At 41.8% G+C, this 243,685-nt stretch overlaps 7 protein-coding genes, 1 long non-coding RNA gene and 1 other non-coding gene across 26 annotated transcripts; 5 read left to right on the top strand and 4 right to left on the bottom strand.

Moving 5' to 3' along the window:
• Positions 1 to 45,900: 45,900 nt before the first annotated feature.
• On the top strand, positions 45,901 to 49,478 carry LOC142062056 (uncharacterized). Its single transcript, XR_012662360.1, has 3 exons — positions 45,901 to 45,979; positions 46,057 to 46,778; positions 46,916 to 49,478. It is a non-coding gene; the product is annotated as an uncharacterized LOC142062056 (long non-coding RNA).
• A 2,845-nt stretch (positions 49,479 to 52,323) lies between these two features.
• Positions 52,324 to 54,107, top strand: ANKRD9 (ankyrin repeat domain 9). Of its 2 annotated transcripts, XM_075103963.1 has the most exons (3): positions 52,324 to 52,457; positions 52,861 to 53,094; positions 53,188 to 54,107. In XM_075103963.1, the coding sequence occupies exons 2-3, from the start codon at positions 52,930 to 52,932 to the stop codon at positions 53,806 to 53,808; spliced, it is 786 nt and encodes a 261-aa protein (XP_074960064.1). In that variant the 5' UTR covers positions 52,324 to 52,457; positions 52,861 to 52,929; the 3' UTR covers positions 53,809 to 54,107. The 2 variants fall into 2 exon arrangements, with proteins under 2 accessions (XP_074960064.1, XP_074960063.1); XM_075103962.1 differs by having other exon boundaries at positions 52,861 to 54,107.
• Positions 54,108 to 70,549: 16,442 nt separating this feature from the next.
• On the bottom strand, positions 70,550 to 116,522 carry TECPR2 (tectonin beta-propeller repeat containing 2). 2 transcript variants are annotated; one of them, XM_075103957.1, is made up of 20 exons: positions 116,437 to 116,522; positions 110,893 to 111,177; positions 110,651 to 110,779; positions 110,097 to 110,228; positions 108,931 to 109,088; positions 107,503 to 107,815; positions 106,583 to 106,715; positions 104,769 to 105,233; positions 103,129 to 104,123; positions 101,512 to 101,695; positions 99,400 to 99,573; positions 97,023 to 97,203; positions 95,399 to 95,540; positions 93,841 to 94,081; positions 92,967 to 93,056; positions 91,905 to 92,138; positions 88,104 to 88,252; positions 74,397 to 74,538; positions 73,042 to 73,191; positions 70,550 to 72,785 (listed from the first exon to the last, which is right to left on the bottom strand). In XM_075103957.1, the coding sequence occupies exons 2-20, from the start codon at positions 111,124 to 111,126 to the stop codon at positions 72,628 to 72,630; spliced, it is 4,404 nt and encodes a 1,467-aa protein (XP_074960058.1). In that variant the 5' UTR covers positions 111,127 to 111,177; positions 116,437 to 116,522; the 3' UTR covers positions 70,550 to 72,627. The 2 variants fall into 2 exon arrangements, with proteins under 2 accessions (XP_074960058.1, XP_074960059.1); XM_075103958.1 differs by having other exon boundaries at positions 116,347 to 116,478.
• On the top strand, positions 116,406 to 122,536 carry CINP (cyclin dependent kinase 2 interacting protein). Of its 3 annotated transcripts, XM_075103961.1 has the most exons (6): positions 116,406 to 116,581; positions 116,979 to 116,998; positions 117,592 to 117,760; positions 118,903 to 119,029; positions 120,591 to 120,720; positions 122,212 to 122,536. In XM_075103961.1, exons 1-6 carry the CDS (start codon positions 116,421 to 116,423, stop codon positions 122,406 to 122,408), a joined length of 804 nt encoding a protein of 267 aa, XP_074960062.1. In that variant the 5' UTR covers positions 116,406 to 116,420; the 3' UTR covers positions 122,409 to 122,536. The 3 variants fall into 3 exon arrangements, with proteins under 3 accessions (XP_074960062.1, XP_074960061.1, XP_074960060.1); XM_075103960.1 differs by lacking the exon at positions 116,979 to 116,998 and having other exon boundaries at positions 116,478 to 116,596; XM_075103959.1 differs by lacking the exon at positions 116,406 to 116,581 and having other exon boundaries at positions 116,590 to 117,313.
• A 3,363-nt stretch (positions 122,537 to 125,899) lies between these two features.
• Positions 125,900 to 138,204, bottom strand: ZNF839 (zinc finger protein 839). Of its 3 annotated transcripts, none has more exons than XM_075103942.1 (8): positions 137,517 to 138,204; positions 135,746 to 136,675; positions 133,357 to 133,608; positions 132,529 to 132,621; positions 132,046 to 132,198; positions 130,183 to 130,323; positions 129,055 to 129,193; positions 125,900 to 127,274 (listed from the first exon to the last, which is right to left on the bottom strand). In XM_075103942.1, the coding sequence occupies exons 1-8, from the start codon at positions 138,093 to 138,095 to the stop codon at positions 126,283 to 126,285; spliced, it is 3,279 nt and encodes a 1,092-aa protein (XP_074960043.1). In that variant the 5' UTR covers positions 138,096 to 138,204; the 3' UTR covers positions 125,900 to 126,282. The 3 variants fall into 3 exon arrangements, with proteins under 3 accessions (XP_074960043.1, XP_074960045.1, XP_074960044.1); XM_075103944.1 differs by having other exon boundaries at positions 130,234 to 130,323; XM_075103943.1 differs by having other exon boundaries at positions 135,746 to 136,672.
• Positions 138,205 to 138,680: 476 nt separating this feature from the next.
• TRNAI-AAU (transfer RNA isoleucine (anticodon AAU)) lies at positions 138,681 to 138,754 on the bottom strand. The gene has a single exon. It is a non-coding gene; the product is annotated as a tRNA-Ile (tRNA).
• Positions 138,755 to 139,629: 875 nt separating this feature from the next.
• Positions 139,630 to 163,174, top strand: MOK (MOK protein kinase). Of its 7 annotated transcripts, none has more exons than XM_075103950.1 (12): positions 139,633 to 139,910; positions 144,518 to 144,632; positions 146,461 to 146,550; positions 148,163 to 148,233; positions 151,355 to 151,433; positions 151,946 to 151,994; positions 152,956 to 153,134; positions 155,531 to 155,632; positions 156,063 to 156,236; positions 156,466 to 156,577; positions 157,532 to 157,732; positions 157,819 to 158,132. In XM_075103950.1, exons 1-12 carry the CDS (start codon positions 139,751 to 139,753, stop codon positions 157,906 to 157,908), a joined length of 1,422 nt encoding a protein of 473 aa, XP_074960051.1. In that variant the 5' UTR covers positions 139,633 to 139,750; the 3' UTR covers positions 157,909 to 158,132. The 7 variants fall into 7 exon arrangements, with proteins under 7 accessions (XP_074960053.1, XP_074960051.1, XP_074960052.1 ...); XM_075103949.1 differs by having other exon boundaries at positions 139,634 to 139,910; positions 157,816 to 158,132; XM_075103952.1 differs by lacking the exons at positions 157,532 to 157,732; positions 157,819 to 158,132 and adding an exon at positions 162,685 to 163,174 and having other exon boundaries at positions 139,630 to 139,910.
• Positions 163,175 to 163,696: 522 nt separating this feature from the next.
• On the bottom strand, positions 163,697 to 209,949 carry WDR20 (WD repeat domain 20). Of its 6 annotated transcripts, none has more exons than XR_012662359.1 (5): positions 209,621 to 209,949; positions 181,775 to 181,957; positions 175,333 to 176,610; positions 173,526 to 173,593; positions 163,697 to 163,964 (listed from the first exon to the last, which is right to left on the bottom strand). XR_012662359.1 is itself a non-coding variant. In XM_075103945.1 (4 exons), exons 1-4 carry the CDS (start codon positions 209,882 to 209,884, stop codon positions 163,911 to 163,913), a joined length of 1,779 nt encoding a protein of 592 aa, XP_074960046.1. In that variant the 5' UTR covers positions 209,885 to 209,944; the 3' UTR covers positions 163,697 to 163,910. The 6 variants fall into 6 exon arrangements, 4 of the variants coding, with proteins under 4 accessions (XP_074960046.1, XP_074960048.1, XP_074960049.1 ...); XR_012662358.1 differs by lacking the exon at positions 173,526 to 173,593 and adding an exon at positions 164,966 to 165,122 and having other exon boundaries at positions 209,621 to 209,944; XM_075103945.1 differs by lacking the exon at positions 173,526 to 173,593 and having other exon boundaries at positions 209,621 to 209,944.
• A 21,336-nt stretch (positions 209,950 to 231,285) lies between these two features.
• HSP90AA1 (heat shock protein 90 alpha family class A member 1) lies at positions 231,286 to 239,684 on the top strand. The gene is made up of 11 exons (XM_075103941.1): positions 231,286 to 231,449; positions 232,959 to 233,117; positions 233,215 to 233,581; positions 234,113 to 234,246; positions 234,724 to 235,032; positions 235,730 to 235,895; positions 236,173 to 236,363; positions 236,495 to 236,642; positions 237,772 to 238,040; positions 238,400 to 238,733; positions 238,931 to 239,684. The coding sequence occupies exons 2-11, from the start codon at positions 232,959 to 232,961 to the stop codon at positions 239,038 to 239,040; spliced, it is 2,187 nt and encodes a 728-aa protein (XP_074960042.1). The 5' UTR covers positions 231,286 to 231,449; the 3' UTR covers positions 239,041 to 239,684.
• Positions 239,685 to 243,685: the final 4,001 nt, after the last annotated feature.

The raw sequence follows: 243,685 nt of genomic DNA, 5'->3' as shown, positions 1-243,685 counted from the left end.
CTGTAGTATCAATAGTGATTTAGAAAATTATTATTTCTGTACAGGCTATAATGACTTTGAAGGAACAGTTACAGCCTGTTGTGCAAATGTGAACAATACTCGCTTTTTTAAAATGTGGATTCTTCATACGACAGGAACTAATGGCCCTTTCAGAGCAGTTATGGTCTATCTTGTCAATTTGGTTTCTATTCATGCATGCTAAGTGAATTTTTATAGCCGAACTAGGAGTCCTTAAAAATGGGCCTTATACTGGAAATGCAGATGTGACTTACTGTGAGTTGTGCTAGGAGAGCATCCCTGCCCCTGGGGAGCCAGAGCCAGTAAATCAGAATTCCCTTTCTCCGTGCACATAACATGACTCGCAGGCACTCTTTCATCTGCACTGAGAGGCAGGAAGGAGAGGCAGAATTAGCCCCTCATTACAATAATGTTTCTCACACTTTCTCCAGCTACTCTCTGCAGGCATTAGTAGAGGGGCCCTGGCTGCCAGAAATGCTGAACACCTACATCTCTCCAGTTAAAAGAAATCAGAGAGCAGGGTGCTCAGTAGCTCTGAAAATCAAACCCACAAAGCTTTAAACAAAGGCCTTTGTACTATTAAACAAAAAAAAAAAAAAAAGGCAGACTCACCTTACCTTTATTCTTTGCTGTGAGAGCTTTGTTGTGAAAGAAAATTGTATATTTTCCAGAGTATCTGATTTCTCTTACAGCTTCCCCACTATAAACTGTACTGCATACATACTCACATCAATACATTTACCTGCCTGCTTCACAGCTGGAAAGAAAACGAAGCCATCTCAATCATCTTCACATTCAGCAACAGAGAAAACTGACTCTTTTCCCATTCAGCGCCAATTATAATCTGAAATGTGGATAATCTGATCTCCACTAAATATTCCAATCACTTACATTGTCCAGAGTGGATACACCTCCATACTCGGTGGCAACCTGAGCCTTTCTTAAGACTAGAAAAAGCAAGAGAATAGAGGCTATGCAACCTTATTACTTATTTATTTAAAATGTTGTAGCCGTGCCTCCCTTAATCTCTTGACTCCTTACCCAAAACCTGTGTAATGAGCAACATCACAGGACCTGACCATCAGCAGGCATGACAGCTCCACTGAAATGAATGCATTTCTACTGATTTACAGCAGCTGAGGATCTGGCACAACATATCCAGGGAGTACCTACCTCTCCAGAAAATGAATACACCTCTGACAATGTCTTCCCAAGGTATTTCTCACAGATCCCTTGCCGTAGTGCAGTAGAGGCCATCCCCACTCCAGCTTCCTCCTGTCTCCATTGCTGCACCAAGTGCCTAACCACCTTGTCCTCATCTGAAAAGGCATGGAGCCAAACCTGGCACAAACCGATCAGATATGTACAAAGGAAAATCTTGACAGCATCTGTGAATAGAGTTTAAGAGAAAGGAACAAAATAATACCACATATGTTAACAAATTGAAATGGTAGCTATGGTGACCACGAGCAGACAAAGAACAAACCATTTTGACTGAATTCAGCCAATTTTTTCTGACAACAAACTGCAAGTAAAAAGCAAACTTTTAAAAATCCCTAATGAAATAATTATAAAAAATCTGTTTGGCTTGTTTGCTTTTTAAATTTCAGTTGCAGCTACTACATTAAACCTATTAATAATTGATGTAGTCAAATACTTTCCACCAACTAAAAATGGGGATTTTCTCACTGTAAAAAAAATATTTTTCATTGTTTGCATTTTCAAAAAAGAAAAGGCAAGGAATAGTTATTGTAAAATGACAAGCATTCATAATTCAGAGCATTTTCTTGTGCATGAGAAAGTGTCTGGGTTTTGTAGAATAAAGGTTTGTTTATAAAAGTTGGTTTACTTTCCCTATCCTGATATGAAGCACAGCTATGAAAAATTACTGTCCTGTTTATTGTGTATTACAGTGTCAAACGTCTCAGAGTCTCTTTCCTCCAGTGTGCCTGACATTTTTTTCAGCACTACAGAGACGCTGACGCTTGGTGCTCTCCCATCAAGGGCTGGCCGGTTGTGCCTAGGGGAACTGAGCCGAGTACAACATGAGGACAACAGAGCTGAACTATTGAGGGATGGAAAAGCTGCCTACCAGCTGGAAATACGCAGGCAGGAGATGGGGAGGATTACACCAGTGCCAGCACAGCATAAGGCTGCTCAAAGTGATGCACAGCTGCTTGCTTGCTTGTAAACTCCCACCCCAAGAGGCTTGAAGGGGTCGGAGGAGGCTCCACAGTGAATGTCATGCTGGAGACTCCAGCATGTTGCCTGCTGTGGAGCATCCCAGGCACACCCCAATGGAGACCCTGCCGCCTGCAGCTGCTCAGATTTAGCCTGGAGACTGCTTCTGTACAACCAAAACAAATGATGCTGCCCCTGCACCCCCTCCCACCACGCAGCCACACTCACTGGGTATAGTTCCAGAACCCAATGCCAAATCTTACTTCTAACCTGTAGAAAAGTTGCTGTTATTTCCCTGACTGAGTGCTTAATATTTAACTCTGTGTGTTCAGTACCTTCTGCAGACCGTAAAAGTCATAACAATATAGATTTGCAATATAGCTGTGCTTTTGATGCTCCAGGAGCAGTAACTTCACATTTCTGTAGTGCACGGACACTCTCAGCTCTACTCTCACATTTTCATTTGCTGAAGTTTGTTGTTCTTTAAAGAACAAAAAACAAAAGCAAACTTTTCTAAAAGTGCCCACCATTCAAATGCTGCTCTCTTTATCTGTTTGCTGACTGAGGCTCTGATGTAGCCTTCCGTAAATTGAATTAAGCGTCCGCTATGCCATCGCTGCCTGCGTGATGAGGGGCACTTCACCAACGGCTCTGTTCTTCCGTTCCCCATACACTAAAACCGGACTGGCTTTAAGGCCTTTCACTTCTGCCTAGCATGGCCCTTCCGTGTATTCTCCACCCACTCGCTTTGCTTTCATTCTTGCCAGTGCAAGAATGAAAGGTCCTCTGGAACTTTTCCTTACTCCATGTGGGTACCCCAAGAGTAGAGCTAAGCACAGGTGCTCCCTGTCTTTTTTAAAGGGAAGGCTAGAGCAATAAGCATTCAGTCTCTCACAGACTCACTTGCTCAGTCTGTTTGCTTCAGCTGTAGCTCAAGTGCAGCAAGAGCACATGGAGGGGGGAAGAGGAAAAAAAACAGTACTTTTTCTTTCGGTATTGCGTGGAAACAGTAAAGAAACAGTTATTTTGACTTTATGTACAGTAAACCCTCACTAGATGGCTCCTTACAGCAAGTAAATATAATCTCCACAGAAAGAACTTTGATGTGGCATAATCTGTGAGAATGGAGATAGCGGGATGCTAACTGGGCTTTATCGCTAGCTGAGCATTTTGTGTGGAAAAGCAGTATATAACATGGCTGTGGGTGGGTGAGCAAGTGAGCATTTACACGAATTACGAATGACACTGCTCCATGAGTTGTGAACTGTGAGTCAGATGGGCACGGGCATCTCAGGCACATCAAAAATGCCACTTGCCCTTTTCTGTAGGCTTTTAAGTTAATCCATGTCACATTCAGCTTTCTAATTCAGAAAGCAGAACTGGGCTGTGGTTGGGGGTACCAGCAGTGGAGATCCTGGGGAGAAACAGCTGATCCCAGAAGCCAAGGTGATAGACGGTTTCAGGCTGAAACCCTGAATGTCATGCAATCACTCCTAAAAGAAAGAGGCAACGCTCACTTCTGAAATGCTCCCCCTTACCATCACAAGAAGACGTTATTTATAATGTGTGTATTGGCAGGATGTTCTGGGCAGAAGAACAAAAAGAAATGAGCTGTCATCTGCAGTTAACCTCTCATTCATACATCACTGTGTGCACTCGGTGGTTCAAGGTTATGCAAGTTGATTGTGCCCTCATTAACGAGCAGTGTTAATTGGTGTCTATCCCGCGTTGAGATAAACATGTATATTACGTGTTAAAAGCACTGCAGGCTGTGAAGGAGCTGTACAGTGTACAAATGTATACATAGGGAACTACAGGCAGGGATCACATTGTGAAATGCTAGGTCTGACTTAAATCCACCAGGAATTTCATTCTGGACAGCCCATGGCCCTGCAAGACGGCCTGGCACTGACTCGAGGGCCAGGTGATTTCTGCTGGCAGAGCTCTGCCACCGTCCCTCTGGCTACCCACGCCGGCCCTTGCTGCACCCCTCAGCACTCTGCCTACAGCCCACATTTCTAGGTGGATCAGCAGTGATTTTAGTTTCCCTTATACCACCAGGCTGTAAGCTCTGGCCATCAGCAGCTGGCAGACAATATAACTGTCCAATGTGGCAGGGCAAGCAGACACAGCAGATGTCGTCCATCCCCATATAAACTGCCCCTGCTCAGGAGTCAGTGGAGTTAGGTCAACTCCTGGTGTCCCTGTCAGCTGCCCTAATGGCTTTATCCAGCCTCTTCCCTCTCGCTTTCCCTTCTGCCCACGTGCTGGCGCAGTGCTAACTCGGGATGAGCTCAAGTACACAGATCGATCAGCCTCGCCTCTCCTGGTGAGTGACAGAAAGCAAGGTCTGAAACGGTGGCAAACTTGCACATAGTGAAAAGACCTTTTATTTTTTTCCCAAGAGCTGCTGAAAATCAGCACAGGTAAATAACCTTGAGCCAGGTCATAATCAGCATTGACGCAAATATACAGATTAGAGAATTACAGCAATTACATTAAATAACTTACTGGAAAAATTTCATTATAAATGCTCAAAAGAAGAGAGTCACATGCCTCATAAATGAGCACAAGTCATGCCAGACCAATGCAAGAATTTACTGAAAAAGCAATATTTGATCATGTAATTAATGGAGCTGTTATCTCCCCATAACAACTCAGAGCTTAGAGCATTTAGGCTGTTAAACATTTTCTCTCATGATTTAAAAGAAAATAGCACCGACAGACTTTTCTTTTTTTACTAGCATTCTCTTGAAATGCAGTTGTTTACTTCAGGCCTTGAAGGCCAGATTAAGAGAAGAGATTGTTTCCTTTAAATTATACACACAAATTTTATTGTCGTCACTTCTGCCACTAACAAGCTATTTATTAAACGTCAAAGCTTTCCAATTGCAAGAGTGAAAGGGTCAAACCAGTGAATCCAGAAATAATACTGAGATTTTCTCTCTTTTCATAAAATGTAGTTGCAGCAGGCAGCATTAAAGTGCTTCCAACTTTCACAGCAACCAGGACGAGCAGCTCATGAGTCAACCCAAAGAGGAAGTATGTCATTGCCCAGTCAGTCTTCCAGATACACAAAACCATCGATGTGTCTATGGCATCCAGGGAGGAATTTTTATAATATTGGTTGTAGTCAGCAGTTTACTGCCACAGTCCTGGGTGTGGGCAAGTATCTCGGTGACTGGGACTGTCATTGCCCCCGACACCACTGAGTGTTTCACACCATGGCTCTCATGCTCCTCCTTTTCAGAACAGGAAAGAGACAATATGTCTTTTTTTGATAGCTGCTGGAAAGACCCAACTAAGTCCTCATGGTTTTACCTTGAGTACTAGTGTTCCTCTCCACACTGTCATGCTCACCTCATCAAGGAAAGGGCAGGGCTCTTATCTCAGCTTTCTGGAGCTCTAGCCCTCTGCAAGTGAATGAAAACAAACAGAAAGAAAAAATTAATCAGCTTCATACATTTTTCTCATCTGTGTAAATTATGCATCACACTCATTATAGGAAAAAGGAAGATGCAGATTTGGAAATGAGTTGTGGGTTCCTCTGTCTTTCTTACAATCATGCAAGTGTTACAGCTGTATACACAGGGGACTTTCTTTTTTTCATGCAGCTTTACACCAAGATAAAGGCCTCAGTTGTCCTAGTTAGTGATTAGGCTCAATGTTATGCCTCTGGGAATGGGAAGCATGGGGACTCAGAGGAACAGAAGACTTAATGAGTTCTTTATCTGAAGAAGGGAAAATTTTTCAAAATGTTTTCCAGAGGGCACAGGAGGGATTCAGAGGCTCGTCCCTCTTCAGGACAATGTAGCTCTTCCAGGTGAAAAAATTACAACCCTTGTCTGTTGAGCAACAGCCCCTCACCAAAGGTTTCTTTGCCGTCCAAGCCCACAGCTGAGCTGCAACGCACGTATTCTCTCGCTGGCTAAAATGAAGTAATTTACTTTTTTACTAGATCTTTTTACTAATATGGCTCATACTGGCATGTCTCCCTGCAGGACTCGGGATGCACAGTGGGATCACTCAAAACCAATCTTCAGTTGCACAACAAGCTCTGGGAAGACAAGGAATATGGCCAGTGAATTTGTATATACTCGCCTTGGAGTGGAGCTTGCAAGTGGCCAATGACCCAGGCTTAGGAAGCCCCTGTTTTGGACAGGCTCCTGTAGCCAGGTCTGACCTAAGAACATGGGAGCTCAAAATGGAAACTGCTGCACCATGGGCTGAAGGGCCAAGGGCCCTGCCCAGCAGGAGCAAATGGAAAATATTGATCTCTGGAAATATCTTTGGGTGTTGTGGGGTTTTGGGGTTTTTCTGAGATGTGAATATTTTATGTAATGGAGTAAATAAAAATTAAATCCAACCTCAGAATTGCATACAGAGCAACTGGGCAGCTGGCAGAATATCAATGAGGCTGGTCAGTGGCTCCCACTGTCACCCCGAGACAGAGCCTCATGGTGCTGCTGGGTTTGTGACACCTACCCAGGGAAAACACCTCAGAGGCCATGAACCCCAGAGCCAGCTTGCCCAGTGCTGGAGCCGTGGGCCAGCCACAACTACAAAGCAGCTCACCTAACAGCATCCCCTGCATCCCGGGACACTGCCACCGCTGCTGCTGGGACACAGTACTTCCAGAGCTGAGGCATCTTGTTTGGTAGGGCCACTCGTGGGCATCTATTGAAGAAGACCCTGCTGCCAGCTCTGTCTACACTAGGAGGTAAAGGCATGATGGTAAAAGACACTGGATATCTTATTTTATCCCAGTTCAGATGTCCCTAAATGAGAGAGCTCTGCCAGGTGCTTCCAAGTGCACATAAAAGAGGACAGGCAAAATAATAATGTTGCACAATGCTGAGAATAACAGAAATGGTCACCTACTGTATCCGGGCTACTAAGAAGTTCTTTTGAGTAAATGACACACAGAGCACAAGAAAAATGCACACATCATACATGATAGTGTCTCCTGGGCTGCCTTATACCAAGATGAAAAAATTACCCATGCAAAGCCCACATCATCTATAATCTGCAACACATTTGGACAGAGGGAGGCCAGCCTTAACCCAAACTACCTGCATTTGCCTTTAAAACCAGCATCATCGGGGCTGTGATGTTGTGCCATCCTGCCTGTCCTGGATTCAGTGCTTCTCTCCCAGATTCAGTGTTTCTCTCCACAGTCGCAGCTGAATCACTCTTGCATCAGCAGCATCACCGTGGGTAGTGTTCCCTCTCGGGGCGGGCAAATGGCGAGACCTACAACCCAGTTCCACTCAAGCCGGCAGCAGTGCAGGATCTCTTCCAGGACACTGTGTCAGACTTCTGCAGAGCCTTGTGCAAGTTGGTTTTGTTGTTGTTGTTTTTTTTAATCCTGAATTAAAACTTAAGCTTCAAAGGCATAGATGTAAGGGGGGGGGGTGTCTCTTCATGTGGATACTGTATTTCCTGGAACAGATCCTTTAATTTTGTGGTGAGCCAGAGTTGAAGACATTTGTATTCAAATCCTTATTTAGACTCTAATGCTTTTTAGTATTGGATATAGGGATTTTAGACTGGAAATGGCACTCTTGACTTTACTATCACCCCAAACAGACAATCAAAATTTAAGCCTCTATTTCTTTTCCAGCCTTCTTATGCTGCTCCCAACACTCTCCCAGAAATTGTAATTATTCTGCCACATCTACTCTACTAATAAAATTTATTCTGCTCTGTTTTTTTCCCCCATTTTCTTCTCAAATCTTACGCCTTCAAATAAAATCAAGGTTTTAATTTGTAAAGTGGTTATCAGCAGCTCAGGTTTTACTTAGTTCTTTAAACAGGCTGCAGGGATGCTAGATGGGTAGAAATGTAACATAATAGCATGTACTGTGATGCAACCTCCAAGTACCATTTTGTATAGGATGTCCCATGGTAGCCCTATCCTTTCAGGGTTTTTTATCCTTGCTGATGGTAACAGGAGTTCACCTCACTGTTTGCAATTCTGTCTGAACACAACAGGACTTCGTCACTTCAGTGGGCCCTTGTAGAACAGCCCTCACTTAGGGATCTCTCAGGGCTTTACAAGCTCACATTATGCTGTTGTGTGCTAGCTTTTGGTAGGAAATAGCTACAAACCACAGAGATGTAGATCACTGGGCTCCTACCAAGGCAAGGGCAGAAGGCACCTGCAGGTTCCAGTCCAGGCGCAACACCACATCCCTCTAAAAATGCAACAACTGAAACTTCCTTCAAAGGATCAAATGCATTTGAATTCTCAACTATGGACAAAAGATATGTAGAATATGCACAAAGGATTTGTTTCAAATCAGTTTATTCCCAAATTTGCTCATCTTTTTGTGCTGGTGGCTTTAGGAGCAGCAGCTTTTGTAAGCTATCCAGGAAAGGATTCATTCTCAAGCGTACCTTCTGTGCAAGTGTGCTGTGCACCTCCTCTGCTCTCAAGTGTTCAGGTTTTTTCCCCAAATGTTTGCACCTAAGCTGGGATGTACAGGCAGAGCCTCCCACTAGCAAACACTTAATTCCCAGGCCTGGGGCATGGGAGAGTTTTGTTTCATAGGCTGGCATTGCTCTTGCCCTTGAAAAAAAAGAACAAACTCACATTAAGGATGAGCTGGAAATTTGCTGTACATTCCCTTTGCAGAAAACAGAGACTCCAAAAAATTGGGGAGAGGGAGAAAATCAAATGCCTTTCCCAAAGGCAACAGGCAACAGCCATTTACACGGGTAGGAATTTACATTCCCTCATCTAAAAACAATAGCAAACAGCCCCAAATAAATAAAACAGATAAGCCTGTTCAATGCTTTTAGGTTTGGGGCATACTGCAAAAAAATCGGAATAATTTTTCATATTCTGCAAGTGTGGGTGCACATTGCTTTGGTAGCAGCTTTCCGTGAGCACTCCAGCTAACAAGCTTGCCGCGGAATGATCTTTGAGCAGCGAATTTTAAAACAAGCACTAGAAAATATTCCCCAGAAGACAATTTGGAATAACTAATCATAAAAAACCCGCCACACCAGCTGCCTAATTTAGGACCTCTGATCACCTCTTCAGCAGCTAGAAGTACAACACTTCACCTGCTTGTCCAGTCAGAACAAATGTGTGTAACTCACAGCTAACCACTCGGGAAGTTATCACTCACCAATATCATGTGCTGAAAGTCAGGGTTTGCTTGCAGAAAAGGCTTAAGTGAGAAAGAGCATGTGTGTCAGGGGGTTCCCTTGAGTAAATTATTTACTATGAATTGCTTAGCCAGCCCTAGATTTTAATTGATAATTTTTCCCTTGATGTGCTCCGTAGAAAGGAAATGCTAGCATTAACCAACGCTAATCCACAGCGCAGTTGGGAAGGGGATTATTTTGCCAATGATTACTTCCTTTAAACATGGAATTGTGATCAAAGCAATATCATTCTGATTTTTTCCTCTGTTTTTAGCTTTTTAGTGTGGTTCTTCTTAATAGTAAGTTACGACTATAAGCATGCTGTGAATTTCCAGTATAGCAAAGCTTTAATAATTTGCAGCCATAATTGTTCCTGCTTCAGTCTCCAATTCAATTTAGTGAGGAATCCCATCTCCCAACACAAAGCTTAACTTGACAGTATCTGTGTGAGACAGACTATGAAACTAGCCTGGTATAATGGACTCCATTAGGGATAGGCAAATTATTTTAATCTGTAATCTCTTTTAAATGGGAAAAGGGGTTTTCTAATAAATATTTTTCCTTCAAAAGCTATTAATTTCCTTGGAAAAAAGGGGGATGGTTGTTGTTGCTCACTTTTTCCTTTGCTTTTATAAAAGGTTTGAAAATTATTTTCTGGTTGAATTAGTTCTTTGGTTGAAATAACAAATATTTAAGCCAGGATCAGAAACAGCATCTTTTGATTTTACTGAAGAGTCAAGCCGTGCTAGGAGCTTTCATTTTTTTGCCTGCCCAGCTGTAACACCTTTTGATGCTAAAAGCCAGCCTCCTGGGCTGACACGACAAGCATCACCCATCTCCAGACCTTGGTGACCATTTGTCTGCCTACTGCAGATTTTGTAGCCACAAACCATTTTTTGAGTCAAGCCTTAAAGTAGCGAGCTGTTTGATGCTAGTGCAGAGATCTGGTTTTAAGAAGCAGCCTGCATTGGCACAAGACCCATTAACCCTAACCTGAACTGCATACACGCATAGACTAATAACAGGTTGGTGGAGAGTCTTATTCAAGCCCTGCACATGAGAGTAAATTACTCCCTTGATGAATAAAAGCCATTACTTAGTATTTAGCATCATAGCAAGAAGCCTCTTTGGCCTGTTCCTAACAGAGATGTTACAGTTAATTTAGTGTAAAATTATCACCTGCTGTACAATAAAACAACAAACTGCAGTCAAATAATCTCTTAATAAATGAAAATGTGTAATAAACTGTGTCAGCACCACAGAGACTTGGCAAGGCTGAATACCCTAAAGGTACCAATCCAAACAAATTCACCATACAATATATGGCCTGTGTCATTTCTGGTTCTTATCAGAGATGATTCATCTGGGAATCTTTGGCACAGAGTTTTACCTCTAAAGGCCAGGCAGTTATTACAATGATATAACTTCTGCCACATTAATTAAATATAATGCCTGTAAGCCCCTTTATAGGGGTCTGTAAATTCGTTGTAAACATATGCTGTAGATGGCCATACGTAATCTACAAAATGTAATAAACAGTCAACTTCCTGTCTGTCGCAGAGCAGGGAGAGAGGTCAAACGATCGCCATGCCAAAAAAATCACAGTCACCCGAAGGTAAGCCTAACATTGCTTCTGCCACGCATTAAACATATATATATATATGGGCAGAAACCCAGGTCTCTTTCAGAGAGAAAAAGGCAGAGGGAGCACGAGCACAGGGCGCGTGAGTCGGCTGCAGCACACGGGAGGACGAGTGGCTGCTCTTGCTGCCTGCAGGCCGCCAGCTCCAACCTCACTGTCCGCAGACAATAAAGGCACCCCAAGTCACCACAGTTCAGCACAGTTCTCCTGGCATCTTCTGACTACAGGACAGCAGCAGTTATTTTAGGCATTGCTAAAAATCTGTCTTGCCCTAAATGCTCTCCCTATGAAGAAAAGAGGGGAAGAAGAAAGGAAAACAAAACCAAGCGAATAAAAGCTGGGTAACACTTTTTGCAGGCAGCCAGACCCAGAATTTGCGTAGCTTGCCAGGGGTCCAGGCTGAGCAGAAATAACAGACCTTTGGCTGCATTACATGAGAAAGTTAAGGAGGAGCTTCCCCATCCCTATGCTGCCCTGGGAAGAGGAAGGCAGGCTGCTCAGTGAGCATTAGCAGAAGAGGTGCTGCTTGCTCAGAAGTCTAGCCCACCCTTTTGGAAACCACAAAGGGACCTTCAGGCTCTGCCTTTCTGTGCCCTGACCCCATGCTGGCTGCTTTAGCGAGTGCCAGGAGCTTGGTGCCCCTCAGCCGTGCAGGTGAGAGAATGTTTGCTGGCATGCGGAGCAAGCTGACTTCTCCTGGAGCTCACCCAGGGCACGTCTCCAGAGCCTCTGACTCCTGGCCTCTGTTCTTGGAGAGACCCCAGGGGAGGTCTGCAGCACAGGCCATTCACACTTTCATACCGTACTTGTTCTTGTTTTGTTTTGCATAGTTCACAAGGCAAGAGCAAGGGACAGCCGGTGGCAGCTGAAAACAATGTAGGGTCAGGGCAGGACACAGCAGGATGCAGCTACCTAGCAGAAATCGTAGATAAAAATCACCAGCAGGAGCATCTTTTCCCCCAGAAACACTAGTCAAATTGTGAAAAACTGGAAAATACTTTTGTTTGTGTGCAGTGTCTCCTATATAGGCGTTTCTGATCCCATTCCCACTAACGCAGCAAACTCCATGCCATATAATAGAGTGCAACTAGAATAACGCCTTCACTGGGGAAAAACTGAGAGCTGACTGGAACCCCACGCCAACCCATTGAAGAGCTGCACGTGGTTCAGGCCAACACTGAATTCAGTCCTTTGTGTTAGGCATCCATCCACTAGCCCCTTTATAACGCAGCCCTTGCTGGTACAAACAACCCTGGCCCATCAATATTTCCAACCTCAGGCCAGTACTATGGGCAGCAGGAATGACCCTTCCATTCTACTGGCTCACACCTATCTTCCAAATCATTGCTGGTGTCTTTACACAGGGAATTGTGCACCAAAACTGCTTAGGTCCCCACCTCTATACAGTGCCTTCTGCAGAAGACCTACGGAGAAATTTCTCTGGGGCTTTCAGGATGGGGAAGGAGGCTGTGCTGATGCATAAATTTGGCTGGATGTCTGGAGGCAAAACAGCACTATTCCAGCCCTTACCTCCAGCAGGATGGCCAGCATCTCTTTGTACACCCAAGTTCCTGGCTAGCAGGTTGGCATGACACCAGTGGACACCCATAAGTGGTTTGGGTGCTGTTACAGGGCTGGGAGCAACCGCCACATGGGTTGTGAGTGGGAAAGAAGGCCCAGGAGCCCATGGGGTAACTACATCAATTGCCCTATAGCTTATTTGGGGCACATATCACACGAGGCAGCACCAAAGGTGGAACAAGTCCCTCACATTGCTCATACACCCCTCCCCACTGTTAAACTGCAGGGGCCCTCCAGCGGGTGGCTGTTTTCCAAAGACAGAACCACCCAACCCATGACAAATGCTGGGCCTCCATGAGTAGGCTGGGGGCGTCAATTTATTCATGTCACACCACCATGGTGGCGAAGCACACGTCCAACACAGCTCACCCCTGTAATCTCTCTAAAAGGCTGAAACCAATCATTTAAAAACAGGAAATTAAAATGACAACTGGAGGAGACATCTCCTCCACCCAGCTCCCTCCTTGGGAAACTCCATTCCCATATAAACATCCTCTATCGTTAACCTTTCTGGACAACATCCTCGCCAAGCAATGAGAGCAAAGCCTCTTCTTCAAATTGAGTTAAGATGACCAAAAGATAAATACAGCATTTTTCCTCAATTACATCAAGCATTTCTAGCAGATGGAATTATCAGGACATGCCAGCACCTTCCAATAGCAGGAAGGGGCTACACAGCAGTGGGGCTGGTGGCTCCCGACGTCTGCTCTGCCGAGGGGTCTCAGCTTCACCAGAGGCGGGCAGCCCAGGCCGTCTCGGCTACGTGGGCCGGCTGGCATCCAAGCTGGCCTCAGGGGCAAATTGAAATGTAAAATACTCTGCACTTTAAGTCAACACTGAGGTTTTCCTCTCTTTTAAGAATGCTTCTGATCAAAATGGTAAGAGAGTCACTATTTTGAGCAGTTTAACAGCCGTGGCTCACAGTGCAGCCTGTGTCCTGTCATACTGCCCCATGGCTGTGCGTGCTTGCAAAGCTGACAACAAAAATCAAAATAAGCAGTGCAGTGAAAATATTTTTTTTTCCTTATAAGGCCAGAAACAGTCTATCTATCCATTGTTAGTCATCCAGTCTTTGAGAGGGAACCTACCTGGCCAACAGTTTGAGGCAGGCAGGCTGCTGGCCACTGGTTCTCAGAGCCGGAGCAAAGAAATGGGACTAAGTCACCTCCAGCAGGTTTCACTTGGAGCGATGCTGTCTGAAGGAGTGGAGAAAGGAACTGGAGTGTCAAAGGCTGAACATAATCGTTCAGGCTTTGACTATAAAGTGGATGGGGAAGCATTCTCCCAACACCAAGGTGGCCAAGGGCAGCACTGATGCTGCTGCAGTGAGGCAGCAGGCTCTGCCCCAGCTCCCATGCCAGCGCGGAAGCTGGGACCAGGCAAGTAATTCCTGTAGCTGCTTCATATGTTTTGCAGTGCTGGGTGGTTTTTTTTCTTCAGGTCTCATCTCCCAGATACACATGTGATAACTGAGCATTCCATAAACATCACGCTCCCAGGAAAAGCCAGAGAACAACCCAAGCATAACCTCACAGTTCAAACCCACAATGTGCAGAAAGGGACTTTGAAGTGTGTTTTGGCCTTTACAAATTATTTTCCTTTTAAAGATAGGGCAGGAAGAGTAAAATACACGTTTTACTATGATTCTTGTCTAGAAAACTGGAGAGGTCTTTGGGTGCCCAGGAGGAGACCCTGACACTCTGCGAGTGGCTGTGCTCTTCGCTTGGCTGCACAGATTTGCATAGGGGAGATATCTATAGCTGCCTCTCCTCTGGCAGATGAAAAACGACAAGTCTATTGTCTGTGTCTGACACAAAGTAGAAGCTGCCAATAACAGGATGCTATAGAAAACCTTGGTGCTTCCAAGACAGGCCGAGCCTGACTCAGTCTGATACTTCCAGCCAAGGGCAGGTGGTATGACACTGGGATCCGGCCACTGAGACACTGCACTAATCAAAATGACATCACAGCAGCAAGACTATTGATCCATCTTGCTTTGTGGTCCCCAACTGATGTCTGACAGGAAGCGCTGCCTGTGAACCCATCTACCACAACACAGGAAACAAAAATGTTAAAAGTGAAGCCAACAGACAGAGCTGAGGGGGAGACAGCTGCCCATCGCTGCTCCCTGCTTGCACCCGTGGGCAGAGGAGGTCGGGGACCCACCGGCTCGTCACACTGATCACATGTTCCGTCCTTATGGGCAAGGGCTAATGTACATCCCCACATCCTCCCACCCCTCTGCATCTGCCTGCTGGCTGCTAAAACGGTTAAACTGCCCAACCCAGTATGGTTTCAGTTTATCATATATCACGTACAGCCCTCTTGGTGCTCGCTCTCTCTGATGGTGTTTGCTGTCCTCAAAACATAACCTTATTAAAAAAAAATCTAATTTGGCTGAGGGAGGGAGTTTCATATTTTTTCTGGGGTTTTGGGGTTGAGTTTTTTTCCTTCTGTTTTTCACCAAACAAGGTCACTTTGGCCTCCTATAATTGGAGGGAGAGAAGGGAGGGGATCAGTATGGTCCAGAGTCTTGAACTCCTGTTAAAGGCAGAAAGGGAGGGACTGGAGTTTCCTTATTCCATCCGAGAAGGACCACACTGTCTGTAAGGCCAGTAACTGTATGATTTGACTGTATGTTCTTATTCTATCAATGAAAGGGACAGACCACCATATGCACTTGTGTTCTTGCTGCTGTCACCAGAGTGTCCACAAAATCTTCCCTTCCAAACAAGATCTCCAGCCTCAGCATGTCCCTTTCTTTGTATTGTGAAAGTGGCTATTAATATGAGTAGTATTGCTATTGGCATTTCAGTTTTATGTGAAATTAAATACCTAGTATGGTACTGATCCACAGTATTAAGGTTTTTAATTAAAATTGAATAAAAATAGAAGGAAAGTTTGAAACAAAGTGTGGTTTGAAATTTTTAGAAAAGCAGGAGACTGTTCAGTTTTAATTTTCTTTAGCTTTCAGCCATTTCAATGTCATTGAATTTTTGTGTTGGTTGTTTTTTTTTTTTTGTGGAAGAAACCCAGCCACTCCAGTTATGAGCTGTAAAGCTAAGAAAAATAAACAAGAAAAGTTTCACTTAGCCTTTATCTGTTGCCAAATCAGACTGTTCCCTTTGCCTGAAGCACAGTTATATTACTGCAGAGATGCCCACATAAGAAGGATTTTCTCATAACACTCATGGCCATCGTCATCGCTTATGCCCTCAGGCAGGATTCACTTCACTCGTCCGACCTTGCTTTCTGTTTTGCCCAGTCCTGGATTTTTCCTTCCCCCATCAAAGGCAAAAACCCTGTTTGCAGAGAAGCATACAATCTGCATCAAGGGCAAGCCACAAGGGCAGCAAAACAGCATCACTTTGCTGGGGGCTATCTTCAAAGGAGCGGGGGGACCCCCACCCCTGCCATCCTGCCAGGGAAAAACACTGCCCTGGAGCAATCCTCCCTTGGCTGCCAGAACTCTGCACAGGGTACTGGCATATGTAGGACCACACCATATTCATATCCCCAGCTTCACAACCCACAGTGTGCCTTCCCCCTTTTCAGAAACATCATTGAAGAACAAGTACGGAAGGGTGATGCTGGCAGCCGTTTCGGCGTCACTTCTGATTTACATCACCCCTACAGCTGATTTAGACATTTCTATAAGAATGGCACTCTACTCCAAGTTGCGTTTGGTCCAGCAAGACAGGTGGTGACAAAGAGCAGGATTTGGGCCTGTATTGTGGTGTAATTATTTCAATAATGACTTCTGCTTAACAGATTTTTTTTTTCCTCTTTGCTGAGTGCAAGCCTCACACTGGACCAAAAGTTATCCAAAAGTGCATTAAAATACAAAACTATTTATATTTCACAGAAGGACTCTTTCCATGAGCACCTTTGATAAGCTACATGGGTGGTTCTCATCCTATTTTACCAAAGACCCTGTTACGCTAAGAGAAAAGTGGGATGTGTTTTAAGTGATGTGAAAGCTGTTAAACACTTTCACCAGGTCTGTCAAAATTTCACATACATAAAATGAAGTTGCAAAAAAACCCACACACATTTAAAAAAAAAACCTGTACAATCCAGTTCCCAGGCTACTCAGTGCTGTTTTGCACGCGCCCTACTGTCAGGTATGGGGATAGCCTGTACTATTCAGCCAATAACTTTTTCTTGAATTAAATCTGAGTTTCCTCTGCCTAAGGCAACACACCAGTATTGCTTTACAAACTGGGCAAGAATAGCAATGGAGACCTCTATACATGATACACCCATCGAACCAGAATCATAGAGGGTGGATATTGCAGAAAGAAACCAAGAAGCAGGAAATCTACATGTCCCCCTCTGCCCAACAGCAGAGATGGTCCCACCGCAGCCACGTCCAAAGGTTCACCACTAGCACTGTGGTTTGGGCTTCTCCCTGGTTTGAGTTTCTTTCCCAGCTGCATATTCTGGGTGTCACAGATGCACCCAGGGGCTCAGCATCCCGAGCACTGCACGCCAACACAGCTCAACAGCAGTGGCTCCAAAGGGGATGTGAAAAAGCTTATAATTCATTAATTAAAACTGAGCTCTCACCTGGCACACAGCTAGGAGGTGGAGCAGGGGAGGCTGCTGTGGAGGTTTCTCTTCCTTGGGGTGCAGCTCACGAGGGAGAGCACGCCCCCCACCATGCTGCTTTCTGAGCCCCATGCCTGGCATCCAGGCTGCAGACCCAGGCACAGCTACTGCCCATTCCCAGTGATGCAAAGGAAGACCCTGGGCAGGCCTGGGAATGAAAAACAGCTCCATGCACAAGCCTTGCTCACATGTGCACAGCATGGATATAACCCAACAGCAGTGTAACCAAAAGAGAAATAGCAAAACAGTTGCCCCAGGGTTGCTCTGGAGAGAGAAGGAGAGCTGAACTCACTTTCACCCTGCTTAGCAGGGGAAAAAAAAAGTCTAATTTCGGTCTCTCTGCAATAGTTTCCTTCTGTTCCTTTGCTCTTTTTCCATTCCTTATGGACCTTGGTCCTCCTTTTCTTGCTTTGACTGTCCAGGTTTTCCTCTCGGTGTAACCAAGTGCACAGCTATCCTGAAACCAATTTCTACTCTTCCAGGAGAGTAGAAATATGAAAGCACAGATTGTTCCTCCCTCAGTTCATCTCTCCTCTCTACTTTCCATGGATTTCCATTTCCCCTAACACTAATTTTCTTCTGCTGAAAAAGTCCCTCAAAACAACTAATCCTCCTGCCTTCCCCCTCTGCCTCCCACCTCCCGTTTCCCCATCCATGCTCTTCTTCTGCTTCAGGTTTCTTGCCTTTTGTCTGGTTTCTCTCCACCAGCTGTTCTCTCCATACACACAGCTCTCCCTTCCTTCCCAGCATCTCTTCTCTGTTCACCCTATCATCATTTTTTCCACTCATGCTAATTAGGCCCTCAGCAAACATCTTCTCTGCCTCCCTTCCCCCTCACTCCCTTTCTATGCCTTCCTAACCCCCTGTCCTGGCATTTTCTCTTCCAGGGTTGCCTTTAATACCCTCCCAGGATAAAGAGGCCACCCAGCACCTCCAGAGGTCTGCATGGGCTCAGGCAACCCACAGGAAAACACCCGTGCTCAGAAAGCTGACCCATCCCCAGCCCCATGCTACGCATGTGTCTGCCACCCTGCACAGCTCAGCATCAACAAGGAGCCACCATAATTATGATGACCCCAACTGGGGCTCACCAATTAAGAGAAAGAGGTCAAATCACTACCAGCAGTTCAGCCCACCAACACCAGCTCTGCAAGCACAGCCACGCCAGCCACCTTCCTCCCCCAGCATCCCCAGCTCTGCATGCAAATTCCTGCACCACAGACCCAAATCACAACCATCCGGGGTTGGACACACGTGAACGAATTTCGCCCAAAATGCCGGCTGCTGGGAAGAGCTGCCAAGGCGTGCGTGGCTCTCCCTACAGAGAGGAGCGGAGCTGCATGGGAACATTTCATGTCAGGGCTGCTATTGATGCCACTTACCCTCAAGGACACATGTTACAGCAGCAGCATGACTTATAAACAGCCTTGCTCTGCATCCTGGCAGCAAGTTCCCAACTCTCCAAATAGCTCAGGATGCCGACAAATTGTATGATTCCAATGACAAAACCCCAGTATCTGCGATGCCTCTAGTCAAGAAGGGAGGAGAGGAGAGCTTGTGCCTCCTGAGGAACCCAGCCTGTTGCTGGGAGAAGGGATGGAGGGAGAAGTCAGAGGGTTTTGCTTTGTAATCCTACGTGTACATGTACTTTTGCCAAAGCTGGGCTGAGAAAGTTTCACTTCCCCAAAACACCTTTGAGCTGCTTGTCCCAGGGGTATTTGTCCCAGCACGGGATCCCCAGGCAAATATTTCTGCAACTGTTGGAAAACAAAACACTTGCAAGGAAAACCAGTCCGGCTCAGTATATTTTGTTTCAATGTCACTGTCCTTTTTCCTCCTGATCATCACTGTTTGTACCATCAGAGCAATCAAAGCCCCACTACTGGGCTAGACCCTGACTGTGCCAAACATGGAAAGATGAAGTCTCTGGCACAAGGACAATCATTTAGACAATTAAATCACTTTTAAAAATCATTTGGAACAAGAAAATTTTTTTAAACTTTGAAAACATTGAGACATCACTTATCTGCCATAGCAGGAGTTCTCCAGTCATGTTGCTCATACACACCACCCACCTGAAGATGTGGGAGGTGAACACAGGTAGGTATAGCAAAGCCAGTTTTTGGCCAACGCTGGCTGTAACACCCACACTTTACCTCTTTCCAGGCTGTCCATAAAGCTATAGGGGAGAACAGGTATGTCTCTTACAGGAGGCTACTGAGGAACTGGGGGTTGAGACATGTAAACGCATGGTCAACTCCACCAAAGTGACACCTAAAGCACAGTTTTGCTGGGAATAGCCTCCACAGACCTGCACCTTCAGAAACACATTGCTGCAAGCACCAGGCTGCATGGACGCTCTGGAGGATTTGCCCCAGCTCATCACAGCCCCTCCTCAAACTGTGAGGAGACCACAGGGAGGCCATGGGACCAAGGACTGGAGGAGGGCTCTGCTGAACATATATGAGATCTGTCACAGGGACACTACTGCCCCTCCCCAGCCCTGCAGGGCCTTTCTAGGGACAAAGAGCCACCACAGACACATCTCTGCATTGCAAGTCTCCTTGCTTGGAGGAACACCCACTTGGGATGTGTTTGACCCCACATGAACTTCTCCCTCTTCCCCCTGCCAACTGCAAATGCGTCACTGAGGGACATTGCCAGAGCCCACCCCGGTAAGAAGTCGGGTACTTTTGATTGCGAAATCAATGAAAACTAGGCAGTTTGCGCATGAAACCTTCTCAAAAAAATATTTGTACAGGGATGAAGCTACTCAGATTTCAAATCTAAAGGATTTTATTTTAAATTTTTAAACAGTTTCAGTTGATTTCTTTCTCTCTCCCTTTGATTTAAAAGCTGTGTTAGCAAACACCACAATGCAGCAGCAGTGCTGTAAGCTCCCAGACAGGCTCCTCATTAACCTCACAGCACAGGCAGGCAGATGAATACTTGAGGTCTCCTTTAAATTGCTCTCTGCTTTTTCCTTCACCTCTCACTCCCTCCTCCCCAGGACATGGCTTCCCTTGGGTCTGCTGAACAAACACAGACCATCTTCACCTCCCCAAATATCACGCTTCCATACGCAGCAGGGATAAACCCTCAAGGCTTGGGCTGTGCCCCCTTAGCTGCCACTGGGTTTACAGGGGTTGAGGACCACCCCAGCTCCTCCACAGGTCAGGGCCAGTGGTCCATCCCACAGCAGAACTTTGCCTGGGCTGTGTTATCCGAGCACATCAGCAGTCCCCTGCAGTCTGTGTCCCTGCCCACCTAAAACACTGTTCTTTTGCCGGTATTTGCCAGCTGCAGGGTGGGTCAAGTATGCCTATCTCCAGCCAAGGCTTCATCATCACCCTTGGCAGATGTGAACACCAGCAGGTCACCTACAGTGCAAAGTTGGTCCTGGTCAGGTACAAGCACAGGGAGACTGAATTACCCTGAGCGCTGGGGTTAGCTGGGTGCTACATGCCAGGGCTGCACCAGTTGTGGGGAGATGGGTAATCTCAAACCATGCCACTGGAGCAGCCCTGACGAACACTATCTGATCTTGCATCAAGCCTGCTGATACAGTTCATTTGTCAGAACGTTTTAAGCCCATTTAGACATGCAGCGGGAAGTTGTGCTGTACCAAGGCTCTGCAGCAAGGTGGTTATGATGGCAGCAATCAAGTCTCCAGGAACCGGTATTCGCTGCACCAGCAAACCAAGCTCATGGTTCTCCTCTCATCCAGGTCCTGATGTTAAAGTTGGATAAACCTGCATCATGGCATTAAGCAAAAAGCAGCAGCGCATTTTAACAGTGCATGTTGATAAACAGTAGCAACATCCCCAGCCAGCCACGAAAAGGAGAATTTTAAGGCAGTGACTAGTTTCAGACAGGATTAACAGCACATATTCTGGAGATGATGTACTCGTGTAAGAGGAAGTGATAGGGACAAGAGCAGCAGTGCTTTTCTCTTAACAGCAGTGATTCAGCCAGGAAAGTTAATGAAGTTTTTCTGGAAAACAGAGTAAGATTCGTCCTGAAATTATAAGTCTTAATTCAGAAGAGTTGTTTCTAAATTTTCCACTGGGCATCAGCAGTTTCCTTAGCCACTCTTCCCAGGAAAACCTTTAGAAATGTTGAGGGGGAGGAAGGAGGGATGACAGGAGAAGGCTGTTCAAGGATGCCTGCAAGTTAATAAACAGAAAAATCAGTGTGGAGTGCTGTTCTGTGACAAAAATTTGATCATCTGATTTTCTAAGGATCCCACACTACTTTTTTGCTTTATTGATTTTTAAGAAATTTGTGCATGTTTCCATTTGGGCATATTTCCAGGCAGCTGTAGTGTTAGTTTTACATACCCTCTCCCTGAGCCAAGCTTAAGCTTCCCTCCCACTGTCATGGAAATTGCTCTTGGGGAGATGCAGGCAAGGCACACCTTCCCCTCCCATCCCCATGGCCAGTGCTGGATGAGGGGCTGGCAGCACATTTAGGGCTCTGAGGGCCATAGCTGCCCTGGAGTGGGTGTTGCCCAGGAGGGTCTCAGGGCTGGAAGCTCCAAAGCTCAGGTCAGCAGTGCAAGAACCAGGCATGGAGAGGTGATTTGTCCTGGTGAAACAAGGACAATCCCTTGTGGCTCCCACAACACGAGCCCTGCAATGGAGGTAAACTTTTAAAAGTGTTTGGTTTTTTTGCTGCATCCAAAGAGAAAAATTATTTAATGTGTTTTTCCTGAAGCTTTTAAAACAATTGCTCCCTGCTGTGCTCTGCCAAGTGCTGCCTGAGCCCTGACACTGTTTGGAGTAGAGGAACAGGACAGACACATGCAGTTAGAGTCACCACTGTCGACTTAAAACCAACACAGTCTTCCCTTTCCAACAGCAGGCACTGAACACAAAAGCAGGCCTTCTAAATCAAACTCCTAAAACTCAACAGGCTGCATCTTTGTTCATGAGGGGAACAATGAGGAAGCAGGTTCCCCCCTCTGAGCCCGGACAGAGGGTGAACACCCTGTGCTAGCTTAGTTAAAGCACCTCAGCCTTTCTCCTTGCCTCTCTGTGCTGGTCCACAAAGAAGCTGGACATATTTGTAACCAGTGGGTCCCCACAGATGCACATGCTGCCAACCTCTCATGCTTCTTGACTGTGGGAGCCCACCCAGGCTGCTGTCATGGCCCTGTGGTCCCTGGGGACAGCTCTGTCCCAAGGGCCTGGTGAGGAAGATGAGGACAGATGCCCAAATGCTCCCCAAGTTACACTGTCAGCCCCATGGAGGTACAAATGGGAGAGCAAGGAGTCAAGGCTGGAGGTGGAAATGCACTTGGGGAAAGAATCAGGCTTCCTGTGGTGGGTCTGATTCATTGCATCCCCTCCAGCTCTCCACATGGCTGGTGCAAACCCAGCCTGGACCAGGTTAGAAGGAAAGCCAAAGTTTGCTCCTCATCTATCCCCTTCAGCACCTGCACACCCATCACCTGCCACCAACACACTACACACTGAACCGCCACCAAAGCATCACCCTTTGGGCTGGCTTCCTCTGCCACCCACAGCCTTGGAACAGCCAAGAACCACAGGGCTGTGGGCACTCACCACACCTGCTGCTGCTCACATTCCTCCACTTACCCTTTCCTTATGAGGACTATCCTGCCCAGCACCTCCAATACTAAACACTAGCAGATAACAAAAAATAATGACCCCTGCCACCGGCAGACACCTGCCTTAAAGTTTGTTTTGTGCAGGGAGGGAAACGTGTTTTCAGGGGCTTTTTATGCCTTTGTGAGTTTCTACCACAAAAAGAAAAGGGGATTCAAGTGCCCGATTTCCACAATCGGCAGTAAAATGTTACATACCTACAAAGCTGAACTTGAGATTATGAAGTCAGACTAAGCTGAAATTTAGTAATTTTGCCTTAGTTTAAGAGGTTGCATTTTCAGTGGAACCTTAATTACTTCTTCCAGCTGCAGATCTTAAAAAGCCTGTCTGTCAAAAGCTCACAGGTTGGGATGAAATGGAAATTTCTGCCTAGCCAAGTTTGGAGCAGATGAAGTTAAAGAAAAATAAACCACAGAAGAAAAACAAAATGACATAATGTACTGAACTGGAATCAATTTTGCTTTCTTGCCAGCCTTCTGGAAGGAGTCACCAAGTCCCACACACCTGTGCCCAAGGTGTTGGGCAGGAGGAAAGGAGAGCTACTACAGTGTTAACACAGTGAAGAGTCTACCAAAAGTTGAAGAAAACCTAGAATAACTAAAGTAAGTCAAACTTCATTAGTTAACTTCTCAGTACAGCTGCATTTTATCATCTCCCAAGGTCAGTTTTCCTGTGAGAGAACGTCAAAGTCAGCAATTCACAATTTTTTTATTGATGTGCCACCTTGCAGCGGGTTCACATTAAATTTAATGGGTGCAATTTCCAGCAGGGCAGGCAGCTGTTGTGATGTATCGCCTGCCCCATGGGGCGCCCTTAGACTTGGCTGTGGCTAACCCAGGAACCAGCCTGGGGCAGAGCCAGGGCCACCCTGGGGTCGAGAGGTGTTTGGACATTAAGAGCTGTGGAGGGGGCAGGGTCACACAGGCCCCCTGGCACTGCTCACCCTGCACCACAGCCGTCCCTGGGGACAGCAGTCGGCCCAGCATGGACAGCCCATGGCAGGGGCTTTGACAGAACAGCCAAAGCCAAGAGTCGCTGTTGAAGCATTAGAGTCTACTGCTGAAGCATATCCCCCTGCAATTTGTATGGAGAGTTGGTCTTAAACCCCAAAACCACATTTGGAGCAGATCAAGACTCCCTCAGGTCATCTTCCTCCTCACTTTTTCCTACAGACAAGGGAAGCAGCTGGGATATGAAGCATTTGGGACAGCCCTGGAAGTTGTTTCAACCTGGAAGAAGAGGACCTTCTGCAGACAAAGGAGAATGGGAGTGATCAGCTTGCAGCCAACAAGCCATATTTGAAGGCATGTGCAGTGTAGCTATAAAGTGCACAGCTGCTGGCCAGCTGCCACAGCCACTTACCAAGTCTACCCTCGCTGCTGGCAAAGCCCAGAGCTTTTCTTTGACAAAGGCAGCCCATCATCCCCACCTCTCCACCCAGACAGCACTGTGCACCTCCAGTCCCCCACTCCACAGTTGGGCTGGTCACCTGGTTGGAGCATCCCCCTGCCTCCATCCCTGTCTGGGCCCATTCCTGCAGGTTTTGTTGTGGCTGATGATGTGTAACAGAGCACAGATCATCAACTAACTTCCATGCCCTTAAAAAGCAAAAAGAAAAAATTAAAAAGCACAATGAACCTCAGTTTTCACAGCTTTCTGGGCCTCCAGCAGAAGCCACACTGCATCACATGTGTTCTCAGAATCGAGTGGAGTGATGTTATAACAAACCTTACCCACACAGACCAGGAAAAGAAACTGACCCTCTCTTTTATATTCAATATATTGAGTAAAATACAATCCCCAGACCCTATGAAAACAAAGTGCCCCCTGCACCAACCTCCTCCCCAACCTGGGGGAGAAGAGAACAGACAACTTGTGACAGGCACTGTCACCCCCCATCACACTGGACAGTGCTCAAAGCACAGAACAATCATCCTTGACATCTCCAGAGAAGAGAAAGATGTGTCCAGAGCAGGCTCCTCTATTTGCAGCAGGAACACACACTGGTGTATGTCATCCATCCCCCCACCCACACATTTTCTTTGCATTTTCAGAAGTGCTCAGTGTTACTTTGGGCTTCCCTCCCCCCCACCCCTTCGGTGACATTCATTGACTGTCAAAGTTCTTTCCTGTCTGTACCGAACGGCAAGCCTCACACCGGCAAGGTTAGCAGCCGCACAGGAGGTGCTTTTACCCCATCACCAGGTCACACTCAGCAATGAGCGGGGCCCTTTCCGCAGGCCTACACCAGGCCAGGGCCCAAGGTCGCCCATCACCATCACATCCATACGTGCACATCGTGGCATTTCCTCGCCAGCTCGCTCCCCTTCCCATGCCAGATCATATTGCCCTCTAGTGGAGCTGAATTTATAAAAAGCCATCAGCAACAATGGCTGGGAAAATTAAAAAAAAGAAAAAGTAAAAATCCAAACCAAGCTCCTCCCATGCTTGAGGAGTCACACTCTGAAGACAACAAGATCTAACCGGCTGCAACCCCACTGCACCCAGCACTGAGCTTTGGGGAATATTGAATTCCCCCCAGCACAGGGAGCTGCTAGGCATGCAATAAAAAACACCAGAGCCCAGCACCTGCCCCTCCATGCTGCTCAGTCCCATGAAAAATCAAAGCAGGCTTTACAGAGCTGATGAGCACAGCTTACATTCCCTGCACTCTTCTTGGGGTCACTCTGGGCATCACCAGCCACTGGGCTGGGCAGGTTTGCGGGTTGAAGCACACAGATCCCATCTCCTGCCTGGCAGCACCTGGTCAGGATGCAGGACAGATTTCTGCACCCCAGCAGGACAAGGAGGCAGGCACCCACATGCAGAGGACAGCAAAAGTCTTCCCCCCTCTCTTGATCCACCTCAACCAGGAAGGCTCACGCCCTCCCAGTTAGCTGACATCCCTCCATGCAGGAGTTTCAGGTGTCCCTATGACGCCAACACTCAATGAGGCTGGGGCACATGATGTCTATAGCTGCATTTTGGTTTGGTTTCTCCTTCTGTGTCCCTTACAACCATGGCTCAGGTATGAAGTCTCTGCAGGAGAGGTCCTGTCATCAGAGGTATACCCAGCTCTTGCAGGACATGCCCAGAGCAGCACCGGAACCATCCAAGATGGGGCAGGAATGGAAGGGAAAAGGAGATCAGTGCACAGGAGGTGCTTCTTCCTCCAAGCCAGGGTCAGTGGATAACAGCCCAGCTGTCCCTACTGAGAGAAGAGTTACAGAGGAAAACAGCACTGTTTTCTCTGAAATGTTTCTGCTCATACTGCTCTGCCAACAATCAGTGTTTCCATAATTTCTCCTGAGTGCCTGTGCACGCTCACCTTGTTCACAAAGCTAAACAAGCTTTGCTCAGCCAATACATAGGTGCAGGAATATATTATAAGCCATCTGTAGTATGTCTTATAGAGCTAATCCATCTTTTTATTTCAAAGGGGAACAGATGTTGTGCAGGCCACTGGACTGAAGTTCACAACTCTTGCTTAGCACTGCCTTCTGCCAGGCAGCAGGATGCAGCTGATCCTGCAGCCTTTGGGGAGTGTCTACTACCAGACTCTACAGCATGTTTCACATATCCCTCAGACACAGGCCCATTAGGTAGATCCTAATCTTCCCCACTCTTTTTCCAGTTTTACTCCTATCCTATCTCACACATCCACCCAGGGCCTCCCAGTCATCGGCCAACAAACACCCCCTGGGCAATGGCTCATTTCAAGCATCTCCCCGCTTCTGATAGCTCCCTTGCTGTGTTGGGAACTGAATGTCAGTTCCTTTTGCTGCCCAGGACAACTCTTCCTTTTTGGGAATGGCATTGCACCCAGTTGTCAAGAACTGACGGAAAAGTGGCAGCATTTGACCTTCTGGTATCTCATTCACTATTGCTCCTTGATGGACACTGTGCCCCTCTGGGGGCAGCCACGCACGTGGCAAGCCCATCACTGGCACCCAAGAGTCCAGCCTGCTGGACTAGCACATCTGCTCCCACTGAGCAAGGGAAGAGACAGACGCCCTTCTCTTCCTCCAGGAAAGTCCATCCATGAGAGGAAGAGCACCAGCCTCTCCCCAGCAGCGTCCCCTCTCTTCCCGCAGCCCTCTCTCCCAAACTCCTTCACCCGCCCCAGCCCAAAGCTGCTGTGCTCTGCATGCTCCTCCACTCCCCATGGCACAGCCCACTGAAATATTAGTATATTTTTCAACACATGCTAATAATAAAGAATAAATAATCCCTAATCTACTCGGCCATGCTACTAGTTGCAAACGGGGACAGCATTTACCTAAAGATGTCCTGAGACACAGCAGCCTGAGGGCAAGATTTTTAAGATGTCTTGAATAGGCAGAGAAGGAATTTAGTAGACTTATGCTATTTGGGACACTGAATCTAAATTTGGAATCAAGCAGTCGCCTTCCTGTCAGCCCTTAGCCATCCGCTTTCCCAGAAGTCGCTGCCTGTGTTTCCAAGACATTTGGCAACTTGTCTCTCGCTCAAGTCGTGACAAATTAGCTGCTGTAACAGGTCTTCAAATGAAAGGAAAAGGTTATAGAAAGGTAGAATATCCCCTTCAATAAGGTTACAGAGGGCAAAATCATCATCTACCAACCTCACAGATTAAGAGAAAAAATGTTTTTAGTTACAAGTTCATTTTGTTCAAAGAAAAAGTTTCAAACAATTTTTTCATTATGACTAATGACAAATTCAATATACATTCAACTAGTGCCAAGCTAGGCCTTCTAAACCATCAGTAGAGCCTTATTTCATCTGATCATTAGTTACAAAATTAGTTCTTTGGGAATACCATCTCCTCTGAGAATCAGAGAAGTTGAGAGAATTTCCCTCCAGGGAATTGCTCTTTTAATGTTCAGATTCAATTCTCTTCTAAATTTCTGGCACAGTTTGAATATATAGTTGGAGACATTTAGTAGGACATACTTTATCATCAAGCTGAAATTTATATTTTGTCTGGGACCATGAAAGCTGAGCTATTAGAAGTAGAAACATGTTTTCCCTCCCACCTTGCTCTGAGCCTGTTCCCCCTGTCTGGGGCATATCAGACAGGGTACGGTTACAGGTAAGGCTAATTTTGCAATTCACAGGCGCTTTGTAGCACCCCTCCCCATATAAGCACAGCTGCATGGATGCAAAGGTCTGTGCCCCAGAGCCCCACATTACAAGTGCCCTCACGTACATCCTGTTTCCCAGCCAGGATGAAGCAACTCAGCAGTGACCATCCAGCCCAAAGGGCAGAAAGCCACGTCAGAGGAGTCCCTGATGCAACCAGCACCAGGAACCAAGGGTGGTAGGAACAGTACAAAACACCTTTTTACACCTAAAAGCAGACTGGACATGGGAGTGAGGTGTACAACATTGGCAGCTGCTGGAGGAGGGGAAACCTCAACCTCACCCACCGGTGCCAGGGTGCCTGCCGGTGCCCCAGCGAGAGGGAGGATTCCAGTCCCTAGGTCTCTTAATCAGGCATTTAAAATAATAAATCTTATTACACTAAGCATATTACTGTTAAGCCTTCAGCTGTTAATGTTCAGCCACTGTTGTAAGGGCTGGACTCAGAGCCAGTGCAGCAACTGTTGTTCGCATGTGCATCACCAGCACCATGGAAGCACTTACTAGTTATTCTGGGGACTACTGGGAGATGTCCCCCACAGTCAGCTATCTGTAGACATGGCTTTCTCCAGACTCACGCTGCAAACCGTCCTCCCCCCGCTCCCCATGGGACTCAGCTGCTCCTCGGGTCCCAGGTCTGAATGATTTAGATGGGCAGGTTTTCCCATAGCAGGGAGCAGCCTATGCTGAACTCACCATCATTAAGGCATGCAGAACTCTCCAACCCTTGAACATCACAGGCTTTTCTTCTCCATCCTCCAAAACATACACTTGCCTCATTAGCCCTGTTGTGGTTTAACCCCAGCTGGCAACTCACCCTCACACAGCTACTCACTCACTCCCCTCCACAGGGGGAAGGGTAAGAGAATCAGGAGTGTAAAAGTGAGAAAACTCATGGGTTGAGATAAAGACAATTTGAGAAGTAAAGCAAAATCCATGCACAAGAGCAAAGCAAAACAAGGAATCCATTCACAACTTCCCACCAGCAGGCAGGTGTTCAGCTATCTCCAGGAAAACAGGGCTCCATCACATGTAACAGTTACTTGGGAAAACAAATGCCATAACTACAAACATCCCTCCTTCCTTCTTCTTCCCCCAGCTTTATATGCTGATATTCCATCATACAGTATGGAATATCCCTTGGGTCAGTTGGGGTCAGCTGTCCCAGCTGTGTCCCCTCCGAACCCCTTGTGCACCCCCAGCCACTCACTGGTGGGCTGGGGTGAGGAGCAGGAAAGGCCTTGGCTCTGTGTCAGCACTGCTCAGCCATAATGAAAACATCCCTGTATTATCAACACTGTTTCCAGCACAAATCCAAAATATAGCCTCATACTAGCTTCTATGAGGAAAACATTAACTCTATCCCAGACAAAACCAGCACAAGCCCCAGACCAGCTCATTTTCCAAGGCACAGGAAGTACCTGTAGGCACTCTTCAGCCAGCCCCCAGCCCGACCCCCACCACCATAGAAAGCTTAACAAAACAAGCTTCCCTCCAGACCAAATTCCAGGACTGCCACGCTACTGAACATACCAGCAATGAGCAATGCCCCAAGGCAGCACCTCCTCTCCAGGACTCCCAAACTAGACCACCCAGCTTCTAGGTGCCCTCTATAGCCAGCCTCAATAGCTAACAGCAATCACCTGAAGGCCAGTCTGTAGGAGCTGTAGGTTGTTGAGGGTTTTTTTTCTACTTAGCAAAAGCTTTAATCACCCACCTGGTGAGGGGTTTAGCAATCTAGGTGGTTTCTGTGGGTAGCTGAGCATTGATGATGTACAAGGGGTTGAAGGCAAGTGAGCTGTGTTGAGCCTGGGTCTGGGTGTACACCCACCCAGCATCCTGAGGGACCAGGCAGAAACCATGCTGGGTTACACTCACACCATCTATTTTTCTTTGTGTCACAGGCTTTTTTCAAGAGGTTTCAATATTGGTCATCTCCCTATGTACTGTTTATGTAAAAGCAACCTTATCTTGAAACCCTATTTTTGACATTATCAGCTGTGATTCCAGCACTTAAAGATAACACTGGGCTCAAATTGTCTAATGTAAAAATCGTAAGTGATCTTAAAAACAATGAATTTGAGAATGTCTTTTAATTTCTTCATTTTCCTAAGCCTTTCTAGGGCGAAATTATAAGCTAGAAGTTGAGAGCTGGAATAGAATTTAAAATAAAATAAAAGGTAAGGTTTGACTTTAATACCAGGAACAAGGACCTGGGGATCTAAAAGAATCCTTGAATATTTGAAACCAGAACAGTATGACAAGAACCAGCTGTGCTAAAACTATTAATCTCACTGTTTTTACACATGAGGTGGAAATCTATATTTGCAAAGTATTGCATGTGATTTGAGCACCCAACAGGAACTGAAGAAGAAAAATTCAACCCTCAAGATTTGGTTTATTAAATGTAAATAACTGAAAACAGGGTGTCTGCTGATTCATTTGCTTTGTGACAGACCCTGTCATTGTTGTCGCTTACTTGATTTCCATCTCTGTTCATACCTCTCTGTTTCACAAGTGACAGAGAAGACAGCATGCAGGGAGGGGTCCTTGGAAGCTGTTTAGTCACCAGTGCACTTAGATCTGTGACTGAAAACTGCGGAAACACCGCTGACTTCAAGCAAGCACTCAGCATAAGACACAGCTGGCTCCTTGAGCTGCTGGTGGGTAGGAAACAGGCAGGAAAAATGAGATCTGTGTCACAAAAAAAACCCCAGATTTGATTTCACAATACTGCACGCAGGACGCCTCCATCCAGCCCATCTTAAGGAACAGGCTGTTAAGCCCTCATTTGCTACCAAGGCTGTCCTGCACCCGGCTGGCAGAAACCAGGGGGATTTCCCCAATGGCAAAGGATTCCCAAAAATGTTCTCCTAGTACATGCATGCCTTTTTCGCACCTCCAGGAAAGGATGCCTCCTGGACCAAGTCAGGCAGAGGCAGACAAGGGTGGATATAGCCCCTGAGCCTGCTGTCCCCCACCAGGAGCGGCCTCCCTCCAGCCCTGCTGCAGCAGCAGAGGAGGCTGTGCATGGATTGCCCACAATGGGATCTCTCCTGACAAGCTTTTCCCAGGCCATTTGGGACAGCAACATTAACAAAAAAAAGTTGAAGGCCCATTAAGTATGAGTCATGCATCCTGTGACAGCCTTTGCACATGGGGACTAAACTTTAGGAAACACCACCTCCCACTGTTCCCCATGAACCAGTAGCCTCCAAACCAGTGCCACCCAGTTCAGCACAGTGCACGTTCTGCTCTGCAACTTGCACTGGTTCCTTAATGGAGTTTCTTATTCAAAGGGGGGCCCTAAAAGTGCATGGCTGGGCCATGCACTAATCTCACTGATAGTTTGTTTCATACAGACCTAGTCCTGCTGGGGAAAACCAGTGGTAGAATAGGAAGCCTGATGTTTGATAGCCCAGGGGTTTGCAGCCCTGGTTTGAGGTATGCCCTCTCATTTCTGAGATGCTCTCTGAAACATTATCCATGGTTCGTTAATATGACCTGCCCTACAGAGCACAAAACTATTTTATTGGAAAGTCTTTAGCTATTCAAGACAAACTAGGAAATCAAATGGGATGGAATATAACAGCTCCAATGAATATGGCACTCCACTGTGTTATCCCATTTGGAAAGGCTGAACTAAATCCAGCAGTGAGAAAAATCTTGATTTCACTCCTGATTTAGCATTTTAAAGACTAACACAGGATTATGCTATTCAAACATGCTGTTACCAAATCAGTTGACTTAGGGCCTCCTCAGCTCCATCAGCGGTTGGTTCACTACAGCCACATTTTGCTCTTCACTGCAGTGAGCTTTTGGGTGACTCCACATGAGGCCAGGTAGCTGCAGTGTTTTGCAGCAGGGAAGCATAATTTCACCCTCCTACTTCTGCATTTTTGGTGCCAAAACTTCTCTTATCTCCCTGTCTGTGCTCAGGCACGGAGATCTAGCAAGGACATTTCACCACCATTTGTGAAGACCATCTCCAGACAGGATGCTGGTTCTAACACACCAGGGGAGACAAGACCTTCACTTTCCAGTTTCCGTCTCTGCTTTCTTTACATCCTTTCTCTTCTCACCATTCCTCTTTCCAGAAAGTCCCCCAGCAACAAGACCAAATTAATACTTGCAGAGTGTCGCACCAGACTGAAAATGCTGCTGCTCTTTGTCCTAAAATTGTTCTTATGTGAGTGACTAGAATACAGACATCCTAAATTGCAATTTGTTTTACCTTAGCCCAAATGTAGGACTTAAAATTATTAAGAGTTTTAAAAGTGGCCAGAGTATGCCCAGAAGTGCCATCTGCATCTGGAGTTAAGCGTGACCTCTGCAGGGCACAGCTGTGTCCTCTGTTGCTCCAAAGGGTGGCTGTCCTCCCCTGAGCAGGGGGCATGGAGTCAAAGCTCTCACAAGTCTTTTTTGATGCCACTTGCTCTCTTGATCTCTTGGATCCCAGGAAGAGCTGCATTTGTAAGAGATTATGGCTCAGGGTGACATCTGAAGCCGGCAGATCCATGCTGAACTGGCAGGGAGGTGGCAGCTCACCCTGGGTGATTTTCATGTTTCTGGAGGGTGGAGAGGCAGTGCCGGGCGCAGGGACATGGTCCCACCAGCTGCAGAGGGACTGGGGCAGCTCTTGTCTCAGCAGATCTAATTTGTCACCTGCAAATATTTTCTTGATAGACATTATGCTGTATTTGGTCTTACACACACGTGCACGCATGCTCCCATCAGTGGGGTTGCTAATGTCCCTCCTATGCTGTCCCTAGGTTGAACACTTTAATCACCCAACATCTAAAAGACACCACAAAGTGACTTTGGGGGGAAGTGGAAACACCAGTCTCCAGTCTGGTGAGTCCCTACCAACACACCCATGTACCCCAAAACCAGCAGCTCAGGTAGTCCAGAGCCCAAAGAGACTTTGGGGGTTAGAGACAGGACTATGTGACAAAGTGCAGATTCCAAATCAGCCAAGTAACTCACAGCAACCAGATCAAATCCAACATTTGCACTGAACATCTTAGCAGGCCTGTGTACAGCATGACAAAATTTCAGCTCCAGAAGTACTAAATCCAGAGGAAGTTTGTATGCACTCATTTGTATGCACTTATTAACAAATTTTTAACACAAGGTAAAATCTAAGTTAGATCACAAGAAAAAAGAATCACTCATATTGGTTACATTCTTCATAAGCAAAATTACAGCTCAGGCTGGCGCCACGATCTGCTTTTGCTCAGCTCTTTTCCCACAAACAGCATTTTGGGACACAAATGACCCGGTTTAGTGAAGCTGCAGAGAGCCAGCCCATGCCAGGGGCAAATTCCAGGCCTGGCCTAAATGGGTGTAATTCACATTCAAATCAGTTGAAGTTATGCCAGCCTGCTCCAAGCCTGGCCCAGCTCCTGCAGCTTTTCTCCTGAGCTTTGTTCCCAGCCTGTCACTGTAATGAGCACACGCACCCAGGATTTTGGCATACAAGTGAGGCGAGGACCACTCTGGCCATGCCGATCAATCACAAAGCTTTATATTTGACAGAACTGAAATCAGTCACCGATTTACCAGCTCCCAGCCTCATGAGGCCTGTGACGATCAGGAGCATTTGGGGATACATGTTTATGTTCCTAGAAATGAAAACATAGGGAGTTATTAATAGACAAATCTAAAAGCATTCCTGCGACTGTGTGAGGTCTCATCATCTGGCAACACTTCGCTATACCCACTGCTGAGAACGTAATCATGTAGGTTGTCATCATGCACCCACCAGCAGCAGCAGCAGCAGCATGAGCTCAGCCCCACTCTGGGGCCAGCTCAGTCTTCACCAAAGGGGCAGCAATGTTTTAACCTCCCCCAGCAAGGGACTTGCAGAGGGAATGGGTGCCAGAGCCCGGGCAAAGCCAGGACAGGGCTGGATTTTATGCTTACCAGCTCAGCTGTTTCTACCCTCCCTTGGGAGACAGGCTTCTTTTTCCTTTCCTCCCAGACAGATGGAGTGAAAGCCTGGAGCCACCCTCTGGTTTAATGTCAAAGGTACACTTGGGATGAGAAGGGCACCAGTGAAGGATGTTTCTGTTTTCAGGGCAATAGTGAATGAGGATCCAGCACTTAACCTTGCTCTTCTTACCTCGTTATAGGACCTGGCCAGGGCTGGGGAATGGCTGGACCAGCCTCAGCTTCATGCCCAGACCTTGTCAGTATGTGAACCAGGAGGCTGGGAAGCACATCTCACCACCCACATCCAGCAGGGCCAGAGGATCAGGTAGGACTTGGCCACACAGGCCAGGTTTTCAACGCACTGTGCATCACTATTCAGCACAATGAACAGAAATGCAATGTGCTTGTCCATTTGTTTTTGTGTCCACTCCTCTATTCCCCCTCACCATGAGTTTCTTTTGAAACTGCAGGCACAAAAGTCTTTGCTTCCCAGCTCCAAGATAGGTGTTATGCAAATAGGCGAGGCAGTACAAGACAATACCGTCCTTTTCCAATAACCTCTCAGGTCTCTGCTGTTGCTCTGTAAAGGTGGAGGTGTTCGCAGAGAGCAGGCTGGGGTACCTGCTGCTAGAAGGAGAAAGCCTGGAGAGGAAGGTGGTGTAGCCAGCTGATCCCTGGTTTGAGTGCTTGGTTCCTGGGTATGGTATGACAGGGTGCTGAACACCTAGGGGGAAAATATTCTTATTATTTAAAGCCAAATACATAGAATAAATGAACAATTTAATTTTTTTTTTTTTGTCTTAGAAACCTATAAGTTTTCTAGGCATAACTTTTCTGAATATGTTAAAGTACAGGTATTTCCCATCTGCTCTGTTCTCATTCTTTAGAGCGGTCATCTGGCACCCTGTTGTAAAGCTCCATTTCTACCAGGTCATTCTACTATAAAGCTGTTTCAAATAGCTTAAAATTAGTTACAGATTTATAAACTATCACATATTTATGTAAAGAGATGGAATTTTTTAAAATACACATTTAATAAGACACTCAGAATATGAACTGGCTATGTTTGGGGATTTTGTTCATTTTTATGGTGTTTCTACCCATTTATTTTATGGGCCCTGGAGGCTGGAGGCTAAAATTGAGAGCTTATAAGAGGTTATAAAAGAAAAGAACAGACATATTTTTCATTGTCGTCTGAATAGCCAGGTTGAAGAAATGAAAAAAAAAAAAAAACAAACACCCAGCAATGCTTTTTATTCACATCTTAGCCAACAGTTTTCAGCCAAAGGTAGAAATAGGAACACACATGGAGGTCTTAGACTGAGCAGGACTTGCTCAGCCTGAGCTCAGCATCATTTTTCCTCAGTGATGGACTCAGGCAGAGACCTGTATTTTTTTCTCACAGGCTTTTCTCCGGAGCACCTCACCAATGCAGCCCAGTGCCCCACCAACGTGAAAGCAGCCACTTTAACTGAAGCCCAAAGAGTGGAGGGCCATTGCTATCCCCACCTTAGGGGCTGGGTCACACAGAGGAGAGAGGCTGCAAACAGCCATTAATTGCAGGGGTCCAATCGGAAAGCCCCAAGACCTGAGCCATCAGGTATGTAGCACCATGACTCTATGTTCAGAGCATTGCTCCTACTAACATCTGACAAAGCTGTGGGCACCTGGCACTTCCCTAAATCAGATTTTCAGGTCTTCAGCAGGCATCCAGAGAGTGAAGTAAACTCGTTTATGGGCCACCCGCAGTCAAACACTGCTGAAGTCCAGACACAGATTTGCACAAACCAGATCCCCGTGACCAGGATGGACTGAGCACCCAGCGAGCCAAAAGCTCAAACTCTTTCTGTGTGGTCGATTACACATCTCACATGCACCACTCTGGTCCCTGGTTTTACAGCAAATGTCTTGAAAAGAGAGGAAACAGCTGGTGAATAGGTCATTGTGTACCCTCCCGGTTGTACTGCGGCCTCTCTGCTTGTTTGCAGGCACGGTTATCTGTACCACGACGAGCCATTCCCCCAACGCTGCTGGAAACAAAGGGTCACTTTTTGCAGCTGTTTATTCAAAGGACATGGAGAGGGGTGCGGGAAGAGGTGGGGAAACAGCAGTGGTTGGAGATCCCCCCCCAGCAAGGTGCTTCCTCAGGGAGCAGAGGTACCCCCAGGCAAGGAGGGCTTGGGATTCACAGCCACATCCAGGTTCATCTGCCAACTCTGTTCCCCTCACTACCAAGTCTTCTCCCAACTGGGATGACCCATCTTCCTTTATCAGAAAGCCTACTTCTGAACCTGGTGATGAAACTGAAGTTGTGAAAATTGAAGAATTATGAAAATTGAACAATCATGCAAATGAATGAGCACAGTGGGGGCAGAAGGCTCTGGGAATATTTTGTAGGGTAAAGAGCAGGGCTGGGCACTGCAGGTTATGATGGAGACAGGGACAGGCTCCCAGCAGGAGCTGGGGCTGTGCTGAAAAGTCAAGCAGACGTATGCTGCCTCTTTGAAATGTCATACCTTCCAGGTACATATCACACCCTCTGTCTGGAGTTTGGTGGCACAGAGCAGCCCTGGCAGATGTGGCAACGGGGGCACTACCTCCAGGGAATGGTTTTTGGGGAAACACTCCGCGCGGGGACGAGCCATTCCCCAGGACAGGGCTGCCAGCCAGGGTAACCTCTCTGCTCATCTTGTGCTGAGGACTCCAGTCATCATCTCATTTCCAGCTCATCCTGAACGGGTAGACAGTTATTATACTTACTGCACCTCCCAGCCCATAACTCACACATCTATTAGTCAGTGACACTCTACTATATATTTTTTGCCATCACTTGCATTGCTTTAGATGTTGCCAGAGTCCAGCTTAGGGAATGTTTCTCCGATATGTCTTTAGATGTAATTAAAAAAAAGAGTCTTATCAGCTGACTGCCCCAATTAACCTGCAGCAGGGATGGAGACTGAGGAGAGGCTTTGCAAGTGGTTTTTACAGAATTGCAGTAAAAAGCTGTTTCCTCTGACATCCAAGAAGTTTTGCGTGGGAGCATGGCAAGCACAGCCACAATGCCACAGAGAAGGTCACAGGCTCCATCTCCAGGCATGGCTGCTTCGGCAGGGGGTGGGGAGAGGTGGGCACACAGCCTGGCAGTGCTCCCCGCAGCCTGAGCCCGTCCCCCCATGAAAGGCCGGGGGAACAGCCCATTTCCAGGCCCCACCACCAGCCAGCACTGCTCTTTGTGAGCTGCACAGATGCAGCAGGAAGGAGAATATTGGTTGAATCCTGACAGACCTTATGCTAATTCACCAAAAAGCATTTTAGACCATACAGGGACACTTAATCGAGTGGGAGAGACAGCAGTGAGCACGACATTTAATTATGGGAAAGAGAAACGAAGTCTTTTACCCTGCATTTGGCGTTCTCCCAACACACAGAGTTAATTGTTAGGAGGGTATATTAGAAGGCAATGAAGGAGAAGATTGAAAACCCTGATTATGCCAAGGTCCTGAAAATGCTGAATTTATTGAATTTTGCATGAGAAAACACAGGCTGTGCTGCGCTGAGGGCCGTGCCAGCAGCCAGCTAAGAGCTCAGGGGGTCTGCATGCGCATGCTAGAGGGGAACAAAGCACCCCAATCACTTTGTGGCAGGACAAAGCCCCTGCCAACTGCTGGTCAAGCCACACTGCTTCCCTAAAATGGGACAGATCAATATACTGGGGTAGATGCCTCTGAAGCACGGGCAGGCCTTGGTGTAGGTGGTGCACAAGGTGGGCAGACCTTGCTGTGGTAATAAACAAGGCCAGCAGGTTGTTCAGGAGCTCAGTTTTCCTTTGGAAAAAGATCTAACCAAGTAAAGCTGAAAAAGACATTTCAGCTGTGACCTCTGTGTAATACATTCGGCTGCATTTGCCTAAATTTGGCAAGTGTCTGCAGCAACAGCAAGCCCAAACTGCCTCAGGAAGTGCTGGCACAGGTGCCCATGAGAGAACAAGAGCTGCAGGGCTGGATCATGCAAAGGTCCATTGCTCCTGGGTGCACCCAAAGGAGGGGGTACTACAAGAACAGAGAATCGACAAAAATATTTCCCCCAAAAAACCCCATTGCCTCCAGCAATTCTTAGGTGTGTCATTGGGCTGCAGTGTAGCCTTAACATCCCTCATCATGTTTCCTCATGAATTTTCTTAGTTGTCCCTTGTGTTAAAGGAGAAGCCACAGCCGAGCATTCACACGCCATTCTGGGAATCGCACACACACCACCTGAGACTTCAGCTCCGAGGATCGGAGTCCCTTCCTTTGCAGCAGGCAGCTCCATTGAGCCAACAGGTGCCCCTTTTCAACTCCTCGCACAAACACACTCACTCTCAGGTGCTTTTTCTCCCCTCAGGCTTGCTCCTAGGTTTCCCTGAGGGAAAGTCTCAACACAACATTGTCATGGTTTTAGCTGGGATAGAGTTAATTTTCTTCACTCTAGCTGGTATAGTGCTGTGCTTTGAAATTAGCATGGAAAAAAAACCTGTTGAGATAACACACAGATGTTTAGGCTGTTGCTGGGTAGCGCTTGTACTAGTCAAGGACATGTCCAGCCTCCCATGCTCTGCTGGGTGCACAAGAAGCCGGGAGGGGAGGGGGCACAGCTAAGAGAGCGGATTCAAACTGACCAAAGGGATATTCCATATCATGTAACGTCATGCCCAGTATGCTACCTGGGAGGGGCTGGCCGGGGGAGGGAGGAAGCAATCGCGGCTCGGGGACGGGCAGCGTCGGTTGGCAGGTGGTGAGCGGTTGTATCGTTTGTGTTTCCGTGGTTTTTTTCCCTGTTTTCCCTTTCCCTTCCTTTTCCCTTTTATTATATTAACATTATTGTTATTATTATCATAATCATTTATCATTATCATTTTATTGTAATCATTAAACTGTGCTTATCTCAACCCACAAGTTCTTTTGCTCGTCCGATTCTCTTCCCCATCCCACAGGGGTGGGGGGGTGAGTGAGCGGCTGCGTGGTGTTCAGTTGCCAGCTGAGGCTGAACCACGACAAACATATACCAAATTTTTTGAGTGGTACAGCAGTGAAGAACAGCGCAAGCTGGGTGCCTCCAGAGAGGGACCCCAAACAAAGACATCCCTAGGTAATTTATACCCTTACAACCTAAGTACCCCTTCCCTCACACAACAGTTCGGTCCAACAGCATTATTTGGTTCTGGGGTCTTCTTCTTTCTTATTGGATGCCTTGTCTGTCTCCAGACAGGACGTGCCTTTTCTTATCTTAATGGATGCAGCTTCTGTTGATGGTTGTTGCTGCCTTATCTGTCTGGTTCACACGAGGTTTCAGGGCCTTCCTTCATGTAGCTAAGTAAAAATTCAGTATACTGTCAGTGGATGTAGGTGAAAGTTCACAGCTTGCGGCCCAAGGTTTTAACAAGCCTTGCTATGAATGCTATGTATTGGATTCTGTTTGAGCTAGAAAGTGGCTTCTTCTACACCTTGAACCACATAAACGTTTAGCCCCTTTTTTGTTCATGCCTGGTCACAGGTAAGGAGCAAAACTTTGTCTGGAGCTGACCTGTGCATTTAGTCGTTATACCACAATCCGTGGCCTAACACATCTCCCTGGGAAACTCTCCCAGTTGGGTCCACAAAGAAGGAAAGGGCCAATAATTGCCAATTCCTTCACGCCATTAACAACCCTATCTGTGTTTGCTGAAGTTGGTAGAATTGGCTCCGGATTTTAGTGGAGCAAGCTGATTTTTTTTTCTGCCTTTTGGGGTTTTTTTTAGCATGAAAAACCACACTGATAAATGAAATCCAGCTCATGTTATACCTGCAGTAGCTTTAGATGTACTGCAGGGGGTAACCTTTGGCTGCCGATACACTCGCTGCTGCAGCAAAGCAAGTTCGAACAGGCGCCACTAGTCAGCTCCGGCCGAGAGGAAACTCTGGTAGCAGGGCCCTGGTGATTTATACCGTGGTCACAATTTAATTACAGCAAGTTTCTCGTTCTCCTAGTTTTAAATAGCTTAGAAAAAAACATCACTAAAAATAAAATCATTTTTAAAAAAGACAGAAATAATCTGACATTTGGGGTAAGGTAGCTAAAGTTATTATTTTGCTTCTCTCAGATTGTATGATTTTTGTGCCTGACCAGTGTCACTGGAGATACCCAAACTGAACAGCTGGATCCACCTCACAGACACAAAGCCAGGCTGTTGCTGCAGCGGGGGGAAGCCCAGCAGAAAATGTTGTTTTATAGCTCCTAATAAAACCAGAGGGAACCTAAAAGGCTTATGTAGCAGAGCAGCACATTCTTCACACCAGCTGTCAAGGAGGGGTCCCAGTTCAGAGAGCACTTGGCTCACACATTGCTTTGAAGTGAACCCCAGCAGCTTCAATGGGAGTTAAGCTAAACGCCGAGCCAGGTCCCAGGCGGCTGTTCTGGGTGGCCATCAGAGACCACGCATCCCTCAGGGCTGACCAGAGGATGCTGTGCACACCTCCCTGAATGGGGAGCTAGGATACAACAGTGCCACACCGAGCATCTATTCATTGATGGAGATCTCAGGGTGAAATGCTGCTAAGCTGAGAAAAATAAAAAATTGATGGCAGGTCTTCCCCAGCAGCCAAACACAGTCTGGTTTTGGCATTGATTTATCAGGAGTCTGACCCAGCTAGCACTCAGCAGCAAGCGCCAGCCAGGCCGAGTTTACAAGGCTGGTGGCAGGCAGGAGCTCTGCTGCCCATGCCAGCGCAGGACCCGCCGGGCAAAGAGGGGCCAGGGAAGTGCTGGGAAGTGAGACCCAGGAGCTCTGGCTCAGCCCCGCAGCTCTCAGCTCTGCCTGCTTCACGCTTGCAGCCTCAGCCACTCATGATACAGCATTTAGGTAAATAATTAAGTTGGGCTCTTTTTTTTTTAATGAGTCAGGAGCAAATCTCTTAACTAAAACGTCTAATATGCCATTAAAAATTCTCACTGTTTTTATAATACTTGGCCCTGTCTGAGGGATTTTTTTTTCAGTGAAGCAATTTTCCCCTTCAAGCCCTACAAACATTTTCTTCTGAGGAGCTCTTTGAGGAAGGGTCTGGCTGATCATTTGCAAGAGTGCTGTTCCCCAGGGCCATTTCCAGCACTGCTTGGTAATGCTCCAGGAGACCTGCCAGTAATTCACCCCCAAACTGTGCATGCCCTCAGTCACATCAAATTTTCAAGAAACATGTCAGTGTGGAACCATGTGCCAGGCGCCCGATGCCCTGCCTGGGTCAGAAGGAGGAATGTGTGAGCCCACACCTACCAGCAGGTCACACAAGTGGAAATGAAGGTTAGAAAAGTGCCAAAGCCAGACAGCAGTGAAACACGAGCAAGCAGATTCCTTCTTTTGCAAGGATTGATTTGAATCATTTGCCTTTAGTCTGCAGCAACAGCCATGCCTCAGATCCCTGTTGTCCTACCAATGCAAGTATCATCCAAGAAACGCAGGGACACCTCTGGATATAAGGAAGAAGGAAAGGTCTCAAGACAGCATGGGCTCATCAGTGGAAAACAGTGAGACAAACCCAGGCCTCATTGCAAAAGAAAGGGGGAAAACAAACAAACAAGCAAACAAATATTTTTTAGAAATAAAAAAAAAAATTATTAAAAATCTCAGAACAAAGCCACCTCATCTATGACATTTTAAAAATGGAAGTCAAACTGAAGATTGAAAGACTGGCCTGTGCAAGAAGCACATTTTCCTGTTCCCTGTACAACAAGCAGAGGGTGGTTTCAATTCATCAGTGGCTGAGCTGTTGCACAATACAACTTGCTGATGAATGAGTTACTTTAAAAGCAACAGAGCTTTGTTCTCTTGGTGGCTCAGCTTCTCCAGTCTCTCTAAAATGTTTGTTTGTAAGTGGAAAATGACTAACAGACCTTTGCAGTAACGAAGGCAATTGAGACTCCAGCTTTGGGAAGTTACCCACAGTGTCAGGCAGCTGGAGATGGGGAAGCCCCATGAGAGGGGCTGGAAGGCAGCAGAGCAGAGTGGATGCAGCTCCATCCTCACCACTGCAGGTGACCAGAGGTGTTCAGCTCTGGGTGACTGGTTCAGCCCACTGCAGCCCCAACAGCAAGCCTGAATGTTGCATCCCACTGCTCTGAACTTGCCCTAGCTCTCCCCACACCACCATCCTTACATTTCTGCTAAAAAAATCCAGCCCTCAGACACACTTAGTCTTTGAGAGCACAAGCCAAACATCAGAGAACCAGTCACATCTTCCCCAGACAACAAAAACATGGAAGTGGCAGCACCAGGAAGTCTTGCCTTGTCCTTACATCTCCACAGGCTGTCAACTCTGAAACATAATGATGGTGCTAAAACAGCAGCCATCCTTGGCTTGCTTCCAGGGACCACTGCAGTTGGCTTGTGCCACCATCCCACACTCCTTCCACAAAGTCCCAGACCCTTGGAGGGAGCATCCAGCTTACCCCAGATGCTTGCTATAGCATAGACACTGCAGCGTGCCAGAGACTGAAAACCTAGAAGATCACCTCTGATGTATGACAAACTACAACCTGCACAGCACTACTTTGTCTTACTCACCAAGAACAGCCCCGACAGTGGGAAAAACAGACCAGCAGCCTCAGGGAGCCCATGGATGCCAGCAGCAACTTAAGAAAAGCTGCTTTTATTCTGTACAAGCACTCAAAGACCTTGAACTCTTATCAGACACTTCTTATTACCAGGACAACAGAGAAAGTTGCCTGAACCCTGGCCAAAATGTTTTTCTTTCTGCTTCACAGAACACATGAATTGCAAGAGCAGCCTGTCTCCAGGAGTACTTGTGCTACAGAGACAGTGGCAGGATTTCCAGGGTAAACTGATATGAAATCTTATGTTTCTTGTGGTCTAAACCCCATCACAAGTATAAGGGATCGCAAATGCTGACACCATTTAGAAAACCCCAATCCAGCCCAGCCCAACCCAACCCAACAGCATTACCTCTCCCAAGCACAGGCATTACTCCAAGACCTACATTCCTTTGTCACACTACACTGATATATTAGCCCAGACCCACTTTCCTCAGTAGCTTAAACTGAAACACCTTGCTGCAAACTGGGACACAGGCACTTCTTATTCTGTCATTCCTGGTTTGGGGGCAGAATAAAGCAGAGGTGTGAAGAGGGGAGCCTGAGTATTTTGTCTGCTTCCTGCAACGCTTCTTAGCATGAGCTATAAAACTCTGGAAAGTTTCATTATTCGTACCCATTTCTCACCCCTGGAGCTCTAACTCACCATGCATAGTCCTTTCCTCCTGCTTGTGTTACCTGCCTTCCTACTGGATTTAGTAAAAATTCCCATTTTATTGAAGTGAAATTCCCACCCTCATTGTCGGGCGCTTCAGGAGATGCTGCCGTACCCAGCTCCAGGTAAGCTGCCAAATGGCAGAACTCCCAAGAGCTCATCAGACAACCCTCATCTGCAATGTATGATGTTGGTGTGTGCAGGGTATGCAGATGGGCTGCGTGGTTGGCATGGGCACTGGCTCTGCCCAGCCTCTGTGGCACACCATGCTCCACGGCCTCAGCAGCACCAGGCTCTGGGAAAACAACTGAAGGAGCCCAAGACCTTGTCCAGGTGCACTTCACACCTTTCTGCAATAAAAAACCCCATGTGTGCTCCAAACACGCTGTTCACGTCAACAGTGGCTGCTGCTCCAGCTCCACTGCGCACAGACCTGCTGCCAAGATGGAAGGCAATGGTGAGCCTTGTGAGCCCGTCCCATCAAGCAGGGCTACAGGAGAGGTCCAGGGAGCAGAGCCAAGGGGGAGCAGCCCAGCGGGGCCCTCATGCTTGTCCCACACAGCTCAGGCAGCAGCAGGGAGCAAGCTGACCTTTCTGATGTGCTTAGCAGCTGAGCTTGGGTGTTCCTCAGCCTCACTATTTATAACAGCCTCATTATTTATACCAGCCTCACTACACCTGGCTTGTTTTTGTCATGCATCTCATCTCCCCATTACCTTACATCATCTCTTCAGCCCTTTTTTACTTCTGTTTTCTGGGCTGGCAGCATCACAAAATACTGGCAAGACCTTGGAAACATCAGCCCTCCCATTTCCTTAAATTACATGTGCAGGAGCAGAAGGAAATCCTGGCAAGGGGAGCTGCACCCTAATCCCCCAGCCACTTACCAAGACATGAAAAGACATACTAATGGACAAATCTGATCAAGCAGTTACAATAATTTCAGTGGCAAAAACAACACTTCCAAATGGAGAATTGCATAAAAAGATGCTAGTGCCGAATCCTGCAGGTAAAAGGTATTGTCACCCTGATTTTAGGTGCCTTTTCATGCACAAAGTGATTTTATTGCCTCTCTGTAGAGGATAGATACTGAGATAGAAAAAGGAAAAGCAAACTACTGTGAACTTGCTATGGTCTAACCTCCTGGTTATACTTGGATTTGAAAATTTCATTAGAAAATAATTACAGAGAAACCAGAAATATTATGGAGGCCTCATCACCAGACCCAGGAGGTTTTCTTGGCAGCAGAGCGGCTTCAGGCAGCACTAGAAGACTTCTGACTATTTTTTCACAAAGCAAAAGGGAAAGACAGACTCTTTCTAAACACTACATCGCAGCAAAAAGGCTTTTGACTGATAATCCAATATTTCTCAGGAAAAAAACCCAACCAGGTTTCCTATTGGGATGTATGTGACAGATGAATATCTGCCTATTGAGGTGGCAGTTAGAGTTAACTGCTGTAACGCAGCTGCTTCCCACCGAAGGAAGCTCATGACAGAGCTGCCCTCTTTCCTCATCCCTGTTTGTTATTTCAACAGACCTAGCAGCAGCCAAGAGCAGAGAGACCGAACAAATGGGAATAAAAATAGGTCCTCAAAGATATCCAAAGCATTAGCCAATTTTTTTTTTAAATCTTTCTGCTTGGTCATGTATCTATCATGTTTTACGATTCAAATGTCAGAGGGATTTATATAGCAAAACCAGATCAAATACAGCCCTTGGATAAGCATTATTTTGTATGTTCCTGCTTCTGAATAAAAGTAAGGTGGCTGCTTTGCTTTTCTTAGATAGGAGGAGTTTGTCCTGCGATCAGCTACGGGGTCAGAACAGTTCCACTCTGAACAGCAGGGTCTGAACAGCCACACGTACCACCAAAATTAAATATACACTAATCACAGGTGAACTCAAATCATTTAGGCCCGATGGTTGAATAGGTAATTTCTGAGTCACAGAGCCCTGCTCACATCCCAGCTATAAATGCCTTGGGGTGAAGAAAGGACGGTTAGGGTAATGCTCCCTGCAGCAACCTGAGCATCTCCACGGTGATGTTGCTACAGTGGGAAGATTTCTCTCTGCCTTGCTCCAAAGAGGCTCCATCCCCCCAGACCTCATCTAGAGATGGGCATCTACACAGCCCTGAGTCATACAGCCTGCTCCAGAAACCTGGAGGCTCTGAATGTGCAGCTTATGCTATGTACCCACATATCCCCCAACTTTATTCAGAGCCACCTCAGCATCCCCAGCAGTGTCTCCTGGAATTAGGGTGCTGCTGCACCAGCAGACCTGGGGCCCTAAAGCCCAGAGAACCACAAGTTTCCTTCAAGCCAATTATAGCACATTATAAATAGAGGGTCCTGCTTGTTCTGGAACTGGTAAATAGCAAGCGTCAGGTTCTCCTTCCACAAATAGCCCGGGGAGCTGGTAAGGCCAGGTTCACGTCAGCTGGCCTGAGAAGTTCTGGGTTAAAATGATTCTGCTGGGGAGCAAGGAGGTGCCCCCCACCCCAGCCAGAGGCTGGGGTGGACAAGCCTGAGGACTGATCTTCATCAGAGTCAGGCTCTGCTTTAGCATTCTTTATCCTACTTATCTGCAGGAAAATGGAGTGTTCATCCTACGCCTTCCTTGAATCTTTCAAATCATAAAACTTTAATAATCACAGATATACTTTTACACAAAAACAAATGCTTTTGTAATTATTTTAGGCATGTTCATGATAAACAATGAAAAAATCACAACTCATTGGTTTATTACCTATAGCTCTACTCTTAGGGAACCAGTGGGCAACAAATTCCCACTGAAGTGAATCAGGCATCTGACCAGAGCGATTCCCAACAGGTAAAGCATCTCATTCTCTAGCGGTAAAACATCACATCATTTTTCTAACCTTTTAATATTATTGATTTTTTTTTCAGGTGTGGAGAGAGAAATGCCAAGCGCGGTGTCAGCAGGCAGCAGTACACGGCACAACTGCTCTTTCCAAAAGCAGAGCACTGAATGCCAACCGAAGCACCAGTTGGATATTGCATGATAACAGAGACAAGATACACTGTGCATATTTGGGGCAAGGGAGGAGAGGGTTTGACCCCTCGAGCCCTTGGGGTTTGCTCTGCCAAGGCCAGGTTGCTATATCTTTATGATAAGGGTAATCCTGTTAGGCAAACACATCAAACAAGTAGTCATTCCTGATTGCAGACCTTGTCTAGGCAAATCTAACCCCGGGTTAAAAATGTGCTGAGTGCACAGTCCTGTAGCACAGCATACTAGATTTGAGCAAGGGATATGCAGGGGTCTGCTGTTCCCCAGGACCCCAGTGTAGGCAATCCCCAAGGCTCAGGCTAATGCCTGGAAGTGTCTAAAAATTGCAACAGAGTAAGTTCCCTCTCCTTCCCCTTCACTTCTTGTGTAGAAGAGGACAGATGACTCTTATGTCAGGCTGTTTTGCTTCTATATTTACGTCCTGCCTTAGGCTCACAATGTTCAGCTCAGATGCAATCCAGTCTGGTCGTATTAATACATCTGGGATAATATTTTTAACAACCAACATCAAGCTGAAAGCCACAGTCATCCACTGGTGCCAGGAGCTCTCTGACCCGTCTCATCTGCTTGCTTATGAAACACAAAGGCTCCCCAAAAGGTACTTTTTCATCTTTTAAGGGACAAGTAGACTTTTCAGCTTCCCCCTGTAACATACTGGATCAAATTTAATCTCTGCTGCAGCTCTGGGAGTTTCCCTAAGTTTCTGAAAGGATGAATGTAGCTCATTTATTACAGGTGCCAAAATCAAGGCTTAACAAGAGGTGGCCTGTGAACCTAGCCAAAATAAAGAGGACACTGATGATAGCCTGTGACCATCCCTGAGAGCCTGTGAGATACCTACAGCTGAAGGACCATATCACCTTGCTGCCCACCTCACTTCTACCAGACTACTTTTCTCTGTCAAGGAACCAGAATAAAAAATAAGTTTCAAAGCCTTAAAAATTGCGTTATCCCACCAGTGGATACTGACAAACTCAACAGATCCATGATGCCAGCTGAGACATTTATTCAGCCTCCCATCAGCCAGCACTGGTGTCCAGCAGTGGTCAACCCTCACAATACATACTTCCTCAAAAGCCAGTGGAGAGATTTCCTTTACAAAACAAAGTGTTTCTGAGCCTCACTTGGGCTCCCAAGAGTCATTTGGGATGCAGATTTTTGGAAGGGTGTCACATTTGCTCAGCAGCAGCCAGGAAACAAGAGTAACAAGAGAAGGCTTGTCCACTTTGCTGTTTCCAAAGCAGCTTTTCTTTCATGCTGTGGGTCAGGATGGAGCTGACTCTGTAACGCAGCAGAGAAATCAAACCAGCCAGGGTTACAGGCAGCTCAGGCTCGATGTGAAATGATGACTCATATAAAGTCAGGCAAGTAGAGAATGCCTGTAATACAAAAGAAGACTGAGGAGGAAGAAGAGGTGGGTGCTGAGAGAGACAGTGTAGGGGTGAGTGGTGGGAACAGGTTTCAAGGCCACGACTCCTTCCCTGAACACAGTGATGTTGTCTGATGGTTTCAGAAAAGAGCAATGCCCCAACCCAGATCACTGCTGATTCACTGCAGCTTCTTCAGCCGTCCTGTTTCTCAAATGGAACTATTTTCCCACTTCCCAGAAAATCTTCTGTGTCTTTTATCCAAAGTGATTTGAGATTCTGAAATGAAAGGACAGAGTGATTTTTAACAGCCGCTTGCCAGTACGCCCCCTTGAAAAACGGAGAACATCAAAACAGACACACAAAAGGCATGTATGTGATGGGGGTTACAGACTCAGAGGTGTGTACAGGAGGGGGATGCTTTCCTCTCTGCATCTGCTGTGCAACACGCATCCATGGTGAGTTGCCCTCACCACCATGCAGGGAGGACCTGTGCCCTCCTCCTTCTCGGGGAAGGAAAGGACAGTCCCCGGGCAGCCTTCCTTGGCTGCCCTCCCATCCCTGGTCGTGCAGGCAGTCAAGGGCCCTGCTGCCTGCTTCCCAGCTGGGTGCTCTGGAGAGGACAGGAATAAAGGGTAAGCTCCTCAGGTGGGGAACCAGCAGCAGAGGAGGAAACTACAGAATGGTTTCTGGAGAAAATGTTTATCTGAGGCTTCCACGAGGTGTCAGCAACAGCTATTATTCATCAAGCTAAACAGAGGTGCCTGGGACTGCCATCCGTCTCTTCACCTGGCATGTCTTCACAAAAGAATATGTCCTGTCTAGCAACTGCCAGCAGCTCTGCCTTCCAACCTATGTCCCCTGTCTAACAACAGTAGACCAGAGGGGTCCCCATGCAGGGCCAGGACCCCAAGGACCAAACTGATGTATTTGCATATTACCCCTGACCTAAAGAGCTCACCAGCTAAAACAGGATGGCTGAAGTGGCATTACTGCACCCATTCTGTAGATGGGACACTGGGGGCACAGTGAATTAAAGTGGAGGTCAATGATGTACAGGTGGTGGGAGTGGGACATACAGTGTGTATATTCCAGCCCAGTGCCTCTGGAGCAAACCCCTGACTCCCATCACTCATTACTTCTCTCTGAAGATGTTTAATTTTAGCTCAACGGGACATTAGGCATTTCTGTCCAACTTACTGACAAAGACCCCAGAGCCAAAGGCTTAAAGCAAAGCAGGAGCTCTGCTGCTCCAGGCCACCATGGGTCTGGGGCTGTTGTCCAAACTCTGCTGACCTTTGGTCCTGAGCCTGCTTTCGAGAGAGGAGACTGGCAAATATACAGAGTCAAACCCGCTCACAAAATCCTTGCAAGGACTGGAGTAAAACCCAAATTTTTCAGCTCTTTTAAAAGATGAGCAATGCATTATTTGCCCATCCTTTATCTCAGACTTAAAACCAGTGCTAAACATTAACTGTGTTCAACATGCTGATACTGCCTATTTTCATATTGCTTTTAATTACACCCACAATCATGTCCATTAAGTCAATATGATCCTGCCCTCAATTTAATGAAAACCTCAGGAAACAAATTACATCATCTACATGAAGCGGCAGAGGTTTTCCCTTTGTCTCATTATGTGGCTGGGTTTCGGTAGTGTTGAGCAGGTTTTAGTTGGTCACTGACTGGAGAAACCAAAGGATCAACGTCCTGGAGGAGGGTGAATTAAAAAATAGCTCTGAGAGGACACGTCACATTACTCAGACGTGGTTGCACTGACGGAGTAATCTTCATCATGTGCCAAGGAAGCTGTGATAAGCCCTCTCATAGTAGGATCAGTAATAAGATCAGTTACTTAATTCAAAGTGATTAAAACCAGGCCGGACTGCAAACAAACAAGTCATGTCCAAGGGTCTGCATGTAAAATATCTATCATCGCAAAAATAAAACCTTTCTGGGATACTGTGTTTTTTCACTAGTGTTGGCATGCTATAAACACTTCTGGGGGCAATTGCAATACTTTTTCTCCAGTGCAGCCCACAAACAGGCTGCCTTTCCTACAGGCAGGTTCCTGCTTTGACTGTATGTGACTAATACATTTTGCAAACAGGGGCCATCCTTGGGGTTACCCACTGGCTGCAAGGCCGCGAGGACTCAGCACTCTCTGGCCTATTTTTAAGCCAGTGCTGGGGCCCAAAGCACACACCAGTTTTAGCTGGTCCCCCACCTCCACAGGAGAGCTTGGCCTGAGAAAAACAGTCCTGCTTCCACACCAAAGACATTCATTTCCTACGCAAAAGCCAAGTTGGCTTTGCGACTATGCTAATCCCCTGCCTTTGGGCTCTGACACCACTTGGCTTATCCAGGCATGTGTGGAAGATGCGTAGAAAGGGCTGGGCAACCTGGCTTATCACCATGGTGGGCATCCAAATCGATGGCAATGTCCCAGCGACAGCAGGGAAAGGTTTTGGGATTCATGGTCGGGCAGGGCTGTCTCCCGGAGCAGGCGGCACACAGATGCAGTGGGTACCACTGCCGTCAGTGATGGGCAGTGAGGCACAGGCAGGTGAGGCTGTGCTGGACACAAAGGAAGGGCTATAGAATTAGCTATTTTAAACCCATTTCTTTGGATTCTGCGCTTTGGTAAAAATTATCCCGTGCCGGCAGTAATAGGATACGACCAAAAGGCGAGTGCCACAGCAATAGCAGGGAGTGGTGGAAGCGGCTGCCTTTAATGAGTTTTAATCTGGAATTGGACACAAGCGATGAAAGAGGATTTTCTGTGTGGCAGCTAACATCTGAGATGCCGCGAGCTGCGGCAGATCCACAGGGATCCCCAGATGACGAATCGTACTGACAAACGCTGGACGTAATTCTCTCCTGCAAAGCAGCTCAGTGCACTTTACCCTGATTTCTCTTCCCTCGGATGTGGTCACCCAGCGTTTTGGAGCATGACAGAGGTGTGCAGCATCCTGCCTGGCTCACCCACCTGCCTGCACCCCCCCACACGGACCTCCAGGTTTTGGTGTGAGCATTGTGTGGCAGGGAAGAAGTTACAAAGCAAACTGAGCACAGTTTAAGCATTGTTCCCCTGGCTGAATGGCAGTTTAGAAGAGGCATGACAAAGGGAGTGGTTGTTCCTCACTAGCTTCGTTCTCATCGGGGTCAAGGGGAGGGTTGGCAGTGTGCTGCAGCCCCCCTCCCCACCACTCCGGGCAGCCTTGCAGAGAGCGCTGCAAGGAAGTGGGGTATTTCAGCAGACACCTGGCATTCCCCCCGATGTGAACGTATGCGTGTCGTGCTGGGACACGTGGAACGAGTCACCCATTCCAGCAGCACTCAGCAGAAGCTGAGCTCCCACACTGGCCGGAGGAAGGCAGGGGAACCCCGAGGATAGAGAAACCAGAACCATCAGCCGTGAACACAACAGCGACCAGCTTTGCGTGCCTGCAGAGACTGTGATTGCACCCTCCTGACTGAGAGGGCGGTGGCTGCAAGCAGGGGAGATGCTGGGGGCCAAACATGTTATGCAGAAGAAGGAAATGCTCTGAACTCATTTGGAAGGGGTAAGGATGCAGAAGATCCCATGATTTCCTGTCTGTAAGGAGGCCTTATGAGAGAGGAGGTTTCTGTAATGACAGCACCTGCATTCACCATGCTTTACCAGTGCATGGCTGTTACCGACACACACAAATTTTACAGCCAAGGGACTGCAGGTGCCCCGGGGGGAGTCCCTGGTGCAGGGCTGGCTGGCAGTGCCAGGCTCACCCCACACCACAACGACCTCCTCACTCTTCCATAGCCAAAACCTGATGGGTGACTATCAGGCCTGCAGGCAAATGTCACTATCCAAGAGTGGAGCGAGAGCCGCAAGCACATGTGTGCACAGACACGGGAGCCCACAGCCGGCGCTGGCTGAAGGGCAGTGTCACCCTCCGGCCAGAGCCACCCGTGGGGGGCGGGGAGAGGGCCAGCCGGGAACTGGCATGGACCAGGCTAGGACCTGCCAGGGCAGGCAGGGAGGTGTGACACCGCCCACCCGGGCCCCCGTGTGCCCCGGGCACTGCACGTCTGCAGCCTCCTATGCCCAGGAGCCCGGGTGTCCCAAAGCCCCTGTGCACAGGCCTCCCTGTGTCGCAGACGCCGTGCCCCCAAGACGCCATGTATCCAGGTCCCTGTGAGCCCCGGACCCCACAGACTCAGGACCCCATGTCCCCGGGACCCTATGCTCTCTGCACCCCATACCCTCATGCCCCTTGGACAACACGGCCCTGGGACCCCACGCACCCAGGACCCCATACCCCCTGGGTCCCAGGACCCCATGCCCCCAGGACTCCGTGCCCCTGGATCCCAGGGCCCCATGGCCCCACGACCTCTGGATCCCAGGACCCAATGCCCGGGACCCGATGCCCCCATGGCCCCTGGATCCTAGAATCCCAGGACCCCGTGCCCCCAGGGCCCCACGACCCCTGGTTCCCAGGACGCCATGCTCTCCGGATCCCGGGACCGCAGGCCGCCACGCCCCCATGCCCCCGGGACGCGACACCCTCAGGCCCCCACACCCCTGTACTCCCGGGACCCCCTGCCCCCCCGGCTCGCCCGCCCCCCCCCCTCCCCGTCACTCCGAGCCGGCCGCCAAGTTTCTTGGAACTTTGCCTCCCGTGACGCAGGCGATGGTGCAGCGCTCCGTCCTCCGGGCGCAGCCAATGGGCGCCGGGGGGAGCCGGGGCGGCGGCCAATCGGCGGCGGCTGGACAGTTCCCGGGTCCTGACCGACCTTCACCGCCCGGGGCGGGGGGTGGGGATAAAAGGGCCCCGCGGCGCCGCGCCGCGCTCCCGCCCCCCGCCCCTCCGCTGCGGCTGCGGCGGTGCCGGTACGGCGGGCAGCGGCGCGGCGGGGCCGGCGGAGAGGTGAGCGGTCGGCGGGGGCGGCCGTGCGCCGCGGGGCGGAGGGAGGGAGGGAGGGAAGTCCCGTGCACCGGGAGCGGCGTCGGCGGGGGGCGCGTCCCGTGCACCGGGGGGAGGCCGTTCCCGGCTACCGGGATCGCTTGCACTGGGGATAGCCTGTGGCGCCGAGGGGAGGCGGGTCCCGTGCGCCGGCGATACGGGAGTCCCGTGCGCCGGCGATACGGGAGTCCCGTGCGCCGGGGAGGGCGTTCCTGGGCGCTGCGCTCCCTTGCACCGGCGATACGCGCGTCCCGAGCAGCGGGGGGAGGGAGCTGCAGTGCGCCGGGGGATGGGCGTCCGCTGCGCCGCGGGGTGTCCGGGAGGGAGCCCCGGCCGCACGGTACCCAACGCTTTTCTGCTCCCGCAGGCCCGGCTCCGATGCGACCTCTGAGCACCGGGGTGAGAGGCAGCCCCCGGCGGAGCCTGGCCGGCCGCCATGCCCTGGAGCGTCCGGTGGGTCGGCGGCCGCGGCGCCCAGTCCCAGAAGCAGTGCAAGAAATCCTCCTTCGCCTTCTACCAGGCGGTGAGGGACCTGCTGCCGGTCTGGTTCCTGGAGGACATGCGGACCATGGAGGTCTTCCACTGGGAGGACGGGGGCAAGGTGAGCGTGTACTCGCCCTCCGAGGCCCTGCTCTACGCACTGGTGCACGACCACCAGCCCTACGCCCGGCACTTGCTGACTAAGTTCCCCCAGAGCGCCCTGGCCGTACCCAGCCAAAGCTTCAGCTGCTGCCAGTCCTCGGCCCCACACCTGGCCATGGCTGTCCGCTACAACCGCACCCGCGTCCTCTTCCGAATCCTCAAGACCATCCAAGCCTTCCCGCCAAGCGACAGAGCCGGCCACCTGGACCGACAGGGCTGCAGCCGCGTGGAGGGTGGCAAGACAGCCTTGCATGTGGCCTGTGAACTGGTGCGACCCGAGTGCTTGCTCCTGCTGCTCGGGCACGGCGCGTCGCCCTGCTTGCAGGACAGTGCTGGGAATACCCCCCTTGACACCTTGCTGCAGCAGATTTCCCTCGCGCCAGCAGCTAACATGCGTGCCAAGCTCCTCTGCCTTGACTGCCTCTTCTTCTTCATGCCTCGGGACCTCCAGTTCACAATGAAACAGCAGCTGTTGGACAACCGGCAGCGTTGGCAGGACCTCCTGGGGGAGAACCGGTTCCAGTGCCTGCTGGACTTAGCTCCCCCATCACTGTTTGTCGGAGCCATGCGTGTCTTGATCAGGACCATCTCACCTGAGCACTTCCCAGAGGCGCTGGACAATCTACCTCTGCCTCATTTTCTAAAGCCTTTGGACTTGAAACTGGAGAGCTAGAGGGGTGGTAGGAGAGTCTCCTGCTCACCTGACAGACTGTTGCGCTAAAAATGTATCAGTATACGAAGCTGCTAATGCGGCAGCCAAGTATCTGTTTTAATTAGAAAGAACTTTATTTTTTAAAATAATTGTATCTGGCACCTTACAATATATTTTATTTAAAGATCCTTGTGGTGAGGTGAGGTCTGCACTGCATTTTTATAAAAAGATTCTATGGCATGTACAAATGAGGGTATGTGGGAGAATATATTTGTAAATACATCCGAATAAACCAGTGGCAGATGTGATCAAAATACAAACTGAGTGACTGAAAAGCCTGAAGCAGCATGCGCCTTGGAAGAGCGTGTGTGGGGTGGGGGAGTATCTCTTTGCTAGGATTTCCCTGTTACATAAGTGCCGTGGTCCTGGAACAGGATGACTCCTTTTTTACAGCTCTCCTAATACATCTTGGCAGGGATGCAGTTTTTTTTTTTTAAAGGCACAGATGAAAACTTCCTCATTTTGTACACAAAATCAAAGAGAAGCCAGATACTATTAAAACTTCCCTAAATAAGGCTGGCAGGGATGCATAGCTGAAGGAAATATATTTTTAAATATGCATAAATAACAGTTTCCTTGCAAAGTTTCCTCTGCTCCCCTTGGAGAGCCAAGGTGCTTTTTGTCAGGCAGAGGAGAGCTCCGTCCAAAAATGTTCCTCCCCTGGCAGGATCAGACCCTGAAGCCCCTCTGTGTGATTGCTGCAGGGTGAGGAGGGTAGCATGGAGCACGAGGGCCAGCCTCCTTGTGCCTGCCCTCTGCTATGGGTCTTGGTGCCCACTCTGGGTATCAGAGGAGTAGCTTAGATATCCAGCCTTCCCCCAGCTCTCTCTTCTGAAATGCTCCAAGGTCATAGCTGCTTCAGATCAAAAAGCCCTTTGGGGTAATGTCCTGCCTCCAACACTTGTGTTTAAACACATCAAAGTCCTGAGAAAAGGGTACAGCTTCAGTTCATTGCTCTGCAACCTTTTCTCTACCGCATTCTGGGCAGTCAGACTGCTTAATGCCCTGTAAAGCTGGCACTGCCCCTGCCTGCCTTGCAGGGAGCAAGCTGTGCCAGCTCCACCAGCATTGCAATGATAGAAATCTCCTAGGCCACAATGCTGTAGCTCTGCTTCTGTTGTAAGTTGTCAGTAGAACTGTAGGTTTTTGTTTCAGTGCTTAAATGTGTAGCCAGGGAGCTGTTTGCCACTTGAACTCTTTCAGCACTGTTGTTCCTTTTGGGGTCATCAGGGAACTGGTGCACTCAGAGAGAAGAGGCCATGTTCAAGGCACAAATTTCTTTATTCATTAATTAATTTTGGTTAGGGGAAAAAACCACAGAATGAGGCACTATAAGCTGTTCATGCTTCAGCAGAACAGAGTGGTATTTCATCTGAAATAATCTCCATACTGCATGCATGATAAAGATAAACCATACTTCTGAAATTTGAGATACAACAGAAAGAAGATTGCTATTCTCAGACTGACAGCACTGAAAATGTTTCCTAGAAGAGCAAATGCTCATTTTTCCCAAGAAACCAAACTGATATGTGCTCAAACTAATTACCATGGGAAATTTAGGTCCCTTGCTAAAAAGCATAGAACAACTCTATTCTTTTCAGTTACCTTGTTGATAATAAAAATACAGAAATCCAAAGAACTAATCCCTCACTTAGCCACTTCAAAAAAAACTAAAATCTGTGTTGCTAAATTCTTTGAGTACATTTTCCCCATTGCTTCTGTAATAATGGTGTGGAAGCATCTTCCAAAACAGACGAGAAGTAAAGGAGTTGGCTCTAACTTGCTCACGGAGAAGTGTCTTGAGGTGGGGGAAGAGACAGAGCTGGGGTTGAGAGGAAAGGTTTATCAGCCTTGCTGACAAAGGCATAATGAGATTCAGCAGCAGGGAGTTGGTCAGTTGAACTGAGCACTGGAAGGTGCTCCAGCTCCCAAGCTGTGAGGGTAATTACACATTGGAACAACATGACAGGCTGGGCAGGACATCCTACACCTTAAAATGAGCCCATTAACACAACAAGAATTCAAGGCCAAAGCTGCCCCTGTGATTCCATACAGCCCTCCCACCAGCTCTCTGGTAATTCACTGTAGCAAGCAGAAAGGATCCCCTCAATATGTTGTGATGGGTCCAAAGTCAGCTAACGGCTGAGCCCCTCCTGTTATTCTAGGACAGAAGTCAAGCCTATTGCTGAGCCCATGCTGGGATCTCTCTGTTGAAGGTCACTGACAGACCTCGCTATGTGTGGCTCATTGATGTGTCTGAGACACTTAATCTGGCGAGGCTGAGAGGAACTGTGGGCAAACTACACCGGTGACTACACAAATCACTCACCCAACCGGGTCCACACTTATTTTTCAACCATATTAACTGCTCAGAAAGGTGTGGCTGGAGCTTCTCAGCTTCGGGAACAGAAGTCTTTTGTTTATAGCCCAAGCTATAGTGGCATCAGCTTTCCTCAGACTGACTTGCCAGCATGTCTCTGTCCTCTGCCACCTTTGGAGTACAGTGGAGAGCAGGCTCCATAGCCCCTTCAGTTCCCCGTCTCTTGGCAAAGGCTGCCTGCAAAAATGCCAATTGGTGCCAATCGCAACACCACTGACAAGCTTAATAAAGCAAACATGAAGAGTCATCGTGTCCCTGCAGAAAAGGACTGCCAGTGCTAGAGTCAGGGAGCTGGCCACAAAGGTATGGGAAAGAAGATTCACCAAGTCCTAACACCATGAGAGCACAGGAGTGAGGATATATATACTTAACAGCTTCTGGCTTACCTACACAAGGCAAATTACTCATCTGTATGAAATGCTTTCAAAAGGCTCTAAGGCAGTATATAAAGCCAGCATTACTGAAAAGCTTAGTTACAGCCAGGTCCTCTAAAAGGCTGCTTTGCATCATAAAACAGTGATAAAATATAATGAATATTTCCCACATGTTGCTCAAGCACTTTCAAAACAAAATATTCATATACTACTCACCTTTTAGTATAAAGTGGTTTTGTTTGCTGTGACAGGTGAAAAAGGGCTGAAACGCCTTCATTTGGAAAGCAAGGGGAGAGAATGGGATAGTGGGTTACTTTTATTTTTGACTCTTTGCAATTGCCTCCTCTCTGCAGCTCCCTTAAATATTTCAGGAGTTACAAAGTTTGGCCTGTCTAGAATCTGCTGAAGCAGCTGAAGTCTATTGTAGTTTTGAGTAACTCATTTAAAAGATGGATTTGGGATCTTTGACAGGAATCTTTTACCCAAAATATTGAGCAGTTAAAGAATTTAAATTGACATGAACACAAAACTAGGTGATTTAAATAGTCTAAAAAACCCCTTATTATAACATTTGTCTTAGTCTCGCTCTGTGATGTACTGTTCTGCCATAAAAGCTGCATCCTTGTTCTTACCATGGTCACAGCCTGGTATGAGCATTGCCAGAGGTGGGCACCTTAAATTTAGGAGAAGGTACAGGTATTAAGTACACCTGAAAACCGCTCCCTTCATGAATACGCATAGATAGGAATATCAAGCCTAATGTCAGTTTAACACTCGGCACTGCACAAAGAATATCTGCTGCAAATAGGCAAAGGTTTCATCCAGTTTCAGAGGCAGAGGAAGAGGGCTGCTAATGGACATGCTCTTCCATGTGGACAAGTCTTGCAAACTAAACCAAACAGATGGGCATTAAGTAAAGGAGAAAAGGAAGAAGGAAACCATGGAGAGCAAGACCTGCCAGGAGAGGAGGCCTTGGCTATAGGCATGGCTGCAATTACAGGCTGCTTTGAAAATGAAGTTGAACATAGCAAGAACAAAGATCCAGCACAGAGGCATGGAAAGACAGAGACTAGAAACAGGCCAGGGGGCCAAGTTTGTTTCCTAATGCCTGTTTGTCCTATGTCTGGTGTTCAAGTTGTATGGTTTTTGACTTGCAATATAACAAATCTATTGACATCAGCAGATCATTATGCATTGCATCAGCCTGTCTTCAGATCAATATTCCCAACTAGTCAAACAAAGCACCCATGCCATGTGCTTAATATTTAAACAGCACTGTAAATCAGTTCAGCCTTGAGAAAAGGAGGCTCAGAGGGGATCTCATCACCATGTACCAGTACTTAAGGGGTAGCTACAAAGAAGATGGAGACTTTCCTTTTACAAGGAGTCACATGGAGAGGACAACGGGGAATGGACACAAGTTGCTCTTGGGGAGATTCTGATTGGACACCAGAGGAAAAGTCTTCACAGTGAGGACAGTCACCATTGGAATAATCTCCCCAGGGAAGTTGACTCAGGCACGCTGGACACTTTCAATACTCCTCTGGACAGGGTGCTGGGCCATCTTGTCTAGATTGGGCTCTTCCCAGAAAGGTTGGACTAGATGATCCCTGAGGTTCCTTCCAACCTGGGATTCTGTGATTCTGTGAAATCCTTGCAAACCAACTTTTGTAATACCTATGTTAATAACAGTACTTCCATCACTGGTTGGTGTCAGCAGCTGTCTGGGGTTAGATCACCATTAGTTCCAGCCTGGCTTCAGTGATTTCTCCTCCACCTAGAATGAAAAAGAAACTCTGCCTATTACTTGCTCAGACCCCATCAAATTGTCCCCTATTACCATGCACAAGAATCACATCTATGGTGTTGCAAGGCTGGTATTTGCACCGATTTACTCCTGCTCTTTCCACCAAGCAGGTAAACATGCACGCGTAGCACAAGAATGGAAGGAGCAGAACTCTCTTGCAAAACATAACTCATCAGCCATAGCAGAAAACAGAAATCGAGTTTGCAAAAACTTCAGCAGTCCCCCACTGCTGCTAAAAGAAATGGATCCAAGTCCAGCCGGGATAAAAAGGTTCCCCCTACAAGCACTGATGACCTTTTTGCCCAGTGGTTGAGTTGATAAATGGAAAGACCACATAAATCAACAAAGTAAACCTTTAGAAGCCTCAAACGATGCAAAACTCATCATGTTTAGGAACTATCACTGAAGTCAGAAGAGTCTAGTCATCTAGTCTAAACTGTGTGTGACACTGGTCAGCAATTCCCATGTTGGGCCTATCACATCTGATTGATTTGCAGCATCTGTTTTAGGTCCAACCTTATTTTATAGATTTTTAAACAGTGGAGCATCCAGGGCTCTCTGAGGAACTTGTGGCTAAGCCAAGCAAAGGTCCCATCCAGATCACCTCAATCTCTCCTCTGTCCCTAAACCACAAAACATCCCCTGCCATCAACCTTACCTCCTCCTTCTGTATGAAAAATTAGTCACTTCCTAATGCAAATGTGAGAATTGACCAGAATAGATCTGAGTCAGCAAGGTGGGAGGCAGAAACCCACTTCAGAGAAGCAGGGAAGGCAGAAAGGGGCTTTGATCTGTCCCACACTTGGGCTTCAGCTCTGCAAGCAAGGTTTCAGAAGGAGTCTGAGCCACTAAGTCAGGGCCCCAGGCGAGCTCCAGTCACAGCAGCCACTGTAAGGTTACATTCCCTGTACTACCAGTCTAATGGGAAGCACAGCGCAGATCAACCCTTCTCCTTCAGGAAAGCATATTAGGCCCAAAAACTTCAATTCTCAAATTTAGGCCTGATGCAACCCATTCTGAGACATGGTGAGACACCTGCATGCCTGGGATATGAGGGAGAACATGGGCCAGCCTCCCCTTCCCTGCACTCCCCACCTCAGGCAAACACAAGCGCAGGAAGCTCCACAGATCTCAACAGGGAGGAGAGCAAGGCATCAGGGCCAGCCAAGCCCTTCCCTTAGGCTCCTCTGCGGAAAGCAATGGAAGGAGGCCAGGGGAAAAGAGAGGCTTCCAGGAAGAAAGCGCTTGGCTGGATGCCTCAGCCAGGACAAGGAGCAGCTTCCAGCTCCGAGAAGAACAGCATTTTCCCTGCCGCTTGGCTCCCCAGTTCCTGCCCCATTCGCCAGCAGCACCATGGCTCCTCTTGCGCAGGCTCACAGCTTTGAGGGGAAATTGCCTGTCCTCCTACCTTCTCACACACCAGTGATCAGGCAGTGTCCGCAGACCCTGACTCTCTTTTGAAGACTGGGCAGCCCCATCTTCTCTCTCAGCCAGCAAAGCTCCCCAGCCCAAAATTGTCCCTCAGCTCCTTTGTTCCCTCCCCAGTGGTAATTACTGTTTTGATGTAAGGGTGGTTTTTTGGCATCATGGTCTTAATATTCAGGCTTTATTTTATAATCATTAGGGTGGTTCTTTTTAATGGTGCAAGTAAATTATAGTAAACACGTTATACTACATCACATTCATATTTTTAATGCAGTGTCATTTCCCTGACAATGTTTGAGGCAGCATTTTAGAACAACATCTAAAGGGATAAGTAATTTCTAACTCACAGTAAGAGAGAGAATGAAGTCCCTTGAGGAGCTGAGATTTTGAACATCCTTTACTCCAAAATCATCTGCTAGCACTCTCCTGCTCTCTGCCACTCCTGCAATAAGGAAAGCTATTGATGGTTAGTGACTCAACATGACAAGACAGAAGGATGCAAACTCTCAAACTGATTTCAGTCTTTTGTTAATGACACGGACAGACAGGACGATGGCCAAAGGAGGACGGACAAAAGTCTTGGACTAGTAATGGAGGTGACCTGAGTGACTGTTTGTCTACTGCTTCTGCAAGGAGAGGGGCATATTGCTTCTTCCACTTACGACACATTTGTGGCTTGCCCAGCAGGAGGGCTGCTGGGACCCCAGGGACCACAGACCTTAGGGGAACTATTGAAAGAGCCGTAGGGCCACGGCTGTCTCACAAGAGCCATGACAGAGCTCCCAGCGCAGGTGAGGGGAAACACTCACATGCCAGCAGGAAGTGTGGCACTCCCTCAGGTTTGCCTCCTCTGTCAGATGCCAAGGTTTGACTCAGCTTTGCTGCCACCTCATCTTCCCTGCCAGCAGCAGCACCAGAGCTGTGGTTAGACCGAGAATGCCCTGGCAGAAAAATACCTTCCAAGACAGCCCTGAGGTAAGAGCTGCCAGGAGGGCAGACCAGGTGAGTCACTCACTGAGTCACTCATCAGGTAGAATATTTTGAAGGATAAACCCAGGTCATTTCCCTCAAAGTGAAATGCCAGCTGCACAGCTAAGGTAGTGCACGTATCACCCAGGTTGCCTTCACTATGGAGAACTCTGGCTGTGGTGGTGGAGCTCTGTACAATGTGCTGGCCAGGGGTGACCAGTTCACACCCAGCAACATCATCCCAACCTTCCTGATAGGTCAGCAAGCTATCACCCCATCAGCCATGGAACTAAGCTCTAGGTGAAAAACTCAAGATGTATCTCCTCATAACCCTTTGCTCCAGCCAGTCTGATCTCTTGGGAGACTATGGCTTCGCCTGAGCGTCATCACACCAGACTAGGTGTGCAGTGGGAGACATTCCACCCTCCATTCCTTCTCTCAGGAATAAAGCCCTCTCCCCAGCACAGCCTGTCCTGAGACTCTTGTCTGCCACTGGCCCCTTCCAGCACTGCTTACACCCGTGCTCTTAGGGTGCAGGGGAAACACACTACCAGCATGGTGATGGGTGAAAAGCACGGCCAGCATCCAAGCTATCCTTCACTGTTGAAGGGACTTGGTAAGTCCTAGCTCCCCAGTGACATCAGACCCCTGAGGGCGTGAGGAGGCACCTGGAGTTGGGGGGGACAGCACAGCCAGGCAGACAGTGGGGCTGAGAACCACAACACGTGTCATGAATGCTGTGACAAGTTGAGGTCGTAATTCTGTGGTACCACATGGTATCAGCTATGCTTATGTAGGTGCTTATATATGCCTAGCAACGATATGTCTGTGGTACTGATGTGTTGCCCACACAATGAACAGCCAACTCACATCACATCTCCTCCCCTTTCTGGTTTAGAGAGATATAGAGCAGTTAAATCCCAGCTTCTGTGCTGGAGCTTTTTCTCAAGTGGTATCAGCAAATATTCTTATCACCAGAGGTCTCTGGCTCAATATTGCCCTGCAGTGGCCACAGCAGTGGCCTTTAATTCTTCAAGTCTCACAGGCACTCACTCAACACAAGCCACCTAGCAGCATACCTTGTCATGCAATAGTCCATGCTGTACCTGCAAACAGCGTTTTTGCTTGTACCAGCCAGGGAGTCATCAGGCAAATGTTTCTCTCTGCTGCACAGCTAAGCCCACCAGGGCCAAAAAGAGAACCACAACCCTCTGCACTCTGCTCAAACTGCACGACTTTGCTGTGTTCCCATCCTCTTTCCACTTTTGCTGAATGATGGGAGGAGAAAAAAGGGGTGGTGAATTGCCTTGCTGGCCCTGATAATGAGGGAGTAACTTTCCAAGACGGAGCCACGCAGAAGAGGGGAGGAGTAACACAGGGCTTGGCTCTGCCCACCTCCAACTCAAAAGGAAAGGCTCTGCTTAGCAAATGCTGTGCCTTTCAGAGGGTGCTAAGCAGCACTGAGCACTCACTTTGGGAGGTGACAAGTCCCAGCTAGTACTCTGGGTCTGCATCTGTTCACCTTTTCAGCATTTGCAGTTCATGCATGGAGAAGTGGCACTATACTGTACCAAACCAAGGATACAGAGCTGGGAGGGTATTCGGAAGTCTTTTGTTCCAGAATCAAAAGAAGCCTTTCCTGCCTCCTGCTTGGGATTTGATGCTTTAGAAACTGGTTGCTCAGATACCAAACAAATCTTGTGTAGACTCCCTGTTAAAACAACGCACAGAAATTTATGCAACCAAATCCCTGCTTTGGACTGCGACCTTACTGGGCCCTATTCATTAATTAGGCTACACTGAAGCTTTACTCAGATCCAAACCTGACACTGATGCAGCTGACTCTGTAGGAGACATCCTTCCTGATGGGTCACATACCGAACATGCTGTTTTAATGCAATGTTGACCGCAAGTGGCCTTGATGACCTAAGCATTAAATATAGTGTGGCAGAAAGATATGCGTCCTACCTCTCTCTATCAGCAGGTGTCTGTAAAGAAAAAAGCCAGTTTGGCTATCTGAGCCGATGGCTTTTAGCTCAGCTGGCAAAAGGGCTCCATGCACTGTGACAGCAAGCCTTGACTCAGAGCCTATGAAGAACCTGTATTCTTTGTGCTATCAAAACATGAATCTCTAGCTCAATGATCGTGGCATTTTTGCCTGCCTTCCTAGTTCCCCAGCCTCCCCAATGGGAAAACATAATTCTTTATTGGTTTGTCACTCACTTTTCTGTTACTTTAGGATGTACTTGCCCTGACCATCAGGCTACTCTCAAGCCCACACCCTCATTGTAAAGTCCAAGCTTGACACCCTGCTGAACTTCTGGTTAGCGAGGGTCACCCCACTGTGCCCACCTCTGAGCTTTACTCCTTTCTGAGCAGCGTTTGGAAACTGCTGCCGAGCACTCTAAGTCATTCAGCAGCCAACCTTCAACTCCTGTTTCTTGTTTGCCTGCCCTCCTTCTTCATCTGCCTACAGGTAAAGACAAGTTTACTGCTGATCGTCCATCCAGAAAGTGCCGCTACCACAGGAAAACATGGAGAAATACATGAGATGGCTGGCTTTGGTTAAAAATTTCAAGGTTTAAAAAAAAAAAAAAGGGTTGCACCACATAGCTGGGACGTTTTGAAGACAAAGGCTGCTACTAAATGTGAGCATGTGAGCACCCACTTGTGGAGGGATCACCTCTGGGGAGAAAGATTATTGAAACCAGCACCTAGAGCTTGACACTAGTGGATTTACTGTGTAAGTCTAACACTTTTCCTCTTATAAATCTGCCATATTGTTGTAATGTCAAATCATCAGTGGCCAAAGGAATCCTTCATCTTATGCTCTTGACATACTGATTCTGAAAATAAAACCAACTCAACAAACCCCCACTTATGTTACAGCTATTGTAGATGATGTTACATGTATTACTAGACAGGTGGTTGCTTTTGTGCCACCTCTACAATAAAGAGCACTGCTTTTACACAGGCGATCAATAAGCCCTGAATGTTCTCACATATAAACCAAAATAGCTGGAGGACTGATTTGCAGAAATGCTGAGTCTCCACAGCACCAAATGACATCAATGGAAGATGCACATGTTCTGCACCTTCAAAAGCCCCAACTTTCTGTTAATGCCATTCAGCTCTGCAAAACAGAACACAAAAGGACATAAGAGTACTTAAAGAAATGAAAACAAGATGATAGCACCTACATAAAAGAATCATGCAAAGCAACAAAACATTAAATGGCTCTCACAGATGTTTTCATCCCTTTATATCATTACAGGGATTGTTCCCTTTGTCCAGTCTTAAATGCTTCATAGAATGGGACTGCCACCATTTCCTAACAACAGCACAACCTAACAAGCCTTATTTCCTACCATTAAGCCTGATTCTCCTTTCCCCATTCTTCATCCACAGGCCAGAATTATTCTTTGAAGCATCCCCTGAAACCATCATACCACCTCTACTCACCCTAGCAACCAGGGATTAAGGTAGGTGTTCTTTAAAGGCTCTTTGACTTTTATTCCTGTCCTCCTCCCCAAGCCATTATCTCTGCTCAGTTCATTATTAATACTGGTGTTAAACTCAGAACTTTTCTGAAATTCAGGTGCTTCCAGTTCTTTGTAGTAACCTAGATGTGGACACATCACTGCACAAAATGGGATCCACCTGGCTGGAGAGCAGCTCTGTGGAAAAGGCACCTGGGGGTCCTGGTGGACAGAAAGTTCAACATGAGCAAACAGTGTCCTGCTGCACCCAAGAAGGCCAACAGGGTGCTGGGTTGCATCAAAAAGGGCATCACCAGCAGAAAGAAAGAAGTCATCATCCCACTCTACTCAGCGCTTGTCAGGCCTCACCTGGAGTGCTGTGTGCAGTTCTGGTCCCCTCTATACAAAAAGGACGTGGACAGGCTGGAAGGGGTCCAGAGAAGGGCCACAAAGATGATCAAAGGACTGGGAAGCTGCCATATGAGGATAGGCTGGGAGAGCTGGGTTTGTTTAGCCTTGAGAAAAGGAGGCTCAGAGGGGATTTCATCACCATGTACCAGTACTTAAGGGGTAGCTACAAAGAAGATGGAGACTTTCCTTTTACAAGGAGTCACATGGAGAGGACAAGGGGGAATGGACACAAGTTGCTCTTGGGGAGATTCCGATTGGACACCAGAGGAAAAGTCTTCACAGTGAGGACAGTCACCATTGGAATAATCTCCCCAGGGAAGTGGTTGACTCGGCCACGCTGGACACTTTCAATACTCCTCTGGACAGGGTGCTGGGCCATCTTGTCTAGATTGGGCTCTTCCCAGAAAGGTTGGACTAGATGATCCCTGAGGTTCCTTCCAACCTGGGATTCTGTGATTCTGTGACATCAGTATCAGAGGAAGAAGAAACTAAGGTAGACGTGGTGCTTCGGGACATGGCTCAGTGGTGGCCTTGGCAGCATTAGGTTAATGGTTGGACTCAATGATCTTTCCAAACTAAATGATTCTTCTGTGAAGAATATGTACACATCTCTACTGCAGCAGTGTTTCCGGAGCAGTGAGCCCCAAACAATGGTCCATCAGGCACTGGCAAGTGGACCTTATCTGGTTTACAGAAGTGTCCAACTTCTCCAGTGCTTTTTATTAAAAGCTGGATAGAAAAAGCACTGGAAGGTGCACAAGGAAGTTTTAGTGGTGACCCAGGTCAACCCACTCAAGAATTTGGGGAATCACTATTTTAAATTTACTCACTTTGCACAAAGTTGGCACTTGTCGAACTAACAGAGATCAATAATGAAAGATGAGAAACTTGAATGCAGAAAGCAAATAGGATAATGATATGCAGATCATCTGGGTACACAGAGACAGCTCTAATTGTTGGGTCCATTAGACACTGGATTTCAAAAATACGCAGCTCAAGCTGAAAATCACTGTGACCCATTAAGGTCCTCAAGAAATTGTAGAGGGTAGATAGAATTGTGCTACCTCCCACAGCACTAACTTTTTAGATGAAAAACTGCATGAAATTTGGTGAAATTCAGCACGAAGAGAGCACAAAGGAAGTTTCATTTGTAACAATTGATTGAGGATGCAATTTATGTCTGTGTTATGCTGATGTGCTCCACCTTGGCTGACTTCAGGAACTGTAGCAGGGCACCCTAAACCTAAAGCAAGAATCCTTAGACCCAGACCTAAGAAACCACAAGTTTGCCAAGATCTGCAAAAGATTTCTATTATCCAGCACAGAAGCTGGCAACGCTCACAAAGTAAGGAATCACATGTGGGCTATGAGCCTGTCCATGCTGCCCAGAACAAACGTGCTACAGGAAACACTGGAGTCTAGCTCTTAGCAGTGCAGTTCTGCAGGGACAATATTCTTCTTTAGGTCTCTGAGCCTGATAGTAAGAGAGATGCCAGCCTGCTCCTCAAACTGGTTTTGAGAAATACTGGATATATGAATGCGGAACGTAGGGACTGAATGAAGCATGGCCTTTTAAGTCAAAGCTGAGCTCACCTTGCTCGGTATGCTTTGAACTCATCTGGCAAGATACGGCATCTCTTGCCCATTAAAAAAAAAGGAAAAAACCCAACCAACTATCTGTCACCTTCCAACTTGAGAGTCTTCTATTAAAATCAGGTTTAAGAAGTTACCATATTTCAAGCAGCCAGCAATGGTGCAAAACATGCTGCAGAGGTCTGTGGACAAGGTTAAAAGCAATGCAGAAACCTGCTGGCTTTAACTTCAGTTTTAATAAAATACCAAAGCTTAAGTAGAAGGAGCTGCTTCGTTACCTCCCTGGACCTCAAACACTGTCCTAGAGCAATGAGTATTGACAAGATGGGGAGGAAAGAAAGAAGGTGACACACAAAACACCCAGAATTGCCTCTTCGAAGTCCTGTGTTTTCCTCCCAGGAATGCTTGATATGGGCACCATGTGATCATGTAGTTGTGCATGGAAGGAAAGGAGAAAGATCTCTGCACGAAGCAAAGTATGATAAGAAGTCAGCAGGCCTTAAAAGCAACAGGATTCAGCTCTTTGATGTATCTTAGCGCAGACAAACACATATTTCAGATTTTTTGTTGTTGTTTTAAACACACATCCCATGCTGATAGCGGTTTAAGTAAGTGGATAATTAGACCTGAAGCCCGATAGATCAGGAGACGTACCTATGGCACCAATGCTAATATTTAACAAGGTCAGCATTATTATTACAGTAATTATAAACTGAATTAACAGTGCTAAACCTGTTATTTCAAAGTGTTACACTGATCATGTACCACGTTGTCCGTAACTTAAACGGACTGAATTTCACCACAGCACCAAGGAATGAAGCACAGATCTGCTGCTTTGCATGTTCGTTATTCCAAATTTGGAGCGCTAGGTGTGGCTCACCGAGGGAACAGACTATAGCCCATCTGTTGAGGCAGAGAACGGATTTAGCAAGACAAGCGTGGGAGTGAGCAAGTAAAATCTCAGTCATCCTAGCAATTACCCGACTTACTTTGCACTTCCCATGATCAGCAGGCCAGTCTGTCCCCTGTAATAACCAGGGATTGTGGGGTTTCGTGCCGGCAGCTACATTTTCCCTCCCTGCAGCTCAAGCAAATTCATTCTTTTTGTACATGCCCCTGCTGCGTAGCCAGGCACGTGTGCCAGGCTGTCTGCTGAGGCCTTCCCTGGAACTTTCCTCCCAGTCTTATTTTTCCTGGGAGACGTCTAACTAGCCTGATCTTTCACTTGACTCGGGGGAGCTTTGCTAAATTAATCCAGCCCACGGTTAGGCAAAATACAGCAGTGTAACAACTTCAGCAAGGTGTCACCTATTGAGTACTGTTATTTCATGCTTTAACATACATAGCATCTCTGCCACTTCTCCATTCTATATGCAAGACACCTACATGCACTCACAACAGAGAGCACCTCCTGGCAAAGGCTCACTGTACTGACTAGGCTGCAGGTCCACAGCATACACATAAAGCCTGCAGTCAGCCTGTGCAAATTCAGGATGGTAAGAACAGGACGTTAACACAATTCTGTACACATCTTTAGGTATATTTTCTCTGGATATGAAATTCAAGACACAAGTGTTGTAAATTGAAGTCTCCTTCCTTTATCTCTATCTGCTGTAAGTGAATCTCAGCTGAGGCTGAGAAAGGTATATTAAAAAGGAAAAATAAGCCACTGGTTTCTTCTATATTGGACAGAAATAGGGAATAATGTTTGAAAGATTAATTCATAACTACAGCTCAACTCAGAGCTATTCAGTTGTGCATTATTTGGTGCCTCTGTCAGAGAGCCACAGGCTATAAAAATCACTATATTTTAGCCATTTCTGAGGGCCAAGAGAGAAAGGGCATTTGTTAGTTTGAAAGATTTAGGGTTTTTTTTGTATTTTATTATCATTCTATTAGCTTTTAGAGAACAGAAATCAAAGCTTTTTTAATATATATATACACACACACATATATGTATAAAAGTCCACATTCCATAAGAACGAAGTTTCTCAAACAGATCTTTACTTTTTTCTACAGTTTTTTTTTTTTCTCCCCCTCACTAGCATCAAGGACAATTTTAACTTTATGGCTCATATAACAACTTTGATAGACCTATTCAAACAGATTTCCAGTCAGATAAACTCAAAGGCCAAAGGAATCATAATGGTAACTTCACCTGGCTTCCAGTAGGATATCAGCCACAGTATTATCTACATTTCCTGCACTGAACCCAAACCCTCACTTCCTATCTTGATTTCAAGTGATGAGAAATCTGTAGCTATTTGGATTTGTGATAAACCTGGATATCACCATTCAGCAGCCTAGGGAGATAATTTAATTTATCCAGATATTTTAATCTTTATCAGTGGAGCTCCGGCTGTAATAATTCACAAAAGAGAATGACTGCAACTCAGCTTTCACTTTCCAGTAATTAAAATTTAGTCCTCTATATTACAAGTTCTCTTCTGTTCTGCTGATATGAGAACAGTTATTTTTAACTACAATAACTCATTTTCAAACAATCAGGGTGATCTACTTTGTTTGGCAAGGGATACATCAGCTTTCTTTGCTGGCTACTTGCCATCATAATACTATTTCCAACATGCCACTTTCGGGAAGGCTGTAAGAGGAATAAAGCCTGCATCTCACATTTTATAGCTAGAAATCCTCAATCTGGATCTTACCTCTCTACTCCTGATAGTAGGGATGGGATGTGGACAGGGCTGGTTAATGTCAAAACTGAAGACCAGAGACTTTTCACCAAGGTAAGAAGAGATCTCCATATCTTCATATAGGATTTACGCTTTTCTAATAGCTAATTAACAAGGCAAAGCCATAGGCATACGGGCACTTGAACTTCAAGCCTTTTATTCAGAACAGCATTTACTGAAAAGTTGTCGCAAGGTTGTTCCTTGGAATCCATCCAGAACTCCAGCAGAAACAACGAGCAACTCGTTAAAGGGATTTTTAGGAGAGAGCAAAAAGCTAAGCTTTTCTGCCATGCTAGTTTGAAGTCACCCACAAGTGACTTGGAGATATGTGACAGGACTCATCTGTTGAGATGTAGAGGAGCTATGGGGTTCAGACCTCCTGATGTCTGTGTGTGTGTGGAAGAAGGGGAGGTTCTTGTCCATTGCATCAAAGACACTCTGTACAAGTACAAGGAGTTTGGAATAAACGTGACTCTCTATAAATAAAGCTATGTCTAGACAATGACACAAGTTAAGTGTTCCTCATTATCGTTTTCTTAGCAGTAACAGTGTTTGCTGACAACAGTTCTACTACCTTACTGAAGCAATTAATGTATTTTCTTTGATACTTAGTGAAAGATGTTCTTTGTACCATTGAACATGATCCTATTCCTTTTTATTGCTGCAAGACAAAGAAAAAATGAGAGTTACTTATATATCCAAGACAGCTGTTTCACACCAACTCAGAGTCACTTGAGCTTCCTTAAGCGGTGACATAAGGATTACTCCTGCGTAAAAGCAAGGGGCTGGTGCCCTAAGGAGACTACCATTTCCCTGCAGGAGCCAGCAGAAGCAGCTGAACCGGTTTGTCAACATAAAAGCTGTAACAATTAGCAAGGACACTGCCATCTGAATCTGAACGGATTCCTGTGACTGGAAGTGGGTTTAAGTGTCAGAAGCATCATTAATCTTTGCTATGCTTTCTTGTGTGAAGTTACCCAGGTCGCATCTCTGTCAGGAAACAGTTCTCCCCTCTGAGAAGTGAAGCCAAGGTGCTCAGTAAGGCTCAGCTGCAGTTACAGCTGAAGGCCACAAACACAGGAAGTCCTCAGACCAGCTCAGATATCTTAAAACGCAAGGAAAGGCGCAGTTACAGCACAGGGACCAATCAGCCATTTTCTGCTTGAACGTTTTCTAGCTGTGACTGCAGATGCATATTCTTCAATGAAAGCTAAATATTTAACATGTAAGTGCAATTGTGTTTAGCATTTAAGGAAAGAAACTTGTTTACTTCTATTACAGCAAGACCATCTTAATTCGGAGGCAATAGGCTTAATATTCAAATACGAGAAGTGCTTAATTGTCTTTGCTTGGAAGATGACCATTTTGCTGGTTTCATACATCTGTCAAATCAAAAAGATATATGAAATAAACTTCACAATATCCAGGCCCTAACATTGTCATTACCTTAGTGTCTGGGGTAACAGAAGGGGAGAGGTTTCATAAGCATGGCTGTCTTCCTCATCAAGACGATTTCCAGACACAGAGAACTCTCTTGTGAATCATAAAACAGATGAGTCTTACCACAGTAATTTATTTCTTAAAAATCTAGTTTATTGCACTTGTCTCAAAGCACAAACAAAACCAAAAACCTAAATACAGAAATAAAAGTAAAAAACCCATCCTAATGTCATTAAAACTACCCTAAAAAGTAGTCTGGTAAGAGCTCTTGACACCAATTTAATATTAATGACCATAGCAAGGTACAGTATTATACAGTAAACAAACAACTAGCAAGCTGAAGCCATTACTAAGATGACTTTGAAAAATGTAATACAAAGGTGTCATTATTAAATAATGCCATTGTACTTGAGTATCTGGTGCTTGGCAGGGCGCAGAGAAGTACTCATGTCCCTTCTCCAAAGTGATTGATTCAGGAGCCGCCAACAACATACTTTTAAGCTGGATTTCAGTTTCTTTGGGGTCCTCAAGATACCAAGCTATGCTTGCATAAAACAGACTGGGTTACTTCACAAGCTGATTCCGTTACAATCCACTGCCAGTCAGGCTAAAAAAAACTCTGGGGTAATCTCCATATACAGATGAGACAGCAACAAACCAAGCATATCACCTGCAAAAGGGAAACAAATCTGCCCTCACTGTAAGACAAAGATCAGACCGAGAACTGACAGCCAATATCATAAATGCTACTAAAAAAAAGTGACATAACTTGGTTCTCTCTCCACCGATTCACGTTCTCACCTTACACCATGTTAGTTCCAAGTTTAGTGCAGTACACACATGAATTGTTCTGAAAGAGAACAGAGGTTAGAAAGATAACACATCCTTTTCCGTATGTATGAAGTTCTCAAAACAGCAACATCCCCACTTTTCAACTCCTGGCCTCTACTGAAGCTGGCTCTTTTACAGTATTGGTTAGCAGCTGCTTAAAACATTCTGATGATTTAGAAGTATAGAACAAACACAAAATAACTCCTCCGCCTACATACTGAACTTAAGTTCTCTCATCTGTATTGCTTAAAAAAGGTGAGGTATCTTTCAAAGAAGATTTAGAGTTTAAAGAAAAATAAGCTGCAATGATTAACTTAGGTTACTTCCCAGTTCATCACATACCTCTGCTGCAACATCTGTTGAGTATAAGACACTTCAAAATTTAGCTAACATAGCTAAAAATCAGAATATTGTTAAGTATTTTCTCACAATATCACAATTTTTAATGGGATATCGAGGTAATTCTACCAATTACCATTTTTCCTTTTAATATATCTAAGTTTGGTACTCAAAACAATTTGAGTCCAAATGTTAAAGCACTGGCTGGAGGCACAAATACAGAACACAGGAATTATGAAAACTGCCTTGTACATTCCTGCTTTGTAGTACAAACCCAACATGCAACTTCTTCCTATTCCCAAGCGGGACTTACCCCCCAAAAATCTGTCAGATTCCTGATGACTGCGTGAAATGGGCAAAAGTCCCCCTGATATTAGGTGTAATCCAAACTTCTCCTTTGTGAATGAAGCCAAATTATGAACCAAATTTCTAGAAATGGAAGGTTAGTATAGCCTTGCAGTTATTTATATGGAAATGGATCAAACTAAGTTTGTTTCAACACCAATACTGTGTAATCATGATGTTCTGTGATCTCACTAAGAAACTTTGCCATATTTTCTTCCATGCTGCAAGGAAAAATAATTCTAAATACACATACAATAGTCAGAGAACATTCCCATCAGTTTGGAGTTCTAAGTACAAGAAGAAATTGAGAAATGCTTAATGTTTCTGCTGTGGAGAAATATTTAATGCAACAGATTCCTTCTCAAAATAAGTACACGTGTATAAGTCTGCATGCTGTTGTGAAATAGTCACTTTCATTGCTAGTAAGATTAACTTAAGAGTTATATTTCCAAAGGAACTTCTACAGTAGTACAGTATTACAATTGCAGTATGCCACACCTAAAGAGTCTCCCAAGAGATAACAGAACAAACATCAGAACTCACAGCTTGGGGGCTATTTAATAGGTCAGTTTTTCAGTACAAAAGTGCTAATATCACAAGTCCAATATGAGTGGCTTTTAGATCCAACATTCTGTACATACATTACATAAATTCTGTCCTGTTTTTGTCCACTGCTTCACAAGCTTGAGAGACTTCATATCACCTCCCATTCATCTTCAAAATCATCAGAGTGAAGCAGAACAGAAGTGTCATTATTTTTCTGCAAACTATGGGAATGGCTAAAGGTCTTAGTGAGGCGCTGGAGAAGGGATCCTGAAGTACCGATCGCCCACAGTTCATCTAGAGGGGTCACTGCAAAGTATAAATTATCCATCTTGTAATTAAGGTAGCAGGTTCCAATTACAAACTTTAAATAAATAATATTTGGATCTGTTTTCCTAATTGTACCCCAAGAAGGGTATGATACAAGCACCCCTGGTGAAACTCTCACATCAACAAAGCATTTAGAGTATGCAGCTTTCCCTGCATACAATCAGCTTGAGCACCGTCAGGCACAAGTCAAAGCAGGCATCACCATGTTTTGGACTGTCATGCAGAACCAACTTGCCTGTTAAACGTGAGACATTTCCAGGAATCTTCTTCCAGTAGTCTCCTGCTGGATTCTTGTCAGTAATGCCATATCGACGAGCTACATCTCCATTCGGACAGCGTGCCCAAACGGTCCTTGTACTTATAGCCAGCTGACAAGCCTGCAAACCTACAGATAATTGGACACAAAGAGGGAATAATCACAGGCTGTCTTATACTACTCTTGCAGAAAAGTTTATTAAGAAACAACAGCAAGGCTATAACAGTTTTTATATATTCTTATATTAATACTGCAGAAGAACTCTCCATTATAAAAGGCACAAAGAAATACCTAGTTTTCCAGGAGGCTTTCTAAGAAAGGATTGGCAAGAAGACAGTTTATGACTGTATTTCCTTACACTGACTTCAGGGGAGTTGAACAGAGTGGACGCTATTCAAATCTGAGCTTCTGGCCCTGTGTAAGCAGAATATCAGAAAGTAGGCCACTTGCGGCACATGAAGTACTGGTGAAGAAAAAAGCTTTTTAATTGCATACTTCGTACTCACTGCATCTATTGACCATAAGGATATCATGCTGTGGATACATTTTGTTATGTGGCCACAGCCACAAGCAACAACCAATTAGAGGATCTGCTTCAAAACATACTTTTGGAGCCTCTGCTGTATTTTACTATCATAAGGGGAATAATCCAACAGTTACCTCTTTATCTTGTCTAAAAATGTTAAACATTACAGACATCGTGTGGAATTTTTGTTTCTTCCTCTCCATAAGAAAGCAAGTACTCCGCAACTAAGTGCCATGCATTATGCAGTGAAAAAAATCTTTAAAAAGCAGACAGCATCAACACATAGTTATTTAGAAAGAAATAACTAAAATTTTTGTTTATTTACAGGCAAGGCAAAAATGTAATTACCTAATCTAGGATGCTTCCAGCGCTCAGGATTAATAGAAAGCTGTGCAGAATAGCATTAGATAGGAACCCCAGGTTGTATCACAGCTAAATACAAAATTTCCCATAGCAGAGTAGTTTCCTATTGCTTAGGAATACTGACTGCCTTAGTTCTAACTGAACAGTGGCAGCAGCCTGAAATAACACACAACAGAAATTCATTTAGAAAATCAGATTTTTCTTCAGTTAACTACTTAGTGTTTTTAAGTAAAACCAACATCCTCTTTAAAAGATAACCCTTATCAAATACTTCACTGTATTCATATAAATAAGAACACCTGACTGCTGAGAAAAATATTTGACTTAAGCATTGCTATCCAATGTACAAAGCAACAGGGGAAAAAAAAAAAAAAACCAAAAAACAAAAGAAACCAACACTGAGAAAATGGCAGAAAGAACAAGGAACTGATGTATCCATTTTTACCTGGTACATGTTCCCAGTCAGTGCCTACAGGCATTTCATCTGTAATTCCAACTCGTACATGGACATTCCATTTGCTGTCAATTGCCCACAACATCTGATCATTTGGACTGGAATGAATGCTGACCAAGTTGATTCCAACTGGCTACAAAAATTAAGCACAGTATTTAAACTTTGTACTACTGTATCTTTGTACTATTGTATCTTCACAGAAGTGCGCAAGAGAAGTAAAATATTTACCAGATACTAAATTTGATTTGTTACTGCACAAAATTACCAATTTTCCTAGAAGTCAATCCCTTCCTAAATAGAAAAGGAGCATGAATGAATGTCACACAAAGTTACTGATATTCATATTTAGTGTTCAGCATCCAAGTCTAATAATATCAGTGCTGAACCACTGTTATTCCAATCAGGTACAGTTTCAATTGCAAGTGGAAGACCACCGAAATGCACAAAATGCAATATTTTCCTCTTGCCCTCTGGGAAGTTTTCCTAACATAAATAAATCTGCATTTTATTTCTAAACATATACATGCAGTACATTTTTACAGCTGAATGTCCTCTTTGCAATGAAATGGTGATCTCCCTTCTTCCCTGTACTCCATTCTGCAGGAATACAACCTTGGAACTCATTCCAGACTGCTGCAGTACTGGAGCAGCCACACCTGCAGGAGACTACCCACAACACTATCTGCTGGCAAACCCCAGTGAAGCACCCTTCCCATTCTGCTTCCAAGCAAGTCCTTACTCTCTCTGCTTCTGTGAAGATTTGCCTTAACTACTGCTCAGAATCAGTGCTACTGACCACAACATTCTATGGTTGTCAAAGACAGTGATTTTATAGCAAAATACATCAGCCAACAGGTTTAGTAAATGCAAATATCCTGCAAAACATGTACATTAAATAAAACGCAGATAAGAACACACACACAAAAAAGTTTTTCTCTGCATCAGCCTAATAATGGCACCTAAGACAACAGTGAGATGCCGTGAAATACATCATCACCTCACAAAGAAGCACTGCATTTCTTGCTTTAGCCTCACAGGCAGAAGCTGCATTTCCAGTGTGATAAATACAAGAGCAAGCAGCTCTTTGCACGCATGAGACTAGGAATACAGAAGCATAACCTGTGTGTGTATATAACCACACAACCCAGTCCCAGATGGGCCTTCTGTGTATGTTAACAGTTACCTGCTTTGGTTTTTCTTTTAAAATTCTTGATGCTAACATGTGCCTGACCCAGCTATATAACCAAGTTCAACTTGAATCACTGAATCAATCCTGTCTATTCAGGCTGCAAGGCCTCTGACAGAGTATCTTCTCATGTTTGTGCTCTCATTAGGTACTTGCCCTCCCTTTGAAGCTTGAGGCTGGTAGAGGCTTGATGGTCACAGTAAATTCACAATAGCTGCAGTTTGAACACTTACAGTGAGACACTAATTGTCTCAAAGAGTGTTGACTACATAGAATATATAACTGCCTAGCTACTTCAGAATTGGTATTCTGCGGTATTCCAAATAAACTACTGTTATCACAAAAAACCCACAAACACAAAATAATGCAAACAAGCAAAAAACCAAACACCATACCACCACCCCCGAAAACCAAATCCAAAACAAACCAACCAAAAAAAGCCCCTAAAACCACAACAAGAAACATCCAAAAACCCCATGCTCTCTCCCCTCTGATCTTGCTGCCTCTTCACTGGAAGTTATCCTTACTCCTGGCCCTGTTCCTGTTTCTCCCCTCCATTTTCATTTGCTTCTTTCTATGGCTACTTTGGCTCTGACTCCTTCCTACTTCACCCTGTTCACCTCCACTGTTTTGGGTGTGCCTCACTATCGTGCTGCTTCCCGCTTTATCCCATCCCTCTTCGTATTTCTGTTCTTGTAGTCCCATGTTTTCAAGTAAGGGACCTGTGCAATTAATACCTTGTGCAGACTGAATTACTGCATGTAACAGGAGATTTTTGCCTTTTTCTTTGTCTTTTTTTTTTTTTTAAATCCACTTATCTCCTTCTCCCTGCAATGTTGTCCTACCACAGCCACCTCTTTCTCAGATTTAGGACTTTCTGCCACTCTTCCCCAGTCTCCTTCACACCATGTCTCCACTCCACCTCTGCAATACACTTCGTGTTCCAACTACAGCCCCTCACAAACTGTGCCAAACAGCTTGGTGTGACCCTTGCTCCCGAACCGTTGGGATTTGTGCATCTTGCTCTCCACTATTCCACATCAGGATCCCACTCCTCTCTTCCTCTGTCATTTGTCTAGAAAAGAATTCCCTGAGAAAGAACTGCAGGAGTATTTCCACCTAGACGTACTGAGCGCTTACACCTCGTACCTAAGCCTGTGCATCACTACAGATTTATAGGTAGTGGAAGTTAAGAAACGCAGACAAAACACCCCAAAGGAGTAGGATGAAAGGAGCTGCGTGAAGCTCAGCTACATTGCTTCTGATACCACTGCAGGTTCAAGTATAATCTAATCAATTACCTCTACCCTAATTCTGCAGCACCAAACATATCTAAGAAACAAATGGAAATTATTAAGTTCAAAGTAACATCTCTGCAAGCTTAGCCAAAATTTCTCATTCTTTGTTTTTCTAAGGGAGCTCCTGTTTCCTCAAGTTTCCCTACCTCTCTGGGTATTTAACTTTTGGCTTCTCTTCCTTTTCAGGCTACTTAGCTCTTTCTGATAAACCTATTTCAATTTAAAAAAAAAATCTTCCTGCTCACTCTTGGTGATACACTGACGGCAGCACCCAATGCTCTTAACAGAAACCCCCCCACCCCGCAGCCCCACCCCCTAGCTTTCTGCTGTGAAACAGGCAGCAAAAGACAAAACTGACAGGACCGCTAGTGAGACGATTATATACAGCAGCTTCTGGACCAAAACAGTGACACGACACTGCGAAACAAGTACAGGCAATTCTTAGAGCTGTTGTAGAGGTTTTACCTCCAGATTTGGGGGCTGGTTTATTTTTTTGGGGGGTGGGGGTGTTTTGTTAGTTGGTTGGTTGTTTTTTACCCAGAAAGCAGTCATCCACAACAAAAATGTGTTCTCATGGCTACCACAGTAGGGTGGATAAAATTAATTTAGTATTTTCTTGACATAATGTACCACTTTTTGCATAATCATACTGACAGCATCTCTGATATTGTTTCACTAAGTTTTAATTACCATAAGTATGGTTTAAGTATTTTATAATCTATATAACAAGAAACAGATCTCTACAGCTGCAGTTGAAGATTAAATAAAGTTCTCTCATAGCAGTAAAAAGAGATATCTGCAAATTTGTAAGTCTGCTGATAACATTTCAGAGACTGATAACCATGAAAATTAATAATTTCAGCATAGCCTTTTCTCAGCTGGTTTAACTGCCAATAGCATTCATGAGATTTTTATACCTTGACTGTGAAATATGTCATATTTGTGATTTACTGAAGAGTTTGGCATTTTAAAGAGTCTCTCACCAGTCTTTCAGCCTTGCTCCTCTGACACTGACACACAAAACTCTCTTTATAGGTCTATCCACAATACTCATCACTGTGAGAGATCAACTCGTTATGAAGCATTAATGGATTCAGTGTTATCTGATAAAAAATGGTGAATCATTGTTTTCCTTTTACTTGTGGGACCAAAAATTCCTCAACCCCAAAAATCTCAGGACACTGACTGTTTTAGCCAAGAATAGAACGCAGATCCTCCTGCCCTCCACTACAAAAAACCCAGTCACTCTCTCTTTTGAGGATTTCCCACTACAGCTGTGGACTGCAACACATGCCAACTATGTCCTTTTCAACATTTAAAACTACATACTAAAAGCTGTGGATACATTTATTGTCTGCTACAAATAAAAACAATGAAAAATAGTTTGATAAGAAAACAGTGCTGATAAAATGAAGTAAGCTTGAAGGAAGCACTTAACCAACTAATTGTTGAATGGTATCAAGAAATAGTGTCTACGCTAAACATATTTAAGTGTTAAAGTTGTCCATTGGCTTTATAATTCTGTGCAAGTCACTTCCTTTCTTCCTGCAAATCACAGAGAAATAAGCTTCAGTGTAAGAACCTTATTTAAACAATAGTATCAAACAAAATCCACAGTAAAAACTAATGCAGTTCCCCTCCCCCCCAACCTACTACTCAGAATTTTTGTCTTATTGTCACTACTTCAGTCATGGCTCATCCCAAAACACAGTGGTTCAACTGCCTTGTCAAGGAGGAAAGGACAAACACACGCGCGCACACAAAAAAGGCATCAGAACATTTTCCACGTCACTTTTCAGGAACAGAGTCCACGTATCAGCAGACCTCCACTATCTCTGTTCTGCTGCAAATATCCAGGACAAAGAAGACTAAACATACCATTCTCAGTCAGCCCAAGCCCAAGCCTTTTAATAACAGATTGGTGGCTACAAGCAGCACAAATGCTCTCCTCACCTTCAAAAAAACAAATCAGAAGCACCATAAGCTGCTCCAGGCCAGGCTATGAGGTCAGATCAGAGATACTTCTCATACTGTTGAGCATTATCTGTGTATCAAACTAATCTATTTTCGTGGCTAACACATCCAGACCTTAACTACTATAACAAACAAAGAACGCAAGTTAGGGAGGCCCTCCCCAATAGAGGCCTAACCATTTGCATATTATTTTCTGAGCTCCATTTGAAGTAAGGTTGTAAAGCACTTTCAGCATTAGCGATACCAAGCAAGCATGAGCAACCTAAGAGCAGTATTAACCAGCAAGTTTTGCATTCAGACTTGTGATGAGAACAGCTTGCTAAATTAGGTGTCCCTTTTTTCCCTGTAGAGAAGTTCAAGGCAATATACAAGAGCAGGACAGATTAATCTATGTTTAGTCTTCCTGCAAGCCATGTGTTCTTTAGTAATGCTGCCATTGAATTGTCAGAGAAAGATTATTATTTATTGACTGAAAAACCGGAGCACTATTTTCCTGAGAAGCCTTGGAACAACAGTATGACCCTTTCCCCCACTTTCTGCCTTTAGTGAATAAACAGAAAAGAGCCTTAGTTGGGTATCTCCAGTCTGCGGCTAGCACAATCAAGAAGGAAAAGCAAAGTCAAGGAGTCATTTCGTTGACCTCTCCTTTGTCAACTCTGAATTTTTTATTCCGAGGGTTTTTCTCGCAGAAACATGGGAAAGACTACAACATATGGCATCCAATCCTAGAAAAGGTCATACCAAACCCATGTGACCATTCAGCACGATAAAGCTCAACAGAACCATAAAACACTTTCAAAATATTTAGTACAACTGTTCCTTACAAACAATTAAAAAGAATTTAATGCAATCACTTTAAAGACCATACAAACTACAGAGCTATCCGTGTTTGCCCAATTGTCTTTCGGTCACACTGTCTTATACCTACGAGTATAAACTGTCATGTAGGAGATAAGCTGTCTGTAATTACCACTACAGGTATTTTTAACAACATACTGAAAAACTGAACTATTAGGACAAGAACAACTAAGTTTTTACAGAAATGTATGTTAAGTAAGCACTATGTGCAACAACTTCACATGAAACGGAACATAATGTAGTATGAGGTAATAAGAATCTTATATAAGCAAGGCTCTGAGTAACAAAGGCTTTTTTTTTTTTTTAAAAAAAAAAACACACACACACCTTTAATGAGCATCAGTAAAACCCCCTCTCACACAGGCCATGCCAGTGTGCTATGCACCCCTCTAGTTTTTGAAACTTAAATACCTTAGTAAGTAAAGCAAAGCATTTTTGTAAGGTAAAAACATCCATGTTTTTAAGTTCATCCTCAGGTGTGTTTTGCCCTGACAATTTCAAACAGTTATTAAACTGTTGGTTTTTCTACCATTTTGCTTTTTAATGTCTGTCCGTGTTATTTAACATGCTTGTGATGAAAATGCCACACACCTTTGACAGTAAAGAAATACCCATTTCATTACTGCACTGCTTTATGAACAAATGCATACAGCCTCTTCATGTTAAAATGCATTTACATAACTGGTGGGGGAAGCACCTGTAAAAAGAAAAGCTTACAAACTCAGGGAGGGGGTAATAAATAAATAAATAAAGAATAAATAAATATTTTTTAGAAATTCAACAAATGTTTACCCATTCTGAAAAGTTACAATCTGTCAGGATGCAAAATACACCCTGTAAGGTACAGGAACACTGGAAATGCACTCAGAATACAACAATCATTACTCATCTAGTATTACTTGTTTAGTGCTAAAGCTCCGGACTAAATGCTGTCCCAGGTAAAGTGTGGCCCTTAAATACAAGGCTATGCAATGTGTTATGCTACTGGATAAAAAAAAATAGTATTCCAGGGGTCAGAGATCAGAAATTAAGTCACTGCCTCCCACACAGATCATCCATTTATACAGTCCAAGCTCCTCTGCCTTGCTTACTACTTAGCTTTGTTAAACTTGGGTTCAGTAGACAGGGTGTTCCTACTGACCAGTCTGTTTGGCAGTTCTGTAGGAAGGGCCATCCAAGCAGGAGATACACTGCAACCCAGCCCTCCAGCTCTCCCTGGGAAGGCAACTGATCAGTAGGCCGGTCTGCAAAGAGAAGTTGTCAGCACCTCCTCTGCTTACATCATCATCGTAAAATAGGGAGACAGTAATACACCATGGGGAGGGGCTCCCAAACTCCTGATTCAAGGTCAAAGGGTCTGATATGTCCACCAGTTATCCCAGTGTGTACCCTTACTCTGTGCAGACTTGTTGGCTCACTAAAGTTCTCTTCGCTGACCGAATGTATTTGACAAAAGCAAAGCCCCCAGTTAGAAAACTATCGGCTGGATCCAGCCCCGCCCCAGCTTGTAAAGTCAAGCAAGCTGAAGTTCTGTGTCGCTCTCACACACACACAGACACACACACACACAGACACACACACACACACACACACAGACACACACACACACACAGACACACACACACACACACACACACAGACACACACACACACACAGACACACACACACACACACACACAGACACACAGACACACACACACACACAGACACACACACACACACACACACACAGACACACACAGACACACACACACACAGACACACACACACACAGACACACACACACACAGACACACACACACACAGACACACACACACACGCACACACACACACACGCAGACACACACACACACACGCAGACACACACACACACACGCAGACACACACACACACACAGACACACACACACACACAGACACACACACACACAGACACACACACACACAGACACACACACACACAGACACACACACACACACAGACACACACACACACACAGACACACACACACACACAGACACACACACACACACAGACACACACACACACACAGACACACACACACACACAGACACACACACACACACAGACACACACACACACACAGACACACACACACACACACAGACACACACACACACACAGACACACTCAACAATAAAAACTGCTCTAACCAAAATTCAGAAAATGCACATGTAGCTTTAACAAAAATGAAACACATAAAAAAAGACCCCCTCAAACTCTTAGCTTATACTAGCACAAGTAATTTTTTATGACTGTGTCTCAAAATCACTTTTCAAGGACATATTATTCAAGGACTTATCTATTAAATACTTCAGGCTATCACGACATGCAAGCACATGACCAGTTCCACTGAAACCAAGGCACACACTTACTAAATCAAGATGCGTATCCTTGACCCATGGATTTTTACACCATTACATTTTTATTTTTAAATAGAATAATTCTGAAAAACTCTCAAAACTCAATGATAATTGTAGTTACTTTACTTACCCAACTGAATGTTAAATATATTTCTTAATCTCTCTGAAAAATAATTAAATACATAATTCTGTGTTAGCTAACCAAAATATGGGCACATTGGAAGAGTGCAGATGTGAAGATGTTTCTAGTACAGCACAAATGAAAGAATGAAAATGGAAGGTCCTCCTTCCCATAATTTTTGTTTGCGGTGTAAGCTAGTCTTGTCAAAAAAAGCAAATACACCACCTTGAGATCATACTTCTAAAGAATATGGAAGGATCGTCTACTCAGTTTTCTGGGTGCATCTCATTTTGTGCACTTTTTGTGAACCAAAGCTTCTTGTGCTGATAATAATTGCTATCTAATGTGACAGGCTACATGCATGCTTTTCTGAATATGGCGATAGCAATGCCTTGAAACAAATATCAGAAGGCTAAAACTCTGAAAAAAGAAAAATACAGTTAAATACAGTGACAGCAGTTTCCTTAACTAGCAACAAAAAGGAAGATGATAAGCACTGAACTGAACAATGCCATCAGCATGAGGCACCTTTAGTAAAAATGCTGGAATTGCATTTCTTCCAGTAGCTAAAGCACCTTTTACGTAACTTATGATTTCTTAAGAAAGTCATGCCTGTGAAAAATAGTACACATTTGAACTTAAACATTATGGCATTCTAAATCAGCTAAACAAAATACATTGTAGGAGGAGCTTTGATCTCCCATACTTATTTGCAATCCACCTCGATACAGCTACTCTAGCTACTGCCAAACATAGTTTTTCTCTACATCACCTTGAAAAGTGCAGTCCCCCAGGAAAATCCTCTCCCTAATAATGTCTTCAGGAGGCCTCACATGAGTAAAAATATATGAAATAATAGACTAGCTAGTCTGGTCTATAGAAAACCAGAAGGTTTAATGAGCATATTACCTCTCCAACTTAACCAGAATTGATCTAATAAAAGATACTTCCTCTGCATCTCATCTTAGTACTCCGAAGTAGAACTCAAAGCAATTCAGAAACATATCTGTGCAACAGCTACCTAATGAAAGCTAGTCTGTGCTAGTGAAAACAATCAGACTTGAAAAGAAGTGATGTGGATTGTGCATTAGAAAGAAGAGTTTTCCACAGCAAGTACTTTCAAAAGTAGCATGGATGATCCTGAAGTTATGAAGCATTTTCAACAGAAAAATCCCTCCCCCTTCAAATATCCAATCCTTGAAGATCATTTCAAACAACGCTCCCCGCATTTTAGCTTTGATTTTGACACCTACCGAAAAAGATGTAATGGCAAAATCTGAACTTGTGCGTGCTCACCACTTCCTCCTGTAAGTACCACTTAACACAAAACTGGCCTTAATAACAACCGAAACCTTACTGAAAAATGCAAAGGCAGGGCAGATGGCAGAGGAAGAAAGTCTCCAGATTTGCATTAAATGTTCTGTAAGGCAAACAGAACTTTATTTAAAGAGAGGAAACAAAGATCATGACAACCATTTCTAACAAGTCACCAACCATCCATATGGCACAGCCAACCTCCTTACACTGAACACAGATTAAGAGAAAGGAAGCTATTAAAAAAAATTAAATCTAGAATGTATTGATTTTGCAGAATTACAGAGAAATATCCTAAATTTCAAATTATATTTTTAACTATCCTGTAGTTTTGCCAATTTTTGAATGACAGTGAAAGTGTGAACAGCCTTAATTTTTTTGTGTGTGTACATGAGAAAAAAATAGCTCCTCCTAGATCAGTAAGAATTTCAACTATCTTCTCTTCCCTACATAATCAACCTTATAAATATACAGAGAAAATTACTAGGGTGATTATGGGAAAAGTAGTAAATCAGAAGTTTCTCTAACTTGAAATGCATGTACTGCAAGAGACCATTTTACTGTTAAACCACTTTACTGGCAAACTCAGTTAAGTAGTACTCTTCTGCTCAGACCCTAGGAATTACAGAGGGTCAATGAAAGCTTTATACAGTAGCTAAATAGTAAATACCTCCTTAAATAAACCCCCTTTTCTCCACAGTTCAGACAGGCCATGCAGATATTTAGATAAACTTCTCGACCTGATAAAATTGCTTTTTCAATTTGGAATGGGCTGCTCAGGAAATGGTTGAGTCACCATCCCTGGGGTATTTAAAAGACGTGTAGATGTGGTGCTTAGGGACATGGTTTCATGGTGGACTTGGCAGTGCTGGGTTAACAGTTGGCCTTGATGACCTTAAAGGTCTTTTCCAACCTAAATGATTCTATGATTCTAATTAAGCAAATAGCAATTAATAAAATGTTTAATCTACTTTTAGAGTAAGATTGATTGTTTACAAGCAACAGATCACTCATTACAAATGCCTGTCCTGATCTTTGTTTCCTTTAATCCCCTTAAATAAAGGTCTGCTTATCTGATAGATCCTTTCTGTAACTCTGAGAAGGTGGCTCAAGGCCTGCACTTGTAGGAAGTGAGCACTTCTCAAAATCAGATTTTGTCTCTGCATCTTTTCCAGAAGGTACTAAAATCAAAGCTGAAATGTTGAAAGAGTTCTTTTCAAACAACGATTCAACTTCTGGGGACCTTTTAAAGAATTTTGATAATTTTTAACTTTTGATCAACTTCTACTCTCTAATCACCCAAATTAGTCTTATTGACTATATTAATTTTATGTTGGATTTTAAATTATTATTTTTTAGATCAGAAATCTAAGCATTACATCTTCATAAATATACAAGATCTACTTAAATATAGAAACATACTCTACAAGATCTACATAAATAATTTTTATATTCCTTGCTAACTTTTTAAATTCAATTTAACGTATATTGAGGCATGCTACAGCACGTAATAGTTTTATCCTGTATATTAACAACCGAATGAAAAACATTTTCTACCTCCTGGACTAAAATAATTTCATCAAAGAATATTGATCAGCTTTGTCAATGTCCTTAAAGCAGATTTCAAAAAGCTGCTTAACTACGTAATTATTTTGATTTCTAAGATTGCAGAACAGAATGGATGAAGCACAGAAAACATCTACGTATAAACTACTACTGCTCAAGATACTGCAACGATGTTATCAACCACTTCTGAAGTGTTGGATAAAATAGAGGGAGGGCAGAGAACAAAGTATTATTTTTCATCTCAAGGGATACTACAGTAAGGAATTACAAGAGGAAGAGTAACAAATGAGAACGGTTTTAGTGTAGATACAAAAAAAACCACCCAGCATCACAGAGCAAAGACTGAACTTAAGTTACATTCACTGATTTTAGCATGAGTAAGATCTCATCAAAACTATTGTCTCTGAATACCTTTGTGAAATTGTGCAAAGATGGATGCTGTGCAACTGCAGCACTCCTTTAACGGGAAGCAACACCATAAAAGCAGAGTCTGTAGCTCACGAGCTGCTCATGACTCATGAGATCTGGGATATGGCAAGTCATATTGGCTCTGACATTTACTAGGGAATGAAATATCCGTAGTTGGTTTTAAATTATGTTATTTGAGAATGCTCCTGTACTTAAAGCAAGTGAAAGCCAATTTTTATTTCCTTATTCAAACAGAAAATGACTCAATCGTTCACAAATACTTCTTACAGTGTTTCTGTTGTTCTGAAGATAAAGTGATGCAGCATGAACTCTGTCAAAGTCAATTAAGGGACAGATAACAGTAAGGTGCTGCTAATAAGCAAATATTGTTCATGGAACAGTTCACTTTTCAGCCATCATGTTATATTTGTTATCCAAACACTAAGCTAGCATTTGAAAGTAATTTTGAAGTTCAGATATTTTCTTATTTTGCATTAAGCCTTTGTAAAAGCATGAATGGCTGCTCTTTCAGGACTTCAATAAGTTGTTTTAACATGCTGGAATTGTCTCAAAACAAGCACGTAACCCACGAGTTTCCATCTCCTCTACAAACAATGTTTGAATTTTTGCCCTTTCATACTGACTCGTTAAATTTGCAATGTCAGGTGTTGGCAATGTAACAGGAAAGAGAATGACACTGCTCTGGGTATCAGAAGGTTATCAATTTGGAAGGTGACATCATCCAGCTTGCTTCATAAGTTAATAGGAAATAATTTGATTTTCAACCCTGTCCAATTAAAGACTTTCTACATAAGGAAGTCACTGCTAAATAATGAGCCACAGCAAATCCCAATTTCTTGTAAACACCTTTGTATTGAGTAATGTAATCTACTTCAGAGGAGGAGTAAAGAACGCACTTACTACGCTGATACTATTTTTTTCTGTAGAGAAACACCTTTTTGGGCTATTTTCCTGGATAGACAAATCTTTAGTAAGAAGATACTACACAAGTTTAATTCTCTGTCTCTTGGCAAACTCAGTTTAAGTGGAACACATCCTGGAATGAGTTTTCCTCCCTTTTTAAGAATACTACCAGTATGGAAGACATCATCACTGATATTCTCCGTCTCCTCTTCCTGCTGCCCTACCCCGTTAGCAGGAAAAACTTGCCTCTTACAGATTACATCTGAAAGACCCACTTGCAGCACACTAAGAATAAGCAGTGTAATCTATCCCTTGTTGCAAGTGATATTGGTACTTATTTATCAGTCTGTTCTGCAGAACAAGATGCCGTTTCTCCAGGTCTGACTGACTACATTCCCAGCACAGAACAAGTCTAACCAGTGCTGTGCTAACTCATGGGATGCAAATCTGCAGTTCTATTTCCCTGTTTCCCTGCGCTTCTTTGCGCTTACACCCTGAGATTCACAGGAGCTAATAACTGGCTGAGGAGAGACATGCAGAACTAAAAGCAAATGATGTAAAAACCAAATAAGCTACTGCAACTCCACTGCCAGAGATTTACTTTTATTTCTTAATATGTTCTTTCAAAAGTACCACACATTTCAAAATCTTCAAGAGAAATTCTGTAACATTATAAAATGTAAATCAAGCGTGCAAACACATCCAGTGCTACTATGCTAGATCAGCAAACAGCTCAAGGGATTTTGTGCCAAGGGGCAAAGAATGAAATCAGTAGTCAGAGGTCAGCGCCGTTACAGCCGTCCCAACCCTTGACACAGAAATTACACCCATTTCATAGTTTAACTTGCAAAGTATTAGAGCAGCAATGAAAGCAAGCACTGAAGTTTAAGGAGAAATTAAAAAAGAAACCAGACACTGGAGAAACCTATTTTGTCCATTCTCTGTATTCAGAAAAGATGCTCCCAGGGTACTTTAGGAGGCTTCTTTCTACTCTGATCCTCTCAGCTGGCAGGTAGAACGGATATAAAGTTTGCCCATTCCAGGAACAAGGGCAAAGCGTGGCAATTGTACTGCGTGCTTACTAACCGCTGGATGATAAGGAAAAGTCCCTAAATCCAGGTGCAGCACCCTGGCATGCATCCCAGACTCACAAGGGTGAGGATAAAGGAAGAGGGAGGCAGGCACTTCAGCACCATGCCACTTCAGCAGAGCCTTTCCACACCCGCTGCTTTGTGCTGTTTGCCAGCCTCTTGGCTAGCATACAGCAGGTATTCAGTACATGGCTCAAGGACGCATTTTACTACACGTGCATAAAGGTGCACTTATGAGAAGAGTAAACTGTCATTAAGGATAGAAAGGAAAAAAACCCTTCCACTTTTGAAAAAAAATTATTTGCAACAATTAGATGAATTTGCAATGACTTACGGTGATAAGGTAGCATATTCAGAGTATATTATACAGACTCTGGATTGATTTTGGTTTTTGTGTGGGTTTTTTTTTTTTTTTTGAGAGAAATCCTGTAGAATTCAAACATGTGGGATAAAGTTTTAAGCTACACATTTAAAATCTGGCTCTATTGCTTTCCATGAGTATTAAAATTATTCTTTTTCAAATGCATACAGCTAAACCACTAGGTTACAAAGAATTGTAATTAATATTTTACCTGTATAGGTGGCTCAATCATTATCCATGCTGGAAGCATCAAACTTGGGTTAAAAGGTTGAGTTCCTACGCGGAAATAAATGCCACCGCTGGTGTCACAGGCCCAAACATGCTGATTTCCACAGGTCAAGCTGATCAACTTTACAGAACCTATAAAACAAAGACTACTAGCAGGCTGGCATTCTCCTTTCAAATTCAGCTAATAATGAGGACTTTTATTTAGACTTGATTGTATTAAACTAGCTTTAAACACAGTCACATAAAAATGATTAAAAGGTAATACAACTTGGGAGAGAAAAAAAATCACTGGATACAATGAATAAAACCAACAGGTAGTGTATGTGAGGTATATCTGGTTTAAATCTAAAAATAAATGTTTTAGTCATAGGATACTGCAATTTCTAAAGCACACTGAAAATATGCTATTAAAATTACCAAATTCAAGCAGGTAAACATTCTGTGACAAATGTTATCAGTACCTAGACAAGCTTTCACATGACCTAATGTGAACTTTTCTCTGTAGCTGACCATGCTTTTAGACTTTTAAAAGTGTTGATCTGCTAATACATACAGCAAAGCACATTCCTAATGCTACAAGCTCTTTAAAAATATGAGAGCATATGGATTATGCATTTCAGTGTTAACAGACCAGTGTCACATCTGTAAATAAAGGAGCTGATTTTTTTAAATGGATTTATATTCAACAATGTACATATTACACCTATCTCAAAAGTGCCGCAGTATTTTAACTGTAGGTAAGTCAGTACAATGAAAACAAACCTGCCAAATAAGTATGTTTAGGAATTTTGGGGTGGGTTTTCGGTTTTGGGGTTGGTTTTTTTTTGCATACCCAGTCACACCCATCAATCTTAGTATTAAAAGTTTGCAAAGGTAGTGGAGAATCATACCTAATATCTTAGACTAAAAACAACTGCTAGTTAACTGTCAACTGGAACTCTTATTCTTTCACAAGCATTTTAAAATAGCCATGTGATGTAATATATGTAACTTTTTTTTTCTCCCAGTGTTGGGACAACAGAATGCTAAGTAATGCAAAACATGTTCTACAGAAAGAGGGACCCAATCAGTAGAGATACACTCCAGAAGGAATGCTCTGGTCAGACTCCAAACTAAAGACACTAAAAATAGGCCTTGCTGGTTGATTGAACATGCCAGTGCTGCTTGGGATATCCCATTCTTGGTAACAGTTCTCTCTTCAGTCATGTGAAATCTGGCAACAAATCCTTCTAAAGTGCATCATATACAGCATTCCTTAATGAGGGGGGTGCAATTCTATCCCACACAGTACAAGTTCAAAGCATTTATTTCTGCAGCAGGCTATATTCCGTGTTGTTAAGGCTTGCTAGGGGAAAAAACAGAACAACAGGACTAGGCAGCTTTATCTTTTAGTTATCTCTAATAGTAAACAGATCATCTTATTAACCAAAATTATTTAACTTTCTGAATTACAGGAATTTGAATTAATTCATCTCACCCCAAAACCTCCTTTAATCATGCAGCTTCATAATAAAAACAAATGACAAAACTATACACGAAAACTTGGGATAAGAACACCTACACAACTTTCTTTTGCAGGCAGTGGCTTGACATTCAGCTACAAAGTCAAAATCTTACTTAAAACCTCATTATTCCTTCTAACAAAGCGTGACTTGAAGTAATGGCTTTGTCACATGTCTCAGCTGTTGAAAGGTTCTGATCCAAACAAGCATCACAGCACTCAAACATGGAATCACATATCACCTACTCCGCATAGCTGATGTTATTTACGTATACAGTACAATTTGATATTCAAAAATGCAGCCCTTATGTAAACGCTTTGGGGTTTCTCCCTCCTCCCACTTACTGTTTTATTCTTAGGAGAAGGTCATGCTAACCACATTCGTCTTTTAGATTTAGATTAAGTTTAGAGAAAGTAGCATGATTCAGAGGCATTGTTTATTGTTGAAACCTAAAGGTCATTCTACTGTGTTTAGAAACCTTGATACCAACAGGGAACACTAATCAAAATAGTTTACTAGATACTACTCCAAGTACATAGTGTAAAGGCAAGAGGAGGATACTACCAACATAATATGAGTATTTCCACATTAATGCTTGCAACCCCCTCACTTCCATACAGAATTCTAAATTGAATTTTACAGCAACTTGTTTCCCCCTGCCCCTCTTAATTACAGTCCTAATGTTTCAGGAGCAAACTTAACCATACACTTGAACAGTAACAGTAGTTCTCCAATTTCTTCAGCCCCATTAGAGCAAATAAAGGCTCTTCTATTATAACCATCGATACACACTCTCTTGTCAGCAGTGATCTACCATATGCATTTAATTGGAGGAAAAATGCCTAAAACATTTTCACATTTAAGTATTCACCCACAGTGACAGGTAGAGAGGAGTGTTGAAGTATTTCCTGACCCCAGATTTCTGCAATACTACCACAGAGTGCCACGAAGCTAACAAGAACAGCTGAAGGTTGAACTGCTGAAGTTCACAAGCCAGATCTTACAGTGAGCTAGCACCAATTACACTGATTCCCTTTATGAATGCTTTTCAGACAACAGCAAGAAGTTATTATTTCAGTTAACCAGTTATTATCTAAACTGCTGGAAAGCAATAGTATCACGAGAGAAGTTTCAAGCTCTACTATGTGAGGAAAGTGTGGAAAAACCTATCTTATAGGTCAGTGAAGGTAAAGGCATCATGCAAGTGCTTAAACTATGGCACAATTTTGAAACAACTCATCAGATCTGGAAAACTGGGTGTATAACTGGCAAACAAATTAATTTTAAAAGATACATTTAAAAAAGTTTTCCATGAAGTATTACAAATTGTATACTAAAATTGTACATGAAGCTTAAAGCCTGCCACTTGTGTCTGCCTTTTCCTCAACCCTCAAGTTAAAATTGCTTGTCTTTCCTCAGACCAGTTATGAACATTGACATTAAAAATGGAAAAACTGCAAAACAGTTGAATTATTTTTAAAATGGTGCATGAATGGTGCATAGTCTCAATTTCTTTTCTCTTGAAACAGGAATGCAGGTTAGCATGAAGATAAGAATGTTCTAGCAGTCAGACTACCAAAGAAATAAATCTAATTGGAATATTACTGATGAAGCTGACAAGTGGCCTGATTATCCCAGAGCCAAACTGGGAGGATATTTTAATGATTTAAACAAGGTCAGCAACCTTGGTCTTATGCCTAACCAAATAAAAAGAGCAGTTAACCAGCAGCATGTTCTTAACATTATGCCGAATCATTAGTCTATATAAACCTGAACATGAGTGTCACCAGCTGTGTCACTTATGGATCGGAGCATAATTTTTCCTTGACAGAATCTTAATGAAGCTTTGACCACTCTGTTAAGAACGCGCTTAACCACAAAATTCAGGGCCATGTGGATGGAACTGCCCAGGACCACATGATTAGGACCACACTGTAGTATAAGTACTAGACTAGTTAAAGCTACTGGTACACCTGCACAGCACTGTGTCAGGCCAAGTTGTCTCAGACTGACAAACTGTAAGAAGCACATACCCGTATGAAGTATCTTGCAAACAGGAAACATGCTGTCTCCAGCAAAAGACCAAATGAAACATTGTTTGAAACCCATAGATGGTTCCTGATGTTTTATAGTCCTCTGCCATGAGGCCCATTATTTTAAGGTACTATTTAATCCAGTAAATGTAAGATTCCACACAGTAAACTAAAAGACACTTCTGAAGGAAAATATTGACTGTCCGTTAAGAGAGTTGAGAGATAGTCTACTCAATAAAAATGTCATACCTAGTTGAGAGAGATCCAGTTTTGTCCAATGCATCCCTGTTGGACAGCTGGATGATAGTGTTCTGATAAATACCTGCCCGAGACTATCCAAACCCCAAATAGCATCCTGGCAGGCAGAGTAGTGCACCATTTCAGCCTCTGGTGGCAGCTGCACCGTAGAAGGACGAAACTGAGGATTCTGATCACTGACACAAAACAGATCCTTGTTGCTTTGGCACAGCCACAGAAAGCTTCCTATGGAAAGGACACTTCTGTTATTAAAATCATTCCTAATCAACTCCGTTAAAGCTTACACATCTACTTCTGGAAAAATTATCAGTACATTTGAAGACAAAACTAAAGCTTCTTGGCTGTGTTTTCAGGGTAAGATTATGAAGTACATATATGCATCCTAAGCCCTTACGTAGGCACCTAAATACTCCCTTTCTCAAATCAAGTAATCAGTAAGTGATCTCATTTGGAGAAACAAATAGAGAAACAACATGTAACAGTGCACTATCACTTCCCTTTATTCTTTCGCTCTTCTTCATCCTTGATAATTGCCTTTAAAAAACAGCATTCTTTTTCAGCTCTAAATCACATTTTGCCAATAAAGCCGGTGTACTTAAATAATGCAATTGCTAACTATTGTAACGAGCCGTTGAATTCCTTAGCATGGGTGCACTTTTACCAATAAAATGTGCAAGTTTTCTCCAATAACTGCACTGACAGGAGAAGCACTTGGTTAGTTTAGGCACTCCCAGCAAAGCACACTCCAAGATTTCATATTACAAATTCTGGCAATTCATGCTGCAGCAATTTAGGGAGTTACTGCTCCTAAGGGACTACCCGTTTCTCTGTTGGATGCCACTCCACACCAAAGGTGGCAGAGTGAATGATAAGCTTTTTTTTTTTTATTTCCAATAGTTTTACAGATGTATTTGCACCTTGCTTCAAGTATTTTAGATCCCTGCATACAGAAAAGGCACACAAAATCTGAAGTAATTCAGTAATTATTTACACCATCAATTCCACTCTATTTAAAAGTCAGATGATATATGCCTGCACTGTTGATTCACTAACCTTCTTTAGATGGAGCTGTGGAAGCCAACACAAAAATCCATTTTGTGGCAGAAGCAGTACCACGAGGGACAATATTATTCCAGTAAGTGCCTAAAAGAAAGAACAGAATGGTATTAGTATGAAACTTAATTTTCTATTAAAATTTGTTATTTAAAATGTTACCATTTTAAAGACATCATTGCAATCAGTTATCAAATATCATCTAGACAAGATTTTCTACATAAATCTTGCAAGAAACTGTTGGGGCAGGGGGAGAAAACCTCCTCCTAACACATATACACACATATGTACACACACACACAGAGAAAATTGGGAATGCAGAAAAGGAGGAGAAGGGAGAAGACTAATGATTTTCAACAAGAGACCAACTTGGTAACAAGGTTAAACAGACAATGTTCTAGGTCTATTCTTAGTGTTTACTTGATCAAAGAAAAGTACTAAATCAAAATCCTATTTTGAGAAATATAGCAAGAAAAATAAAGTAATTCCTCTATTATCACTTTAAAACCATAACTTTACTGTTTTGCATAGTCATCCCAACCACGAACCAGACTCCACTACACTAGATATAACAGGTACAGTAGTCTAGGGTGAGCAGGCGATCTTAACAAGAGACAAGTGTAGGTACTAAAGGAGTAACTTGCGCACAGTTCACTTGTGGACAATGAATCTTCCATGACAACTATTTCCCTTTAAATGGGAAAGTATTTAAGAATAAATGCTAAGGAATCATTTAATTTTTAAACATGGAATTGTTTGTTAAAACTGACCTGACTCACCACGGATAATTTCTGTGGTGACAGAACCGTAGTTAGTTACTTTCTCCTATTTATGTTTCTTAACTTAAAAGTATTAGATGTAAAAGCACACCAACCTATTAAGTTTCCCTTTGCCACATGGAATTCATTTTTGCCTGAAGAGATCCAGACTCCGCTGCCATTAACTCCAAGGAGGCTGGGTTGACACTGAAGCTGCTGTGACCAAAATGCCATTCGAAGTTTATCAGCCACCTTCTCCACAGGTGCCTGAGCTGCTGTTGCCACTGTATGAGTTGCCTGGATTATCGTCTGGAACAGGCTGCACTGATCAAACACTACATAATCAGTGATGCTTACCTGGGGGGGGGCGGAAAAAAAAGGTGTTCTTGATAATTAGTTAAGCTTTTGGGTGAACTGGAAAATCTTTCATTAGAATATTTTGTGTGTGTGTGTGCGCGTGCCTCAGGTACAGGAAATCTACCAAGTGTAGGACCCTCAAAGTGTAGGAAGGGAAAAATAAAAACAGTACATTTTGAATAAGAGTCTTGACAATAAACCAGAACCAATATTAAACATCAGCTTACAACTCCCTCCTACCCAACAATCTTAAAATGCAGAATTCAAAGTGGAAAGTCCTTCATTTCGGGATGACTCTTCTCTCCCTCTAAAAACATGTTGAACTCTGCAAACTAAGAGATGATTTTTCAGTTTCCCCAAAGGAAGAGAGAAACTTGCATAGTGTAGCAATTTAAATCACAGCACAAAAACTCGTATGGAATACTCCTTTACAACAACCTCATGGGCATTTGCATTCATGAGGCAGGAGGAGGTCTACATAAGCAAATGCCACGGACAGCTAGGTTGGCAACAATCTGGGATACTTCTAGAAAGGAAAGAAATGCTTAAGAGCACATAAAGAAAAGTAGTTTGCCAATAACCTCAAAGCCAAGCTACTCGTAATGTCCATATGCAAGAAGAGATTATATATGCACATAAACTGAAATTCTTTTAACTTGGGTAAACATATAGACAAACAAATTTTCTGTATAACTGTTTTTGTACCCCTTTTCCCCCCACACCTACCTCTGGAGAAAGTAAGAAAAGCTGGGGAAAGCAAAAAGTCGGGAATCCTAAATCAATACCAGGGAGTACTTGTATTAACTTTGTTTTTACCCACATGATCTGCAACTGAAGGAAGCAGCCCCACATGGTTTGAAGTAACCTCAACTGAATGGAAAAATGTGCAAAAGCATTTTTACAAGGTTACTTACTATTTCATCTAGCTAAGGAAAAGGACGGGTAATGGAAAACAAGAGAAAAGACCTGATTCAGCAGCCAGAGTTGAACACACTGGAACAGCATGTCCTGTTGCCACTGCTAAGATACCAAGATAGATGCACCACTGATAAGACATCGTAGAACATTTCTTGTGTTCTTGAAAACTGTGCAATGCTGCTCTGGATGACCACGGGATAGTTTTTTTTCCCCTTTTTATAGCAGACATGAAGAGGGATTTCAGCCATAGCCACACTGCGGTGTTTATATATTTAGTAAAGAGCGCTATAATATATCAAACAATTAATTGAATTTTATCTTAGAATCTCATGGGAAACAATGCAAATAATAAACACAAGGTGAAATACTAAACTGAAAGCAAAATTTTAAAATGCCTACTTGCCACCAATGGTTATCATCTCCTTGTGGTTTCTTTGAAACTATACCAGTTCTGAACCACAGATTTCCATGGATATCCAAAGCCCATAATGTCTGCTGATCTCCAAGGGTTATGCACACAGGTTCCAAAGCTTGCATTTCACTGAAAAGGCAAACCAGTAAAAAAAAGAAAAAAATTAAAAACTTTACTTCAAATTTATACTTACGGTATTTTAAGGATGCTGTTACAATGCTGTTAAAATTACAGGTCAAAATGATCAAACTCAGTGTGGCCAAGCTCAAAAACATATTAGATTTCAAATTTTCAGTTATTCAGTAATTCAAATTTTATTAGTTTGCATAAGTAAAAACCATTCAACAACAACAAAAAATAAGTCCTTCAAAGATCACTCGAGATTCGAAACTTGGATACATAACAATAAAACTAAACAAAACCCGATTTGTTCAGTAAATAAGAAAGAGCTGGTTTTGATAAAGCAGCTTCATAAATGTGTCTCCTTCAACTTTCTTGACTATTCTGAGAACAATTCTAGCAGTTCAGGAACCATAAATACAAAACTCAACCTAACTATGTAGCAAAGATAAACGGTGAGTTTAGGACTATAAGTTTCCTGTATAATTAAGCAACTTTCAAGCTCAGAAATTCAACGGGATCAGGTGATCATGTCAAACATTTAAAAGGTAGGTTCTTTGAAAGAAATAGCATTGTTGGCTTTCTCAACAATTTAAGAACAAATTGGGATTGCTTTCCGCAACTTTAATACAAAGCTCAAGAACATTAAGTGTACCTAAGGCGTGGGCCAAGCAGATATCTTCATCAAATAAACTAATTAAACTACATGGAAATTTCAGATTTGAACAAGGACTGAAATGTTTCCTTAGACTTTTCAAGAACCAAATACCAGGTTGGGAGGTAAGACAAGTTAAAGCTTCACAACACAATAGGCAATAGAAGATAGAATCATGTGACAACAAGAACTGGAATTTCTTCCTAGACTTGCTTCAGGGCTGGTGTCAAGAGAGACTGTATTCTAGATTCTCAAAGCCAGCATTAAACACCCAGCGCTTTTAACTTTATCACAAACTAACTACTGCAAGTGTAGGATCAACTACAAAGCTAAATACCAATTATCCACAATATTAATAAAAACCTGTGACTGGAAAGTGGAAAAGTACGATCAAACTTTATGGATGAACAAGAAAAATGCTGAAATTTAATCTCAGAAAAAATTCACCCAAATATATGGAGATCTCATTACAGCCATTACGGCACAGATTAAAGAAACAGTATTTAATCAAAAAAGTCGTACTGACAGACTTATCTATTATAAAAATATTTTAAAAACTGTACTAACTTCCTTAAACTCGCTTTAATTGTGTTACCACTTCTGTTTACAGCAATTTCTTTCATTACATAGCAGTCACTCATCAGACAGAAACCCACCAGTTACTCTGAATATGCCTGGACAAAGACTAAAGGACTTCTGTGTATGTATACATGTGCACACACATATATATGTATACACGAGTTCAGGTAACACTTCAAACGTCAAGGAGCTCCAGCACTGAAAACAACTATTTGTGTCATTCCGGTTGCGACGCTGCCCCACCACAGTGTCATTACCTGACAATATCTGTTTTCCATTGTTCTCCTTCAGGACAAAAGCTGCGTACTCCCTCCCGGTATAGCAGGGCCCGCTGCTCACTCAATGCCCACACAACATTATTTCTGGATGTAACCTGTGACAGTGGATAAGGGCAGTCAACCTTTACTGCTCGGGCACAAGGACGATCCACACTCAGGCCTAGAAATCAAAAAAGGAGGACTGCTTTACAAACTTTGGTTTTTTGCAACTAAAAGAAAAGAGACAAAGCTACCCAACAAAAGAAAACGAGGAGGGGAATATCCCTGACGTGCTAACACTTTTCATTTGATCACTGTTTCCTTGTTTGACTTTTTTTTTCTATAAACTATTAATCATTTCCTCTAATACAGCTGAATTTAAATATAAGAAATAAAACACTGTGTATCCTTCAACATTCTGCAGAGCGCACAAGTCCTGTCCTGTCATTTCTGTTCCTCTTCTCCCTCTAGTGTCATTATCAGGAATCTCCATTTATAAAATCTGTATTAGCCTTGGTGGAAGTATCAAAGAAAAAGGCAGTAATGGAAGAACTTTTGCCCAAAACATGCCAGGGAGAGAGGCAGCCTGACCTGAATAGTGGCAGCAGAGTGATTACAAAGAAGCATGCCACGGCATGTAGTACTGAAAGAAAGGGAGAGGTTCTGGTAGATTTACAGGTAGTTTGCACACATTTATATATGTAATTTAGAGAAACATGTCTTCTTCACAATTACACTGAAGTTTGATTTGCATGGCTGCATGTGAAACACCTAAAGAGACATAGCTTTTGCTTAATTTTCTCATGCTGCCAAAGCAAGTATGAACCATGAAGCATCTGCATGGTATTCTAAAATAACAAGAATGCTCATTTCCCACACACTTTTGTTATAGAAGTTAGACAGGACAGTGGAGGGAATGGAAAGATCTTGGAGAAACAACTGTCACTGGTTGCCTTACATTAACAAGACAGATACACCAAGCATTTTTTTTTTTTGCATCAATGACAAATTTAGAAGCCTAAGAACAGCAGAATGTAAGCTGATGTAATCAAACCAATCTTTCACAGGGAAGAAAAACTACTGATTCAAACCTCCACAGAGCCCTGTGTGATTGGCATCAAAAGTTCACTCTTTAACACCACTATCTGTGCTTGTTGGCAATATGCATGTGACCTTGGGCAGGCCACTTGATTGGTCCGTAACTACGACAATTAAAACAAAATAATTTAAGAGTATTTTTGAAACAATGCTGTGTATTTAAATAGTTTTCTTAATAACAAAGAATTTCTATATTGTGCTATGACAATTAAATCTATAAGAGAATTAAATGGAAGATAAATAAGAATTTTGATAGCCACTCTGAAACATTGTCCTGCTTTAGTGTGTCATACTGTTTCCCCCTTACCCAGTCTCCTCTTCTCTGTAATTCCTTCATCATGTTATTTGTAGTTTTTCCTTACCAACTCAGCTCTGTGTGTAAAGCCCACACGCCCAAGAGTCCTTGATACTCTTCTCCCTTAACTCTAAAACTTGGAGCTCTATCCTTCATCCTAGCTCCTTGTATTTAGCCTGAAAATTGTTTGCATAACACCTTCCAAATGCATCCTCTTCTATTCACTGAAGCAAATAAAACTAAGGCCATGACTTCAAAGTGTCCACTGCATTATCCCTTTTCTGATTCTTGCCTCATTCACACCCAGCGAGAAGGCAGCTGTAAAGACTGCTGCTCCACAGCCTGTTCCAATCCTCCATTGACTTTATCACATAAAATACATACCACTTGCCTATACTTCCAAAGCACTTTACAATCCTCTGTCTCAGAATACCTTCCTTTCATTATCAAGTGGTAACTCTTACCTCCAACAGATCTGTGCCTTTCAAAACACACAGCTTCTACTTTCCCCTGCTCTGCCCCTGTACCCAAATTTCTTCTGAACAGCCACACACTATCTCATCGCCTATCAAAGTCCTTCTTAATACTTTGTTAAAATCCTTAAAGCAAGAAAAGAAAACCCACTTAAGGCTCAATTGTTTCAGCACACAATACCATTTGCAAGGCAAGGGTATTATTTCAATATTTTCTGCAATCCTTTTCCATTTATCTGCATCCAGCTCATATCCTTCCCATGTCATAAATTCTCTATACTGTATGTACTCCACTTGGCACAAAAAAATTGAGTGGCCATGAACTGGCTTTTCCAGTCTCCTAGTTGCACAGAATCTCACAACTGTTTCCAACCATTTCTCAAGATAAAAACGTTTCCCTACGTCCTGGCTGTGGATAAAAGTTTAAAACACGTTGTGATCGTTGCATAGACTTGAACTCTAATAATTTTAACCTGCAAAAATTCAAAGAGCCTTTAATTAATTCAGGTACCTGTTTGCAGATACAGATCTCCATTTGTTCTGATAATCCAGGCAGTGTCATCACTTAAAGCTACAAATACAGCCTGGGGTAAAGCCTCATACCAGTGGCGTTTTCCTTTTATAGTTACTTTTCCACAAGCAAATGCTTTGTTAGTCTTCTGTTCAATCTTCCAGAGAAGAGCACCTGTAAGAGGAGTTAAAAGAGAATATACTATCACTTTGCAATTACTGTAGCAGTGACAGCTAACTTGTCCTACCCACACCTAAAGCAATGTGAGGGGAAAGTCAAGCTAGTAGCATTAAACAAAAATGCAAGATTTAAAAAGGCTTATAGTTTTTTTATAAAAGTGAGACCAGAACAGTCACCAACTTCTCTAGGAATTGCTGAAATGCATTTACCATTAGAGTATGTGCAATTTTTAAGTGTTCAAATGCAGGTCAACTCCTCCTTAGTTATATACTGAAAACTAACGAAACAAGTTCCATGTCAGGGCCAAACAAGCCTACTATTAAGAAACTGAAGTTCATGGCTTGCTTCTGTACTAGTTTGGTACATCCTTGATTCATAAGGGAAATAGGTTAATTGAATACTTTCATCTTTTACAAATGCTAGTAGTAAATCATAACTTTTGTGGACCAGCCATGGGTGACAAACACCTGAACAGATGTGATGTCCCTCACCGCAGTGGGCAGCGCTATTACCCACTTGTTAAGTAGCACGTCACAAGCAGACAAAACTCAAATGCAACTGCACAAATCCATCATGAGAACTTTTCCCCTCACTCGAATTAGCAAGGATAGCACAGAAGAAGAAAACCAAGTGGAATTCCAAACTTTACTGCTGATTGGCATCCATGCTGGTTCATACCAGAGCAGTACATTGTCACATTAAATTCCTTTGAATAATTCCACAAAGTAGCTCTTGCGTTACTACATCCACAGGAAACCGTGGATACTAGAAATTTGTATGGATTCGGTGAAAAACTGTGTGAGTTCCTGGAACCAAGGGATAATAAATGCACAGAAACAACCTTTTGCCTGGGAAGTCTCTAAGCCACCAACGGCTGCAGTCGGAAACTACCAAGGGCAACTGCCATACATGCTAGCCTGCTCCTTTTTCTTTTCTGGAAGCATCTGCTTTTGACCACTGTTAAGGACAAGATACTGAGCTAGATGAACCTATGATCTCACCTAGTAGAGCTACTCTTTTTTTTTTTTTTTTTGTCCATAACAAAGCTCAGCTACCGACCAAATAGAACATCTTTCTTCTTAAAACAGACAGCAAGTCTTCCCCTATGGAGAGACGGGAAGATTGACGTGTGCTTTTAGAGATGGCAGGAAGAAAAGTAGCAGCAAGGCAGGAGGCTAAGTAAAGAAAATGTCTGAGAAACTTGTATTTTCACACAAGTCCTGAAACAATCTGCAAGGCCAAAAGTGACACAAGTTTATAACCAAAATCTGTTTAATTTTAATCCAAAATAATCCTCATTCCCAACCGTCCAGAACAAACTCATATGCAAATGCACAAAAAATTAACAGGTTTTTTTCCTTAGTATTTAAAAAAAAAATCAACAAACCCATACACAAAACCAATTTTACAACAAAAAGAATTTTAAATTTGGGAATCATAAGCAGTTCTGTATCAAAACCCAAGTTTTTGTATAGACAAGGACTACTCTGCCTACCACTGAACTTCTACTTCTGAAGTTCACTTCAATCAGACAGCTGCATGTTGAAAACTTCCCAAAATGCAATGTGAACCTGTTCGAAATACAGCCACTTGAGCTAGAACAAGATATGCAGAGATAGTGAAGACACAGTCATATCACCCAATATCACTTTTTTTTTTTTTAAGAAAAAAATCCACACTACTTTTACATCAAACAAGTCCCAAACAACCAAGTTTCTGGGAGTACTGTATTGAAAAAAACACCCAATAAATTGCCTAAGTGGAAATTACATATGCACTGAATGATATGAATGATTTGTAATCTCAGAAAAATTAGAAGTTTCGCCTAACTAAACAACGGCCATTATTAAAAAAATAAGAAAAGCAAAAAACCGCACAAATCTATGCAAGGTCCATATTTACAAGATTGCAGGGAAACAGAAGCCAACTCACCTGAAGGGGAAACTGCAACCTGCTGGACACCATCTTCAAACTTCTGCCACCGCAACCCCGCCGCAGGAAGAGCGCTGCAGTACAGGCTGCCTCGGTAGTCCAGGCACCAAATATACTTTTCTGAGACAACCAGGCTCAGGATGCCGTAACCAGGGCCAGAGTATCCCATCCAGCTCTCTGCAAACTAAAAACTGTAGAGTCAGAACAGTGTCAGGTGTCTTCAGACTGCACAAGAAAATGGCAATATAAGCACAGCAGCTCCCACATTTTGGTTAAAAAAAGGTAAATTTCCTCATGTAAAATAAAACTACACCTGTCCATGTTCTCTAAGATAGTATGTACTGCAAAATAATACTGCTACAACAAAAGTTTTAGCAAAAAGCCACCAAAACCTCCACACTGTCACCTACCTCCAAAAAGTGGAAAACCTTCTCTTATTACTTAAAGCACACATACTTAAAGGAAATGGCAGATGCAAAAAGGCATACATTAAAATGTATAGTCTGTCTGTAGTCCAGGAAATTATTTATTGTCTATGAAGTGATTAGCAAAGGGAACAAGATAGCTGGAGTGCAGTGACAGATAAATATTCAGCTCTGATACTCTCTGTATGGTACAGGAGCCATGTATTGCAGAAATTTGGTTTATAAACTGCTATCTTAAAATGTTGATAGCTTCCATGAGAGGAACCCAAGCACTGCATACATGACCTATAATGTAAGCACCTGTGGTGGGCAATTTACCAAACATTCCAGAATGTAAGAATACCATAACCTGAAACAAAAATTCTTCTACACTTTGGGCTGCAGCTGTTTCTAAATAGAATATCACCAACTTATAACTCAGCCTTTATCAACAAATATTTGGTTGATCTCAATACAACACTGTTATAGATTTAAAAGAAAACAAAATCCCCAACCTAGAACAACTGTATTTCCTTCTTAAGACTTCTGCTAAAACTCCCGATGATTTCGGCAATTTTGTAGATTTTACAATTAATATTAGTACTTCTTTGCTACAGTATATTAGAGAATTACTATTTCTGGTAATGTTCACCCACAAAATAACAATGAAGGAAAGAGGGATAACAGAAAAAGGAAAACTGTCCACATTTTAAATAGTACTAACTGCTGTCTAGGATGCAAAGAAAGACTAATCGTTATTCTGAGTATTTACAGGTAATATGATCCTCAAGCAGAGGCCATTATGTGAGATAATCAGCATTAATTCCCTGTGAAGTCAGCTGAAGTCAGGAACAGCATCGTGCAGAATTTGGGCTACTGGAGACCCAATCAAGGAGCAAACTTTGAGCATGACTTGGTTTTAATATTCACTCTTTAACAGATGGGTTTATGACAGCACTTTTGTTGAGCTGGGAATAATTCAGCCAGTGCAGCTTCTTCACATGGTTAGCACACATCAGCCATTCTGACGACTGATAAATTACATTTCATAAGAGTTACAACACATATTGCTGTTTGGCTTTATGCTTTACTTTTTTACTCAAATCAAGTAATAAAAAAATTACTTTCCTAAAGAAGGAAAGGATAGTGATTACATGAATGTTTTTTCTGAAATGCTTCATTTAAGTGTTTTAACTAAATTGAAAACATATACCTGATCAGATTTTAACAGAACCATTTCATCTGTGCTTATCTTGGCCACATCCTGGAAACCAGGCCCAGCACCAACTTCAGGCACGCTAGTATCTGAGGAAGAATATGGTAATCCATGTCCATAAATATCCTCTTCATCACTTGAGGCAGATTTCTCAGTCTTACTTTCATGAGTGTCCGATACCCATTCAGCAGTGCTAGTACTAGGTTTAGCTTTGATTGCACTTTCAAAATTCTGTCCAGAAATGTAAGTGTTATCTGAATAAACTTCATTGGAAATGTTTAAGTGGAGCACAGAAGGATCTGACAGGGCACTATGTATTAGAGAGAGCCGCTGTTGGTCTTCCCTACCAGTTTCATCGCTTTCCTTTGGTGTCAGTGATGTCTGAATACCAAGTATCCTCTCACATTCCAAAAACATTTGGTCTGTAAGGTCTGGCTCTTCAAAAGATTTTTCAGTATCCTGCAGCTTCATTTTATCTAAATTTTCATCTATTTTATACAATGTAGAAAAATCCTGTTCCTCCTCTTGGCTCAGCTTTCCAAGGCAGCACTCATTGCTTGCAGAAACCACGCTACCATTACATTCACCCTCAACACTGCTTGTCAAGTCTTCTGTGAGTACCAGAGGAGAGACAGATGTCAAAGCATCTATAACAGCTGAAGTACCCATGCCACTGTCACTGTTTGGAAGTTTCTGTAAATCAACCATATCTCCATTTTCTTCATTAATTAGTACAGTCACAGACTCAGGAGACTGCAGAACACTGAAAGTTTCTGAACCATTATCTTCTTGCAAGATAGTATGGGACTCCACACTGAACACACTTTCCTGATCTGGAGATCCAGTACTCAAATGATCAATGCTGCCACTCATTAGGCTGGAAGTTATGGAAAAGGAGTCTGCATTCAAGGAATGTGGACTATCACCAGAAAGCTGACGCTCATAAATTGGTGTAGATTCCAGAGAGCTGTGGTTTCTCCTGCTCCCACTTTCTGTTCTCACAAAACAGCAACAAAAAAAAAAAAGGAGGGAGGGGAATAACATTAATAAGATCTATTACATTTTGCTGCACAGTAAGAAATTAAAATATTTTTATCACTGGGGGAATAGAGTTAAATCTAAGTTTTGACATACTGATTTTTTTCAACTCCAACACTAAATGATACACACAAAATCAAAAAAGTCTTAATAGCAAAATATTTTAAAGTTGTAATACCAATATAGAAAACAATTAGAATAATTAAGTACTGACACAATTTTAAACTAAAAAGCATGGCTAGGGAAGACACTGCAAAATATTCTAGAAGGATGAATAGATATTACACAATTCCAACATAAAACTGGAAGCAGAGTCCACTGTATGTTACCATTAACCCATACATTAGAACCTTAAGCATGTTGACATAAAGCAAAGTTAAAAGAATAAAGTATATCTAAAAAGACTTAATCAATTTATCACCTGAAAAACAGACTTTCATCTTAAATGTAAATTGACCACCACAACCACTCAAACAGCTCAAGAGCATGACAATATAATATAAAGCAAGCATTCCAACACAGACACTCTCTGGTGTGAAACATCAAAAGTGACACGTTAGGATAATGAGCAGTGGCAGGGAAAGCTCTGCTAGACTTACCTTGTTTCTTCTTCTTCTTCTTCTTCACTTTAATTGGCTTTACAATGAGTTCTTGATCAAAATCTTCAGAGCTGATTGTGCTGAACCGTTGTGAAGACAGCTGACCCTCCCTCTGAGCTTCCAAAAGTTGGTCCGCACATACCATAAAGCTAGAGCCACTGTCCACAGAATTTACTGAACTGCTCCTGCTTCTTGATTCACTTACTACAGAGGAGCCCCTTTTTCTTGTTTCATTGCTCAAGTCTCCCACTCTATCAAAACTTTTCTCCAATAGCACTGGAGTTTCCAGATCATCTTTCACTAAAGAATAAGAGTCATTTTTATCACCAATAACTGAAGGGGAAGTAACCATTGTTTTATTTGTTTCCACTGAAGGGCTAGATGATACAGATGCAGTTACCAATAACGGGGTCAGCAATTTAGGACTCGTATCTGTTAAAGGATTCGGAAATTTTGAATTCACATCTGAAACGGACCAAAAGAAAAATAAAAGTGTAAATACTGGTGTGTCAGGTGAGTAGGAGCATAGTTCTTGGAGAGTATTAGAAGAAAAGAAGCTTTATGCAATGGAAAAAAATTATATGTTTGCAACATTTCAAATATATATATGCACATACACAATGTAAACTTCATTTAAGTAAATCTAAATGAAATAATTTTAGTAAAATCAATCCCCCAAAGCCTGTATCAAACTTATATTAGCAAAATTCTGAATTTATGTTTATATATGAAGAATGGTACAGTCTTCAGCTTGGAAGACCCAATTACAACACACACTGAAGTGCCACCCTGTATCTTCAACTTCTTCACTCAAACATTCAGTATCTTGAAAAAAAGAAATCAAGGAGAATTTACCAGATAAACCACTGCGGTAAATAGAAGAAAATATACTTCAAGAAGGCTCCTTTCAAACTATACTTGGAAGTTAAGTTTAAAAAAATAACTTCCCCCTAGAAGTTTGTGAGCAAAGAACTGCTTAAATGACTAAAGCTATCACTAATATGAAATGATAAGAAAGTTAAGTTCTCCAGCATTCAGTGAGACTTCATAGCATATTTACTAGCATTTTGCTAATACAAAGCTAAGATGGAGTATTTTAAATGCATAAGTAGTCCTTCTGTGAGTCTAATGCACTGGATAATGGTGTTTACAATCTTTATGATTGAGAAATCAGCCAGCACCATTGTTAATGAAGTATTATTAATCCCTTTTAGAAAGTTCTAGTAACATAGATGCTGGACTCAGGTGGCATTAAATTAAAAAAAATAAGCTCTCAAATTCTTTTTGGGATTTTAGTGAGTATTCTTTGGGCTTGTTTCCAGTTCTTCCTTTTCATTGCTGGGAAGGCTGAGATTTCCTCTGGAATGTGGGTGGTGACAGGTGGCACAGAATCAATATAATCAGGTATCTCCAACCCAGACAACTGAGATTGATCAGTAAAGAAATAACCATGATCAGGAATCCAGATTGCTTCAGCATCATGGTTTAGAATAAGGTCTCAAATGCAAAGATTTGAGATGCCTGGCTAGGATAATACTGATCCGCTCTCAAAAAAAGGGAACCATAATTCATTTCTTAACACCCCCATTCTCCCTGCAGCCAAAACAGAAGCTCAGATAGTCAGATAAATCAATCAGACTCTGTAGAAGCAGATATGTAACTCTACAGAACGTGGCAGGGCAATAACCTGAAGATTTTTTTGGGGGTGGTGCGGGGGGTGGGTTGGTTTGTTGTTTTTTTTTTTTAAATATTAAAAAAGTATGATAGGCACCATGTTCCATGAGGTATATACTAGTTTCCTAATTGATACAAACCTATTGATGACAGTCCTTCAGGTCTACTTGAAATTCTTATTATGTCTCTATCTCCCTTTAAGAGAAAAATCTCATTGTTGGTACAGGACACAGACACAATATCACCATATCCTTCCAAGCCACCAATCAAAGCCTATAAGGAGTCAACAGAGAAAGAAATAATTGGCATCACATTAACACACTCTTTGGACAAGAGGCTGCTCTTAAAAATGTTCGCTGGAATTTAATCAACATATATAGTTACAGAATAAAGATTTTATCTTATCAAAAACAAAGAAAAAAGAAAAAGGAAAGCACCCTTTAATCATGATGTAGCTCATTTTTATACTAATTTTTATTCCATAAATCTATTAATTTTCTCTGTCCAAACTAGCAGCAACAATATAACAACTTAAACAATATATACATTTCGGTGGCAGAAAAGAGCCAGAATACAAGTGTTTAATACCATTTAGACAAGAAGATATTAGCTGTATTCACTTTCATAACACTTTTAAGACGACAAAATAGCTAACAGCTCACTCTCTACCAAATAAAATGTAATACTCGGTTTTTTGCAGACACCAACAGCAGTAAAAGGCAAAGAATAAATAGTTCCAGGCACATTTTATAGGCTTAAAACTTCTTTTTGCATTAATTACTAGATTTTAGGTTTATATATGCTAAGTATCAGAATTATGATATTAACACCTGGACTGAAAGCTTTATATATATTTAATTTATATATATAATATATTGGGCTATTTAGTGTATCATTGCAATGGCAACTTGAAGAGGGAGAGAATAAAGTTTTCTTTGGTAGGTTTAAATATGGGTTTAAATCATAGAAGTGTAATGGATAACCCAAAAAAGAGTCTCAGAGCATAGTATGAACAAAAACAAGTAAAGAAACAAAGTATGCACGCACAAGATTTATCTACCTGGTTCACAGTGTCTAGTAAGTAGATGCTATATTCATTCCAGGTCAGCACCCATCCTTCTCGGAAAAAACATGAAACAAGCCCAAGGTGTTTCTCTGGGGAGCTGTAACTTCCTCTGTCAGGTGGTTCCAAACGAGGATACAGTTCAAAAGTTTTTATTCCTCCAGCAAATACATCTTTCAATATAAATGTGGCCTGAACAGTTCCGTGAACATCAGACTTCCAGAGACGAAGCCCAGGTCGGGCAGCAAACAGTGTCAGGTCACTCTGTTTACATAGGCCAGGTATAAAACATGCTCCAAATTTGCCTGTGCTAAAATGCAAAAGAAGAATTTATTTTAAAAGCTTAGAAACATTTTTTAAAGCTAACGACACAAATCTAGAACTGCCAACTATCAAAAATAAAAGTTTTATTCTTTGATTAGTCAGTCAAATGTCTGAAGTCCAAATTTGGTTACAGTAAGACAAGAATGGTACTTCCAAATAACAAGAGTTTTCCCTCAGCTTTAGATGTCAGACACTAGATCTATTAGGAAAGTTAAATGATTCCTCCTAATAAGCTTCATAGCCTTAATGGTACTCTCTGTCCATCGAAAGATCCTACTACACAGTCATCCTTCTCCCAGAATTAACAAAACACACGCAAAACACTACGGACTAATGCTAAGAAACTGACAATCTGTGCTTGCAAGAAGCAAGGAATAGACCTCAACTGTTACAATCTTCATCTCATGCACAAAACCACCATTACTATCACCCAAGAAAACCCTTTGTACATAAGACAGTCCTTGGTATTTCTCTTACTATTCATAACCCTGAAAGATACATTATAAACCTTCTTTCAAGAGTCCATTTCCTCTACGTCCAGATAGAGTCAGTCATGCTGTTCTGCGGCTGGCTTCCCTCTTCCTTCATATCCAAGAGAGATGACACAGTAGGAGATGCCACAAGGTTATTCAAGAAGTTCCTAGCCTTCAAATCAACTTTAAGTGCTTACTATACATTTTCCCTTTTAATTCACTTCAGTGTATAAGAAAAACTGGGATGCTGACTTGCTTCTTGCATCAGCTATTACATCACCCATTAGATGGGCCTGATTACAATGTTTGCCCACACCACGTCTCACTAAACCAAGCAGAACTGCATAGGAAATGTGGTAGTGATTTCGGTTTAAACAATGAGAAAACATCTTAAATATTTTTGCATAATAGTGCCCAAAAAATATGGAAGTAACAATTTGCAACCATGTACTTTCTAAGTAGGTAGGACTGTCATTTCATGTCTCAGCACACATAGCTACCGTAACTAACTTTTCATGAGCAGACTGCTGTGTTGTATTAATTTCACTGCTTTGATCACTCTTTCTATAATCCACTCTGAAAAGCCAGAATTAATAGATGCGCCTGCATTGAGCTTTAATGATTTTACTTTTTTCTGGGCTGTGTTCCAACTTGCTTGACAGATTTCTCTTCTGTATAGAAAAGTAGAGTCCGTTGTAAAGTAGAGACAAGCAGCACTTTCTGGTTGTAATCCAACTGCACAATTGAAGATGGCTCTTCCAATACAAGGCTGGAGTTGCAAATACCCTTTTAAAGACACATCCAATTAACAGGAGTCAACCTTTCTAAAAATACAAGGTAATAACTAACACTTCAAAGAAGTAAGCCCAAGAAAGAGAAAACAAATAAACAAACAATAGCTTTTGAACTACCATTGCACGAAGTTCACTTAATGAACGTAGGGTTCCATTATGCGGGCAAAAGGCGAGTTAGACTGTGCGTACCACAATGGCACAAATTCAATTTCTCTCGGTTGCCTAACACATTTCACTTGAAATCAACAGAAACTCTAGGACACATTTTCTTCCTTCTTCTCCACTGCCAAGTCATACAATGCTGACACGATTGTTACATCTGGAGATGTTAAACCACTCTGTCGAATCAAATGAGGCACAGTCATAGGTAAATCAGGATGGCTGTTTAAACTTTTCTCCCATACAGAAATTCAAGTTAGTACTTGTTTTGTTTATGTCTGTATTAATTAACATGACATTAGAAAAATTCTATTTACTGGCAACAAGCTGGTCACCCAGTAGAACCCAAATATTACTTCATTCTACACTCCAGACTGAGATGCTGAACAATTCTGAAAGTACTTCATCAATACAGTGAATCAGCAGCGTCACATCATTCAAAAGTACCATTTCCAAATGGAAGTACTGGCTAAAATCTGAAGGAAGATATGATAGTTATTTCAGACAGAAATGTGATAAAATATGAAAGGATCACCACTGGGGTTTTTTTTTTCTTTTTTTTTTTTTTTAAACAGTAAGGCAGTTGTGAAGGATAGTCAACGGTTGGCTTGCTGAGTGTGTGCATACTTGGCCAAGTGTGCACGTACCACTAAAGCAATCTTTACTGAGTCTTAAGGCCAGTGAGGTCACAAAATACCTCCAGTATTTCAATATTTTTCCACATGCCTTCCCATGAAAGTAATACATTGTACTAAGCAATTAACTCCTAAACATTTAAACACACAAGCATTCTTTCAGAAAACTATTAATGGGAATTATGGTCTCTATAATAAATGCTCACCTGGTCTAGGTCTAGGGCAGAGTAGACAATCTTCCCTTTGTCATCTCCAGAGAATAATTTCATTCCATTGGGACTCCAAGCTAAAGCTGTAATGCTACTTTTATGGATACCTGCAACGTCAAATCTCCGAAGCTGTGAAACAATACCAAGGTAATACATGAATGAGGGGAAGAGAAAATGGAGACACAAAGCCTATTCAGTGACTCTGACCTATAAATCGGAGACCAAGTACAGACATGCAGGTCATTCTATTTTTTATTTAGCACAAAAAACCTCCATAAACAATCAAAAAACCCACCACCAAACAGCTCAGCCAATATAACAAATAAGGAATTTCTCAAAAGCATTTTTTATTAAATACATCTTTTGCAATGAAAAGCATGCTTTAAGATTATTGCTTTTATAAGCTTAACGTATGATGCCTAAAACATATTCACAGATATTTCGTCAGGCAAAATTCTCTGGTTTTCACTATTATAAAGAATCTCAGTAACACTCTACTAGGATTCACCATGTTAAACCTCACAGAAGTTTAGCCAAATGCAGAGATTTACCTGTTTGTTTCTTCCAGGTAATGAAGAGACAAGCTGAAAAACTGCAACCCGACCTGAGGCTGTACCAACAGCAACCAGATCATCAAAACAACTCAACAGCTTTACAAAAGTAATAGATTCACATTTCCCCTGTTGAAACAAACCATACATGAAACTTGCAAAGTTAATGAGAGACAAACAGCAGCTCAATTCAGAGCAATGCAGCTTCATTAGAAGAGATGAGAGTAGATGTTAGTATTTACCTCAAAATTATATTTTTTCATCTGGTTTAAATGCCTGCAGTAGAGATAAAGCATTCCAATGCTGCTCCCCACAGCAATGTAGTCTCCATTGGTATCAAGTGCTGTGAGGTATACCACAATAGAGCGAAAGCCTTTTTGGACCTTTGTAGGAATGGCATTGAGAAGGTAATACAAGGGACAAAACTCCTTAAATATAACCGGTGAAGCCACAGATGCCATAGCAAGCACTGGCATCAGCAGCTTTAAGGCTGAAATAAACACATCTACTTGACCACATAAGGAAATCTGAAAGACAAAAGTAAGAGACGTCATTAACTACTTAGAGTAAATGGTTAACAGAAAGCCTCCATTTAGAGCAAGTAGGGATGCAGAAATGTTTTGTATAATGAAAAAGCAAGTTAAACTCCTCTAGTGAATATAAGTTATTCTTAGAAGAACCTTTTTCTTAAGAATAAGCTTATTTGTTAGGTTTCTGCCAATATCTAAGGATATATAGTAATCATTAAATATGGGATAACAACTTTTTCTTGCAGCTGTGAGCTCGTGCCCTGGTTTTGGCTGGTCTAGAGTTAATTTTCTTCACAGATGCTAGTATGGGGCCGTGTTTTGAATTTGTGCTAAAAACAGTGTTGATAGTGTGGAGATTTATTAGTTGCTGCTAAGTAGTGCTTACACTAGTCAATGACTTTTTCAGCTTCCCATGCTCTGCCGGGTCCACAAGAAGCTGGGAGGGGGCACAGCTGGGGCAGCTGACCCCAACTCACCAAAGGGATACTCCACACCATATGATGTCATGCTCAGCATATAAAGCTGGCAGGAAGAAGAAGGAAGGGCACGATGTTCATAGTTATGGCGTTTATCTTCCCAAGTAACTGTTACAGGTGATGGAGCCCTGCTTTCCTGGAGATGGCTGAACACCTGCCTGCTGGTGGGAAGTCGTGAATTAACTCCTTGTTTTGTTTTGCCTGCATACGTGGCTTTTGTTTTACCTATTAAACTGTTCTTATCTCAACCCATGAGTTTTCTCACTTTTACCCTCCCAATTCTCTCCCCCATCCCCCTGTGAGGGGTAGTGAGGAAGCAGCTGTGTGGGGCTGAGTTGCCAGCTGGTGTTAAATCACAACAGCTTGTCAAAGTTGAGATCAAATGCAATATTTCTCTCATCTGGCTAGTGAAAGAACCGTAAGGGCTCTGACACTAAACAATCCATGCAGTATATTTCTTCATCTATCTGCAAACTCTACCCTCAATCTTCCCAGTGCTAAGAGCATGGGATACTCACTGTGTTTGACAGCGTTCTGAGATCAAAGCATCAAACTAGTATTTATGCTCAACTCCTTAATGCCCTGCACCTCAAGAAAAACATGGTTGAGAAACAATTCAGTTAGAGCTCCATCAGCTATATAACCAAATAACAATCCAAAAATAAGAATAATGTGGGAAGAAAGAAGCAATGCAAAAATGAAAGAAATCCCAGTTTGGCAGACACAGGAAAATATCTATATAGCAATTCAATTTAGAAAGATAAGGAGCAAACAGAAAAAAGCACCATATGCCCATGTTTCCCTTTATGGTTAAGCAAATAATTTCATGCTGATGAGCAATGCTGTAAATATACTTAGGGGATAATTCTAGTATCTTCCTATGAAAAACAGAAACAAAGATTCTGTTTGCCTTCTGCAAGAAAAAAAATGTAGTCAGAGCTCATCATAGTAATAATGTACTGGGATCTTCAGAAAAAGATGATATGACTACGATGTACATAAAAATATTTTAAAAATTTAATTAAACCCAGTAATTTTTCTCATCATGGGGTGACAGCCTTGATAAGAACATTTTGCAGCAGTAAGTATTCTCCTCATGGATGACTTCGGAACGCAGAAAAGGAAAGAAACCTTCACTTCTTGAATTTCATTTTGCCATGAGCAAGTCTGATTAACAGTACCGTTTAGAATCTGCCAAAAATACCTGCAGTTTTTCAAGATACAGATTTTGGATTTCTATAAAGAAGAGTTTTGTACAGTTGTTTGAGCCTGTAACATTGAAGATTTTTCTTAAGCTTCAGCAGTTTTAAATTCCTTAGAGAAAAGAAAACCAGAAATATGCCAACTGAAGTCAGAAATGCTTCCAAATGCTCAAAATTATTCTGTAAAATAGTCCTTCTGCAATTTGTGTGGTATGTACTGTTCTGCCTAGTTTTAATTCTCTAAGGATGAAAAATGGTATTTGTCTGGCACCTTCACACATTGCTTACAGTGTACATCAACTAAATTAGAGAAAAAATATAGCTGCTAGTTTAATATTTCCATTACTGCAAAAAGCTCTGATGTGTCCATTTTCAAAGTATTTAAGTTATTGTGCAAGAGGATTCGGCACACTGGCTTTGGGCCCTGCAACACTTGCTGTCAACATACAATTCCACAAAATCCAAAGGGATTACTTGCATGGCATTACCCATTCAAGCCCATGTTAGACAAGACTGCCAGAATAAAGATTAGTTACTGGACCCATATTTTATCTGTGCTACAAAAACAGCCAGTAAATAAGCTAGCAGCAGTTACTGACGTTCATAACTGTGATAAATTTTACTGCGTCCTAGAGCTTAGAAATTAATTCCACTCCCCTCCAGTGATTACTACCTGTCATGACACCTATTTCATAAAATATCACAAGGATTAACTGATTAATGTGTCCAAACTATTTCTGAATGAAGAACTCCTTTCAGAGTTGTTTACTAAGTTAACAGATAACCTCAGTGCATCACCACTCTTTTCCAATATTTTCATACATCTACTTCCTAACCTGTGTTTTAGGTCTCCTGCCCTTTCCTTCAGTATTTACTACCTTCTACCTACAGTCAACTAAATAAAAAGAGAACCCACTGCTGAAGTCTCTTGTTTGCTGTTCTAAACATGCATCTTTGCCAGTTTAGTAATTTTACTAGCTGCTGGTCTTTTTATTTATTTATTTATTCTAATAAAATGAAACCCATTCTTTGTCCTGAGTCTCACATACACAAATAATCATCTGTATAATCTCAACTTCTACCGCTCCCCAGCTACTGCCTCATGAATTTCACATATTTTGTTTTTTAAGTCTTTGTCACTCCTACAATTCACATCTGTCGTCATCCCAAGCTGCTCTTGTAGCTGGAACCAGCTCACAGTCCCCAGCTGCCAAAGGACGTTGCAAGTCCTCAAAATTCCTTCTCTTCCATCACTTATCCTTCTGGCTCAACTAAACTGTTAAAAACATAATAATTCATTAAAACCATGTAATTATGGAAATTTCTATTATTCACAAATAGACTATTACCATTTCCTCTACAACAACCCTATCTGCAACCTTAAGCATATTTTGTAAGTTCACACTTAATTAAAAAAGATATGGGGGGGTGGAAAGAGTTTGACAGGGGTTTTTCCCCCCCCATAGAAAACACTGGGAGGAAGTATTTCTTCTCATATACTAAGTTAAATTTAAAAAAAAACCCTGCTGTCAGGCTATGGCTCTCACTCTTCATAAAATTGATACACAATCCTATTTCAATCTCCTCTGATGGCAAAGTTATAAAAAAATGATATTAAGTTTTGTTCTCTATAACCCATTCACATTGTACAATCAAAAATGTATTAATAAACTATAACTTCTTGCTATCATACAAATTAGTTTCATCTTGAGTGGTTTATAGACTAACAAAACTCTGGCACTGCTTCTGTGAAAACATATAACTGAAAGCTCAAATCATCACTTTACTAAAAATACTGCTAATTAAGTAATCTACACAAAACAAATATATAAAGGATTAGAGGCCTATATATTAAAAACTCTGCACAACCACCGCAATTCTCTGCTTTTGAGCCTAAAGTCCTCAAACATCCCCCTAATCACAGTTGCGTATCACATGTAGTCTCTTTATTAACAGCTTTAGGAATATACATTATCTGTTTTTTAATCAAAGGCACACAGTGGATATAATCTGTTTTCTCAGACAGATTTTGGAACTCGATGCCATGTTCACTGTGTCAGCCACTGTTACTCTGAAGTACAGAACAGCTGTACAGGGCAAATCAGCTTGTGCTAAGCAGCTATCCTGCAGCAGAGATAAAGTAGAGAAAAATACCATATGTTGCACAGCAAAACCAACCGCCAGACAAAGAAAGTCCTTCCTTCTCAACTCACAAAGTTCACAACAAGCTTTTAAATATTGCATTCAAGGCCATGTTTTGAAAAACAAACTTTTTTAAATTTTCTCCAGTGTCAGAAAAAGGAATAAAGCTCAATGCTGCCTAACAGAGGCAACTAAAGTGAGAGGTAATCCCAGGGTTAAACAGACAGGCAGTGGCTAAAGGTTCAGTGCCATGGTGTGCCACAGATTGACCACAGGAGACTAAAGCTGTCACCACACTTCTCTGAACCCAAGTGCCCTGCCTGTACACGAGGGACAACAGCTCTTTTATTTTTATTCTTTGACATAAAAATTTAAATTTAAGCTCTTCAGAGTATGAACAAACTCATACAGCTAAACACAACAGTCTCTGATCTCAGCTAGATCCTGCCAACTAAAGAGAAAAGTGGTTTTATTTTCTAATACTTCTCACATTTTCAGCCTAAGCAGCAGGCTACCCGACTGCCACACCTCCGGAACTTTTCAGGGCAAACAGCTACCAAGCACAAGGGAGAACACAAATTCGCACCCCACTGAAGCAGGGAGCTCTGCTTTCACGCATCCCCTTTGCGGGCAGAGGGCCAGCCAGCACTCAGGTCGCAGTTACCCGATTAACACGCCTGTTGCTCTACACGACTCATGAAATGTTGCCGTTTTGGCTCAGAAAAGTTTATTTTGAATGAAAAAAAGAAAAAACAAACCCACAAACTTAGGTGACAGAGGTGGAAAGGACAGAAAAAAGAGCACCTGGGGTCACTGCACAAGGGGGGCAGCGGAAACCAGGCTTTACTCGCTCTGATGGCCTCGGGACACCCAGCTTCTCTAGGAAACCTTCCTTCCTTAAGTGTGTTTCTATATCTTGGCAGGTATTTCAAACCATTCCTTTCTAATACGCTGTCTAGTGTCTGAGGATTGCAGCTACTGATGGGAAGAAGACAGCCAGGGGCTCCCGGACGGAGAGCCGGCAGCACCGCCTCGCCATCCCGCTGGCTTTACCTCATCTTACGCCGGTTTTACCACACGGACCAGGAGCCCCAGCCGGGCCGGGGGCGGCGAAGCGGCTCCAGCCGCTCCGCCGGCAGGTAACAGCGGCCTCGTCCCCCGCCGCCGCCCGCCCGTCCGCCCACCGCCCCGAACGGCACAGCGCACCCTCACGCCGGCGGCGCCGCAGGCGAGCCTCCAGGGGACGGCCGGGAGAGCTCGGCCCGCTCTCGCTCCCCCTCACCGCACCGGGCTCGCCCGCTCAGCCTGCCCGCAACAGGCGGCGGCGGCGGTCAGGCCCCACTTACGGGAGGGGGGCGAGAGCCGGGGCAGACCCTCGGGCGGCTCCCACCCAGCTCCGCGGGGATGCAGCTCCGCTGGGATGCAGCTCCGCTCACCTCCTCAGGAGCGCGGGGCGGCCGTGGGGAGCGCGGCAACTGCGCCCAGGCCCCGAGGCGGCAGCGGCAGCGGCGGCCCCGGCTGGCTGCGCCGCTCGGAGGGGCCGGGCCTGGGCGGGGCCGGACGTGAGCGCACTTCCGCGGGGCGCCGCCATGACGGGTGAGTGCGGGGGACCGGGGGTGGCGGGGACAGCCGCGGGGCCGGGCCCTGGCCCTGGCCCTGGCGCTTCCGAAGTAAACTACCGAGGTGTCTGTTGTGCCGTGCCGTGCCGTGCCAGCCCAGCCCAGCCCAGCCCGCCGGCGTGTCGCTGCCACGCGTGGCTGTGGGTGCGGGCGGGGAAGGTGCCTAGCGCCTCGCTCCTGCCCCCGGAGAAGTGACACCCGTGTCGTGTCGTGCCACGCCACGCGTGTGGGCTTCACGTTTGCAACCCTTTTTCAAGGGTCTCTGTGAATAAACATCAAACCCAGGGAACGCGGGGGTGTTACCGCGTAGCCTCGAGCCGGGCTTGCAGCGCCGCTCGCGTCCTGGGGCAGGGCCTGAGGCGTGAAGGCGCGGCTGCAGGTGCTGGGCAGAACCCGCGCGCAGCCTTCCCTGAGGTGGTGCCGGCGCGTGAAGCGTGGCAGGTTCCTGTTGCTGCGTGGTCCTCCAACGACACATCGTGAAGCGTGGGCTTTAAGCGCAGTGGGACAGCACCCACCGCCTCCAGCAGGACCCAGCTTTCTCCTAAACGCTCCAAGCTCACGTGGAGACATGAATCAGTTCAGATGTCCGTGGCACGAGCGCTGCGTGCTTGCGGGTGTCGTTGCCGTGATTTGTCACCGTCATACGCTGTGCTAGCGTTTGACTGCTGTGCGTGGACAGAAGGCTGCTCGATTGGTCAGTACTGCAGAGCCACTGCTGTCCGTGTCACAACATCACATCTCAGAATGTGTCTGCATTTTTTTAAGAACATGATTTGCTTGTAAATTGTAACAAGGCTGATAGATAAGGAATTAGGTTTTGCGACTGAGGACAGTTAATGTAAATTCCATTTTACTTTAATCGATACTTAGCAGCAAAGCAAGGAAATAATTCACACAACCAGCTGTGAGACAGCGGATAGATTTGTTTCTGTATGCTTCAAATGGCTTGATCTTCTTTATTTTCTCATATAGCAAAAAGTCCAGCTGATGCTACTCCAAGAAGACCTGTTTTATCTGTCAGTGCAAGAAAAATTAAAGATAATGCAGCAGACTGGCATAATTTAATGATGAAATGGGAGAGACTGAATGATACTGGATTTACTACGGCAAACAAAATAGTCAACATGAAGATCAGTGGGCAGTAAGTATGCTAATAACATACAAGTAAAGATAGCATAAAGATTGCCTTTATTGAGAAATCTCTTCTTCACTAGAAAGACCTTTTTTGGGGATGGGGGAAAGAACATCTCAGGGTGGATAAGTTAGCTCTTTGATCAAACTCAGCAGTTGCACTTTTTGGTTACATAAACTGTTTACATTTTAAATAATAAATGCCTGAAAGATTAAAATAATCTCATAAAATAATGATATTTGCAATAAATGGAAAATGTTTGTTACACATAGTTAAGCATAGCAGATATTTAAAATACTTTTATAATATACAAAGTTAGAATCTAATCCTATAGATCTCAGCCCATTTGAGCTCCCTTACTCCCCTGCATATTTGCATTGAGGCCAGTATATCCAAAATTCACTGAAGTAAAATTTCAGCACTCTTTAAGAAAAATCAATTATTCATATAGAGAAAAAAGTTGTAACGGTGATGATTAAAAAAAAGAACAACAAAAACCACTTTGGTAGGGCTGTTATCTTCATACTGTAAAGAAAAACCTATAACTAAGAGAGTTTTGAGAAGAAACTTCACCAGAGTCCTGACAGCTGAGCAGGGTTTGTCTGACACGGTTCTGACAGGTACAAGCTCAGGAATATTTTGCTGTAATGGTGTCAGGTGTTGCTTTCGCTCTCTAGCAACTCCCTCTCCCCTGTCTTAAGTTTACAGCTTTTGTGGGAAAGTTGGCAAGACAGGACAGGTGCCTGCACATTAGCTGCCCTGGGTTCACAGTTCCTTAGCTTGTGCATGAAGGTGAGTTTATGGGGAGACACCAGATTGTCAGCTGGAGCAGCTGAAGCCTAGGTATGCCTTGCCCATTACGAGAGAATAACCTCCAACACAGGGACAAAGTAAAATGGGAAGAGGGGTTATCTTAACACCTGCAACAGTTTTTTCAAGTGTATGCTCTAAGGCAGAGTAATTCTATATTCCTCTGAAGATTGTGGTACCAGCCCCAATTGCGCAAATGTGTCTCACTATTTGTATGTGGGAATTCTCATGAACAGCCTGTGAGAGAGGTTTTGTAGGGTCAGACCACATGGATTTTAAATCTGCACAACTCGAGTAAGCCTAAAGGCAGTTGTTTACTCTGCCTTTTGTTTCTATTTTAGATTTCAAGGCAACAAACTGGAGATAGCATGTGATAACAGTGCCACAGAATCTGAAAAGCCAACTCCTAAATACAACGAAGAACTGGACAATTGCTGTGCAGAACTACTTGAGACCTTAAAGCACATGGTAATGCTCATTTTTCAATCTTAGTCAATATGAATTGGTTCCAAGTGTGTTCAACTATGACATAAGGAAATGTCCTCATGTATTTGTTGTAAACATAAAATTGGGATCTTTATTCATAGTTCTTTGGTTTCAAACCTAAATTATTATAATCCAGTGTGCACCATTTATCTCCTTGATTGGTAAATTTGAAGGTTGGTTTTACATCTGCCTTCTGCTTATAATTCTGCTCCTCCCTTTATAAAGTGATCTTCTGAAAATGATACATACAAAAATGCATTCTAAAACTGCACCTGTTTTCTCATCCTGCATATTCCCTCTGTTTAGAACAAAGCAAACAACAAAGCATAAAGCAGTGCTTTACTTGTCATCATACCCTTGCAGCTATCTTTAATCAGACATAATTCAGTTATATTTTTAGTTTGCCTACTTGCATTTTCTATGCAGAACTCTTTCTCTAGAGAGTGGAGTAAGATAATTATTATGTAACCCACCTTCTTTTCTGGAGACATTGCTAGGAATTAATGTTACCTGTCAATTTGACAGGAAACAAAAAGAAAATTTTTGCCTGATACTGTATTTAAATTTCTCATTAAAAATAACTTTTACAGCCTTCTGCCATAGTGGAGGCCCATTAAAAAGGTGATAGAGCTGTTTTTTTTATATAGACAGGATACCAGTCCAGTATTTAGAATAAGCAGGAAAGCAGCTAGCTTTTCCTCAAATTTTGTTCTGTGGGAAAGATTAACAGTAATTTGGGTTGTTGTTGTGGTGTGGTTTTTTTGGGGTTTGTTTTTTTTCCTGTGAGGCAGTTCTGTGTTCAGATTACCAAGTGTGTTTATGCTATTTCTTATTACTCCTGAGTGGTAGGAGTATAAGCAGCCAGTGTTAAATGGGAGACTAAACATAGCTACTACAGACACCTTTTATTTTTCATCCCTTTATGACATTATACCAGCTTACAAGTTTATAGAAATATATGTATTTTAGCTTCTTGACTTAAAGATGCTGCCTGCAAGCTCCATTTTACCTGCAAATATTAGTCCCCATCAGTGATGCACAAAGTCAGGTGAACATGAAGGAAGTAGATGGAATGACCTGGTTTTCAAAGCAAGCTGTTAAGTCAGCCTAAATATATTGTCAGTCATAGCTTGGCCTGCTTTTTTCACCTGCTGCTGATCTTCTGAAATCAAATTTAAGTCATCTAATGTAAGAAGGCATGTGTTTATAGGGCTTGTGCCACACTAAATTGCTATAGGGAAAACCCAGAGAGAGGTGAAAAACTGAGAACGCACTTTAATGTATTTCTACATGGGGGAAACAAAATAATTATGCAAAATCAGAGTCAGTAAGTCATATCTGCAGTGTTCAAAATGTTAGGGTATCTCATATTAAATCTGTATGTAAATTCCAGCTTTGATTCCTGCCTGGAGTTAAAAAAAGTGAGTTAGAAATGTTAAGAGTAAATAGTCTTCAGAAATAGTGTGCTTTAAAAAATGTTTAAGACTATAGTAGCCTAATGTTCCCGAGATGTTCATTAATATTACACGTTCCTCATTTTCAGACAAAAATAAAACTGAAAATGGAAAAGCTTACTTCGACTACTAAAGCAATCTGTGACTTGGAAACATTCCACCATGGAGCTGGGAATTGCACAGCACCCTTCTTTCATACATGGCCCACTCCGTACTTCTGTAAGTAAAATATTGATTATCTTAGCTAATTGCATTGTGTCATTGATGTAATCTGATTTAGGACTGGAAAATAAACCCTTTTATTTGGATGTCTTGCCTTAGAGAGAGGGAGAGCATTTCTGTCTACTTTGTAATTGACTAATCAATACACACATGAATGCACTACTTGTTTTAGGGTTACTGCTGATGACTGCTTGTATGAATTGCCCGACATTGACTGACATGCAACAATTACAGCACAAAACCAAGCTTGTCAGCAGCTTACAGTGTCCAAGCTGCAACAGCCACATTCTTTATAGAGAGACATATTTGGAACTTGGTAGTGTTAAGCCATAGGCTTAACTGACTTGACTTGCCACTTGACACAGAAATGAAATCCTTGAATGTAAAGAACAAGCTACATCTCAGTTAATTCTCTGGCAGCCAAAGAAAAATTCCTCTGATCTCAATGTCAGTCAAGATAAGTAAATAAATGTTCAGTTGCTGTCTACTGTTAGTACCAGTTCTTTTAACATTCACATGATGGCAAAAACTACTGCCTCCAAACCCGTATTACTGCAGTTTTAAAACTATTTGAATTCAGGAGAAGCCTGAGTGCATGCAAACCAAGTGCCTCTTTATGAAGTGAAAGTCATACCTTTGTGAAGCCCAACTTCGCTACCACAAGTTGGCAGGAATTTTATGTATTAGTTTCTGCCAGCTTAAAAGGGTAAGAATGACAAAGAGAGCTGCTGTCAAAACACTCGTCGTGACTGAATCATTTAGTGGTGCTCGTTACTCCATGAAAGACTAAATCCTCCTGAAGGGAGTGATAGTTCAGGCTAAGTTAGGAACACAAGATCAGTCTCTTTTTAAAAATAATTTGTGTGGTTATTTTTTAGAAAGTCAAACAATTAAAGGTTATTACATAAATATATTTTACACACCACCATCAGTTAACATAACTAGTAACAATATTAGCTTTTACATTACACAGTTCAGTTTTGGTCTGTTTTTTTTGTTTTACCCTTACGTTTCACTATTGGTGTCACTTATTGGTGATCATGCATTGCTGAAGTGCCTGACAGCATGTGAGGACATCCTTTAGATTAGCTAAAATCAACAGTGACTCAAATATGAAGCTTGTATTTCAAGATAGCATTACCAAATTTTAAAACCAAATTTCAGTTATTTGAAAGAATGGCTATAATAGCTAATCTTACAGCGGGTCCTGAGAATCAATACCACTGCTTATTCTAGAATTAAAGGGGGATTCATGTCAAAATCACAAGTGTATAAAATATATCCAAAAGTGGATAAAATTCTTCAGCATTTTATGTTCCAGTGTACAAACATTGTTAATGCTGTAAAACCCAAGATGTCTAAGTATGGGGAATAGCTTACATGAGGTAGAGGGTTTTTTAATTATCAACATATTACAAGTATAATTTAATCTTTAGAGAATTGCTGAAATGTTATGGTCAATGTGCTTGGTTTTTGAATCCACTTCAGATGAGGTGTCTCTGAAGCTCTCTGAAATGTACCAGAAGGAACTACAACTCAAGCAAACAATTGTACAAGAAATTGCTCATTCTGATGACCAGGATCTGATGATGGTCTATTTATCATCATGGCTATACCAGCCTTACATTGAGAACAGCAGCAAACTGCTACTTGAAGCCATGCTGCTGGAAACAGGACATAGATAGTGCTAGAATTTCAAATGTTACCTGGCTTGCTTCTAACGATGCTTGCATGAAACGGAAATGGCAAATGGCAAGGCTTACCAAGTAAGTTGATTTTTTTGTAAAACTTATTAAAAATATTTTTCTCTGTTTGTATTTATTATTTTGTCTCAGCTGATATTCCTTTTTCTTCATGGGACAATCTGGGTTTGGTTGCTTTATCCATTTTTAAGTGCAATAGAGAGGCTACAGGTAGGAGGCCAAGTCCCCTGTAATTAGAAAGAGGAGAGAACTACTTGGTGGTCTGGGGGGATTCAATGCACATACACACCTACAGCAAAGAATTTAACTGCTTTCCAAATCTTGACAGTCTAAAATACCTACATTGTCCCTTTCACCACAGAAATTCAGCACTTACTTGATCTTACATGCATTGTTTTTTTGCATGACTTAACAGAGCTAGTGCTTTTGTACTTGCTTTATAAATGGGGAAAAGGAAAGGAAAGCACAAAAAGCAGGATACAAAAGTGGATCCAAAGGGATCCGCATAGTTTGGCATGTGGTTCTGAAGTGCTGTTGCAGACACTAGTGTAAATTCTGGTTTGGTTTTGATTATGGTGTGGTTAGGTGTGTCACCCTTGAACAGTGACCCAAGCATGAACAGTGGGGAGGTTTCGTATTACTCGCCATTCCACAGTCGTTAATGGAAAAGGTCTTGTCTCTCTTAATTCATTGTAACTTTTTTCTTTTAGAGATGTTTTATGAAAGCACTTGTTGAATAAAAACAAGACCTACTTCAGTTATGTCCTTATCCCATATTGTTTGCTTCCTGTCACAGGGCTCAGCGAGTTTTTTCCCTTGGATTACTGCTTCTCAAGCGGTTTTGGTTTAAAGGTGTGCCTCCTCTGTATTTTTGGTTAGCGGTTTACAGGACAAGAATTGGTGGCTCAAATTCTTGCTTTTATTTTTCATGCTGCTTGCTTGGAAAAGAGTAGAGAGTGTGTTCGGGTGAAACAGTTAATGCAAAAGCCAAATCCTGAAGTGGAATTCAATACCCTTAATTTGCTTTCACTCCTAAAGGTGTAATAATCACTGTAGTGTACCGTTATGTCAGACCTGGGTAGCATGGAGAAGCTGCTACACTTACCCAGCCTCTAATAACTGTTAGCTGCTATTGGAAATTATCACTTGTCAGAAAAGTGTATTACTATATGGAAACTATGCAGCTGTGTCATAAAAGTTTTAGTTAAATCCCTAATGTGTAGTGAATTTAGGCCCTCTGCTTACTTCATTACAATTAATAATCTAAATTCCTACTTACTGATTGCCTGTATGACCTGCTCCTATATAAACTGATTTAGATCTCCTATTTCACAAAATTATGTGGTGTTTCCAAGTGCCGTTGACTCATTGTTGTACCCTGACAGATGTTTACCCTTGAGTCTCCTTGAAACAACACTTGAACTGAAAGGCAGTAACACAAAATGCACACTGCTATGAAATGACCATAATGGCTGTGGTTTGACACCAGAAGAACCTAATTAAAATAGTGAGAGGTTCTGGAACAGATTTCTGATGGGAAAAGTGGGGTCACTTAACCAGTTGCAGTCTGAAATCCCATAAGCTTGGTAAGGGAAATACATGCGTTTCCTGCAGTACTGGAACAGACAGACATGAACTGGAGAAGTTTCCTTGACATGTTGCTCTGTTCAACAGTGAGGCTGTTTCTGACAGCTTAATAGTGTTCTATTCTTACCCCATGTCTCTAGCATCTAAAAAGAAATTCTGCTGTAGCTCAAGGAGAATACGATCAGGTATGAATAGCTTTGTTAGGTTTTATTATTTCTCTGTGCAAGTGTTCCATCTAGTTTAACAGCCACCTCAATTTATACGAGTAGGGCCAGACCCCTTGTCACTATGGAAACACCTTCATCCTTGAAAATATTTTCCAAGGAGAAAAGGTTGGTTCACTTACAGAATTGTTCTTTTAAGATGAGAGTAGGTGTATTTTATTTCCCAGCATGTGCAAATCAATAGGGAAGGCAGAATTGAAGCAAATTTCCATTTTATGCACAGGTGGAAATTGTGGTTTGTTCTTGTTTCTTAGAGGAAATAAGCTCTTCAGGAAGGAGTCTTCATATTCACAGACCCCCTTGCTCATTGACTCTATCAGACACGGGAAGATTGCTGCAAAATCATTGCAGAGGTGCTTTGCTGTTAGAGCTCTAAGTAGTTGACTGTTATATTTGAAGCCCTCAGATGTAGCTATCAGAGAGTTAGTACAAATGAGTGTAATAAAGAATTGCTCACTGCAAAGACTTTGAAAGACCAGCAGAACCTTGCTCTGTATGGTATCATCATTCATAAGGTAGGCTTGTATCCTCTGACTGTTACCACCTCCTAAAAAAAAGAGAAAAAACCCAAACCAAAAACTACACCATAACCAAGCCACCTGACAGGAGCTCACTAACAAATGATAACATCTTTCACATCCACATAAAATGCAGTGCTTTGGCTAATCAAATTAATCTTCTACTTAAGCAACCAAGGAAAAAAACCCCGGCAAAACCCAAAAAAACCCAAAACCAACTATGTTGGAGAGAGTAGAACAAGATTGTTTCATCTCTGAATTGTCCTCTCTCTTGTTCAGATTCAATTTTAGTGTTTTTCCTCAGTAACAAGACCATGAAAAATCAATGAACTGTAGAACAGTTCTACATATTACAGGTCCTTTCTGCTGATTTGTCCAGTTATCTCAGTAGCCTCACCTATTTATCAATGAGGTGACCCACACATTTTAAAAGGTGCATTACCAGTTTTCAGTAATGTCTACAAAAGTTCATGAATAAAATAAAGATCCTGGTCACTTAAGGCTTTTCTTTTTTACCTGCTGAGCTTCTTGAAAGGAAAAATAGTGCCTTGGACAAGAAACTGCTGCTAGGAGGTCTCTACAAATATATGATCACCCAAGCAACACACAAAGTATGACAAAAATACAAGATAGCAGTAGGTAAGGAATTCGGTAACTTTTCTGTCTGCATAGAATAACAGAGATTATAGTTGATATCTTTTTATTATGATTAAATAGTACAGGGTAGTGTGGAGTTACTAGGAAGGTCAAAGCTTAGGACTGATAAAGGATGCATCATCGGAAAGAAAAAAGTATAATACAAGTCTAACAAAAACAGAGTCAGACCATCAGACTAAAGTACAAAAAGAACGTGGTGTCTCATTAAGGAAAATCACATCAGTAATTAACACACCTTCCCGTTTCTGCCTAAGTAACAGCAATGTTTAAAGGTCTTGGGGCTATTTTTGTCTCTAACTCAGTGAAGGCTTATTTAAGTAAGGGTAGCTTAGGCTGTCACATTGTTGCACAAGTGTGCATTACATTTAAAAACCGTCCCTTTTCCAGGCAGATTTATGCCCATTAAGCCTAGATGCTAGTGAATATTCCAGCTACTTTAAAGTGCAATAACAAAGCATTTTATAATCTCAATGGCACAGAAAACGCATACTTTTAATATAGTAGTTTATTTTACCCATATACAGCTTGCTAGTACACAGCACATCACTGCAGAACAGCAGTACAACTTACTGCATTTTTAGATGACTAGAGAGAAAAGGAATTATGTAACAAAAGGGAATAGTGCAACAGTTTTCGGGTTGACAGATTTCCACTTTCCACCCACCCCCAACATATAAAGCAAATAGAACAATATTCTAGAATTTTTGGTTGCAATGCTGCTAAATTTATATAAACATAAGTTATAAAAAGTACAGGGCATAGAAACAGTTTACAAATAAGTTAAATTTCAATTATTTCAGTATTCACATTAGAAAAATATACATTTCGTAGAGTCAGTCTTTGAGAAGAAAGCATATACAGTTTTCTAATTTATGGCTCCAATTCACTTTGTGAGAGCAAAATATCTTCACTTTGGCCATCTGCTTCCATTGCCAGTAGCGCTTCCACAGTTTCCAAAGGTATCCCCTCAGGTGTGCGAATGTGCATTGTAGTACCATTGGAATCGGTTACAATAACGATACCCTCTGCCTGAGACAAAACAGCAGTATCTGGATGAGACAGGATAAGCCCATCTGAAGTCTGAATAAAAATCTGTTCATGTCCCTGAGACAAAAAATCATGGCTCTCATCGGTAATCTCAAAGGCTACAGCTTCATCTACAGTAACGGTGTTCTCCAGCTCATGTTGTTCCTCTGTCCCACAAGAAAATTCATTCATGGTTTTAAAAGAGTTTTCACAGTTCACATGAGCAGACAGGGAGGATTCCTGGGCAGGGCTCTGGTGTGACTCGGTCTGAGCACTGTGTGGGTAGCTTATTGGCAAAATGTTTCTTGAAAAAACTTTTTGAAGTTCCTGCATCTCATCAGTCATATCAGCATTATGAAGTTGTTCAGAATCTTCTTTAATTGCAAAATTATGGTTTTCTTCTTGCAGTTTCTGATATTTTTGATTGTGACCATTTTCTTCACTCGCTGGTAAGTTAGTGCTCAAACGGCCCACTGCATTCTCTGACACAGAGGTGCAGAGTTCAGGAGCTGACAGTCCACCTGCTCTATTCTCACTCACAAAGTGCGCTTGAACTAATTCACGTGAGCCATCGGTCTCAACAGGCAATACAACTTCAGTATGTAGAAGAGAGGCATCACCTGCCATATCTGGTCCCTGCATGTTCACAGGCTGGGAATACTCTATCTTCATTTTCACAGTCTGGGAGAAGGTACCTGAATTTTCAGCATCGATTCTAACTCCTGAATCAGCAAGTGAATGATGTTCCGCTGCCATTGGTAATGTACTTCCAGTTGCGCAGCAAGTGATACGCCTATCTTCTGAAAGCAGGATTTCTCCATTTAGTGGATTAAAACCTGAAAAGGTGAAAGAAATACCGTTTTTGTGGGCAACCTAATATGATCCAAAAAATAATTTTTAGCAATAATTTTGGAGGAAAAGCTAGACTACTTCCCTGCTTTTGTCCCCCAGATTAGCAAATCTGAAGCACCTTACAAGAGTTTCACAGCACTTCCCAATGAGAAAGCCAGTATAAAAATGCTTAAGGAATTTTTGGATAGTGAAATATTATTGAATATTTCCATACCAAGGGACCTTACATTAGAAGCAGCATTTTTCTGTTAATCTGAAAACAACCTAGGCTGAAAGTCAGACTCAATTTTTTCTATCTGGCATACAGTTGGTAACATTAAAAGATAAAGAATACACCAGGCACAAGTTGTCAGCTGCTCATCCCCATTACCATTAGTAAATTGACAGAAGCATTTAAACTTGATAAAATTTGTGTTGATAATCAAGCTTATCCTGTACTCAGACATGTCATCAAGTTACTACCTATCTAATTAGCTGTGCTAACAGCCCCAGGAACACGTTCATCCTGTGACATAAAAGATGAAAAAACACTAGAAGTTCAGTGTGTTTTGGCAGTTCTTTGACCTGGACCAAGAGCCAGGTCACAAACCCTGTAGGTAGTTGAACAATAACTACTAAGCTGCAGTAGCATGAGCTGTCAGTTTTTATTATTGAAGATCAAAAGGAACAAGTAGGTTTTGGGGGTTTTTGTTAGGGAAGATACCACTGCACAGCAAAGGAGGCCTAACACTGCGCAAGGGACCATTTTTAACTTTTTGTACTGTAGACTAGCAAAAGCCCTTCTAGCAGGTGCACCTGAAACAAAATTTAAAGAGCTCACAGCCCAGAAGATCATAATACAACAGAATTAGGAAGAAATAAGCATGGTCACGCAGAGAGCCTTTCAGAGAAAGAAAAATAAACTAAGGGGGAAAACAAAAACACAACCATTGACAGAAAGACATGCAAAGGTCAAAAGCAAAGCAGCTTCCAGCAACACAAAAACCAAAGATATTCACAGCAAGAGGACGGCACTGATACACACTAGAGATGGGCAAGGGCTGGAATCTTTCACAACAGTCACCATAATGCCTCTGAATTACTGAAACATTTTTGCATAAAAAACGAGTGGAGTTTTGGGAGATTACAGGTGGGGACCGATCTAACTTTCCTTTCTAACCCACTGTCACTCTGCCGATCTGAGGGACAGGGGGAATAAAGACAGAGAAGGGATAAAAAGGGAAAGGCAACCACCCAAAGACTGCAGTGCAAAATGGTGCCTCAATTCCAATCTTCAGGTGCCACATCTCCCCTGGAGTACAGGGCAGCCTGCACCAACACTGCCCCCTTCCCAGGATCCACAAAGCTCTGATGATTCTGCTATTGCAGCCTGCTGGGGCAAAGAGGAAGGACACACACTGCTTCCTCTTCCTCTGCTCTCTCACTGCTGACACAAAGGTTATGCACCATCTCCACTGTAAGGGACAAGGCAAACAGGAAGCATTCAGGAAGCACACAGTAGAGGACAGTACTATTCTCATAGTACTGCAGAAGTATCAATAACTGGATTATCATGCATTCAGAATTGAGCTGCTGCTGGGGTCTGCATCACCCATTAACTTCCCTCCCCACCATGAGGCCCTTCCAGTTAAACAGCTGCTTTTGAAGGACCGGGGAAGCAAGAAGTGAAACCTTAAGACAAAAAACCACAGTAGCCTGAAGAACAAAGAGATTTGTTCAGCTCCTCCATGAACAGAACGGAATTGGAAAATCTGAAGAGGTTACCATCTTTTTCAAATAGTGTACACAAATTCCCACTCTTTTCTTTCACTTCATCTTGACTGGCATAAGCATTATTCACATTCTCCATTACGTCTTCTAACTTGGTCCTTTTGGCTGATGGCAACAGTTCCTCCCCTGAGCTCTGTCAATACAAGAGATAATTAACTGGCTGCCACTGTTACAGCTGACAATACTGGAAAAGATCACAAACTAACTGCAGGCACTTCATGGCAGTGAACCGATACTCGCCTTGAAAACAGGATTTTACACTAAAGGTCTTCCTAGAAGGTAAGGATTTAAACACAGCCCTCACACTTCGCCAAAATGCCACTGATTACTTTTGATATTTGGTTGAAACAATCTGCCTTTGTTTCAACATCAAAGCTTCTCTATGAGCCTTTGTGATTAGCCGTATGGCATGAAACCTGCTATAAGCCCTCTCTCCAACTTCAGTAAAGGGCTGTGAACAGCCTGCCCAGCACTGTTTGGTTAATGAAGAATGACTGAGCAGGATTTAACCACAGGCAGAAAATGCAAAAGCACGAGTCTTATTTATCCACCACCAGAAACGACTCTGGATTAAATAAAAAGTAGAACAGTTAAGGGGACGGACCAGAGAGATGTGACTTCTAAGAGGAGGAAACGCGGCTCGCTGCTACAGCTGTAAACAGCTAAATCTGGTCAAATGACTTGTCAGAAAGAAACTGTTTTCATGCACCTCTGCCTACCACCAAGTAGCAGAGCAACCACATCTCCAGCCTCTGAGCCTGCTGTAGGTTAGCCCATTTACTCCAACACAAGCTATTAGAACCTGGGGATCCTTCTCACTGTGGGGTCTCCCTTTACTAGCGCTTGAACAAAATCCTTTCTTTCTTGAATCATGAGATTACCTGTAAGCCGTTGAGGTTGACCTGAATGCTACCAAGTATGTCTTTAGCGTGCTAGTTCATACGCTCTGCTATGATACCACAGTAGGGAGTACTTCTTTAAATATTTCCAAACTCCGAACACCATAAAAGCCTTACACGAGTCAGATAGTTAATTCCTTACAAAACTAACCAATATTATCTGCTTTAACAAGCTTTAATTTGTCTTAGTTTCATTTTTAATTTTCACAAGGGTATTCCATACCTCAGCTAACCGTTTTTGTCCCAGTATCTCCACAGGCAATTGCTCACTAACCATTTTAATTACACATTGTGAACAAGAGTCTCCACCTTGCGTCTTTCGTTCTCCAGTGAGTATTTCTGTAATTCCTAGTGATTCAGCAACCTTTAAAAACAGTTATAGGAAAAAAAGTAAAGGTTAGCCTCTCCAATCTGAATACATAAACGCTGAAACACTTATTTCTTTTCTTAAAACTAAACTAGAACTACACAGGATCTCATCTAATAACCCATCATCACAGCTCAAAGAAGTATTTAGATTCCCGTGTTTTCTACTAGCCTCCATATTAATAGACCATGACCTTCCCAAGAAGGTGAGTATTAACAGACAAACTCAAAAGCAGTAGAGGAGCACAATGGTTATATATAGAATCCAGAGACAGTTACTAAGAGCGGAGTTTAATAAAGAACACTGTCGAGGCTCTCCATTATTTAAAAATCATTTAAGTCCTCCTTTTTAAGAGCATCTCTTAGTAGTTAAGGGCTTTCCCCCCGCATTCCATTCCTGTGTTTCATCCTTATGTAGGTGCGCTACTATACAACTTCTCCAGGCTGGGTGGGTTGGTTGGTTTGGGTTCTGGTTTGTTCTTTGCGGGTTTATTGGGAGGGTTGGTTTGGGGGTTTTCGTGAGGTTTTTTTTGTTTGTCGTTTTTTGTTTGTTTGGGGTTTGGTTAGTGTTTTTTTTTTAAGAGCATAACTGTATATTAAGAAGGCACATTAACACTGAGGAGAATCAAGAAAGAGGTTCCATTTTGGGACTGCCAGTATCAGCAGCGTCCCTTTATTTGGTGCAACTTAATTTCTCCAAAGGAAACATCAGTGTTAATTACAAAATAGCCAGATGAGCACACAGTAATTCTAGACAGTTTTTTTAGACTTACAGTGAACAATTTATTCTGAAAAATAAATATTAACCACTGCTAACGGTCCGTACAGTACTTCATTTTTTAAACCAGGATTATTATAAGAACCAAAAATCTTATCTCTATCATCCCTCCTCTGAGTTTTCCAGTATGCTCCCCTCTCCGAGTAGTTGCAAGTTCAGTGCTCGTGTACCTTAATGAACACATTGTTCAGAAATTTTGGTGGAGGTAGTATACAAAATAGTGTTTCACTACTGGAAACAGAGAAGGAAAAAACAAAAATATGTTATGTACAAAGAGCTGTTTTGTTCTATGGAGAGGGAACATAAATCAGTAAGGATCCATAAGGATAAACAGAGCCACATTAAAAAAAAAAAAAACAGAACAAGCCTACATTGTCTTTCTAGATACAGCTACATAAACAATGAAACTGAAGAGACACTGAAATCAGTTTGCAGTTTTATTAATGTATTCACTACCTTTCATATTCGTTAGTATGACTGTGAACTGCATAGATGCATTCAGTTTGTCCTCATTTTGCAACAAAACCACTTACCCCTTTAAATCAAGGCCGCTCATTTTAAATATAGACCCTTCCTTCCTAATCAAACACCAAGATGTACTTTTATTAGCAGTTTATGCTAAATACACCTTGCAGTAACATGCAGCTTCATACTAGCCTAGAAATGCAAGACAGATATCGGCACTGCTAGAATTCTTGTTATATATATATTTCTAGTTGTACTTACTGCCATAAACTATAATTGTAGTTTTATTATGGATTTCTTTTTCTCTCCAGTTAGTTGTTGGGCTTTTTATAATAATGTCTATTTTAGCTCATCAAAATCAATGTTTTCTTCAACTAACTTTACTGGGATGACAAAGCTTATCAGAGAAATATAAAAATGCAAAGCATCTAAAATAAAACAAAAAAAATCACAGTTCCAAATAGAGTGTTTTATTACCTTAGCATCTTTTATTTCGACAGGCTGCTGGCAACTCAGCAAATCAGAATTACTGAGGTGATCATAAGCCATTTTCTTTACCATATTATGCAAGTCTTCAAATTCCCTATACACATCTGGGAAGTAAGCTTTGCCTGGATACCCTTTTTCAACCTAGGAATAAGAGGAAAAAGAGTTTGTTTCCTTCTCCCTATATTTTAAAAAAGATTAAATCTGTGAGTTTGTTTTGGTCAACATTTTAAAATAGAAACATTCAAGTCAAAAGATTTTGGAATATTCAAAAATGCCACTGAACCAGTCAGCAAAAAGCAAGGCTTTCAATCAAGAGACATACCAGGTTTGCCTGTGTAAGACTGAAGCGATGTGTAGAACATCTACATTCTGCACAGTTCTAACTTGTGAAATTCAGATACATCTCTAAAGGAATGTCTCTTTTTTGGCTCCCTAAAATAATTTAATATTATTACATTAAGAAAAACTCACCTTCATCAACAGAAATTCATATACTGTAACAAGCTTTGTAAGACGTGGGAGAGCCAGCTCCATTAAGTCTTCATTATCACACTGTTGTATTAGCTGTCAAAAGCCAGAGTGAGTTTATTAGAACGAAGTAGCCTACAGAGGTTATGCATCCCACATTCAGAACATAACATATCACTACGCTTTTTGAAAGATACACTCTATGTTTAAGCAGCTTTGCGAATAGATGCAAACATAACCCAAAAGAAAAGAGAAATTAGAAAACCTCAGTTACTAACCACATATAGACAAAACTAAGTCTCACAAACGTTGCCAACTCAGAAGGAAAAGCAACATGAGTAGATAGTAGCCATAAAGGATCTTCCACAACACACATGAAACAAAAAAAGTTGTGTTAGTTGCATGGATCTTAATCCCCATTCTATCCTCCCCCAAGAGTTTTTCTGGTTTGTTTTGGTTTTTTCCTTTTTTGATGTTACCCAGCTTGAGTTGGGTTTATTTCTTTTTACTGTGTTGGAGGAGATAAATTATAGTGGCTAGTAACTTTTCTTCTCCAGCAAAAGGATAGCGAGGGGATATCTACATATCAAAAGTCCCTTTCCAGACTGAGCTCCCATTTACCCTGTGTCCAGTGTTCTGCTAGAAGTATTTTTTCCTTAAAGACAACTTAATGTTTTCTTCTTAGAAGACATCTTACGCTTTCATCTTGTACACAAGGATGTAAAAAAATCAGTCTTTTTGAAAATGATTCCTCACTGAATATAAGTCATAAAAAAAACCAAGAGGGCGAGGGGAAGATACTTGTGAAGTAATTGCAGAAGAGAACCATACCTCTTTTAACCTAGCTTTTCTTCTGAATACATTGTGTTCTGCTGACACACTACTAAGTGACTTTGAAGGGGACTGACCAGGTCTGCTAAGCCTTCCAGAACACCTAGATCTTCCACCCATCCTTGGTCGACCACGTCTCTTTGGTCGTCTGGGTCTTCCAGGTCCTTTGGGTGTTACGGGTCCCTGGCGTCCTGAACTGGTTTCATTTTGTTGTTCTGCCAACAAGTGTCTGCTTTCTGCAGACTTACAAGTCTTTTAATTAAAAGGAAGAGAAAAGTTTTTATTTGCCATTTTAAACAGTGCTTTGAGGAAGACAATTTTATAATTAAGTTCTTCATCTATGCAAACAATAAATAGCATATTAAACAAATGCAAAGCTGGATACATGCACAACTGCAAAGAAAGTTGTGGAATAAATCCAACACGTTAGTAAGACTGCTACTTCTGCAACATGTACGTGCTATTATTTGCAAAGTTAGCATTTCTGATCCACAAAATACCATATAAAATACAGAGATTAAGGGAATATAATTAAAGAGCTAGTTTATGTCAGTTAAATATGTTTAATATTTTTGAAGTAAAATATGTCCTCTTCAAATAAAGAGGTTGTAGAAATAAGTCTCTATTAGCAGTAAAACATACCCAAGGAAAAATTTGGGTTTCACTGTAACTATGTCAAAGCATGAAGACTTTATATGAAAGACAAAAACCCTTAACAGCCATGAACAGTGATAAGCCCAGTAACTAAAAATCAAAATATACTGCCCAGATTCCACGTTTCAAAATCCTTAGTCTTCCCTAAAACACAGCTAAGAAGTAGCTTCTGCTATAAGACCACATGGCAAACTCCAAGTCCATTCCTGTAGTTATCATTGTGATTTCAGTGCAAAAGTTTTTTACTGATCAAAGCACTGATTTCTCACTGAACACATCTTGTCTTCCCTTCCAAGCTAGAGTATCTAAGAATGTTCCAGTATTTTTTAAGAGATGAGTTTACAATAGCACTGAGGTATATTGGGCTTCTTTTCATAATCAGTACACTTTCATCCCAACGTTCTGTAGCTCTCTACTATTCTAGTGATTAGGAAAGCTCTAAAAAGGGCAAATTTATGTCAGTTCTATCCAGGGATTGAATTACTTAATTAGCTCTAAATATGACATAAGACTAGGCTGCGCATGGGGATCTTGATTGCCTTCCTGCCTGTATCGATGTACCACTTTTAATAATCCTGCTATTCTTTCTAGAAAGTATTTACCTGGCCAAAAACTGTAACGAATTGATGAGTTAAAGTGCACATTTGTAGAATCCGTATTTGCTAGTTAAAAGCAGCAGGTACAACAGCAATCTAGCAGTCAGTAGTAGTATTATGAGACTGAAATTTTTCTAAGTTCCTATCATCCTGGGTAAAATAAGTGCTGCACACAGAAGTAACAACTACGTAATAATACAGAGAGCAGACTTCAGTATTCTGCAATTCTCATTTTCCAAAGATCATAGAAGGGTGTACAGGACAGGGGAGGTTAATTTGCTTCACTGGCATCTGAAGCTGTAAACGTTCACATTTCTGAGAACAACTTCACATTTACAAATAAAAGTAATAAAGGTGACACTGCTACATCTAAAAGAATATTTTCTGCTAGACAGCACCTGTACCAGCTCTTGCTGCAAGATGTTAACAGTCATTTTAATACTAAAAGAGAAACTTTACTTTGAAGTGACCAGCTTAAAGCATCGCAGAAAAAAAAACTGCAGCTGAAGTAGCTTCCAAACGAAATAATCAAGTTTTACCAAAGTGTCTGGCTTGCAGGGGCAGCTAAGCCACACTTTCAAAACCTGCTGTAGGAAAACCTGTGGCCACCGTTAGAGTCCAAATCAGTGTCATCACAGAAGAATCTTTATTTCAGTAACAGAAATTGACAGAGCAGATGATGTCTCGCTGTCTATCATGCTAAAGGCTGTAACTGAACAACACAGTATTCTTATCCCAATGCAGAGAAAAATGCTATTTATGCAGACAGGGTATTTTCAAGCCAAAAACTGGATGTCAGAAAACCAGTAATAAATAAACACTCAGTGAACACTTCATGTGCCTGTTCAAGGATACTATTCCTGCAACATTGCAAGAGACAATAATTTGATTTTTAAAGGACTTTAATGGGAAATTTGTTTCATTTAGGATGTGGGTGGCTACTTCTGAGCAGTACAAGACTTCTACATTTTGCTAACGACATGCCCTACTGAACTGACATGTTTAAATCCCTATCTTCAGTCTTTTCAAAAGTATTGTTGTCAACAGGAACTTAGACGAATGAGTATAGTATGCAGCTACAAAACTGCCATTCTACTTTCTGCAGAGAGCTGACAGCTTTTCTACGTAACACACTTTACCTGTTCTCCAGCCTTTGAATCAACAGTTACTTCCAGACTGGTAGCTAGTGCATTTTCATTATTTAAAGTGACAGCAACTGAATCCAGATGTGCCGGGCTCATCGGTTCCTCTCTTATTCCACAGGCATTGTCCACAAATATACTTCCATTAGGCTTATTTAAAGGTATTTTTTGAGGTGAAGGCTCCAGCTGTCCATGGGCTGGGTTAAGTTTGTAGTGTCTTGCTAATCCTCCTTTTCCTATATAAGATTTTTCACAAGTCTGACATTTAAACATTTTGGGTTTCAGATTATAATTGGAAGAACTGAATAACACATCCTTCCCCTTCACCTTTCCTTCTTCATCATCTTCTATACTCAGCTCAGAATAGTCATCAGAATCAGACTGGTGACCATCGGCCAAATCCTCCATTTTAATGAATTTATAATCTTTAGCTTTATATTTGGGGGGGCGTGAAATCCGTCCAGAACGAGTTTTCACTTTCAAGGATTTTTTTAACTTGTCATCTTTTTGGTTTTTTTCAAGGCATGGTATCAGAGTATTTGCTGAACTGGCTGCAGCCATGGTAATATTTGGAGACCTTGTGGCCGACACTGTGGCACGTGTAGCTTTCTGTCCATTTAGCATCTTAGACGCGGAAGCCTTGTTCACAGATACTGATCCATGAGATGGTGAGGGTCTCTGCATAAGCAGCTGAATTGGAGACTCAGAAGAACTATGCAGGAATAGCTGCTGCTGCTCAGTTCCTGTAACAGGCTGTATCCTAATTAACTGGGGATTAATAATGCCAAGTCCTGGTATGCTAGAATTTCTACCAACTGACTGACTCAGCGTTATAGTTTTGGATTGGATTGGTGCCAGCGATGGCATTGGCCTTTCAGTTTCCTTCATCTGTCCTGGCTGAACTTGGACACAAATGGCTTCCAGCTGCTTTTGTGGAAAAAAGGAAGAGTTAAGATTACACAAATATGGTACGTATAAATAAAGACAATACTTGTCAAGATGATACACGCGTGCTCTTAGAGCAAAGCATGCAGGAACCAATGCATATTAGTCTTCCATTTTCATGCATCAAAGCAGATTCCCTTCCTTCAAGCTACAGGCCTTCCAGGACATTTACCGGTGTGACTGCTGTTCACCTAAAGCCTGTAAAGTTTGCTCTTAGGCCATGCCACGGCTTTGTTTCCCATTAGCAGGGCTGTTCTGTAATGGCACAGTCGATGCCATCACCTAGGCAGACTCATAACCTTCAGCAAACCAAATGCAGAACGACAGTCTGCTAAACGACACAGGCAAAACACCAGATCCAGGGCATAATGTGCTCAGTTCAAAAAAACTTTGTGATAACGACTATCACTATAGTCCCTCATAGTGTCTCCTCCTCATCCAAATTTCTGCCTCAGCTCGAACTGATCACCCCAAAACGTGGGCTGAAAGCCCAAGTGCTGTCACCTTCTGTAAGAGGGGCACGCGTGATCTACCGGTGCATCACCACCACGAAACAGCTCCTCTAAGCTGTTTTAGCTGCACGTGTAGTTAGACCGAAATACTGACCACAGCAGCTAGTACCTATATTAAAAGCGGATTTTTCTAAGCCACATTGAAAGCTGAGTCCTTCAGCTGCGAGACTCGAGTCTACACCCAAGGGCAGGTGTGACTGAGGAAGGCAAAAAGATTAGAAAACGTTACCACCGCACCCCCACCCCCGACACCTGCCCGCGGCGGCGGGTTTCAGCGGGCTCCCTCCCTCCGCAGCCCCCGCCTCGGTTACCTTCTGCGGGAGGAGCCGGGCGGCCGCCATGGATTTGCCCTGCTGCAGGGCGACCCGCTGGGCCACGCTCTGCAGCTGCTGGGCTGCGTTGTGCATGATGCCGGCCAGCGGCGGGGCGGCCCCGCGGGCCTGAGGCGGCCCCGGGCCGGGCTCCGGCGGGGCGGCTGCCGGCGGCGACGGCTTCTGCTGCTCGTGGGCCTTGCTCACTTGCTCGATGACCCGCTGCAGCTCCGCAGGGGCCAGCGGCGTGGCGGCGCGGCGAGGCGGCGGCGGCTCCTCCGCCGGGCCCGGGCTCTGGGCGGCGGCCAGGAGCTGCTCCAGCAGCCGCCGCTGCTCCTCGGGGCTCAGTCCCGCGCCCTCCGCCAGGCTCCCGTCCGCCCGCAGGTACAGGACGGTGCCCGCCGCCGCGCCGCCTCCCAGGGTGGCCAAGCTGTGCGCCAGCACCTCCGCGCCTCCGCCCGCCGCCGCGCTGAGAGGGGCCCCGCCGGCGGCGGCCGCCCCTCCGGGGGGCTCGTCTTCAGCGGGAGGAGGGGGGGGCGGCGGCGGCACCTCGCTGCCCCCCTCCTCAGGAGCCGCCATCTTGGCAGGCGTCAGCAGGCGGGAGTCGCATCGGCCCCCTCGGGGAGGGCCCGGAGGCGCGGGGCGAAGCGAGGGGCACCGGCCGCGCGCGGGCCAATGGCGCCCCCGGCAGCGCCTCAGGGAGGGGCGGGGCCGACGGCGGCCTCACGGGGGCAAACACGGTGGGGGGCGCGGCCACGGGTGGGAACTGTGGGTGGCGGATTGGCGGGAGATCCGTGTCCCTCCGTTAAGGAGCCCCTTCCGCGGCAGGGCTCCACACGCCAGCGGCGGGTCAGGTGGACAAGCGAGCGCGTGCCGCTCCCGGAGCGCACCACGCGCGGAACAAAACGCGCCTTGAAGGCGTGACCCGGACGGCATGGCTGCCGCCCACGCAGATATGGGAACCCACGCTCTGGCGGGTCCAGGCCGGGCCCCGTCAGCTGCGGGAGCGCAGTCGGTGCTGCAGCCGCGCTGGGCCAGACCCCACACCCGTATCCTTGCGCGGGGGTAACGCGTGTCTCGGCAGAAGGGGGCGCGACCCAGGTGGGGCAGCCGCTGGGTCGGATTGAACCGAGGGGAGCGGAAAAGGAAAAAAAAGTTTGCGTGTGGCCCGTACGGGGATCGAACCCGCGACCTTGGCGTTATTAGCACCACGCTCTAACCAACTGAGCTAACCGGCCCGCTGAGGCCATTTTCCCGCCGCGGCTGGATGAAGGTCCAGCCGCCCCCTCCCCGGCGTGGAGTGAGGCCTGCTCGAGCCCCACCGGTGGGGGAACGGGGCCGGCTGAAGTTCTCCCCCGGAGAGCGCTCGGCTGGGACACAGCGCCCGGGAGGGAACAACCACCTCACCTCCCAGTCAGTGGGTTAGCACTTCCTAGGGTACGATTCCAGTTTCATTTAGTTAGACATAATGTTTATTTTGGGCGTTTATTTCAAAGCATTTACTCTTCTGGCTGCCTAATGCACTGTTGGGATCTTGGTTTGCGCTGACAAACGATTCGCCTTTTCCTAGTATTTTGCCTTTTTAATACATACGCAGCATTTAAAAGACTTTTCTTCTCAGCTTTGAAGCCTACATTAAAATACGTTATGTCCGTTCAGCAAAAGACGAACGCCATGGCTGGGGGGTGGGGGGACACGACACACACCTCTCCGAACCGCGGTTTTTGGGGACCGGCTCGCTATAGCCCGGCGGGCGGTCCGCGCTTCCCAGGGAGCCCCTTCCTCCGCCTCCCTCCCGCAGCTGGGGCGCGGAGCCGTGCACTGCCTCACCCAGCCCCGCAGCGGCGCACGGAAACCACGGGGGACCGGGAGGCCACCCGAGACACGCTGCCGCCGCCACGCGCCCGCCCGCAAGTGACCGGCGAAGGCCGGGGCGGCCGCCGACGACCCTACGGGGGTCTCCTCGATCGGACCGGGGACCGTTAGCCCCTGACCAACGGCAGGCTCAGCGCCACCGTCCCAAGCAAGGCACGCCCGTGGGGCGCTCGGGGAAGGATCGCTCCACGCGACGAAGACACGCCCAAGGGGGTACAATGCACCTCAGGGTGCTGCACCGCGACACCACCCTGAGGTAAGGAGGGAGGACAGAGCTCCCATCCAAAGCCAGCCCCGCGACAGCAGAGCACACCCACAGCTGCCGGCCTGGCGTGCCGCTTGCGGCGGGACGTGACGTGATGACGCCGCGGGGGCGGGGCCGGGGAGCCTGCGCGGTTGCCAGGGTGACGGGAACACAACATGGCGAGCTGACGGCCGGGCCGGGTGGTGCCCGGCGGCGGGGTGACCCGGCTGCACCTTTCCCCCACCCCGAACCGGCGGGCAAGCGCAGGATGAACAGTAAGAGGGTGCGGGGGGAAGCAGCGGGCGCTGCTCGGCGCGGGGAGAGGGCCCTCCCTCAGGGGCGGCGCGGGCCCGGGCGCTGTGAGGAGGGCGGCTGGCAGCGGCGACCCTGGCCCGAGGGGAGCGAGGCCCCGGGCCGGGCTGGGAGCAGCCGCGCTGGGCCGGCCGTGGGAGCTGTTGTGGTCCCTGGAAGCCGCCGTCCCTCGCTGCAGCCCGCTCTTGCGCCTCCCTGCCGAGGCCGCCCATGGAAGCGCTGGTCTCTGCACGCCCGCGGCCTCTGCAACAGGGTGTTCGTAAGTCGCTCTCCCGCTCCTCTGAAGCAGCAGCCTGCCTGTCTTCTGGTCTTTCTAAGTACTTTTTCAGAAATTGCTACACTTTCTCATTCTTTGTTCTGCAAGCTTTTCCCTCCGGTACTTGGCATCCTTCACGTCATCCCATGTCACATCTTACACGTTTGGCATGTTTCCGAATGTAATAACTGTGCCGTGGCCTCGCAATTGTGGCTGAAGCTGAACTTGTTCTTTTCTTCATTTTGTTTGTTATTTCTCTCTTCCCACATGCATCCAATGTCACACTTAAATGTCCTGGCTTTTTCTTCCTCAGCATATCGGCATCTTTGCAACAAAATATCTGCTTTAGGTTTTTATAATATCCTGTTCTGACTGTTGTAGTGCTATCTTTTCTGTCATTTTGCATTGGATTCTTTAATTCTAAGGGATGACTGACTTTCTGTGCTTTCTAGTTATGGTAATGCAGGCATATTCTTTTAATTCCATCACTTGCCCATAGTTTTAATTTACATTGTTCTAAATTGCCTGGGTTCTGTAGTCTCTTGCACATTAAACTGTCCTATTGAGTGATTACCTCTCTGCCATTTTCGTGGCCACTGTTTTGGTGTCAGACTAGTTCAGATTGCTATAACTTAGTCTTTCTAACCTTTATCTGCCTTTCTGCTATCCGTTTTAAGTGCAAACATCTGTGTGTGCTGAAACAGAGGAGGGAAGGAAGAGGTTAGGTAATATCTAGCTTGTTACAGGTGCCATGAAAGAATTGCTAACCGGTGATTAGGTCTTATTTATTCTTTGGTGTTATACAGAAGTGTAATTAAAACACTGTTTATTTAACTTCACCCTCAAAGCTTTCAGTCTTAAAATGCTGATAAATTTTGTAACGTTTCTGTCATTCTCTATCTTTGAGCACCACAAATTCAGGTAAACTAACTGGTAATTGGTTTTGCTTTGTAGCTGTACTAAGTTTCATTGCTTAAACTGGACGCATTTTGACCTGATAGTTCTCTCTTTGGTGTGTGTATTTTAAATCCATTGTTTTGGTGGTTTTTTTTGCCACCTGGTCACTTTGGAAGGATCAGTTGAGTGGTACTGCAGTGGATTTTTAAGGATCTCTGGAAATCTTGGCTTGTGGATGCAAATTCAAAATTTGTTTTAAATTGTTAGTACATTTGAAGGCTAAATGTTATTTCTTATTATTCTGTATAAACTTTTATGTTATTATTCTTACAATGTTCAAGTTCCTTTCAGCTTCTCATTAAATGATAATTAACTTGTCACACGATAGTTCTCATTTTCTCCCTAGGGAAAAAACTCATCTTCAGTGACCTGTTTTGTTCAGAGTTTACACATTGATTTTGTGCATCAAAGAGAGATTTCAAGTAATGCTAGTTCCTTCCTGATTCTGCACTTTATTCAGTCAACGGAAATTATTCAGGTCTTTGCTGTCGTTCTGTTCACTGGATGGCTGTCTCATAAGTGCCAGGTTAAAGCCTCAGTTGTTTGTTATGTGTGGGTTTTTATTTTGTATATGTGGCACTCTATTGTAAAAAAATTAAAATAACAAACCTTACGCCCTTACATGAAAAAAAATTTAGTCCTGTAAGAATGTTTTAAAGTGTGTGTAAAAAAAAAAAAAAAAAAAAAAAAATTAGGTCTTCTTACACTATTAGAATTCTTCAGTTCAAAATTAAAAAAATATATATTTTGAGCCCTTCACTGTCATCTGGACTTCTCTTGTAGGAGCAAAATACCTATATTGATGGAAATATAAACAAAAGCAAGTTATATAAACATTCACTATTTGAATTCTTTATATATCTAAAAATACTTTCAATAAATTTGTACAATAATGCTTTCCCCATGTTTCTCTGCCTAAGTACTTCTGTTCATTAACACCTATGGCTGGTATACCGTAGATATTAAGATCTTATTTTCAGATCATGTGATTTGAATTTTTTTTTTAATGTCAGAGAATCAATTGCTTGCATTTAAGAAAAACATGGGATTGCCATTTATTAGAATCAAAGAGTAGGTCAACAAATAGCTAATTTTTGTTGTATCTGCCTTGCGTATTTTTTGCCACATATAACGTAGCCTGTGTGTATCTGACTGATTGGAGAGTATCAGTTGCCACCAAAAATATCCGCTGACACCTTTTCTTTGGAAATTTGTAAGAGTAGGGTTTAAATATTCTGAATTTACGATCTCCATCTTATATTTAGCTATGTAGATAGGAAATTAAAACTCAGTGGGAGTAGAGAGCATGGTGCAAAGGGTGATTTCTGCTGACAAAGCATGTTACTTGCTCAGTCATGTTGCTTAGTGAATGATGAAGGCTAGGGATCACCTTGCTTAAAGCACTCACTAATGGACCAGTTATCAAATGACAGCCACGTGAATGAAACAGTCTTATGGTCTCTTCCATACTTTGGAGTCTCTGTTAGGGATTGGCTCCTTTACCCATAATGCTTTTCAAATTCTGTCTCTGCTTTTAAAATAGTTCTACATGTAAATTGTCTGTATAGAGTGCATTAGATGCTGTAATTGATCTTAAATTACTTTGCTTTTTCCTATTTTTCAAATTTAGATGGCCTAATTAGTTAATGATCCAGCATGATGGATAATAATAAGAAAATGTAAGCAGCAGGTGATAAAAATGAGAAGAGCAACTGACGATTCTCACAGAAGTGCTGCTATTGTATTGGAGAAAGAGGGATTTGTGAGGGGAGGGTTTCTACTAATTAAAATAGAAGCATTTGGATCACAAGGAAAGACCTTTTTTTTTTAACAGGAGTAAGTGTGAAAGTTGGGGAGGAGAAAAGAGATGAAGACACAACACAAACTGATTGCTAGTTGGAAGACAGCATTAGAATGTCCCTGCCTAAGTAACTTTTTCCCTCCGCAAAATTTCTTGGCAGGCTTTCTCCAGCGTGAGGCTGTATTTATACTTGTAAATTAAACATATCTGGAAATCTTCTTGGACACAAAGAATAACTGGCATGAAATGGCCCACATCTATGCTAGTAAATTCTCTTATCTTCCAAAACAAGGCAGTAGGACAGAAACTGTTTTAGGAATGCCCTTAGAAGGAATCCTTGCATCAGGCTGGGAGGCTGCCCTGGAGAGTGGTATTTGTCACAGGCCAAAGCCGTTCCAGGGACTGTTGTCACAGTAACTAATACAGACAACCACACTTCACTGAATTTGCAGCTATCAACATAGCTTAAGACTCCTACAGTTATTCTGATTCCAATAAAGGTTTGAATATGATAAAAGAGGTTTCCTGCTCTGCCTCCCTCAAAATGACTGGGTTTGGACCTTTCTTAAATAATAAGACTATGTCAAAAGCAACAGCAGCATAAAGCTAACCAGAATTAGGTTTTGCTCAGATGAAATTACTGGAAGAATTATCAAGGATAGAATCTGTAGGTGCTAAAAATAAAGGGAAACAGGAGGACAAAGTGGGTGAAGAGAACCAGGCAGTGGGATTGGTAAGGAACAGTTAATCACAAAGCTGAAGGAGGATAAAGGAGGAAAGAAGAGAGACATCAGTTCTGAAGGAAATCAGGAAAAGTCTCAGAAATTAATAGAAATAAATCTTTCTTCATATCCATTACATTGTCTACTTCCTCTCTTAAAATTCTTCAGAACTAGAATTGACTGATTTTCACATCCTTTTGTTGGTGCACTTCATTATTAAAGCCAAGCATTATTTTTGGCCTAGTGCTAAACTAATATCTGAATTTAGTATGGGAATAAAGCTTTAAAATCAGCAATTGCTTTACTTGGGGGAAAAAAAGCAAAACCATAACCAAGCAAAAAACTCCCAACCCAAAACAAACAAATAAGCAAAACCCCTAAAGCCTCACCAAAATAAACAAACAAAAAATAATCATTGTGGAACGATGACAAGACACACTTGCTGTTCAATACAATTTTATGTTTTCAGTAGAATGTAAATGTGAATGAAGGAAAGAATAAGCTCAGGTATGAGTTGCTGATGCACTACAGCAGAAAAAAAGGTATGAAGTGCTGTGTGCAGAGGCATCGTGCCTTTGAGCAAGGAGGTCATAGTTTATTGTCCAAGATTGATTTACTGTATTTTAGTTTCAGGAATATAAATCTCTGTAATATGGGCAGAAAACTTAATTTGCTGTTATTCATTATATTTTCTCTCAACTTATGTGTTAACAGAAGAACCTTTTTATTTAAAGTTTTCCCATTAGAATTTAACAAATGAAGTGTGGGTTAATATGCAGTTTTCATACCAATTTCTATTTTAAGCATACTGAAACAATATATTTTTGTTTTTAGACTATAAACCAGTTGGTAAGATAGGAGAGGGAACATTTTCTGATGTTCTGAAGACACTGAGTCTTAGGGATGGAAAGTACTACGCATGTAAACACATGAAGCAGCATTTTGAAAGGTATGCATAATTAACCATAGTACCATAGAAAATCTTATTTAAATTTGGTGGGGAAATGTGAACTTAATACTAAGTGATGTTTTTTCAATACACATGTATTAAAAAGGTTTGCATGTAGTACAGAAAGGGAACTCTGCTGCTCATTATGCAGGGCCTTCCCATTTGGCATTGGGGTTATTTCCTTGAGGACTCTAATTGATGTCATCCACTGTAGTAAATGCTGCCTTGCCACTGGGTCAAGGGTGAAATGAGAAGAATGAGGACTAAATAGTTGATTTCTGCTTTGCCAAATGCATTGAATATACTTGTGCTGTTTTTCTTTTTGCTGTAACTAATAATAGGAGGAGGAAATCTGTCAGTCCTCCCCCATGACAATACTTTTTTCAGTCTTGCTTTAAATACTGTTTTAATGGAAGTTAAAAACACTGTATTTATCCTTAGTCCATGTATAGCATTAGTTCTACTTCATGTTTGCATTTATATTTAATTACATCCATCAGCAAGACGCTGTTTGGTCACGAAACGGCTGCTTTATCAGTTAGGAAATTAGAGGAGAGGGCTGTGTGGAAGTAGATGTAGACTTGACATTCTCCTCTAAATACGTAAGTGCCAAACGATGCCTTCTGGGTCACTGGCTTTGTATTCTCAGTCAAATATATTAATTTCCTAGCGAAATCAGTGGGAGTGACCCAGTTGTACCTACAAAGTAAAATGGGACATTTCGCTCTTAGGTGAGATTTCACAATGTAACTCAGCTTCAAAGACTAAGGAAAAGTGGAGCTCTGAAAAAATTACCATAAGTTAAAAAAAAAAAACAATACTCAAATATCTTCAAGTAATGTGGCTTCTGATTCTCTATTGTTTTGTTAGAGAACTGTTGGTTCATTTATACATTACCCACAGCTGACCAAATTGTCCAATTCATCATCAAAAGAGAATTTAAACTAACTGCTTAGCTACCTCAAGGGCAGATGGTACAGAATTCAGTGGTAGAGCATAACAAGCAGACTCTTTTTTTTTTTTTTTTTTTTTTTCATGTAACATGTTTAAAACACCTTTTAGGCCTTCAACCCTTTGGCAAATTGACTGACAAATTCTTTTGATGAAATGAGCTCTTTTAGCAACAGATTTAATATGTGTTGTAAACAGAACCTGCCCATACGAGGTATTTCTCCTAGTGTCAAATTAGAAAATACTGGTTTGGTGTTTAGCTTTATGTCAGACTGTGGAAAGGCGTATGTGTCCTGTCCTGATCCATTACATAGTGTGTAAAGCAACTCCCCAGAGCTTCTGTAGCATGTAGTTTTGTTGTTTATTAAAGTCTAGGAGGGCAATGTAATAATTAAACAATAATTGAATAGTGTCTATTTTTCATGTTAGACGTTACCATCACAACTTGATTTTAAATGTTACATTTGGTGAGGCTAGATTGACACTTTCAGTATCACACTGAGCAGCAGTTGGAATGTATGCTATACCAGCGCAGAATAAACAGTATCATACATATGTTTATGCAACACAAATTCTTCCCAGATAGCTCCTTGGCATGGTAACCGACGTCTGGAGCACAACATATTACTACTTATCTTGTTTGGGTAAGTCCAGCTACTCCAGACTGTAAGAAGGAATAAAACCATTCTCCTGATTATTGCTTTGCTCTATAAAGAAACAAAGCAGGCAAAAAAATTTATCAGGTCCTCCATTTGAAAGACCAGTTACAGACTAAAGTGGAGTAGATTCTTACAGTCTTATGGCAGGGAGGAAAGACAATTATAGTCGTCTCTGACTGCAAGTCAGTCTTCCTCTTTTCTTTTTAATTCAACATCAGTATGGAACAAGTGAATAATCTGAGAGAAGTACAAGCACTAAGGAGGCTGAGTCCGCATCCTAATATCCTTATGTTACATGAAGTTGTTTTGTAAGTATGGTGCATTAATTTCTTTCTTCCTTATTCCTTTATTTGAACGATATTCAGTAACTTTCGGGCCTAGAAGCAACCTGTAGGCACTTAACCAGCTTTTTATTCCAACAGACAGAAAAAATCAACAAATCTGTCAAATTCTGAAGTCTTCGTGCCTTTTTGGTTAAAATCTGATGTAGCTCTCACCTTCTCTGGCTCTTTTACAGCAGGTCAATAATACTTCAACATCAGTATTAAAATTACAGACTAGATGTATTTTAAACACAGCTAAACTTCATATCATAACGTGTAATACTTGCTGGTGATTTCGACCCATGTCCCATATCCCGTGAGTGCTCTAACTGCACAAGATCATGCCCACTGGAGACAGGATTTTGGTAAGGTGCACTCAGAGCTCATCTGCTGGAATAGGCTCTGGTACTTCAAGGATCTTGGTTTAACTTGTCAGTTTGAACTCGGGATCCAAGCAAACTAGTTGGCAGTATCATTTGGTAGGCAACTTTATAGACACCCCTTTGCAAATAATAGAAGTTTAGACCTCTAAATTCAGCAGCAGCTGAGCCATGCATTTGGAAGGAGATCAATCAGTGATGAAGTTGGGTTCCTTAGCCTCATTAGGCACTTAAGTGTCTTCTGGGGGGACATGTTCTGTCTCACAAAGAGATAAGGTTTTATGACAGCATCTACTCTATTACTGTGCATTACACTTCATCACTATGCAACAGCAGACATATACTTCATTACTTCATTATTCAAATACTTGACACAAAACTTGTTGACTGCTCTAAAATATTTTTTTCTTCCTCTTCAGGCTTGTCTTATTCCTCTGCTCGAGGCTCTGGTACTATGGTGGTATTGACAGGCCCTTTTTCTACAAATATATGGAAAGCCAGCAGTCATGTCAGAAGCTTAGCTTTCTGGAATTCTCAGCTTTAGCTGCTGTGTTGCTAACGAAGCGTAATCCAGATGGCCAGCCAGCTCGCCTAGCTCTCTCACAGTCTTGTCTGCAAACTGAATTGCAGATTGTACCTTCAACCTCTTGCTGTCTGGGTTAACAGAATATTGCAGAGGGAATGCACTTTAAGGCAATTATAAGAGAAATTGAAGACCTAAAGAAGTCTGCCTCTGCAGGGCAATGAAATGGAAAATAAAGTGTCAGATGTATTATCATGTTGTGATAATATTTAAAACCGCTGTTATTAGCAAAACACAGATTCCAGTCAGATACTCATTTCCGTGCAATAGAACACTGCTGCAGACCTAACTAGAAAGTATTTTCATATATGGTGTAATAGCTTTCTTATCTTTTATTGTAAGATTCTATCAGTTAACTTGCTGGAGATTTCTTCACAGCGAACAGTGCAGTGTGCCCAGAAAACATGCCTTCAAAAAACTTCACAGAGAAAAACAGTTACCTTTTGTATCAGACACTTCGGGTAGTATAAATAAAAACTATGATACCTCAGACCCTAAGTTGAAAAACTTGTGTGAGAAAGTATCAATGAAAAATGAAAATGTCCATTTTAATACTGGTTAAACTAAGTACTTTTTTCTACCCTGTGTACAAATTAACATTTCTAGCTTAAAGCCTGCTTGTTTGTTTCCCCAGTGATAAAAAAGCTGGCTCCCTTTCACTGATATGTGAACTTATGGATATGAATATTTATGAGCTGATAAAAGGTATGTAGCATTTGCTTAAGGAGCACACAAACCCTTCTCGTGTAGATCACAAAGTGGAAAGAATTATTTTTCACTTGGGTGCTCACCGTTACATATTATAGAATTCATAGGGAAATTTTGTGCTGTAGTGCTTTGCTCTTTATTTCTTTCCAGTACAATATACCCACTCGTTAAAGGCAGGGATGGATGCGGGAGGTTTCTGATGAGTCAGGTCAATGGCCATCTATTTCAGTCAAACTTTACATGAAAACAGGGACAAAACACAAAATAATTGCTTTATGTAACAAAAAGTACAACTTAAATAGGTTCTCTGCGAGGTCAAGACTGTAATGATCTAACAAGAAAATTATTCCCATTTGTTTCAAAAACTACTGAATCAATGACTAATGATTTCGAGTTTTTATAGCTAATAAAAATGCCTTTTACCAAACTTTCTCTATAAAATAGCATTGTTCCCTGAAACCTCCTATATTTAAAAATTCTGGAGCTGTTTGTCAAAGCAGGTGGGAAACTATAAGGCTTAAGGAAGAGTTCCTACAAAAAAGTTTAGAACAAATGTGGATTTAAAACCAGATCTCATATAGACACCAAAGGAGTTAGATACAGCAAATGAAGCCTCACTTATAATTCAATATTAAAAGAGGATTTTTTTTTTTTTCTGAATCATTAAAAATTTGTAATGTCTTAACAGTTGGGAGATTAATGTAAGTATACTGAATGACGGTTGCATGCTCGGTTAACAGAACAGATAAGACTTCCCAAACATGACGTTAGTGACACTGAGCATTCAGCTCTCTAACAAAAGGAGTAACCCTGTCCTGACCAAGATAAGAATTTGAGGTTAAAATGCAGTTGTTTGCTGATAACTGAGGCAGACATGAATATTTGCTGGTTTTAATAAGACATTTCATTTTTCCAGGATAAATTTGTTAAGTTGTAAAGTCAGAGTAGTAGCACATAGGAAGGAGTCCTTATTGGATAGTAGGTTAGTCCAGTGCGTTAAAAACAATCCTGCATCTTCTCCTTCCAGCAGAGATAATGTATTTCCGTTATGAAAAGTCAAAATATTTAGGTTTGTTCTTTAACTGCCCCTTTTTTTTTGACCTCAGAGTATTTGCTTTCATTTGGTTACATTTCTTAGTGTTTCTCTCATTCTTTTCATGTAAAAAAGCCTCCTCTATTAAGCATTGTATACAGATGGAAACTAGTCTAATAGTTTCAGTATGTTCTGTTATTTTTTTTTTATTTTAAAGTACAGTTTTTATCAAATTCAAGTTTTCCACAAGAAGATTGCTTTCATGCCACTTAGTCTTAAAAACTTCCTTTTTTACGGCATGGTAAATTAGTTCAAAATGAAATCTATGTTTAATTGTAATCTGAAATGCTGCAATTAGGAGTTATCTAAACATTAATCTGGGTCTACCTGAACTTCTATAAATCGCTGGTTCTCCTTTATGGTCTGGATTTTGTGTCTGGACTGTGTTTTCCATGATAAAATGTCTTTTTTTTCACCTTGTACAAGGTGGTGGCACAGGGGGTGGAGCTTGGCAAATCAGTTTAATACAGGTGCAGAACAACTTCAAAAACCTTTGAGTTAGAAAAATCTAGAGGCACGTGTGGTTTGTGCAAAATTTTGTAATGAAGAAAAATTTTAAGTAGGGGTTGACTGAAAATTAATTTCTAATTTAACAAGGTGTACAGAGATACTTCTGGAATTAGGAGAACAGTTCACTGCAATGTTACTAATGTGGAAAGATGATCCCCTTGGTTTTGTCCTTAAACTGACAGATTCACATTATTTCAATCAAGACAAGGTTATTTGTCTTTACACAAAGTCATTATACTCTTGATATTAATTTATAGTGGTATCACAAGTCATTTAATAACTGAAAAACAGTCGTTTGCCTTTTGTTTAATCAAGAGCAGATTTGTCATTTAAAGCAATGAAAAATACGACTCAGAGAGGTGAGGAAGATGTCTCAAGCTAAAACCAGTGTATCCTGAAGTGTCACCGCCTTATGATTAATTCCAACTAAGGTTTCTCTAATGATAAATCTGGAAGAAGAGGAGCATCTGCTCCAGATTTTACTAGTGACCTATAATGAAAAAACAATTGAGCATGACTTCTTTTTATGAAGGCCTGATTTTTTAAAATACAAATAATGATCGAGGCTGGTTTGAATAGCTGCATTTTATAAAATCTTTTCTACTATAAATGATGAAAATCCTGATGTTGAAAATGCTTTATATCCCCACTGGGGTAATAATACTACAATTCCCGATGTAAATGGTACTCCGTTTCAAGTGCTTTGTTATCTAATCCTGCTCAGTGGATTACCTGGCTGACTGGAGGAGCACTGTAATCAGTTCAGAACACAAGTCCCGCTGCTGCTAGGGCTTGCAGCCTCAATGAGTTAGTGTCCTGATAATCTCCCTCCTCCTCCCCAGCCAATTACTCATACTACTGTCATCAGGCAGATCAGTACCTGCTTTGTTTTTCAAAAACGTGATCGTTTCTGCCTCTGTTGATGACATTGCAGCGTTACATAAAGGCATTACAGCAAGATTAAAAGGCCTTTGGAACCTATAAAAGGAAAAAGCTGAATAGTTACTGAATGGCTCTGAAAAATAGATAAACGTTATAACTGTCATTACTGCGCAACAGCAGTAGCAAGCTAAACTACATAGGTTAACCTTTAATTTGCAAGTCAACTGTGAATCACACTCATATAAGCATTACAGTAATTTGAGGTGATTGATATGACTCTTGAACCTAAGGACAGCTACTTTGTTCAGAGAGGAAATTAGATGTTAGGAGCAAAATATTGCAGTTCTGTTAGAACTTGGGGAAACATACTGCAAGAAAAAACATGCAGTGAAAGCTAAGGCAGATTACAGACTATGGAAATGATGGTTGTTAGCTGAGCTATTCTGGTGCATACTGAAATCTAAATTATGTCTGAAGTTGAGTGGAAAATGGATTACAAAGCTAGCTATAAAGGACAGAAATAGTATAATTGAAAAAGGTAATGTCAATGCACTACTAGAAGCTGAAGAGTAGTTTTTTTTGTATTCTGTTGCTGGCTAAAAAGGACTTGAACAACTTGAAATTTAATTCTAGGAAGGAGGAAGCCATTATCTGAAAAAAAAATTAAGAACTACATGTACCAGTTATGCAAATCTCTTGATTACATACATAGGTAAGAGACCTGGTTCAGCAACAGCTTTACAGTAAATGTATCATACATTTATTTCAGTGTCATCTCTAAGCAGAGACGTACAGTTGTCTGGGGCAGCAGACTGCTGCTAGGAGAAAAAAAAACGATGCCCAGATGCATCTTTGCCTGCAGCAGCGCACTGGAAGGCAGCAAGCACGTAGCCCACACTGCTGCCAGCGCCGCAGGGGAGCACTGGCACCTGCTGCAGAAGGCCCTCCTGGGAGGGGGTGGCCCTTGCAGCCCTCTGGTACCCTGGTGACAGCAGAAGCAGAAAGCCTGGCCTCCCCATCCTGGACTTGCCCTCTCCCCATTCCCAAACCTGTAGCTCTTGTATCACCGTGGTGGCAAAATTCAATTTTTTTACTATGCTGTTGATAAGTTTGAAGAAAGGGTTAAGTTTCTTGAAGGAGTGTTTTTTACGAATAATTGGAAGCACTGATAATGTTTATCATTTTTACTGAACTCTTCTCTCTGGTGTGTTTGTATTGTAACAGCAATGGGATATTTCACAGAGATGTGAAACCAGAAAACATATTAATAAAGGTAATTAATTTTATGTGAGTATATTTACCTGAAAGTGAAGTACATCAGTATTTTTAGCTTTACTCTGAGAAGGTAATGGTTCTTCATGAATAAAAGGACAGTTTTTTAAAAATGTATAGACAATTACTTCTAATACCACGTTCCTCATCTGAGGAATGAACAAGCAAGTTTGTTATTGGGTAAAACCTGAAATGAATCAGATGCGTTACAGCCTGCATTTGTTACAATCTAATAAGGTGTTCTTTATCCTCTATTGATTTATGTTTATCTTTAACCTAGCAACAAGCGATAGGGTTCAGTTCTGCAGCCCTTTCTTTCTACATTAAACTCCTACGTTTAGTGGAAGTTATTCACACAAAAGACAGCAGACAGGATTAGCTTTCAGAAGATTTCTTCATTGAAATCTATTCTCCTGGCAGTTTCAGAATATTATTTTGCTAATGTCTGAAAAGCAAGGATTTCAAAATTCAGTTTATGTAATTTTATTTTCTGGAGATAATTTTTTCTTTTATGTCTTAGAAGTGTATAGGAGAAACTGTTACAAAGAGAAGCAAAAGCTACCTATTACATCACTGCTAAACACAAGAACTCTAAGAAAACAACTTAATCCAGGTGTCCTATTCAGCAGTCTTCCCTTCAGTAACAGTCTATATGCTTTTCAATTAACTCTTAGCTCTTTAAGGATGTAGAGCGTACACAGCATTTGCACATATTATGCATATGTGGACAGTACAGATACATGGTATTTGCACATATTATGGGACACAGATATCTTCAAGCCGGGAGCTACTTGCTATTTAAATGCAGTTTTATTGCTATAATACTACCCCTGGGATTTCTGAAAGTTTATTCTTAAAGTAATCTGTGATTTCTTTTATGATGACCACTTCACGTGTTTAAAGAACATATTTGCTCAAATATTTCAGTGTTTCTAATTTGTCAAAATACTTTATTTTTGCAGCAGAATACCCTGAAGTTAGGAGATTTTGGATCTTGTAGGAGTATATATTCTAAGCAGCCACATACAGAATATATCTCTACACGCTGGTACCGAGCACCTGAATGCTTACTTACAAATGGCTACTATAGTTATAAAATTGATATGTGGAGTGCTGGCTGTGTTTTCTATGAAATCACAAGGTACAGTGTTCAGTGGAGGCTCTTGCTTATTATTAATCAAGAAAATCAATGATAAATAATCGAAGGAGTATGTGGTACAGGTAATGTGATCTTTGTTTCCATGGTTTTGTGGAAGCTGCTTCTGTGATTAGTCTGCCGGGTTCACAAGGCAGTAATCCTGCCTTGTCCCGTGCTCTCTTCACCCTATGGCAGGTTAGTGCAGTGGGATGTTCAAGAGAACAGAGTACCAACAGATATGATGTACAAGTGATACAACATTTTTGAACAGTTGGTTGTTTCATTGATTGTTTGGTTTTTGTCTTTTCCCCCTCCCACCCACCCCACCCCCCGTTGGCTTCATATTTGCATTTGGTAAAAATGTGTTTTCTCTGCTTTAACTCTGAACAGAGTATGGCTCACTTCCTATCATGACCATTGATAACTGTCCTCAATCTTATTAATGCACTTGATGGTAAAGTTTTTCCCTCTTTTTTTTATTTACTATTCTGCAAAGCCAGAGAAGATTAGAGAAGACACTCCCTCTGATTTACTACTTTGATTTATAATGCAGTGTTTTTAAGACCCTTGTGCTGGGACCTTATGTCCTGGAATATTTTGAAGTTGAATTCTGATGAGGGAAGAGGAAAACCCAGATTAAAGTCCTTTAAGGTTTTCGATGATGATGAAACTATAACTCAAAAAATCTGTCACTGGTCTTCAAGAAAAAAATGAAAAATAACCACCATAAGTATTTCTCCAATATCTTTGTGCCCTAGCAACAGCAGCAGTTCTTTATTCTCCTCCCACACTGCTGCCTCTGATACGCAACCAGCAGTGATAACATTTGCTTTGCTTCTCTCCTCCTCCTCCACATTCCAAGTGCAGCTGCTGCCATCACCATCGCATTAGATGACAACCCTTATGCTTTGCCTGCTAACTTGTAGAAACAGTTCTATTCGGTCAGAAAACTGTTAACAGAAAAATCCTAAACGTGGCAGTTCTCTTGCAAAGTAAATTGGGACCAAAAGCTTTAAAAATGCCGTGTTTTTCCATTTCAGTTTGAATCAGGTGAGCTTTGAAGTTTGGCAAGAAAATTACACGCTGCAAACTTAAGTGTTCTTAGGGCAAAAAAAACCTTACAGATATTTCCTCATAATTTTAGCTTAATGTAACAAATTTAATTCCTTGCAACCACTGCACATTTTCACAGACCTGATAGATGTGCTCAGAGAGAAATGGGAGACGTTTACTGGAAATTACCAAATTAAAAAAGATACAGCCATGCCAAGCTAAAGGAAGGTATGGACAGGTTGTTTCTTTTGAAATGCATCTTGCAGTTTTTGCTGCTGAACATGTGCATAAGCCTTTACGCTTTACACCACATTGTGTAAGAATTTTCAGTCTTTTACTCAGCCATGCTTATCTTCCAGATCTTGCTCTCCCTCTTTCTGTTCCTTATAAATCATGGTTGCTGGATTATGTTTGTTTGTGAATTGCACAGTTGTTCTTCCCTAAATTATAGCTTTACATTTAGAGACGGCACATTTTTGTAGTTCACGCAAAAGCTACTCCCAACTGCTTGTCTTGATATAGCTGCACAACATGAATCAGATCTCTTTTCTCTCCTTCCTCTTCTCAAAGCTTTATAAAGACATTCAGTGTGCAGCCAGCTGTTTGACTGAATTTGCAAACAGTTAAAAGATGTTTCCTCCTTCTACAAAGAGGGATGAATGTATTGCTTTCAAGAATCACATGGTGCTACTGAAGTGTTTCTTAAATTATAAGCCCGAGGAAATGTTCTGCTGACATAGAAAAGGGCAACATGTGCGAGAAACAAATGGTAGTGGACCTAATAGATTGCTCTATTGATAACATCTTCAAGGACTCTATGCAAGTTTTGTATTAACTGAGAATCAAGCTCAGGAATGCACTTCAGATTACCATCTTTCAAGTATTGCTGTTTGCAGAGAACCTGTGTGTTAGGAGTGGAATGTTTCTTATAAGTATGTATTTCTAAGTGCATACACAACAACAGGGACTGCTTGACTCTGCTGTCTTAAAATGAGGAAAACGCGTTGTCTTCACTAGGAGAAAACACAATCCCATATCCATCGCCTTGCTCCAGGAGGGATGTTCTCTTTACATATTTTACCCCAAACCTGTGAGGAGGGAGCAACTACAGGTTTCTGTTTAGGAACCCGAACTACTTTTTCCATCCAAATATGCAGTTGTATGAATCCACTGCTCACATGTTATCCTTCAGTTGTTGGTTGGTATTAAATTGTCCACAAATGAATAATTCTAAAATGTATCATCTTCCTCATAAATAAAAATTTTTTAGTGGAAGTGGCAGCTTTGCGACTTAAACTAGTTTAATTGTGTCTTCTCTAGTGCTAATCCCATCTCTTACCTTGCAGTTTTCAGCCCCTCTTTCCTGGATCTAATGAGCTGGACCAAATTTCAAAAATCCATGACGTTATAGGCACTCCTGCTAACGAAACTCTCAGCAAGTTCAAGCAGTAAGTATGCACTCCCATAGTTATTAATCTGTTTAAATATCCACAATATAACTGTACAACTGTATGCAATTTCTGCTCAGGGAGCCACCACAGAAATCCCATACTGTTGTGACGGCTGCTGCCCAAAGAGCAAAGTGTCTTTTATCCTTACCTAGAGATAGTCTCACATTCATGATCCTTGTAGGCAGAGCAGAGGAAATCTGAGCCTATATCAATCCTTTTTGACATAAATTTGGCCTTTTATTTCCATAGTGTCTTTAAGGCCAATGACAGAACTTGTTAGGAAAGAAAACTTGTTTTCCCCCCAAGTATTACTGACTTGTCCCTAATAAATTATTACTTAAATCAGATTAGAAAAATTTTTTCAGTAAATTGTAGTTCTCTCTGAATACGCATGAGTAACTGTTTATTCTCAATTTACATAACACAGGTCAAGAATTGCGAGTTTTGATTTCCCCTTTAAAAAAGGAAAAGGAATACCGCCTCTTGTGCACAATTTGTCTCCCAAAGGCTTCTCTCTCCTGTATGCAATGATAAAATATGATCCTGATGAGAGAATCGCTGCCCATCAAGCGTTACAGCACCCTTATTTTCAAGAACTCTGGCAAGTGACTTCAAATCACTTCATTCTTGAAGACTAAAATTAAAAAGCAGGGGGAACGCTGTGTGCATGTTATTTAAAGTGGACTGAAATGAAGTCTGCTTACCGTGCTAGTACTTAGCATACAATACGAGCAGAATTCAGTCAACATAATTCTTTGCATTGAGTCCGAATTTCACCTAAAGTATAACCAATGTTTTTCTCTTTTTTCCTTTTGCACCAAACTTTTTAGGGCAGCTGATCCACAACCTATGGCCATGCACAAAAAATTAAGGTTACTAGGAAATACAGCAGGGCAAGTACCTCTGCAGTCGTGGCAAATTTCGAAGGAAAGTCAAAGACAGGTAATATTAAAGTGGAAGACTTGTCAGCTAGTAATTTGTGACGCTGAGCTTGTTAGCTAGAAACAAATGTTTTACTTAAGCTGATTACTTGGTTTTACTCAGTCTGCCTAAACACTGATCTTTATTGGGTCTGATGCAGTTCCACCCCCGACAAGCCCTGAAAATCACGAGTTAGAATTTAGAAGCTGTGATACCACATAATCCCTTCAGTACATGGTTATAATAGTTGCTATTACTTAGAGGGTCATTTCTAAGTTTGTTTAAAATGTCATCATCCTCTTCTTCTGCTGTCTGCCTTTGAGTTAAAAAATTGTACAGATGAAGTTTTAGCAGAGACAGAAAGGGTGCTTTTGCCTTTGCCAGCCTTCAGCCTACATTCTGAAAAGATATACATTTTTAAAACATAATTATCCTGTATTTAGATGATATGTGGGAAAATCTAAACTTATATTTGACACTGGAAATCAAAAAATTAAAATCTGATTTAAAACTCTGGTGAACTAAAACTTTGTTTATATTCAAGCTACATGAAAAATAACGTGTTCACTCTTAAGGGTTCGCTATATCTGCAAGGTGAGCTAGAAGTTAGGACTACATGAAAAACTCAAATACAGGTTTTTCTCAATAAAACAAATTACAGTAGTAAAACAAATTATAAATTATTTTCTGCTGTGCATTTAACCTTGAAAGCATAAACTCTCCTTCCATAGGAGCAGCCGCTTTTTCCACCAGTTTAGTTCTGGGGTCATCAATGTGGGCTTTATAAGAAATTCCTTCAGGAAAAACTGCAAGAAACATCAAGTGAGGTAGTAATTCTTAAAAAATAATTAGCTGAAGTATTTGGCTGTTTGGGGTTTTTTATTATTATTATTTAGATTTTCTCTTTTAATTTTATTCTTTAAGAATAACTCCTTAAGAATTCAGAAAGAAATTTAATCTTGTTTATTTTAAAAGTATTCTCTTAGGAAAGTCCAGGAAAAAACAAAACAACAACATGGACCTCCTCATGGAGAATTACCAAAATTAAATCTTTCTGGAGTAGCCAAACTGACTTCCTGTCCCGCTCTGACGTTCCATCCTGTTTTTGGGGCACCTAAGGAAAGTGGTGAAACCCCCTCATTACAGTCTGTTAGATTTATTGGATCAAATGTCGAGGTATAGACGCTAACTTGCTCATTAAAGTTTAACAGCAAAATGTGTTTTACAGACCGTATTTCAAACTCCTGTTGTTTCCTCAGCAGTCTGAGAAACAGAAGGCATGTAGGTCTTCCCCAAAATATTTCCACTTACCTGCTATCAAACGAAGAGGAGGAGGAGGAGGAGGTTACTGACTGCCTTGTCAAGTATTTGGAGTGTGAGGAAAAGCACGACTCTGCAGTGAGAGCCAATCACGCTTCCGTTGTGAGAGCGCTAACGAGAACAGCAGTGCCGCCTTCTGTGTTCTCTGACAATTTGTAGGAGAAACCCCCAAGTTTCTGAAGGGCTGCTTACCCACCGTTTTGGTGTTCTGTTCCTGAAGGGTATCAGTATTTAATTAAAGCCTTGTTCTGGCAGAGCTTAGCGAGCACTCTGGATTGAACTTTCTAGGTTTGGGTTTTTTTCCCTTTTAGAACCTGATGGAGGAGGAGGTTGGTTAAAAATAACATGGAAGGGTTCTTTGAGCTCCAGTATTAGGAATGGAATGTTAGCTACAAAATATAAGTTTTCATATCATATTATAAAGGACAGCTAACTTTTGTATAGTTTTTTAGATGTAAAATTTTTAATTTTCAGTCAACTCTGGAAAGAATTCACCTCCCGTATTCAGTAGCTTCAGCCTCAAGTTTTGTTAAGAATGTGCAGATTATGTAATCAAATGAGATAATTGATTTTGATGCAGTTTTGGTAACTGCTGAATATTTCTATATAACTCCACCTAAAAGCTAAAGCAACTTTTATCTGATTCAAAAGCATATAAAACTTTGTCATCGTTTTCTTCAAGCCATTGATCTCAATGTTAATCAAAAGTTTTAACAGCGACTGTTGCAGCTAGTTGCATAGAAGAGCAGTCAAGGCATGTATCTTGTCACACTTCAGAAATGCTGCACACAGATCATCAGTAACAATTCAATATAATGTCACTGTTTCCTAGTGATATAAAAGATAAGAGTTGCAAGGCAGAGTTTTTATCTTGCTTGGAATGAGTAATTGCTGCAATTTGATACCATTGATTTTTAAAGTCCCAAGATCTCCTAAAAATTGGCAATAATTAATTTGCAATACTTTGGCAATGTGTTACAAAATAGTTTTGCTATTGAAAAAACAAATGAGTTTGTGCAAGTCATACTTAGGTGGGGGTTTAAAAATCTTCTGCCTCATAAGTATGCCTGCAGGACACGTTTTGCAAATAACTTTTATTTTTTTACTAGTTCTGAAAGTTGCTGTGGTCATAATTGGGAAGTGATCAGCTTTTTGTCCAGTAACCAAACACTTCTGGAGCCGCTGCTGCTGTTCAAAATTTTCTGTGCAACAAGAAAGTGAAAACCAAGCGATGAGAAGGCAGGCAAGGGGCGATGTGTATTAGGAGTCGCTGCTGCGCATGAGGAGGCACCGTGAAAAAATGCACAGGGTAGCAGCTCATGCTAATGTTACTAAGCCAACCCTTAAGCATCAGTTTGAGATTGGTGCTCTAAGTCCAGACAAACTATTTCTTCTGATCACTTAAGATGCAGCTCAAACAATGCAATAAAGCACCCATTAAGATTTTTATAAAAATTCTAGTCATTTAGAGTAAGGGTTATGCCCGTTATGCTCTCAGATCTGGGATTTTATTAGGCTGTGCATTTGTTAAAATAATGATTCTTCTCATTCAGTTAGAGGTTTTCCAGTAGGTGGCTTTTTTGTTGTGCTATTTTGGTTGGATGGTTGTCTTTTTAAGAATCGGCGTCTCACCACTCGTAGGACTCTGTTGTGACTGTGTTAGATCCTATTCCTTGTTCTCCCATTCAGCTTCTGGATAACGTTGAGCACGCTCAAATTCCACACTGTAGCTTTTCAATGTGGGGAAGCTCATGAAACTCAAGTTCTTTATGAATCTTCTGGATCTTCTGGAATCTACTGCTTAAAAGCACTTGTCTATCTTATATTTATCCTTGTGTTTTGAAGAAGGTATTATTTTCACATACTGGACTGAGGAGCAACATGACATTTACTAGCAGATTTTTTAAAATGGGAAAATATTAGCAGGCTAAAGGCTTGCGGCACGTACCATGGGAGTAATTTTTTGGTATTGATTCAAAGTTGACTATCCAAGTCGAGTATCTTGCACCTGCATCACAGCCTACTGCACCTTTGCTCATTTTATTCCATTTCTTCATAGCAAACTTTCAGAATCTCAATAGCAAGAATGGAAAAACATCCCAGCCCCCACAAGAATTCTTGTAAAATAAGGCTACAGCACACGAACAAGGCTCTGCAGGGAAACGCGCATTGCTGCTGCTTGTCCTAGGTATGCCAGGGGAGTAGCAGGGGTCACTTACTGGGGCTGAACAAATGTGTGAGCAGAGATTTAGTGGAGGAAGCATTCCATATCAGTAGGGTGAGACCCTCATAATAAAGGGAGAATTAAACAGCAGAGTGTAGCAGTATAGCTAACTGCTCTTCCTTGCTTTATTGAACCTGATACTGATACTGATACTGGCTGGGTGCTCTCTTTTCTCCAGTTCTAAGCAGAAAATGTGCTCCTGACCGGCAGCTCCAAGCACGGTGGGGTGTCCAACGACAGCAGCTGGCTGAGTTTTACTGCTGTTGCAGTTAATCATTGCTCCACTTCGTCGTGCTTTCATGTTAGCAGCTCGTACTGGTAGAACAGATGGAGAACTCCAACAATAAGGCAATCCAATATTTGTTTGAATGCCTAGCAGAGGCTTATATATATAAATATATATAAAATAAATACATATAAACCTAGCATAGGTTTTAATATATATATAAAACTAAAAGAAAGGTGTGATGCTAAGCTGAGGAACTGGAACTAAGGCCTGCAGCTCTACAGGCAACACAGTGTAACAGTAACCGCCGACTTCCTACCTTTGTAACACCGAGCAAAAGGTGCCGTGAGCTTATCCAGTGTCTTTTCCAGAGAGGAAGATGGTGAGTTGCTTGGTGCTGATATATTTGGAGTTGAGCATGCTGTACAGCAGCAAAAATGGTGGTCTAAAAATAGGTAGCTTATTGTATCTGAGGGATCTCACTCTCAGCAGTTACTAATTCCTTACAAGAATAATAATTAAAAAAAGGACAAATCCTACTACCCAGCGCTCCTACCCAGCGTTACACTGTAGCGCAAGGCTCATATTATCAAGAGTATGTTCCTGATGGAGATATGTTAATTGTATTCATACCTTCCCATAATTTTGCCTGGAAACCTCAAGTCACAGATGTTGAATTTTAAATATTTCAACTAAGAAAAAAAGAAAAAAAATCCCTCAGATCATGTATGCACAAGATACTTTACTGTTTTCAAATGTGTTATGGCAACTGTTTGCTGCTATAATTAATATGTCAGGTAGGTAGTTATTCATACACAAGGAAAAGGGTTGGGTGTTTTTTTTTAAAAGATGAAGCCAGAATAGCTGGTAAGTTTTAACTTGCAGAGAAAAGGCTATCGGAGTAATTTCTTGCATGTTATGAGCAATTCCCTCTCATGGACTCTGTAGCTGGGGCTGTCAGGCTGTTACAATGAAAAAGGCAATTTCACATTCAGCAGATTTTTTGCTATGAAAATTGGAAACCTGAAGTGAAGGCCCACATTGGAATGTTTTCTTCATTTATTTTGCACTTTCAAGTGGATCTTACACAGTTTGGCACGTACGGCACTTCACGGGTATTTATTTCATACCAAACTCTTTGCCATTGTACTTCTGGAGACAACGTACACGCTCCGGCTGTTGGATCAGTGGGCAAACTTGAGTTTTCCCACTTGCTTTATAGTTAAAATGCACTCAACTTCAAACTACAAACTGTAAAGTATTGTTTCTACCCTCATTCTTCCAGCTAAAATTCCATATTGAGATGATGTGTGTTCCACTCACTTTTAGATATTTTTTTCTAACATAGTAGGACATAGTTTTCTAACAGCTCCCTTAAGAGCTGTATCTATAGTAGGAAACTCTAAATTCTTTCCAGGTAAGTTATTAATATCCCTTTTCTTCCTAAAATATGTTTTTCCATATGGACTAAAGGGTGGGACGGGCAGTTCAAGCTTCTAGACGATTGCCTAATAGCAAAGAGGCTGGAAAAAGGAAAACCACGTATCCGCCTTGTACACTATTTAACTGTGATCTGTAGCAGGGAGGTACTCTGCAAACGGGTGTGCAAGTAGCTGCTGTTACTACCCCAGTGTGGGCTCCTACTGGTTTTCCATACTGGTTTTGTTTTTTCAGTTGAAGGAAAGAAAAAATCTTTCCAAGTTACTACGTATTTTCTCAACTGTTTCATTTTGACTCAGGCCGTACGAAGCACTTTTATAAAAGAAGTCTCTACTTCTTTTAGCTACTACAGAAGTAGCTACTGTAGTTGTTTCTCCCCAGATTTTCATTCATTTCCTAAAAAACCATCATGTCTAAATTTTACTGGCAATTTAAAGAATTCTACCCAGCTTCATTGTTGGGAGAGCAGGAGGGGCACCAACGGGCGCCCTCAGGTGTGTGCGTTCCTGGGCTAGCGGTCCCTGCTGTGCTCTGCCTGCCTCAGGCCTGGCTGCAAGACCCAGCAAAGGCCCAGCTGTGGCTATTGCTACAGGGGAAGGAGGGAACGATGTGGTGGATACTTCTGTCTTTGGTCGTTCTGGGCTTGACATGGAGCAACATCTCTTCAGGGGGTTTAATCTTTGCAAGAACTGCTGAAAACAATTTAAGTGTTCTGTTGCTGACTGACTAGAAATAACATGTTCAGTTATTATTAACGGAATAAAACGACAAGCAGTATTAACCTACACAAATACGTGGGTCTGTCTAGCTCCACAACGGGTATCAGTTTAAGAGCATTGAATTATAAATGAGATGCCTGATTTAAGACAAACAAGTTGTCTCAACCATGCCTACTCCAATATGTCGACCTAATTCCAGGTTGCCAGGTCAGACCGTGTGCACATCTGCTGCTGGATCTTTCACATCACAACTCCCAAGACAAGCATGTGGGACTATGTCATTACAAAATCCTTACCCCACAAAGTTGTCTGTCTGCAAGATTTCCGCTGTACGACTTATTTAGAGATAAACCATTAAGAACAGGAACAGAACAGTGTTATTTCACTTTCCTAATTGAAATTCAACTATATTAAATTTGAAGCAACGTTCTAGATGAGATATCTTTGAAAGGAATTTGTCCTACAAAGCTTAGATGGTATTTCTGTACCAAACATTTAATTCAACAAAGGCTTGATTACATCAAAAGTGATCAACTTTGAACAGAAAGTAAACAAAAATGCATACTCAATATAGTTTAATATGTATTTTCTGAATTAGAAATATCACTTTCTTAAATGAATGAGAATTTCTAGTGTAATGATCCATTACTCCCCTCCCCCATCACTGAATTACATTATTTATACATATTATACAGAGCCGACTGCAGTTGGAAACAACAATATTAAAATAAATGTTTAATAGATACAAAGGATCTTTTCTCCACAACATAGTTTTTCTGGTGTCTGGACACCAACTTTAAAGTACTTCTCTATTAGCATTAAACTATTTAAGTGCAAAACAATTTTGTCTTAAAAATCTATGATTGCAGCATCCATCTTCCTGAATAACATTTTGAAGCCAGAAAGTAATGCCTTTCATTTTCCGTGAGTGCATTCCAGGCTCTCTTCTAGCCATCTCTGGTTAAAAAATCAGTGCAAAATAAACAATGGTGAAGTACTAGTTTAACCATTGAACTTACTTGAATTTAAGAAACATACTTTATTTTACACTATATATATATATATATCTTTTATTTATATATTTATAGAGCGAGATTAAATTACACTGGACTTGAAAAGTATAAAGAAAACAAAAAATGTTCCTATATTTTCCTGCGGCACCAAAGGAAGCTTGGGATTTTTTGTTTGGTTGGTTTGGGTTTTTTTTGTTTCCAAATGAAAACTCTTCCTCGGGTGAGCAGCATTAGCTGTGATAAGAACTCATTACATTGTTCCTTTGCAAATTACTATGTGATTCACATAATTCCATGTTTACACTCTGCCGCCTTATAATTTGTGATGCTCTTTGCCTGAAGAACAGCTCCTGGTTCCACTGTCATTACTTCTTGTCCTGTGTTCAGAGGTTTGCTAGCAGTAGTGTGATGGCTATACTACAGTTCCACTTGGAGAATTGGCCTGGTTTTGGGATGACAATAAGCCCTGCAAACAAAGCAGTTTACATTAATCCAGCAAGAGAACCTGACATTAATTTTATAAAGTTCTTAGCCTGAAGCTAAACCAAGTACAATTTATTTTTACTGCCACTGGTTTACTTTAGACGTTAGCACCTTCTTTCCTACAAAAGCGTCTAAGCCGCTACAGTATCAGTCGAGCAGCGCCCAAAAGAGCTTTCAGTAAGTAAGAAAGCGTGTGCGTTCATGACACACGATGAAGCTGATCCCAGCATTTGATTTAATCTACCTTGCATTTTGAGTCATTGTGAACTGTGAAACTTTAAAAATCATAGACCAAAAAAGTGTGATCAGCATTTTGTTAGGGTAGCAACGAACAAACCTATTCCAATATTAACAAAGTTTGACACATAACCTAATGCAGGGAAACACTCGGTCTCTTATATGGTATTGAGTATTACAAGCTTTGAATAGAAAAATAGATTATCCAACCAAATATTTGTTTTGGTAATTTTAAAAGAGAATGAAACACTGAGCAAGAGCTCAGTAAAGGGTTCCCGTTACAATTTAAAGCGTGCATTCAGGAAAACTTTTTTACCAGCTCATTTAACTAAACTACATCACCATTCAAATAAAACGAGATTACATCATTCCAGACACAATCCCGTGACTGCGCAGCACCCCTTGCCAGGCAGCGGCTACTGCTCCGGACTAAGGCAACTACACCTTACAGACAGATGTCAACGGAGGGTTTCCATTTCAAGTTTGCAGATAGTAGCCTCTTTCTAATAATTCAAGTAAAAACAATGGCATATCAGACTAATTTAGAAAAAGCTTAATATCAAAGTACAATTTAGTCTTCTTGCAAGGTCATTATTTAGTTATGACGAGCGCCAGCAGGCTGAGAGGCACAACGGCCGCTAAGCTGGAAGCACACCAGTGAGTATCACTGCGCAACTCCCTGCTACGTGAGCGTGATAAATGCACTTTTGGCAATTCCTTTAAAGAGCTACCAGCTTAGGTTCTTACCTCAAAATTAAGATCCTGTGACTCAGATCCATCAAACTAGACAAGCTCAGGCAGCAATTAGCACACGATGTGAAACTGGGTCACATCTTCAGAATCTACAGGAGCTCTTTCTTGCTTAGATCCAAGATCGAAAGGTCCTGACTGATGGAAGAGAACCCTGACCGTAGAGAGAAGAGGTGAAGGGGGGCTGGACCGCCTGGATTCAAGTCATCAAGTTTCTCATAAAACCACAGCCCTTCTTTTTAAAAACCATCTAATCTACCAGGGTCAGACACATTATGGACCTGGATACATTTGTAGGACTTACTGCAGACAGCGTGTGTGCACGCACGCACACATTTGATATTACATTTATATATAATAATGTGGCGCTTTGTTTGGTGCCCTCCCTAGATCACACCTGCTCTATTTTTACTTGTTTATGTAGCAGATACCTGATTCAAACACTGTTGAGGTAGGCTGAGGTGGGTTGTCTTTAAACCTGATGGACATTCAGGATGTGCAAAGATAGCAAAGATACTGCGTACTTTGCAAGAAGAGAACAAAAAGTTTCACATTATTAGTTAAGGAATAGATGGTGAAAAAAGGCAGAATTTTAGAGCAAACAACTGAAGCACTTCTGAAATTTTTTTATGAAGAAAGTTTTGTTCAAAAGCAATGAAGATGAATCAGAACTCTATAGTTCATTACCAAAGCATTCTTCAGAAGTCTATTAAATCCAGCAGCAACTGGAAGGCCTTTCTTGCCAGATTACATCCACTAAGCAACTTTCAAGTACCCTGGAAAAAGACGTCCAAAGGTATTATTTTCAGTCTTTACTAAATCAGTGTTGGATCACTGTTCATATGCAAATACGTGCTTTGTAAGCATGTTCACAGTACTAGGGATGGCATAATACAAAGTCTTTTTCAACAGGCTCATAACCATGCCATACAGACGAAGAGAAATAAGCTCTGTTCTAATGTCAGAGTTACACTGTAATACAGCCAATTCTTGGGCAGCAAAATGAAGAATCATTCGTTTTCCTACAACCCCTCTAGCAACAGGTGGCACATATGGAAATTCAGCGCGGTGCCTTCTGCCCCGTGAACTACCTACCAGACACTCATGGAATTCAAGTTCCAAGACTGGGAACACAGAGTCACTCAGTCCTGGTTTCACCTCCCAGGCCATGAATAGTCCCTGCTTTGAAGGGCACAAGCGCAGTGGGAACTCCTTATATTTCAGTCCTTGCTCTGAATTAATTCTGCAACTCTGAGTAGGGAAGCCAGAGGAACACCTGAGTGGAAAGACTCAAGATCAATATCGTTGTGCTACTGCAGACAAACACTTCAAAAACTTTGCAAGTATTGCCTTGAAACTATCCCAGGCTACAATGGCATTTCTAGAACTTTGTTGCTGTGACAGAGATTGGGAATTTTGTGAGTTCTTCCAAGTACTTAATTTCAGAAGATGCCTTACACATTCATACAAGAAAAGCAAGAATAAGAATTTGATTTTTAGGCATGGAAGCTTTGCCGAAGTGGTGAGTGTTCTCAGTGGGTCCCAAACAACAAAAACGATCATATAGAATTTTGCCATTATATCAGAGCCTTTCAAGCAAGGCCATTTGAGGAGTTATGTTGGGTGTAACATAGGAAGCTTTAGAAAGCCACATCAGAAAAGCAAGTGAAGGCTCAAAGAAAGTTACAGTTTTGATACAAAAGTGACCCTCTAAGAGTCTGATCTGTAATACAAAGGGTGTGAGAACAGAATATTTGTGATTGCATTCTCTGGGAATAATACGATGGATAAGGTTATTAAAAAAAATAAACAGAAAGCTCCTGCCTGTAAAGAAAGAAATTAGACCACAGCACTTTTTGTGATTAAACCACCCAGTCTAGTCAACCAGGTGGTAAGAGATGGGACAAAAGCTGCAGCAACTGATTAGTGCAAAGCTGCACAGCTTAACAGCTGAAAACACAGAACTGAGATGTGGCAACTGCAGCTCTGCCATGCTTACAGTGCATCAGCTTAAAGTTTAAGAGCAAACAGATCATACTGAGCAAGCAGCAGAACCAAATTAAAAGACTGTTCAAAGAAGTTTTGAAAATAAATGTAGCCTTTTATTAGCAGTATTATTTTGTCAGCATGTGGGTCTGGCAGGGGGTGGGAAACGGGACAGTTATGAGACCCAGGTCAGGAATTTGATAAAACAATCTTCATCACCACCTGCGAGAGGGTCCTCCAAGTAGGTGCTACATCATCTGCCATCGTAACGGAACACTCTACGGCTGAAGCGTGCTTCTTGTGCAGAGGACAGCGTCGTTTGTCTTATGTCGATTAGCAATGGGAATGTATTAAACACAAACTGTTTCAGCACTAGTTGCTAGAGCTCTTCCACATTTATCTATGCACTCTCTGACTTCCCAAAACACACAGGCCTTTGCATTTTTGGTAAAAATAGGCTCACATGGGTGGGAATGAAAAGCCGTAACAAATACAATCAGTAAGGTCATTTTCACCCAAGGTTCATGGCACTCATAGCTGCGGTCTGTTCAGAAAGACCTGCCGCAGGATTAAGATAAACCCTCCTCACAATTCATGAGATTGCAGGGAGGGGGCGTTTTGTGTGGGTTTTTTTTGGTTGGTTGGTTTTTTTTGTTTTGTTGGCTTTTTTTTTTTTTAATGTGGGTTCTTCTTTGTTTGTTTTTGGTTTGTTTGGGTTTTTTTAATTCCGCATATGCTCCAGCCAAAAGTTTGGTTTTTTTCCAAAGATATGAAACACAGCGTTTCACAACAGAAACTAATTCTATGAAAGATCAGCACGTAATTGCTGTATTTAAAAAAAAAAAAAAAAAAGAGAAGAAATCAGGAGGATAGTACTAAGTAAAAAAAAGCCATCAGTAACTACTAAGTTAATATTTTCTTCATGTAAATTACAAGAGGATTAATTGGCACCAAAGATGCAATCATATGTAGTTTCACTAATCAGGATAATAAAGCACACGTTTGGGCACATGAGCAGGGCACAGGCAGTTAATGCCTATGTGCTACTTCCCCACGCCCTTGTCCCTGGCGAAGGCTGAGCGTGCGCCAAGAGCACGCTCCCTCAGCAACAGCTCGGCTGGCTCTCGCTAACTTGCCGGTGTCAGAACTCTGCACGTCTTTCCTACTTTGTTTTGAAACTGAAAGGTAGTAAAAACAAAGCACAGGGTCCAATGTAACAAACAAACAATGTGGGGGGGGATGGGGGGACCAAACCCTTTGGGGCATATATAGTTTAACTGGTCTCATAGTGCACTTCACTAATGCAATTAAACCAATTTTAAAAAGCTGAATTAATAAATGCCCATACAAAAATGGCATTGATTTGTTAAACCAATGTTATACTGCTATTGCCAGTTTATGAAATAATTTGAATTTATTATTTGAAGAATATTCCATGGGTAGTTTATTCTTGTCCAGAACAGAGATATGCTGGAGTAATCTGAAAAAGTAATCTGGACCAAGACCTTTGCTTGACAAAAGAACCCACAGTCCAATACAGTATTTGAGCAATAATAATACGCCAAAATGGAATGAGATTTTTCACGTTTGTTTAAAGTTCTGTAGTCAAATCAGCTGAATTGGTTTTAAGATTTGCACGAAAAAATCTCCAACAGTTTCTTATCCAAACAATTCAACATTTATTAGCCCAAGTCTCCGAACTGCATATACTCACTAAATCAGATGTTAATCTCTAATGGAGTCATAAAATTAATAAACTAAGAATGTTCAAGGAAGCATAGGATGAATATTTACATATACTACAGAGGAATATTTTGTATGGGATTGAGGGGGATACAGCGAAGCTGATGCCTATCTTTACACAGTCTGTTCACTAAACAGTTTTAAACACAGTATTTGTCTTCCATTTGCCTTCCCCCCCCCCCTTTGTTCTAGTAGTTTCAGCATTTATATTTTTCTGTAACACCATTTGACACCAGATCTTGTAAAAGCATGTAGTAGCATCAAGGAGGTTTCATTTGCAACTTCTCTTCTATGTACATAAAGGAGATTTTTTTCCTCCTAACGGGTACATCACCATTTTACTCATTGTCAACAAAAAGTCAAGGCTGCTAGAAAACCAGCAGACTAAGACTAACTAAAAATCTGTCTAGTGATATTAGGCAAGATTACTGCAAGACTAGTATATGGCTGGCAAGTGGAAGATATGCATGTTCAAGAGAAAAAAAAATAAGATGCAAAGTCTTTTGCCAGCAGAAACCTGATTTGGCTCGAGCAATAGGACTTTAAGCTTCGTTAAAGTAGTAAAGGCTCACAAGCTTAGGAACAGTTGTTTCTCTAGCTCCCTCAAACCACAAAACTCTGCAAGGTTTAAAATTTTCAGATTAGAAAATAATAAAATTGAAATAAAACAGGGAAAACCTCAGGGAAAAGCATATGACTTGGGTTAGTTGTAAAATAAGCATGATCTCATCAGGAGAAGAAATGAGTGAAATGAGTTTGATAAGGCTGACTGGCATCTACCTAGAATCCAACTTCAAAAACCAGAAAATAATGTGATCATATGAGTTATTTCCTTGAGAGTTTTGTGCAATGTTCTTAAATAAAGACAAGCAAGACTACACTTTCACATTCCAATACATCTTTTGCCAAAGTATCTTCTATGACCACAGAACTAGTGAACATTAAGTTTGTTTCACACTGACTGTTGAGAAATTGGTTTGACCAAACAGTTATTGCATCACTTGATGTAACTGGATGTTTCCCAGAGGCTTTCAGGCTAGATTTCATTTTGTTCCTCAACTGGCACCTGTTCTTAAATATATGTATGTGTTATATACCTTGAACACCATAGTGGTGAATCAGTATCTTCTGAAGTACCAGAAAGTTCTCAAGTTCAGAGAAGATTTCCTCAGCTTTAGTCTGAAGTATTTCCACCTAAGAGACAAAGTCCTACCTTGGTTAGACTGCAGCCAAAGTAACTAACTTTTTCACTGATATTTCTCAAAAGTGCCTCTGAAACACTTTAGTAAATATAATTTGTTTGGCTCCTTCGTTGGTTAACACAGAACCTCTGCTGCAAGGGTGACGCCATCCCTACTCCACTCAGATGGAAGTGCGATGTCTTAAGTCTTTGCTAAACTGGTTCCAAGAAATTTTGCAGGCAAAGTTTTAGACCAGTTTAGTTCTAGTTCAGCTGAGTTTAGCTCTAGACTAGCCACTGTTTCTCTAGACAGAAAATGGCTGGATCATCTGAGTGAGCCATACCCTCAGGCTGTAAATTCCACATTCATTAGGTACATGTCAAGATCTAAAGCTGGAATAAAGAACATACCCTGCACCAGAGTCCACAGAGGAAAGAGCTCCTGTAGAGTCCTAAAAGGAATGACAACGCTCAGCCCCAGCTTCTGTTTGACAGGTAGGCAGAGAGAATCTAGATACATCCATCTCCTGTTTTACTGAATCTGAGTTTAAACAAGTTTGATAAGCAGTTTGATAAGTATTCTATTTTGTATTACTCTAGTCCTAAAACAAAATCATGAGACATAACCTTATCAGCAAGATTTAAGCATCAAAACGTATGCATCATCTTGAGATGAAGTGAAACATTTACTCAGAGCAGGTTACAGGATGCAATCAACTTTGTACTTGAAAATATGGCAAGTTAACAGCTTTCATTGTGGCCATTTGTTTAGCACAGTATGATAGCATAAGACCACCTAAGGACTGCAAGATAAATTAAAACTCAAATGTGGAAAGGACTGTCAAAAGTTATCTACATTTACAGTTCAATCACACATTTTTATTTAACATCAGTATACAGAGGACAACCCCAGCAAGTTATTTTGTAATGTCAAGTATTTAGTAAAGTTCTTCAGCTGTAACAGTGACAATAGAACAGCTAAAAATAAGCAGTATGAAACAAACATGATCTTCTTAAAATTATAAATATACCAACAATACTTCTTAAAGCTTAATTATTGCAACAGTTAAATTAACAATAGTTCATGTTAGAAAGGCTCTATGAAATTTATTCAAGTTGTCAAGAAATTAGATGGAAGTGTAAAAAGGAAATACATATGAATTTTACTTTTGATTTTCACTAAAGGTAGTCAATACAATTTTGTACAGTATCACCTAACATGTCAATCTTTAACAAACTCCAGTATACAGAATTCATAAAATGCAGAAAAAATATTGTTTAATCTTTACATGTAAATTGACAGTAAATTAACTGACACAAATTTTATTATCGTAACATAAGCAGGCCAGCATTTTAAGTATTAATTTAGTAGCTTTATGTTGTTAAAGGGGCAGACATATACAGTCATTCCAAGTACATAACCAAATTTTAAGAGGTGATAATTCAGAACATGGGTTTTCTAAAAAGTGTTTAGTAAAAGTCATGTTATTTCCTAATCCAGACATCCTTGTCATAAAGCCTTTACAGGGTTATGATCTCTCCTGGCTTTACCGGAGCCACTAGTCACACCTTCTCACACACGCACACGCGCAAACACACATACCTTGCTATAAATATCACACCAGTGTACTAGGTTTAAATTCACCCTGATAACGCGGGTATGCTATGTGCAACTTTGCTATTATGCACATTACAGAAAGCTTCAAATTTCAGCATGGTAACCTGAAGTTATATAGCTGTGTTTCAGTTTTACTATAATCATCCCTGAAGTTTATACAGATACCGTATCACGTTGAAAGAAATCTATCTGATAGTACTTAAATACCAGCAATTGAACTTCAATTGTAATGATGAAATGCTCCTTTCCATTGAGGAAGAATTAGTATGTATAGCTGCTCATCTCACTCAAATATAGTACATGAATGTTTAAGTACTTTCACTAAAACAGAAGTCATACTAAAACATGATACTGTACTACAATTGTAGTTAACTAGAAAATTCAAGGATGTTATAATCTAAGTCTTAAGTTTTCCTGTACAATAATTCAAATAAATAAATTCCATGTGCATTTGTTTCACAAAATGGTAGCATGTTTATCTTGCTAGGTTATACACTGCCATTTCACCGGCTCATACTTGCAGCCAATCTTACCTTGAGCTTTCTTACAAAGGAAACAACAACTCATCAGCAACTTTTACTTGGATAAAATGGAGTCACTGTACAAGATGGTGAATAGTTAATTCTAAAGTCAGAAATCATATGATTCCTCTGACCACTAAGGCCAGAGAAAACTTGTTTTGCATATTCAGGTGCCACTTTGGTATTCTGGGCGTTTTGTTGGGTTGTGGGTTTTGTTTGGGGTTTTTTAATTGCTTCTGCCAGTCCTGTAATTCAGTTTGAAGTAGCTGTAAAGATAACATGAAGTTTACCTTGGTTCCTTTAAAATTATTTGTCTACGTTTTGAGATTAATACAACAGTTCTATAGCCCCATTTAAGTTTCCCATCAGGGCTGGGAAAGACAGTGGCAGGAGAGGAGATAGTTAACTGTCACCTGGTTCAGAAGAAAGTTCATACTCTTGCTAAGGCAACCTATTTTTCTCACCACTCTGAACTTTCTTCCTCAGAAACAGCCTAACAAAAAGTGAGAGTAAAAAATTGAAACTAATGAATCCTGAGGCTCATTCAACTTGTTTCTTACTGAATTTTGCCATTCACTTGACCTCACTCTGATTGGGAGTTAGTACAACAGTTCTGGAAGCACAACACAAGAATGGTATATCCAGTGAGGAAGCTCAAGGTATGATTACGTATACACTGAAGCAGTGATTTGGAAAGTTTATAAACAAACTGTCAGGACACTCTGTGAGCACTGTACAGCCTACCAGCTATTATAAGGATCACCACTGAAGAGACATTTCTGGATTTTTTTTTTTCTACCAGCCCAACCAGAAAAATGAAGAGAATTTGTCATACGCTGTCCAATTACCCAGCACATCTTTTGATGGCTATTAAAAATGAGAGGGAATGGTAGCACTGGCTCAGTGGAAATTACATTAGACACTGCAAGCCTGCTTCAGTTTTCCATCCAATTCTTTCTTTAGGCTGGCAGTAGCATGAATTTAAAGAAGGCCTTTTGAGGCAATGATGGAAGAAGCAGCAAGATTCAGAGGCTTTTACTCTAGAGTTGGCAGACAAAAATGTGACAGAGTTTTAAGATCACTTGGGGACCCATGTTTCAAAAGGAAGACTAGAAATAGCAGCTTTAAACCCCAGAGTAATGGGATAGCCTAGGATAAAACAGCTGGCGAAACAGAAAAGAATGGTATATAACCCAGTAAGAAAGACATTACCATGAGTGTTTTATACTTTGACAATTTTCATTAAATAAAATTAAGTGCTTTCCTATAACAAAAAGGATGCTCATAACGTCCTTCTGGCACAAATATTTTCCTATCAAAGCCCTGTAAACATGCCACCAAAGTTTAGTTTTTACCAGCAGAGTGAGCTCACTAGAAATGCAAGTGAAATCAGAAAAACAAATTCATTTGAAAATTTCTAAGTAAATACTTCCTAAACAATATGGCATTTACATCAGTGTGCAATATATTAATTTTGAAAGTGATAACTTCAGCATGAAAATTACTTACCTGTAATTAAAGTTTCCCATATTGGCCAATACATAAATCCTGATTTTTTGGTACTGCATACTTTATCTCTGAAATATTTGAAATGTCATATTCCAAATCAAAGTCAATACACAAAGATATTTATGTTATAGCCAGTCTAACAAAACCCACCTCAGCCACTGAAAATAAGTTTAACAGCGTAGTGTTTAGTAGTACACAAAGGAGCTTTAGAACAAAAAGAAAATATAGGTCACAATAGAAATCTGAGGCACTGCTGTATGTGTATAAAGTTAATTCATAAGCCGTGAATTGCACTCAGTCACAGAAGTGATAACTGGGTTAGTATTTTCATTTAGGACAAACATTTTAAATACTTTAGTGTTTGGGGGGGGTGCTTTACCTTTTTTTTTTTTTTAAATTAATGCTGGGTCTGTAGTTTTTAGGAAAAAACCCTCCTCCCTTCTCCCCAGAAACAGTTTACAATTTTTAGTTTTAGATTCAACCTTTAAATATGCATTAAGATGCAGAGCAGATATAGCCCTCTACACATACCTAGATGCATTTGATAGCATCTCAAAGAAATTTATATTATACAAATAGTTTTAAGATAAATTATTGAGTTTTACTTAAAAGTTTATAGCAACGAAGATGTGGTATATAAATATATACAGTACCTCCACTTCAAAAGTCAGATTTATGAACCAAATGGTTAGAACCTAATGATCATCAGATTTTCATTTAGGTTGCCCAACGTGGCAATATTCAGGTATTACCAGATTATTTCTTTTTCTTCAGGTGATAACCTACATCCCCTCTCAGAATTTTTCACAAAAATAACATCTGTTTTGCTAGATCAACTCTGGTAAGGTTTTCATAGCTGTATTCCTTTAAAATGTTGCTGGCAAACAAGCTGGCAAAAGCTACTGTAGCACAAAGTACTTTTTAATAAAATAATCACCACGTTTAGCTTAATTCAAAATTCAGCTGGCTATACATTGGACAGAAAAAAATTAAGTTTTATCTGTGTTCAAGTGCATTAAAAACAAGAGTTAAAACTAGCAATATATTTTAATGAAGGTTCAACTGAGAGAACAGGTGCCATCAAAAAGCACGAGCTTGTCGATGATCAAAGTGCCTAACAAAACTGACAGTAACAGAACACAAACTACTTAGAGAAAGCTTGCATGATTTTCCCTAACTTAAATACATAAATCAAAAATTAAGAGTTCCTTGATCATACTGATCCACAATTTCAAGAGCATAAACTACAGTCAGTAAAGGGCTCACAAATCTGTGCATAAAATGGCTGACGTTTTAATAAGAAGTGGTTTTACATTAATGCCAGGCCACCACAGAAAAGTATGGAGGAACAAAACACTTTGGTTTTAATTCTTTCAGAGGCGTACATTTCTCATTAGACTTAAAAGCAGCAGCTTTTCATAAGCTACTGTCATCGGGAGTGCTGTATTTTGTAGAAAATATTAGAAGGATTATAATTATTTTAGTGATTGACAGGTTTTACTTCAATTTTTACATAAATAGCTTTTACCATATTGTGGTTATGCTTAAGTATAAGAACACTGATCAATAGTTTAGATGCACAGTATTTATTTCTTCTGCTGGAAGGCAACTATACTTAATAACTGTATCCAAGACACTTCAAATCATTCAGAAATATGGCATGCAGTATCCAAAAGTATGGCTCTGAGGATTTTTTTTTTTACATTAAGCATAAAGAAATTTTATATTCAACATTCATTTATATTTCAAGAAAACTACCTATTCAGAGTTCTAGTTCTTTGATGCAGCATTAAGGATTAAAACTTACCACTTTACCAGGCCTTGCCCATGTGCAAATAAATCCCTCCTGACAAGCAGTGACTATACAGTCTTCAAGAAAAATTAACACAGTCAGTCTTTCATGTGCTATCTTTTTACAGATAAGAGGCTCTAACAAGGGAACATCTTCCATTCGGGGACAGAGAGGTGTTCCCAAAGTTTTAGCTGGGTCCGTTTTGGTTTTAGTAACTAGGTTCAGTTTGTCACTGCTCTTGCTAGATATATGTCCCATGCTATGATTTCTCTTGTGATCTTTTTCATGGTGTCTTTCCTTCCGATCGTGTAGTGATAAGGTTGCAAATTTACTAACACCAGAAGCAATGGCACCATCCATGACACTGCTTTTACTGCCAGCATTTGAGACTGCAGAGTGCGGAAGGCTGTTTGACCGTGGAAGAGGAGGGGGTACAGAATTTCCAGGTGTTGTGATACTGTTTCCATTACTTCCTGGGTTAGGTCCACCACTTCCAGCGGGTGGACTTGTGGCATTCATGACATTTGTATGTGTCCTTGCTCTTGAAAGAGGTTGGTGGGGGAAGAGGATATCTTCTGTAAGATCCCACAAACAGAGCTGCGTGTCCTGGCCTACTGAACCAAATCTATATGTAACACTTACTGGACGACTGTCTGTAGAGTTCCTTTTGGATAGCCTAGATTGCGTACTATTTGCTCGGTCTCTGCCAAAATGAAGGTCTTGGAAATCCTCATCGCTTCCGCTAAATTCCATCGGGTCACTCTCTTCTACACTAGTGGTATATGGATCAAACGCAACAACACTGACCCACGATTTATGTCCATGGCCTCTTGCTATTACTCGACAGTCCACAAAAGACCAAACTGTTACCAAGTCATCCTCTCCACCTGTCACTATGTATTTCCCATCGGGACTCCAACACACACACAGCAGTCCTCCAAAGTAGCTTTTCATTGTACCATGCAATTCCACTGAATCAAAGTTAAACACACGAAGAAAACCATCCTGGCTTACGCACGCCAAGAACTTCCCATCTGGGGAAAAGGCAAATTCATTCAGGGCACCCTCACCTACTGTCCATTTAAGCAGAGGGTTTCTTGTGGATTTACTCTTGCAAGTGTGAACTGCAAAACTTTCTCCTTGTTTAAGTAGCTGGTAGTGCGGGGCTGTGGTACCACAAGTGTGCTCCACATTATACAAGTACATATTGCCACTGGAATGAGCTACTAGGAAAAGGCTTTCCGAACCTGGTACCCATTTTACACAGGTTACTCTGGACTTGTCTATTAGTCTCTGTGAAAAACAAAGAAGATACACATCAGAAAGTCTGAAAATTAAAGTTTTAATGATTAACTGTAAATCTGTGCTTTCTCCAAAGTGAACTCAACTTTCTAGAAAGGAGCTATATTACTGTATTTGCAAAAACTTGTCATCTTATCGGGCAGTAAAGAGGAAATTATTTTTAGACAAAGTGCTACCAAATGTTATTGTTATAGTCCAGTCACAATCCACAAAGAACATACTTCAATCAAGCCAAGCTGCTGTTATGAATCTAAAGGTAGTGTTCTTCGGTTTATTTTTCGCTGTGTAGGTTTAGGAGTGTGAAAAGGAAATGATCAAGATAACACAGAATGAGCTAAAGGGAAAAGGCAGTTATTCATTTGTACTACATAGCAAACAGGTTACAGATCAACAACAGTAAATTTAGACTCTGATTTTATCTGAAATCACAAACAAATAAAATCAATCTTCTGAAAGAAGGAAAAAAACCCCCAGGCTTTAGGAGTCTTTACCAGCTTTTACTGATTCAGGGAGCAAAAGCTACATACAGGCAGTGACCCTGTTATGTGGCTGAAAAGTTTGTAGTTAAATCCACGTGGTTCAGTGAATTCAGAATGCACCATATAGTCTTCACCTTGGAATCCCCACCCTCCAATCACTTTTCTTTCATTAGCCAAGGACCTGTCAATACTCTCACTTATCACCTGATTAAGAAGTTTCCCCTGAAGAAAAACATTTTAATAGAGTCCATCATTGCAAAAGAATGAACACACACATTAAACAAACATTCCTGATCATAATGTCTTCAATGCTGTAAGAACTGAGAGATAAAGCTTGACTCCTTGAGTTTGCTAGTGTAGTTCTGGTGGACTTCTAAAACTTACCAAGTCACCCATGGCATCACTCAACTGCAAGTTGGAGACAAGTAATTCTTTACATAGACATTCAAAATTTCTTTTTTGGCACAGATCAGTTACAGGCTGAAAGACCTGAGCTACACAAAAGGCAAGAATGCAAACACAAACAGCCTAAGGAAACACCAGAACAAGTTACAAAAGCGTTACAAAACGAAGCAGCAAAAATCATCCCCCCAAAACCTTGTTATGCTCTTTATCACAAAAATAACAAAAAAAACAAGCCCACCACCACCCAAAAAGTAATGGATAATACATTGCTTGTTATCCATTCTGGGACTGTAACTATTCTAGAAAGCAGCATCTGGTCACTTTACATTATACTTTCACTGCTGTCAATCTCAGTGTAATACCAGGAAGCCTCTCTTCTGTAATTTCTCATTGGCTAAATAGCCATTTTGTACTTGAGAGCTGAGAGATGTAACAATCTGGGAACTACTCCTCAAATGTGGTAGCTTTAAAATAATATATTCTTAGCTTCTGTTGCGATATTTTAAGTAGTTTGTCATGTGTTCATTGATATATATCATTAATGTCTCAGTAATGATGATATCAGAAATATTAGACAGAAAGTTACCTGGTACACATCAAGAAAATATGGGCAGGGAACATTAAGCCAGCAGGTTTGCTATAGGCAATAGTCTTCCCATTAGGGAACTACAGCTAATATGGCAACAACGCGAAATTTCTTGCCTTCCTCTACTAGAGCAGCTCAACCTGACATACCACCTCTACTCATAAGAGTAGCTGCTCAACTTTCATACTAGAAATAGCATTTTACGTTGATAATTATATGTTGGACTACACGATCTTAAATACTGTACAGAAATCCTGCAAACCTGATCTTTACCTCAAGGAGACTACGAACAAAACAGACTGCAATCTGCAATAGGAACAGATTAGCTCAAAGAGACAAGATGCAGAAAGACTTCAAGCTGATCTGTAGCAAGTGACAACAACTCATCCCCTTCTCAACCAGCAGATTTAAATTCAGCAGGAAGATAAAAACTCTGAAGTTATGACTTGAGAAGTTTTAAAAGCTTTTAACTGGAGTCACACACTTCTGCACCACAACAAAACAAGACCTAAAGCCAGTACGACTGGCAGAAGCATTACAAGAATGGACTAAATGCAGTACCAAGCAAATCAGTGCAGCAGCTGGGATAAGGAGCTTATGTTCAGTTTGGTGAAAGAATAATAAGTGAAGGAACTTCAGTCACCAGTCAGGAAGACAAGCCAAGTAATATTATCTTGGTAGCCATGTGTTGAACAAGCTTGAAGGGAAAAAATTACAGGCATAGGCCACAAAGGAGTGAAAAAAACTGAGGCAATCAAGGAATACGCATTAAGGTCTGACAAAGAGCTTTGGCAACACAGATATAAGAAAAGTTTATTAGGAAAATAAATGCAGCTTACGGCTTTAGTTTAAATTAAAAAAGAATTAAAAAATAAGATGAATCATAATTCAGTTGGCTAGCTTGAGAATAACCATTACCTGGAATCACTGAATCACCTGATTCTGTGAGGTATACTTGGTTTTGGGAATAAGAAAATACTAATTTAATTCTGACACAGCTAGAAGGAATACCGCTGTTGATAGAGACTGATTTACGTAGGCAGCCACAAGCTGCACAGTATCACTCACCTCAGCCTTTCAAATCCCTACTGTCTTCTATATCAATAGAATTAAAAAGAGGAAGAGTAACGAGTTAAAAAGCAATAGCATTAATGCAGTCTAAGTTCAACATAACCTTCTGTGTCTTAACAGGTTAAGTTATTTCACATAGCATGTAAGATTAAGTGCTATCCTGATCGCTTTATCACAGGCGATAGCCAAAACAGAACTCTGGGCTACCTGAATCACCAAACCGCTAACAGAACAGGTCATGAATTTTATTACCTCTAGTACTAGTGATAAATCTATGAAAAACCTTAAACATTCATTTAGACCACCTTCTGCCTATGAAGACATATTTATTCTCAAACACTATCTAAACTCTAGATATATTCAAAACCCAACAGGCACCTTCATCTTGGAACAAATGAACTGGCTGAAACATCAATGCTCACTGATGTTTCTCTGAAATAGCTTTTAGACACAAGCCAGAACTTCCAAACACATCCAGGGCAAGCTTCAATACTGTAACTGACAGATTAAAAATATATACAAGTTTTAGAATTGGTTGTAAATGTAGATAAGATCAAGGCAAGAATTTGTCATTTAACTCTAGCCTACTCTGTATAGTTCTGGTAGTACCAAGTAAATCCTTACATTAACATTGTAGAAAACAGATCATCTTATTCAATTTCCACCTAATTGTCAAAGGATGTATTGCCACCATAGTGAAGTAATGCTGGTTATAGCACAGAGAAAAGACAATACTCTCTAATGGAAAGTGTTTTAGTGCTTCCTCACTTGTAGACTACCGCAAGAACTATTTGGCCTGCAACACAGCTTTACTCTGTAGACACTAGACAGTAAACACAATATCAAGGCAGGTAAACATGCACTGGACCTTTATGGAGGTATTTCAGCAGACATTTTTCTCAAAGCAACTATAGTTCAGCTACAAGAGCAGGAACTGCTCTGTGATATGAAACTCTAGCTGCTTTTACTATTTCTATGGCCGTTTGTCATACTTACACCATTATCACACAAGATTAAATCAGAGCTGTACTTACACAAGTAACTCGTTCACATCCAGGCTAGCACCCCCAGTGGTGATGTCACACCAATGACAAAGTTTGGGGTTTTTTGATTCGGGGTGGGCTGGGGCGGTAGTGCAGGGAGAGGGGCGTTAGGACAATGCTGAGTATTTCAACTATGTATACAGAGGTTTCTATCAAAAGAAGGACTCTGTGCAACATTAGAGGATTCCCCAGCACTGTTTCCCACTCAACACAGAGACACAGAGCAGGTGGGAAAAGGCTAGGTAAGAAGAAAAACACCCCTCTTCTGATTTAGAGGTAGCTTCTTTTAGAAAGCTGAGGAGGAATTAGACAGCTCTAATTATAAAATATCCCTATCGAGAACAATACTTCAATCTTCTTTGCACAAAGACAGAGCAATGCAACACATCTCAATGAATTGGGAAAGATATACTTGCTCAGGTTGAAAGCTGAGCAAGGGTTATCTTTATCTGCAAAGCTCTTATCCAGATTTGAAATAAAATAAGAGAGACCTGCAAAGCTCTTTGCTATTAACCCCCTGTCCTGGTTTCAGCTGGGATAGAGTTAAATTTCTTCATAGTAGCTAGCCCGGGCCATGTTCTGGATTTTTGCTGGAAACAGCAGTGATAATATGGAGATGTTTTAGTTGTCGCTAAGTAGCACTTACACTGGTCAAGGACTTTTTCAGCTCCCCGTGCTCTGAAACTGGGGAGTACACAAGAAACTGGGAGGCAACACAGCCAGAACAGCTGACCCAAACTGACTAATGAGATATTCCATACCACATGACATCATGCTCAGTATATAAAGCTGGGGAAGAAGAAGGAAGGGGGGACATTGGGAGTGATGGTGTTTGTCTTCCCAAGTAACCGTTACGCGTGATGGAGCCCTGCTTTCCTGGAGATGGCTGAACACCTGCCTGCCCATGGGAAATAGTGAATAAATTCCTTGCTTTGCTTCTGCGTGCAGCTTTTGCTTTACCCATTAACTGTCTTTATCTCAAACCATGAGTTGCCTCACTTTTACTCTTCTGATTCTCTCCCCCGTCCCACCAGGGGGGAGTGAGCGAGCGGCTGCGTGGTGCTTGGTCCTCCCCAAACCACCCAAATTCCTATAGCTTATCCTCTGCAAAAAATACTGTCAAAAGTTGTACCAGTTACCAGATTTCTTTCCTTGTTAGCGTACAGAGACCTACTCTTCTAAGAATGCCAATACTACCAGATAATCAGAGCCAGTGGTCTTATAACTTGGGATCAGTCCCCCCATAGTACTCCCTTCTACCCCTCCTTATTGCACAGCACCAGAAAAAGCAGATGGAGAGTCTCTTTCAGGAACATCACATGGCCAAGACCTCATAGTTACAGTATTACGCAAACTAGAAAGTCCTAATTTTTAATCTTGAACCCCAAAACATTCCTTCATGAATAACATTTTTTGTGCAGGTATTCCAAGCCAATGAAACATCTGAAAAAAAAGGCAGTGACTGAATTATAAGCTATATAGGCAAATGGAGCCATCCCAGAACTTCGAGAATCCAGGATGTTTAATATCACAAATACATTGCATGCAACAATGTTAAGATTTCTACTTACTTCCTCATTAAATAATTTGCTAGTTTCTTTTTTAATAGGGTCTATAAGTTGGACCTGGCCTGCAGAGAAGCCCACTAGAAGAGACACACTTTCTGCTGTGGCTGTTAAGTGATTGAAGTCATGGCATGTAGGTTGTGTTCCTTTGTATATCCTTTTGTCTATTGGTTTACTCAAGTCCGCAGCCTGCAAAGAGAGCAAACAGAATTAAGAGTTTATCACAATGTGTGCATACAAACAGTTGTATTTGCAAATAATAATGTCTGTACTAAGCAACAATTTATGCAGTCACAAACCCCTACTTTAAAAGCAGCTTTGTATTTCTCAAAGACTTCCAAGATGTTGTCAAAAGGTTTATATTTTCATATAATGCAACACTTGTGTTTTTCAATTTTGCTAAATACTATGCCTACTCCAGCCTTTGCAACTACATCACGTGACAAACCAACAACCACCATTCAGTAACACAAAGGCTCAGTGAGTCCTCAAGATCAACCTATTCCCAGAAGGCTCCTCCTGCCAGAAGAGGCATTCCATCACACCAAGACAAGATATCGTCTACTTTTCCAGTAGCAGCTTTCTCAATATTGAGTACAACCAATTTTGGATTAAAAATAGTATATTCTCAATCATCTGATAAAAAGGATAGAGTTACAGTACAAGAATAACAGGCAAACATACAATATTGGCCTCAAAAAAAAAAATTATCAACTAGATCAGCTACAGCATTTTCTAGGAACACTGACTCAAGATGCTGATACTGTGGTTATAGAACACATTTTAAGCCATTAAGATACAAAGTATTGTACTTCTGATACTGAACATAGAATCCAAATGCAGCCCAGACAAAATAAGTGCTAACAAAACTGAGGAACTTCAGTATAAACAACTGAAGATCAGGCACTAAAGTGTCAGAAGAAACAAAAGGAGCAGAAAAGCAATTTAAAGTGCTCTTTCAGTTGTGTAACCCATGTTTATCCCCATATCACTTCTCAACAGACAACCTAATCTTTCATCATCCAGAGATGAAAACCCACATATTTAATATGCAAGATCATACACCAGGGTCGACTTTTTTAATTATTATTATTTTAAACTCCCTATTTACTAGGTTCTGAGTCTGTAATTATAAAGCTGCAGATACTCAACAATATTACAGACCTGAGATGTGGCTGTGATTTGGGGCTTGGACTCTAATTTTGATATATACTTTTTCAGTATTTTTAGTCAGAGGAAATCGGGCCAACAATGTAAGAAATATAACTTCTTTGAGGAAGAGGACAAGCTTCACATAAAAGAAAATTGTTCCAGTGTATTAAACTCTCAAGGATGAGGTCTAAAGAGCAGCAAATCCTTGGTGTGCATGGAGCTATACAGACAAAAACTAGACCTGTCAAGCAGGGAAAATTCTTAACTAGCTACACAGTGAATCATGTCAGGTGAGCCATTTCCAAGGCAAATTTAACTACAGGATATGCATGATAAGCATATATACACAACAGTATTAAAGTTGCACGTATGTTTTGCAGCATATATTATAAACCAGTTTAATCAGGTGGATGGTCTCCTGGTTGAAAATTCAAAAATATGAGATGATGTATTTCAACTTCTAAAGTCAGCAGATTAAGAAGTTATTCTCCAGAGCCCAGAGATCCATTATAAACTAAAAAAGATTATTAGCAATACCTCTTCAAGGAGAACTTAAATAGAATACTAGCTCCACTGGGAGATCATAGGATAAGGCGCATGCCTACCAAGGAGCATTCACAGGAACATATAAACCTGTAATTTGAATTTGAAAGATTAAATCCTAGAGGCCATGCAGTTCTCTCTCATATTGTGCAAGATTCCCTTGCCCTGTATCTCTACAAAATAATATCAAGGGATAACTCTCAAAATTGAGGTAGCATTTCTACCTGGAAGACCATTCTACAGAAACATCGATGCATCCCTCCGTACCTCGAAGAAATGCAGGGTTAACAAGGTATCACATGTCTCTCCTCTCACCTATGAAACTCAAGGGTACATCCTCTGGACAAAAGTTCCAGCAGGACCCAATGACTAAGAAGGACAATCCCTTTTAAAGTAAACAGAACTCCACCTGAATCATGCTTGCTGATCAGAGAACCATAGGCTCGCCCAGCCAGCACAAAACACAGATATTCCCAGCTGGTTCTCCTTCTGAATCCACACTATTTTTTTAAGCAGCAAAGAATCAAGAGGCAGCTATTTTCAGATTGGAACTTGGTCTTTTGTCTGGTTGAGGTTTTGTATCACTAGCTTTTGTTTTTACTGTCCAACAAATTTGGTGTAACTGAAGTTCCCCATCTTCTGAAATTATGTGATAGCAGATCTAGCAAGACATGAAATTCTGATAAATTAAATCTAAGCACTGACTTCACTGTGCTTGTTCTAGCTGTTCTCTGGGAACCAGATGGCAGTGACAATCTGTCCGAAGTTAAATGGAGTATAAACTAATTCAATCCAGAATTACCAGGCTTCTACTGACAGGGATGCCCCGCCTTTTATTTACATGTGGCTAGTGTTTTCAGTTATAATACAGCTGTCTCACAGAGGTAAGTCAAATCTACAAGCACAAAGTACTCTTTTGGTCTTAATCTCCCTTAACTGAAAGACAGGGTAGAATCAATGAGCATAAGAACCAGGAGACATTTTCTTTATTTCTGCACAGCTGAAGGTTGCTATTGGATTTTGGTAGGAACAAGAAAAGAGCTTACTCATAAAATTCAATCATGCCTGGGACTCAGCATTTTATTAGCTCACCACCAAGTCCATTTGCAATAGCTATTTTGTGGAAGATTTCATTCTCAGGAAACAGCTTTTACATGAGATCTGAGTTTACAACTGTCAAATCCTACGATATGACACAGTATTTACATCGCCTTGTTCAGTGAAATTCCCCCCTCTCAGGAGAATGGTGATGTATTTTTAAAGAGAACCGAAAGATCCTGGGATTAAGTGTTACCAAACATGGAGGCTAAAAGCATAGGATCAGGCACCCCCACCTCTGCTAGAGCTGGTAGCAAGCTACTTGGCATGCTTCCTGTCCCAGTTCCTTTTAACATTTTCTTCTGAAAACTCAGCATTATTCCAGCCTGTCCACCTTGAGAAGCTTACTTCATTGTGGGTGATTCATGATGAGAGCAACACTTTGTAATTAGATCCTAAGTCTAATAATGACTGAAAGAAGGTTGGGGCATCTAATACAACGTTAAGAATCAATACCATCCTCCCTTTGAATAAAAATCTGTGCAAGCCATTGAAGTACATCTTCACTAATCAAGACTCTGGTATTAGCACCTGGGCCAACTGATACCTGTGTCAGAAGTCTGCTCCTTCCATCATACAGTGATATTTCAAGTACCCCTTGGGCAAAGGAACAAGGAATAATGGTTATCAGACAACAAGAAGAGGAGGAACCTTACACATCACCTGTCTAAAGTCAGCGATGCAGCTGAACAAAACAGGTGTACCTCGGACATCAGCAGCTTCCAAGTCCTGTCTTTGAACAGATTAAAACTCTCTAGAGAACCTTACACTTACAGAATAAAAATTGTCCAGTTTGCCATTTAGTTTTGTGATTAATCTGTACTCTAGAAACAAAAAGTGAACACGTAACTGTTTTAGGGACTTCCTAGTCCCATTCAGTTAACTCTCACAGTATGCTGTTTTAGCAGAACTACCCCCACTCTGCTGGGGTAGGGAGAAAAAAAATGAAAATCTAATAGTCTAGCCATTGCCCATTCACCCTGAATCATGACTTCCAGCAGAAAGGCCATCAAGTGGAACACCTTAACCACAGCTTTAAGTACCTAAACAGTAGGAAGAAAATGGGGAAAACAAAAAAATCCATTACTTAAGTCTGAAGAAAATATTTACGTTTTCCAGATTCTGCTGTTTAAAATGTCTGATTAGGTTGGGGATCAATAACCTCTGTTCTGTAGCTATATGTAATTCTAGGGTCAAAGCCAGATTAATAACTGTGCAAGATTCATTCTTTTTAAGTACTATTGATTTGAGACTTAGAGCTTTCATACTAAGATTCCCCAAACAGTGAATCACATTATTTCAAGTCCACATTTAATCACGCTCCTTGACAGATGTGATTTCTTCCTGTATCTTTTCTTTTCCTAACTTACATCTACAGCCTTCTGCATATTTTAGTTGAATGAAATGTATCATAGATGCTACATTTCCTTCCAATGTAAAAAATATCTCTGAGATCAGAAAGGAAAGGAGTTATTTTATTAATTTATCTCAGATGAATTCAGCTTCAGTCATCAAAATGCTTCCCTCAGATACTTAGTAGTATTTAATACCATATTTGCCAGGAGACTGGCTTTTTGAATGGGTCATAGCTGTAAGTGAGATTGAGAAAGAATATTAGGTCTTTAAGCCTGGAAGTGAGGACAAGCATTTAATAAAATTTTTACTTCTAAAAATCCTCTTAAGAAAATCTCTCTTGTCCAGAGAATTAATTGATCTTGAATGGCAGATTATAGATTGGCTATGTATGTAGAGCTCCAGTGCAAAATAAAAGACACAAAGAACCAAGGCATTATACTGTTGAAAACAATTTCCTCAGCATTTCTGGAGCTTGGAATTAACAACTTATTACCCTTAGCTTGGTATCTCTTCAATACCTTGCTGTCCAGGGATTTAATGGCCCCTGGTCTATAAAGAGAACAATTTGAGAAAGCTGTGCTTGTTATAATGCTATACAAGTAACATGAGAAATCAACTCTTACAATTATTACTCAGTGAACTTTATTGAACTTCACAGATGCTCTTTAAATCCTAGGTGAAAAAAAGAGGCAAGCCTTGCGGTAGCACTTTGCCCTACAGTATCCCCTAGTGAGACAGGCAGGGTCTGCCAGGATAGACTCGCTAACTGTACTAGCCAAGTACAGGGAAAACTAAACCGGGAGGGCCCTTACAGCTTGTTCACTGTTCCTCCAGGTCTGTGCTGGTCTCTCTCTCCTTCCTGCAGAGCTAGCTGAAGGACAGAGACAGTTGAGGAACACAGCAAGAAAGCTGAGTTATCCTAGGCACTTCTGTAGAATTTTCTGGCAAACACTGCTCATTTTTTCTGCACACAAGTGTTTCTGCCAGAAATACTAGCTTCAATACTTCACACTGGAAATCCCTCTAATTACTTTATTATCAAAGGAGTAGATTTCCAGATTTTTTTCAGTAGACCCAATACAGCCCACTTAATATTAGCAATAGAATAATTTATAGTTAATTCACTGTTGCTTCAGGCTGGTCTTATCTCATAGCTGACCCTGCTTTGGGCAGGAGATTTTAGAGCCTCTAGTCTAAGGTCCATTCCAACCTGAATAACCATGAGATCCTAAACACAGGATCAACCAAAGCAGCAGCAACATAGCCACTCCCAGCTTACTTACAGGTCTGGTTTATGTCATAAAGGAACTTTGTGCAGGAAGAAAACTACAGGAACAAGTCTGTTGTCTTTCCCTATAAAGACAACTGATGCAGACCAAAGTTCTGCTTAATTTATGAGATACACAACGGCAAGCCCAGGCAATGCTTCCTGTGACTATAAAGCCCTAATAAAACACACTTCAGTGCAGTTGATAGTGCCATAGCCGATCAGTAATACACTGGCTTCTACAAACCTAACTGCATGTAAGCTGACAGACTGCTGACTAATGGCCTTAGCTTTTTCGGTAGAAAGTTTAAGGTCTGGCAAGAACTCAAATCAGTCCCAGGATCTCTTCAGACTCAACAGCACAAACCTTTCATGCAGCGTACAAGTGAACAAACATTCAGGGCCACTTCAGAAGCCCCTAGAAACTAGTCTGAAAGCTTCTGGGAACACTTATAAACTAAAACAAACAAAAAAAGTGTAAGTTTTATTTAGGATTTTATAAAAAGAGGCAGACAACCACCATTTGTAAAGTTGCCCTATTTATACATAGCTACAATAGGTTTCTTAATGATAAGGACAGTTTCTTAAATAAGTAAGAGCGGCTTTTTCCATACTTAAGTGGTGTGCTTAGCTTTCAGGGTTGCATAGTAGGTGTTTTGTCTGTACATATAGACTGGTTTTAAGAGTCTCCTAAACCATGCAAAGCCATTAATGCCAGGGAAATTTTAGGTCTTTATTTTGCAGCATTACATTCAATACACCCGCTTTATATTAAAGTCGCGTTTGTAAACCTTAAGGAAACTTATTTCATTTTTAGTTTTGCTTTGAAAATTTGGCTGAACTTTTCACTCTCTGAATTGAAGCACCAATAGCTTCAATTCAGCAACGGCACAGCCAATGCCAGATTTGCTGCCAATTAACATAAGGGCAAGTATGAATGAACACTAAAAATAAGCACACACATTCACTTTCCCTTATTCCTTTCTAACTGAAGACAAGAGAACCTGAGAAAGGGATTAAAGCTGCACTGGGCAACATGAATTCTGAAAATTAAAAACTAAGCAATTGGGAAAAAAAATAATTAGCATGCAGGAAAAAAAAAGAATCCGCTACTTTTAACATACTGCTTCAAAGACCTTCCATCAAGGTATCTCTCTATAGCTTCCTTTCTCTAGGAACTCCCCAGAAAGTGTACCTGCCAATTCATGCCAGTTTTACTTTCATAAGTCTTAAGATTCTGATCTTCAAGATATGATCCTTATTAATTTGGCTGCAGTGGCATATCTTCTGATGTACTTTTTTGAATACATTAATATTTTAAATGATCTCACTTAAAGTTTAAAATGATTTGCATTTATACCTGCTCCCAACAAAAGCATTTCAAGATTTATTTCCACTCAATAGAATGTTTACCATCCTGAACAACACTGTTCCTCATAAATGGGTTCCTGTATCTTTGCAGAAGGTTTTTTTATAAGTTACAAAGCACTTGATTAAATGCTGAACAGGAACACTTAAGGCATGTGACAGAGTTTCTAGGATACTGTATAAGAACAGCTCTGTTAGTAAAACAGGGACACCAAGTAATTTTATTTAACCTAATTTTTTTCAAGTGTTCCACACAATTCATCCATAACAGTCTTAAAGATCAACTTTGTACAGAGCTACTTGCAAATTTGGGAAGCTACTTAATATTCTTCTCCCTTCTAGATTTAACTTCCACTTGGGGCCATACAAGACATACATGACTTTTGAAAGGGAGAAAAGCATTACTTAACAAGATTTCAGCATTTATTCATACAGCAGACAACTACGACCGCAGACATTAAGATAAAAGTTCTAGTCCAGACAACTGGACATAAATCCATATTTAGGTAAAGATCATTTTAGTTTTCTGAAGCATCCAACAAAATAATCATATTCTGTTTCCAGAAGAATTATTCTAAGCACTCAGAGCAAAGCATATGCAATGGTTTGAAATAAATCTATATAATATTAACTGAACCCATCATTATATAATTGGCAAGATCAAGAAAGTAGGATGTGAACCCATAAAGAACATGCATAAGTGACTGTCTGATTTACAACTTACCATAACAGTGTTAACTCCATTTTAGTAAGGCTATAAACCAAAATATTTATCTAGTTACAGTATAGATAACTTCCAATGGGATGTGCTCATCTAAGGTGAAAGCACCAGTCTACCAATAACTCTAGAAAAAGTAGGCATTTTTATGGACTCCCAAAAAAAGAAAAAACCCTTTTTTGTTTGCAAATCCCTGTTTCACTTCACAGGTGCATGTAGAATCAACTTACCCTTTGTTTCTCTGTAAGACTGGGTAAATCGCATTAAAGTAGGACAGGAATGTTAACACAGTTGAACTACTGTAGGCCAGGGAGGTTGAGGGAAAGTCAAACAAGGTTTTGAACCCCTTCACACAAAAAAATACCTCCTCTGTCTTCTGAGCAGAGAACACTGCTGCTGCCTCCATATGTCACAACCCACAGAGGTCTCAAGTCACCGAAATCGCTTCTTCAGAAACTTAAAACATTTTCAGTTCAATATATTACGTATTTGGCAAAATTTACACTGTGACAATGGCTCCTTTTGAGCGGAAGACCAAAATATACAACTCATGACAGAGCTGTCCAAAGGGTCAAGTCACACCCAAACTGTTCTAATCAACTGACCACAACCTTCAGCACAGCTCTCCAGAACAAGTCCCGGTCAGTCCTGAAAAGGTCTGTGAGCAGTGCTTAGCATCTCCGAAAGAAACCGAACAGTCTGCTCACCCCAGGAAGTAGACTGGAAGCACTCCAAGTAACTCGAGCAATCTTCAGCTGCACTATAATCAGATCACTATAACTTCAGGGAAGTGACAGGACATTGTAACTTCATGTTTCAAAAGGTGTTTGTTTCTACATATTTAACAAAGTTAATTAAAGAAAAACTGCCGCTTTCCTCCCTAGAAGTGCTCCAATCCTTTACATCACACTGCACAATACTGTTTTACTATGGTACAGAAAGAGCACAGAGCTTTACATTGTTCTTGAGCATCTAAACAATCACTCAGAAATCCACACTGAAAAACAGCTAGAAAAAGCAGTATTTTACAGTTCCTTTTGCAAAGTTCACCTTACTGTGGGTGTCAGTTAATGACATGATCAATTCAGATAAAAATTGAGACTTTTACTTCAGTGTTATGTACTTGGCCACACTAAATCCGTAAACAGGCTGCTTAAACTCAAACAACTCTGAATATAGTCACTGTATCACACACTCCCAACAGACATGAACTGATTTAGATATTCTATTTTGGTTTAAGCAATTAGTTGCCCTTTTTTTTTTAATAAGAAGGGAAAAGAACCCGTGATATCAGTATTATTGTCTCTTCCCAGTTGCTGGTCTACAGAATCTTGGCTCAACTGTAGCTCAGCCTGCTGGATAAAAACCTCTCCAACAGAAACCTAATTCAGAATCACGTATGTTCTGCATGCGGTGCAGACACCTTCCTCCTCTTCTCCCCCTACTCAGCTCTTTTTAAGGATATATGTAAGAGAGAGATCTCACTGTGCAGTTTTAAGTTCAAAACAATGATCTCTCAGGGCTATTAATAAACCATGGGTGACAGGTCACATTTTTATACTGGTCTTTCCATCACTGGCTTAAAAATTAAGACACAGATTTAACAAGTCATGGCACATACATATTGGCACATGCAGAACTGGACCACAATCCAACACTTTTTACTCCAATACCATTTTTTCAAGAGTGGGCATAACATGTTCCAGAGGTAATCCGAAGAAGTTAGCTGCATTAATGGATTATTGTCCATCCTAGATTTCTTTCAGGAAGACATTTAAACTGCAAATATGCATGTTTAATAACCCTTTACAGGATTTTTTTTTTCATTAACTACTGCATCGTATTGCATATGTTGCCAGATTTTAACACCCACTTTCTGATCATTATTTACTTAGATGTCTGAAGCAAGACATTCTGATAAAGTCAAATATGTATGAAAAAAAAGTATCAGGTTCTGAATTTTGTTCCCCTCTGATTTTACAGAATACCTTCTTTTTCCCCAGGAAGAGACAAAGATGTCTAACATTCCTTATATACGCAGCACTTATACTGCTTACTAGAATAAGTAGCCACATCCTTTTCAGTATTTCCATGAAAGTTTTCAGGTATCACAATTTTCACCATTTCTCTGAATCTCTTTGTAATCATCTTTTCTTTTTTTTTTCAACCTGTATGAACGTTTACAGAGCTACTGATTTATACAATGCAATATGATTTCCTCCATTCTTGTTTCCAGTATTTTTCCCCATTCCATCTGTTACAATAAAGAAAAAATTAGGACTCAAGTACTGATCAATTCAGGTCGCAATCCCCTCTTTTTATGCAGTTGTTCCAAGCTGACTCCAATTTTTTTCCTCCAGTGTGCGCCGCCAAAAGATTAGTGGGAACAAACACTCCCGTTCATTCACCTAACAAAATTGCATCTCCCAGGTTTCTTACAATTGCCTCTTGCCTTGACAGAGAGTTACGTCAGTCCACCTTCAATTTCTCCTGCTTTTCTCCTTTATTTCTTACAGATCTACCTCAGAACTATACATTACCATATGTTAAACTTAGTGGGGTGAAAGCTATTTAAAGTTTTTACTGTGGCTAATCACTGGCACAGTTCATCACTTCCTTTGAATTAAATCCTAGTATAATTTTCCATATGTTTTCACATTCTACTTTTGTTTTAACTATGAAGTGATCAGTAAGTCCTTTTTAAAGAGGTCAGCAGCACAGACTAACCTGTAATTCACTACAACAGTTGCTATTTTTAACAAGTCTGCAGCTCAGCCTCTTTACACTTAAAACTCACGAGAACTCCTGGACACCATTTCAGCCCAATACTGAACTGCTTGTTCCATCACCTCCAACACTTCATGTTCCAGTAACACCACTTCCTAGTTATCACATCATCAAGCCTTCCCTCCCAAGATACTATGCGCTATAAAGGCAGAGGCAAATTAATCATAGTTTCTCAATGATAACCTAAACTGTTTTCCCTTAGCGTCCAACTATCTAACATAATCTTAATCTCAGATTATGCAATGCATAAAGTGATGAGGTTGAGTCACATGTCAGGGTAGGTGCACATAATCTCTATGTCCAGCTACGACTCTAGCCTCAATCTTCAGGAAGTTTATAGAAGTAGTGCCTCTCTCAAGCCTTTCTATATAACAGCTTCCCCTTTGGGGGATGAGATTTTGGAAAAGATGCATGTAAATACATATACTAATTTACATTCAGAAAGAGAAAAGTAACTGCATGATTTGCATCTGACCGCACCTATGGAAAACTGTCCAGCAAGTCACCTGCAAAAATATCAAATTTTGCCACAATATACTGCCAGGACTGCAATATGAAATACTGTGTTCACAGACAGTTCAAAGATGGCTGATTAAACAGAAGACCATCAAAATGAGAATCCCTCCATTAAAACACCAACATTTAGATCTTTGTTACAGTTAGCAAGCCTTAAGACAAAAAAACTGTGAGAAAGTGAACTACATACTTCAAGATCTTTAACATACACAAACCATTAAATATATAAAAATTATGTATATATGATCTAACACATAATTATTAACATAGACAAATCATTATATACATGCACACACACAAAATACTAGTTACATCTGTTAAACAAGACATGGCACACTTGTCATCCTTGATCACAGTACTTCAGTAATTTATCTGTCTCCAAGAGGCTATTCTATTCACTCAATCCCCTTACAGTTAGAGGGCAAGCCAACAAAGAACGTCACTCTTCCCTGCTTGTGAATGTTTACTGCTTTGTGCAAAAACCTGAACTGGCAATTAAGACTTGCTTGCTAAAATAGGATTTTAAAAGAGTATTCTTTGGAAAAGGGACTCTAATAAATTATAAACAACTACATTGGTTTTCCAAAGGGATTATTTCAGTTTACAAGTTTTCTTTTGTGTATCTTAGTTTCCAAACTTTGGCATGAATCTCCTACTGTGTTTGCCATGGTAACCAAGCAGCCTGAGCCTCTACTTGAAATTCTGTTTAACTGTTTAGTGCTGTATATTGATCAAGATACATTAACATCCTATGTTCTCCAAAGTGTGAGGCAAACAATTCTCATACTGGAGGAACCACCTTATTCACTATTACAAACCTCAAAGGATTTTTGCTGCTGTTTGAGATGGGAGCGCAATGGGGAAACTTCATCACCAAAGATGTGCATAAATAGTGACCAAATAAAAAGAATGTACTCAGATGTGAGGAACAAGGTACATTCACTGTATAAGGAGCTACGCTAGAAAAGCAAAGATTCTCTATTTGACACCACCTTCTCTCCTGTGAATCAAGACTTTGCATTCACAGCAGAAAAGAAAATTTGTTCCAAGAGTGGATTTAAAATGAGAAAGATAGTTTCCATACATTAAAGCTTGTATCCTGGTGGAAAACCATTCTGTTCTGCTGCAAGAGGGGCCAGGTAATCAGCTAACTTAAGTTCTAGGATTAATATTAGCATGGCAAAGCCAAACCACAGTTGCTAGTTTTTCTTAGTTTCCACTTTGAAGAAAGGTCTTTCTTCACTCAGCTCAGATACACGATCATGAATACAAAAACATCCATTTTAAGCACACAGAATCTTTCCTAATTCCCAGAAAACGTACCAAATACCTCAGCATACCAAAATGTATATAGAGGTAAATAAAGAACAGATTAGGAGAACTTGAAACATAAAAAAAGGCGTACTGCTTAGTTTTTTTGAGCCTCACTACCCCATATGATAAAAAACAAGTAGTGAAGGTTAGCTCGTCACCTCTTTTTATAATAAATTAGTGCACCCACTGTTACCTGATATTATTCAAGAAAATCTCATCCTTTACTCTGCTCATGCTTAGAGATAGGATGAAATAGTTGTGACCTTCAATGCCTGCTGTATAAATGCAGACTTAAAATACTGAGAACCACCCCCAAGAAAAATCTGAAAACCAAAACAAAACCCCCTGAAGCTTCCTTACAAAACAACTGAGTTACGGTTACCATAAAACATTGCAGATACCATGGAAAGAGCACACTCAGTCAGCTGCACTTCCATTCGTTCTTTGGACTTCAGTCTCTCCAGCTCCAGCATCTTGCACTTCATTTCCTCTTCTATATCTAAAAGCCAGTAAGGTAGCCTCACTGGGTACCACACAGATAGTTGGATCTGTATCACTATAACACACTTCCTTCATTCTGTTCACCTAGCTCACCTCTAAGAAGTTTCCAGATAAAATGCTCTGTCTCTTCTTAAAGTCTGTCTGTACTTCCCACAGAGTCTGTAGCTGACACCACAGTAATCAACATTATGCCCTGGTTATCTTTTCAGTTTTATGGCTGAAGCAAAAATTTGCTAACTACGTATTTTTTCGATTAAGTTTCACTTCAGTTACTGTTCTGGTATCAGCTTGTTCTCCTTACAAAGTACTCTGATTATGAGCAGTGATGCCTACCAATAATATATAAATATATAATTATGAGAATTTCACCACCATGTACATGCTATTACTTCTTTGTCCCAACCTTACAAATTCAAATATTGTTTCCAAAACCACTCCTAGAAAACTCCAACCTGAAGCTCTCTTCTCAACAGTTGCCAGTCCTTAAAATCAGTAAAATTTGTAAAAAGATACCAAGAACTAAGCATTTTAATTCTCTCCCCATTTCAGAACAGAATGAGTTTAAGGTTCTAGAACTCCTTCACTTAAAATATTTATTATACCAATCTAAAATTGCTGGTTCATAAAAGGATGTGAATATAAGTTATAATTCTCTCTTACCACCAGAGTATTACACTAAAAAGGCTGAGCACCTGAACTTCAAATAAAGCTGCTTATGTAATACGTTACACAGTAACGTTTTCCTTCAGCCTACACCAAAGGGAGAAAATGCTTTACTTCAAGCAAAACAAACTAGGCACAGAAGTCTACTACCTCTGAATTTCAAAAGCTAAAACTGAAAGTCACTTAAAGCAGTTGAGAGCTCTTCAGGATTTCTTTAGTTATTGTGGTGGGATGGTTTTTTGTTGTGTATAGGGTGGTTTGTGTTTTGGGGTTTTTTTGTTTGGTTGGGTTGGGTTTTTTGGCAGGGGGTCAGTAGTACTCTTGAATGTTTTTCTCTACATAAATACAATCAAGAATAAGCCTTAAGAAAATACCTGCCTGTCACTGGAGTCACTGGCAGCCAAAAGCTTTTAGCAGAAGTTTCACTGTTAGCAACGTGATGAATTAAAAAGCAACTGTTTTCAGAATACCAGAGAGCACCAAATATTCACAGGCATTGAATAAAGCTCATGCTGCAAGAGTCCTTACAGAATGTCACATATTGCGTAATGAATGTATCACCTGCAAAGCTTGGAATGCAAGGAAGCACATTTTAGTCTCAGTTTTCTCAGTTCTTCAAAAGTGAAGTGTACTATAACAATTATCTCTTTCTTTAACCACACTTAATTATTAAGTTCTACACCGTTCGCTTAAGATTTATGTTTAGATAACCATAACTCCTTTCTCAACAGTTACAGTCTAGTAAGTTATAACAGATTCATAGCTCTAAAGTAAGAACTAATGCTTATCTCTCCGATCTCCTCCTTGTTCCTTACACTCCAGTGGATCCTTTCATTTCCTCCTACACCTACAGTCTAGTCACACTGTTGCCTACACTTATAATCAGTCCTTTCTCACCTGTTTTTAATACTGAACAGGGCACAATTCAGATGAGCTGAATAAATATAAGATAACTATACTACATGTAGGAAAAACTATAATAATGAAAACAAGTATGTAAATATCAAATGGATTCCAAGTAAAACCACACATTCTGGCACAATTCAGCAACTGTTCTCTTTCAGTTCAGGGGCTCAGCTGGGACACTTATCAAACACTTAAGTTACTTTCACTGGGAAATTGTTTAAATTGGCTCAGCTCTGTAAGTAAAACTGGTTAGAAAATTATACCTGTTAAATGAGTGTCACCTTTTAAATTAATACTGGTAGGCTGCTTTTAGATGGCTCTCAAAACATGGAACAAGCTGGCAACATTGCACTATTTAGTGATAGCATCATCTCCAAGTCATTCATCTCCTCCTTTTTTGCACACACAAAAAAGCTACCTGACCTGTTGGACTAGTGTTCTAGTCAGTCACACCTTCAAAACAATTTCTTTCACTTCAGCTTCAAGTTATCTTTTTTCCTTCTCGAAAACATTGGTATGGTTTTGTTATGATACCACAAAACTGCACTTTAACAATAAATGCACACCTAGTACAATAGCATCCTTTGAGGCTGGCTGCACATACAGCTTGCCAGAGACAGGACTGCTGCTTTTGTTTTTTGGTTTTTTTTTTCAAGTGATCAGACATCCAAAGTATCCTCAAAATACATCACAGAAAATTAATCCCCTGTTGAAAGACTAAGGCTGCTATAGCTTCATCACTGAAGTTGTTCAAATTTCATTTCTTCTAACTTTAAAAAGATCAATACACAGTAACACTCAAAAGTTGGCTTTACAAGTGTGTTTTATGGCAAACGACCCCAACAGCTGCAGTCCCTTGAAAATACCCTAATCTTTTCCAGTTTTAACAGTGAAGCTTAAAGTAAAACATTCCTCTCTTTAAGGATATTCAGAAGAATTAAAATAAAATATACAGAGACTTTGAACGTCCAAAGAACAAATAACCAAAATTCTGACCCATTCAGGGAATCAGCATTAGGACTAAACTTTATTGATTTATTTGAAATTTGCAAGCTACTATATGATCATTACTATTTAATTACAGCAAGTTCAGTTTCACGTAGACTTGTCAACAGGCAGAAGTGAAGTATAAATTCACACTGCATAATAATATATCCAGTATAGCTCCATTATACTATATAACATATTGGCAAGTAGTAGTACATTGAGTTTCCACCAGCCTACCACCCTGGTATTTATCTTTGAAAGTTTCCCCATCCCCTTTTCAGCACATAAGAGGAAAAGTTATTTCTTTAGGAGGGGGAGGAAAAAAAAAGGCAGCAGCCAAATATCTCAGGATTATCCGTTGCTATAACAAAACAATGTTTTAGCCCAACAGTGTAAATTCACTGCTTGTAAGAAAAAAAATTATCTGTTACAGAAAAGCCATCTGAATAATTGTACCCTGCACTGCCCTGTTGCTATAGAAACTTATTTCACTGTAGCAGTTAATTGTTAATCAATTTATATTTTTTCATTACAAAGCTCAATAAGAGTCATATACAACATAGTAACGTCTGTCCAGCAAGTTAGAATTATGTCTTTTCTGGCTACTGTTGGTTTTTGCAAGTCCTACAGGAAAGCCGGACATTTTTGATACAGTATTTTTATTAAGCCCATAACTCCAACGTGTTGCAGCATGTTAACAAAATATTACTAGAACAAAGCCCTAATTACTTTTGTACTAAAAATAAGATGTAACTGGCTGTTACTCCAACAGGCCCAGAACAGTCTTACAGAAGTTATGTGAATAAATTGACTAAATCTATAACCTATGTTCCAAAACCAGAATGAGGCCCATTGGTTTATGCTTTTTGTGGTCATACCTAGTAACAAACAGATGAAATAGCATATTTGCCTTAACTCTTGTCCTGAACTTGTTAATTTGCAATGCATCTTCCTTCTGGGGCTGAAGACATTTCATAACAACCCAAGCCAGCTAGGAAAAAAGCGTTACAGAACAAGAATAGGATCACAGAATAGAAAACAAATACCAAGGACCAAATCCCTGACAGAGATACACTGCAGTGAACTCAGATTTCCCACAATCCCATTCGTACAAGGTATAGGATATCACCTAGTCTGTGAACCCAAATCCCACTTCCAAAGTTTTAGAGCAAAAGGCAGCATGTTCCCAATTTCAGCACTAGATCTCCCAATAGCCTTATTTTAAAGTAAGCAAAGTATTAAGATATTTTAATAGTAAGTGCTGACAGTTTCACTGGTTCAGATATTATGTGAGAAAAAAACACAACCTTTTGCCTGATATTAATCACTTTCTTTAAAAATTACCATAAAAGGCTAGAAGGATTTTATGTACTAAATGGTCACATAAGATTGTCTCGTCAGGAACAGGAGGGAGTGATCAGACTATTGTTACCTACTGATCTTGCTGCAGACAGTAGTGCTGGCTGCTGAGTAACAGCCTGCATCTTAAGCATTTGCTGAAGGTCCTAACAGAAGCCTACATGAGGACACAGAACTGAACAGTTAGGGTACTGACAGAACACACCCAGCTATTAAATCATCCCTCCCATTGATATGGACATACTAATACTGTACATGCTAAGGATTTCTGCAGTCAAAAATAATCATACCTTTAACCAGCACTGGTATCAGTATACTGTTTAAATCTAAATTCTCCTTTATATCAACCTGCGCTGGAAGTGCCACAGCTGCAAGACACCTACTAATCAGAGATCAGAAACAAAGAAAGTGTTCTCAAATGACTTAAGAGAAAGCACAGCAAAAGCATTTTCTACCATCTTAAGACTGGACTTCTCCGAGCACTGATCTTACCAGCATTCCCCTTTGTCTGGCTCTCTTACATACAAGCAAAGCCTCTATTAGTTTAGGACCAACAAAAAACCCCAATATACAGATCAATCAGATCAATGCCAGCGCAATACTTTTGCAAAAGTGGTTACCTGTTGCTCAGAGGGAACAGAGACATGCATACTGTACAGTGCAACACAGAGTTAGAGCAGCTAAGCAAGCTGCATCTAGACTGCTGCAGTAACTTAATTGACACCAAGCATTTTGTTACTCTAACAATGAGGAAAAGCATGAATCATCTTGACCATCACTAAAGGCAGCTTCATCTGGGCATCCAAGCTGTTCAGAACAGCTGTCTGCCCTATCTCTCTGATTCAAAAGTGCTAATGTGTGCTCACTCTTAAACCACCCCAGTTCACTCTAGTGGATTTACACAGACATAGAGGCTGCATTTTGGCTAAAATACAAAACTACACTTGAACAGTCACTTCATTGGCACAGTTTATTCTGCCAACCCTTTTAGAAGATAGAACTGCAGGTGTTTCCTAAGATGCTGTTCTAGATGAAGTTTCCAAACTACGCATGACAGAAGTTACGGACGCTATTCTGTATTAGGGACCACAGTTTCACTGCTGAGGCGAGAAAGGCAGGCCATCTCTATGTGTTAAACTGATGTGAACATAACTGGACAGCTTTATTTAGAGGCGATAGAGCACAAGATCACGTTCTGATGCAACAGCAAGATTTTTGCTAGAAGTCATCTGTTGATATATATAGCTAATGCTATTAAATGGCAATAATTCCCTAGTCAACACAAGCACCTTTCTTTTATAAGCTCCACCCAGTATTTCTGAAAGTCTTTTTTGGGAAAAAACCCCTCCTCCTGGATCAATACATCACACTGAACAGGCACACTTCAAAAAAACCCAAACAAATGGGCAAACCAAAAAAACCCAAACATCTTCGGTCTTTAATAAGCAATAGATTAGTAATTTGAACTGACACATACCAACACATGCAAGATGGGCTATACCTATAATAAGGTAAGAAATACAGCATCCTGCAGTATACATGGCATCAAACTTCAAAACTGGTATTGCCTAACCATGCAACTATTCCTGCCCTCATAAACTATTTTTCAAGATAGACCCTCCTGACACCTTAAGTGCAAACAGGTAGCTACTGAAGGTCTCTGGCCCACTCTCCTATTAAAAAGGCCCAAAGAACAAAACAAAACAAACCCAAAACCCCCGATGTCTAAAAACACTTTCATTTAAAAAGTCTGAAAAATAAATCCAACTGTTAGCTATATAGATCCTAGTAGGAAAGAAAGGTGGAAATTTGAAAGAAAATTCAGACTAAGCTTCTATCTATGGTTTCACAATACAGTATTAAAATTGATTTTTAGACGTAGTATTTGCCTTTCAGACCACTAAATTATGCAAATCCAAACATTTAAACTATAATTTAATTCTTAACACGATTTTTACAAAACATTACATAACTATCTTCCTGTAATACTGAGGACAGTAACTAATAGAAAACCAGAAAAAAATCAAGACAACAAAAACAATACTTTACAAAACTTCTGCCAAAATTTCATTTCAGTGATAGCTTCAAACATGTATCAGTGTCATGCTCCAATATCCAACTGAAATCTAAAGAAAACTTGCACAACTTCTACAGAAGTCTTGGAAGAACTGCGACCAAAACAGAATCCTTAGAAATAAATTGTCACAGTTAAAATATGATGAGACTATGACTTGTAGGATTACATATTTGTTATTGTTACATTTGTAAGTCAGGAAGAGAAGACTTTTTTTATTTATGTTACTCAGATTTACTGAGTTATCCTTGTGACTTTGCAGGCTCAACTGTCCTTAAGGCATTGTTTCAATAGTTTATTCCACCAGACTCATGGATTTTTAACAGATAGTTTCAATATATATTGGCACCCATTCAGTCTCCTGTTGTCACTGCTCCCTCTTCCTTTAGTTGAAAGGGAGCATTAAAGCCACAAACCAGAGTCCTCTCAAAGTTTTATGTGGTATCACTTTCCTGACAAGATGTATGTAAACTTCTGGCAAGATAATAAGAATTACTTTTTTATACTCCCAGGAGACTGGAGATAGTGAAGTTTGTTCATAACATCCAATGTTTTCTCCCTACTCCAGGGCATTTCAAAGTTACAGTTCTTGCTTACACTAGTGTTTAGTCTAACATAGCACTTCACATTCTCTAGGCGTACAAAAATTAGGCATTATTAAACCAAGAACTGCATAGTACAGCCACCTTCCAATCCACACAGAATTAAAAATGGAAAAAAATATTCTGTCTTTGACCATTACAGCCACATGAGAACCTCATGATTAACTCATTAAATTAAAGACTGAGTACAGTTGGTAAATTAAAACTGAAATCAATTTGCAGAAAGTATCTATTAGAGATCTATCATTCCATTATTAACAGCTTTACTGAATAATGCAAGAGAACAATCCCAATGCAAGTTATGGCACTGTCACTGGAAAGATTTCAACTGTAGTGGATGGTGGTCCTGCCCACAAAGATTACAGGACTATATCTAGTCTACCAACAGTCTGCTAAACAGAAGATGGAACAAGCAAAAGTGGCTGCTTTAAGTTGCAGGGAACAAGAAATGGGAAGTATGTGGATGCTAGAAGATGACTGCATATACATTGGGATTTACAAGTGGGTGAGGTAAGGAAGGAAAAAACACTATTTCCGAGAAGGACACAACAGAATATTATTACTCTAACCCAGTATGGCACATTTAACGTTACTGTTTAGTTTCCTTAAGCTTACTAAGAGCACAGTGGCATTATTAGGCATTATTAGCACTAAATTTTCAAATAGTAATTTGTCCAAGTGTGTCAACTCGGAGTCATGACAACCAGACAGCAAGTGGCCTTTGGATACATGTCCTTCAAAAGAAAGTATTTCAGATGGTTCCCTTTAGCCAGAGAACTACAATAATACCTCAAACTAGGGCATTAAATTTGACTCTAGAATGTCAAACAAGACGACTATGGATTGCAATCCTCTCAGAGATGGGTCTAGGCAATGTTTAAATAGTGTTTGAAGCATCTTCAATATACATTTTAACTATTAGCAGTTAATTAGTTAACTGCTTTGCAGACTGTCAGATGTCAAAGCATAATGCCAATTCCTTGTAATTGAAGCACATAACACAACCCATTTATAAGTATTCTGACAAAGCTGGCCCACAAAACTCACTACAGACACAGAAGTGTTTGTTACAAATGACCATTATTCACATCAGTGAGGCATTATGACTAAAATTTTGTCAGTCTGCAAAGACTAAGTGCAACAATTAATGGTTTCACCCTAATTTAAATTCCCCCAACTGAATTCATGAAAGTACAATATTACTACAAATACATTTCAATATCAAAACAGAAACCAACTTATATCTGCAGCGGCAGAAAAAAAAAACAACAAAAAACAGCCACACACAAAAAATTGCACTGCCTGTAAAATACTGCATACCAGTTTGGGGGTTTGGCCAGCATAGCCCTGTATTCACTCTCAAACATGGCAGCCAAGCAAGCACCCATAGTTTAATATTATCTTGAAGAGCAACCCTTCAGAGGATATACTGCAATAGCTTACTGAAGCCAAACAGTTGTGATACAGACTTGAAAAACAGACTAGGAGAGGTAAAAGCACTACAGACTAATGCCACTACCTACAACTCAGATGTAGCCCCCAGATAATAATCATCTTCTTGCAAGCTCTGTCAAGTGCAGGTATTTTATTCTCTTCCAGAGCAACATACATTTAACACTGCAACAGTGCCATTTTAAAACAGCCTTTTAGTCTTTAGATTCCTACTTACTCGAACCAGTTGTAGCTGTTCCGTACAAGCCCCACAACAGAGTTAGACACTTAAATCTACCTACGCTCCTGTAATCTACATCAGCTCTTTGCTACCTCCTTCAGAAGCGTCACTTGAAAGAAAGGGGTTACCAAAAAAACCCACCCTTCAGAAAACACTCCAGGAACATTTTGTAGCATGTCCTGGCAGTCTTTAGTACTTCCCACCTGAAAATAAGAAAGAAAACATCTATCTACAGTATGAAGCTTGAGTTGTTAAATATATCCTTCTATTAATCACCTGAAACAAATTCCCAAGAGCCTTTCAAATACCTTCACATGCACAGATCAACAGGTAAAGTACTCCTGATCTAGTCAGAATACCTTCACAGGACTGGCGAATCCAGTCCCAACATAACAACTATTCTCTACAAGACAGAAGAAAAAACTCAGCAAGAAATTAAGGGATTTCTTAAATAAAAAAATCTACAACACCCTTTTGAAGAGGGACACCACACCTGAAAAATGTGGACTATGCAAATTCCTCCAGCACAGAAAAAGAATATCATCCCAGTTGCAGGATGGCACCAGATACCTTTGAGAAGAACTCTGCTGTCTTTACTGTGGCACTTCCATTAGCCACCTTTGTTTGTCATCCCTTTGACAAGAAGAGTGATGTTTGATTCTGATATACATAAATATTCAAATGCAGAACACTTTGTAGCAGAATTCAACAGTCGTAGTAAACCTTTATTTTGTATCAAAACCACTGACAGAAAACTGACTGTAAGCACCTAGACAAAGCAGGAAAAAAGCGCACAAGGTAAACTTGCCGAAAGCAAGCACTGAATTAATCTAATTGTCTTCTGAAAAAATAACTTGACTAGAGAAAGATTAGCAGCAAATGCAACATGTGGTTTTTAAGTTCTATGAGATACTTTTGTTACTGGATGAAAGTACACATCTGATTTGTGAATGACATCAAATTTGGAAGGATTTTTTGCAGTGTGCAACACAGAACTGGAAGTAAAACCACTCTCTAATAAACTTAATAGAATTAAATTCAATGAAAATGCTACAAGGCATTATAAACAACAAAAAGTCAAAGCACAGAAAAATGGAGAGAAAGCAGCAATATCACAAACAATCCAAGTGGGTCAGCACTATCGGCAGGATTCAAAAATGTCAACATTATTCAATATGTTAACAAGAATATATTAGAAGACACAGCAGGCAATAATTCTCCCTTACTCCACACTGAAGTCACAGTGGAAGTACTGTATCCAGTTTAGGTACCACAAACGCTAGCCAATAGAAGTCGATATGAAGGAGAGCAATCAAACATTTGGAAGTCAGGATCTGAGAAGAAAGGTTAAAAGAACTAGATTTTTTTACCTTAGGAAAAATGAGAGGACAAACTAACAAGTTTTCAAATACATAAGAGCCAGAGGCAACAGTCAACTGTTCTCTATGTCCACAGTGAATAACAGCATTCAGCCTCATTTTTTTTCCCTTGAACAATAAGTTCAGTTAGATGTTGCAGAGGGGAAGAGAAGTGAGAAAAGTAAGCACCAAAACAAGTTATTTAGGGGGGCTGTGGAATTTTTTGCTGCAAGTTGAAGAACTGCTCACAAAGACGTAGGTATACTTCACACTGCTTCACAGCAAGCGTATCTTCAAAGATCTTTACAAATCCCAGCATCTTCTATACATCACAGCTCATCTATACATCTTTTTTTGAGGTCTGACACAGCTTAATGATCTCTAAATCTACAGAAATATAAACTCACCTTCCCACCATACCTTGAGAAAAATTGCTGGGTTTCTCCACAGATTCCAGCTTCCAATCCAGAATTGTCTCGCACTACTCTTCCCAGAGCAATATATTAGGCACAGTGACAAATGCCACCCCTTACCATTCTGTTGTTGAGCCAAGATCCTAGATGAACTGTCTACAGAATGAAAGTCACCCCACCAAGGATAACACTTGCCAACTGGACTAAGACTCCAGTATCAAGCCAGGTAATTTAGAGAACTACAAAGGAAGAAATCATACTCATCATCAGTATTTTTACTGACAACCAGGAACTGCCGCTATGCTAACTCTTAATAAAAGCAGTTGAGATACAAGATTACTTCCATCTTAGTACAAATACATTTCTAAGCCACTTGCTCCCCATAAGGTTAAAAAGATAGTCAACAGATTCTGCCCTCCATGCCTCTGCCAACCTGAGCTTACCACCTACATATGTTCCTACCCCAATACCATTACAACAAACTACAATATCCTATAGTTATTGGCAGACTGCTGCTTTAGGTACCTGCAGAAAAAGCTAGAACTGAAGACAAAGCCTCTTTTTGTGAGAAACAGGTTCCAAAATAAATGAAGTAACTAATGGTAGGCAAGTCTGCCACACGCTAACAGAGAGAGCAGATATTCAGAATTTAAATACAATGCAAAAAGCTTAACATAGTGTAATAAGATAAGGTACACATTCAAATTTCCTAACTTCCCAATGTGTTACGTAAAAACTTAGGAACTGTGCACCTTGTGACACTATTGCTAATAGGTACCTGTATATGACTGTATTGCAGTGACAGTTGCAGAAACCCAGAAACCTGTACCAAATACAGGTAATAATACATTAAAAATCATACACACAATTTTTAAAAAGAAAATTATACGAGATTCCTAGTAGAAAGGGAAACAAACATGATAGTTAATGTCAGCAACAATCTAGAGAGACTTTTTTGTCAGTCATTCCTAAGGCAAGGAAGATGATATAGTGTTCTCCTTTCAAAACTGATGAATCAACTAATAAATCATTTTGCAAAGCTAGCCACAAACCATATTGAAGTACCCCAACACTCTCTCATGAGATTTGGGGCTGCAAAAGGCAGCTGAAAAGGCAACCTATCCAAAGCATCAATGCATCATAGTTTGAGGAACAACTTTTGAATTATTACCTTTTAACCCTACTCCATGAAGAAGCAAACCCCATAAATAATAGTAAAGACTTCCTGTGACACCTATAACTCATTGAATAGTCAACAATCCCCCAAGAACAGTTCACTCTGAATCTGACTTAAAGCTGAAGCTTTATTCAGGTGAGACCTCATAAGGCAGTGGATCTGACAGCCCAGGCCACTGGAGGGGCTAGTTTTGTTCTTCCCCTCCCCACACACCCCCCAACCCTCTTTACTCTCACTGTGCCTGCTAATATCTGACCCCAAGATGAGACAGTTCAACTCACCAAACAAAGAAAAAGTCTGCCCAGAGAAACAGCAAGTATTTTGCTGCTGGTTTAGCAAGCTGAACTAGCTCAACCAGAGGTTGAGCACTGCCAAAGACAGCAAGGAGATAGGAGCGTGCTGCCAAGAGGATACTATACCCCTAGACCATAATTTTCAGCTGTCACTAGTTCAGGTGAGTTCATTAAAATTTACCCCTCCTGTTTAACAGGAGATCACTGTACACTCCTAACCTTAAAGCCAAAGTTAAGGAGGACTGAAAGGGAAAGCCCACTAACACTCAGTACAGTTGAGAATAATTATATACCTACATAAATAAAGAAACCACAGCTCATTCCACCACAGTTTAATTTCTCCTTACTAAACTATAGGTTCATTTCTTTTTTTTCAGTGGATCCAAAACAGAAAGCAGCAGTTTTCTCGAAGCCTTCATTGCTTATTAACACAAAAGAGGGCTGCTTAAGTTTCATTATAAAAACAACAATGCACTGGCTCATAACTGATGTGTTTCTAGGACAGGGAAAATATGGAAACACGGTAAAATTTCATGGTAATGGTAAAATAAAACCGTAAAAACTCAGCTTCCTTTTTAAAGGGTAAAAGAACAAAATTGGGAGAAAATACCTTTTTGCTTCAAGAAGTCTCTAAAGACAGTTTGACATGCTGTCCAACTCTCTTGTCTCTCTACCAAACCATTATCATTGGCTATCAGCACTCCAATCTCCACACAACTGTCCTGGACACTAGATGAAACTTTTCAACCAAGTTACTTGGAAGAAGGGTCAAGGTTAAAGAAACATCCCTGGAAACATTTTTTTCTTTATATAGGTTAAGCATCTTAAACAGAATGCATACATTAGCAGTCTACTTAAAAAGGTGACTTACAAACTATACGTAGCAGACAATATATTTAGGATTTAAGGAAAACTAAAAGAAGAAAGCTTAGCATCACTGATTTTAAGAAATATCCTTTCAAGTGGTATCTTTGACTCAATATTACATTATTTATTCCTAAGTGTCATTCACAGCTTAAACATGACTCTCACTTGATGTGTACCAATCTGCAATGGATTACTGATGAATGAATTCTCAGTATTTAACAGTTACTTAAAATGAAGTCCCTGTGGTTCTTTCACTCATTTTAGTAAAAATATAGCATTTTCTTAGCAAGAAGAGAATCAGACCTTAAAAAAGATAAAGACAAAAAATCATAGCTACCTGATATATGCCCACAGCATAGCTTCACAAAATTCAACTCAATGTAATATTCTAATATAACTTTGCCAAAACAAAAATTATAATCTTAAAAGTAATTAGGGAATTTTTTTAAAGGGATACTTAACTACAAACTAACAGTTAAAATTTCAGTTATTAGCATCTGTATTTTGCAGAGGATCAGAGATAGGTTTGGTCCTCAACAGATAAGGTCCCTCTCTTCCTCCTGCTCCCAAGAACTGGAGGACACGCAGTGTTTGATAGTTTGTCCAGTTTACGGCAGAATTACGTACTGTCAATTCAGGTAACAATAGCTCTCTCCCTTTTATAATAGCCAGAAGATAGAACCTTTGATTCTGAAAAGATCAAATACCCAGTTGAAGGACTGTCAGTCTGTTCCTATGTCAACTTTGTACATGGACAAAATAATGACTTCCAACCAATAGCTTCAAAACAAATTCCAAAGAAGTAGTAGTATAAGTTTAAGACAGAGCATCTTCTCCATTCTCCTTTAAAGCATTTTCCTTAACTGTGTGTCAATTTAGTTCAGCTCTTTCTCTAGGTTCACTTTACTAAAATTACTACATTATACATATAGAATATACAGTGTATTTTAAATTGTTAACATTGTAAAAGGTAATTAAAATTAATTCTGTTCTAACAATGTCTGTGTTTTATATCGCTCAGAAAAAAGTATTTAACACCTAACTTGTGAGCTTTGAGGTGTACCTGTTAACAACCTGACAAACTAAATTCACCTCAGTTACTGTGTATCACACCAGCAGATTTTAGCATCCAAAAAATAAAAAAGAAATTAAAATACCCAGCTCAAAGCTATTTTTATAATTTGAAAAAGTTATTCAGTTCATTATTTTCAATTAAGTTGCAGGCTTCAGATTTTTATTTTTCAGAGCTGTGGCAAGAGATGACTAAGACAACTTGCAAGAATCACATGTACTATTACTAAACTAGTACTAAAGGCCTGCTCTGTAGGCTAAGTGATAGAACTCTGCAGTTACTTTGTATGGAAAATAAAAACAAACATGAGATATCAGAACCCAAACCTGACAATAATTTAGGATACAGATTTTCAGAGATATTGCCACCCACGTTACCTTCTACATAGTAAAGGCAACAACTGCTTATAAATAGCAAATACTGTTTGATACAAAATACTCATCCCTTACTTAAAGAAACTATTGTCCAAGTATTATTTAAAACATAATTAGATTATTAAATTCATTAAAGGGTGAAACTAAAATCCATATGCACACTTTTCTATTTAATTATACAGGATATATCAGATCTGTTAAGTCAGTCCACAGATAACCACATAGGCTTTATACTCCAGTCAGTGCTTACATTTTATACAGAGGAGTGATACGGCACTAGCTTAGGACATAGTAGATTCAGGTATAATTCCTTGCTCATCTACAAGCTTCCTGCACAACCTTGTGTACGTCACTAGTTCTCTGTGACTCCATCCCATGCTGAATGGTGGGCTAAGAGCAGGGAGATTTCAAGGTACTCACATTCTGGCAGCTGAGTCCCAAGCATGTAAGACAGTGAACACCCAGTTTTTGAAACATCAAATAGAAAGCTGACAATAATTGTATCTGCGGTTACATATATTAGGAGTGACACACATTCACTTGGCATGACAAATTCTGAATACTTCTCTAAATCCCATAAAATCAAGAACCTTAAGAAACAACAAGTAGAAAAGGTTTGTTCATAAATATGGTGATCTGAGAGATCAAATGTGTGCACATCAAATGCACCCTACATCAAATAGGTAAAGAGTCTCTCTCAAGTGTATCAACGGTTCTTTTCTGTAAAAGCAACTTTCTCTCTGTTAATTATCTAAGATTTAAAACTTGGCTCATTGCACTGCTCCTAGTTAGAAACAATCCTAAAATCAGTTCATGTTTCAAAATCACAATAAAGGCCTAAAATTACAGTGAATGCTGCAGCCATTCAGTGAAAGCTAGAAAGATCCTGGAACCTGGGATCTGACACCACCATGATCACACCAGGCATTAGTGTCCAGCAAACTCAGCCCCAGAGCAGCAGGTGAAGGAGGCCCAGGGTTGCCTCGCAATGGGAAGCCAACCCTCATTCCTGCACGCCGAGGAGGGCCCAGGCCGCCCCACCCCTCCAGCGGGCCCCCCACACATACCTACGGTTGGTGACACCGTACCTGACGCACCCCGCTAGCAGCGGGCCGGCGCGCCAGTCCCTCACACAGCGCCAGCCGGGCCTGCGCTCCCCCCTTCACCGCCGCCCCACGGACCAGTTAACCGAGAGAGCAACTGAAACCCTGGCCACAAGCGGGCCCCAACCGGGCAGCCGCCAGCCCCTAGCCGCCGCGGGGGCCCAACGGAGGGGCGGCCCGGGGGGGGCGGCCGCTGCCCCCCGCCCACGGCGCGCCCCCCGCGGCGGGGCTCGCACAGCCCACCGACCGACCCCTGGCGGGCGGCGCGGGAACCCCGCTGCTCCCCCCAGCCCAGCGGCCGAGCCCCGGTACCTTGCGGACCCCCTTGTAGATGTAGAAGTAGAGCTCCCGGCCCACATTGAAGCAGAGCCGGTCCCCGTTGCCGCTCTGGTCGTTGACGTTGACGAAGGAAACGCGGACCGGGTTGGAGCCCTGCGAGTTGAAGGGCACCCGGTTAGGCCGGCTGTACTCCGAGTGGCTCAGCAGCTTGTACAGCCCCTCCCGGGTGGTGAACTGGGTCTTAATCTCGTTCATCTCCTTCCCTCCTCCCTCCGCCGCCATCTTGGAAAGGAGCATTCATCCTGCTCCAGTGCCCGGATGTAGCGCCACTGCGCAGCCGCCGCCGCTGCCGGCGCTCGCGCGGCGCTGCGCAGAGGCGGCCACGCAAACAGCGTAAGGGGGAGGAGCAGAGGCGCCTGTTTATCGCGCGTCTGCGCAGGCGCGGGGCTGCCTGCCCGCGGGCGGGCCCTACGGGGCGGGGCCTGCAGTGAGGCGGGGCCCGCCCCCCGGATCGGGAGGGTGTGTCTCTCAAGATGGCGGCGGGAGGGGGGGCGAGCAGGGAAGAGGAGGGGGTCGGGGTCGGGCGCCGGGTGGTAATGCGGGGAGATGCTTTTCGGGCCCGCTGGGAGCCGTCGCCTCCGTACGGGGGTGCCTGGACCTGGCAGCGCCTTGGGTGGGAACAGGCACCGCCCGAGGCGCCAAGCGGGAGGCGGAGGTGTGCCGGTGTGCGCTGGGGCGGCGCCCTGTGGCGGGGGTGATGGCTACCCGCTGAGAGCCGCCACAACGGGGCGGCCAAAATAGGGTGCCGCCACCCTGGGTACGTTCACAGGCTCCTTTGCCCGTGCCCTGGACGGCTTTGTCCGCAGGTTACTGCCAGCGCACCAGCTCCTGGAGGCCTGGTCAGATGGGGCTGCTAAACCCTGCTGGGAGGGTCCCATGGGCAAGTCAGTTAAGAGACAGCAAATACAAGTGTGCGGCTGTACTTCGGTGCTTCCTGACAAGGCCACGCTGCCCCTGAAGGAGGCTGTACCGCCATCCTTCCAGCTCTGCACCTGCCTCTAAACTGCCATCTGCACACAGAGCCAGGCTGCGGAGTTGACCTGAAATGTTAACCTGAAAAACTGGTTGTCAGATAACTCACTTCATTGTTCTGATCAGCGTGCAACTACAACCAGCCATGTTGCACAGGGAACCAGATCAATGACAGAAGGAAGTGGCATAAGGTTGGAAAGGATTGCTTTCGCTGGGCAGGGAGGCAGGATTTAAAGAGTTTGTCTTAACTACAGCCTCATGATTGACTGAAACTAATCTAAGACTGATCTCCAACTGTAAAAAAGGGCTTTGACCTCTGTCTTCAGGTAAGTATTTCCATTATCTCCCTTGGATCAGTTCAAGTAATCATACAACCCAAGGGTGAGTCAGATCCACTTGAAAGCTAACACACACAAAGAAATGATGGGTTCTCAGGTAAGCCAACTGTTGATCAGCAGCCAGGCTGATCCAACTCATCACAGAATTGCTAGAGCCAAAATAAGGAAGGAGTTAGGAATGTGCAATGAGGGTAAGATTAGCAGCACAGAGTTAGATCATCTTATGTTAACAATAAAAAAGACACTTTCAAGGTATAGTTTCATGCTGTAGCTGTGTTACTGTAATGTGGCTGCAACCAAAGGGCTTTTTCCACTCTCTTCTTTCTTGACTCTGACTATCTGGTTCTGCCACTTCCTTCTCCAGCAGCAGTGCTCATCTGACCCCATGATGAGCAATTTCTGAAAGATAAATGGATAGGGTGAAATGAATAGGGTAAAATTAAAAACACTATGTAAGGGAGATGACAGGAATGTGCAGCAGAGGTGGAGAGAAGAAGGACCTCACTTTCTTTCCACTAGATAGCTCAACCACAGAAGTCCACCCAGACTCCAGGGGGTTAAAGGGATTTAGTTTCAAATCAATTTAATTTGAAGAGATTTAGTTTGCAGCTGAATACTGTCTTGCTGCTCACCATCAAAGTATTAGTATAAGGTAGCTGAGAGGCATGAAACAGCCGAAGATCTCCAGGTTAACTCTACATACACTGTTAAAAGCAGAATGATGTTTAGCAGCAGATTTCATCCGTATGCTGTACTGAGAGAGTTTTGGTACCATTGAGGTATGGTCTGCAGAAACAGGGTCTGACCCCAGCTTGCTGGCTACCCAGAGAAATCACTTCTCCACTCAGCAACTTGATTTTCTCATCACAAAAATAAGCTAACGATCCCTTTTATACAGGGCTTTAGAAATTTCCTATTGAAAGAGGTAAATAGCAACTATAGCATTGTTACTACTTCAGTAGTTCAAGGTATTGAAGTTTTGCTTGAAATTCTTAAGATAAAGCCAATCGATAATGACCAACAGATCTTGTCAGTTTATCAGCCAGCCCTGCCGGATGATATTGATGACCTCCTAAAAGCGCATAAAGTAGGTGAGCAGACCTGCAGTTATTTTAAGAGTTGTCTCCAGAGTGGTTCTTTCATGCAAGAATTTCATGAATGGACTTCCAGTGAGAAGGTCAGAATGTTTTCAGTGCCCAGAAGAGCAGAAAATGCAAGGATCTCTAGATGATAATCATGTTCAAAACAGACAAGCGTTTAACAACAACAAAAAAAAAAATTAAAGACTGTTGCTGCAAGCCAGCATACTCAGTATGTCTTATTCGTTACACGCTGACAACATTGGATAGATCACTTTGAAGAACAAAGCAGGCAACTTTGGTAGAGGGACCATGCAGAATGCAAATTGTACAGAAACCATGGCAGGCCATCTGTCACTGATGGAATGAGTGTGATCCAATGAATAAACAAAGTTAACAAATACCTGGTTATCAGCAGTACATGATGGTGCAGAAAGTCAAAGAATTGATGTAGTGTTTAACGTTTACCAAGAAACATCAATAAAAGCTGCTGAGAGATTCCACAGAGAATCCAAGACAAACATTCACTTGAAAAACACAGCTGCAAGTCACAAGAACGCTATTGTATAGCTTCATCAACAACACTCATCAAATACTTGGTTAAAGAATGGGGGGAAAGAGATTAGAGAGATAAGCCTTATGAAAAAATTCTCTGTACTACTTGTAAATTCTTCTGTTTCAAGCTAACCAAAGATTACAGTTCTGAAATGATCCCATGAGGACATCCCTGTATGTGTTGTTTTGTATGCACTGCCCAACCAGTAAATAGAAGTCAGTCAGAATCACTGCTGTATCGTGCCTTTACTTATCATGAATGTTTTGGCAAATTGGAAAACAGACAGCAGCAAAAATCACTAACATTAATAAAATAGGGTGGTCCTTTGAGATTGATTTATGCAGAGCATAAATCGGTCCTGCAACTTTTCAGGATGTAGTATTAATAGTGCTTTTGCTGGCCATGAGGAAACTGCAGCCTCAAAACTTACACAAGTCCAGTTACCAAAAAACCTTACCTATGCTTGAATTGGAATGCCTTCTGTTACTTCCCTAAAAGTACAACTGATATTAGTGATGCCTTTACCAGCTCTCCTGAGCTGAAAAAGAAAAGAGGATGGTGACTACACTCATATTCCATCATGCAAATAGTATCTATTCTAGCATGCGGTGCCTGCAGATTATTATGCAGGAAGCAGGAGACCTGTGTCTGTCAACTACAGTAGGTCTGTCAAGTCTTGCTTAGACTTCTGATGCCAAAACCACTTTAGGCATTTAGTGTGTGACTGGCTTAAGAGTCAAAAGAGGCAAAAGCTCTGCAATGTGCCAAATTTTAACAAATTATGAAGTTCGTGTGCAAACTGCGAACAGACAGAGGCATACAGAGATATGTAAGTGAACTAACCAAAAGATTGATGCTGGTGAGGAGAATGGCATGCAAGTTCCATTTAATATGGGGAGAAGAAAAAGAATTAGTGTTGGTAACTATAGGCCGGGTAACTACAGGCCCATCAGCCTTACTTTAATCCCTGGGAAAGTTATGGAACAAATCCTCCTGAGGGCCATCACTAGTCAAATGAAGCACATGATTGGGAAAAGCCAACATGGCTTCACTAAAGGCAGATCATGCTTGACAAACCTGGTGGCCTTCTATGACAAAGTGACTTGCCTGGTTGACATGGGGTGGGCAGTGGACATTGTCTACCTGGACTTCTCCAAGGCCTTTGATACGGTCCCCCATATCTCCTGGAGAAATTAATGTGTTATGGCCTAGACGAGTGGTCTGTGCAGTGGGTGGGGAACTGGCTGACAGGCCGCACCCAAAGGGTGGTGATAAATAGCTCCTTTTCCAAGTGACAACCTGTCACAAGTGGAGTCCCCCAGGGATCAATATTGGGCCCAATGTTATTCAATATCTCTATAAGTGATCCGGATAATGTCATCAAGTGTAGCCTGATGAAGTTTGCTGATGACACCAAGTTGAGTGGGGAAGTAGACACTTCAGAAGGGAGAGCTGCTCTGCAGGGAGATCTGGATAGGCTGGAAGAGTGGGCCAGCAAGAACCTTATGAAGATCAGCAAGGAGAAGTGTAAGGTCATGCACCTGGGAAAACATAATCCAGGAGTACAGTACAGACTGGATCCACCTGGCTGGAGAGCAGCTCTGTGGAAAGGCACCTGGGGTTCCTGGTGGACAGAAAGCTCAACAAGAGCGAACGGTGTGCTGCTGCTACCTAAGAAGGCCAACAGGGTGCTGGGTTGCATCAAAAAGGCCATCGCCAGCAGAGAGAAAGAAGTCATCATCCCGCTCTACTCAGCGCTTGTCAGGCCACACCTGGAGTACTGTGTACAGTTCTGGTCCCCTCTATACAAAAAGGACATGGACAGGCTGGAAGGGGTCCAGAGAAGGGCCACAAAGATGATCAAAGGACTGGGAAGCTGCCATATGAGGATAGGCTGGGAGAGCTGGGTTTGTTTAGCCTTGAGAAATGGAGGCTCAGAGGGGATCTCATCACCATGTACCAGTACTTAAGGGGTAGCTACAAAGAAGATGGAGACTCCCTTTTTACAAGGAATGACATGGAGAGGACAAGGGGGAATGGACACAAGTTGCTCTTGGGGAGATTCTGATTGGACACCAGAGGAAAATTTTTCACAGTGAGGACAGTCAACCACTGGAATAATCTCCCCAGGGAAGTAGTTGACTCGGCCACATTGGACACCTTTAAGAGTCATCTGGACAGGGTGCTGGGCCATCTTGTCTAGAACGGGCTCTTCCTGGAAAGGGTGGACTAGATGATCCCTGTGGTCCCTTCCAACCTGTGTGATTCTGTGATTCCGTGAAATATGTTTCCAATTATTTACATGGGCTTTAAAGTATGTCTAACTTGCTTTCATTATGAGAAAATATTGTTTATGTCATAGTTTCATAGCTCCTTGTTTGAATTAAGAATCTCTTAACCACTACATACATTTAACACTGAATACATGAGATTATGATAAGTATTAAAAAGTGAAAGGCTGTTATTGAGTAAGTTTCTGCTGTGCTAGAATACATTGCATGTTGTTTGTACTCTCATCCATCATCAAGAGCAAAAGCATGTGAAACATTTTGTTTTCATAGTTGGGAGGTTTTATTACTTAAAAATAAATGGATATTTTTAAAAACAAACATTTGGATTGAAGAAGGCTAGGTAAAAGAAATCTGCTTTGCAGTTGGGATTGGATGACAGTGAACTCTGTTGTGTCTTTGAAAGATTCCATTCCGCTGTTTGCAATCAGCTCTCTGTAAGTTGTTTTTCTGAACAGACTACCTCACCTCCATAGTGATGAGTGCTGTTTTTGTCAACAACATTTTTTATCTTGAAGCTGTAGCTGTCCTGGAAATTATGTTCTCTGAAGATGAGACTGAGGTAATGAATTTAATTTAAATTCTATGGAAAGCCAGAGAGAATGGTTTGATATACCTACAAATAGCTTGTGTTTCTAAGATGTGCTACAGCATTATGTACTTCTCAAATCTCCCCAAATACAGAAGATATCCATACATACAGTATTGCTGTAATCATGCTGAGGAATGACAACCCTCTGAATAAGCAAGGTCTGATTGTTGGCCAGCAGCAACAACTGAGTTTCTTACAAAACTGGAATTTCTAGACAGTGATGCTTATCAGTGCTGCAGTGTGAGAATGTAGTGCCATCAAGAAGGCTAAGAACACTCATAAACTGCAGTCTGCAATAGATTTGTGTGTTTGTAACTTAAGCAACAAAAGGTTCAGTATGTAAAGGCTTCAAAATTATTTTCTCTTCCACCAGAATCAGCTATTTAATTCAGCTGGTTTTCATTGGGAAGCTCATGTTATCATGTTAGGAGAATACATGATTATTGATAGGTGTCACAGATCAGCCAAGCAACCTGTAGTTGGTGTGAGCAACACTTAGGTAACAGTCATCCATGCAAGAAAAGTGGCTGCCATTGTGTGATTTAAGACTCCCTAAGCAGAACAGGAAATAAGGAAAGCTGAGAAAGATGTCCTTGGAAAGAATGGACTTTAACAGCCACGGAAAAGGAAGCATTACCAACCTAAGACAAAGAAGTGAGTAAGTTCTAAAAAGTGACCAGAATCAGGAGCCTCTGAACATTTTTCACTTAAGAGAGGTATGTGCATGGATGTCTTAAATTTATGTTAGGTTCCTCATTCTCCCCCAGGTCATCTACCTGATGGCAAGATCTTTCTCTGTTGCTTTGGTGTATTTCTCAAAGAGGGATTGAAAACTTGTTAGCACATTCTACATTCCCTTACCACCTTTCTCACATGAGGCAATACTATCTCAAACATGTTGAGAGCACTTTGGAAGAAGAATGGCTATCTGCTTTCTGCCCGGTCATAGGAGGAGATTCTCCATAAGTGTCATGAGTGTAATTTCAGTTCCATGGCCTGAATGACTGTCTCCAAATTTCTTTAGATGAAGCATTGAAGTGTTAGATAGATGATCATCTAATGGAACTTTGTGACATTTTCTATGAGTTCACTGAAGTGCAGGAGCTTGAGACACTGCATAGCACAGGCTGTTCATTCAGCACTAGTTGAATCATTGCACGTTTAAAGAAAGGAGAGCTTATTTCTCTGAATTATGTGCTAGCTGGTCAAATATGGTCATTATTATGGCCATGCTCATGACTTTCGTTTGCAAGTCAAGAAGGGCATATGTTAAATTCACAAGTGTTTGCCATCCATCTGGTGTCCAGAACTTACTCATATCTAGGAACTGGAAGACTGGGGAGGGGAACTGTGTAACTGGTTAGACAAAACTTCCCAATACAATTTTTCCATCCAAGTGGAATAGTTTTGTGGGTTTTTTTTATGTTAAGGATTTTGTCATCTACAAGACGAAGAGAGGTTGGCTGAGGAGAATGGGGATTTATTGCTACGATGCATATATTCTTATGTCACTATCATATGTACCTTAAAATTTCATGACACAAAAAAAAAATTAATAATAAAAAATTATCAGCACTCAGTCTTTCAGCAGTCTAAGCGCCTGTCTAACTGAAGTCTGACTTCCTCCATGCGTAATGAGACTTGTCCAGTTTCTCTCTCTTTCTCTTGCTGCATATATAAAGCAAGTGATGGGATTACTAAAGAAAAGTGTGGCTTGAAGATTGATTACCAAGAGTAGGCTCTTGGGTCCCTGCTTTTCTGGTTTACTTGAAACTATCATCCTTATCCAGCTCATAGAATATTATGTTCCTATGTAACATATACTTCTCAGTAATCATTTAATCAAGTGTGCACAGTAGTGTGACATTCACTGCCTTTGCCTCCCATCTTTCTATGACCAAGTCCTAGGTGTAACATAATTTATGTCATTTCCCAATAGCTGTTCAGTCAGTTGAGTTAAATGCTATCTGATGTCTATTGGTTCACTGTTATTTTTATTTTCATAAGTAGGTATAATGTGCTAAAATCAAATCTAGGGTAGATACATACTAAATCTTACTGTATTTTCATCTCCTTTGATAGTAATAATGATAGAATTGCTTCCTAAAGACATGGTAGAATACAGAGAATGTCAGTCTGACATCTTTCACAGGCAATTACTTTCAATTTTCAAATACTAACCTGATTCAGTGATTTGACACAGATGAGGACATGTGATAGATGAACTGGGATTCCTGTTTTTTAAAATCAGCTAACTAAAACTTTACAGCAATGTCTAAATATGCTCAGAGTCTACACAAAACTAAATGTGGGAGGTGGACTTAGGAGACAGGAGCAGTGTCTGTATCAGTGTGTCATATGAAAAGGAAAGATATACACATTTATAAGCTTAAACTAATTTTTACGAATTCGTTTAGATTTTTATTTAAACATAGAAAAAAATCATTATATCTAGGAATTTAACACAACATATACCCTTCCGTTTTTATGTATGTGGTTTTACAGTTGTTTAGAGATTTTTTTAAAAATGTAAAATAAGTAAGCCTGCTCTAACCTACAGATTTCCTGAGACAGCTCTTGGTTTGTGGGGTGGTGGTGAATAGTTGAATAGTTAAACAGATCATTCATAGAAAATTATTGAAACAAATTATCTATTGTAAATATTGGACTCATTGAGGGGGTTGACTTCAAACAAAAAGACTTTCAGAAGGTTAAAACTCCTATGCCATTTATACAAATATTGCTCCCTCTACCTATCTCTATATACTTTTTCAGTACGACTTCTATAGAGAATATTCATATTTGCTCTATTAGCCCCATCTGGTGAATTCTAACAGCACTGCAAACTCGACAGACTTCATGCTGAACTCTCATGTCCCAGGTCTTAGATGGGTAGTAGGGCATATACAGAGACCCATATTCCTCATATTCCTCCCTTTGCCCATTGTAGCAATAGTGCAAGCACCAAGGAGGAATCCTCATTAGTATATTATTAACATAGTTTCTAAGCTTCTCTTTTGCTTTAATGGATTAATCTTACAAGGTAGGGTGCTACTATCTTCATTTGCATTCAGAACCATGAACAGTCCATTAATGCACTTTAGCCACCCCTCCATTCACAAATAAAGGTATCTTCCATTTCTGTTCTTCAGTGCTGTTTGAGCCAAGGCCATGTGTGACGGGGCGGAATCAGCGGGTCCTGTACAAAGTTTAGCTGTAAGATTCTTTCTGGGAGCGGGCTGTGGTCCACCCTGTGTAACTGCAAAGGGATGTCACCCATCAGTGGGCTCATTTCAGAGCAGCTGTTAATGGACAGTCATGGGCAACCTGCTCTAGGTGGCCCTGCTTGAGCAGAGGGGTTGGATGAGATGACCTCCAGCGGTTCCTTCCAACCTCAAACACTCTGTGATTCTGTAAGTTTAGCCTTAACATTATCATGCATGTTTGTGCAATATCAATATAAGTCAATGCTGGTTTCAGTAGGTAGCATTTTACTTACCTTCTGTAAGAATAAATGATTGTAAAAGCTCTTTCAAAGCACAGGATCAGGATCACAGTTTCTAAACAGGTGAGTAAAGGGGGTTGTTTAAGCATGCCTTAAATAGGAACATTAAATAGTAGCGTATCTTAAATAGGAACTCTACATCTTTAGGTGGTTTCAGACTTGGTTACCATTAAAGGATCAACAGGAGGAACTTTACACTATAACATGTCCCTTCAGTGTTTCCTTGTGGAAATATTCTGACTTGAAGGGATTATGAGCAAGTCCGTATTAGTTTCATCATTATACCAACTCAGCCAATATCTCCCACTCTCCCAGAAAAATTTCAAGCTTATTTGTAAAACTAAATAATTACCTCAGGGTCCTCCTATTCAGGTAGCATTTCAGTTAAAGATTCTCTCACTCTAAGAATCTCGACTCTTTGTCACTGTAAAATTTAAACTCTGGGACGTCCCAGAATGTAAATGTGAAATTAATTGATGATAATAATTCAAATCTTGTGATGGCTTTTCTTGCTTTGTAATACAATCTAACATGACTACATTAAAAAGCCTACTAAATTCCTCTTGATTAAACAATTATTTGTCCTACACTATCTTCATCTTAACCAAGAAATTAGAAATCAGAGAGAAGTAAAAATCCCAAATATACGCTGGAGTATTAATGATAAATCTGAAACAATGATTCTGTTTCTCTGTCCTTCCCTCTCAAGACATATATCCAAAATTAATTGTATTTTTTCACTCAGTTTGAAAAGCCATATGCCACAGCCAAGTGTGTGTGTGTCTAAATATATATGCAGTAAAATCTCAGCTCTATTTGTCCTTATTAACACTGAATCTGTGCAAACTGAAGATCAGTTCATCCATCAGATGGATGAAGAGGAGAAGATGAAGACGACTTCCAGACAGAAACAGTTGCTTATCAACACTTTCTATTCCAGCAAGAAAACTTTTCTGAGGAAGCCAGTTAGCAATTCATTGGTTGCAAGTAATCTAGCTATTAGTGTGACTCAGCCAGTAAAACACTGCCTAAATTCTTAAGTATATCATGAGAACACCCAAACCTTCTGTTGTGGTCTCTGGGCAAAATCAGACTCGAGATTGTGACTGGTCCAAACAAGCTGGATCCTGGTAATGACTGACACAAAGAGCACAACTGCACTCTGACCAGCATGGCGCAGGGTGACCAAGCTGACCACATTACTATGGTGAGGTCTTGAACAGCAGAGGAGCATGAACAGAAGTGTTGCTCCTGCTGGTGTCTCCAGGATAGGTCAGCTTGGGGTCAGCTTCTTCTCTGCCTCACTCCCTGATTGCAAATATGACTGTGCTCACAAAGCAAAAAGACAGGCTGTGTAATATGTCACCTTCAATTCAAATCTCTCTTGCTGTCATTGATAATGATAAATGTTCGTGAACAGAATTCGCTGTTCTCTCTCTGCAGCTAGCTAATGTCAAGTGAACATATTGCAGAACAGCGGTGGGAGCACTGGTGCACAATCTGATATAATAGAATCTCTAACTCTAGCAGCAAATTTTCCCTGGTTGTGTAATAACCATTGGCTGAATTTTGTATAGCCAGAGAATGAAGATGGTATCACACAATACAGCATCACTGCTGCATTTCATTTTTAGTATGTGCAACATTTAAAGAAAAAGGTCAGACTTAATGAACTTCTGCATTATAAAGTCCCTCTTGCAGTACATATGTTGCCATGTATTGCTGTGCTTCATCAGGGTTTGGAAGTTGGGGGAAATATCCCTTGAAATGGTGTAATTGCTGTAGTTGTTGCATTCGTTGGAGCACAAGATAGGTATAAAGCACCTATTCTTATTTCTTATTACAATTAACTCTTAATTTCAGAAAAAGCTTGCTATTTTGGCCATTTGTGCTGCCACTAAAACTCCCAGATTTCTTTCAAGGGGAACGCCATGGCTATAGAACAAAGATTATCCTAAATCAAAAGACCAAAGGGAATATTTGGAAGAAAGGCATATCAAAGAAATTGTGAAGAAGCTTTCTCAAATCATCAGCTATCCAGTTACACTCTTTGGAAGTGCCTTGTTTGAGATGCTAATAGCCCACGCTTTGAAACACTAGTCGCATACCTAATATTCTTGCGTCATTCCCAGATGCTACAAGCACAACATTAACTAAGCTGTCTCTGTACTGTTAGCATTAACATTTACAAGAAAGGTTCGACAATATGTTGTGTGATAATTTCTCATTTTATTTTCCTAATGATCCCTTTAAGAGTACTATCTACGTAGGATAGTTATACCACGTTATCAGTCAAATCCAGATGTTGCGCTTCTCATTCACCAACCCAGAGGATGTCTTATAAAGCTAACTTTTATGTTAGTGAATATGGTAAGACACAGTTCCTGCTTTTGTTAAAATCGGGACTACTTGACAATGAAAATACCTGTTTGTAGCTGAAGATACTAACTAAGCAGGTGAAGCAATAAACTCTGAATGTGTATTTTATGCTGATATATCCTAAAGTTGCACAGCTGGGGCCAAAGAAACCTCCAGACATATTTAGATATGCTTCTGAAAGAGGTCTGGTTGGCACTGACTAATCAGTAATTCTGGCTTCTAAGTACTAGGTATCATGGCTCTAGTTCCAAAACTGAGAAGAGATGAGCATAAGGCAATTTAGAAAGGTACTTCGAATGCCAGGTGTATCGGTATTATTTCATTATTTTTTTACAGTTGGACTTGATGATCTTAAAGGTCTCTTCCAAAGTAAATGATTCTATGATTCTATTAATGAATTCTACAAAACTACCAAGCAGAGATGGAAATACTTCTCATATGACCTATAATGACCTTTACTCTTAAAAAAGCAGTGACATGCAGGGAAGTCAATCAAGATGGAAATAACATGCAAATTAAAGAATATAATAGGAATGTGAATGGAGAGGTTTCTAGAGAAAAGAGTGGCCCGCTGTAATTTTCTGTCTCAGACAACTAAGAAGAAGGAAGCCAAGTCATCATGGTTTTATTTGGTATAAATTCAAAACTGTATTTCTGTCAGATGAAACAAACTTGGAACAGTTTTACAGAACTACAAGTAAGAGAGATACTGCATTTTGAACAAATGGTCTGAGGAAATACAGTTTTAGATAGGTCATTAGAAAGAGCAGCTACGCACTGAGGAAGAAAAGCTGAAAAATCCTTTCTTTTAGTACCCCAATCTTTTACTGCCCCTTCCTGCAACTTTGCAGGATCTACTGTAAAGGACATCAAGAACAAGGCACAGAAAATGCATCAGTTCTTTATAGTTTTATTTTATAATGAAGAACTTTTCTGTTTAGAGTGAACTTGCTGCTTTTATTTTAAACGCTAGACATCTAAAGAGTAACTCGAGTTTGACAAAATAAAGGTACTTTCGCTATTCCAGACATATCTATTCCAAATAAAGTGGAGATGCAGATATCCTGGGCTGCCAGCATCTGAAATAGTTTTGTCAGTCACAGGAGTCAATGCGACTCCCACCCAGCTGAAACAGCCTTTCTGGAGGGCTTTTCCTCTCTCCTTTGTTTTGTCAATGATGAGAAAAAAAGCAGAAAGATCTCCTGGCAGGTATTAACCAGCACCACTCTGATTAAGAAATAACCTGGTGACTTCTAGTAACTCTAGTCTGTCCTACTTTTACAATGTAAAGTGCTGTAGAACAGCTGCATTATACTGATGTGCATATTAACTGGCTGAGAATGCCCTCAGCTGACTGCAGAGCAGGATTTCAGTATAAACAACCACGTTACTTCAGGAGATTTGCCTCAGCATGACAGGAAGCATCTCTTTGAAAGTGATGAAAACAGACTTTCCCTCTAATTCACTATGCCTGGCTACTGTAGCCTACAGATAGATTTGTATATGATTAGTCAAGTACTTACACAGCTTTTGACAAAATTTCTCAAAGTACCTACTCATAGTCAGCTTTAATCAGAATTATCTTACTGCTAGTATTATTTTTTCAGCATTCTTTGTGGAGAGAAAGCTCAGATTCAGAGCTCTCCCTGTTTTTCACAGGAAATGAATTTTATGATCTGTCTGACACAGAAGGAAAATAACATTAAAATGTGCCTAAGCAGAGTGTTCATCATGGATAGCTGTGAAGCCCTAATCTGTGGTTACCTGAAAGTACCCCATAATTTTAGTACCTTGTAAAAACAACTTTAACACTATCTCTCTAATAAAATAGAAGTACTATCTGAAATATATATAAAAAAAGTAACCATGTACTAAAGAGTCTACCCAGAACATATGGACAGATTTAAACTAATATCTTGCTTTTTCTTACAAGTATAGAATGCCAAAGTAAAGACTATATCCTATGTTTGAAACACTAGAAAGAATCAACATAATGGACATCTATTTTAAATGCTAATAATCTCCCTCCCTAAAAAATGTGGAACCTAAACTTGCAGATTTGTTTAATTCCTATGACTTCTAAAACCTTTGTTGAAACATGCTTCATGATGAAATTTGAAACTTCTAGGTATGTAGCAGACCCAGAGTATAGTCCAGCGTGTATTGAATTCTGAACAGCTGACTTTCAATATTTCTTTGCAGATATTGCAGCAGAGCAGAATTATGAAGGTGACAAGAAAAAGTGTAATAAGAAAAATTTTCAAACTTTTCCTGGCTCATCAGAAGGAAAGATGACTTATAACAAGTTTTGTAAGCAATTTTCCAGAACATGAGGTGCTCTGGCTGGACATCTCTTTCAAGGAGTGACCAGACTGTCAGGGTGTAAAGGAGCAGGTTTCTCCACAAGGGAGAGTGAGCCAGCAGCCAAGGGTAAAAACAAGGCAGGCAGGGGCAGCGAACATGCTGGTGAGGGGCATAGTTCCATGGTACCTGAACAAGAAGAGAATTGGTCTGGTGACGTTTCAGCCAATAGCTCAACGATCGCCACACAAATCTGTACTAATTAAGTAGGTCCAAGGACAAGCCAAGAAGTCAGTGAGGGAAGGCTGGGATTGGCAAAGCACAAGGCCAAACCCAGGCACAGCTACCGCATAGCTCAGGCAAGGATTGAAGCCAAGGGCCTAGGCTTAAATGCAGCTCCTAAGCTATGACGGAAAACCCCTGGCCAAGGCTTCTTACAGCTTTTTTTCTTATATTGCTCCTTTCAAAGTGGTCAGATCCAAGGTCACTTGGCTGCGAGACATCAGAGCTAGTTTTGAGCCATAATTCAATCTTAATAATTAACTAAAAGTCCTCACTGCAAATTCTGTCTAGAACTAGATTTATCAGATTCTTTTCTGCACCAGTTTAAGCAGAAGCTCTGCAAGATTCTTTAGTTCTTCCCATTTCTGTGCCCTCTTAAAGGCAGGATGGTTGAAATTATTGCATGCTCAGTATCCTCAGTAAAAATGTATAATTATTTTTAACCTAGTTTACCCTGATTACAGCCATCGCTGCTTAGAAAACCTATTTTCTCAACTTGTTAAACAACTAGAATTCCATTCACAGCTAAATCTGAAAGTGTAAGCAATCTCCACATCAGATGGCTCTCACTTTTTCCCTGACTCCTCTGATTTCTACGGTAAACTTTTCTTTGCAGGTTTTTTCTTTTGTCTCTAGGAACTGTGCTTCTTAAGAAGTAGATGCTTTGGAAGTGTTCCTGAAGTATGAAGGCCTTTCCAGCAATTTTTATTCTTGCTTTTGCTGAAAGCACTAGAACAATTTGATCCCAAAGATCAAAATTTATTTCCTACTAATCCAAAATTTGTTTCCTACTGTCAACTTTTCTGTCATGTCCTAATTATCTAACTCAAGTCTGAAATGGCAGCTGTGTTCCGTAATTTGAAAAAAAAATACTATTGCATCAAGAATAAGTTAGTGATCAGAAAACATGCTATGTGACATTATTTCCAATAGTATATAGCTTCCTAGTTTTAATTAATATAGATTTAATTTAAGATTTTAGAGTCTAAAATCTTAGTTCTAATGTTTTGAAGGTGGCTTGAAAGATAGTTTTGTCACCAAATCTACCACGCACACAAGATAAGGTATGTAAGGGCTCTACACCTGCTAGTAAATATGCAACAGCATTTAGCCGTTACATGTACTAAACCCACAACAACCTTTACTGTTATACTGAATCTAATTCTTAGAACTTGAATATATACAGGTAAAAAAGTATCACGTTCGTTCATGCTGAGGCTCTATTAAGTTATTTTTCTAGTGGGGTAACTTTACCATCACTATAATTTTTTAACATCTTTATGGGAAGTCTAGGATTTTGTTTGCCTGGGGGCTTTTTAGTTGAACCTCCTGCTCTCTGGAAGAGATTTTTCTGCAAGTTTCTTGTCCTTCTGAATTAGGATCTATTGACACTTATGCCTATGAATGGAAAAGAGCTCTTAGCTGTAGATAAACGTTACAGCTGCCACCGTACCTATTGTTCTTCCTCCAAAGCTAATGTCTTTATGTAACTATTCCTGATTTAAGGGGGTTCTGACGGGTATGATGTTCTACTGTCTTTCTCCAAACCAAATTACTGTGTGTACTGTTTTATTGGTCCTACGCTAGACACAGACAGCACACACTTCAGCGAACAGGTACTGCAGTCATCTTGCAATGCTCTTAAAGCAAAGAGCAGAAGCAGGTACTGGAAAGAAACACCTGTACCTCTTTGGAAGACAGTGTCCTGCGTTGCTAAGTTTGTGTGGATATAATTCTTGCTTTGTACATATAATTTCAGCTAAGTGGTGCATAATTATGCACTTATTCTGGGAAAGTGTAAATCATGATATGAGGTATAAAACTATAAAGACAGTATCACCTGTTCCAGTCACAAGGGAACATTAAGATGAAGAGCAATTTAGAGTATCAAATTGTAGTGGTTACAAACTTTACCCACTCTATTAATTTTGTAACAAAACAGCATATACAGTAATTTATGATAGGACTAAAAATTATTCTGAGGCCTTGTCAATATTGCATGACTCCAGGCCTTTCCATGCTCATTCTCTCAGCCTTTCTATGCAGCTGAGCTTTTATTGTAAATTATACTTGGCATTTGTTAGTTGTGGAATTGTTGACTTTTGCTGTAACAAATATGTTCTTGTTCAACAGTTTAAGTCCCTTCAGAATTCCTCCTGGGCGCAATGACTCTGTCAGTTATCACACTCCCTGACACACAGTTTAAGAACCACCAACTCTGGGGAAAAAAAGATGTGTACATATTGCCCCTGGTCCATACAATTATTGCTGCCACCTACAGTTCAGAAGTACCGCTACATTTTATGAGGTCGATTTTGTTCTCTGCCTCTGAAATACCTTTTCACCGCAAAAATATTCCAAGTAACTATCGATCCCATTTCTAGTATGGATCACTTTTTTTGTGACCTAAAGATCTTATGAGCACTTAATCTTCCAGTAAGACTTGAGAAAGTAGGAAACAAAGACAGGCTAAGTAACAGTTTTAAGAAAGTATGAAGCTTTGCTCAAAGATCCCTAGCCAGCTTTGCATTTCACTATGATAACACAGAATTTACATGCATAATTCCATGTGTTAAAGAAAACTACACATGTATTACCACATCTTTCTACTTATGCCAGTCTCTTGAAATCTACTGTTTAGGTCATTTCAGTCACTGCTGTTTTGTTTTCCTTAAGTAAACCCTGAAGCACTGAGAAAACAACATGACCTATCTGTGATAGAACTCAAACAGAATTGATCTTAAAGCAATGTTATAAAAGCATTAAGACTACAACAACAAGCACTCAAAAGTTAGTTAAATGCTGGAATTATAATTTTCTATGCAAATGCCATTTAATTTCTTTGTGGCTTATAAAAATAAAAAAGTCTTATTCAGCAACAGTGAGGAAGCCTTTGATGGAATCGAGAATAAAACCCAGTTTTCCTGGGTGTTATTTCAATGCTTTGAAGATTAAGTAACTTTCTTCCAGCCATCTCTCACTTTGTTCTTTTTTAATTTTGTAACTTTCATATAGCAAGGAGTTCTATGAAACTGTGTAAATAAGGACTCTATTACGATGCAAACGTATATGGGGAATGAAGTATGGGACTTTTCCCTAGGAAATCAGCAAATACAAGATCGGGGCCCATGCAGTTAGTGCAGCAATGTACCTAACTTCCTAGCATGTGTTGTTGATACAGAACAGTTTCTGGTTAAAGGAGACCTGGTTCTTCAACATTTGATACAAATCTGAATTTTCTGAAAGCAAAAGTTGCTCAGAATCTGACAAGAAAATGGCAAATCCACTACCTGCCCAGGCTTCAAATTTTGAATTAGAATTGAATATTGTGGTTGTTGGGGTTTTTTACCTTTGCATTTACAGTGATGTGTGAAGTGGTAAATCTTACTGAATAAATGGCAGTTGCCCCATGTTATTTATTTTAATACTGTACAATCGGAAAAAATAAAATCCCATGTAACCATCCCTCAGACACTAGCTACAGCAGTTACAAAAAAAGGGAAGAATGTTTTCAGTCTAGTTTCCTAAGGAAATGAAACACACACAATAACGTTGTGCATCAGCCCCCCCGCCCCCCTCCCCCAATAATTTTGACCTATTTAACCAATTCAATCAAAGTTAACAAAGGAATAGAGACCACAGGGATATTGAGGTCTGCAGAAATCAATAGGTGGGCAACACAGACGTGTACTCTTGTTGCCTCTTTCACAGGAAGGGGCAAGGAGAATTCAGCTTTATCCTCCCTGTTTGGCTGGTGTAACATCTCTGAGCACACCTGTGTGCACCAGCTGCAGCACAGGCTGCTTCTTGCACTGGCAGAAGATTGAAGGCAGATGAAGAGTAGGTGGGTTGGGACCATGAGGAGAGGGGTCAGGGGCGCCTCGGGGATATGGGAGGGAACAAGTGTGTGAATGTATGGCTTGGAAATATCAGGCTTCAGCATTTCCCCCGATAGTAAAACTATTTGTTAAAATATAAAAGCATGTTAATCTTTTGGTTGAAAAAATGAAACTATTTTCTTCAGATTTCCCCCCAGCATTAAACCAACAGAAACCAAGTCTGGAACCCCCCTTTTTGTCCTAAAACTGAAGCAATACAAAACTGGGATCAGTTGAAACAGAGTAGGCACAAGAAAAAAGCACCTACCTTCACTAGCCCTTTACTGCATATCAGAACAGAAAGAACATAGATTATTCACTAGTTATGAAGAAGATATTTGTTTTACAGAGGCACATGGGAAATTGGGTTGAGCAGAGCTGGGAAACTTAGACGGTTTGGTATGAGATTACTTTCTCCTAGTGCACTTGTCAAACGATTTTCACAAAAGAAATTGGCCTGCTTTGAAGTCTGCTTTTGAAAGCTGAATAACACGATCACAAAAGAGAAACAGAATGATACGACTGCTACATTAGACAGTATATAGGCGCGTGATCCTGCAGACATGCAAAACCTGCCATGGGTCTTCACATGCTTAAAATTATATATATCTCTAAGTCTGGATGACTGAATCCACATTATTTAAAACATTAGAAAGGAAAAAGTTTTCTTAAGAAAAACATCTTGAATATTTTGGTAAAGGTAAAAGTATTAAAATTTTGGAAATCTTGAAAGGAGAGCACACAAATAATTTTAGTAGGATATTACTGGGAAAAAATACTTGGGCAGATTTCCATAAATTGTAAAAGATTAGTGATTCTCTAAAATACAGAAGTTATTTTGACCCAAATAAATGTTAGAAAACATTTCAGTTAATGGAATCTAAATGTAAGGGGCTTCAGCCTAAAAAGCATGTCCTATAGAATTTATACTATACCAAGACTATTTTTAATCTAAGAAAAACATGAAAGTTAACACCGTTATGCTTGGGTATAACTGCCACATTTTATTAGGTAAAAAGCCATTAAGCTGCTTTACGGAAGCAGACAACTAAAGCTGTAGGACCATTGAAATCACAGCCACTACGTGAAGAAAAGAACATGTCATAGTCAAGAAAGGATTTTGGTGCATATTATTTTGTAGAAGTGTACGTGTTTGAGAGAAAGGAGAAGACATGCATTGAGAAGCACCACAAAATCAGGTTTGAACAAGATACAGAAAAACAGAGTAAGCACCAGAAGGGTGACCCAGACAGAACAGCAGAACTTTCGAGGCTGAGCGTTGGCTGAAATCCAGCTTTTTCAGTGCCTTAGAACTGTGAGCAAATAACTCCACTCTTAGTTTGATTTCTCCCATGTGCTGAGCAGCAGCTCATCTATAGCCCCTCTTACGTTACTGTTGACACCACAATTAATGTTTCCTGCTAATTAAAATAACCTGCAGGACCCTGTATTTCGGCCAACTGCTTGGGTCAGAGCTGTGACATCGCTATTTAGGAGGGCAGTGTCCTTTAAGTCCTGCACCAGTGCAGATATGGATCCAGATACTACAGAAACTGCAATGAAACAAGCCGTAATTTTAATTCCTTGACAGGTCCTGTGTGATGTCTTACACACATACTTAATGTACCTTCTTGTCAGATACTGAGAAGTACTGAAAACTCCCTGAGAGACATAATGCTGCAACAAAATCAAGTCTGTAGGCCCCAAGTCAATCAGATTTGCTTGTCCAGATCAAACCGCAGGTTAACAGATGATAAGAATGTTAAATTCAGCATAATGATCTTTGGTTAAATGCATTAATGGACCAAAGCATTGTACTAATTCAAGGGACACCCTAAACAGTGTAATTTAAGATGCTTAACTGGCAGAAGAGCAGGTTAGGCACATAAAAATTCGATTCCCAAGTCAGTCAGGTGTTGAACTAGACAGAAGTCTGGGGTACATCTAAGAGCCAACAGAAAAAGCCAAGAAATTACACCTGGGATTAATTTTTGCTACAGAAACCACATAATTTTTATTCCTCAAACAAATAAATAGCTATACCTTAGAGCATGGAGATTACCTAGGTTTATGCTAACATCAGTGTACAGTTGTAACATGTAGCTTCACTTGGTTTTTATAACCCCAAAAGTGGATCAGCTCCAAGAAAGTTTTAGAAGCCTGCTCTGGAACACACGTGATGCAGATCATTCTCCTGAGACATGGAAGACCTGCATTTAACTTTCTGCTCCCAATCAGGTCATTCAGGATATAAAAATAACCCCCCTGCTAAATGCCATAATCACAGAGCTACTGGGTATAATGAGACGCGTAGTTATCAAAGCCTTCACGCAAGATGCATAAAATATATGTATAGACGTCTGTAGCTGTGCTCTTTGAACATCAACTAAGATTTCCTGCAGATTAGATGGGAAAAGCCACATCCAGGCTGAGAATCCCAGGTTTCAGGCTTTGGGCTGTTAACAAACTGAAGGGCACTGGCATCTGTCTCATGACTACTATTAGCACTTAAATCCTTAAGTAACTGCATAGCTATGTAGGTCTGAGCTTCTCTGATTTGATCCCTTGACTCTTTTTATCCTGAACAACTACATGGAGTAAAAGGCATGGTTTTGTTCAACTCGCAGACTGATACTTGCAGCGTAAGAAGCGATTTTGTTTCCCCCGATTAGGCGAAACGCTTTACCACTGCATCCCTGAGCCATGATTCACCCAGCTACGCTTGGCAGCACAGACGGCCCTACCCGCCGAACGGGGCAGGGACGCGCAGCCCGGGCCTGAGGGGGAAGCAGGGGCGCAACCACCTGCACAACCAGCCGGCGGGGAGCCGCCCGCCGCGCCCAACCCGCCTGAGGCCGGGGGCCCCGGCCCGGGGACCCCCGAGTGGGGCCGAGAGGCAGCCGCCCCCCTCCGGGGCGGCCCCCCCGCTTCCCAGGCCCTTCTCCACAGGGCAGCACGACGCGCCGGCAGGGGATTGGCGGGAGGGGGGGGGGAGCGTGAGGGGAGCGGAGGCAACCTGACCCCGCCCGCTTCTAGGACGTTCTGAGAGGCGCAGGGCAGCGAATGACGTCACCCGTTGCGCAATTTCCCCCAACCCCTCGTCGTCATCCTCATCCTCATCTTCTTCTTCTTCCTCCTCCTCCTCCTCCTCCTCCTCAGCGCCGCGCGCGCCCAACCGCCACTCCGTGCGAGCCACCGCGCATGCACCTGCCGCCCGCCACCCCGCCCCACCCGAGCCGGCGGTTGGGCGAATAAGGAGAGCGCGCGCGCGCCCGCGCGCTCATTCAGCCACCAGCTCATGCGCGGAATCCACCCTTCTACACCCCCCCCGCCATGATAGGCAAGGCGTCTGCGCGATCCCCGCGTTTTGACGGGCACCTTCCGCGGACGGCTACTATTGGCTGCGAGAGGCTTGGCCCCGCCCCTCGGCGGGGCGGGCGGAGCCCCCGCCCCCCCGCCGCCTCCCCCGCGCCTGCCGGTGAAGGTTCCCGATGGTTCTGGAAGGAGGCGGCGCCGGCTGTATATAAGCCCGGCGGGCGGCGGGGAGCGCGCACTAGTGGAGGCACGCCGGTACGGGTAGAGCGCGTTTGTGGTTTCGGTGAGGAGACTAGCAGCCTTTTGCCCCTGCAAAGGTGAGCAGTGGAGGTGGCTGTGGCGGCAATGGGTTGTGCGGCGGCGGTAACTCTTAGGGGAGCGCTTTCTTCTCGCGTCCTGGAGGCGGATGTGTGGCCCTGCCGGCCCCGGGGGCCCAGGGGAGCGGGATGTGCCTTCCCTTGTTTCGTCCCTAGTGAAGGGAGCTGGGGGGGGCGCTGGGTCTCGAAGCCGGGGTACGGGTGGAGGGAGCGAGGTGCTGATGCCTGACAAGTCTGCGAGCTGATTTATATTTTTTTATACCCGGAGTAAGGCCGTTGGGTGGCGGGGGGGAAGAAGCAGGGAGCTCCCGGTAGTGGGGCTGCGGGGGAGTCGCGGGCAGCGCGTGCTGTGGCTGCCGAGGGGTGCAAGGCAGTTCCCCTTTCCCCGGGGGCGCCCCAGCCCCGTTTCGCTGAGAAGGGTGGCCGGGGAGCTTTGCTTTTCGTAGGTGGGTGCTCGGCCGGGAGAGCGTAGGGTGGCGCGGCTCGCCGAGGGGGCAGTGGCTGGGGGGAGCGGAGGAGGACTGGGGGCCGCCCGGCGGTGCGCCCTGCGGGCGGGGAGGTGGGGGGCGGGGGGGAAGGCTCTGGCAGTTTCTAGAACCTTTCCCGCTGCCGGGGACGGCCGGCAGGGGGCGCTGCGCGGCGCGCGCGGGAGGGCGCTCCCGCCCCGAGGCTCCGCTCCCGGCGGCATCGGGGGCGCCGGAGCCGCCGCTGGCAGCCCAGGCGTTTCCTTCAGCATCAGACTAAGTAGTGAGTGTTAAGGCTTGGTTGCCGGATTGAGGTATTGCGCTTGGTCTCCGTTTGTTGTGCGGTGACTGAAGCGGGGTCGGAGGTGGAGAGGTTTTACTTTCCGACGCGAAAGAGGTGTTACTTTCCGTCGATCCTGAGCTTCGACTCGAGCGCAGGATAGCCTAGGCAGCAGGTGGCCGGCCAAGTTTGGGTACTCTATCTGTGTAGGTCAGAGTAACGGGCTCGGCTGAGCCGTATTGGTACATAAATTACACATCCGGGTAGTGTCTGCATCTGAGAATAGTAGTTACATGAGCAAAATAATGCGGTGCATGGGAGAAAAGTACTGCCAGTAGAGACTTTACCGTGAAAATCGACTACAGAGTAATACAGGTAGCTTCTCAAATGCTGGGCTAAGTTACCAGTTTCTTTTTCTTCTTTGTAACGTGTACTGGGTCTGTGACAAGGGGAAGAGTTGTCTATTAATTTGTAAACTAATGAAGGGGAGAGGAAAAGTTCTGTCTTACCCTGAGTGGTGCAAGCCAAGAATGTAAAGCAAGTATGTAGTTAAAATTTTGTACCTATTTTAAGTACTCCTTAAAACTCCTGAGTTGTTACTGGTAGGAAATAAGACTGCGGGGGCAGGCTGTTGTGTTCATGTGGTGATGTATTTGAAACCATGTAGTCAGATAGCTTTATCTCAGAATGCCGTTGTCTCTTCCCATAAAAAGGTATGTGCAACAAGCTGTTCAGGTGGGATTTCAACTCTTGCTCTCTTTACAGATGCCAGAAGCTGTGCAAACTCAAGACCAACCAATGGAGGAGGAGGTGGAGACCTTCGCCTTCCAGGCTGAGATCGCTCAGTTGATGTCTCTGATCATCAACACTTTCTACTCCAACAAGGAAATTTTTCTGAGGGAGCTGATCTCCAATTCATCAGATGTAAGTACTTTCACTCCTAGGCTGGTTCGTGCCAATGGGACTGTTAAAATTTTTAGGAATAGATAGGGAATGCTAAAGCCTGCCTCTTCTGTTACAGGCTCTGGACAAGATTAGATATGAGAGCTTGACTGATCCAAGCAAGCTGGATTCTGGAAAAGACCTGAAAATTAACCTGATCCCAAACAAGCATGATCGCACTCTGACAATTGTGGATACAGGCATTGGGATGACGAAAGCTGACCTGGTCAACAACCTTGGTACTATTGCCAAGTCTGGTACCAAAGCATTCATGGAAGCCCTGCAGGCAGGAGCTGATATATCCATGATTGGGCAGTTCGGTGTTGGCTTCTACTCAGCCTACCTGGTTGCAGAAAAAGTGACAGTGATCACCAAGCACAATGATGATGAACAGTATGCTTGGGAGTCATCAGCTGGAGGATCTTTCACTGTCAGGCTTGATAATGGTGAGTATTAAAACGTTTCTGTTCAAGTATGCCTTGTAAAGGTTTCTGGCATTGGAATACCTACTCTGCATTGAAAAAGACAAAAACAGAGGAAATGGGTAGTACTAGCCACGTGTTGGATCAAGCACTGACACAGCTGTTCCCTTGCCATTCCAGTTTGAGTAACTATTGGTACATGGTAAGGGAATACCTGAAGTAAATGGTGCAGTAGAATGAAGAATAAGCTTTCAAAGCTTATACAGCGAAATATATTTGTAGACTCCTGCAACAACTCTATATACAGAAACTTGAAAGATGACACGTGAACAGACTTACCTACTGAAAGTCACCTTAAGCTTATGCAAAATACATGCTGGGCGCGGGCAGGTTGAGGAAGTGTCTGTAAGGCTGTTTCTGTACACAGAAGCTTACACTTACCAGTGGTAAAGGAATTACTGATACAGGAGTGCTTTTTTTAAAGGAGGTATCTATTAAATTAGCCAAAGCCTAGTCTGCTCCTGCACAAGTAAAACCTGTAAACTTCCATTCTAGGTGAACCTCTGGGTCGTGGAACCAAAGTCATCCTGCATCTTAAAGAAGATCAAACTGAATACCTTGAGGAACGGCGAATCAAGGAAATTGTGAAGAAGCATTCTCAGTTCATCGGCTATCCAATTACTCTCTTTGTATGTACTTTGCTTGAAATACTACGTAATATAAGCATTGTCAGCTTGAAACAAGTGAATTTTCACAACTGAAGAGCGAGCAGTCCATGTGTATTTTGTTCGTTAAAATTGTTAGAGATGTTACATGGCTGTAGCTCTCTTGAAATGCAGTTCTGTTAAGTACAACTTCGTTTTACAAAACCAAGCAAAAAAATGTTTTGCCAAGTTAGTAGTATTATGGTCTCCCAACCATTGAGTAAATGAACTACGTTTTGGTGTATTGTTAGTAGAAATAAAGTGTGAGTAAATAACATGAACTACCACATAAGCATATGGAAACAAAATAACACTTGGGTCTCAGCGCCCAGAATGAAGTTGTTAATTGAGTCCTGGAGGAAAAGGTGACACCATGTGCATGTAGTTCTGAGCTTTGTGATATTGCAAGGAACACATTGAACTGAGAAACATGGAAGTTTTACCTAATGATGTCTTCTGTAGGTGGAGAAGGAGCGTGATAAGGAGGTGAGTGATGATGAGGCTGAGGAAAAGGAAGAGGAAAAAGAAGAGAAGGAGGAAAAGACAGAAGATAAGCCAGAGATAGAGGATGTTGGTTCTGATGAAGAAGAAGAAAAGAAGGATGGAGATAAGAAGAAGAAGAAGAAGATTAAGGAGAAGTACATTGATCAGGAGGAGCTCAACAAGACTAAGCCCATTTGGACCAGGAATCCCGATGACATTACCAATGAAGAATATGGGGAATTCTACAAGAGTCTAACTAATGACTGGGAAGACCATTTAGCTGTCAAAGTAAGTTCTTGTCCTTCTTCAGGTCCAGTTGTTTTTGCCAGTAAGGCCAGAAGCTTGCTAGACAGGGTAACTGAACTCTTATCTATTGCATCAGATCTTACCGTGATAAGTTGTGTAGTATTTGGAGTGATGCTGCTGGTTAGAACACCTCCACTATGCGAGGGTAACACTGTACTACAATTATTCTGGCTGTTGTTAAGGCTGTTTTTATAACTTTAATCAAATCCATGCTTCAATTTAACTGTAAATAAAAGTAAGTGCAGATGCCTTCCCAGTTTGTAGCTTAGTTGTTAAAAATCTAATTGAAAAATTTAGATTTCAAATGAATGTAAATTTAGTTCCTTGGGTTTGTAGCTTAGTTTTGAAAAGGCCTAAAGCTAAAGGGGATGGGTAAGTGAGACTGTCCTTTTTGTGTGTATGTAGTGGGAAGTGCTGTAAGAATACACATGCTTCCTGAAGCCCAGTATATAATATAGGAAACTGCAAATGTCTTCTGTATCGGTCTGCTTGCCTGGTAACACTGAACAGACCTTAGATATGTTTTGTCTGGAGAACGTACTTGTTCCTGACCCATGTCTTCTCTAACGTGTTGAATTTTTCATGAAATCTCAAGTGGGTATTGTTTGCCTTCTGTTAAACGGTTACTAAGGTGAGAGCCCTACAAACTGATTAAAATGATCGCCTTGCTTTCTCACAGCACTTCTCTGTGGAAGGGCAGTTGGAATTCAGAGCTCTCCTGTTTGTCCCGCGGCGTGCACCCTTCGATCTGTTTGAAAACAGGAAGAAGAAGAACAATATTAAGCTGTATGTACGCCGAGTTTTCATCATGGACAACTGTGAGGAACTGATCCCTGAATATCTGAGTGAGTATTTGAGGAAAGTGTTTCCCAAAATAGTAGAGCAGCTACTTAGCAACTTCGTAGTTTCCCTTTGTATTTAAAGAAATTGGGAGAGGGAAGACACAGTTGATCAGGAAGTACCTGAGCAGTTGGAGAAAGTACTGCTTTCTGTTGTCTAGAATTCCGTATAAACCAACTAATAATTATAAAAGGGCAAAGCCACCTAAGTGGTGAAAGGTCATCCTGATTTTTAAGACCTGGAAAGCAAATTCTCACCATCATTTGCACCATTGCCTTCCAGATTTCATGAGAGGTGTGGTAGACTCTGAGGATTTACCTCTGAATATTTCTCGTGAAATGCTGCAGCAAAGCAAGATCCTGAAAGTGATCCGGAAGAACCTGGTGAAGAAGTGCTTGGAACTTTTCACTGAGTTGGCTGAAGACAAGGAGAACTACAAGAAGTTCTATGAGCAGTTCTCAAAGAACATAAAGGTTTGTAGTTTTTCTCCTTACTAGTATTGACTGTAGGAGCTACAGATTTTTGCTAACACCTGAAATACTAAAATGCCACACTTCAGTTTTTATTTAAAGGAATCACTAATAGGTTTTTTTCTGCTTTGTAGCTTGGCATACATGAAGACTCCCAGAACCGCAAGAAGCTGTCAGAGTTACTGAGGTATTACACGTCTGCATCTGGTGATGAAATGGTTTCTCTGAAGGACTACTGCACTCGCATGAAGGAAAACCAGAAACATGTCTACTACATCACTGGTGAGTTGGTGTCAGAAACTGTAAATATACTTACAGATGCAGGGTTATCTTTTGGGGAGTCAGAAAATGACAAATAACAATGGTCAGTTCTCTTGGTGAATTCAAGAAGAAACTGGGATTTTAAGTGAAAAAAATCTTACTGTGGTAATGTAATTATAATTAGTTCTGTAAAAACAGTTACATTTTCAGTCTCTAGCTAAGCTGCACTGCCTGCCAGAATATTTGTTGAGGTGTCACTTCAGTGAGTACGTGATGAAGGAACCTTACTTAGCAAGACAGAACTTGTGGTGCAATTCCACCAAATCTCTTCAGTACTATAGTATTTATGAAATAAGTGGATGCTGCACAGTGCTAAAACTATGTGAAATAAGATCATAGTTAGGGTTCCGTAGTGTCATACTGTGTCCATGTGGACAGCAGAACGAGCTACCTTCTCTGTACTGCGAACTCTGCCCTTGCAAACACGCTGAGACCAGTAATGAGCTGTAAAAAAAAAAAAAAAGCTCTTCAGGTATTGCCTTGCGTTTGAAATACAATGTTTGGTGTCACTGCTGCCACCTTGAAGGTATGGGAGGATGCCAGTTTTGTGAAGTGCCCCTTCCACAGATATCTTACCCGTCTAGGACTTTTCTCCTGTAAGCCCTGAAAGTATGCTCTGGAGTATTTGAGGTGCCTTTATCTTCCAGATAGTTTTGTGTTCTGGCTTTAGCTAATAAATTTGGCCAGCAGTATCTGAAATTTTAAGACCTAATGCTCAAACCAGTTTAATTCTTTGGGCATAAATATTAAGACATATTTCAAAAGGTGAATGCTGTACAGGGCTTTTCAGTTTTCTTCCTTGGCAGGATTGTGAAACATTGCTTACCTGGCATTCTAAGAAATTGAAATTTACTTTCAAATGAGTGAAGTATTGTAAGCTGTGGTGTCACTTGGAAAGGCTTGAGTCTCTTCAGGCCAACCTAATCTTTGCAGTACCCCATTGTACCTGGTCTGCGTCCCTTTTTTTCTACTGATAACGGACATAAAGCATCACTGGAAATGTTGCATAGGCTCTTACAGAAAACAGGTAAGCTGCTGTGTTACAGTGCTGAGGTTCAAACCACAAGTGTGGCATTTTTGCTTCTTGCAGGCGAAACAAAAGATCAGGTGGCCAACTCTGCTTTTGTGGAGCGTCTTCGCAAACATGGCCTGGAAGTGATCTACATGATTGAGCCTATTGATGAGTACTGCGTGCAGCAGCTGAAGGAATTTGAAGGCAAGACCCTGGTTTCTGTAACAAAAGAGGGTTTGGAGCTTCCAGAAGATGAGGAAGAGAAAAAGAAACAAGAGGAGAAGAAAGCCAAGTTTGAAAACCTTTGCAAAATAATGAAAGATATACTTGAGAAGAAAGTAGAAAAGGTACTGACTAGTACTCATTTTGTCTGTAACAAGTTGTTTAATGATCTGAAATGAAGTTGTGGCAGAGAAGGCTCAGGTACCAATGTCTGCTAAAATTTCCTTTTCTGAATGTGAGCAAGCCCTCTGCAAGAGGGAATTTTATAGATGCAAGGTGTCTCTGTTTTGATTTTTTTTTAAGTGAAATGAGTCTTCCATGACATGCAGCAGCATTTGAGAGTTGAACCTTGGTTTTATGGTTGGACTCAATGCCCTTAAAGGTCTCTTCTGAACTAGATGATGCTCTGAAATCAGTGGGGATAGATGGAGCGTGTGTGTTGAAATGTTAACTACAAACTTCTGCCTTATGTTCACTTTTAAAGGTGGTTGTGTCCAACCGTTTAGTCACTTCTCCATGCTGCATCGTAACAAGCACGTATGGCTGGACTGCCAACATGGAGAGGATCATGAAGGCGCAGGCCTTAAGAGACAACTCCACAATGGGATACATGGCAGCAAAGAAACATCTGGAGATTAACCCTGATCATTCCATCATTGAAACACTGAGGCAGAAGGCTGAGGCTGATAAGAATGACAAGTCCGTGAAGGATCTTGTCATCTTGCTGTATGAAACAGCACTCCTGTCCTCTGGCTTCAGTTTAGAAGATCCCCAGACACATGCCAACCGCATTTACAGGATGATCAAACTTGGCCTGGGTAAGAAACCTGTCCTGTCTAGAGTGAACTCTGGGCATCATCACGTGCCCTCACAGGGTACATGGGTGTCTGGAGAGTGCCTTGGTGCTGCTTTGTACTTGTGGGAAAGGGGGAACCCCCAGAGGAACTGAAATGCTGAGGAGAGCAAAGCTTTGGGTTCTGGTGTGGCATTAATGGTGCTTGTGTTTCCTGGGCAGGCATTGATGAAGATGATGCTGCTGCAGAAGAAGCTGGTCCAGCGGTTACTGAGGAGATGCCACCTCTTGAAGGAGATGATGACACGTCACGCATGGAGGAGGTGGATTAAAACAGTTTACAGGAACTCATGAATGTTTCCTTGGCTAATATGAATAAGTTATATTTTGTATATTATGAATGTTACCTGCCAAAAAAAAAAAAATCTTTGACACTTTGTCTGCATTCCCTCTTTATATTTATTTTCAAAGATGTTATACCTTTATTTTTGTTACATTGCTTTTTCAGCTGATGTGAGATACAAATGCTGTTGAGGGAATATTTTCTTTAACACTGTACAACCCTAAACAGGCAAGTAAAGAGTAGTCATTTTTGTCTGTATTAGCTGGTTGCAGGTGGCAGGGTTTTTGACTTATTCTTAATTGCCGGAAATGGGGGAAAGAACTAACAAAAAGACGGTATGACATCAGGATGTTCAAGTTTGTCTAGCATTCTACAGCTCTTCAACTCTAAATATATCTTGACATACAGTACCTAGTAACTAGGTATTAGGAGAGCTTGAAATACTTGGGGAAGCTTTAGCCCTTTTGCTCCTAACAAGGTCTTGATGTTTAAAGTTGTTTTTTATACTGTTTAAGGATTCTGGATTGCACTCTACCATAGAATAGAATCCACTCTAAATCTCTATTGTGACTTATGCAACTCTGCATGTACAGTTCAAACCTAGAACTGTAAGAATAAAAGTGTTAAGAATGAGCCGTGTCACTGACTTGTCTGTTCACACTGGGAACGAAGTCAGCTGTTCTGCCATCAGTTGCTGCTTTGAATCTGGAGTGCGAGCTGCTCTCATTAAATCTGCAGTTGCTAGTGCGTGCTCTGTGGGGCCACTACAAACCAGTACCACACTGAAGTAGGGAAGCTGAGTGGTTCTTAAGACCTCAAGACAATTTTGATCTGAATAACAGATCATTTGCCTCCAGTCATGTTTAACTTGTGTTGACGATCCAGCCATTTTTTGAAGACTTGACAAATTGAGTGAGACTCCTAATGCTGCCAGCCTGATCCCTCGTGCTGTGTGGAGGAGTTCAGCATGTATGTGAGGTGTGGCTGGCTGTCAGCGCTACCATGTACAGGCTCTCAAGAAGTGACTAGGCTGTGCTGCATGCTGTACCCCTTGGCCTGCCTCTCGGAAGGAGAGCCGTAAAAAAGCAGAGTGAGCGGTTGGTTGCCAGCCACCTCCAGCAGGCTGCCCCTGTGGCTGAGTGCTCCCTGCAGGGTAGGTGCCATCCCCTGAGGGGGGCGCAGCTCCTGACCTGTATCTGCAATGAACTCATTGCGGGGGGAAAAGTCCCGAGCATCTTGGCCCTGGTCTCTGAGGGGTCTTGGTTTAGTTTCCCACTTCCACCTGTTCTTGTTTCACAACTGATCTTTGAGCTCTTGTTTCCCAGTGTAAAATAACCTACATGGGCCAAAGCTGGGTTGGATTTTTTGTCATAAGGTGAAAGGCCAATTATTTTTTGTTACAGCCGTATCTTTATGGTGTCTAAACCAATTTACTTCTGGCAAGCTCACGCAAAGGAGTTGGTTGCCTGAGTTTGCCTTCCAAAAGATACTGTGTGGTAACGTCAGAGCAGCCCTTTCTGGGGGTGGAGAGTCTGACCTGTGCGTTGGTGGTAGGGTAGAGCGGTGGGTGCACTAAGGCAGGTTGGCTGGTGAGGTAGGCGGCCTTACGGCGGTCACTTCAAATGGATGTTTATACGTGTCAGTTTACTAGGCTGATACGCTCAGGCTTTTGCAAATCATTCTGAATTATTTCTCCAAAGCTACCTAAGGGATTGGATATGAAAACAAAAGGCTGCTTCAGTGCTGCTTATGCAGTTGCTGAAGGCCTAATGAGCCTGAAGGCTTCTGGTTTTTCTACACACTAACCGCCTCACTGAAACATTTTTTTTTTTTGCCAATGCTCGCGTTGGATCATGTTACTCTATTTCAGTAGGGAGATCCTCACAGGACCTGCAAGAGGAAATGGATGGCACTTCCCTTCCGTGGCTCAGAACCTTCAGTGTATGAAAGGAAACGTGCCTGTCAAAAATCATGCCCTCACACAGTTTGCAGTGTGTGATGTGAACTGTCACATGTCCGAAGGTTGTTCCCAGCTCTTGGTGCCTCAGGGCACCTACAAAACAGCTTGAAGACATGACATAAAATGTCCAAAATCACTTTAAATTACTGGCGTTTCAAAAGGCCTGTGGAAGAGATCGGTGCTCACCGTATCAGAAGCGAGGCGGTGGTAGCACCTTCAAATGTCAAAACGGAAAGAATTTTCCTGGGCGGTGAGGGAGGAGATTCGGTTTCCCCATCCCAGCCTGCCTGGGGGCTGGGCGAGACCTACTTAAACCTAAACGTGTGTCACCATTCCTAGGCGACGGGTAGTCATTCTGTTCCCACCGGTGTGGCTAGGATGAGCTGTCCTCCCAGCGTTCCGTTACCTTGTGCCATAGTAATGAAGGTGCTGTTGCTATAGTGATGAGGATGACAAACATGCAGTTGTGTGGCTTGTGAGGAGTTGCACAGGTAGAACGTTGGTGCGTCAGTACTGCCCTGCGGTTTGGTGCTTGGGTGACAGGCACGGCGACCAGGAGGTCGCCCTGCCACCTCAGGGCACTCAGCTGCTGAAAGCTCTCTGGTTGGCAGACGTCAGCCTGCTTCAGGTCATTGCTCCAAGGCCTCACTGGCAAAAATGCAGTGGTGTTGTACCAAAACTAAGGACTTGAAAGCAGGTGGGTTTTGTTATATGTCTTGTGACTAAAAGCTATTTTACAAGACCTTTATAATATGTAAAATGTTGTGAAAATCTTCCGATCAGTACATTGAGATCTAAAATTTATGGTGTCAAAAGACACTAAAGACAGACTTTTCCAGTGGGTCAGTGAAGAGATGGCTCAAGTCTTTGACCCAAGTCTTCACTTCCCTTGAAAACTAATTTATCTGCTGGAGAAGAACTTGGTGAAACCTGCAGGCTACCTCCAGTGAGGACGGGCTAGTGTTCTGAGTCCTTTTATGCGTGACACCAAGCAGTCAGAGCTCAGCTCCTGCGCAGAGGCCATGACCACAGCAGGATTTGCTTTGGCACAGAGCACGGAGCTCCCCTTTCGTTTGCCAGCTTTTCACTGGAACACGTTTTGGGAAGTAAGGACACCATTACCAGAAGTCCCCTTGCTCAGCTCCCTGTTGTAGCTGTTCGCAGTCTCACATTTCGTTGCTGTTAACGGTAGATAAAAGCATTGCCGAGCACCCCAGTGAAGTTGAGGGAAGGCTGGGTGTCCCAATAAGAACTTTGTTGTTTTTCGGGGCTCTTTGACCCTGCGGTGAGGCTCACGGTACAGTGCTGCTGGGGCTTACAAGTTCACCTCTTCTCAGCAGAAACGTACAACAAAGTTCAGCAAACAATTGGGTACCAATATTAAAATATGTTTCCCCTCATTTGAGCTGCAGGACAGCAGAGCCAGCTGCTCTCCGTGACTACGGTAGAATTTGGCACAGCTTGGCGTTACACTCTCCTTGCCTCCTGGTTTAGGGCTTCTATTGCTGACACTTGGAGGAATCATTAAAGTGCATCAGAACATTTTCCTGCTGATAATAGTCCTTTTGAAATTGCTCCTGGGTTAAGCCATTGGGGTACTGCACTCAGAAATACTCGATTCTGCTGCTCTCTGGCAGGAAACTACTCCGTATGCATTTTGGATTTTTGGCCCTTAGGAGCCAGAGCGCTGGTGCCTGTTGCTCTAGCGAAAGGCTCCTGTGGTTGCGTGCTGGACAGACTAAGTTTTGGATGGCAGCAGCAAAGTAAGGTAGCTTTCGTTGTCCTAGGAATTGCAGCGATCGATTGAACTCGATGGATTTCCAAATGTAACAAGGAAAGGAGCAGAAAAATACACGGGTAAATTTTGTCGTGGTTTAGCCCCAGTCAGCAACCAGCACCACGCAGCCGGCAGGGCGCGGGGAGCTGAAAAAGTCCTTGACCAGTGTAAGTGCTACTTAGCAACGGCCAAAACATCTCCATATTATCACTGCTGTTTCCAGCAAAAATCCAAAACATAGCCTGTGCTAGCTACTACAAAGAAATTTAACTCTATCCCAGCTGAAACCAGGACAGTGATGAACAAGGAGGGAAACTGTATTAGTTTTTGAAAAAAAAATGCACTTGGAATGTGCTGTTGACAGCTAGCCCACGTACATAAATGCTGTTAGACCGGCATTCCTGGGCAATGGTATGTCTTGCCAGTGAGTTTTTTTCAGGTATTTTGCATTCATTCACCGCTAACTATGAAATGTTCATTTATTCATGTTCTTCATTTGTATTTGGAGGTCTTAATTTGACAGTAGAAGCCTTGGCCAGTAGCTAATTTCAGATGGTCATCTGCCTGTGCGTAAATTAAACTTTTCTCGTAGCAGGATTTGCTTAATAGAGCGGGTACCCGAAAGACAGTGTGACCTGAATTTCAGATCTGTTTGTTGAATGCTTCTGGTACTTCATTACGTAATGATCTCGCTTAAATGTTCTTCACTTTCAACGCAGCAAACCTTTCCTAGGAAGTATCTGAATAAGTCATACTGGACAATGAAAAGTGATTTCAGCCAAAGATTTGGTTTTGTTCTAGCAAATTGTATAAAACGTTTTGGGTTGTGTTTTTTTTTAATTAAGGCTAAAAAAAAGAATTGGTGAATAAAACTCCATCCCAAGTATGGCTGGTCCA

This window comes from Phalacrocorax aristotelis, chromosome 9 (genome assembly GCF_949628215.1).
Source record: "Phalacrocorax aristotelis chromosome 9, bGulAri2.1, whole genome shotgun sequence".
NCBI lineage: Eukaryota > Metazoa > Chordata > Aves > Suliformes > Phalacrocoracidae > Phalacrocorax > Phalacrocorax aristotelis.
Note: the sequence above shows the minus strand (reverse complement) of the source record. Positions and strands in the feature narration are given on the sequence as shown.

What these genes read in the sequence shown, in the direction of transcription:
- ANKRD9 (XM_075103962.1), top strand. Translation starts at nt 52,930, where the DNA reads ATGCCCTGGAGCGTCCGGTGGGTCGGCGGCCGCGGCGCCCAGTCCCAG.
- TECPR2 (XM_075103957.1), bottom strand. Translation starts at nt 111,126, where the DNA reads ATGCCAGTGCTTGCTATGGCATCTGTGGCTTCACCGGTTATATTTAAG. An exon ending in TGATTGAGCCACCTATACAG is followed by an intron (nt 74,539 to 88,103) that starts GTAAAATATTAA and finishes TAATTTTTGTAG; the next exon opens with CCAGTTGGAATCAACTTGGT. An exon ending in TGACTGGGAACATGTACCAG is followed by an intron (nt 73,192 to 74,396) that starts GTAAAAATGGAT and finishes AATTATCTGTAG; the next exon opens with GTTTGCAGGCTTGTCAGCTG.
- CINP (XM_075103961.1), top strand. Translation starts at nt 116,421, where the DNA reads ATGCAGCTCCGCTCACCTCCTCAGGAGCGCGGGGCGGCCGTGGGGAGC. An exon ending in TTGAGACCTTAAAGCACATG is followed by an intron (nt 119,030 to 120,590) that starts GTAATGCTCATT and finishes CCTCATTTTCAG; the next exon opens with ACAAAAATAAAACTGAAAAT. An exon ending in ATGGCCCACTCCGTACTTCT is followed by an intron (nt 120,721 to 122,211) that starts GTAAGTAAAATA and finishes AATCCACTTCAG; the next exon opens with ATGAGGTGTCTCTGAAGCTC.
- ZNF839 (XM_075103942.1), bottom strand. Translation starts at nt 138,095, where the DNA reads ATGGCGGCTCCTGAGGAGGGGGGCAGCGAGGTGCCGCCGCCGCCCCCC. An exon ending in ATGAATTTCTGTTGATGAAG is followed by an intron (nt 132,199 to 132,528) that starts GTGAGTTTTTCT and finishes TCTTATTCCTAG; the next exon opens with GTTGAAAAAGGGTATCCAGG. An exon ending in TCGAAATAAAAGATGCTAAG is followed by an intron (nt 130,324 to 132,045) that starts GTAATAAAACAC and finishes CTGTTTTTAAAG; the next exon opens with GTTGCTGAATCACTAGGAAT.
- MOK (XM_075103949.1), top strand. Translation starts at nt 139,751, where the DNA reads ATGACGCCGCGGGGGCGGGGCCGGGGAGCCTGCGCGGTTGCCAGGGTG. An exon ending in ATGTTACATGAAGTTGTTTT is followed by an intron (nt 146,551 to 148,162) that starts GTAAGTATGGTG and finishes TTGTTTCCCCAG; the next exon opens with TGATAAAAAAGCTGGCTCCC. An exon ending in CGAAGGAAAGTCAAAGACAG is followed by an intron (nt 156,578 to 157,531) that starts GTAATATTAAAG and finishes TTATTTTAAAAG; the next exon opens with TATTCTCTTAGGAAAGTCCA.
- WDR20 (XM_075103948.1), bottom strand. Translation starts at nt 209,884, where the DNA reads ATGCTCCTTTCCAAGATGGCGGCGGAGGGAGGAGGGAAGGAGATGAAC. An exon ending in TCTACAAGGGGGTCCGCAAG is followed by an intron (nt 181,958 to 209,620) that starts GTACCGGGGCTC and finishes CTCTCTTTGCAG; the next exon opens with GCTGCGGACTTGAGTAAACC. An exon ending in GGGCAAGGCCTGGTAAAGTG is followed by an intron (nt 172,283 to 175,332) that starts GTAAGTTTTAAT and finishes TTATCTTTACAG; the next exon opens with CTACTTCAAACTGAATTACA.
- HSP90AA1 (XM_075103941.1), top strand. Translation starts at nt 232,959, where the DNA reads ATGCCAGAAGCTGTGCAAACTCAAGACCAACCAATGGAGGAGGAGGTG. An exon ending in CACTGTCAGGCTTGATAATG is followed by an intron (nt 233,582 to 234,112) that starts GTGAGTATTAAA and finishes CTTCCATTCTAG; the next exon opens with GTGAACCTCTGGGTCGTGGA. An exon ending in AAGACCATTTAGCTGTCAAA is followed by an intron (nt 235,033 to 235,729) that starts GTAAGTTCTTGT and finishes GCTTTCTCACAG; the next exon opens with CACTTCTCTGTGGAAGGGCA.